At 43.4% G+C, this 232247-nt stretch overlaps 1 protein-coding gene across 1 annotated transcript; it reads right to left on the bottom strand.

The window, feature by feature from the left end:
* Window positions 1-133775: 133775 nt before the first annotated feature.
* CHPF2 (chondroitin polymerizing factor 2) lies at window positions 133776-226673 on the bottom strand. Its single transcript, XM_063453168.1, has 7 exons — window positions 225721-226673; window positions 173953-174233; window positions 161005-161569; window positions 141533-141715; window positions 138768-140022; window positions 136791-136843; window positions 133776-134397 (listed from the first exon to the last, which is right to left on the bottom strand). The coding sequence occupies exons 2-7, from the start codon at window positions 174219-174221 to the stop codon at window positions 133870-133872; spliced, it is 2853 nt and encodes a 950-aa protein (XP_063309238.1). The 5' UTR covers window positions 174222-174233; window positions 225721-226673; the 3' UTR covers window positions 133776-133869.
* Between the last annotated feature and the right edge of the window lie 5574 nt (window positions 226674-232247).

The raw sequence follows: 232247 nt of genomic DNA, 5'->3' as shown, positions 1-232247 counted from the left end.
ACCTCTATTTTAAGCAAAGTTCGCACAATTATCTCTCAGACACAGAGACGCGTGGGTGTGTTTTATGTGTTTTTGCTGGAGACCCCCTGCTGGGAGTCTCTGTATAAAAGTGGGCCATATGGCCATTATAAAACCATTCCTGTTGTATCTTTCATCCAGTCTCGACTGATGTTTGGGCATGTGAACAAAGAAGTGCTTGGTTTTAACCACGATCTACTGGGATTTTGGGAGAGTAAGAACTAGCGTACTATGCAAACGGGCTATAAGCACTCAAGCCTATAGCATTTCGGGAGTGTGCGAACGAATGTATCCTACAAGATAGGGGTTCGTTACAATGGTTGGTATGAGAGGCAAATAGGTTGATGTAAAATGGGCCCCTTTGGGAGTTCAGGGCCAGGAATACTGGACGAGCCAGTCTCCAGTTGCTGATGTCCTTCCAGTATTTGGCGAACCAATTGGATGTGAGATTGGATTCCCAGTAAAGTGTTCCACCATCAGTGTGATATTGCGTTAGAGGCAGTAAGCGAATATTCTTTTTGTGAGCTCTGTCAAGTGGCACCCTAGCCCCACAGGCTGCCATCTGATTCCAAAACGTAATTCGGACGACTGCTGTATATGATATGACAGTTCCAAGCCTGCATGCAGTCCAGCCACCATTGGAGCTCCTCGTGTATTTCTTCCAACATTGGCACTGATTGGCTGTCGTAGAAAACGGGCTTTTAGACATTGCAACTTTGCATAGCACGATAATGGAGAGGTCCCGGGAAGATTGCCTGATTGGAAGCAGACAGTAATCCAACAAACCGTGCAAGAAGTCTCAGTGGTATGGTGTTGCACCTCATCTCTTTGCGAATAGTCTCCACCTTGGAGGCGGGAAGATGTAGCATGCAAGAGATAGAATCCAGCTTGAATTCCGATGATTTGGACACGTTGAGATAAATTTTAAAGGCAATTTGGCCAGATTGACCACGAAGGCCAGAGATTCCAGAAGGTCTGCTGCGTAAGTGGTGTGATCCTGAATCATGGTTCTGCTGTCGCAGAAAATCAGCAGGTTGTCTAGATAAATTATGTAGCATATTCCCCTCTCTCTGAGGGTGGCTATTACCAGCTTCAGGACCTATGTAAAGCACCACGGGGCTGAGCTGACTCCGAACAGTAGGCACGGAAACTGACATTGTTGTGCCAGGGGAATTGGAGGAATGGACGACTGTCCACATGAATCGTAACTGACAGATAAGCGTCCTTTAGATCCAGATGAGTGAACCAATCCCATTCCCGCTAGAGGTCCCTGAGGAGATGGATGCCTTCCATCTTCAAATGCCTGTAGACCACATGAGCGTTGAGATCCCCAAGGTTGATGACCGGACGGAAGTCTCCTGTCTTTTTCCGAACCAGAAAAATGTTGCTGAGTAAACAACCAGTCCCAGTGGCCGGCTGGATAGCCCCTTTCACCCGTAGTTTGTGAAGTTCGAAGTCGAGCTGAACATTGGCGGCCTCAAAGTGTAGTGGCGAGATGGTCGGGTTTGGTCGGGTTGAACTCAGGGGTAAATGCGACCTTATCAGGCAATGTGGGACGAGGGCATTCCGACCTTATCCGTTTGCTGACCTCTTTGCATGAACTTCGCTAGGTGTTCCGGTGGGGTCCAATCCCCTAAGCGTGGGTGCCGAATGTTCTTGGGATTGAGCATCCTTTCTCCTGAGGTGTCTCAGAACACGCCTTCTGGCGCCCTTAATCCCTGGGGCTCACTCAGGACAGCTTTCTTTCCGAAGGACGAATCCCTAGATTTTGAATCCCACACCCCATTGTCAGAATCTGAGGCGTCCACCTGCCACTCATCAAGGACAAAAAGCATGTGTTAGAAACTGCCATTTGTAACTGGCCCTTTAAATGACAAATTGCCCTGCTTCCCTGGGTTGTGGAGAAGCATATTTGCCAGCCTCCTTCCTCATGACTATGGCCCCTGGGAGATTGTGCCCCTGAAAACTTATGGACTTTTATTGGGTGTGTATGGCCCTTTAAAGGAACACTAAAGTCACCTAACTTACTTTAGCTAAATAAAGCAGTTTTAGTGTATAGATCATTCCCCTGCAATTTCACTGCTCAATTCACTGTCATTTAGGAGTTAAATCACTTTGTTTCTGTTTATGCAGCCCTAGCCACACCTCCCCTGGCTATGATTGACAGAGCCTGCATGAAGAAAAAAATGGTTTCACCATCAAACAGATGTAATTTACCTTAAATAATTGTATCTCAATCTCTAAATTGAACTTTAATCGCAAACAGGAGGCTCTTGCAGGGTCTAGCAAGCTATTAACATAGCAGGGGATAAGAAAATCTTAATTAAACAGAACTTGCAATAAAGAAAGCCTAAATAGGGCTCTCTTTACAGGAAGTGTTTATGGAAGGCTGTGCAAGTCACATGCAGGGAGGTGTGACTAGGGTTCATAAACAAAGGGATTTAACTCCTAAATGGCAAAGGATTGGGCAGTGAGGCTGCAGGGGCATGTTCTATACACCAAAACTGCTTCATTAATCTAAAGTTGTTCAGGTGACTATAGTGTCCCTTTAAGAACCATCTGGGGACATATTGTGACTTTGTTGAACAATGCCCCTTTAAGACGGTGTCCCCAAACCTTTAATACACTGTGTTCCTGTAAATGGGGCTAACTGAACCAGGTACCACACAGGCGGATCACCCAGAAGTGGAAGTGTGCAGGCAATTTACCTCCCAGGCTGTGAGGTTACTGCAGGTTAATTGCCGAGCGCTTGGTGGCCGCTGTTCGTGCAAACGAACACGTGGCGGCGGCCATCTTTGTTCATTCGAACGAGGTCAGGGGTATGTGTAAATCCATGGAACTAAAATCGGCTACACATTTCCGTGAACACCGCTGACCCTTACCTTCTCCTACACTGAACTTTCAGCTGCAGAGACGAAGTCCCGTTCGAAGAGTCATTTTTCTGCATAAAATAGACCGACCGCACAGCCCAAATCTATGGAACTGTTTTGGGCAGGAAAACGTGCTTGCGGTCGGTCATAAAGGACTTCCGTCTAACTTTTTATCCACTGGATGGATTTGTCTTATTTTGTGGTTATGTTTATATTTAAAGTGTGCTGATTCTATTTATTGAGATTGGAGGTATGGTTTTAAAGTTACAGTGTATGTGTAAAAACTGTATTTTTCCTGCCTGTGATAATTATGTTAAGTATTGTGTACCATAATTATATCACAGGCAGAGGGGGAGGATTTTGTGTGTAATTGCTGGGAGTGTTTTCTGTAATGTACGTGTGTGATTGGTTGTTTTGTAACACCCTGTGGGTGGTCCTATCTAAGGGAAACCTGCATAAAAGAAAGCCCTTTGGGTGCCAATAAACAGAATGACAAAATAGAAAAGTCGAGGCACTCCAAGGTACAAATCAGGCAATTTTATTGAACCCACTCCATCGCAACGTTTCGACCTACACGGTCTTTGTCAAGCTACTAAGTGCATGTATACATTCATTTTTATAGGAATACAAGTGATTAACAATATCGCATCAAACAATTAGTTAAAATGACATCCATCTACAACCCCCAGAATGGCCACATTGATAGTAAAGGCTAACAGCTGTGTCACGAGTGTCAATTAACTCAATTGGAAGCTTTCTCAATCAGTACCATCCCTGGGATATGGAGACAGAATTAGAAAAAAATTAAAATGTAAATATCACAGTAATAAACAATAAAATGAATCAAAGCCAGATCGAGTCCAATTTCTCCTCAAGCATTACTATTAATAACTTTAGTATGATAATATTTGATTCTCTGACATATATAATATAGAATATATACGAATGTAAAAAAAGAAACATATATAAAAGTGATAAAGATAAACAATCAGTATATGTGCTCCAAAAGTTATATGTACACACATAAAGAGACGTGTTGTATATATAGAAAGGTCTACAGAATTTGGATAGACAGTGTACATGTTAATAGACAGATTCCAAAGCTGTGAGTAGTTCTAGTTCATAATTATATTTTAAGTGTTGAAGTGTATTATATGAAATATCACAATAAAAAGTAATTTTATGGCAGGACAGGAGGCTTCATATTTGCTTTACCTTCTTTACTGAAACCTCCAGCAGCAAAGAAACAGTTAACAGAACTTTTCAAAACAACCAATCAGAACAAAGCAACAGTAGTATAAAACCCCTAAGTAGGCTCTTCCACTTCCTCTTTCTTTGCTGCTGCCTCCAGGTGAGCACTCACCAACTCAGAGTTGTCTCTGCTCTGGGTTGTTTTTTTTATCCTACATGCTGCTTGCTTATTTGAACAGTCTGTTTAATCAGTCTATTTACTAGGTTTGTTTTAGCAGCTTAATTGCTGCATTTATTTAGGCAGGCTTCTTGCTGAATTTATTTTAACAGTTTATTGCTGTGTTTAGCTAGGCAGTCTCATGCTGTGTTTAGCTAGGCAGTCTCATGCTGTGTTTAGCTAGGCAGTCTCATGCTGTGTTTAGCTAGGCAGTCTCATGCTGTGTTTAGCTAGGCAGTCTCATGCTGTGTTTAGCTAGGCAGTCTCATGCTGTGTTTAGCTAGGCAGTCTCATGCTGTGTTTAGCTAGGCAGTCTCATGCTGTGTTTAGCTAGGCAGTCTCATGCTGTGTTTAGCTAGGCAGTCTCATGCTGTGTTTAGCTAGGCAGTCTCATGCTGTGTTTAGCTAGGCAGTCTCATGCTGTGTTTAGCTAGGCAGTCTCATGCTGTGTTTAGCTAGGCAGTCTCATGCTGTGTGTTTAGCTAGGCAGTCTCATGCTGTGTGTTTAGCTAGGCAGTCTCATGCTGTGTGTTTAGCTAGGCAGTCTCATGCTGTGTTTAGCTAGGCAGTCTCATGCTGTGTTTAGCTAGGCAGTCTCATGCTGTGTGTTTAGCTAGGCAGTCTCATGCTGTGTGTTTAGCTAGGCAGTCTCATGCTGTGTGTTTAGCTAGGCAGTCTCATGCTGTGTTTAGCTAGGCAGTCTCATGCTGTGTTTAGCTAGGCAGTCTCATGCTGTGTTTAGCTAGGCAGTCTCATGCTGTGTGTTTAGCTAGGCAGTCTCATGCTGTGTTTAGCTAGGCAGTCTCATGCTGTGTTTAGCTAGGCAGTCTCATGCTGTGTTTAGCTAGGCAGTCTCATGCTGTGTTTAGCTAGGCAGTCTATTCTGTGTTATTTCCTATACCACTCCATGCTATGTAGCATGCAGTTTTCTCTCTCTGCTGTATGGGGAATGGGTGTCCCTGCTTTAATGCTTTTACTCTGCCTGTACTCTGTTTCCCCTCCCTGGGTCCCCCTGCTGGGCTCTGTAGCCCATACCCTTTCTCCCTTATTCCCCACCTGCTCCCCGCGGCCCCTGGCCGCTTGCTGAGCAACTTTTTCAACCGTGGCAGTGCTGCAGCGGCCATTTTGTTGGAGCCGCGGCGGGCATTTTGTTGGAGCCGCATGGGCTCCATGCATCGCATACAGCCCGGTCTCACCCATCGAGCTGCCCTGCTACCTGCTGGCCATGTGGCCAGCCTTCCCTCTCCCTATACAAGGGGAGATAGCCCAATATTTCAGCTACCCCCCTACTTACTGTGCCTGTCTCACATGCTGCATATGTAACAGATCCTGGATAGCAGGATCTGTCCCAGGCACTCTCACAGCTCACACTGCAGCTTACTATGATGTCTGATGCAATGTGACTAGGTTCTCTATCCTAGCAGTAAACTTGCCACACCTTTTGCTACTAAGGAGAATCTTAGATTTACAGGGGTATTACTGCTCAAATAAATATCTTTGTTTAAAAATCATTGTGTAACAAGACTATGCCACATGTAATATATGCTAATCAAGCCTTTCTCTCAACAAACATTATATGGTCTGTTTTCAGCACCTAGCTCCCCTGCCAAGGTTTTGCTGCCCTTCCTGCAAGGGGCTTAAAATTTTCCACTATACATACACTTCAAATGTATCCTATTATGATTATGCCTGTGTGGTCTGTAGCTGTGCATCAGCTTCTAGCTGTATGGACCCTTCTACCCCTCAGGGGGGCTAACCGACCCCACATACAGTCCTGTCATAACCGTAATGAGAGTGACCCCCCCTCTCGCTGACCGCACTACTGGGTGTACAGACCTCTATGATACCACCCTGAGGGTGACCCCCTCTTACCTACAGCTCTGCTGGATCTGCAATGCCCAGTTATGGTTATATGAGGGTGACCCCCTCCTGCCGTCTGCACTGCTGGACTGGCAATGTCTGGCTACTTTATTATACGGCTAACCACTACGGCACTACTGTACCTACAGTGTCCGATTATGTTCAGACTGAGGGTGACCCCCTCCCCTGCTGGCCTATACTGCATAGAATGCTTGTGCTTGTTGGGTGACCCCCTCTAGCACGCTGGGTGACCCCCAGCTGGCCGCACCAGGTATCACTCAGACAGTGTTACCTCCATGGCAGTTATGCAATCACGTCTGAAGGCCAACCACTACGGCACTACTGTACCTACAGTGTCCGATTATGTTCAGACTGAGGGTGACCCCCTCCTCTGTTGGCCTATACTGCATAATATGCTTGTGCTTGTTGGGCGACCCCCTCTCGCACGCTGGGTGACCCCCAGCCGGCCTCACCAGGTATCACTCCAACAGTGTTACCTCTATGGCGGTTATGCAATCACGTCTGAAGGCCAACCACTACGGCACTACTGTACCTCCAGTGTCCGATTATATTCAGACTGAGGGTGACCCCCTCCTCTGTTGGCCTATACTGCATAGTATGCTTGTGCTTGTTGGGTGACCCCCTCATGCACGCTGGGTGACCCCCAGCTGGCCGCACCAGGTATCACTGAGACAGTGTTACCTCTATGGCAGTTATGCAATCACGTCTGAAGGCCAACCACTACGGCACTACTGTACCTCCAGTGTCCGATTATATTCAGACTGAGGGTGACCCCCTCCTCTGTTGGCCTATACTGCATAGTATGCCTGTGCTTGTTGGGTGACCCCCTCTTGCACGCTGGGTGACCCCCAGCTGGCCGCACCAGGTATCACTCAGACAGTGTTACCTCCATGGCAGTTATGCAATCACGTCTGAAGGCCAACCACTACGGCACTACTGTACCTACAGTGTCCGATTATGTTCAGACTGAGGGTGACCCCCTCCCCTGCTGGCCTATACTGCATAATATGCTTGTGCTTGTTGGGCGACCCCCTCTCGCACGCTGGGTGACCCCCAGCCGGCCTCACCAGGTATCACTCCAACAGTGTTACCTCTATGACAGTTATGCAATCACGACTAAAGGACAAATCTCCCGTGCCCAGAAGGTCACTTGTCCTGTCCTCATGCCACCCCGCTGACCTCACTGCCAGAAACCATCGGTACCCTACAGGGGACACTCCACCGGCCATCCTAGACGCTACACCGAGCACCCCTGGTACGCGTTGGCTAATGGATGGATTCATCTAGAGGATCAGTCTTCATGACGGAGTCCGGAAAGGTCCACGCAGACACCTGATACAGGGTTTGCACTCTATCCGGGACTAACCACTGGATGTCGATGACACGCGGACACAGATGTTTCCTCGGGACAAATGGCGCGTTACAGCTTGGAAAGCGAATAATACTAAATTCCGTTTTGGAATGTACCTATATGACTTATAGGTATCGCCTAGTTGGTTTCTACCCCTGAGAGCCGCAAAACGGGGATCAAGGTTACAGAATCTTGGACCGTTCCAGAAGCAATACGCATGACCAAAAGAGGCGTCCATTCCGAAGTTGCCATGCTGGGCGAAGTGTGCGGCGGAGTGGACTCCCGCCCCATCCTACATGCTCCCAATGCATATGTCGCCTGTGGACACAGAGCTGCTCGGCGTGGATGATTGGTTCTCTCCCTCAACTGGGCATGAGAGAAAACCACTTTGGACTGCAGTCGGATCTCACGTAGAATCGCTATCTATAGCGTCTGGACAAGTATTCGTCATTTGTGACAATGTCTGCGGGACGAGACACTCATGTGGCGGACGGCTTCATCCGACCATGGAGAGACCCCAATGATTGGTTGCCTCACCCTCCGGGGTCTCGACTACTGGCATGATTAAATTCGGTACGAACTGCCATACGCAGCGGTTCTCCAGCTGGCTGCCGGACCCTCAGCAAGGCGAGGGATGCGTTTTCCAAGCTTGGTCTCCTTCGGGGCGTACGCATTCTGTTTACTTCCAGGATACTTCAGGCTTTGCTTCAGACCGAATTCCTGGGAGTGTCGTTTCGCCTGGCCACACCACTTCGGAGGAGTCCTCCGTGCTTTCCCCTTTTGCTGGAGTTTGCCATGAGAAGGCAATCTACAACTACCTGTCTCCAGGTCCTGTGTGGGATCCACAGGGGTAGCCTGCCATGACTGGTGTCTGGAGAGATGTTTGGGTCCCTATGGCTGTCCCCATTGTCTGGCTGAGTGCCCTCTCAGGGTAGGATCGTATGGGGCCATTCACGTCCTATGTCAGCTAGAGGACGACTCATGTGCGTTTTCGCAAGATTCTGGCATTGGTAAGGATCTCGTGGTCTGCAGTCTACCAAGAGGAGTATACCTTACAGGAGCCCTATCTCTTGCTATTCCTCAAGTCTAGTGGTATCGTGTGTTCTGCATTTCCTTGAGGAATGACCTGATGACAAGGACTTGCCTTGGCCAGTTTTTCCGCTTACGGTTTTCCCCAGTACATCTTATATTTCATGACGTTCTGACGTCATGGTATCGACGTAGTGTCTTCTTCCTTCTTGCAGTTCAGTACATCGGTTTATGCTCCAGACATATTTCATTTCTATTCGTCCTCTGTGTTGTACCCCTACTCTCCGGATAGGCCACGGCTCTGACAGGTTGTACACGACCATGTAGATCCAGGATCTGGTTCTTTCCTCCGTCTACTCATGGACAGCTGTTAATTTCTGCGTACAGACGTTTTGATCTGTTTCTGCATTTTCTATACACCGCTGCTTGGTTTAGGGAATGGGTTTTCCATTCTCCTTTCATTTCAGTCCTATGTCATATTGCTTCTGGTTCTACTATTTGGGCGTTAAAATTGCAAATATGAAGCCTCCTGTCCTGCCATAAAATTAGGGATTATTCTAGCCTCGGTGAGGGAATAATCTAAATTTTATTAAAGACAGGAGGCGAATATTTCCCCCCCTTTTCTTACGTTCCCTCCCTGGATTTGGGTCTTATAATTAATTGGGGATATTTTTATGTTTTGTGAATGCATTGTTTTACATAATAAAGGTTATTTCTATTATTTAGTGATTGTCTGTGTGCATTTTTATTCATCATGTTTGTGTTGTAATTATGTTTCGTCCATGCCTTTTAGTTTAGGTACATACTAGATACTAGGTCTTCATAAGATCTGTAGACTTTGTTTATTCATCAGATATTAGAATGTGCAAGTAATATTGTATGGATATGACATCTTGCCTTGACAGTTTACTTTCACGATGTTTTCCTTTTTCTTGCAGTGTAATCTATTTTCTCTCTGGGCTTGAAGATTATTTCTCTGGATGTGTCTGCTACAAGGTGGAGTCGTTGGTTTCCTTGCTCTCCTGCTCGACCTCATCAAAGAAAGAGGAAGTGGAAGAGCCTGCTTAGGGGTTTTATACTACTGTTGCTTTGTTCTGATTGGTTGTTTTGAAAAGTTCTGTTAACTGTTTCTTTGCTGCTGGAGGTTTCAGTAAAGAAGGTAAAGCAAATATGAAGCCTCCTGTCTTTAATAAAATTTAGATTATTCCCTCACCGAGGCTAGAATAATCCCTAACTATATAACCAAATATAAAAAGCAGGTGTAAAACCCATTTTTCTTAGATAAAGTGCATAAAGGGAAAAACGATCATATTAAAGAATTTATTCAATAAATCTATCAGAGATCTATATTAAGTAATCAAAGTCATTCAATTTTAAGAGATAAAGACCTGACTGGTCCAGAAATCATTTATGTGCATTTAGTAGATATGTCCCCAGCACCAGTATCACAGACTAAGAATAATCTGCAAAAACAAAAAAATAGTTAAAATCCAAAAATTAAAACCAATATGACAATGTCTATAATAACGGATTGAGATCATAATAATTAGGGCCTATTGAAGTCAGGGTTTTAAATTCCCTAATTTCCAGTGAGCTTCTCTGAATACTAGCCTTATGTGTGTCCCCATTAATTGACTGTTTAACTCTATGATGTAATCAATCCTGTCCAGCATCACTATAACACCACCCCTGTCAGCTGGTTTAAAGACCAACTCCTGCTTAAGTGTAAATATTATTAAAGCTTTATATTGTGCTTTTATTAAATTATTAGGGTGTGTATACGCTGGACAGGGTTATTCACATCATGACTCACCAAGTCAATAAAAGTATCAACAGCATGATTAGCAATAGATGGATTAAAGGAACTTGTACATCACTTAATCTTAATATTACTTTACATGGGGTATTCAGATCAGTAGAAAGCAGCGGTTTACTAAAGAACACTTTTAACGTCACATTACGGAAGAACCTACACAACACCAAATTATCTCTAGCATTTGGAGTATAAGTAAGACAAAAAGTCAAATATTTTCTTAAAGTTGTAGTATAGTCTTTAGACAAAATCTCAGATAAATTGATTATTGTGTCTTCATCTTCTGGGGGACTTTGTTTCTCCATATTGCTGGTACAGTCCTGCTTCTTATGGCCACCCCTTCGGATTCTTCCGATGTTTCTCCACTGATCAAACCCCTGTACGGGGGAGTTTCTTCTAAACAAATACACTGAACGGTTACTGGATTGATTTTCTTGTGAAGGATTAACTTAGTGTTGAATTGGATGTACCTTTTCCATTTTGATTTGCTCTTTTTTCTTAACAATAGAGCTTTGTAGACATTCCTGATTTAATAATATCCAGACCATGGAACATTTATTCAAAATTCCTGCAAGCTTTGTGCGATATTCAGTATTATCCATCAATGAAATAGGTCGTGCATACATACACGTTCCCCTAGGAATACATCTCATTTAATCGTAGTCCACCAATGTGACACTGTACAATGTAAAACTCATTTTTTCTTTAAGGCTTTTACCAACTCTTTACTTATAGTTTGCCCAATTTGGTGTATTAAAAAGTTCAAGATTATTTTCTTGCAGCAGATAAAATCCGCCTCATTCCTTCATCCAAATAGACATAAAAGCTTGTGCTGGGTTGGATCATGGGTTCCATTTTGCCAAAAAATATATAGTAAACTTAATCAGATTATAGACTTGTAGCCAATTCAAAAATTGTTAGGGAGGTGCAAAATTCCAATGGTACTCACAATTCAGAAGTAGTTATGGTAGGGTGTGGAACTGCACTCTATCCCTTTAAGCAGTATGTAGCTGGGTGCAACTCAGACAGTCTCAGTACCAGAGACCAAAATGCTGAATAACAAAATAGAAAAGTCGAGGCACTCCAAGGTACAAATCAGGCAATTTTATTGAACCCACTCCATCGCAACGTTTCGACCTACACGGTCTTTGTCAAGCTACTAAGTGCATGTATACATTCATTTTTATAGGAATACAAGTGATTAACAATATCGCATCAAACAATTAGTTAAAATGACATCCATCTACAACCCCCAGAATGGCCACATTGATAGTAAAGGCTAACAGCTGTGTCACGAGTGTCAATTAACTCAATTGGAAGCTTTCTCAATCAGTACCATCCCTGGGATATGGAGACAGAATTAGAAAAAAATTAAAATGTAAATATCACAGTAATAAACAATAAAATGAATCAAAGCCAGATCGAGTCCAATTTCTCCTCAAGCATTACTATTAATAACTTTAGTATGATAATATTTGATTCTCTGACATATATAATATAGAATATATACGTATGTAAAAAAAGAAACATATATAAAAGTGATAAAGATAAACAATCAGTATATGTGCTCCAAAAGTTATATGTACACACATAAAGAGACGTGTTGTATATATAGAAAGGTCTACAGAATTTGGATAGACAGTGTACATGTTAATAGACAGATTCCAAAGCTGTGAGTAGTTCTAGTTCATAATTATATTTTAAGTGTTGAAGTGTATTATATGAAATATCACAATAAAAAGTAACTATATAACCAAATATAAAAAGCAGGTGTAAAACCCATTTTTCTTAGATAAAGTGCATAAAGTGAATATGATCGTTTTTCACTTTATGCACTTTATCTAAGAAAAATGGGTTTTACACCTGCTTTTTATATTTGGTTATATAGTTACTTTTTATTGTGATATTTCATATAATACACTTCAACACTTAAAATATAATTATGAACTAGAACTACTCACAGCTTTGGAATCTGTCTATTAACATGTACACTGTCTATCCAAATTCTGTAGACCTTTCTATATATACAACACGTCTCTTTATGTGTGTACATATAACTTTTGGAGCACATATACTGATTGTTTATCTTTATCACTTTTATATATGTTTCTTTTTTTACATACGTATATATTCTATATTATATATGTCAGAGAATCAAATATTATCATACTAAAGTTATTAATAGTAATGCTTGAGGAGAAATTGGACTCGATCTGGCTTTGATTCATTTTATTGTTTATTACTGTGATATTTACATTTTAATTTTTTTCTAATTCTGTCTCCATATCCCAGGGATGGTACTGATTGAGAAAGCTTCCAATTGAGTTAATTGACACTCGTGACACAGCTGTTAGCCTTTACTATCAATGTGGCCATTCTGGGGGTTGTAGATGGATGTCATTTTAACTAATTGTTTGATGCGATATTGTTAATCACTTGTATTCCTATAAAAATGAATGTATACATGCACTTAGTAGCTTGACAAAGACCGTGTAGGTCGAAACGTTGCGATGGAGTGGGTTCAATAAAATTGCCTGATTTGTACCTTGGAGTGCCTCGACTTTTCTATTTTGTTATTCAGCATTTTGGTCTCTGGTACTGAGACTGTCTGAGTTGCACCCAGCTACATACTGCTTAAAGGGATAGAGTGCAGTTCCACACCCTACCATAACTACTTCTGAATTGTGAGTACCATTGGAATTTTGCACCTCCCTAACAATTTTTGAATTGGCTACAAGTCTATAATCTGATTAAGTTTACTATATATTTTTTGGCAAAATGGAACCCATGATCCAACCCAGCACAAGCTTTTATGTCTATTTGGATGAAGGAATGAGGCGGATTTTATCTGCTGCAAGAAAATAATCTTGAACTTTTTAATACACCAAATTGGGCAAACTATAAGTAAAGAGTTGGTAAAAGCCTTAAAGAAAAAATGAGTTTTACATTGTACAGTGTCACATTGGTGGACTACGATTAAATGAGATGTATTCCTAGGGGAACGTGTATGTATGCACGACCTATTTCATTGATGGATAATACTGAATATCGCACAAAGCTTGCAGGAATTTTGAATAAATGTTCCATGGTCTGGATATTATTAAATCAGGAATGTCTACAAAGCTCTATTGTTAAGAAAAAAGAGCAAATCAAAATGGAAAAGGTACATCCAATTCAACACTAAGTTAATCCTTCACAAGAAAATCAATCCAGTAACCGTTCAGTGTATTTGTTTAGAAGAAACTCCCCCGTACAGGGGTTTGTTCAGTGGAGAAACATCGGAAGAATCCGAAGGGGTGGCCATAAGAAGCAGGACTGTACCAGCAATATGGAGAAACAAAGTCCCCCAGAAGATGAAGACACAATAATCAATTTATCTGAGATTTTGTCTAAAGACTATACTACAACTTTAAGAAAATATTTGACTTTTTGTCTTACTTATACTCCAAATGCTAGAGATAATTTGGTGTTGTGTAGGTTCTTCCGTAATGTGACGTTAAAAGTGTTCTTTAGTAAACCGCTGCTTTCTACTGATCTGAATACCCCATGTAAAGTAATATTAAGATTAAGTGATGTACAAGTTCCTTTAATCCATCTATTGCTAATCATGCTGTTGATACTTTTATTGACTTGGTGAGTCATGATGTGAATAACCCTGTCCAGCGTATACACACCCTAATAATTTAATAAAAGCACAATATAAAGCTTTAATAATATTTACACTTAAGCAGGAGTTGGTCTTTAAACCAGCTGACAGGGGTGGTGTTATAGTGATGCTGGACAGGATTGATTACATCATAGAGTTAAACAGTCAATTAATGGGGACACACATAAGGCTAGTATTCAGAGAAGCTCACTGGAAATTAGGGAATTTAAAACCCTGACTTCAATAGGCCCTAATTATTATGATCTCAATCCGTTATTATAGACATTGTCATATTGGTTTTAATTTTTGGATTTTAACTATTTTTTTGTTTTTGCAGATTATTCTTAGTCTGTGATACTGGTGCTGGGGACATATCTACTAAATGCACATAAATGATTTCTGGACCAGTCAGGTCTTTATCTCTTAAAATTGAATGACTTTGATTACTTAATATAGATCTCTGATAGATTTATTGAATAAATTCTTTAATATGATCGTTTTTCACTTTATGCACTTTATCTAAGAAAAATGGGTTTTACACCTGCTTTTTATATTTGGTTATATAGTTACTTTTTATTGTGATATTTCATATAATACACTTCAACACTTAAAATATAATTATGAACTAGAACTACTCACAGCTTTGGAATCTGTCTATTAACATGTACACTGTCTATCCAAATTCTGTAGACCTTTCTATATATACAACACGTCTCTTTATGTGTGTACATATAACTTTTGGAGCACATATACTGATTGTTTATCTTTATCACTTTTATATATGTTCTTTTTTTTACATTCGTATATATTCTATATTATATATGTCAGAGAATCAAATATTATCATACTAAAGTTATTAATAGTAATGCTTGAGGAGAAATTGGACTCGATCTGGCTTTGATTCATTTTATTGTTTATTACTGTGATATTTACATTTTAATTTTTTTCTAATTCGGTCTCCATATCCCAGGGATGGTACTGATTGAGAAAGCTTCCAATTGAGTTAATTGACACTCGTGACACAGCTGTTAGCCTTTACTATCAATGTGGCCATTCTGGGGGTTGTAGATGGATGTCATTTTAACTAATTGTTTGATGCGATATTGTTAATCACTTGTATTCCTATAAAAATGAATGTATACATGCACTTAGTAGCTTGACAAAGACCGTGTAGGTCGAAACGTTGCGATGGAGTGGGTTCAATAAAATTGCCTGATTTGTACCTTGGAGTGCCTCGACTTTTCTATTTTGTTATTCAGCATTTTGGTCTCTGGTACTGAGACTGTCTGAGTTGCACCCAGCTACATACTGCTTAAAGGGATAGAGTGCAGTTCCACACCCTACAATAAACAGAATGACTTGACGCTCTAACTTGCAGCCTTGACTCATGTTTGTAGGGGACAGCTATAATCACTACAGGGATTGCTATGCTCTTCATACTCCCTTAGCTACTGAGCTCTTGTAAGAACTCTTGTTCCTGATCCTGCTTTGCTCTACAGAAGGAAGAGGTTCACCTACTGGAACCTGGAGCCTGGTCGTAGGTCCAAGAGAGTGAAGCAGGAACAAGCTCTTAAAAGAGCTTAGTAGTGATTAGCTAAGGGAGTATGCGGAGCATAGCAATACTTTGCAGTGATATAGCAATTCCCCAATAAGAGACAGGACTCTAGATTGAGGGTGAAGACAAACTGTCTAAAACTTTATTTTCCTTGGGACTAGCCCATATGGTCATTACATTAATATTGCTGTGAAAACTCAATAAAATTACAAACAGTCAAATCATAGCAGGCAACATACAGTGACTTATTATAACACAATGGCATATTTTTAAAGAGGTGGGGGAGACAATAATTAACAGAAAATATCTCACATGCCTGCAGAATTAGCAATATGCAAATCTACCCGAATGTGCAAATGAACCAGTCTTGCTATTCAGGTAGTGCATATTGCTACCAACAGAGGGCACTAGACAAGCTCCATAGCCAAATCCACCTAGTTTGTAGCAAACCTCAGCAGTACAGGAGAGCAGGCAATACATCCCAGGGGCCATAGTCACATGGCAGGAGGCTGGCAATCAGTCTTCTCCAATGCCCAGTGGCGAGGCTGGTTCCGCCACAGGCAGGTTTAGGTTTCCTGACAGAGGAGACAATAGGCAGTTGAGGCACAGGGTCAGGAGGGAGGGAGTAGCAGGGAACAGTAGTCTGCACTGAAATAATGGAGTATAGTCAAACACTGGGGCTCACCCATGTGACAGCAGTCTGCTTGGACAGCCCCTGATCAGCAGGATGAACAAAAAAGGGGCTTGTTAAGGCCAGTAATTCAGGATATACCCACTGGCATCCACTTCCCAGGTACAAACACCAACCTGACCCAGATGGGGCTTGAAGCAGAAAGCAAGCAATAATAGGTAATCTCAAATACATGTGATCCTAGCGTGTAAGCAGATTCCAAGATCAGAATATGGCAGCTGGAACTCGCAAGAGAGTATGGAGATTCACATCCCACACATCTCCTCCCCTTTGCCTGAGAGGTAACACAATTAACCGTACAGTTTAAAACATACTTTTTACCCAACTTTCATTACTCTAAAACTATAGATCCAATATTAATAAAAGTCACATATTATTAATCAGCCTATTTCAAATACAAACATACCCAAAAATCATGCGAATCCGTTCAGCCGTTCGGGAGATAGGTATAAGTCACCTTTGACCGACCGCAAGCACATTTTCATGCCCAAAACAGTTCCAGAGAATCGGGCTATGCGGACGGTCTATTTCCCATGTTAAAGTCAGTTCAAACAGACAAACATTAACCATTCGAATTGTTGAATGAACTGTTGAATGCATTAGTTCCAGGGAAGGTAAAACTTCAGCGGTGTTCGTGCCGTTCTGTAGCCAATTTTAGCTCCATGAGTTTGACGGCACACACCGCTGACTGCATTCGAATGAATCTAAATGGCCGCCGCCACATGTTCCGTTTTCTAATGGCAGCCACTTCAACTACTTCGGCACTTCGGCTGTATCCGAAGTGCCAATTTAAAGTTGCAACACTGCTCCAAAGTAATTAAAGGGCCAGAAACAGCATTATAAAAATCATTATGCCCAAATCAGTTCCTTAAAGGGCAATACATCCCAGGGGCCATAGTCACATGGCAGGAGGCTGGCAATCAGCCTTCTTCAATGCCCAGTGGTGAGGTCAGTTTCGCCGCAGTGACTATAGTGTCCCTTTAATCAAGTGCAGTGCAAGGACCAAGAAGTATGCTGGGTTGTGATTGGTTACAGAGGGCCGACTTAAGTGAGTACAGTTCAAAACCAGTAATGAAATCTATCTGAATTCCAGAATGTAAATGGCTGTATTGGTAATACGAGTTACCAGTGCATTATATTGTAAATAAATAAAAAGAATAAGACAGCGCTAGATAACTTTTGGCAGCAACCTTAAAAAAAGGGAATCCCTCAAACCCTTTGAAATAAGATAAATAAATACAATAAAAAAGGCTGCGCACAAATATAAAATCCAATGGTTAAACAAAAAAGGAGAGAAATAGTCCAGCTATTGTGTCCTTACAAGTGTCCTTGGATGTTGAGGTCTTCTACTTGTATAGTGGTATCACTTGATATGAAAGATAAAAAGGAACAAGGAACAACCAATGGTGTAGTACGTAAAATTCAGGTATAGGTGTGAAAAGAAATAGTATAAAACTCACATTTACCAGAGCTAATGTCCAGCTCTGGAGTGAAGTGCGTACAGCGGTTTAATCCCCGCTTATGGGATATAAGGCAGGTTCCTCTTCCATTTGAAAAAGTCCTTGAGTGACGAAACGCGTTATGGATATTTAAATATTGTGTTTTATATATTAAAGTATTATTTGGTCATTTGTTTGTGCCAATTATCTTTTTTATAGACACATAATTTCTATTTTACCCTGGCTTTTTATTGTTATTTTTATCTTTTTTTACTGGTTTTATAAAAAACCTTGAATACTCCTGGAAGTTTCCTGTACTCAAAGAAATCCTTAGGTGGGGATCAATCCACCCAAGCTGTCATCAAAGAGCAGTGTGTCTGCTCTTATTTTGTAAGTACAACATTTTTTATTATTCTTATTTATATTGCCATACAGTGAGCACTATTGGCTGTTTCTTCTTTTTATTCCGAGAATCGAAAACCACTCACGGAGAGGAACCTGCCTTATATCCCATAAGCGGGGATTAAACCGCTGTACGCACTTCACTCCAGAGCTGGACATTAGCTCTGGTAAATGTGAGTTTTATACTATTTCTTTTCACACCTATACCTGAATTTTACGTACTACACCATTGGTTGTTCCTTGTTCCTTTTTATCTTTCATATCAAGTGATACCACTATACAAGTAGAAGACCTCAACATCCAAGGACACTTGTAAGGACACAATAGCTGGACTATTTCTCTCCTTTTTTGTTTAACCATTGGATTTTATATTTGTGCGCAGCCTTTTTCATTATATTGTAAAGCCATGGAGAATATGTGTAAGGGCACAAAGCAGGTTACAGCCTCGGTACGTCGGATGCAGGCAGACGGAAAACTCAACAGAAACGGGATGACAAACTTTATTATAAACAAGAAATTCAGCAGACCAGGGGCAGCAGCGGTGTGACGTATGCACGCGCACACGCATGTCTGCTCGCCTGATCTGGAGGTCAAGTGAGTCGGAGACTAACCCACGATCCTGTGCAGACGCCGAGGCTTGGACGAGACCGCGTGGGTAATGTTGGACGAAGCGGCATAATACACAGGCACACATGAACCAAGCCTTAAATCTATCAAAACCAGGAAGGAAGGGTGAAAGAGAAATCTTATCAAGTGTACTGCGATCCCACATTGATCTTGCAGTCAACAACTTATAGAGTGTATGCAAATGGAACAAAAGAGACATTATTTTGAGTGTAATAGTAATATAGTGACTGAGGCTAAATCACAAAATTTACTTGCTCCTAGTTTATATAGAGCTCGGTTTGGACAAACTGTGAAGTGAGACTGGACTTTCCCTTGTTTGGAGAGAGCATTAGAAAAATCCCTTTTCTTTTCTCACCATCTTGAGTGAAGGGGTCAGTTACTAAATAGTGTCCAAAAAAGAAATCAGTTTTGGCATAATAACAATTAGAGATTTAGCTGAAATGAAGAAGGAAGGGCACAAAAGACTGAAATAAACATATTAAAGAAATAAAGACAAAAAAAAAAATAAGTCAAGAAGAAAGAGTGAAAAGGAAAGTCTGAAAGAGTAAGCCAAAAGATCAACCACTTTTGGGAGATTGAATTCAAGTCAAACTAAATCTCTACAAGGAAAATTGGATTAACCACTGTAAATGGAAAAAGAAAAAGAGAAACATGTTGCGCCGAATACAGTGAGGGTAGTACTTGATAATAAGTTGCAAAATTAGATCTAATACAAATACCAAGAGTCCCAAAGTCTTATTATGGTTGAGCAGTAAGTGGTCTTCGTAAGGTAGGTAAATTCGGCTAGTAATCCAATATTTTCACCAACTCAAATCAGTTCCATAATATGAAATAAAAAAATAGGAAAAACAAGATAGTATAATATTGTATGTGTCAAAGGAGAAAATGGAAGATGATTGAAAATGCACTCACAAAAATGGAGCTATCTATTAGCTCTCAGATGTTATTATTTGACAAAACAATCCTTGTCACTGGATATGGAGTGGATGATCAATCAATCACAGCTTTGTAGTACTCAGAGGGTGGGCATCTCACATGGAATATATAAATGTGGAGACAAAAAGCCAATGGAGCCAATAGTACAATCCAATAACAGGATCTTAAAATATTTATTAAAATTAACTAAAATACACTCACAAGTAAAGAGCTTCAAATGCAGCTCTTAGTATAGGCATGAAACAGTAAATACCTAAATCTATTTTTATTTAAAAAAACATATATATATTCTTTTTTTTTTTTTCTCATTCTTGGAGTTGCCGCACTTGTAACTAAACGGTGTATTAGGGTTAATAACAACTTTAAGTGAGATAAGTTAACTAAAGAAAAAATTGAAGAATGATAGCTGAAGTGAAGGGGGGAAAAGGAAGAAAAGGAAAAGGGAAAAGACACTAAAGATATAAAAACAAAAAAATCAAAGGTCAAAAAAACTGGAAAAGAAAGTGTGAGAAAGTGAAAAGAAAATTTAAGAGGCCAACTACTCCTGAGAGTTTGAATTAGAGATAACCAATTGTGGCGAAAGTGACCTCGACACTGGTTTTTGGAGGGGCCTGTTTGCCAGTTTGGGTGGGTGGGCTGCGAGACTAACTTAGGCACTGACCGACAGAAGGTCAGGTGCCTGGTTAGTCTCCCTCCAAAAGGTGAGATATGTGGCGAAAGTGACCTTTTCGGAGGGGCCTGTTTGCCAGCCTCCTGCCCTGCAATTATGGCCCTAGGATGTATTGCCCTTTAAGGAGCTGATTTGAGTTTATTATGCTGTGTATGGCCCTTTAGGAACCGTCTGTGGGCACATTGTGACTTTGGTGAACAATTCCCCTTTAACCCCTTAAGGACACATGACATGTCTGACATGTCATGATTCCCTTTTATTCCAGAAGTTTGGTCCTTAAGGGGTTAAGACTATGGCCCCTGGAAGATATTGCCTGTTAAAGACTATTTTAGCAGATTGGATTTTAAAAGACTCTTGCTGCCCCTTTAAATTATATTGGAGCAGTTCTGCAGCTTTAAATTGGCACTTCAGATGCAGCCGAAGTAGTCGAAGTGGCCGCCATTCGACAAACGAACACGTGGCGGCGGACATCTTTGTTCATTCGAACAAGGTCAGCGGTATGTGTAGCCAAATCCATGAGACTGAAATCGGCTACACATTTCAACGAACACCGCTGACCCTTACCTTCTCCTACACTCCGTTTTCAGCTGCAGAGACCCGTTCGGCAGTTTGAACTCACTGCTATACTAAGCTAAATGCACAAACGGCCCCGTTCGTGCATTCGAATGGGATTTAGTCATTTTTCTGTGTAAAATAGACCAACCAAATCTATGGAACTGTTTTGGGCAGGAAAATGTGCTTGCGGTCGGTCATAAAGGACTCCCAGCTAATGTTTTATCTACTGGATGGATGTGTCTGATTGTTTTGAGTGTTTATGTTTAAAGTATGCTGATTCTGAATATGTATTTTTTATGAAGATTGGACGTATATTTTTTAAGTTATAGTACATGTATAAAAACTGTATTTTTCCTGCTTGTGATAATTATGTTAACCCATTGTGTACCATAATTATATCACAGGCAGAGGGGAGGATTTTGTGTATAATTGCTGGGAGTGTTTTCTGTAATGTACGGGTGTTATTGGTTGTTCTGTAAAACCCAGTGTGTGGTCCTATGTAGGGAAAACCTGCATAAAAGAAGGCCCTTTGGTGCTAAGTAAAAGAGATCTTCTTGACCCTCAATACGTAGCCTTGTCTCGTTATTGGAGGGAGCTGCTATAATCACACTGGGGATTGCTATGCTCTGCATACTCCCCATAGCTTGAATCACTTAGCTCTTTTAAGAGCTTGTTCCTGATACGCTCTCCTGGTGGAGAGGTGTTCCCCACACGGTCCTGGAGGACAGAAGCTGATCCAGGGTGGACGGAAGACGGCTAGGCTCCAGTTAAGCTACGGCGGTTGTGGAGTCTGCGGTGGTTTTGGTGTCCAGTGTGGTGCTTGTGGTCCTCGGTGCAAGCTAGGAAGAGTCTATTAACAGAAGGTTCCGTTACACCAATATCTTATACCTCAATTTATTTTTCAGTTCAGATACTTGTTTTCCTTTCACTTAAAATAAGAGAATAAGGGAAAGAGAACAAAATATATATATTTATAAATATATATAAGGGGCCTTCTATACATTCTTCAGAATTGGATAAAGAAGAATACTTTTTAGTGTATAACTAGAGTTGAGCGGACATCTGGATGTTCAGATTCGCTGTGTTCGGCCGAACTTCGTCAAAAAGTTCGAGTTCGCACCCGAACTTGACCCCAAGCCCCATTGAAGTCAATGGGGACCCGAACTTTTGGGCACTAAAATGGCTCTAAAAATGTCCTGGAAAGGGCTAGAGGACTGCAAAAGGAAGTAAAATGGGGGCAAGAGTAGGACAAGTGCCCTGCAAACAAATGTGGATAGGGAAATCACTTAAAATAACACAAAATACATAAAAATTAAAAATACAGCTGAGCCATAAAATAGCACTAGATGGAATCTTTGATTTTAGCTTTGGAAGAACATAAATCTAAATCTAAAGCACGGCTGTCTGGAGGATCACCAGAATTATCCATTTGAGAGAGGGTTGGAGTGCAGGGTATTCTCTTTCATTGTTCAAACTGAGCTCAACTCCTGATGCACGGAGAAAAGGCAATCACAAGCCTCTGCTATTGTGTACATAGTTTATACTAAGTGACCTATAGGTTGAGGAGGCGGTGACCGTGGCGGTGTAGGTGGAAGCGGCGGTGGAGGAGGAGGAGGTAGCCAACACTGTTTTTTTTAATTAGGACATTTGGGACATATAAAAAAAAGAAACATTTGCAGCCTGTGGTGCATTTCTTGCAGTCCAATAACGCCATCAGGTTTTTAAAACTGAGTTTTTAAAACTGTCCGTCTCCACCAGACGGAATGACACTTTTTCAAATGCCAGGGATCGCGGGTGGGTGGGGGGGGGGGTACTCCCTCTTTCTCTCCAGTGTTTGGGAAATTGACAGCTGAACGCTTCCATGAGACAGTGTGGAGATGCTTGGGGACGGTGGCAGACTGTCACTCTAGAGGTGGAGGAAGAGGCCGAGACAGCAGCAGAAGAGGAAGCAGGAGGAGCCTTAGACCTTTCTTGGTTTTCGAGGTGCTTACTCCACTGCAGCTCGTGCTTTGCATGTAGATGCCTGGTCATGCTGGTTGTGCTCAGGTTTAGCACGTTTATGCCTCGCTTCAGGCTCTGATTGCACACCGTGCAAACCACTAGTGTCTTGTCGTCAGCACATTTGACGGTTCTATTTGACTCAGATATGAAGTGCAGGCCCCAAATTTACTTTTTAGCACCTAAAAATTTAGAATTTTTAAAACTGCTATGTCACAGCAGTATTTGACGGTTCTATATGACTCTCAGATATGAAGTGCAGGCCCCAAATGTACTATTTATCACCTAAAAAAAATTAATTTTAAAACTGCTATGTCACTGGAGCATTTGACGGTTCTATTTAACTCTCAGATATGAAGTGCACGGCCCAAGGGCGTGGCCTGAGGTCCAAGCAGCATGGCTGCCTAAATCCGGAGCTCCTCGCCACCACGCTACTAATAGCCACTTACCGCACGCATACCGACCCTGATGGGGCGCATAAAGCGAGCGGAGCACCCCCCAGACCCCCAGGGCTGCACCCCAGACAACCTCCTCGGCCCGATGGACGGATTCCTTCAAACCCCGCTGGGGCCTAGCCGCGAGGCGCACAGATCCAAAATGGCGCCCGTCTCCCCGGCCTCCTCCAGCTCAGACCAGGAGCAGCCCACGCTGGCAGATATTGGAGCAGAGATCAGACGCCTGGCAAGTACCATGGTCACAAAAGCTGACCTGCAGTCTCTTACCTCTACCCTCACAGCATCCCTCACCTCAGCAGTGACTGCACTGAGGACCGACATAGATGCGCAGGCTCTGGAAGCACAGGCTCACACCACGCGGCACCAAACATCAGCTGCTGACACAGCCCTAACAAGACAGGGCAACATGCTACTGGCCCTGCACCATCAGGTGGAGGACCTGGACAACAGGAGCCGCCGCTCCAACATCAGGGTAAGAGGGGTACCTGAGCAGGAGGGAACAGAAAATGCAGAGGTCCTGCTGACCGGGCTGTTCCGACAGATACTAGGGGGAGAAGCGCCAGCGGAGATACGCTTTGAAGGGGCACACAGGGCCATGAGACCCCAGGAGGAGTTTGCGGCCTTCACTCCTTCCCCATAAAGGAACGCATAATGCTCTCCGCCAGAACACGGCCCACATGGCTATACAAGGGCACTGAGGTCTCTCTATACCAGGACCTCTTCCCTGCCACGTTAGAAGCGCGACGAGCCCTCAGACCCATAACAGCTGCCCTCAGGGAACACAATATTCCATATAAATGGGGCTTCCACTTCAGCATAGAGGTGCGCCACCGCAATGAGTGGGTAGCCGCACACTGGCCGGATGAAATCCCACGTTTCCTGCAGCGTCTGGATATACCACCTATAGCTGTACCGGACTGGATCCTGGAACCACTGGATAGAGAACCCAGACCCCAGAGACCACCCCGGGGAACACGGCGGGACTCCAGGGAGAACCACCCGGGCGTCACGCCCCCCCACCTGACTAACAGCAAGCCCACCTGTGCCCCGATGGTCCAGTAGGTCTGCACATGAAGGAATTATAGTGAAAGGCGACCCATAAGCTACACCTTAGCCACGGCAGGCTGGCCGACTGGCTTGGGTGGGCACCTGGCCTACCACTTGTAATTTTATTTTGTATTTCTTTATTTTTTCTCTTTTGGTGGGGGACGGGGATAGATCTGCCCATATTGCTACCATAGACCGGGTGGGAGGCTTCCACGTCTCACTACGGGGGTCAAGATAATGGTCTATCACCCCTTCATGTCTCTCCTACGGTGACTTGGACCCTCCATTTTTCCCTTTTTCTTCCTCCTAGAACTGGCCAGGCTGTTTTGGGAGGGGGGCCTGGGACGGGCATTACTAGCTTGGAGGGGCTCTGTCAGCCCGGGGAGGATGGCTGTAACCAGCACGAGACATGGGACATCTGCCTTCTAAGCTACTGCCCCCTACACCTGAACCCTTCAAGCTGTTGGCTACGCCTGGACTGACCATGATTGGCGGAATGCAGGACACTCTACTAAAGGTTTATGCGGGGATGGGGGGGAAAGAGGGCGGAGGGGGATTGGGGAGCTCAGTATACAGGGGGATGGGGGTAGGGTGGGAGAGTCTACATGAATCATTATCCTATAATAAAAAAAATAATATATAAAAAAAAAAAAGGGGGAGGTGAGGGGGGAAATGGGAGGAAAAAAACAAAGTGGAAAAAAAAGTAAAAGAAGGGGGGGACAAGTTTAAAAAAAAAAGGGAAAAGAGAGAAAAAAAGGAAAAGAATGGAAAATAGTAAAAAAGAGAACAATAAACAGATAACAATGCTCCACAGGGGCGTGGGGGGGGGAGAGGGGGGCATCCCTAGGAACTGTGGAATGTATACAGGCCATTATGTAACCAACTGTCTCAAATCCAGGCCTACACGCAAAGGGAGAAATGTAATGTATATTATGCATTTTACCATGTACATGTAAACAGGCTTTTATATACCCGACTATCTCAAGTTCAGGCCTCCTTGCGACGGGTGAAATGTCATGTATGTTATGCATTTTCCCATGTGACATGTATGCACCTTCCCCACCTCAGGTAGGCAGATAACATTGGCCTAGCTCACCCCCTAGACAACTGACACCCCGTGTCACACAAAAAACACAGCATGAGCTGCTGCTGGTGATGGTGACTTGGCCCCCCTCCCGACACCCAGTGGTGTATTTTGGATTTGTGCTGCCCTAGGCACAACTAAATTTGGGCACCCCCAAAATCTAAATCCCCCCCCCCCCCCAATTCGGGTCAAGGACACTTTTTTGACTGACAGACACATGCCCTCATTGATACATGCACTGTATACACTCACTGACAGACCCAATGTGCCAATGACAGATACAGTCATTGGCACACACACACTGACACACCCATTCTCACTGAAAGACACACGCACACTTTCAAGCAATGGACGCGCACAACTTGACCGGCAGACACCCCTATTTACAGGCCTAAACCCTCCAGCCCGAAGTTCCGATGTGCTCTCTCCCCGCCCCACCATACAGCAATGCATGACGACCTGCACTGACTCATACTGCCCCCACAGCGGACTGTGATATAGGCAAGGTTAGCCCCCACCAAGACCACACCGTGTCTCCTAAAAAGACGACATATGACCCCCCTATCATTGAGGTCTACTTAGGCTGACGATACAATTCACTGTATACACTAATCCACATAAGTGACATATGACTAATGACGAGGTGGCTGAGCACCCTTAGGTTTCCCACGATTCTAATCTAACTCTTCACATAGAAGAGGAATCACCCAGAGTGGTGATGCTTGCCGGACACACCCACTAACCCCGAACATATTCGTGTAAACAAACCCTTCCCACGGGGAATCGGTAGTTGGACGCTGATGGACTTGTTCTAGCAGACCCGACTGTCGCTTGCCGCCATGGTCACACAAAAACTCCCTCCTAGAAGGGTTACTTGACACCTACATATAGGTGTAATTGCCGTCTCTCATCAGAGGCGAGCACTCTAATTCTCATTTACTAACTTCAAATCTAACTGAGGTAACGTCGCTTGGAAGGGGAAGGAGAGTGAAGGGGTGATTGTTACCCCCTCCATTTTCTCAAGCTATCTCTTAACACCTCCACACCCCCTTTTTATTTTTTTTTATTTTTTTCCCCCACCCTCTCTTTTCTTTTTTCTTCTTTCATCCCCCTCTCTCGCTCCTCGCTCTCACTCCGCCTTCCCCCCCGCGCCCGTGCAGGACTCGATGCTGCGAGGAATCGCCATGGACCCTCGCCCTCTCACGACCTACAAGCCGACCCATACCGAATCTTATACTTGAACTGCCATGGTCTCAACATCCCGGAGCGCAGGACACAACTCCTACGGGACCTCTACATCAGACGTATATCTATAGCCTTCCTGCAAGAGACACACTTCAAAGAGGGTGCAGCCCCAATGCTGAAAAGTAAGCACTATCCCAATGCCGCCTGTAGTAACCATTCAACAGCCCGCAGGTCGGGGGTAGCTATCCTCCTAGAGACGAAGGTACAATTCTGCAAAGCAGACCGACTGTCGGATGCAAATGGCAGGTACCTCTTCCTTAAAGGAGATATTCAAGATAGACTTTCACAACAATCTACGTCCAAACAATAACCAAGCCCAATACATACACAAAACCCTCCTCAAGCTCTCCTCCTTTACAGAAGGAACCTTGATCCTAGGCGGAGATTTCAATGTACCACTGCACCCTCTTACTGACTCGTCCACGGGACACAGCTGCATAACTCAAGGTGCTCTCCGAAAAATACTGAAATCCTTACGGAACCTTCGACTGGTGGATTGCTGTCGCACAATGCATCCCGACGACAGAGAATACACCCACTACTCCACGATCCACAAACGCTATTCGAGATTAGATTATATATTCATGCAACAAGAACAGTTGACGACAATTCAAACAGCAGAGATAGGAGCTGCACAATGGTCTGACCATTTACCAGTCATTCTGAAGATAGATTCCCCAAGGATGCGCCCAACCTCGTGGGCATGGAGGCTCAAAGACTCGCTGCTGCTTGACCTAACAGTAAGGGAACAGGTCTCCGAAGAGCTCAATTCATATTTTACACTCAACGCACCAGAAGACCACACAACCACGATCTGGGAGCCGCATAAAAGCGTTATTAGAGGCACACTGATGCAAATGGCTTCCAAAAAGAGAAAAGAATCTCTACGACAAATAACCGACCTTGTGGACCGCATATCTACACTCGAGACACAGCATAAAAGATCACACCTTGAGTCAACATACGCGGAGCTGCTGGAAGCCCGGAGACAGCTTCAAACACATATGACGACCTGTCACTACCGTTCATTGCAACGCTCGAAGGCCTTCTTTTATCAACATGCTAACAAAGGCGGGACGCTACTGGCCAGGATGCTTAAAGATCCTCAGGGACTAGCCCAGGTCAACAGACTACGGCAACCTGATGGCACAATCACACAATTTCCGGATAAGATCGCCTCGGAATTTCGAACATTTCGAACAAAAACAAGTCGAGCGCCAGGCCCAGACGGCTTCACCCTAGAATATTATAAGAAATTCCAACACATCTTAATCCCAAAACTTACCAATGCATTCAATGCTCTCATCGAGGACGCTCAGTTCCACCAGGAGTCACTGGCGGCTACAATCACGGTTCTCCTGAAGCCAGGGAAAGACCCTGAACTATGCAGCAGCTATAGACCGATCTCCCTACTCAATGTGGATGCAAAACTACTGACCAAGATATTATCCACCAGGATCGGAGGCCTACTGCTGAAGCTAGTCCACCAGGATCAGACGGGATTCATACCCGGACGCAAGGCCAGGGATAGCACTCTTAGGGTCCAATCCATCCAACACCTGGCGAAGCGGTCGAAAGACAACCTCCTATTACTCTCCACAGATGCTGAGAAAGCATTTGACCGGGTAAACTGGTAGTTCCTTATGGCTACGCTGTGGGAGATGGGCTTCGGGGAGAATAATGAAGTGGATAGGAGCCCAAGTGCCAACCCTTTCTGATCTGGAACGGAACACGGTAGGGATGTCTGCTCTCTCCTATGCTCTTCGCCCTCACCCTTGAACCATTCCTGGAGGCGGTGCGCAGATCAGATGAGATTCTAGGATTCTCCAACAAGGGCACTACCCACAAAGTAGCGGCGTATGCAGACGATCTTTTATTTATTATCAACAAACCCGAGACCACCCTACCTCACTTGATGTCGACATTTGAGACCTATGGGAGATATGGGGATTTAAACTGAACATACCCAAATGTGAGGTACTTAACATTTCGACCTCACCGACACAAGTCGACATACTGAAGCGCCAATTCCCATTCAGATGGTGCTCGACCCACATGCAATACCTGGGCATAGCCCTTAACAGGGATCTGGGAGATGTGTATCAGACAAACTTCCTCCCCTTGCTACAAAAAATACAGCGAGACTTACCCATATATTTTGTGGTTCGGCCGTATAGTGATCCTGAAAATGAACATACTGCCCCGGATCCTATACCTCTACCAAACGATACCTCTAGCCATACCGACAGCATACTTTCAATCGCTTCGGACCGCTATGATACGATTTGCGTGGAGTGCGACTCAGACAAGAAATCCTATGCCTGCCACGAGCGTGGGGTGGAACGGCACTCCCGGATCTCCGCAAATACCATCATGCTACAGTGCTACAATGGGTTTTGGAATGGCATACTCACCCAGCACACAAACAATGGATTTAACTAGATAAGAACCACATGGGGTCGTCACTTCTCACTTCAGTATGGAACTCGAAGAGACCTCCGCTGTCGCCCCTAGACTGCACCTCCACTGTGGCACAGACGCTAAAAACGTGGAACAGCATCAGAATCCCACAGCTGTCTCCAACACCGAGCCCGATGATACAGCTACCATATAACCCTCAGATAGGAAGTGGGCTACCGCCGACATCTTGAGATGCTGAATAACACAGGCATACTACCACTACGGGAATTGATAGAGAACAACCAACCGTCCACAATGCAAGTCTTCCGCTACACACAAATTAAATATTTCTTCCAAACCCTCTCGCACAAAGAAGCCCTACATAGGGACCTGACGTGGTTTGAGGCACTCTTTGACCGAAGGACCAACCTAGCCAAGTCAACATCCCTCATTTACCAACACCTCCTTGTAGGTCACCTGGAGAACGTGGACACCTTTCGCCGACGCTGGGAACGCATTCTAGGTACATCGTTCACCGCAACTAAATGGGAAAAGATCCTGGTCCTACATCACAAATGCTCCTCTAGCTCCAACTATAAGGAAACCAATTATAAGCTCCTATCGTTCTGGTACAGAACACCCGACAGCCTGCACAGAATCTTCCCGGCAGTACCCGACACATGCTGGAGATGCGGAGAGGGACAAGGAACGATCTTACATATCTGGTGGGAATGCCCACGCATCACACTGTTTTGGGACGAGGTCAAACGACGAACGGAGGAAATACTGGGGACGGACGGCAGATTCGACAGAGAGACAGCTCTCCTAGACTATACAACAGTCACCATTGGGGTGTATAGAAAATCCATACTCTGACACCTGCTGAATGCCGCCAAGGCTTTGATTCCGCTGCACTGGAAGCAAGATGTAACCCCGAAGATTGGACTATGGATGGAACAGGTGGAGGAGATATACAGGGCGGAATCGATACACGCCTCATTGATAGGTATGGAGAAGAAGCATGTTGAGAGATGGCGGCCGTGGCTGGCCTACGTGGTAGGGCAGGGTGTGGAGGCCGGGGGGGCAGGGCCCGTGAGGGGTACCCCTTTCTCCCCCCTCCAGCCGCGCCCCAGAGCTGGTGACACCAAACTGCACGGAACACCACAGATCCAAGAATACCACTGGCACAACTCTGGTGCTCCTCGAGACCCCCCCCCCTTTTTTTTCTCTTATCTTTCCTCTCTCTTCCCCATCCTCTCCTGTCTTTGTGTTTTCCTTTCTACACCACTTGCTCTCTTTCCCTGCCCTCGCGCAAGAGTCTGACCTCACTAGTCTCAACCGCAGTCAAACAGGAGGGTATGGCAGGCTTGGGCCTCAGGTGTTATACGGATGCTACGCTAACTCACTACTGCCCACTATTATAGACTACCCAACTGATTATACCACCTGTATGACAAAACAGGGCCTGCGCGAGATGTGCGCGGTCAAAGGAAATAAGATCCAATGGAAACCCACTATTTATCAATATTGTATGGGACGACGAGTCCCCCCTACAAATTAAACTTTTAGGTTAGCTATACCACAGACACTATAGTGGCCCCTACCCGCCTAGAAGATACTCCTAGGCTATATGCAATCATTATGATAACAGGCGAATCTTGGCCACGTACTACACAGTCACTACCTGGCTCACCCAGAGGTGACACACTCACCCCTTAATGTACGACCATAGGATGCTGACGTCTGCATATTGTAACATGATGAGTTTACCGATACTGATACTGCACCAGGGCCGGACTGGCCCCCTGGGATACCGGGAAATTTCCTGGTGGGCCACGGCACCTGGGGCTGGGCTGACAGCCCTTATCAGTGATTAGGCACAGAGCCCCATGGGAGCAGGGGGAGCCAGGCGGCCGGCACAGCTCACACATGGCCGGCCGGGATCATTTAAAAAAAAAGAGGGAAAAAAATTGCGGATGGGGCGGAGCCTAGTGTGCGGCAGGGGCGGGGCTTAGCGTGCAGCGGGGCGGAGCTTGCTGTGCGGCCGGGGCCTGGCTGACTGCAGCATGGGAAGCAGGAGGGAGTCCCTGCTTCCCCAACAACCAGCCTCCAGGAGCTCCAAGGGATGTGGAGGTAAGAAGCAGGTCAGTGTGTCTGTATGTGACTGCCTGTGTGTGTGTGTGTGTGTGACTGCCTGTGTGTGTGACTGTCTGCCTGTGACTGTGTGTGTGTGACTGTCTGTGTGTGTGACTGTCTGTGTGTGTGACTGCCTGTGTGTGTGACTGTCTGCCTGTGACTGTCTGTGTGTGTGACTGTCTGTGTGTGTGACTGCCTGTGAGTGTGTGACTGTCTGCCTCTGTGTGTGTGACTGCCTGTGTGTGTGACTGCCTGCGTGTGTGTGTGACTGCCTGCGTGTGTGTGTGTGTGTGTGTGTGTGTGTGTGTGTGACGTCCTGTGTGTGTGTGTGACTGTCTGCATGTGACTGTCTGTGTGACTGCCTGTGTGAGTGACTCTGTCTGCCTGTGTGTGTGACTCTGTCTGCCTGTGTGTGTGTGACTGTCTGTGTGCGTGTGACTGTCTGCCTGTGTGTGTGACGGTCTGCCTGTGTGTGTGAGACTGTCTGCTTGTGTGTGTGACGGTCTGCCTGTGTGTGTGACGGTCTGCCTGTCTCTGTATGTGTGGATGTTTGCCTCAGTGTCAGTGACTGTCTACCTGTCTCTGTAAGTGTGGATGTTTGCCTCGGTGTCAGTGACTGTCTGCCTGTCTTTGTATGTGTGGATGTTTGCCTTGGTGTCAGTGACTGTCTGCCTTTGTGTGTGTGCATCTGCTAGTGAGTGAGCGAGCGAGCATCTGTGTGTGTGTGTGTGTGTGTGTGTGTGCGCACGCATCTGCTAGTGAGGGAGCCTCTGTGTGTGTGCGCCTGCTAGTGAGTTTGTGTGTGTTAGTGAGCTTGTCTGTAGTGAATCTGTGTGTTAGTGAGCTCTTCTGTAGGGAGCATGTGTGTGTCAATGGGCTTGTCTGTAGGGAGAGCGTGTGCGCATCAGTGAGCTTGTCTGTAGTGAGCGTGTGTGTGTGACAGTGAGCGTGTCTGTAGTAAGCTTGTGTGTGTATCAGAGTTTGTCTGTACTAAATTTGTGTGTGCCAGTAACCTTGTCTTTGTGTGTCATTGAGAGTGTCTGTCAATGAGCCTATTTGTGTGCATCAGTAAGATTGTCTGTGTCTGCATGTGCGTATGCTTTACTGTATAATTTAATTACCCTGAAAGAACTAATATTTTGAATTAGAAGAAGAAATGTATCAATATATATATATATATCCAGGCAATTAAAACAGTTGGCTGCACTCTCAGATTTCCTTAAAACGTAACTTTTTTAAAAATATTTAAGAGAAGATCAACGTTTCAGTCCCTCTTGTGGACTTTCATCATGATCCTGATGAAAGTCCACAAGAGGGGATGAAACGCTGATCTTCTCTTAAATATTTCAATAAAAGTTACGTTTTAAGGAAATCCGAGAGTGCAGCCAACTATTTCAATTGCCTATATATATATACACACACCCTACATAGCACAATGACTTATGGGGCTGGCATAGATTTTTTTTCCAGGGCTGTTTTGTATCCCCAGTCCGGCCCTGTACTGTACTACCTTCTAACTGTTAATATTGTTTAGGTTTACATTCTCTGCACTGGTGGGGTTGGGGTTGATCCCGGTCCTCAGCCTGTGGCCCCAATCACTAAAACACATTCAAGACCCGGCGCTAAAGCCATCCTGATCTGCAGCCCAGGTTCTTCACCTAAAATCGCGGAGGCCATGTGCGCAAGTGCGAGGCTCGAGGGGCTTCCAGCGTTTTCCCCACACTCAATTTAATCAGTGCGGATTACTGGCACAAAATACAAAAGATATACGGTAAGTGGGGTAAAGTGCAGAAGGCAGTGCAGGCAAGCCACTCTATGAAGGGATCACTCCCAAATCCCCCAGAAACAGTAGATACAAAAGGTGTATAAATATAAAGATATATAGATATACAGGTGAGGGCGCCACTATCACAAATATGTGGGTTATAATTACCACTTGGTCAGCAGAGATGACATGTAAAAAGAAACATAAACATACATAGTGAAGTATTTAATGGTATATAAATAACAATAAAAAACAAACTCACAAAGAGAGTGGCACAAAAATAAATGTTTCTAATTTGTGCACAAAATCTTTTAAGCCTAAAAGTGTGTGTGTGTGGGGGGGGGGGTTTATTCCCCAGTCTCTGGAAGGGGCAGTGGGTACCTCTTGTAATTCAGTCCAACCGTTAAGTAATGGTGGGGTAGATGAGGTAGATCATTCTGAGGTAGATGAACACAGACTCCTAATGCCAGCCTCCTTCTTTAGGATAAGTATACTGGCACAAGCTGACCGATATCTGCAGCGGCCTGCCACACGCACACACCATAGTGCCCCAGCACAATGCCTACCCCTGGAGACTCATAGCAGGGTGTCGGCTCTTTTTAGGTGCAGGGCAGGCCCGAAGCAGGCGGAAGAGATGGAGACACATCAGGCCAGCACACAACTCGCAGCAACTGCCATCGATAAATTATCTGCGAAAACCTACCCTCAAGTCGGGCCGGGGAGCGGGTCCCCAAGGTAAGAAGCCACATCCTCTCCCTGGATCGTCATACCGCACCTCCCGGTCAGCAGTAAGGGAACCGCAACACACACAGATAGCTGGCTTGCAGCATGACTACGCTGAGCCCACAGAGGGTATCAGCTAAGCTGAAATTCAAGAGGACACTTTGCATCGATGTCCCAATGATCCAATTCTACTTAGTATGTGCATTGCATAATTATGATCTAAGTTTCTGTGATGGGCCAACCAGACTGATCACATCCATGATTGACATTAGGGGTCTCTGGGGTGAATTAATCTCCCATAATTATTGCAGCTACCCAGCTTATTACAAGCAACATGTATTTACTCACTTATATTTCTCTAAGCTGGAATGTTTAATCTAACCTATCCTAGTCTGTCCTACTAGTTTTCCAATCTATTCCTAGTACCCGTTAAGCAATAGACACTTGATAATGCCTAAAGTTAGCATGTTTAAAACACAAAATTGTGCATGTGTTCTCGAATACCCCAAATGTGAAGCGTGATAATATGCCTGAGGATTGTCGTTGGGGTACCTCAGGCTTGTTTGTAATCTTCTTATGCACGGCAAAAATAAAAAAATAAATAAAAATTAAAAGTCTGGGTTATTATTGTATAAAACACAAATTATTCAATTGTAGGAAAAAAGCACGGGGAATAATTAAATAGTTAAAAAAGAGACTATAAGAAATGTTCATCTTTTTATTTATTTTTTTTTATTTATAATATTTTATTAAGTTTTTAACATAGATATATATAAACATTCATACAAAGACATTGTCATTTTTCAAAGAGAAATGGTACAAAAATTGCATATTAAAGTTCTTTCAATTGCAGTACAAATTCTATTATTCAGAACCAGTCTTTTTGTGTTTTCCCCTTCTTTTCTAACAATAATTCCATATCATGCAACAGACAAATACAAAAAATCAAAACATTTATTCTCCGATGTTGACATTACATATGGATTTTTGGGTATTCGGTTCCGTTTTCTACCATCATTCCCCATCCCCAAATGTCCAGTTTATAAGAATAAAAATTCTTTTCTGTAAACTTGCGCAGCCTATCTTAATGAGGTGGTCAGACTCCATCTGCCTGTACTAAGAAGCACCAAGCTCTCTATGTCAATTTTTTCCCAATAAAACAACAATACACACACACACCTTTCGCTATACCAAGATTCGAGGGGGAGAGGGTTAGGGGGAACAAACTTTTTCAAGCGCTATGAAGCACAATAACCAGGGTTCAAGAGATGCTTGTCTCCAACCGTCCTTTTATACTACAGAGCCTTAAATTTGTATACCTATCGGTCTATCGTTCTTATTTTCCCATAACCTTAAGACCCACATCATGTGTTGTTGCAAGAGTCATGGAGAGAAAGACTGGGGAAGACTCTATGAAACGTATTACGTTTCAGTCATAATTTGGCAATTTTCATTCTGAAGAAGATGGTATTAAGTATGTGTAATAATTTGTTAAGGCCCTTTCCTTTTCTAATTCCCCTTTCCTCCTTCCTCTTGGTTATAAGTCCCTTTCTTAGATGTTTCTACCTTGCCCTAAATTTCCCTATTGCCCTGGCCCTCTATTAACAAAACCTAGGGGAAAAAAAAAGAAAAAGAAAAAAAAAAGAAAATCACACTCCCGCCGAGGGTCAGTCCCGAGTCAGTCTTAAGAACCCGAAGGGCAACACACATCCTTCTAACTACTAATCAGGTTTCTCATAACCACAAGTATCTTAAAGGTGAATGCACAGGGTTCACCCCCAGCCACAGATCCATAGCATATACATCTTAGTGTAAATTAAGAATCATTTCTTCTACCTAATTTTATAATCCATTTCTGCCATTGTTCAATTCTCGGATTAAAGTAGTGTTCTTGTCTTAATATCCCTATTTCCATTTTACAGTTATTCAAGACCTGCTGTTTTATCAGCTCCCAAGTCGGGGAGTCTGGATTTTTCCAGAATCTTGCAAGAGTAGCTTTAGTTTCAATGAGAATGTGGATTATTAACTCTTTTTTATCCTTTGGAATTATAGGCCAGCCCAAGTGCAATATCATAGAACTACAGGTGTAATCAAGATCTACCTCTATTACTTCCCTGCAGAATTTCGCTACCTTTTGCCACAATGAAGATATAATCGGGCATGACCACCATATATGGACGTAGTCTGCTCTCAATGAAGCGCAACGCCAGCAGAGATATTGAGATCCTGGGTATATTTTTGTTAATTTAGTTGGAACATAATGCCATCTATTGATGACTTTATAATGACTTTCCGTTTAGGCAATGTGAAGCTTTCAGTACCGCTTTATTGGCCTTAAGCCATTCCTTTCTCGTAATTATAATTTGTAAGTCTCTTTCCCATGCTTTTAAGGCTGGAAATTCAGGGATTGCCTTATACTTACTAAAAAGTTTTAAGCTTTTAGAAACTAAATTTTTATTATGTCTGATGTTTATCAAGTCTACAAAAAGTTGTAATCCCTCGGAAATCTCAGTTATTCTGTGTCTCATTAGAAAATGTTTTATCCTTAAATACGCAAAACTTTCTCTATAAGAAAGCAAAAAAATTTGTTTAATCTCCTCAAAAGGTCTAATTTGTTGCTGTTGGAATAGCTGATCTATTCTATTAATACCTTTGCTTAACCATGGCTCTAGATTTAAATCCTCCATATTACTGGCCAATACGTGCAGTGGTAGATCAATGATAATTTTATCTTCAATCTTGAGTCTTTTTTTCCAGATTCTCCATTGACCCAATAGGTTAGCTAGGATTATACCCATATCATCTTTCTCAAACTTATCTATACTCCAGAATAAAGTCGTTAAGTCCGGAACTGCCGCTTTCCTAGCCTCAATTTTTTCCCATGTTTCACCACAAGAACTCTCTTTCATAGAGGAAATAACATGCGCAAATGAACAAGCTTCATATATGTCCATAATATCAGGGATTCCCATCCCTCCCAATTTAGGCTTTAAATTCAGAATTTTTTTATTAACTCTGGGTTTTTTCCCCAGCCATATATATTTGTCTAAAGCAGCTTGAATCATCATGAGCCATGGTTTAGGCATTTTCAATGGTAACATACGGAATATATAACTCCATCTAGGAACCAAATAAGACTTTACAATGTTAATTCTACCTGTCCATGATATCTCTGCTGTTCTCAAGTCCTTTAGTTGTTTATTAATTTGCATCATTAGAGGTAGAACATTATATTCCATAATCCTAAAAGGATTACTGGAAATCTTAATGCCTAGATAGGTAATACATTTTTTTGCCCATTCGAAACTATATTTCGCTTTAATATATATTTTCTCTTCCTTCTTTATATTTTTGGCAAGAATAGTTGTCTTATCTACATTTAACTTAAAGTTGGAATAGTACCCAAATTCATAAATCGCCTTTAACAATTCGTCTATTGATAATATAGGGTCTGATATAGTGATTAGGACATCATCTGCATAAAGTAAAGTTTTAAGTTCCTCTTGACCTATTGTTATTCCCTTTATTTTCTCATTAGACCTGATGTCACAAATCAAGGGTTCTATATATATCAAATATAGCAGCGGGGACAGAGGACACCCCTGTCTTGTCCCATTTCTTATGTTAAACCACTCAGAGGTTATTCCCCTACCGATTGTTCTTGCCATTGGGGAGCTATACAGGGCCATGATAGCGCTCAGAATCCAGCCTTCGAAACCAAAGGCCTTTAATGCCTCCCAAAGGAAGTCCCATCTGACCCTGTCAAAGGCCTTCTCCGCGTCCAATGACAGGGCCAGCAATGGAGTACCCGATTCTTGAACGTGTTCCAAAATGTCAATCACTGTCCTTATACTATTATTTGATTGTCTGTCCTTCATAAATCCAACCTGGTCTCCATGGATTATGGACGGGAGTACTCTTTGTAATCTCTTTGCCAAAATACTTGCATATATTTTTATATCGGAATTTAGTAAGGATATAGGACGATAATTCCCCACTGATTCCGTCGATTTATCTGGCTTTTGTATGGGGATTATATTAGCATATAGTAATTCGTTGGGCAAATCTTTTTCTCTAGCTATGCTATTGAAAAGATCTTCAAGGTGTGTTACCAACACGTCCTGGAACTGTTGGTAAAATATATTTGGGAAGCCGTCCGGCCCCGGTGTTTTGTTTTTTTTTAAAGACTCTATTGCATTTATTATTTCTAGTTTTGAAAAGGGTTCATTAATAGAATTCAGTTGTTCCCTTGATAATTTTTTTAGGGTTTTATTTTGAAAGTATGTTTCTGGTTTATAAGGGGGTTCAGGTAGATTATACAATTTTTGGTAAAATGAGTTAAATGCTTTACCTATATTTTCAGGCGTTAATTGGATGCCATCATCTGTAATAATTTTTTGTATTAATTTGTTTAATTTCGCACCTTTAACTCGATTTGTGAGCATTTTATTTGCTCGATTTCCTTTATAGTACCATTTTATTTTTAGATATTCGAGTTTTTTTGAGGTTTGTAAAAGTAGAATTTTATTGATTTTATCTTTTATTAATCCTATTTTCTCACTTATCTCTATATTTGGATTATTTTTGTTAAGTTTTGTTAGTTTATAGAGAGACACATATAATTCTGTCAGGGAAGCTTCTTTTTGTTTTTTCTTGATTGTACCTAATTTAATAAACTGTCCCCTCAGCACGGCCTTATATGTACACCAAACTATGGCATCTGAAGTTCCTTTATTCTTATTCTCCTCAAAAAAATTGTTTGTTAATTCTTTTATGGTATTTATATCTTGAGCCTCCCTAAGAAGGAATTCATTTAGTCTCCAACTATTTCTAATTTTAATATCTGGTGAGATAGTGAGATCAAGTATTACTGGGTTATGATCTGACCAGGTTACGTCATGAATCAGAACCTTTTTAGTCTTGTATGAGACCTCTAACGAACCCAAAAACAGATCTAGTCTAGAATAGGTACAGTGTGCTTTCGAAAAGCAGGTATAGTCTTTTTCTGATGGATGGTTTATCCTCCAAAGATCTAATAATTCATAGTTATTTATCAACATTGAAAATTGCATTGAGGATTTCTTTCCCCTTTTATCTTGCGTTACCCCTGCCAATGAGTTCCTATCCAACGTGCCATCCAGAATACAATTAAAATCTCCTCCTATAATGATTTTACCCTTTTTAATTTTTTCTAATTTACTCAGCACCATTTGTATAAACTGAACTGAATTAGTATTAGGAGCATAGATGTTTACAATAGTGAATTCTTCATCCTGTACTTTACATATGGCTAAGATGAACCTACCATTTTTATCTATATCCTGGTATGTGACTTGAATATCTAAATCATCTGTCGCTAGTAAAGCTACTCCACATTTCTTTTTATCCTCTAATGATGAGCAGATTTGGATTTTAAAATTTTTGGGGATGAAACGTTTTATATCTTTCCTTAGCCAATGAGTTTCTTGTAGTAATACAACTTTTGCACCTTCCTTTTTAATATATTGATACACCATGGCTCTTTTAGTTGGGTTATTCAGGCCCTGTACATTCAGCGTCATAAACTTAACCATAGTCTAAGCCTTTGAAACTCGAGACCGTACCCCCCGGCGGGAGGGAGAGAAAAAGAAAAGAAAAAGAGGGGGGGGAGGAAAGCACATAACAATTACATTCATATGACCTCATGTAAGTCGAACATAAGGCCACACATACCCACATTTTTTGTAAAAAATTCCGTCTCCACTCCCACTTAGTGGAAGACAGAAAATGCATCCCAGAACTCTGGGAATACATCCACAACTCCACAACGAAATATGGAGTTACTTGGGGGAGCATGAGAAAACCCTCCCCGAGAGTGCCGCTGGTGTCCATATATACCCAGCGGGAAGGAGAAGGGAAGAGAGAAAAAAAAAAAAAAAAACCTTTTATGTACATATCAATCATAAACCACGTTGTGAAAACTACTTTCAATATAATTTCAATTTCCTATAATACATCGTACTTTCCTTATGGTCTAAAAATTACTCTAGACCAATAACATCTCGTGTGTTCATCTTACTGTTCAATTTACTCCAATAAATGTACTTATATATATATTATCCCATTTCCCTTTGGCCAAAAGTGCCTTTAAGTGTGATTATTTCAATTTCTTTATACCAGTTTTATATTACTAAAATCTGTCTTTACAGTCTAAAGTGTTATCCATACAATATCTTGTGGACCAGATAGCCAATTTAACCCTTAAATTTACCCCCAAAAATACAGTAAACACACACAAAAAAAAAAAAAAAAAAAACCTTTTATGTACATATCAATCATAAACCACGTTGTGAAAACTACTTTCAATATAATTTCAATTTCCTATAATACATCGTACTTTCCTTATGGTCTAAAAATTAATCTAGACCAATAACATCTCGTGTATTCATCTTACTATTCAATTTACTCCAATAAATGTACTTATATATATATTATCCCATTTCCCTTTGGCCAAAAGTGCCTTTAAGTGTGATTATTTCAATTTCTTTATACCAGTTTTATATTACTAAAATCTGTCTTTACAGTCTAAAGTGTTATCCATACAATATCTTGTGGACCAGATAGCCAATTTAACCCTTAAATTTACCCCCAAAAATACAGTAAACACACAAAAAAAAAAAAAAAAACAAAAAAAAAAAAACCTTTTATGTACATATCAATCATAAACCACGTTGTGAAAACTACTTTCAATATAATTTCAATTTCCTATAATACATCGTACTTTCCTTATGGTCTAAAAATTACTCTAGACCAATAACATCTCGTGTGTTCATCTTACTGTTCAATTTACTCCAATAAATGTACTTATATATATATTATCCCATTTCCCTTTGGCCAAAAGTGCCTTTAAGTGTGATTATTTCAATTTCTTTATAACAGTTTTATATTACTAAAATCTGTCTTTACAGTCTAAAGTGTTATCCATACAATATCTTGTGGACCAGATAGCCAATTTAACCCTTAAATTTACCCCCAAAAATACAGTAAACACACACAAAAAAAAAAAAAAAAAAAACCTTTTATGTACATATCAATCATAAACCACGTTGTGAAAACTACTTTCAATATAATTTCAATTTCCTATAATACATCGTACTTTCCTTATGGTCTAAAAATTAATCTAGACCAATAACATCTCGTGTATTCATCTTACTATTCAATTTACTCCAATAAATGTACTTATATATATATTATCCCATTTCCCTTTGGCCAAAAGTGCCTTTAAGTGTGATTATTTCAATTTCTTTATACCAGTTTTATATTACTAAAATCTGTCTTTACAGTCTAAAGTGTTATCCATACAATATCTTGTGGACCAGATAGCCAATTTAACCCTTAAATTTACCCCCAAAAATACAGTAAACACAAAAAAAAAAAAAAAAAAAGATATGTGTACATTCTCCTACTCTTCACTACTACCTAGTAAGTTTATATTAGTGATTTCAATATTTGTGCTTTAGAGATTATTTTGAAGCAGTGTTCTATCATACAGAGGATTCCTATCAATTTAACTAATCAAATTACACCCAAAAGTGTCCATATCTATCATTATCTGTGGGTAATCTCGTTCTCCTCTGAGAGGATATACTTTCACGTGAGTGTCATTTATATATACCATAACCTATTCCCCTGTTATGTAAAAATTATATAAATTATGTAAACAATTTTCAGTATAGATATTGCAATTTCCCATGTACCAACTGCTAGATTATACGCCTTTATAAGCTGTAAGTAACCCGATCAGATCAATACCTTGTCAGCCATTTACAGTATAGTATATCTGGTTATTATATTTACATCAGAGGAGAGAGAGAAAAAAAAAAAAAAAAAAAAAAAATTCATCCCTTAGTCGATCCGCTGGCATGTCCAAACTTATTGATTAATTTTGCATGTGGACCTCCTGTAGCCATTTCCTGGCTAAATCTGAGTTGGCAAATACCAGAGTTTTTGCTTCATGAGTGATAATTAATTTTGCTGGGAAAGCCCAGAAGTGTCTAACATCATTTTTCCTTAGTGTCTCCAGAACCGCAGCGAATGATCGCCTTTTCTTCCTCGTTTCATATGATAAGTCTGGGAGAACTTTTATGTTCGCATATTCTTCCTTTTTACTGCCTTGCCTTGAGGTTTTTCTTATTTCTTCTCTAAATAAGTATGAGTTGCAGCAAACCATAATATCTCTGGGAGCTTCCATTGGGAGATTTTTAGGTTTTGGAATTCTATGATATCTCTCTAGAAATTTATAATTATCATCCTTCTGAATGCCCAGTTCCAGGAAGTATGAATCCAAGAATGCTTTTATTTTTTCTTGTGTGATACTCTCCGGGATGTTCCTTAATCTTAAGTTGTTTTGTCTTGATCTGTCTTCAAGATCATTTATCTTTGATTGTAGCTGTTGGATTTTCTGGTTTATTTCTCCCTGTTGCTGCTGTTGGTCTTTAATTAGTGAGTCAATAAGATCCATTTTTCTTTCGACTTGGTTAATTCTGAGGCCTATCTCTTTAATTTCCTTTTTTAAATCCTCATTATTGCTGAGAATTTCTTGTTTTATTGCTAATAGTTGCTGGTCTAGGCAGATTTTTAAAAATTCTGGCGTAACCATCGAGTTTTCCATTTGAGATGTTTCTAATTGGGATATTTTTTTCTCTCCCGCTGTCAAATTAATTTCTTTCACAGAACTCTCTGGGAATGATCTATCTGTTTGGGGGGAAAAGAAATTAGAGAGTCTTTTCTCCGTCTTGTTCTCTTTTCTTTCAACCTTCTCTTTATGTTCTTTATCTTTATCTTTGCCAAGGGACACTTTATTTTCTTGATTTCTTCTGGTTGACATAATCCCAGAGATATCATGCAGCACAGAGAAAAAAAAAAAAAAAAAAAAAAAATCACCAAAAGTATATCAGCTTAATTCCTTGTGTGAGATAGTTAGTCAACGAAAACGTGTTTCTGCAGCTTTAATAACGTTTTGGTTTATGTATCACGTTACGCCCTTAGATAATTGTTTGATTGATTAGAATTAGTTTTTCTTCTCTCTACTTCATCTTCATGGCATTTTTATTCTTGAATTCTTCTAGTTGACGTAATTTTAGTGATATCGTGCAGCACAAAAAAGAACAAAACAAAACAACAAAAAAGAAAAATCACCAAAAATATATCAGCGTGAGTCCGTTTAGTCAATGTAAACGTATTTCTTCAACTTTAGTGACGTTTTGACGTTTTAATTTATGTATCACGTTACACCCTTAGATAATTGGTTGATTAAAATTAGTTTTCCTTCTCTCTACTTCATCTTCATAACTCCTTTTTTTATTTTTTTCCCTTTTTCCTTTAAGAGTATGCATTCATAGGTGGAGGTTCTTTATATGCACTCTTTACTTTTTCCAAGCTATGGTGTTTAACACTGTTCAGTTTTAGGATAAATTATGGGGAATCATGGGTTTTCCCCCTCCTTCGCTTCCAATACACCGTTTCCCAATTCCTTCTATATTTATGAAGGCATGTAAATGTAAAAAAAAGAAAAGTAAACTAAAATATCACTTTCTCTGTCTTACTTTTCTTCCGCTTTCACTTTCCGTTGAATTATTTTTACCACCCCACGTTTAACTAGACCTGGGGGGAATTACTGCAGCGGGGAAAACAAGAAAAAAATTCCAAGATATTATATTGCTTTGTCGGGTGCTGAGTGCTGAGTACCAATATGTATAATTGTTGTAATTGGTATAATTCTCACCCGTCTTCCTTAAACTGCATCCGCCAATCAGCCTTAAGTTACAGCCAGCAGCTTAAGCGTGTAGTCATGAGTAAGAAGTCCAATGCTCACAGGTCTCTGCCCCGACCTCAGCAATAATAGGGCGCCTCTATTTCTCCCGCAATACATGTATCCACTCGGGTCGAAGGCACGACCGGGCTAATCATGAATCCTGGATCATAGATCTCGCGTTTCATTCAAATCTCCTCCGTCCGCCATCCGACTCCCACGGCACTCTCGGCGGGCTTCACTCCCTCCACCCCCCTTACGTAGCGCTCGCGCACACGCGTCCTACGTCATCCCCCCTCTCAATAGACACTTGATAATGCCTAAAGTTAGCATGTTTAAAACACAAAATTGTGCATGTGTTCTCGAATACCCCAAATGTGAAGCGTGATAATATGCCTGAGGATTGTCGTTGGGGTACCTCAGGCTTGTTTGTAATCTTCTTATGCACGGCAAAAATAAAAAAATAAATAAAAATTAAAAGTCTGGGTTATTATTGTATAAAACACAAATTATTCAATTGTAGGAAAAAAGCACGGGGAATAATTAAATAGTTAAAAAAGAGACTATAAGAAATGTTCATCTTTTTAGCAGTATTAGGGATAGCCGCTAGTTCACCCTCCCCCCAATCTCGGTTTAAGAAAAAGGTTGAATTTTATTATGTTATATAATATAACATAGGAATGTGGACATTTTCCCTTTATTGGACCTACCTGTACAGTGGCGGCAGCAGGATTAAGAACAGACTCACTTAAGGTAGAATCTTTGTGCTTTGGGTAATGAATGATAATGTCTCACCAGCGGTTCCTAGTGGACCCAAAGTTGAGAATGTATGGGTGATTGGATGTATGAATGAAGGCTGGGAGAGGATCTCGGTGGGGAGTGTGGAATGGTGGTGGGAAGTAGTGCAAGCGGGGAATTTGTTTGTCTAATGTGAATAAATCTAGTCTCTATGAATGTTAGGGGATTGAATTCTCCTCAATAACGCAGAATTTTATATGATCTCCTAGAGGAAAATAGAATTGATAAAGCGTTAACACAGGAAACCCACGGGAATGTAGTACCAACTAAATTATGGAGATATATTAAATAGCGACATATTTTTGCTGCAAACTTGGAGCGTCAAAGGAAAAAAAAAGAGGGGTGGCCATAACTTTATCTAAAAGAATTAAATTTGAGCAAATAATAATAATAATATAACAATAACATTAAAGATAAAGCTGACATAAACAGAAATCAATTATATGACTGTTGGAGAGTAAATCATTCAAGGGGCCGTGACTATAAAAATATTTCTCAAGTACATCAGACATACACTAGAATTGATTATTTTTTTATGAAACCCAAACACTTTAGATTTTTATAGCAAATGTGAGAATAGGTTCAATTTCATGGTCTGACCACACACCAATATTCATATCACTTAAGAACAACCTAGAATGTAGTTTTAGAAATAGATGGCGACTCAATGAAAGTCTGTTAAATAAAACTGCTAGGGCAGAATGATAGGGATGGGGTGTCTAATCCGATCTTGTGGTGTACTTTATAATGTTATGTGAGAGGTCTTATAATAAAAATATGAGAACAAACAAAAAAAATGCATGGAGAGACATTGAGTAACTTACACATTAAACTAGCTAAACTGGAGAGACAACACAAGATCGCCTAGGACACCTTTACCCTACAAGTAATTCAAAATGTGAGGGATCAGATAGCAGACTGGTTCCTTGAAAAAATTAACAAAGCCATTAAAATTGTAAAGCAAGAATGGTACTACGCAACCAATTGAACGAGTAAAAACCTATCAAATAAATTAAAGAATAAAAGAAATACAGAAATATTTTTGAAAAAAATTAGTGGTTAATAACGGGAAACACTTATTGACACGAAAACAGATTGGGCACACATTCAGGAAATACTATAGCTCCCTATATAATCTTAAGGAAAAGAATAGTGGTGAGAGCATTCAAATAAAAAAACAGATAATATTACCCACTTGTAGGATAACACTAAAAGGGAAAAAAAACACAATATAGGGTAATAACGTCAAATTAAAATAAAATTAAAAAAAAGGGCAAATTACACTCACAAACGAGGGGCCAATTAGAAGCTGGCCCAAGCTACACGCCTTGAACAGAAGAAATCTCCCAGAGACTGGAACAGGGACAAATTATAATGGGTGTCTTCCCAGGGTAAGTGCAACACACAGGAACGCAGGTTGTAGATTGCACACCAAATTTAATATAAATTCTTAAAACAAAGTAAACTAAAATTGTTGAAACGAAAAAATAACAAACTTAAATAAGGAAAGTCCCATAAAACTTGAAATAAATGTCCCAAAAACGTCCCCCGGAGTTTACTTTGTTTTAAGTATCTTTTTTTTTATTTTATTTTAATTTGACGTTATTACCCTATATTGTGTTTTTTTCCCTTTTAGTGTTATCCTACAAGTGGGTAATATTATCTGTTTTTTTATTTGAGTGCTCTCACCACTATTCTTTATTTTATCACTTGTGTTCTTTCTAGTGGTTTATTGTGGCCCACTAGGGTGATTGTAGCACCAGAGTGCAGATTATCTTTTCACCGTATACTTTTGTATTTTGTATAATCTTAAAGAGATTGATTACTCAAAAATGTAAATTTCTAAGTTCTTAAACAAATTAAATCTTCATAAAATGTCATTGGAAAAATTAGAATATCTGAACAAACCTCTTTCTACACTTGAAATTAAAAAATGTAATTAATACACTTAAATCTAATAAATCACCAGGACGAGATGGTTATTCAACAATATTTTTTTTTTTAAATTGAAAAGTAGTTTTTACCACTATTATTAAGAACTTTTAATCAATTCACTGCTAACAATGAAATTCCAACAGAAATGTTGCAAGCAACAATTACCCCAATACTTAAACCCAATAAGGACCCTACCTCCATCACAAACTACAGACCAATCTCCCTTATCAATTTAGACATAAAAACCTAAAATCTAAGTCTAGCGGAAAGACTGAAACAAATCATTCCAGATTTTATTCATTTAGATAAATGTAGCTTCGCCAAAGATAGAGGAACAAAGGACAATATCAGAACATTGTTCAATATTATTTATCATATAAATCAAACAGACAATAGTTTGGTACTGATGGCCCTCGATACCGAAAATGCGTTTGATCGAGTCAATTGGAGTTACTTGGACGCAGTATTTGAAGCCTTCGGCATCGAGGGCTCATTCAGAAAAGGGATCATGTTATTATATACTACACCAACAGCTAGAATTGCGGGGTACATATTATGATAATGTCTCACCAGCGGTTGGTTCCAAATAAAAAAACGGTACAAGGCAGGACTGTCCATTAGCCTCAATTTTACATATAATGACTATGGAACCATTGGCTAATATGATTAGGCAAGCTAAAAATATCAGTGGTATAAGGATTGGTACAATAGAAAGTAAGTTGACATTATATGCAGATGATGTCCTTTTAATGCTTACAGATTCATTGAATTCAATACCTCACATAGTACAGATTATAAAGGACTTTGGCAGAAATTCCACTTATAAATAAAAAAATTTAAAAAGTCCGATAATACTAAACAGTGTGTCTCCTGATGATGCAAAATATAAAAAAATGTAAGTTTAAGTTTGACTGGCACTCTAGATTTATAGATTATCTGGTTATAAAATTAAATATGGATCTGGCAGAAACAGTAAAAGAAAACTATCGGTTAAAAATGTTAACATTTAAAAACACAATATGGATAACGCTTTAGTTCATAGACCAATCTGGCTGGAGATAGAGAAACATGACTTAAAATAAAATTGGAGTCATTTTATTTATTTTGGTAAATATCAAAAATGAAAAAATAATTATGACACTCTTTCCTCAAATCCAATAATATGAGCTCTTCCTATAATTATATTTAATTTTAAGGAGAATATTTTGGGTCTATTTTTTCAGATACTCAGATTGAAATATTAGAGTATGATATACAAAATATTAATCCATTAGTATGGAGGAATAAGAATATTAAATCTTTGGAAGAAATAACCCCATATGGGACATTATCTACATTTAATACTCTTCAGAATAAATGTAATCTTTCAACAAAATATTTTTCAACTATCTCAGAGTGAAGAATTTCATCATAAAAAAACAAGATTAAATGGTAGAGTCCTCTAATTGAATGTTTTTTTTTTTTTTTGTAAATTCTTTATTATGACGAACAGGTGAGTACAGAATCACAAATATTCATACACCACAACAGTGTACATACGGTTGGTCAGTTCGTAAAATAACATTGAAAATAGGCATTGTTGTCTTCTGATCATACAGCAAGTGTCATATGGCTGTCAAGCAATCAGTAAAGCATAGGCAATTTGAGCAAGTTAAACAATTTAACGACTATAGATAGATGCATCGTTAAGAGCTAAAACAGTTCCAGTAAGGGGGCGGGGCCGGACCGCCATGCTGACCGGTCGCATGCAGGAGAGGCTCCGGAGTAATCTGGCCTCTTAAGCTACACTCAGAAGCTTTTGACCAAAAACAAACCCACACACAAACTCACAAGGCTGCGGCAGTTTTGGTCCCCCTGGAGGGGATACGAGGCTTCGGGGGCTGCGGCCTACTCAGAAGAGGGGCGAGGTGGACGGCCGCCACCATGCCCCCCCTTCCAGCTGCCACACACCGACTTCCTGAGTCGCTTGACGGCCCCGTTCACCCCCCCCCCTCTGGGCCGGGGGGGTCATCCCGGTCCCCACTAGGGAATCTACAGGCTGCGAGGAGCCTAACACCCAAGGCCTACCTTGTAAAATGGCGGCGACTCAGGGCACCTCACCATAAGAGCTGAGGTCCCGCCACTGACCCCGACGGAGACCCTTACAGCGTGTCCGACGATACAATAAGAATCGGAGCTGAAAGCAATCTACCCGGCATGAGTTCTAAATCTGTAACACTGCACTGAGAAGCTGGCCCTCGTGGCGCAACTAAGATGGCGGCCGATCACTTACCTCATACTCCAAGCTGGCCTTCAGGCCTCCAAGCCATAGGCGCCATCAGGTTACTGCTACAGATCCCCTACAACACCTTGCAGAAACTTTCCTGTGACGCTGGGAGAAAACTCATTAGCGTGCACTCACTAACTAGATGCTAGATACCAGCGGTGTTGCAAGCCCATGCCTTACCTCGGCAACCGGTCGCAGTAGAGGGTTCAGCACCGGAGAAGGAACCGCACTGAAACTGATACCTCAGCAACTATTCCTTCCCTTCCAACGACTTCAGAATCCGAAGGCTGCATCATCGAGGTGCCCGCGGAGGCCCATGTCGCAATTAACTACTCACTAAGTACCTCACTACATAGCCTAGCTCACATTCACGCAAGGCAGTAGTTTAAGTGACCTGAGGACTCCCTATGTCTGCCTTGGTGTAAAGGTGTAGCCCAGTGGTTATCTTATCCTAATTTAGCTAACGTTAAACGTTTGTTTGTTTTATGTTATTCAGCCTTTATATGACGTGCATAATGTTTCCAAATTGTGATATTGTTTTTTGTTGATTAGGCTCTCTTAACTAGTAGCCGGTGTTGAGGCGTTATAACTCTCATCTCACTCACCTGACGACATACTATAGACTACCATAAAAGTGCAGAATGTGACACGGCATACCGCCATATCTTGCTCTTAGGGTATAGTTAGTGAAGACCTAGTACCTGCATTAACATAGCTTACCTATGATTGAATATACGTTAACAAATATACTATGTAGTACCTTAGCAAATGTCATGAAACTGTATAATCTGTGACCATATCAAAAACCTGTCTATGCTGACTCATATAGCTACGCGTGCTTAGCCTGAATGTAATGTAAATCATTACTATACCATGCCCTGTTTTAAATGTGTTCCTATCTTGATATCACACAAAAAGAAATAGTGCAGCATATCTTGACTATCCATACCAAATGTCTATGACGACCTAATCTGTTGCACTAGTCTTTGTTTATGCCTATAACTTACCCTGCACTCTCCTTCTTTGTCACTCCTCTGAATACTCCTACCTGACGTATGCATCTTGTTAAATCTTGTTAAATCATTTAAACTAAACGAGAACCTAAGCTGTCGACATATTGATCTCATTAATCTAAAAATGTGCCTTGACAAACGAATGCCACGACTTGTACTGCAAATGTCTATCAATTTTTCTTGATGTCGCTGTTGTGGCGCACCAAGGCTTTTTGTTACTCTTGTGCACAACAAAAATAAAGAATAAAAAAAAAAAACAAAAAAAAACAGTTCCAGTAACATCAAAAAACAATCAAGCAAGTTTAAACAAGGGGATATCACTGGCATATAGACCTAATAACCAAGAGAGTAGGTATCAGCTTCAGTCTCAAACATGGTTAGATGTGGCATATATGGCTGAGAGAACCTGCGTATCCCCAGTTGGGTGTAGTGTCGAAGATATGTAGGTATTTGTTGTTGAGCTAAGTGTGTTGTGTTGCAGGCGAGATTGTGAGTTCCAAGCACATACAATGCACCACTAAGGGCGCCACCCCCAAGTCCGCACCTTAATCTGGGATCTCCTGAAGATGGAAATTCTAGCAGTTACCTGTGTTACAGAAGTGGTTTGGGTGTGTCTGTCTACTTCAGTAGTCCGTCAGTCAGACGTCTGATGAGGTGCCTTGGAGAGTCGTAGGGCGTAAGTCATATTCCCATCCTCTCGTCGGTCTGGTATGTCATACTTTGGGGTCACTGCTCAGTACGGTCAGTTCCCTAGTTGTCTCTATAGTCAGTATTTGGTGATGGTACTGGTACGCCTCCCTGTGATCTACTGCATATTTCGCCTATAGCTCGCGCATCCTCACAGTCGGGTACCCCCGATCCGACCTCCCTGGGCCCAGTCCGGGCCGCCGCCACTGAGTCCCAGAAATAGGTCGCGTGGGATTGAGTAGAAACCTTGTATGTTGCGAAAAAGAGAAAAAAAAAAGCGGGGGGGGGGGGGGGCGGTGGGAGGGGGGATAGATGTGAGGGGGGGGGGTGGGGGGAAGGAGGGTTGGGTTTATAGGTGGCACCATACGTCAGCGCGCGCCCGGGCACCCCTGGACCGTGTAAGATAGTGTGCATTATGGTCTTTCTGCTCCCAGTCGTGAGAGGTATACATACCACGGAGTCCAGGCTTCGACATGTTTGGTGCTCCTTCCGAGCAGTTCTGCATAGCGCGCCTCGGCCGTGTGTATGTCCTCTACCCTCTGAAGCCAGTCTGTCACAGTCGGTGGTTGAGTTTGTTTCCATTTAGCAGGTATGGATGCTTTGGCCGCATTAAGTAGGTGACGGGTTATCGATCTCTTGTATTGGGCTATTGAGCCTTCCGTGTGATGGAGTAGGGCCATTTCTATGGTGAAGTCAGGTAGGTCTCCCAGGATGATTGTCATTTCCCTTTGTATGTCCTCCCAAAACGGCTTAATCTTTGCGCAATCCCACCAGATGTGTCTTATTGTGCCTGTGTGGGTTTCACATCTCCAACAAGTATCTGTAGATCCCGGGAATATTCTATGTAGTAGGGATGGAGTCCTGTACCAGTGGGAGAGAAGCTTGAAGTTGACCTCCTGGTAGTTGGTACTGATGGAGCTCTTGTGTTGCAAAATCAATATCTGTTCCCATTGTGTGTCAGTGAACGTCCTATCCGTCAGCTCTTCCCATCTTCTCTTGAACGCCGTGTTCCGTGTGCGGTCTCCTGTTATTAGCTGTTGGTAGATGACTGAGATTCCTCCATCGGCAGCGGAGCCGGTCATGCAGGAGCGTTCAAACCACGTCTGTTCTCTATGTAACGCCACCCTGTTGGGGAGGTTGTAATAAAAATGTCGTAGTTGTGCGTAATTAAATCTGTGCATTAGCGTCGGTTGTGGTATTCCACTCCATTCCCGAAGGTTCCGTATTCCCGCGTTACTTAGGACCTCGAATATCGGGACAAAGTCGCTATTTCCCTCTATAGGCCAGGAAGAACGATGTAGTCCTCCACCTATCTCCGAATTATGAGTTATCGGTATCAGGGGGCTCGGCTGTGGGGAGATATGTTGGTTTCGTCTCAGATGAGACCATGTCTTTAAAGTTTGGGTGATGGGTGATTCAGCGCCCAGCTTTGATGTTACGTCCGCCGAGTTATGCCATGTGAGTCTGTGGAGGGCTTTGTTCATGCCTTCTCTATTCAATGCCACCCATAATTTGTTATCAGATGCCACATGCCAGTCCCTGATCCGCTGCAGTACCGTGGCATGGAAGTATTTGCGGATATCTGGTAGAGCCAGGCCCCCCCAATTCTTGGGTAGGCATAGCTTGTCAAAGCTGAGTCGTTCCCTTTCTCCCTTCCAGACGTATTGTATCACCGCCGACTTAAGAGATGTAAAGAATCCTGGCGGGATGTGCCAGGGAATGGTGTGAAAATGGTAAAGTAGCCGCGGGAGAATGTTCATCTTTATTACCGATATCCGTCCCTGCCAGGAGATGTGGTCGTAGTTCCAGTTCTTAAGGTCGTTTAGTATTGTGCGCAAGAGGGGGATGTAATTCTTGGCATACAGTTCTTTCGGGTTCCTGGGTATCCAGATTCCTAGGTATCGCATCTGGTCCTGGCACCAATGGAAGGGGTACTCACGTTGAATTCGCTATCCTGTGTTCGTTGGGGTCGAGACGTCTAATAGTTCGCATTTAGTTAAATTGAGCTTCAGCCCTGATAACTGGCCATATGTATCGAATTCTCGCATCAAGGCCGGCAGGGATTCAGCTGGATCGTTCACGAAGAAGAGCATGTCGTCTGCATATGCAGCTACCTTATGTTCCTGGGTCCCATGCTTAAACCCTCTGATCTCTGGTGTATGCCTCACCCTATCCAAGAACGGTTCCAGCGAGATGGCAAACAGGAGTGGCGATAATGGGCAACCCTGTCGTGTGCCATTGTGAATGGTGAAGGTGTCCGTAAGCGCACCGTTCACCCTTACTCTGGCGCAGGGGTCTGTATAGAGCGCTTCTATCCAAGTCATCATCCCTCTTCCTAGTCCCACTTTTCGCAGCGTCGCCATCATGAAGCTCCAGTTTACCCGGTCAAAGGCCTTTTCGGCATCTGTTGAGAGCATTAGCAGGCCTGATTTCTCTCTAAGGGCTAATGCTTGTATGGAAAATGCCCGGAGTGTGCAATCTCTGGCTTCCCTTCCCGGGACAAAACCCGTTTGATCTGGATGTATTAAGCGCGGCACATACTTTTGTAGTCTGGTGGCAATGATCTTGGTGAAGAGCTTCACATCCGCGTTGAGAAGCGAGATCGGTCGGTAGCTACTGCAGTTTTCGGGGTTTTTGCCAGGTTTAGGAATTACCGTGATGGTAGCTGCTAACGTTTCCTGATGGAATGTGTCTCCCTGCTGGAGTCGATTGAGGGCTGCCATTAGGTGTGGCGTAAGAATGTCTCTGAATGACTTGTAGTATCCCGCCGAGAGTCCGTCCGGTCCCGGGGCCTTCCCTTTCTTCGCTGCCTTAATTGCCGCCTGTACCTCTTCCGTGGTGATCGGGGCCTCTAGTAGTTCTGCTTCGTCTGGTGTTAGAGCGTCAGGTTGGAATCCTTGTAGGTAACACCATGTTGCGTCATGTAGGTCTGCTCCGCGGGCATCGGGGGGTGACGGAGTGGAATTGTATAGTCGTCGGTAGTAGTTACAGAATTCGGTGGCAATCGCTTCTGGGAATTGTGTAAGTGTGCCATCGGTCTTCCGTAGTTCATGTACTTGCGCCCTCGTTTGTTGGGGTCGGATCATGCGGGCTAGGAGTCTCCCACCTTTGTTAGCATGGATGTAGAAGAAGGCCTTGGATCGTTGTGTCACCCTATGATGTTTGCTGGCTACCAGGTCCGCCAGTTGTCGGCGAGCATCCAAAAGTGAGCGATAGTGCTCTTCGAGTTGTGATCGCTTGTGTTGTGCTTCCAGTCTGGAGATCTGGTCGGTGAGCTCCGACATACGTCGCTGCGATTCCCTCTTTTTACGAGAAGCAATCCTGATGAGATGACCTCGAAGTACACTCTTGTGCGCTTCCCATAGCGTCACTTTTGACACCTCTTCCGTGTCGTTTTCCCTGAAGTAGTTGGTGAGATGTTCTGTCAGGGCAGCCTGCACTTCTGGGTCTGATAGGAGCGACTCATTTAGTCTCCACTCCGTCTTGGTGGGCCTGAACAGCGGGGAGTCCAGCTTCACGGACACTGCGCTGTGGTCCGACCATGGTGTTGGCGCGATTGTTGCTGACTGTAGGTGTTGTAGGCCTTCCTGTTGTATAAGAACATAATCAATGCGAGAGTATCTCCTATGTATGGCCGAGTAGTGCGTATAATCTCGAGTCGTTGGATGTATGGTCCGCCACGCATCCACCAATCTCGAGTCCCGCATGGTCTTCTTTATTGCCCTGATCGCGGTTTGTGGTATACTACTGTGTCCAGTCGAGGAGTCCAGCAACGGATCAAGCGGTGCGTTAAAATCCCCCCCTATGATGAGTGAACCTTCCGTAAATATTGCCAGTTGGCGGAATGTTTTGCACAGGAACATCGCCTGCTTTGCGTTTGGCGCATAAATAGAGGCAAAGGTGTATGTCTTCCCCGTAACCGTGCCCTTGATAAAAAGGAACCTACCGTTAGGGTCTGTCTTTTGGTCCAGCAGAGTGAAGGCAAGGTTAGCGGCCAGCAGTATCGCAACTCCTACCTTTCGGGCTTCGGGGTGAGTGCTGTGGTAGTTGATTGGGTAACCTCTGTCTTTCAGTCTATGGGTATCCAAGGATTTGAGGTGCGTTTCTTGTAGCATTGCTACTGAGATCCGCTTGCGATGAAGTTCTCTTAGGAGGTGTGTGCGCTTCTCAGGCGTGTTAAGGCCTCGGCAGTTCTGCGTGAGGACATGTAGAGGTGTTGCCGTGTACGCCATGGAGTGGGTGTGGGTGAGGTCACTGGTGTCTCCGTGGCCGTGTTCAGGTGTTCTGGGTCCAGTGGCCCGCGCGCACGTCAACTGCCGGTGGGGGAGGGGGGGGAGATGGATGGGGAAAAAGAATACAAGTACAGTTAGAGAAGAGGGAAGGTAGAACCTTCGTGAGTTACGATTCCCACGAGTTGGGGGCGGCCCGGCCCACGCCCAGTTCAGTCCGTCCCAGGAGGCCCCTGGTGTGAGTGCTCAGTGGTGTGATGTCAATAAGAACTATCCCCTCAATACGAGGGAGTCCTGTGTAGCTGGGTGGATTACAAGACCGTACCGTTCCCTAGCAAGCTAGGGCAGCCGCGGTGTTGGATCCCCCAGTAGTGTGGTCTACACAGGTGTAGGTCGGGGTGGTGGTGAGACCGAAGAAGTCCAGTGCCACTGCCCAGTTGGCAGCAGAGGCTCAGTGTCTAGTGGTGTAGTAGTGTGTAAACTCTCATAGGGGTGTCCGTGTCCCACTTGTTCCTAATCTGAATTCAATGGCTAGTACAGTGAAAGTATCGATCAGTACGGTCACGTAATATGGGGGTATGGATTAACGTCTGTTGGGATATACGGTGTGAGTGGCTGCTGGTCCTTCCCTATGTCGGGATGGGTAGCCCATTGCTATCTTAAGTTAGTTCGGGTCGTGGGTCGTGTCGGGTCGGACCGGCTGCGCAGGGAGTGCGTTCCGGGTCCCCCCACCTCCCATAGCGGGCTCTGTTTTGGGTCCCCTGTTCCGAGGATCGGGAGCGGGGCTAACCGTCCGTGGGGGAGGGGGGGGAGGCGTCAGGTGGTATGGGCACGTGCATGTCTGTCCGCCGTGGGTGAACGTCCCAATTCGTGTCCATCTTACGGTGCAAGGAACTGACAATGCGGCATAGCAAATATATAACATCTCTCCTTAGTGCCACTCAGAATCCGTCCGCCGACCCACCCGCGTTCCCCCAACCCTAGATATCGTGTGCTACTAGTGTAGTCATAGGTGTAGTCCCAGTTTAACTCTCTATGTGTCCCCTACTTCCTCCGTAACCCTAGGGCACAGCAACATCCCTGCCATACTCCCGCCCATAAAGCTATCCCACCCATTACAGCCCGGTACATCAGTAGCAACGAAACAAGATCTACGTACACATATATGTCCCCCATTCGTTTCCCACCTCCCTCCATCCATCTCTCAGATAGTGCATTAGGCAGTTGTTAAGTTAGTGCTATGTCATGACCAAATCACATTAGCAGCATCAGTAAAACCACAATATATCAAGTGTTTAAGTGTCCCGTAAGTAACCAACAGTCGGATATAGCGACACAGTTCGTGTTCCACGTGCATATGTGGGGCATTCCTTCCAAGGGCCCCAACCCACGAGTAAGTCAGGCGATGTGTCCCATCCCCATCAGGCCCCCCTCCCCAAGCAACTCGGGGTAGCCTCCCTTCCCCAGGGGCATGTTAGGAATGTGTGGCAACACCCGGTCATGCGTAAGTCTCCATATATGTGCACGTGTGTATAGCATTTCAACAGTCCCATATAGCGACATAGTTCGTGTTCGTGTTCTACGTACATATGTGGGATATTCCTTGCAAGTACCCCAACCTACGGGCAAGCCAAGCGGTGCGTCCCACCCCCGTCAGGCCCCCCTCCCCATTCAACTTGGGGTAGCCTCCCTCACCCAAGGGTGTGTTAGGAAAGTGTTGCTTGGTCATGCGTGAGACCCCGTACATGTGTATGTGTGAACAGTACTTATCTGACTTCTGTGGTATGCGGGATGGCGTTGGCTTCTGTGGTTATCAGCAGGTTGTGGTATGTTGGTGTGTCATGGTCGGTCTTCCTTGCCTGGTGGGTATAGGTGGGGAACATAACCTTATTCCTCCGGGTCCGTGGGTATCAGTTGCCTGCGGGCCTGTGGGCGCCTAGGTGTGACGTCTCGTCTCCTTCGCTGTAGGTTTGGGGTGTGAATTCCCTGCCTCTGGTCCATTGGCCCCAAGATCCAGTCGGTGACCTCCGTAGGCGGAAGATTGAGGCGCTGTTGGAACCTGGGCACCTCCTCCAGCCAGCGTAGCGGGAACCAGTCGTCATGATGTCTGGCCAATAACATAAAGGGGAACCCCCATTTGTATGGGATCCCTCTATCTCTGAGTAGCGCTGTGATGGGTCTCAGGGCCCTACGGGCCTCAAGCGTGAGGGGAGACAGGTCTTGATAAAGGGCAACTTCTGCGCCGTTGAAACGCCAGGTGGGCCTTGCGCGGGCTTTGTTCATTATTTTCTCCTTCAGTTTGTAGGAGTGTAGGCAACATATAATGTCTCTCGGTGTGTTATCAGACGTGCGTGCTCTGTTAGCCCTATGCGCCCTGTCAAACGTTATGGAGTCTGGCGCATCTGGGCCCAGTATGTCGCGGAACAGCGTTTGTAGTGTTGCTTCCACGACCTCCGCCCCTTCGGGTTCTGGTAGGCCGCGGACCCTTATGTTTGATCTGCGGCCCCTGTTATCAAGATCTTCGGTTTGGCGTCTTAGGTGTAAAAGAATGTTGCCTTGCCTGTGTATAGCCAGATTTGAAGCCTCAACCCTCTCCCCAACAGCCTGCACCGAAGTTTCAGCTGCCTGTATCCTGGATGCCTGCGTGGAGATTTCGGCCTTGAGTGAGTTTACCTCCGTGCGGATCGCCGTGTGTAGATTATCAGAGAGGGTCTGCATGTCAGTTTTGGTGACCATTGCTGCTGCCAGGGCTTTTATTGCCTTTATGTCCGCACTGATCTCCGCCAGCGTGGGTGCAGCCGTCTCCGTTGTTGGTGAGTAGGCCGGGGAGTCGGCCATGTTTGCGCCCGCGGCCTCGTGGTACTCGGCGGGTGCCGGGGCCAGGTACCCATCCATGGGACCCGTTTGTGCGGCAGTCGCTGGGTTCCTGGGGGTTTGGGAGCCGTCAGGGCGTTTAGTGCGCCCCATTTCTGTGCCGTGCTGATGTATAAGCCTGCTTTTAGTTGCGGTGTGGGTCGGAGCTCTTCCCCTAAGCGGCCATCTTCGTTCGCGGCCAAACCACGCCCCCTAATTGAATGTTTTAATAAACACAATAATCCAATTCCCCCAATAACGAGACGACACTTCATTTTGAGGTCAAAGCAGAACTGACTGTACTGGCACATACAGCCTCTTTTATTCACAATCCACAAACATTGTACTGACAACAGGGTTTTGAAATATAACCAATCAATCCGTACAATACACACAGACACTCCCACACAAAATTCTCCCCTCTGCCTGTAATATGATTACTGAACACAATGGGTAATCTCATTATCACAGGCAGAGGAATACAGTTTTATAAAACATATCACAGGGACCCCAAAACATGCAATAACCCCATATAAAGTATATCCTCAGAACCGGGGGATCCGGGTGAACCACATATCCACAATTCACCCAGATCAGTTCAGTAGTTTGGAAGATACAGTTTAATGCAGATTCCGCAGAACATATACAGGGCTATATAAAAAATAATGACTGTATAATGTGTCCCCTGTTGTATAGTTTAAAACTACAGCACGATGTCTTTGTGCACCAAATACCGGCGAGATGGCACCGTGTAGAAAAGTCCAAACAGTGTCTGTGAGTTAAAATGGCCGCCATCCATTGTTCTCACCATGTGCTTCATCCATTGTTCTCACCATAGGCCTCTGATACATGAAATGGTGGCCACCCAGTAACTCCACAGTATGTCCCCAGATGGTTCTTAAAGGGCCAGCAGCAGCATAATAAAATACAATATGCCCAAATCAGTTCCTAGAAGGGCAATACATCCCAGGGCCATAGTCGCAGGGCAAGAGGCTGGCAAGAAGTCCTCTCCAGGCACAAGTGGCGGGGTTGGTTCCACCACATATACCTATGAGATTACATAAAATTAACCCAACATTTTTGTAAGTATGTTGGAGATGTGAATTAACCAATGGTTCCTGGACTCCTATTTGGTGGGAATGTTCGGTTATGAAATCTATAATATCTAATAAACAACATTTATTAAGTCTTTTATGTGGCTTTGACGTAATTTTATCTCCACAGTCATTTATATTTAATATTCATTTACAAGGAAAATATATTCAAAAATGTTTAATGCTACACATCATAATGGCAGTAAAATATGTGTTACACGTAATTGGAAAAACAAAGGCTATCCTATATGGGCATAAATAGTACAACAAGTAGACTTTCAATATAGAATGGAAGCAGGTTTTTATCAAGAAATTTACCAATATGATAAATACATGGAAATTTGGTCCTCGTGGACAAATTATAAAAATAGAGTTGGGTACAGTTCTCCAATGGGACTTGTGCTATAAAATCCTCCCCCCTTTCTCTTACCCCTAATCCGAGACATGTATGAAAGTGGATGAATGATCATCTTAGTATGAGTATTTTTTTTGCTTCTTTTTATGTTATATTCTTTTCTATGTTTCTCTTTCCTTTATTGTATTATTTAATTGTAAACAAATTCACAAATATTGTAACTATCTACTATTATATACTGTGAAAATTTGTTTCAAAATCTTTGCAAAAAAAAAGAAACAGAAAATAAACAAGAAATTCTCCATTTCCCAATCTTTAGTGGCAGATATGGTGGATTTTATTAAAAAGATAGTGGATACTGTACATTAAATGTGCTTTACTACTATACAGGGAGTGCAGAATTATTAGGCAAGTTGTATTTTTGAGGATTAATTTTATTATTGAACAACAACCATGTTCTCAATGAACCCAAAAAACTCATTAATATCAAAGCTGAATATTTTTGGAAGTAGTTTTTAGTTTGTTTTTAGTTATAGCTATTTTAGGGGGATATCTGTGTGTGCAGGTGACTATTACTGTGCATAATTATTAGGCAACTTAACAAAAAACAAATATATACCCATTTCAATTATTTATTTTTACCAGTGAAACCAATATAACATCTCAACATTCACAAATATACATTTCTGACATTCAAAAACATAACAAAAACAAATCAGTGACCAATATAGCCACCTTTCTTTGCAAGGACACTCAAAAGCCTGCCATCCATGGATTCTGTCAGTGTTTTGATCTGTTCACCATCAACATTGCGTGCAGCAGCAACCACAGCCTCCGAGACACTGTTCAGAGAGGTGTACTGTTTTCCCTCCTTGTAAATCTCACATTTGATGATGGACCACAGGTTCTCAATGGGGTTCAGATCAGGTGAACAAGGAGGCCATGTCATTAGATTTTCTTCTTTTATACCCTTTCTTGCCAGCCACGCTGTGGAGTACTTGGACGCGTGTGATGGAGCATTGTCCTGCATGAAAATCATGTTTTTCTTGAAGGATGCAGACTTCTTCCTGTACCACTGCTTGAAGAAGGTGTCTTCCAGAAACTGGCAGTAGGACTGGGAGTTGAGCTTGACTCCATCCTCAACCCGAAAAGGCCCCACAAGCTCATCTTTGATGATACCAGCCCAAACCAGTACTCCACCTCCACCTTGCTGGCGTCTGAGTCGGACTGGAGCTCTCTGCCCTTTACCAATCCATCCATCTGGCCCATCAAGACTCACTCTCATTTCATCAGTCCATAAAACCTTAGAAAAATCAGTCTTGAGATATTTCTTGGCCAAGCTTGTGTGTCTTTTTCAGTGGTGGTCGTCTTTCAGCCTTTCTTACCTTGGCCATGTCTCTGAGTATTGCACACCTTGTGCTTTTGGGCACTCCAGTGATGTTGCAGCTCTGAAATATGGCCAAACTGGTGGCAAGTGGCATCTTGGCAGCTGCACGCTTGACTTTTCTCAGTTCATGGGCAGTTATTTTGCGCCTTGGTTTCTCCACACGCTTCTTGCGACCCTGTTGACTATTTTGAATGAAACGCTTGACTGTTCGATGATCACGCTTCAGAAGCTTTGCAATTTTTAGAGTGCTGCATCCCTCTGCAAGATATCTCACTATTTTTGACTTTTCTGAGCCTGTCAAGTCCTTCTTTTGACCCATTTTGCCAAAGGAAAGGAAGTTGCCTAATAATTATGCACACCTGATATAGGGTGTTGATGTCATCAGACCACACCCCTTCTCATTACAGAGATGCACATCACCTAAAATGCTTAATTGGTAGTAGGCTTTCGAGCCTATACAGCTTGGAGTAAGACAACATGCATAAAGAGGTGTAGCGGTACTTACCCTCTCCAGGGGCCGGCCGGGGTCCTCCCTTCTCGCCGCGCGCGGTCCTGCTCCTGCACGAGCCACGCGCGGCTCAGCCAACGATGGGATCAGTCAGGCGGGCAGTGACCGCGAGAAGCGGTCACATGTCCCGCCCGACACTAAGAGCGCGCCGCGCGTCTCGGGCGCGCTCTTAAAGGGACAGTGGGAGACTAAATTAGAATCAGTCTCCCATTGGCCCCTGTCAGGCCACATTCCCCATTCACTCACGTTTTGGGGGCGTGGATATGACAGGAGCCAATCAAAGTGAACCTTAGGGTTTTTATACTCACCTGTTTCCCCTTGCTCCTTGCCCTATCGTGGTTTCTGTCCAGTTCCCTTTAGTGCTTGTATCGTTCAGTTGGTTTTTTGGTGCTTGACCTTGGCTTTGTTCCTGACTCCGCTCTCTCCTTATCCTTGCTTGCTTATCCGCTGTTTTGTCCTCTGTGTACCAGTCCTCGGCTTGTTCTACGTTACGCTGTCTCTCAGTTCCCTTGACCTCGGCTTGTTCTGACTCTGTCTTTCTCTCGTCCTAGTCCGGCCATTCTAAGGTCCGGTAGACGAACTCTGTTTCTTGTCTCTTGACTGTGAACTATTCCTGCGTGTTGGGGTATATTACCGTGACATTACGATAGGGCCATGGACCCCGCAGGTTTAGGTCAACAGATGGCCACTCATGAGGCTAGATTCGCAGAACAGGATCACCGTATGGATCAAATGGCTCAAGCCATCCAGACACTGTTATCCAGATCTGTTCCGGTACCTGTACCTACGCCTCCTGTAAACCCTATACCGGACACAGCTAATATGTCTAATGCTTCTGCACATCTAACCCCGCCACCTAGGTATGGAGGGGACGCTAAGACATGTAGGGGATTCCTTAATCAAGTGGAATTCCACTTCGAAATGTACCCACGTTCATTTCCCACTGACAGATCTAAGGTGGGTTTTCTTATGCACCAGCTTACGGATAAGGCACTAGAATGGGCAAATCCTATTTGGGAGGCTAATGGGCCTATGGTACACGACTTTAATAGCTTCCTCACAGCGTTCCGTAGAACATTTGACACGACTAAAAGGTCAAAAAATGCCGCCAGGGCATTAATGAGAATAAAGCAAGGATCTAAATCTGTAGCCGATTATGCTATTCAGTTCCGGACCCTTGCCTCACAGGTAGATTGGACTAATAATGGCCTTACTACTGCCTTTATGGAAGGTCTGTCTGATACTATCTTAGATGAGGTAGCAGCTAAGGACCTCCCTGTACCCCTGGAGGACCTGATTGACTATCTTATCGATATAGATAACAGGATCCGTGACAGGTTATATACCAGGTCCAGAAATAGACATTTTGTTCCCTTTAACTCCCCTAGAGCTGAGACTCCCGAGGGATCTAAAGGTTCTGAGGAGGAACCTATGCAGTTAGGGGTTGCTAAACTTACCGACGCTGAAAAGCTTTATAGGAGAAAGGAGGGACTTTGTCTTTATTGTGGTAGGAGGGGTCATATGAGACAAGAATGTCCCGTGCGTCCGGGAAACTATCGCACCTAAGACCGTATAGAGGACTGGCCTTGGGTGTGACATCACAGTCCTCACATTTGCCTCTTAATAAGTTACTTCTTCCTGTTTCCCTGCACCTTGATAGTAACTGCATAGCAGGGAATATACTAGCCCTGGTTGATTCCGGAGCGGCCGAAAACTTTATTGATTCCAGTTTTGTCAAGGAGAATAACATACCCACCAGAGAGAAGGAGACACCCTTGGCCGTTGAGGCCATAGATGGTAGACCATTATGCTCTCCTATTATCACACATGAGACTGTTCCCCTACATATGTCTACAGGGGTGTTACACTCTGAGACCATTCGGTTTCAGATCATTACTTCTCCTTCCTCTCACCTCGTGTTAGGGTATCCTTGGTTATGTACTCATAATCCCACCATTAATTGGGAGTCAGGACAAATAGTTTCTTGGAGTGATTCTTGCCAAGAGTCTTGTGTTGTTAAAGTCACCCCTTTGAATTCTACTCATATTCCTCCCGTGCCTACGATCATACCCTCTCAGTACCTGTCTCTTAAAGCTGTTTTTGATAAAAGGGAGGCTGAAAGATTGCCACCTCACAGGCCTTACGATTGTGCTATTAATTTATTACCTGGTACGATGCCTCCCAAAGGGAGAATATATCCTTTATCTCCTCAGGAGAATCTGGTTATGGAGGAATATATCAAGGAATCTCTAGAGAAGGGATTTATAAGAAGATCCTCTTCCCCGGCAGGGGCTGGGTTCTTCTTTGTGTCTAAGAAAGATGGCGAATTAAGGCCTTGTATTGACTATAGGGGCCTTAATAAAATCACCGTCAAAAATGCGTATCCCATACCTTTGATCACAGAACTTTTTGATAGGCTTAAACAGGCCACAGTTTTTACTAAATTGGACCTTAGGGGTGCTTACAACCTCATACGTATCAAAAAGGATCACGAGTGGAAGACTGCTTTCAATACCAGGAGTGGCCACTACGAGTACACTGTGATGCCCTTTGGTCTTTGTAACGCCCCAGCAGTTTTTCAAGAATTTATTAATGATGTCCTACGTCAATTTATACATACATTCGTTATAGTATACTTGGACGACATATTAATTTATTCTAATGATTTACAGACTCATCACATGCATGTTAAATTAGTGTTGAGAACTCTTCTGGTTAACGGTCTCTATTGCAAACTCGAAAAATGTTCATTTGATCAATCTGAAGTCCAATTCTTGGGTTATATAATCTCTGCCAAGGGTTTTCGTATGGATCCCAAGAAACTGTCTGCCATTATGGAATGGCCTCTGCCCCAGGGTTTGAAAGCCATTCAGCGTTTTCTGGGGTTCTCTAATTATTATAGGCGTTTTATTAAAGGGTTTTCTGCCATTGTAGCGCCTATAACCAGAATGACCAAGAAGGATGGTAATACTCATGTCTGGAAACCAGAAGCACTCGAGGCCTTTGAATTCTTGAAAGCTACATTTGCCTCTGCTCCTGTTTTACAGCATCCTGTCCCTTCACTGCCCTTTATTCTTGAGGTTGATGCTTCTGAGATAGGGGTAGGTGCTATCTTGTCTCAAAGAGATTCACCTGAAAAGCCGTTACACCCTTGTGGCTTCTTTTCCAGACAGATGTCCAAAGCAGAGAGGAATTATGATGTAGGCAATCGTGAACTCCTTGCTATCATTTTGGCGCTCAAGGAATGGAGACATCTGCTAGAGGGTACCAGGGATCCTATCCTCATTTTAACGGATCACAAAAACCTCTCATACCTTAGTGAAGCAAAAAGATTGTCTTCTAGGCAGGCCAGGTGGTCTCTGTTTTTGTCTCGTTTTAATTACATAATCACTTACAGACCGGGTGATCGTAATACTAAAGCTGACGCTCTGTCCAGACAATTCGAGACTACTGACAAACTCGAGGTCGATGTTACCCCTGTCATTCCGCCTGACAGAATAATAGCGACTACTGTTCTTTCTATTTCGTCTTCTCTCTTACAGACTATTCAGGCTAAACAAAACTTGGCTCCTGAGGAGAGGCCTGCTGATAAGCTATTCGTTGATATACCAGAGAGACGAGACATCTTGTCATTATATCATGACACTAGAACTGCTGGACACCCTGGTATTTCTAAGACAGTCTCAGCAGTTTCTAGATATTTCTGGTGGGCTTCCTTGCGCAAGGACGTCACCGATTACGTTAATGCCTGTAGCACTTGTGCCAGTATGAAGTCCTCCCACAGAGTTCCTTGTGGGTTGTTGCATCCGTTGCCCATACCCGAGAGGCCATGGTCCAATATATCCATGGATTTTATTGTTGAATTACCTCCCTCTAATGGTAAAACGGTCATCCTGATGATTGTGGATCGTTTTTCTAAGATGGCTCATTTTGTGTCTCTTGTCAAATTGCCATCATCCAAGGAACTTGCCTCTATCTTTGCCGGGGAGGTGTTTCGGTTGCATGGTATTCCCACTTCGATCGTGTCCGATAGGGGTAGCCAGTTTATTTCCAGATTCTGGAGAGCGTTTTGTGCAGAGATGGGTATCTCCCTCTCGTTTTCTTCAGCCTACCACCCCCAGTCTAATGGAGCTGCTGAACGTGCCAACCAATCTCTGGAGCAGTATCTTCGCTGTTTCGTGTCCCACCATCAGAACAATTGGGCTGACCTGCTTCCTTGGGCTGAGTTTGCTCGTAATAATGCTGCTCATGAATCCTCCGGTAACAGCCCTTTTTACGTTGTTTATGGCCGGCATCCCGTGGTTCTTCCAGCTGCATTCTCCTTACAGGGCATGCCAGCTCTGGACGAACATTTGGCTAGTCTACGTAATACTTGGGAGCAGGTTCAGTGTTCTTTGATGGCCTCAGCTGCTCGCCAGAAGGTTCACGCTGACAAGCATCGCAGGGCGGCTCCATCCTATGCGGTGGGAGACCGGGTTTGGCTTTCTACTCGCAATATTCGTCTTCGTGTGCCTTCTATGAAGTTGGCCCCTCGTTTTATTGGTCCTTTTCGTATCTTACATGTGGTTAATCCTGTCTCGTATGCATTGGATCTTCCAAAAAATCTACGCATTCCTAACGTGTTTCATACCTCCTTGTTAAAACCCCTCCTGTGCAACCGTTTTACTCGGCATATCCCCCCTCCTCCTCCGGTTTCGGTGGAGGGCCATGAGGAGTTTGAAGTGGCGGCTGTAATTGACTCTCGCTTGCTTCGGGGTCGCCTCCAATATCTGGTACATTGGAAGGGTTATGGGCCTGAGGAACGCAGTTGGATTTCTGTTCACGCTCCTCGCCTTGTGCGTTCTTTCCACGCTCGTTTTCCTGCCAGGCCTGCTCCTCCCCGCCCGGTGGGCGTGTCTTCAGGGGGGGGTACTGTAGCGGTACTTACCCTCTCCAGGGGCCGGCCGGGGTCCTCCCTTCTCGCCGCGCGCGGTCCTGCTCCTGCACGAGCCGCGCGCGGCTCAGCCAACGATGGGATCAGTCAGGCGGGCAGTGACCGCGAGAAGCGGTCACATGTCCCGCCCGACACTAAGAGCGCGCCGCGCGTCTCGGGCGCGCTCTTAAAGGGACAGTGGGAGACTAAATTAGAATCAGTCTCCCATTGGCCCCTGTCAGGCCACATTCCCCATTCACTCACGTTTTGGGGGCGTGGATATGACAGGAGCCAATCAAAGTGAACCTTAGGGTTTTTATACTCACCTGTTTCCCCTTGCTCCTTGCCCTATCGTGGTTTCTGTCCAGTTCCCTTTAGTGCTTGTATCGTTCAGTTGGTTTTTTGGTGCTTGACCTTGGCTTTGTTCCTGACTCCGCTCTCTCCTTATCCTTGCTTGCTTATCCGCTGTTTTGTCCTCTGTGTACCAGTCCTCGGCTTGTTCTACGTTACGCTGTCTCTCAGTTCCCTTGACCTCGGCTTGTTCTGACTCTGTCTTTCTCTCGTCCTAGTCCGGCCATTCTAAGGTCCGGTAGACGAACTCTGTTTCTTGTCTCTTGACTGTGAACTATTCCTGCGTGTTGGGGTATATTACCGTGACAAGAGGATGATGTGGTCAAAATACTAATTTGCCTAATAATTCTGCACTCCCTGTATAGCAGCAAATACATAAGACATCAAGGTAGAAACTAGATATGTGCAATTTGTATCGGTCCGCATTTCGGGTAATTCGGACATTCGGGTGCTTCCGAATGTCCGAATAGCTGAATTGCCGAAGTGCCAAAATTACCGAATTTCCGAAGTGTAGTAGTGTCGAAGTGCCAAATTGCTGAAGTGCCGAAGTTCCGAGGTGTCAAAGTGCCGAAGTTCCGAAGCACAGTATTGCCTAAGTACTAATATACTTACCCAGTGAAAGAAGAATGTTACATTGTATACAATTTTAAATAAAAAGTATACAAACATAGCCAGGATTCAGTTGTAAGCGTTTGCAACACTTACAACAATCAAGTAACATACATTTATATAAAATGTAAGTTACTTAGCCAGTCATGTAATGACAGGAATGAATAAGTAGATAACTCCCTAATTCCCACGGTATTAGGGAGCTATCTGCTAAAAGGCTGAAAGACCTAAATTGGTCTTTCAGCCAAATTTACTAATACTGGTGGGGGCCGGGGGGGAGGACGTTAGGTCCCCCCCAAATTTGTATTTAGGGCCCCCACCCACCGCTCAAGGATGGGGGCCCGGGGGGAGGACATTAGGTCCCTCCCCCCCAATTTTTATTTAGGGCCCCCACCTGCCGCTCAGCCGAGCTCACTGACTACTGCTTCCGAGATTATTATTTACTACTGGGATAGGCAAGTCACTCCTATGTCTGGGCTATTAAATTTTGGCTCGGCCCCAGTGGGGAGGACAATAGGTCATCCCCCCATTTTTTACTTTAGGGCTCCCACCAAAAAAGGGAGGATGACCTATTGTCCTCCCCACCGGGGCCAAGCCAAAATATAGTAGCCCAGACATAGGAGTGACTTGCCTATCCCAGTAGTAAATAATGATCTCGGAAGCAGTAGTCAGTGAGCTCGGCTGAATTTCAAATCATACTAGCACTAGCTGCACAATTCTAGTTACCCTTACTCTCTTTGCTAAACCTGTTCCTGCTATTGCTATCCATGTCAAATTGCTATTTCAGTTTTCTAGTATAAGGACAAAATAGATACTTTGTTTCCATGACCACAGTGTTGCAGTGAAACAGTTCCATTTTCTCATTAGCGATCTTAGCAGGCAGAGTACTCATTGGCAGCAGGTTATCCAGCCAAATCATTCTGCTCAGATCTATCCTTCTAGTTGGGACAATACTAGTATTTTATTATTCTCTCTGTTAATACTTTCTCTGTACCCTATATGTTTTCCCTCTCCTTCCTTTTTGGGTGATGTAGTGCCACATATTTAGAGCTAGCTATTTCTCTAGACCCTTTTTACTTTTTGACAATATTAAAAGTACATTTTGAAACACTATAGAGGTCACTGGACAGTTTTGTCTTTCCTTGTTTAACATTCATTCCTAAGGGTTATCCCCCCCCCCTTTCTCTGCCCATCATTATTCCGTATAGCTTCAAACCCCTTTTTGTTTAAAAGTCTATCAACCTAAAATGACAAGATTCTGATTGCGAGGGTTCACTGATACTAAGTGTACTTGGAGATACTGTGGAGGTAGTCTGAGGTATACAGGAGGTGGGAAAAATGTAAGATTTGTTTGATTGAAATCACTCACCTCATTGGAATGGCAGACTTAGTTCAGTGTAATAGTTGTTATGCATTTGTTTCACGTTCCACTTTTTGGAGATTTGGATGTTGTCTAATCTGTAGACAGTTCTCTATCTTGCGGCAGGAGATTGTATTTTTGAAGTCTGGGATTTGTAAATTATCTGGTAAACTCAGGCTGGAACTGCTGCAAAGCCACTGCCGCAGAGACATACTAGGAATGGCAGATGGATTACTGTAGGATCTGGTAGACTTAGAGTTGTGGATAAAAGGCATATTGCACAGTCTGTTTCTCTAGATAAATCAATGTCATCACTTTCATAGTGTAGTTGTGGTATGCAGACAGGCTCAGACACTTAATGTAGTGGTGTTATGGAGACAGACTCAGGAACCGAGATTGAGAAAACACCATCCGCTATGTCTAAGGTGTGCAAGACTGCAGCCAATGACAAAAAAGACAAGGTGAGGCATGAAAGGAAGCAGTTGATTCTATCATAAAAGGTGTGGAGTTGGACAACGTGGCTTTGTAAACCATCTTCCTGGAGCTACTCCTCGCAGATACAGGATGTGTGTATTTTAAATAATGTTAAAAGTCACCAGAAGAAGTACAGTTTAATGTAGTTGTTCTGGTGAGTATAATCTTCTGGATGTGAACAGGAAGATTAAAAAAGAAAAGACAGAAAAGGCAAGAAAGGGGAGGGGTGGCATAAAATCTAGCCTAATAAAAGTTAGTGAGGCAAACATAGAGTCCGTTTGGGTTACGTTAAAATGTGTTAATCACACAGTAACTCATGTAGGTGTGATTTAAAGGCCCACAGGACAAATAAGAAGTTAGATAATCTACTAGTCAAGGAAATAGCTAAAATTACAATGAAGGGGTAAGTTACATTATTATTTTATTATTTATATAGCACCAGCAAATTCCGTAGCACTGTACAATGGGTGGACTAACAGAAACGTAATTGTAACCAGACAAATGGACACACAGGAACAGAGGGGTTGAGAGGCCTGCTTAATGAGCTCATATGCTAAAGGGAGAGGGGTATAGTGACACAAAAGTAGGGATAATGAAATAGGTTGCTAGAAAAGTAATGGGTGACTTTAATCTTCCTGATGTGAATTGGAAAACCAAAATAGCTGCTTGTGCCAGGAGCACACATATTCTAAACTCCCTACTGGGATTGTCTCTAAAACAAGTCGTTGAGGAGCCAACTCGTAAAAAGGCCATACTAGATTTAGTGTTAACAAATGGAGATTCGGTATCAGATATTACTGTAGTTTAGGATCCAGTGATCATCAGTCAGTGTGGTTTAATATAAGAACAGTGACTGAGTCACACCACACAAAAACAAAAGTTTTAGACTTTAAAAAAAACAGACTTTTCTAAAATTAAAATATATGTAATGGAGTCATTATCAGACTGGAGCAATTTGAATGGAGTCCAAGAGAAATGGGATTATTTAAACGTTGCACTGGTGAAGGCAAAATTTGCATTAGGCTTGTCAGTAAGAGCAAAAACATAAAGAAACCACTGTGGTACGCCGCAGAAGTGGCCAAAATAGTAAAAAGACTAATAGTAAAAAGACAAAAAGTTAGCATTTAGTAATTATAAAAAAAATAGAGTGAGGAAGACAGAATGATCTATAAGATTAGTCAGAAAGAGGCTAAGCAAGTTATAAGAGCTTCCAAATCACACACAGAAGAGAAACTAGCACAGTCAGTAAAAAAGGGGACAAAACATTTTTTAGATACATAAATGAGAAAAGGAAAGTAAAACAAGGATTAGTTAGATTAAAAACAAAAGAAGGAAGGTATGTAGAAGAGGATAAAGGTCTAGCTGACTGCCTCAATGAATATTTTTGTTGAGTATTTACAGATGAAAATAAAGGAAAGGGACCTCAGTTAGGAAAAAGGACAAATGAGTAATTTGTTACATGTGAGTTTACAGAGGAAGATGTTCTATTTCAACTGCCAAAAGTAAAGACAAATAAGTCGATAGGGCCTAATGGGATTCACCCAAAGTTATTAAAAGAGCTTAATGGTGTACTAGCAATAACATTCACAGATTTATTTAACCATTCATTGTTAACGGGAGTAGTCCCGATGATTGGAATTTGGCGAATGTTGTGCCCGTTCACAAGTAATGTAGTAGGGAGGAGTCAGGCAACTATAGGCCAGTAAGCCTTACTTCAGTAGTGAGTAAAGTAATGTAAACTATGTTAAAGGATAGGACTGTTGAACATCTAAAATCACATGGATTTCAAGATCAGAGACAACATAGGTTTACTTCAGGGAGATCATGCCAAACTAATCTTTTTGATTTTTTTTGATTGTTAACTAAAATAATAGATCAGGGTGGTGCAGTAGACATTGCTTACCCGGATTTCAGTAAGGCTTTTGACACTGTTGCACATAGAAGGCTCATACATAAACTATCTTTAAGTTTGGATTCCAATATTGTTGAATGGGTAAAGCACTGACTGAGTGACAGGCAACAGAGGGTTGTAGTCAATGGAGTATATTCGAACCTTGTGCTTGTCACCAGTGGGGTACCTCAGAGATCTGTACTTGGACCCTGTGACAAAGTGCCCTTCGCCACTTGGTCCTGGAGAGTCCTGCTTGCCAGCCTCCTCCCCTGTGACTATGACTCTTTGATGTATTTGGCTTTAAAGCCCCTATTCTACCTTCAGACAGACTATTTATGTAGGTTGCTTTATTTCTCTTATGTTTTAGTCACCCTGTACCCATTATAGGTGCAGGGTGTGTGTAATGTAATTGTTTATAGTGTGTGTGTGTACTGTGAAATGTATTGCCTGCTCTCCTGTACTGCTGAGGTTTGCTACCAACTAGGTGGATTTGGCTATGGAGCTTGTCTAGTGCCCTCTGTTGGTAGCAATATGCACTACCTGAATAGCAAGACTGGTTCATTTGCATATTCGGGTAGATTTGCATATTGCTAATTCTGCAGGCATGTGAGATATTTTCTGTTAATTATTGTCTCCCCCACCTCTTTAAAAATATGCCATTGTGTTATAATAAGTCACTGTATGTTGCCTGATATGATTTGACTGTTTGTAATTTTATTGAGTTTTCACAGCAATGTTAATGTGATGACCATATGGGCTAGTCCCAAGTAAAATTAAGTTTTAGACAGTTCTTCTTGATCCCTCAAAACGTAGCCTTGTCTTGTTATTGGAGGGAGCTGTTATAATCACACTGGGGATTGCTATGCTCTGCGTACTCCCCTGAGCTTGAATTACTTAGCTCTTTAAGAGCTGTTCCTGTTACGCTCTCCTTGGAGGAGAGGTCTTCCTCACACAGTCCTGGATGCTGGAGGTTCATACAGGGTGGGAGGAAGAGGCCTTTCCCACACGGTCCTGGAGGACTGAAGCTGATCCAGGGTGGAAGGAAGATGGCGTCTGCGGTGGTTGTGGTGTCCGGTGCGGTGCTTGTGGTCCTCGGCGCAAGCTAGGAAGCGTCCATCAACGGAGGGTACTCAGTGGTGGCAGCGGTGGGATGACTTTCTAGCGTGAGGAGCAGCATCCTGGAGACACCGGAATTATTACAGAGCAATATGGAGCCAGCAAGTCCCTGGACAGCGCTGGAAGTGGAGGATGAGTTTGACTGGAGGTTACAGAGATTCTTGGCTCCATTGGGTGAGCCAGTATGAGAGGCAACCATGTTGGACTGCAGAGAGGGCGCCAGGAAAGAGATGTGGGACAAAGCCCTGGAGGGTATCCAGCGTTGGCGAGGTGAGCGTCTCCCCAGCGAGAAGCAGCGACTACAGGCCCGAGAGGCCCTATGGATGCCTATGATGGGAGAACAGCCCAGGTGGGAGTTGGTAATGCAGCTTAATTCTCTGGCACGGAGGGAACTGGGGCTCGATGACGCATATCAGGCGCTACATTGGTATGCAGTTCAGCGTGTTCCCGGGATGGCTAAGTGCTGGATGAAGACCTAGAGCCAGACGTGTTTGAATTGGCCATCCAGGAATGGGAACTGGAGCAGGATTACCAGTACCTACTCAGCTCCAGTCAGTCCCAGTATACCCTGGAGGTACCGCCAGGGCAGTGGGAGTCCCAGGGAGCCGAAAGTGTCGTCCTTCGTCCCCAGCAGCAGTGCGAGTTACAGGGAGCCGAAGGTGCCGTTCTTCCTCCCCAGCGGCAGTGTGGGTCCCAGGGAGCCGAAGGTGTCGTCCTTCCTCCCCAACCGCAGTGCGAGTTACAGGGAGCCGAAGGTGTCGTCCTTCCTCCCCAGCGGCAGTGTGAGTTATAGGGGTCCGAAGGTGTCGTCCTTCCCCCCCAGCAGCAGTGTGTCCTCCCTCTCCAGCGGCAGCATGTGTTTCAGGGAGAGGAGCACAGCCCCCTCTCTCCCCAGCGGCAGCTTACCCTACCAAGGAGAGACACCAATTTTCCAGACGGCGCAGATGGGACCCTGGTCTCTGTGCCTGACCCACAGGGATGCTGGACAGCCTGTCCAGATCCCCAGCTACCATCGTAGGAGTATCAGGAGGAGGAGGTAAGCCAATTCTCCCCTCCCCAGCTAAGTCCTAACTTGGCCCCAGGGTTAACAGAGGAGATGTTAACCCCACTGACCCCCACGTTCCCCTGGCTACTGAGCCGGACTATGTCCCAAGCACCCCAGCAGAAGAGCTGGCAGCTGGGCAGAGTGCAGTTGGCCTCTGCCCTCCCTTTGTCCTTTGTCCAGAGCATGATGTCCTGCAGGCTATAACAGCAGAAGAGCTGGCATCAGGGCAGAGCGCCGCTGGCCTCTGCCCTACCAACCCCCTTGTTACAGGACTGGCCTGCACCCCCCTCATCCCAGCAGAAGTGCTGGCATAAGGGCAGAGCACCGCTGGCCTTTGCCCCTCAAGTCCCCACAGCGTGTTGCCCCATCACCCCAGAGGAATACCCAGGTGCAGTCACTGTTTGCTGTGGGTGGGCTGCTCTTATAACTGTTTGTTGTGGGTGGGCTACTCTGGCACTTGCTTATGGTCGGTGGGTGAATCGACTAACTTAGGCACTGACCGACAGAAAGTCAGGTGCCTTGTTAGTCTTCTCCCCGAAGGGGAGATATGTGACGCAAGCTAGGAAGCGTCCATCAACGGAGGGTACTCGGTTGGAGTACAGGGAGCTCAGTTACAGACCCATTCTCTTTAATATTTTTATTAGAGATATTGCAGTAGGTCTTGATGGTAAGGTGTGTCTTTTTGCAGATGATATTAATATATGTAACAGGGTTGATGTTCCAGGAGGGATGATCCAAATGGTAAATGATTTAGGTAAACTAGATAAATGAGAATACAAAAACAAAGGAAACAGCGCTATTATAAACCGATACTATAAATCTGAATATATAGATATTTTATTACAGCCATCAGTCAAAGTAATGAAGTCCTATCTTAAGGACTCTACGACTCTTCTGCGTTTTTTAAATGATTTTACATTGTAGTTAGATTACATTTTAGCTACCTGTGATGTACAATCATTATACACGATTATCCCTCACCAGAAAGGTTGTAAAGCAGTTTTTTCAATTCTTTATTTTTGTTGTGCAATTGCTTATTACAAGTGATGAATATGCCACAACAGCTCTCTCAGGAAGTCAAGCATTTAACATAGATGAACAGTTGTCATTAAAAGACAGCGCACAGGTTTTTTATAAGGTTAATTTTACATGTTACAACAATCCTGCTTGATCTATCGTTGTGTTGCCATAGGTCCCCCTAAGGTGATAAGTTACGTGTAGTTATCTTGGTGTTACATAGCATGTTCAGCTCTGATTGGTGGACTATGGTCGCTTATTTCGTATAAGTGGGTCCTAGTGGTGGCCCTGGCGACACAGGTTTGTAGCCCACTACTCGCTAATGTGTCCCTAGTCCAGGGCATTGTGGCTTGTGCGTGAACTTAGGTCTCTCTATCCTTAAGTTGTCCTGTGTGCCTCATGGATTATTGTACGATGTGTGTGTGGTCCTTGACCCCTATTCAGGGGGCCTCGGGGGGTGGTGGAGATGTACTATTGGTATATGAGCAGGCTCTGGCTTGGCGGTGGCTTTTGTCGGTATTGCGGTGCCCGGTAATGGTGTTATCGGTATGTGGGTCATCGCCTGTGAGGTGGCCCTTTAACTTAAGGAAGTGTTATATGGGTGTGTGCCCTGCTGGCTTCCCTAATTGGTGCTAAACCATTGGTATATAAGTAAACGTAGAACTGTTTTTTTCAATTTTAAAAGAAGCTAACTCTATCCCAGACAACCTAATTGATTTTATTATACAAGGTATTAAATAAATTTTAAACAACAACTATTTTTGGTTTTTACATTCAAGAAGGGGACTGCTATGGGGACCAGATTTGCCCACAGCTATGCAAACTTCTTCATCACAGAGTGGGAAACTGAATCCATTTGGGGTGAACATGCCTGGCGGGCAAATCTGGTCTCGTACTTTCGATATATAGATGACCTCTTTTTTATCTGGAAAGGTACAGAAAATTCCTTAATACAATTCTTAAATCATCTAAATAACAATAAACACAGTATTATTTAACCTCAGAACACAGTAGCAATAGTATTAACTTTTTAGATTTATAATTTTTTTTTTTTAAAGAAGGCACCATCCATCCCAAAACTTTTTTTTTTTTTATAATTGACAGTTTTTTATTTTTTGTTTGCATATAGGAAAACACAGAGGTTAACAGTCGAATAAGCGTTTGAGGGTACAGAAAAAGAAAAGGGGGGAGGGGGTCACATTACATTTGTTATACACGGCAACTTTACAGATTTGTTTAGCTTCCATACAACCCATGTACTAGGATTCTTGTTGGAGACGTTGTGTGTCTGTGTTTAATTACCTGGTCTTATTGGATAATACCAGGGTTGCTGTGGGGTGACCTCTAACCCATCTACACGAACTATGTACAGGAGTCTATTTACACCTATTTACAACCTATGTACGCTTCTCAATGTGTCGTGGTTCTCTGGTGGAACAAGTTCAATCTAGGCTTATAAGTTGGGTCTATTGCGCTGAAACCGCGTGTCTCTTTTTTTTTTTTTTTTCTCGTTTCCTAGTTGTGTACGCGTATGACATTTTTCCCCTCTCCTTCTTCGACTAGTGTCGAGTGTTATTTTTGTTTTGGTGGGTCGTTAGGTGTGTGTCTATTTGTTACATGGACTTCTGCTTCATATTGGAGCCACATGTTGTATGCCTCTGTGGTACTGCGGTCTGCATGCCCTTGTGTTCCTTCAAATCGTTCGTATTTCACATTAGTAGTTGTTATTTCTATTATCTCTGTGGTGGTGGGGATCGCTGATGGCTTCCAGTTTCTGGCTATTAAGGTGATTACCGCAGTCATTATGAGGTAAACTAGCTTTCGTATGGGTTTTGTGAGATTTGGTGGTAGAGTGTGGAGTAGGTACAGTTCTATAGAAGACTGGATCTTTGTGCCTGTACTTCCTTTAATTATATCTTCTACTCCTACCCATACCTGTTGTATGTGTGGACAGGTCCACCAGATGTGTAGTGTGTCTCCTTGTGGTTCTGGGCATCTCCAACATTTGGCATCAGTATTGTTGTACATTTTGTTCAATTTGCTCGGGGTGAGGTGCCACCTGTATAGCAGTTTTCTAGAAATCTCTAGGTGTGTGGCACACCGTGATGTACCTTTGTGTGCCGAAAAGGCCTTTCTCCACTCTTGGGGTGTCAGTTCCCTCCCTATGTCTTTATGCCACTCTCTCTGAAAACCCCAAAAACCCCACAGATGTGTTTGCTGTTCAGCCATCCGAATCTCTGAAGTCTGGAGTGTTTTGAGGTATTTAGAGGGGACGTTTATCTGTAGTGTTCGAAATAAGTATAACATTTTTGACAGGATCATCATTTTGATAGCTGCACATCTACCCACCCAGGATATGTATTTGCCCTCCTAAGATTTTAGTGTGTTTGTTATTTCTGTGTGAGTTTTTGATAATTCATCGTGAATAGCGAGGTATATGTTTTCGTGATTTTGATACCCAGAAATGTGAGGTAATCCTCTCTCCAATCGTATTTAAATGCCGATTTTAGTCTGGTCAATGTGGTACCCTCTATGCCTATTCCCATTGCTTGAGTTTTGGTAAGGTTCAATTTGTAGTATGAATGTGTGCTGTAGTTTTGGAGTTCTTTTTGGAGATTCGGAAGTGAAATTAGTGGTTGGGATAATGTTAGAAGGACATCGTCTGCTAACAGATTTAGCTTGTACTCCCTTTCCCCTACGTTTATGCCGTGTATATTTGGGTTCCGTCTGATAGCTTCTGCCAGGGGTTCCAGGGCTAAAACATAGAGAAGTGGTGACAGGGGGCATCCCTGTCTAGTCCCATTCGTGATGGCGAATGATTCTGATTGGAACCCTGAGGAAGATACCGCAGCGTTTTGGAGGCTTTATAGGGCTTTGATTGCTGTCAGGTATGTGGGGGGAAAGTCGAATTTCTTAAGGGTCGCCTCTAAAAATTGCCAATTCAGTCTGTCAAAGGCTTTTTCTGCGTCTAGAGAAATTAGAAGTCCTTGGGTTCGGTCCATGCGTATCGTCTGTGTGATGTCTATCACTTTTCGTGTATTGTCTGAGCCTTGCCTTCCGTGTACAAAGCCCACTTGGTCATTTGAGATGAGGGATGGGAGAATGTTTTTGAAAAAAGGGTAGAGTACAGAATATTTGATACAGTCCTAACCTCAACATCTGACGAAAGGGATTCAGAGGTAATTATTTCAAATAACTTAAAGGACAATGTAATATACCAGCAGGAAATGCTAATAGAATGCTTGGTTGTATAGGTAGAGGTATTAGCAATAGAAAGAGGTAAGTGCTCATGCCATTATACAGAACACTGGTGAGACCTCACTTGGAGTATTGTATGCAGTACTGGAGACCGTATCTCCAGAAGGCTATTGATACCTTAGAGAGAGTTTAGAGAAGGGCTACTAAACTGGTTCATAGATTGCAGGATAAAACTTACCAGGAAAGGTTAAAGGAACTTAACATGTACTCCAACACAGTAAAGGAGGAGACTTCCGTCAGGGCTGAATGCGCATGCGCGGCAAGAGTCGCGTGCGCATTCAATCAGTCCATAGGAAAGCATTTCTCAATGCTTTCCTATGGACGTCAGCATCTTCTCACTGTGATTTTCACAGTGAGAATCGCGGAAGCGCCTCTAGCGGCTGTCAGTAAAACAACCACTAGAGGCTGGATAAACCCTAATGTAAACATAACAGTTTCTGTGAAACTGCTATGTTTACAGCTGCAGGGTTAACACTAGATAGACCTGGCACCCAGACCACTTCATTGAGCTGAAGTGGTCTGGGTGCCTCCAGCGGTCCTTTAAGCATGCGTGGGATACGCATAAGTAGACATGTGCAATTCGTTTTGGTCCGAATATGAATTCGGACGAATTTCGAGCAATTCGGACATTCGGGTACTTCCGAATGTCCGAATTGCTGAAGTGCCGAAGTTCCGAAATTACCGAATTTCCGAAGTGTCAAAGTGCGAAGTTCCGAAGCACAGTATTGCCTAAGTACTAATATACTTACCCAGTGAAAGAAGAAAAATTTTACATTGTATACAATTTTAAATAAAAAGTATACAAACATAGCCAAGATTCACCTGTAAGCATTTGCAACACTTACAACAATCAAGTAACATACATTCATATAAAATGTAAGTTACTTGGCCAGTCATGTAATGGTGGGTGGGGGCCCTACAGTAAAATAAGGGGGGGGACCTAATGTCCTCCCCCTGGCCCCCACCCCTGAGCGGTGGGTGGGGGCCCTAAATACTAATGGGGGGACATCTAATGTCCTCCCCCCTAGCCCCCCCCCACCCCTGAGCGGTGGGTGGGGGCCCTACAGTAAAATAAGGGGGGGGACCTAATGTCCTCCCCCCTGGCCCCCACCCCTGAGCGGTGGGTGGGGGCCCTAAATACTAATAAGGGGGGACCTAAGGTCCTCCCCCTGGCCCCCACCCCTGAGCGGTGGGTGGGGGCCCTAAATACTAATAAGGGGGGGACCTAATGTACTCCCCCCTGGCCCCCACCCCTGAGCGGTGGGTGGGGGCCCTAAATAGTAATAGGGTGGACCTAATGTCCTTCCCCCTGGCCCCACCCCTGAGCAGTGGGTGGGGGCCCTACAGTAAAATAAGGGAGGGGTACCTAATGTCCTCCCCCCTGGCCCCCACCCCTGAGTGGTGGGTGGGGGCCCTAAATACCAATAGGGGGACCTATTGTCCTCCCCCCCAGAGTGATCTGTGTCATTTTACACAGCGTGGGAAAGTTCTTTGGAATTTTCCCACACTGTGTAATTTGACACATAACTCTCTGATTGGTGGATTAAGTAACCAATCAGAGAGTTGTGAGTCAAATTACACAGCGTAGGAAAATTCCAAAGAACTTTCCCACGCTGTGTAAAATGACACAGAGCACTCTGATTGGTGGATTTCAAACCAACCAATCAGAGTGCTGTGACAGGTAAATGTAGAGACTTACCTGTCAGTCTCTTCATTTACCTGTCAGAGCACTCTGATTGGATGGCTTTAACCCACCAATCAGAGTGCTCTGAGCCTAATTGCAGGGCGGGGCAAGGCTTTATAAGCCTTCCCCCGCCCTGCAGAGCTCAGTCTGCGCGGTGAAGAAGGATTATTTTTTTTTGCGGTCGTTTTTTTTTTTTGTTTTTTTTATTGCGTCGGTTATTATGGTTTTTTATTTGGCCTTTTTTGGGGCTGAAAAAAGAAGATTTTAGAAGAAAGAAAACATTGAATGGTAAGTTATTATTTTTTTTACAGGTTCTTAGTTAAAGGTTCCCCCCTCATTATTTTTAGGGTGAGGGTGGTAGGTAGGTAGATCATTTTTTTGGGGGGGTAGGGGGTGACTAGGAGTTTGGGGACCCCTAGTCACCTGGGGGGGGATTTGAATTTTTTTTTAGGGCCCCCACCCGCCGCTCAGGGGTGGGGGCCGGGGGGAGGACAATAGGTCCCCCCCTATTGGTATTTAGGGCCCCCACCCGCCGCTCAGGGGTGGGGGCGAGGGGGGAGGACATTAGGTCCCCCCCCTTTATTAGTATTTAGGGTCCCCACCCACCCTTTGTGGCGAAACAAACCTCACCACTGTGAACTGGAGGAGCCTGGTTGCTCGCCTGCTCCCTTTGGACTATGGCCCTGCAGGTTAAACCGTTTATTTTCCCTGCAGAAAGGCTTATTCGTGCCTTTCTCCCGGGGTGTTCGGTAGATTCCAACTACCGAACGGGGGACCACCGGGGAGCTGGAGTGTGCCGCCAATTGACCGCCCAGAAGCTGCGGTTTGCCGAACATGTGGCAGCGGCCATTTTAAGTCCCGAAAGGCCAGCGGTGTTGAGCACTAACACTGTGGAACTGAAAACGGACACTTACTTGCGTGAACACAGCTGGGCCGTCCGCCCCCTGGTTCCTATTCGTGCCCTTGGTGTCGAACACCAGTTCAGTCGGTACTTTGGGATATGTGGATATGTTAACCCAGATAGCTAAGCCATGGAGCCCATTCGTGTAACGAAAGACTATGTGAAAGACTTTGGCTCCATGGCATTTAAACTGTATGTATATGATCTGAGCGCCATTCGGTAGTAATGTGCGCTCAGATCTAAGCTATCTGGGGATATGTAGAATGTGTATGTTTTATGTACTAAATGCATCAGTATGCAATTTTATGTATTTTACTGTCTTTTTGTCTGCCATGTGGGTAATGGAGTTTTGCCTCTGTCCTTGGAGATAATTAGATTCCTTCCCCAATTATCTCCAGGCCAGAGAGGAGGGATTGTGAGGCATTGTGGGAGGTAACTCATGTGTGATTGGTGTATTGGGTAATTGTTGTAAATCCCTCCCTTGCATGGGAGAATCCTTTATAAGACAGTTGTGTGAATAAATCAGAGTTCCTGCTTAACCCTCAAAGTCAAGTGTTGTCTCATTGGGGGGAATTTGACTGTATGCCGATTGCCACGAGTGTAAGCTGTTCGTATTGCTTTTCCTGTTCAGCTGCTTCCAGGGTTCATGTGTCTCTTGTTCGAGAGTTGGTGAATACGTGCAGTTTGGAGTTCGGGAGGTTGGGGATTGCAGTAGCTGCTGGTCTATCTGGAAAGGGGATTATCGCCTAAACGTTTTTTATCCCCTTGTGAGCGAAACGGTCTGCAACAATTGGTGGTAGCGGTGGGATCATTTCCACAGCCCAGAAGGACAGCTACAGGGCAACACCATTCTTTGGATTACAAAGTGAGGGCAACGCCAGAGCTGAAGGTGCCGTCCTTCCTCCCCAGCGGCAGTGTGTACGCCAGGGAGCCGAAGGTGTAGTCCTTCCTCCCCAGCGGCAGTGTGTGCCCCAGGGAGCTGAAGATGTTGTCTTCCTCCCCAGCGGCAGTGTGTACCCCAGGGAGCTGAAAGTGTTGTCCTTCCTCCCCAGTGGCAGTGTGTATCCCAGGGAGCTGAAGGTGTTGTCCTTCCTCCCCAGCGGCAGTGTGTATCCCAGGGAGCTGAAGGTGTTGTCCTTCCTCCCCAGCGGCAGTGTGTACCCCAGGGAGCTGAAGGTGTTGTTCTTTCTCCCCAGCGGCGGTGTGTACCCCAGGGAGCTGAAGGTGCCGTCCTTCCTCCCCAGCGGCAGTGTGTATCCCAGGGAGCTGAAGGTGCCATCCTTCCTCCCCAGCGGCAGTGTGTATTGTGGGGATATTTATGGGATAATAATTGTAAACAGAGAGAATTGCCCACGATTTGAATTCTCAGATCCCTAAGAACGTTTATCGTTATAAGTGAAAATGTAAAACCATATACCGGTAATTAAAAATCACAAATTGTTATAAAAATACATATTTATTTCTTAACAATTTAAATAATAATGATGAGTAACATGCATGATAATAATCAATGGAATTCGAGTATAACAATATGCAATACAATATGGCAATAATCAATGAATATGCAGTATAAAAATGGTATGCGATACAAAGTGGCAATTTACTTCCTGGTTAATACAGCATTTAATCTACAAGCTGTCAAGACAATTTACGACTTTCTTTACAGAGACAAAGAAGGTTTCAGAAAAGGAATGTGAGTTTCACACTGAGCTGCAGTGTAGGGCAATAGAACTTAGCTAGCAGTTAGAAATAACCCTTTCAATGCTGGCTAGACCTCTTCTAGGGATTTAAGATCTACTCTTGTGTAATTTTAAATAAAAAATAATATTTAAATAGTCAGTAACCACTCCTTGATCCATCCAATGAGAAATCTACATGTTACATAAGCTGATATTTTAATTAATTTGTCTAAATAGATATTTTATCTTATTTTAGAGCCAATCAATACAGCTGGATAAATGGTCATGATATGCTAACGTGATATTAATCACACAAATACATTAATGATTATATTGATCCCAGCTGCAGATGGGATGCTATAACCATATATATATTCTTTAATAATTAAGATTTCTAAATATGAAATCTAATCACGATTTATCCAGTCATATATCATGCTATTAATTTTAATTAATTTAAATTAATTAATTAAATGCCTGTATATTTACCAGTTATGTAGATATTTTCTCATCAGATATTCTCAGGTAGCTAAGTGTCATGGATCTCTTTCTCTGCATGGAGTGTAAGAGTTTCTTGGTTACTCTGATCGCCCGATTCTGCCTGGATCTCTCTGAATCCCCAGAGTGTCGTAATGTGTCTCTCTTCAATCTTTGAAACCCTGACTCTTCCCTTGTCTTAACTTTTTAAAGGGGAAATTCCTCTAAGTGATAGCCAATCACAAATGTGGGGTGTGGTTCCCTTCTAGGTAACCCATTTAATATTTGGACTCTAGATGGCAGCATTGTTCCACTACACATACCTATCCAGGAAAGAGTTAACTTTTCCTGGTGGCTATTTTTGACGTCATTTACGTTATCTTTATGGTGGCTATAACTTTATATTTTCTGTCAGATCACAGGGTCTTTCTCAGTTTTGTCCAGACTATGCGTCTGCAAATTCTGCTATAATTCCTAAAATTGATAGTTTGTGAACTAAGTTTCACCTTAAACTATAATGGGACGTTGTACAATATCGAAAGTAGAATTTAATTATTTAATCCTCTCTGTCACCTACGTCTGGGAATAGAATTTATTATAGTTGCATTAGTAATTAGACAGTCTGTCTACCCCCATTCTCAATGTCTTATCTATTTGGTTTGTTTATATACACATTCCATTCAGCTTGGGCAAAGCAGTCAGTTTTAGAGAAAATATAGAAATTTTGTGTCTCTTTTGTTAGCTTGAAACTAACAAAATGGAGTCTGGTCTGTTCAACAATGACTTCAGAATATACACTTTGTATTTCTATCATAGCACAAAATGTCTGCCGATATAAATACCCTGACAGTATCCCAGGGAGCTGAAGGTGTTGTCCTTCCTCCCCAGCGGCAGTGTGTACCCCAGGGAGCTGAAGGTGTTGTCCTTCCTCCCCAGCGGCAGTGTGTACCCCAGGGAGCTGAAGGTGTTGTCCTTCCTCCCCAGCGGCAGTGTGTACCCCAGGGAGCGGAAGGTGCCGTCCTTCCTCCCCAGCGGCAGGGTGTCCTGCAGGGAGCAGAGACCGTCAGTCTCGCACCCCAGCAGCAGGACAAGATATTGAAAGGGGAGACAGCTGGTCCCTATTCAATTCTTTGGAATTTTCACACGCTGTGTAAAATGACACAGAGCACTCTGATTGGCTTAAACCAACCAATCAGAGTGCTCTGAGCCTAATTGCAGGGTGGGGCAAGGCTTTATAAGCCTGACACAGCCCTGCAGAGCTCAGTCTGTGCGGAGCCCTCCATGGGTGAAAACGGATTCTTTTTTTTGCACTCGTTTTTTTTTTTTAAGTGCGTCAGTTATTATGGATTTTTATTTGGCCTTTTTTGGGGTTGAAAAAAGAAGATTTTAGAAGAAATGGTAATTTTTTTCTTTTTTTTACAGGTATTTAGATAAGGATACCCCCTCATTATTTTTAGAGGGAAGGGGAGTGACGGGGGGGGGGGGGGGGGGAGGGTTACAAAACCATCCGTTTGTCTGTTATGGTGGATTCGTCTATTTGGCTGTACGTGCATATAATGGCTGTTTCCCATAGCCCAACTGTACGAATTACTATTTTGACCGAACAAAGCTACCGAACGGATGGCCACCCAGAATAGAAGTGTGCTGCTGGTTAACCTCTTGATCCCAATTAGAACGTTGTGGTTAACCGCAGACACTTCTCAATTAAACCGATTTCAGAGTGGTCGTCGTTCGTATGTCAACCACGAGGCAGCGGCCATTTTAAAACGCACGAAAGCCCAGCGGTGTTCGGCTCGGATTTCATGGAACTAAAAACGGACACTCTTTCTGCCGAACACCGCTGAACCAACGTGTCGCTTAGCTGTCTCTACGAACACGTACGAACACCGGCTGTTCGGGAGTTTTACTGCATACGAAAGTACTGTACCCAGGTAGCCTTCCCATGGAGTCAATCGCATACCGAAGGACTGTACGAACTTTGACTCCATGGCGATTGAACTATACGCATGGGGTCTGAGCGCTATTCGTCAATAATATGCACTCAGATCCAGGCTATCTGGGGATATGTGATACGAATGTAGAATATTCGGTTATTATAAAGTTATGTATTTTCATGTACTTTCTGTTTTTATGTTTAAAATGGCGATGTGCCTTTTTTCCTGGAGATAATTGCATTACTTCCCAATTATCTCCAGGGTAGAGGGGAGGGAAACATAATGCATTGTGGGAAGAGTCTGTGACTGTATGTCTGAAATGTACTTTTGTCCTACTGTAATTACAGTCTTCCATTTGGTCCCCTAGGGGAGTGTCCACCAAGTGGGAGACCCGCATAAATACGGGCGGGTAGCCCACAGTAAAGCCAGATCTTGTTTGACCCTCAATACGGAGCTTCTGTCTCGTTTGTGGGGAAGGGGAATTACTATTGGAACAGCGCTTTCGTTATTTTTAGCTGTGGAAGGAGTTCGACTGAATTGCTGATCGGGAGTTGCCGTGTTCGTATGCTCCGTTCTGGAGTTTGACGATCGGTGGAATTAAAACTGCATTTCTGGAGAAAAGGGATTATTCACTAAATGGCGGCTTTACCTACCTGGCGGTGAGTGTCGTAACAGGGGGTTTAAATTTTTATTTAGGGCCAACCCACAATAGGTCCCACCTTATTCTAATTTAGGGCCCCCACCCACACACTCAGGGGTGGGGGCCAGGACAATAGGTCCCCCCCTTATTCTAATTTAGGGCTCCCACCCACCACTCAGGGGTGGGGACCAGGGGTAGGACAATAGGTTTCCCCCTCTCATTCTTATTTAGAGCCCCCACCCACCACTCAGGAGTGGGGGACGAGGAAAGTAGCCCCCCCCCCCTCATTGTTATGTAGGGCCCCCCACCCGACGTGCAGGGGTGGGGGCCAGGGGGGAGGACATTAGGTCCCCCCTCATTGTTATTTAGGGCCCCCACCCGCCGCTCAGGGGTGGGGGCCGGGGGGGAGGACAATAGGTACCCCCCCTTATTTTTTTTTTTACAGTGAGCAGCCACTGGTATAGCAAGTAGGGGCTGAATTAACTAATGCTAAGTAATCTTTACTTAGTATTAGTAAATGTGGCTGAAAGACCAATTTAAATCTTTCAGCCTTTTGGTAGATAGCTCCCTAACACCGTGGGAATTAGGGAGTTATCTACTAAGTGACTGCATATTTTTCGTTATTAAGTGATTTCCCTATCCACATTTCTTTGCAGGGCACTTGTCCTACTCTTACCCCCATTTTACTTCCTTTTGCAGCCCTCTAGCCCTTTCCAGGACTTTTTTAGAGCCATTTTAGTGCCCAAAACTTCGGGTCCCCATTGCTCACCTACTTGAATGTTGGTCAAAAGATCACCATTGTTTGTTAAAACCAGGTCCAGACAAGCATCCTTTCTAGTCTGTGCTTGTTCAACTTGGAGTGCCTGGATCATCCTTCTACTAATGATTTTTACATTCTTGGCACCCCTATAAATAATGTTGGGCTTATCATCAACTATTTTAATTAGATCATTGTCTGCTTTTAAAATGTACCCAAAAAAACCTATGGGAATTCCTTTTTGATTAATTTCTGAGTTTGTTAGGGTTTTATTTTTGTATTTTAAAACATAATTTCTGTTATGATATTTGACCTTCTATCTAAAATAAGTTTTTAAAACATTGGCCTGAATATTAAACTTGTGTATGTCACTGCAATCTCTTAAAATCCAAATGAATTGTCCTTTCAGGATGTTCTTCAACCAGGGGTTCATAACGGCAGCTGGTTGTGTCAATATAACTATTGACATCAGCCTTCTTAATAAATGTTTTAGTTTTAATAAGATAATTTTCCACATAAATGTCCAAATCTAAAAAAATTAACACTGGCTTTACTGTGCTCATATGAAAGGATGATATTTTTCTGATTATTATTTAAAGTCTCTATAAAATGTGAAGAAGTGAAATCTCATCCCCATCCATATAAAAAAACATATATAAATATTGTCAATGTACCTACGACAGAGAACCAGTTTTGCACACTATTTATTGTCCCCTGTGAGGAAAGATTCCTCCCAATGGAACATAAAAAGGTTGGCATAACTGGGTGCGAACTTGGTTCCCATCATGGTACTGATTAACTGTAAAAAGTACTCAAACCAGAATAAGTTACTATGTAGAAGAAAATCTATACCCTCCATAATAAAAATAATGTGAATTCATGGGAATTGGCTAAGTCATAAAAAATATTTTACAGCCTGAAAATGATCTTGATGTGAAATGATGGTGTAAAGGCTCCTGACATCACAGGTAACCAGAAAACAGTTGTCATTCTATAGAACCTCTGGTAGTTCCATAATTAGCTATGTGGAGATAAGTTTGGGTTTGTTTGAACAGGGCCCTCACCTACCTATTATTACTGTGTAATTATAAATGTATTTGTAAATCCCCCCCCTTTCATAATATTGTACAGCGCTGCAAAATTATTTGGCGCTATATAAATACCAATACCAATAATAACTAGAAAAGCTACAATTTCTGGGGAAATTGTGTGAAGTGTTCTTGCCTCCACCAGTAGTCTACAACTGGAGTGGGCGGAGTAAATGTTATTATTTATTTATATAGCACATTTAATTGCAACGTTGTTGCCCAAAGTGCTTCACAGTTACATTAAAACATACAGTTATAAAAACATTAGCAGTTGCAAAAGGACCTGTCTATGACATCACTTGCTGCTGCAGCCTGGCACAGGTTAGAGTATTTTGGCGGTTGCCATCTTCAAACGGTCGTATTTTAAAAACTATAAATCCTACAGTGAAGAGCTTTATATTGTGAGAATCACAAGACCCAGACCTACATTGAAGGCACAGTCGCAGTTTAGAAATTGCCCTTCAAATGTGAGCTTTGCAGAGTGGAGTTTCAATGAATGTCAATGGCCTGCGTGAGTTGCAAACAAATGGTCATATTGTGAAAACTATAAGGACTATGGCTTAGCTGTGGACATTTTTAGTGGCAGCAGGGATAGCTGAACGTTTTGATATAAGATTTGTGTAGGTGGGCCTGAAAATGAGGGAGTGGTGGCAGTTTAGAAATCATGTCCTGATTTTTCAGCTTTTGCCAGCTCCCACTCTAGCTTTGCCATTCATTCCTATGGGACAAATTTCGCCACAAGAACGACGATATTCCGAGAACCATTCGGCGAAACGTTCCACAAAGTAATAGCAATCCGATCGGGAACAATCTGCACGTTTTGGTATATTTTTGTCTATGTAGTGTAAAAACTGTGGGAGGAGTTAGGGTGGCAAATTTGGCTATAATAATAATAATATATATGTGAGATAACAGTAAGTGGTCTTGCTATGCAAGAACACTTAATAAGAAGATGTTGAGAAATAACCACAGGTTGCAATATTCAGTCAATATACTCTGACGCCGGCTTTACAAGGAACCATAGGCGTGCGCACGGGGTGTGCCGGGTGTGCCTGGGCACACCCTAATCCCCGCGGCACGCCTTTGGATTGAGTCCTGCAGGAACGGAGTTGCTGCCCTTTTTTTGTGCAGGAACGCCGTTCCTGCAGGCACTCAGCGCCCCCCAATGCCCCCCTTCCTCCCCCCATGTCCCCCCTGTCATGGATGGGAGGGGGGGGGGCAAGAGGGGATGGACCCCCTCCCCCCCCCCCAGTCGGGCGGCTCTCTCCATATCAGCCGCGGCGAGGGAGCTGTGTGCTGTCTGCTCCCTCTCGCCGCGCGCCGCTTGCTGATGCTGGGAGACGGAATATGACGTCATATTCCGGCTCCCAGCTACAGCGGACAGCCCGCGCGGCGAGAGGGAGCAGACAGCACACAGCTCCCTCGCCGCAGCTGATATGGAGAGAGCCGCCCAACCCACTGGACCCCAGGGACAAGTCCACGCCAGCACTCCAGGTAGGGAGGCTGGGTGGACATTTTTTTTATTAAAAAAATTATAATTTGTGTGTGTGTGAATGTGTGTGTCGGTGACTGTGTGTGTGTGTGTGTGTGTGTGTCTGTGACTGTGTTTGTGTATGTGTGTGTGTGTGTGTGTCTGTGAATGTGTGTATGTGAATATGTGTGTGTCTGTGAATGTGTGTGTGTGTGTCTGTGAATGTGTGTGTGTGAGTGTATGTGTGTATGTGTATCTGTGAATGTGTATGTGTGTCAGTGTATGTGAATATGTGTGTCTGTGAATGTATGAGTGTGTCTGTGAATGTGTGTGTCTATGAATGTATGAGTGTGTGTGTGTGTGTATATACACACACACACATATACATACACACAATGGAGTGTATATTATTTTTTTGGGGGGTGGAAATCTTGGTTCTCACACTTTATTCCCCAGGACTTTATTCTCCCCTGTCGGCTCACGCAGAACCGGCGCTGAGTGTCGGCTCTGCTCTAAGCCTCCATCGGCCGGCGGGGAGATCAAAGATCTACCTCACCGGCCCACAGCAGCATGAAGGGAGGCAGGAGAGGACCCGGGGAGCTCTAGACAGCAGCTCCGCCAGGTTCCTCTCGCAAGATCTGGGCGTTGCCGCGGCAACGCTCAGATCTCACGAGAGTTAACTCTAGCCCCGCAGGCTAGAGTTCACTCTCCACTGGACCACCAGGGATGGCACATGGCAGCAAGGATCCCCCCTCCCTACATAAGGTAAGAAGGGAGGGGGGATATTTACTAATCTGCCCCCACCTCCACAATCTGTCCAAACATACAGCACCCACACACACATACAGCACCCACACAAAAAGCACCTACAGACATACAGCACTCTCACACAAACAGCACACACACAGCACCCTCACACACACAGCACCCAAACAGCACCCAAACAGCACCCACACACATACAGTACACATACAGCACCCTCACACACACAGTACACTAACCGCACCCTCACAAACACACACAGCACCTTTACAAACACACAACACCCTCACACACAGCACACTAACAACACCCTCGCAAACACACACACACAAACAGCACCCTCAGAAATACACGACACCCACACACATCACACAAACAGCACCCTCACACACACAGCACCATCACACACACATCACACAAACAGCACCCTCACACACACAGCACCATCACACACACATCACACAAACAGCACCCTCACACACACAGCACCCTCACACAGCACACTAACAGGACCCTAACACACACACACAAACAGCACCCTCACACACACACACAAACACCCTCACCCACATAGCACACTACCAGCACCCTCACACATACAAACACAGCAGCACCCTTACACGCACCACCCTCACACAGCACACTAACAGCACACACACACACACACAGCAGTGTATGTATATGTGTGTGTGTGTGTATATATATATATATATATATATATATATATATATATATATATATATATACATATACATGCGGCGTGTGTTTGTGCTTTAGGGTGCACACCCTAATGCAATAGGCTGCGCACGCCTATGCAAGGAACCCACACCTGCCTCTATGCATCTTCCAGGAGGATTCTTAAGATCTTTATGAATCTTGGGAAGGGTATAAAAAGCAGGAATATGGGAGACTTGCAGATCAAGATACTGGAACTCATCATTATTCAGAATGTGTGTGTACTGCCTTCATGTAGCATGTTTGTGTTGCCTGCATGTAGTGTGTCTGCTGCCTGCATGTAGTGTGTGTGTTGCCTGCATGTAGTGTGTGTGTGCTACCTGCGTGTAGTCTGTGTGTGCTGCCTGCATGTAGTGTTTGTGCTGCCTGCATGTAGTGTGTGTGTGCTGCCTGTGTGTAGTGTGTGTGTGCTGCCTGCGTGTAGTGTGTGTGTGCTGCCTGCGTGTAGTGTGTATGTACTGCCTGCATGTAGTGTCTGTGTGCTGCCTGCATGTATTGTGTATGTGCTGCCTGCATGTAGTGTGTATGTACTGCCTGCATGTAGTGTGTGTGTGCTGTCTGCATGTAATGTGTATGTGCTGTCTGCATGTAGTGTGTGTCTGCGCCCAAGCAGATTTTCAAAAAAAATTCCCCACGCCTGAAGTAGCTGCACAAATCATTGGTTTAGTTTGTTGTGAAGAGGATAGCGCAGTGTGGCTCATGATGTAATGAAGTGTACCACAGATTTGGCATTATTACATCCTGAGCCAGAGAAGGCCTGTCCTTACTGCCAATGGCTTTTTTCCTACCTGGAGAAAGCATGTGCTGGGCCAATAAAACTGCTCCTAATTTACATTCAATAACCCTGATCTAAGGATATATACACATCCCATATTATCCCAGCACACAATGTAATCAACATCCTACAGAAACAGTGGTAGTGGGTTGCCATGTATCAGCCTTTCCCTTATGACACACTGTATAGTGAGTTCTTGACACATCAAAGCACTTTGTTGTGTTATATTTGGGTGTAACTAAAAGTATCACTATAAAAGAGGGCCTTCTGAAAGCTGTGTATATGTAAGGCTTGCTACACATTATATCATCATTATGTATGCCACTTAACAAAATCCCCCTCTCTTTTAGGATCCTTTAAATGGGCTTACTCAGACACAATGGAGGCCTAATTAATTCCATCACCCGATATGGAGTTCACGTCGGGAAAATTATCTATACAATTTAGTAAACTAAGTGTGCAATCCTTATCACCATCTTTGTATTGATATGGATTGTAATAGATAAAAGATTTATAGGGGCACTTAATATATAATTAATAAATATACCCTGCGGCACTTAATATATCATTAATATAAATACCCTGCGGCACTTAATATATTGTGTATCCTTAACATATCATTAATATATATACCCTGCGGCACTTAACATATTGAGTATCCTTAATATATCATTAATATATATACCCTGCGGCACTTAATATATCATTAATATTGTGGCGAAACCAACCTCGCCACTGGGCCCTGGAGAAGCCTGTTTGCTAGCCTCCTACCTACGGACTATGGCCCCTGGGTTATTTGGGGCATATTGTACTTTATATGGCGGCTACTGGCCCTTTAAGCACAGTGAATGGTATTTTATTGTACTGCTGCTGGCCCTTTAAGAACTGTCTGGGGACATATTGAGACTTTGGGTAACAATACCCTTTAAGACTATGGCCCCTGAAAACGTATGGACTTTTATTTGGTGTGTATGGCCCTTTAAGAACCGGCTGGGGACATCTTGTAACTTTGGTGAACAATGTCCCTTTAAGACTATTAGAAAAAGACAGAAAAGTATGGAACCTAAGGTTCCTAAATGGAAGAGTTATAAATGTGAAGGGAATCCCTACCTTTAATAATCCTAAGGGTATAGGTAAATAAAAAGACAGGAGGGAAGATTAGGGTAAGAGGATTAGCTGTGTAAAAACACATACAATTCCAAACAACCACTAGACAGAGAGATTCCAAACCTAATATGGTAAGGTTAAACACCTCTAAACTGAAGGGTTGTAAAAATGGGTAGGAGGAAAATTGAGGAGGAGAAGGCTACTACACCTCCTTGGAGGGGAGAAACAAAAATCCCCCAAAACCCAAAAATGAGAGCGTAACCTCCTTCTGGTGGAGAAAAAGAAAATCCCCAAAATCAATTTAACAAAAAAGTAACCCCCAATCTCTGAAAAAAAGAGGGTACTAATGCTATTACCTCGGCACTGTGAAAACCCACAAGTGCCTACCTTATTACCCTACTGCCTTCCTGTCTAAGATAGCTTAAAAACGAATTAAATTAAACTAAAAATTAAATCCATAAGTGCTACCTAAGTGAACACACAAAAAAACCAAATAGTTAAATAAATGAGTTCTCATTTATTTAACTATTTGGTTTTTTTGTGTGTTCACTTAGGTAGCACTTATGGATTTAATTTTTAGTTTAATTTAATTCGTTTTTAAGCTATCTTAGACAGGAAGGCAGTAGGGTAATAAGGTAGGCACTTGTGGGTTTTCACAGTGCCGAGGTAATAGCATTAGTACCCTCTTTTTTTCAGAGATTGGGGGTTACTTTTTTGTTAAATTGATTTTGGGGATTTTCTTTTTCTCCACCAGAAGGAGGTTACGCTCTCATTTTTGGGTTTTGGGGGATTTTTGTTTCTCCCCTCCAAGGAGGTGTAGTAGCCTTCTCCTCCTCAATTTTCCTCCTACCCATTTTTACAACCCTTCAGTTTAGAGGTGTTTAACCTTACCATATTAGGTTTGGAATCTCTCTGTCTAGTGGTTGTTTGGAATTGTATGTGTTTTTACACAGCTAATCCTCTTACCCTAATCTTCCCTCCTGTCTTTTTATTTACCTATACCCTTAGGATTATTAAAGGTAGGGATTCCCTTCACATTTATAACTCTTCCATTTAGGAACCTTAGGTTCCATACTTTTCTGTCTTTTTCTAATTATTATCGTGGGTTATTCCCCAGTAGGGAAGAGTTATTAGGGCTTTACCAACTCTTTATTATTTTTCCCTTTAAGACTATGTCCCCAGACCTGTAAAATAACTTGTTCCTGGCTTTCTCCCTCTTGGTTCAGTAAATAGGGCTTACTGAACCAAGTACCACACAGGCGGACCACCCAGAAGTTAAAGTGTGCAGGCAATTTACCTCCCAGGCTGTGAGGTTACTGCAGGTTAATTGCCAAGCGCTGGGTGGCCGCCATTCGGCAGCCGAACACGTGGCGGCGGCCATTTTGGTCATTCGAATGCGGTCAGCGGTGTATGTTAAAGATTCTGTGGAACTAAAATCGGCTACACATTCTGCCAAACACCGCTGACCCTTACCTTCTCCCATACGGAACTTGCAGCTCCAGAGACTAAGTCCCGTTCGAAATGTCGTTTTTTCGCATGAGATTGACCGACCGCACAGCCCAAATCTATGGAACTGTTTTGGGCAGGAAATTGTGCTTGCGGTCGGTCATAAAGGACTTCCAGCTAACTTTTGATCCACTGGAGGGATTTGGCTGATTTTTGGAAGTGTTTATGTTTGATGTATGCTGAGTCTGAATATGCAACTTTTATTGAAATTGGATGTATGGTTTTAAAGTTACAGTGTGTGTGTAAAAACTGTATTTTCATTGTATGTAATAATTGGTTTAACTGTTTATCTGAGGGGAGGGAATGTGTGGGTTGCACCAGATGTGTGATTGGTGATGTTATGCCTCCCCCTGGGTGTGGCCTGTAAGTGTACAAGTGTAATAAAAGCCAGGCTGGATGAGCCAGTCCAGAGTTCCTGTTTTTACCCTCAAAGTGATGTGTCGTCTCATTATTGGGGGAAGGATTTATTGAATGCTGTTCCAGTTGACTGCTAGGAGTACAAGCCTATTCGTATGGTTCCTATTCAATGGTCTACAGCATTCATATGCTTGGGAGAATTTAAAAGGTTTCTCGGATTCGGGGATTGTGGTGTCTGCCAGAGTGCTTGGAGTCCTCAGGAAGCACTAGGAGCATCCATTAACGGAGGTACCCAGTCGGGGTGCCAGGTGATCCGTTACAAATATATATACCCTGCGGCACTTAATATATCATTAGTATATATACCCTGCGGCACTTAACATATCATTAATAAATATACCCTGCGGCACTTAATATACCATTAATATATATACCCTGCGGCACTTAATATATCATTAATATATATACCCTGCGGCACTTAATATATCATTAGTATATATACCCTGCAGCACTTAACATATCATTAATAAATATACCCTGCGGCACTTAATATACCATTAATATATATACCCTGCGACACTTAATATATCATTAATATATATACCCTGCAACACTTAATTAATTGTGTATCCTTAACATATCATTAATATATATACCCTGCGGCACTTAATGAATTGTGTATCCTTAACATATCATTAATATATATACCCTGCGGCACTTAATATATCATTAGTATATATACCCTACGGCACTTAATATACCATTAATATATATACCCTGCAACACTTAATTAATTGTGTATCCGTAACATATCATTAATATATATACCCTGCGACACTTAATATATCATTGATATATATATACCCTACAACACTTAATGAATTGTGTATCCTTAACATATCATGAATATATATACCCTGCGGCACTTAATGAATTGTGTATCCTTAACATATCATTAATATATATACCCTGCAGCACTTAATATATCATTAATATATATACCCTGCGGCACTTAATATATTGTGTATCCTTAACATATCATTAATATATATACCCTGCGGCACTTAATATATAATTAATATATATACCCTGCGGCACTTAATATATTGTGTATCCTTAACATACAATTAATATATATACCCTGCGGCACTTAATATATTGTGTATCCTTAATATATCATTAATATATATACCCTGCGACATTTAATATATCATTAATATATATACCCTGCGGCACTTAATATATCATTAATAAATATACCCTACGGCACTTAATATATCATTTATATATATACCCTGTGGCACTTAATATATCATTAATATATATACCCTGCGACACTTAATATATTGTGTATCCTTAACATATCATTAATATATATACCCTGCGGCACTTAATATATCATTAATATATATACCCTGCGGCACTTAATATATAATTAATATATATACCCTGCGGTACTTAACATATCATTAATATATATACCCTGCGACACTTAATATATCATTAATATATATATACCCTGCGGCACTTAATATATCATTAAGAAATATACCCTGCGGCACTTAATATATCATTAATATATATACCCTGCGACACTTAATATATCAGTAGTATATATACCCTGCGGCACTTAACATATCATTAATAAATATACCCTGCGGCACTTAATATACCATTAATATATATACCGTGCGACACTTAATGAATTGTGTATCCTTAACATATCATTAATATATATACCCTGCGGCACTTAATATATCATTAATATATATACCCTGCGGCACTTAATATATTGTGTATCCTTAACATATCATTAATATATATACCCTGCGGCACTTAATATATCATTAATATATATACCCTGCGGCACTTAATGAATTGTGTATCCTTAACATATCATTAATATATATACCATGCGGCACTTAATATATATCATTAATATATATACCCTGCGGCACCTAATATATTGTGTATCCTTAACATATCATTAATATATATACCCTGCGGCACTTAATATATCATTAATATATATACCCTGCGGTACTTAACATATCATTAATATATATACCCTGCGACACTTAATATATCATTAATATATATATACCCTGCGGCACTTAATATATCATTAATAAATATACCCTGCGGCACTTAATATATCATTAATATATATACCCTGCGACACTTAATATATCAGTAGTATATATACCCTGCGGCACTTAACATATCATTAATAAATATACCCTGCGGCACTTAATATACCATTAATATATATACCGTGCGACACTTAATGAATTGTGTATCCTTAACATATCATTAATATATATACCCTGCGGCACTTAATGAATTGTGTATCCTTAACATATCATTAATATATATACCCTGCGGCACTTAATATATCATTTATATATACCCTGCGGCACTTAATATATTGTGTATCCTTAACATATCATTAATAAATATACCCTGCGGCACTTAATATATCATTAATATATATACCCTGCGGCACTTAATATATTGTGTATCCTTAACATATCATTAATATATATACCCTGCGGCACTTAATATATCATTAATATATATACCCTGCGGCACTTAATGAATTGTGTATCCTTAACATATCATTAATATATATACCATGCGGCACTTAATATATCATTAATATATATACCCTGCGGCACCTAATATATTGTGTATCCTTAACATATCATTAATATATATACCCTGCGACACTTAATATATTGTGTATCCTTAACATATCATTAATATATATACCCTGCGGCACTTAATATATCATTAGTATATATACCCTGCGACACTTAATATGTCATTAATATATATACCCTGCGACACTTAATATATTGTGTATCCTTAACATATCATTAATATATATACCCTGCGACACTTAATATATTGTGTATCCTTAACATATCATTAATATATATACCCTGCGGCACTTAATATATCATTAATAAATATACCCTGCGGCACTTAATATATCACTAATATATATACCCTGCGGCACTTAATATATCATTAGTATATATACCCTGCGACACTTAATATGTCATTAATATATATACCCTGCAACACTTAATGAATTGTGTATCCTTAACATATCATTAATATATACACCCTGCAGCACTTAATATATCATTAATATATATACCCTGCGGCACTTAATATATTGTGTATCCTTAACATATCATTAATATATATACCCTGCGGCACTAAATATATCATTAATATATATATATCCTGCGGCACTTAATATATCATTATTATATATACCCATGCGACACTCAATATATCATTAATATATATACCCTGCAGCACTTAATATATCATTAATATATATACCCTGCGGCATTTAATATATTGTGTATCCTTAACACATCATTAATATATATACCCTGCGGCACTTAATATATAATTAATATATATACCCTGCGGCACTTAATATATAATTAATATATATACCCTGCGGCACTTAATATATCATTAATATATATACCCTGCGACACGTAATATATCATTTATATATACCCTGTGACACCTAATATATCATTAATATGTATAACCTGCGACACTTAATATATTGTGTATCCTTAACATATCATTAATATATATACCCTGCGGCACTTAATATATCATTAATATATATACCCTGCGGCACTTGATATAGCATTAATTTATATACCCTGCGGCACTTGATATATCATGAATAAATATACCCTGCGGCACTTAATATATCATTAATATATATACCCTGCTGCACTTAATATATCATTAATATATATACCCTGGGACACTTAATGAATTGTTTATCCTTAACATATCATTAATAAATATACCCTGCGGCACTTGATATATCATTAATAAATATACCCTGCGGCACTTAATAAATTGTGTATCCTTAACATATTATTAATATATCTACCCTGCGACACTTAATATATCATTTTTATATATACCCTGCGACACTTAATATATCATTAATATATATACCCTGCAACACTTAATATATCATTAATATATATATACCCTACAGCACTTAATATATCATTAATATATATACCCTGCGGCACCTATTATATCATTAATAAATATACCCTGCGGCACTTAATGTATCTTTAATAAATATACCCTGCGGCACCTAATATATTGTGTATCCTTAATATATCATTAATATATATACCCTAGGGCACCTAATATATTGTGTATCCTTAATATATCATTAATAAATATACCCTGCGGCACCTAATATATTGTGTATCCTTAAAATATCATTAATATATATACCCTGTGCCATTTAATATATTGTGTACCCTTAATATATCATAAATATATATACCCTGTGCCCTTTAATATATTGTGTACCCTTAATATATCATTAATATACATACCCTGTGGCACTTAATATATCATTAATATATATACCCTGCGGCACTTAATATATCATTAATATATATACCCTGTGCCCTTTCATATATTGTGTATCCTTAATATATCATTAATATACATACCCTGCGGCACTTAATATAACATTAATATATATACCCTGCGGCACTTAATATATTGTGTATCCTTAATATATCATTAATATATATACTCTGTGCCATTTAATATATTGTGTATCCTTAACATATCATTAATATATATATCCTGCGACACTTAATATATCATTAATATATATACCCTGCGGCACTTAATATATTGTGTATCCTTAATAGATCATTAATATATATACCCTGTGCCATTTAATATATCATTAATATATATACCCTGCGGCACTTATTATATCATTAATAAATATACCCTGCTGCACTTAATATATCATTAATAAATATACCCTGCTGCACTTAATATATCATTAATATATATACCCTGCGGCACTTAATATATCATTAATATATATATACCCTGCGGCACTTAATATATTGTGTATCCTTAATAGATCATTAATATATATACCCTGTGCCATTTAATATATCATTAATATATATACCCTGCGGCACTTAATATATCATTAATATATATACCCTGCGGCACTTAATATATCATTAATATATATACCCTGCGGCACCTAATATATTGTGTATCCTTAATATATCATTAATAAATATACCCTGCGGCACCTAATATATTGTGTATCCTTAAAATATCATTAATATATATACCCTGTGCCATTTAATATATTGTGTACCCTTAATATATCATTAATATATATACCCTGTGCCCTTTAATATATTGTGTACCCTTAATATATAATTAATATATATACCCTGCGGCACTTAATATATTGTGTATCCTTAATATATCATTAATATATATACCCTGTGCCATTTAATATATTGTGTACCCTTAATATGTCATTAATATATATACCCTGCGGCACTTAATATATTGTGTACCTTTTATATATATTATTAATATATATATACCCTGTGCCATTTAATATATTGTGTACCCTTAATATATCATTAATATATATACCCTGCAGCACTTAATATATCATTAATATATATACCCTGTGCCATTTAATATATTGTGTACCCTTAATATATCATTAATATATATACCCTGCGGCACTTAATATATTGTGTACCCTTAATATATCATTAATATATATACCCTGCGGCACTTAATATATCATTAATATATATACCCTGTGCCATTTAATATATTGTGCATTGTGAAGGAATTCCCCTTATTCCCCTATTTGGTGTTAAAATGACAATTTCCTTTATTTCATGTTGGCTTTCCCTATGGCATTCGGTAGGTAAAACTACCGAATCGAGACCCCCCCGTTGCCCATTAGGAACTCTTTACCTCACTGCTTGCTGGGCATGTTCGACCAAAAGCTCTGCACGAATGGTGTACATCGGCACCATTTCGGGACTTCCACGTGGCCGCGGCCATTTTAGCTCCCGAACAGCGGTGTTTGCCGTCGAGTGTCTGGAACTGAAAACGGACACTCAAATAGGTGAACACCGCTGAATCCTCCATACCTTCGGTAGAACCCCAGGGAAACTACCGAATGACCGGGCATTCGGTAGATAGACTCACTGACAGATGGGGAGTCAAGCGAACCGTGGATGGTAGCTGGATGGCCGGCCGTGCGGGAGATTTTTCATGCGAACCAAGACCGACTGCAGGGCCAGAATGTGTGAAACTGTTTTCGGCTACTTTGCCCGTGCAGTCGGTCAAAACTTCTAAGTCCCGTATCTCCCGAACGGCTGAACCGAATGGACTGATTTTTTCATATGTTGGTCCCCCAGAGTACAGTCCTTGGGGTACATCCAGGCTTTGGGAGAAATTATGTTCCATTGTAATTATGTTAAATGGTTATCTGCGGGGAGGGGATGTACAGTATGTATATTGTTATGATTGGTTGTTTTGTCCCTCCCTGTGGGTGGTCCTGTATTTACAAAATTGTAATAAAAACCAGACTGGGTGTGCCAGCACCTCAGTTCATCTTTGTACCCTTCTTCTGACTACGTATGCTGTTTGGGAGTTCGTATGTCTTACTGAGGGAATTATCCAGGGATACTATTGGAATTACACTGGGATTCGTCTACCATAACTACCGAACGGAGGGCTATGTTCACTAGGCTCTGATGGTTCGGGAGGAAACTACCGATTGAGGTTTAAATACACTTGGTTTCCTTACAACTGGTGGCAAGCGGCGGGATTCTAATCCCAAACGGACGTTTTAAACAAGCAAAGGAATGAATGGCTCAGCAGTACCAACAGCTTAAGAGAACCACGCTTAACCCCTTAAGGACACAGCTTCAGAAGCTGGACATACCCTTAAGGACACAAGCAATTTTTGCATTTTTTGCTGTTTGTGTTCAACTGCAATTTGCATCTCTCTCATTTATTGTACCAACACATATGATATAACGTTTTTTAGACAACAAAAAGGGCTTTAATTTGATGTGACCTATACATGTATAAATTCTCATTTATTACAAAAAAAATGCAAAATAATGTGGAAAAAACGCTTTTTCCCCCACGTTTTGGCAATAATAATGTGTGCATAATATGTACAGCTTAGGAAAAGTAATTCAAAATCAATTCATTTATGTGTCTTGATTTACCAAGTTCATAATATGTGTAGGATTTCAGTTTATTTTGAAAGTTACAGGTCACAAACTACAAGGTCTAAAATAAAATTTCAATGTGAAACAATTTTAGAAGTTGGTATGAATTTGTGGCATTATAGCCATCTGACTGTTCAAATAACCCCATAAAGGCCTTCCATTTGAGAAAGCAGACACTCCAGGGTATGTTATTAGGCATATATTATACCTTAACTTGCCACCATGTTTTCACCAATTTATTTCAAATTTTGTGGTGAGAAAAAAAAATATTTTTTTTACATACATGTTGCATTTTCGCTGGGTATTTCTTACATTTGATAAGTGCCACTGTCATAAATTCCCCCTAAGTATGCTCAGTTACCTCTTCTGAGTAAAACAATATGCCCAATGTATGACCCAGACACTATTTTGTGAAGTTACAGTGCTGTGAAAGAGATGTGATAAGTTCAGGTTTTTAAGTGTGAATTTACATGGAGAGTTTTAATGGGTCCGTATTCTATTTTTAAATATGTTAGCAGGCTGCTTTATCCAATTACACCAAAAAGGCATACTATTTCTCAAAGAAGACGCCCAAGGGTATTTCAAATGGCAAATTTTGAACCTTAACGTGGGATAATTTTTCCGTTAGCTTGTATCAAGTGCAGTGGTAAAAAGCATTTTTTTTCTGCCTTTTTGACACACAGTGAGTTTGTACTGTATATTTTGCAAACCTTATATGTGCTATGGCTTTATAATACTTTATATGTTGCTCAGCTATGTTGTCTGAGTACAGCAACACCCCCCGTATGTACCTTTGCCAGTTATATGGGGACGTTGAAGGGGCACATTTCAGACACAGCCATTGCAGGTTTTGTCAAACTTTGAATTTTTACGCTGTGTTGTTACCCCACTTTGAAGTTTTTTAGCAGGCTATATATTCCAACTATCCCATAAAAGCATACTATTTCTTAAAGAAGACATCCCAGGGTATTTCAAAAGGCATATTTTGAACCTTAGTGGGGGATCATTTTTCTGCTAGCTTGTACCAAGTGTAGTGGTAATAAGCATTTTTTACTGCCTTTTTTACACACACAATGAGTTTGTACTGTATATTTTGCAAACCTTATGTGTGCTACGGCTATATAATACTTCCTATCTTGCTCAGTTATGTCATCTGAGCACAGCAATACCCCCATATGTACCTTTGCCAGGTATATGCGGACGTTGAAGGGGCTCATTTGAGACACAGCCATTTAAGTTTTTTCAAACTTTACATTTTTACGCTGTGTCCATACCCCACTTTGGAGGTTTGTTTGTAGGTTAATTATTCCAGCTACCCCATAAAGGCATACCATTTCTTAAAGAAGACACCCTAGGGTATTTCAAAAGATGTATTTTGAACCTTAGCGTGAAATCATTTTTCCGCTAGCTTGTACCAAGTGTAGTGGTAATAAGCATTTTTTACTGCCTTTTTTACACACACAATGAGTTTGTACTGTATATTTTGCAAACCTTATGTGTGCTACGGCTATATAATACTTCCTATCTTGCTCAGTTATGTCGTCTGAGCACAGCAATATCCCCATATGTACCTTTGCCAGGTATATGCGGACGTTGAAGGGGCTCATTTGAGACACAGCCATTTAAGTTTTTTCAAACTTTACATTTTTACGCTGTGTCCATACCCCACTTTGGAGGTTTGTTTGTAGGTTAATTATTCCAGCTACCCCATAAAGGCATACCATTTCTTAAAGAAGACATCCTAGGGTATTTCAAAAGATGTATTTTAACCCTTAGCGTGAAATAATTTTTCCGCTAGCTTATACCAAGTGTAGTGGTAATACGCTTTTTATATGCCTTTTTGACATACTCAATGAGTTTGTAATATATATTTTGCAAACCTTATATGTGCTACAGCAATATAATACATCATATGTTGCTCCGCTATGTCATCTGAGTACAGCAATACCCCCGTATGTACCTTTACCAGGTATATGACAACGTTGAAAGGGCACATTTGAGACACAGCCATTCAAGGTAGAATTTTTACGCTGGGTCCATGCCCCACTTTGGAATTTTTTTAATAGGTTGTGTTTTCCATTTACTTCACAAAGGCATACCATTTCCTAAAGAAGACACCCCAGGGTGTTTCAAAAGGCATATTTGAAACATTACCGCGGTATCATTTTTTCGCTAGCCTGTACCAAGTTTTATTTAGCTTTTGACAACTTATTTTACTATTTTAAAACTTTGTTTAAACTTTTGAAAAGTTTTTTTAACGTTTTATTGTTTGTTTTTTTTTACTTTTAACCCCTAACTAGCCTAACCGTAAATCCCCCAATTTCCCCACTAACTTCTACCCACCTTAGCTAAATAAATAAATATTTTAAAATATTTAAACGAATTAATTAAATACATTTAACCCCTGAGGATTAAAAAAAATAAAAGTTAACCCTCAGGGGTTAAAAGAAAAAAATCAGATCACAGTGAAATACTGTGATCTGTATTTTGATCACTGCAGGCAGTGATCAAAGGGCAGGGGAGGGGTTAAATTTTATTTGAAAGAGGTGAGGGGGAGTGGGATTTTGTAACTAACTTTTTTTTTTACAGCCAGAGAGAAAGATCAGCACCGATCTGTCTCTCTGCTGTTCACAGCTCACACGGAGCTGCAGGGAAACAGATCGGGTTTCACTGCAGCACGTGTGATCACTCTGACTCCCGGTCAGAGCGATCACATGGGCTGAATCAGTGGAACAGCCCATGGTAGTGTGCCTCCGATAGGGAGACACACTACAGGAAGATTAACCCCACGATTGGCAATTTTCATTTTGGACGGAAATTTTCCGTCCAGCGTCCTTAAGGGGAGTGCTGCAATGACGGAAAATTTCCGTCATGCGTCCTTAAGGGGTTAAGGATTTATTGGAAGCTCGAGGCGTAATAGCAAGCAACAAAACAAAAGCCACGTTAATTGCAGAGCTGTTACAGAGCGACAGATCCAGCACTACAGAAATGGAGCGTGAGCAGGGCCGGACTGGGAAGAAAATTCGGCCCGGGCATTTTTTAATCACAGCGGCCCACTAAGAAGGGGGCGGGGCAGAGAGGGTGTGTGTTTTGTCATCACTAATGACAAACACGCCCCCTCTCAAAGTGAGCATGTTGGTTCAATGCTCTTCCAAGGCAGACCATACGCAGAACTCTGCTAAAGAGCTCTAGCATGAGAAAAAAGCCCTGTATTTGTTCTGCACAGTGCAAGCAAATTTAATAACATGCTTGCACTGTGTTTCCTTGCAACTTGTCTCTGGTGTCTCTATAAATGGATACCAGGAGACAAAAATGCCAGGAAAGAGTATTGTGCACGTGTTTGGAGCCTGCTTGTGGTATTACGTGTGTGTAGAGTGAGCTGATTGTGGTGTGGTATTGTGTAATAAGGTCGGTTTTAGTCGTGTTGTGTTTGTGGTGTAATGTAATGCATATGTGGCTAGGGACTGTAGAGAATGTGTGTATAGGGGAATGTAGCAAGTGTGTGCATACAGGCTATAGTGTGTGTGTGTGTATAGGTGATGTAGTGTTTGTAGAGAGTGTGTGTTTAGGGGTGTAGTATGTGTTTGCTTACAAGGAATCTGGTGTGTGTGTGTATATATATATATATATATGTTTGTATGTATGTATAGGAGTCTAGTGTGTGTTTGAAGGACCCAGAATGTGTATAGGAGATCTAGTGAGTGTGCGTATATAACGGATTCAGAGTGTATATAGGGATCTAGTGTGTGTATGTGTGTAGATGATCCAGAGTTGGGTAAAGGATGTAGTGTGTGTCTGGAATGTAATGTGTTTAGGGGTGCAGTATGTGTGTGAGGGGTGCTGTGTGTGTGAGGGGTGCTATATTATATAAATATGTTTGGAAGTATTGTGTATGTGTGTGATGCAGTGTATCGGGGGGGGTTGTGTGTGTATGTGAGGGGTGCAGTATGTGTGTGTGTGATGGATGCTGTGTGTGAGGTGTGATGTGTGTGTGAGGGTGCAGTGTGTGTGTGTGGGTGCTGTGTGTGATTGATTTGTGTGAGGGTGCTGTGTGTGAGAGTGCTGTGTGTGATGTGTGTGTTGGTGCGGTGTATGATGTGTGTGAGAGTGTTTTGTGTGACGTGTTTGAGAGTGTTGTTTGTGATGTATGTGAGTGCTGAGTGTGATAGTGCTGTGTATGATGTGTGAGTGCTGAGTGTGATGTGTGTGAGAGTGCTAAGTGTGATGTGTGTGAGAGTGCTGAGTGTGAGAGTGCTGTGTATGATGTGTGATGTGTGTGAGTGATGTGTGTGTGTGCTGTGTGTGAGAGTACTGTGTATGATGTGTATGATGTGTGTGATGTGTGTGAGAGTGCTGAGTGTGATGTGTGTGAGTGTGATGTGTGTAAATGTTGTGTGGGTAAATAAACAAATAAAAAACTAAGGGGGGTAAATAAACAAATAATAAAACCAGGGGGGGGTAAATAAACAAATAATAAAACTAAGGGGGGTAAATAAACAAATAATAAAACCGGGGGGTGTTAAATAAACAAATAATAAAACTAGGGGGGTAAATAAACAAATAAAAAACTAAGGGGGGTAAATAAACAAATAATAAAACTAAAGAGGGTAAATAAACAAATAAAAAAACTAGGGGGTAAAGAAACAAATAAAAAACTAGGGGGGGGGAATAAACAAATAAAAAAACTAGGGGGGTAAATAAACAAATAATAAAACTAAGGGGGGGGGGTAAATAAACAAATAAAAAAAACTAAGACGGCATTAAATCCCCCCCTCCCTTCTTACCTTTAGCCTGGGAGGGGGGGACCGGCAGTCGCACACGATCCCTGGTGATCCAGTGGTGAGTGAACTCTAGACTAAGGGCTAGAGTTCACTCTCGCGAGATCGGGGGCGTTGCCATAGCAACGCTCCCGATCTCGCGAGAGGAACCCGGCGGAGCTGCAAGATAGAGCTCCGTCGGGTCCTCTCCCTCCCCAGCCGCAGGTCTATTTAAGTGGGCCGGTGAGGGAGATCTCTGATCTCCTCACCGTCCCGCCATGGCACACAGCGGGGCCGGCGCTCGGATAGTGCCGGCCCTGCATAGACCGGCAGGGGAGATCCTGGGACTTCCCCTGCCGGCCTCGGCCCCTGGCCACCGCGGCCCACCGGGCATTTGCCCGGTGTGCCCGATGGCCAGTCCGGGCCTGAGCGTGAGGATGAAACTGAAATGCAGAAAGACATCAGATGGATGCTCAGTTTATTGGGACCTAACCCAGCAACAGAAGCGGTTCTGCAGGTCATGGCAATCACCAGGCAATCGCAGAAGGAGCGAGATGACCGTGACAGACTGCTACAGGGGGATTTGCTGCACTCCCCGGGAAGTACAAATGATCTACCAAAGAAGGTAAATTATGCTGCATTTAAAAACTTTAATGACAATGAAATGGAGATTGATAGTTATCTGCAGGATTTTGAAAGGCAATGTGCGCTGGAGGGATTCGACTCCACCAAATTGGCCGCGGTACTGAGCAGCAAGTTATCAGGCAGAGCAGCAGAAGCGGCACGAGCAATACCTGATGAGGACATTCACAATTATGGGAAAATAAAATAAATTTTGTTGGCTAGATATGCAGTTACCCCTGAGACATACAGGAAAAAATTCAGGGAACTGAGGAAAACAGGGAAGGATACCCATACTGAATGGGCATTCCGGCTACACAGGGCAGCCCGAAGTTGGATGAAGGGCTGCCAAGCAACCACTCTGGAGGATGCTTTACAACTCATCATATTAGAACAATTTTTTAACCATACAACAGAGGACATTAAGGACTGGGTAAAAGACAGGAAGCCTAAATCTGTGGAGAAGGCAGCCAGGCTAGCAGACGAATATCAGGACAACCGGAGGCGAGAACAAGGGGTGAGTCGACCTGCGTTTAAACAGCCGTATTCAGCCCCAACCATGGCTACACCACCCAGAGCCCCCCTGAGTAATCCGCCGCACAGCTCAACAACAGCACCACGGCAACCTGCAGTGTGTCACTACTGCAAACAGCCGGGACACTACAAAAACCATTGCCCACGTTTAAACCGGGGAAGCCGGGAGAGGCCACCACCACAGTCCCAACCCAGGGCCGCTGCTCATTGTGTACAGCAGGAGAGTACACCATTGTTCCCTACCCACAAGGAACAATGGAGTGTGTTGCACAAAGTCAACCCCGTGCAAGCAGGGGGCGATAACCGGGACCACCACCGTCAGTGGATTACAGTAGATGGGGTGGGGGCCCGCGCTTTAAGAGACTCTGGGGCCACGTTAACTGTGGTTCAACCCCACACTGTCATGGCCCAAGCTCACACGGGCCGCACTGTGGCAATAAGGTAAGCCGGGGGTGCCATTCACAAACTACCCATGGCTAAAGTCCTTGTGGATTGGGGCTCGGGATCTAAACAATTGGAGGTTGGCATTATGCAGGAACTACCAGCCGAAGTACTGTTGGGGAATGATGTGGGCTGTTTAACTTCCCAACTAGCCCGAGACCCTACCCGGTTACCACCCGAGCTCGAGCCAGACTGGAAGCACCGCCGCACTCTGAGGAAACCCAGGTAAGAGTTGAAATACCCCCTTTACCCTTCCCCGTTCTGGGATACTCCCCAGGGGTTTGAGCAGGAACAGAGGACTGACCCCACACTAGACGGGTATAGAAAAGCGGTAGGGAATAATAGGGGCGACAACCCACACGAAAGGTTTGAGTGGCACAAGGGACTGTTGTATAGGGTGACAGATGGGGCAGGACACGGGACCGCCCAGGTTACTAAGAGTAGTACCCCGCAAGTTCCGGGCAGAGTTATTAAGACTCAGCCACGATATTCCCTTAGCCGGACATTTAGGAGTTAAGAAAACTAGAGACCGGCTGACCCAAACCTTCTTCTGGCCCAGGGTCACTCAAGACCTTAAATACTACTACAGGACCTGTGACGTTTGCCAGAAAATAGGGAAACGGGGTGACCACCAGAAAGCGAAGCTCCACCCGCTACCCATCCTAGAGGAGCCATTTCACCGGGTAGCGGTGGATTTAATAGGACCCCTCAGTCGACCCAGTCAGTCGGGTAAAAAGTTTATACTCACCGTAGTGGACTATGCCACTCGGTACCCCGAAGCCGTGGCCCTCCCCAATATAGAGGCCGAAACCATAGCCGAGGTCCTGGTCAAAATATTTTCCCGGGTAGGTTTTCCCCAGGAGATCCTATCCGACAGAGGGACTCAATTCACAGCTCTCCTGACACAACAGCTGTGGCAGAGCTGTGGAGTGAAAGCCCTATTTAGCGCTCCATATCACCCTCAGACCAACGGTCTCTGTGAACGTTTTAATGGCACGCTCAAGCAAATGCTAAAAACGTTCGCAGAGTCCTGCAAGAACTGGGAGAAGTACCTTCCCCATCTTCTGTTTGCCTATCGTGAGGTGCCCCAGGCATCCACGGGGTTCTCCCCCTTCGAACTCCTGTTCGGGAGAAAAGTTCGGGGCCCCCGGATCTTGTAAGGGAGCACTGGGAGGGCAACACAGATGATGGGGGGATCCCTATCGTGCAGTACGTACTGGAGTTCCGCGACCGGCTGCGGACTCTCACGAATCAGTTCGGGAGAATCTGCAGGCGGCTCAGGACTGTCAAAAGAAGTGCTACGACAGGGGTGCCTGAGACAGAGTCTTAGACTTAGGCCAAAAGGTACTAGCCTTGAGACCCGCCAAGAAGGATAAGCTACAGGCAGCATGGCAGGGACCTTTTAAGGTGGTGGAGCGAATAAGCGATACCACCTACATTGTAAGTAAATGTTCGGATGAAAGACTGACCAAAGTCTTTCATGTAAACATGTTAAAGCCCTACTACGAGCGAACTGAAGATGTCGGCGCCATATGCGCCCCCTCTTCAGAAGATAGTGAGGGGCTGCCCCTCCCCGATCTGCTAGACCCCGCGCCCTGTAGTATTGACCAGGTCAGCCTTGGTCAGAACCTACAACCCCTAGAGTGAGGAGAAGCATCCAGCCTACTCCGGGAATACCAGGGTATGTTTTCCGCCATCCCAGGCTATACCTCTGCTGCGGTACACCGAGTAGAAACCCAGGGAGAGACACCGCTACGGCAGCAACCATACCGTATTCCCGAGGCCGTGCGTGGGAGCATGCTGGCAGAAATTACTGACATGCTCAAGTTAGGGGTAATAGAACCCTCTCAGAGCCCTTGGGCATCTCCGGTAGTACTAGTACCGAAGCGTGACGGCACCACACGCTTCTGTGTAGACTACCGGAGGCTCAACAACCGCACCATAACAGATGTCTATCCCATGCCCAGAATAGATGAGTTGCTGGACCGTATGGCTGGGGGTAATTACTTGACCACCCTGGATTTGTGCAAAGGATACTGGCAGATCCCATTGGAGGCGGCAGCCATCCCCAAGTCGGCATTCGTCACTCCTTTCGGGCTCTACCAGTTCAAGGTTATGCCCTTTGGAATGAAGAATGCCCCCGCTACCTTTCAGCGGATGGCTGACAGGCTCCTGGAGGGACTCCAGGACTTTGCATGTGCGTATTTAGACAATACTGCCGTCTACAGCCGCACATGGGGAGACCACCTAGGACACGTGTCCAGAGTGCTCGAGAAAATTCACCAAGCAGGGCTTATGTTAAAACCGGACAAATGTCACATTGGTATGGCTGAGGTACAGTACCTCGGCCACAGGGTAGGGTCAGGTAAACAGCGGCCTGAGCCTGCCAAAATAGAAGCCATAGCTAATTGGCCCCAACCCCGGACTAAGACCCAGGTCTTAGCCTTCTTAGGAACAGCCGGCTATTACCGGAAATTCGTCCCCGACTATAGCGCCCTGGCCAAACCCCTCACTGACCTCATCAAAAAGGCCCTTTCCAAACAGGTTACCTGGACCCCAGAGTGCGCGGCAGCCTTCAAGAAACTGAAAGCAGCTTTGAGCGAGGCTCCTGTGTTGGCAGCACCCGACTACTCTAAACAATTTCTTGTCCACACAGATGCCTCCATGTTTGGGCTGGGAGCCGTGTTAAGCCAGGTGGGTGACGACGGCATGGAACACCCGGTGGCATATCTCAGCCGTAAATTTTTGCCCCGGGAGGTCAGCTATGCCACCATGGAGAAGGAGTGCCTAGCCCTGGTGTGGGCGTTTAAGAAACTCCAACCTTATTTGTACGGCCGGCCATTTACTCTGATGACCGACCACAACCCGTTGGTGTGGTTAAACCGCGTAACTGGCGACAACCTCAGACTCTTACGGTGGAGCCTAGCCCTTCAACCGTACAACTTTACCATGCAGTACCGTCCGGGCAAACAAAATGGTAATGCAGACGGTTTGTCCCGCCAAATGGAACTGGATGTGTAACTTAGACCTTTCTTCTTTTCGCTCGGACATCCCCAAGCCAACCCGTCAGGGTCTTGGCGGGTATGCCGACCTATGGACTTATAGGGGAGCAGTGTGAAGGAATTCCCCTTATTCCCCTATTTGGCGTTAAAATGACAATTTCCTTTATTTCATGTGGGCTTTTCCCATAACATATCATTAATATATATACCCTGCGGCACTTAATATATCATTAATATATATATCCTGCGGCACTTAATATATATATACTGCGGCACTTGTTATATCATTAATAAATATACCCTGCGGCACTTAATATATCATTAATAAATATACCCTGCGGCACTTAATATATCATTAATAAATATACCCTGCGGCACTTAATGTATATACCCTGCGGCACTTAATATATCATTAATATATATACCCTGCGGCACTTAATATATATACCCTGCGGCACTTATTATATCATTAATAAATATACCCTGCGGCACTTAATATATCATTAATAAATATACCCTGCGGCACGTAATATATTGTGTATCCTTAATATATCATTAATAAATATACCCTGCGGCACCTAATATATTGTGTATCCTTAAAATATCATTAATATATATACCCTGTGACACTTAATATATTGTGTACCCTTAATATATCATTATTATATACCCTGTTGCACTTAATATATTGTGTATCCTTAATATATCATTAATAACTATACCCTGCGGCACTTAATATATCATTAATATATATACCCTGTGCCATTTAATATATTGTGTATCCTTAATATATCATTAATATATATACTCTGTGCCATTTAATATATTGTGTATCCTTAATATATCATTAATATATATACCCTGTGCCATTTAATATATCATTAATATATATACCCTGCGGCACCTAATATATTGTGTACCCTTAATATATCATTAAAATATATACTCTGTGCCATTTAATATATTGGGTACCCTTAATATATCATTAATATATATACCCGGTGCCATTTAATATATTGTGTATCCTTAATATATCATTAATAAATATACCCTGTGCCATTTAATATATCATTAATATATATATATACACTTCGGCACCTAATATATTGTGTACACTTAATATATCATTAATATATATATACCCTGCGGCACCTAATATTTTGTGTATCCTTAATATATAATTAATATATATATACCCCCTGCGGCACTTAATATATCATGAATAAATATACCCTGCAGCACTTAATATATTGTGTATCCTTAATATATCATTAATATATATACCCTGCGGCACCTAATATTTTGTGTATCCTTAATATATCAATATATATATATACCCTGCGGCACCTAATATATTGTGTACCCTTAATATATCATTAATATATATACCCTGCGGCACCTAATATATTGTGTACCCTTAATATATCATTAATATATATACCCTGTGCCATTTAATATATTGTGTATCCTCAATATATCATTAATAAATATACCCTGTGCCATTTAATATATCATTAATATATATATATTCCCTGCGGCACCTAATATATTGTGTACCCTTAATATATCATTAATATATATACCCTGCGGCACCTAATATTTTGTGTATCCTTAATATATCATTAATATATATATACCCTGCGGCACCTAATATATTGTGTATCCTTAATATATCATTAATATATATACCCTGTGCCATTTAATATATCATTAATATATATACCCTGCGGCACCTAATATATTGTGTACCTTTAATATATCATTAATATATATACCCTGCGGCACCTAATATTTTGTGTATCCTTAATATATCATTAATATATATATATACCCTGCGGCACCTAATATATTGTGTATCCTTAATATATCATTAATATATATACCCTGTGCCATTTAATATATCATTAATATATATACCCTGCGGCACCTAATATATTGTGTACCCTTAATATATCATTAATATATATACTCTGTGCCATTTAATATATTGTGTATCCTTAATATATCATTAATATATATACCCTGCGGCACTTAATATGACATTAATATATATACCCTGCGGCACTTAATATATTGTGTATCCTTAATATATCATTAATATATATACCCTGCGGCACTTAATATATCATTAATATATATACCCTGCGGCAATATATATACCCTGCAGCACTTAATATATTGTGTATCCTTAATATGTCATTAATATATATACCCTGTGCCATTTAATATATTGTGTATCCTTAATATATCATTAATAAATATACCCTGTGGCACTTAATATATCATTAATATATATACCCTGCGGCACCTAATATTTTGTGTATCCTTAATGTAGCGGAGTAGAGGTATTATCCAAGGTATCTCCGCTGGTAGACAGGAAAGGTAATCCAAGACAGGTACAAGACAGAAGCGTAGTTACAATCCCTTCCCTCCAAGAACTAGACGACACATAGCTTGGAGGTCAACTGAGGTTTTATTCACACACTTACAGTATTTATGGGATTTCCCATGCAAGGGGTTTCCCTACAGACAATTAAGGGGTTAGGCAATAGGGGACTACGTGGGAAACTGAACAAGCTGGACATTTCTCCCACAATACACTGCTGCACGAGAGGGACACTCCTACCAGCATGTACAGTTAAGTGGATTATCCCCTCGCAGAAACAATATTTTACATTAAAATACAAAAGTGGGATTTTGTTCGTCAGATTTAGACGAACGGACCGTCGGTAGATAGCTGGGGTCGGGGCGCACATTTTGTGAAAGTGCAGCTCAGATCCCAGCTTATCTAACCGAACGCCACATGAAAGACACATATATTCTAAGTTCCCCTCAAACTACCGAAGGACCCCATAGAAACCAATTACCGAAGGACCGAGGCTCCCGAACGGCTTGGAAGCCCAGCGGTATTCGTGCCGTCGAGTAGCCGATTTTAGTTCCAGGCACTCGACGACCAAATACCGCTGGGCTAACAAAGGATCCAAGATGGCCGACCGCCGCGTGGTCGGTAGCCGAACGACGGCCACCCTGAATCCTCTTAATTTACCGATTGCAACAATGTTGCAATCGTTAACGAGAGCCACACGACCTCCTGAGGGTGGTCTCCATTTGGTAGTTTGTTCGTTTCACCAACTGAGATAGAAATCACTGTTCGTGGAACGATTACCTGAATGCCGACGGGTTTTTATGCTGCCAGCATACGAACACCATAGACCTGCAATACATTACACACGCATACCCTTGGTTCTTAAAGTGGTACATACATATTAAAGAAAATACAGTTTTAAAGATGGCTGCTGCTGCCACAATGCTCCCCTAGAACCAAGCCGGCATACACAGTCTGATCCCAACAGATCGGCTTGGGGATGTCCGGAGGAGTACCCACAGATCACTTGTCCAGTTCCGTTTGTCGGGATAACCCGTCGGCATTTCCGTTTAGCTTTCCCGGGCGATATTGGATGGTAAAATCAAATGGCTGCAGCGCAGCAGCCTGGCATTGTCCCCTGACTCCCGGTTCAGCCAGACCAACGGGTGTGGCTGTGAGTAGCGAAAAGGTTTGTCCATACAAATAGGGCTGCAGTTTCTTGAGGGCCCACACCACGGCAAGGCATTCCTTTTCGATGGCGGTGTAGCTTACTTCTCGGGGTAAAAGTTTTCTGCTTAGGTAAGCTACCGGATGCTCGCCGCCATCTGCTCCGACCTGGCTCAGTACTGCTCCCAATCCAAACATAGAAGCGTCTGTATGAACGAGAAAGCGTTTAGTTGGATCAGGAGCAGCAAGAACAGGTGCGTTAACAAGAGCAGTTTTCAAGAGTTGGAATGCCTGTTCACACTCTGGGGCCCATACTACTAACTTAGGGAGGTTCTTGCGGGTTAGATCGGTGAGGGGTTTGGCTAGGGTACTGTAATTAGGTACAAACTTCCGATAATACCCTGCGGTACCCAAAAATGCTAGTACCTGGGTTTTAGTGCAGGGGGTTGGCCATTGGGCTACGGCCTCTATTTTGGCCGGTTCTGGTTTCTGTTGGCCACTGCCTACTCGGTGTCCTAGGTATTGGACTTCTGCCATCCCTATATGGCATTTACTGGGTTTAAGGGTTAACCCTGCCTCCCGGATACGGTCCAAGACGGCCCCTATATGGCTCAGGTGATCAGTCCAGGAATAGCTAAAAATCGCTATGTCGTCCAAATAGGCGCATGCGTATTCCTGAAACCCATCTAATAGTCGGTCCACCATCCTCTGGAAGGTGGCCGGGGCATTTTTCATCCCAAATGGCATGACCCTAAACTGGTACAGGCCAAATGGGGTGACAAAGGCCGACTTGAGGATGGCGTCCTCGGCTAACGGGATTTGCCAATATCCCTTGCAAAGGTCAATGGTGGTTAGATATTTACCCCTGGCCATTTTGTCTAATAACTCGTCTATCTGGGGCATGGGATAGGCGTCGGACACTGTTTTATCATTGAGCCTCCTATAATCTACGCAGAAGCGGGTTGTTCCATCCCGCTTCGGCACTAGTACCACTGGGGATGCCCATGGGCTATCCGAAGGCTCAATTACTCCTAACTGCAACATTTCCTTAAGCTCTTTGTACATATTTCCCCTAACGGCTTCGGGAATGCGGTAGGGTGGCTGACGGAGAGGTGTTTGGTCTGGGGTTTCCACCCGGTGGGTGGCTAATGGGGTATATCCGGGGAGGTTGGAAAAGGTAGCTCCTTTTTCCCTAATTAACCTTTGGGCCTGAGCTCTCTCCTGGGGGTTCAAGCGCTCTCCTAACTGTACGGCGGCTAGATCCTCCTGGTGGGTTTCCCTGGCGAGAAGGTCAGGTAGGGGTAGGTTATCCGTCCTCTGCGGCCGAGGCACAGATGGCGGATACCTCCTCCATGCGCTCGTGGTAGGGATTCAGCATGTTCACATGGCCCCGGCACAGGGGCCAATTATATAGGTGGTATCGCAGACTACCACCTTGAATGGGCCCTGCCAGGAAGCCTGCAGCTTGTCAGTAGGCACGGGTCGTAGAATTAATACCTTCTGGCCGACCTGAAAGCTGCGGTCCCTGGCTCCCCTATCATACCATCGGCGCTGTCGTTGCTGAGCCGCTTGGAGGTTGGTACGTACAGCCTGGGTTAAAGCCTCCAAGCGGTCCCGGAATTCTAGCACATAGGGTACGATAGGAGTACCATTAGTGATCGTTCCCCCCTCCCAGTGTTCTCTGATTAAATCTAGGGGGCCCCTCACTCCCCTTCTGAACAACAATTCGAAAGGGGAGAACCCTGTGGATTCTTGGGGGACTTCTCTGTAAGCAAACAGTAAGTGGGGTAAAAAACGCTCCCAGTCTTTTTGTGTGTCTACGAACGTTCGGATCATTTGTTTCAGCGTTCCGTTGAAACGTTCGCAGAGACCATTAGACTGAGGGTGGTACGGGGAGTTAAGGATAGCTTTCACCCCGCATACTTTCCAAAGCTGGTGAGTGACCTCTGCCGTGAATTGGGTGCCTCTATCCGAAATAATCTCCCGGGGTAATCCCATGCATAAGGGCATCCACTACGGTCTCGGCATGTACATTGGTTAGGGCTAACGCTTCGGGGTACCTGGTGGCGTAGTCCACTACGGTCAAGATATACTTCTTGCCGGAGGGACTAGGTTTTTTCAGCTGTCCTATTATGTCTACTGCTATTCTACTAAAGGGCTCCTCTATGATGGGTAGGGAGTGGAGTTTGGCCTTGTACCGGTCCCCCCTTTTCCCGACTCTCTGACAGGTATCACAGGTATTACAATAGTGCCTAATATCCTGGGATATCCCTGGCCAGAAGAAATTTTGCGTCAGCCGATGTTTGGTTCGGCTGATTCCTAGGTGACCTGATAGTGGTATGTCGTGGGCTATTCGCATTAGCTCCTGCCTATACTTCCGAGGCACAATTAACTGTTTTATAGGAATGGGAATAGATCCAGCTACTACTTTCTCAGCGTACCGGTATAATAACCACTTATCCCAAGCATATCTCTCCCCTTCTAGGCCTGCCTGGTTCTTATCTATCCGGTCTTTGTAAACCTGCAGGGACGGGTCTAGGGCGACCTCGCTACAAAATTCTAACGGGGCATCCCAGGGTAGGACAGTGTGATTAAGAGGGGCCGGGCTTACCTGAGCCTCAGAGTCGGGGGGTGGTGCCGTGGTGCGAGCCTGTTGACGGGTGACGACTGGGTAAGCCTCCTGTGGAGTTGGTCGTGTAACAAAAGCGGAGGTTAGCTCCCCCAAGTCATTCCCCAAAATAACATCCGCAGGCAAGTCCTGCATCATCCCCACTTCCACTTGCCCTGCCCCTGCTCCCCAATTCAAATGTAGTTTGGCAGTGGGGACCTTGTAAATGGCTCCCCCTGCCACCCGTACTGCTATAGTCTCCCGTGAGATGTTCCTTTGCAACTAGGTGGTTCCGGACCAAAGTGATGGTGGCCCCGTAATCTCTCAACCCTTCCATCCGCTTTCCTTCTATATGGACCACTTGTCGATGACCTTGGCGGTTGTCAGAGGCAGCTTGCACCGGGTTCACTTCGTGGAGGGTGTCTAGTGGTTCTTCCATCTGGGTGGGGGTGGAAGGCTGGACAAATGCTCCTGTCTGATAGCAGTGTACTGCTGCTCGAGGAACAGGTGGTTGTCCTTGATGGGGCCAGGATGGTCGGGCCCTGTTTCGGGGACAATTCCTTTGTATATGTCCCAGCTGGTTGCAGGTATGGCATCGGATAGGTGCCCGGTTGTTGAATCTGGGAGGCTGCTGATGGTAGGCCCCTCCTGGCCGGGGAGGATCGACCATGGTAAGTCGGGGAAGGTTTGGCTGAGAAGATACTTTATGTGATGGGCGCTGTTCCCGCCTGGTGTCTTGGTGCTCATCAGCTAGTTTAGCGGCTTCTTGTAAGGTACAGGGTTTACGATCCCTTACCCAGTTCTGTAGTTCTGGTAATAATCCCGTGTAGAACTGTTCCAGTAGCAATAACTGCATGATATCCTGCGGAGTGGTGGCTTTTGCTGCCTCAACCCACCCGGTGGCTGCTCGCTGTAGACTGTGTGCGAACTCAGCGTGTGAGTCCTTCTCCTGTTTTTTCAGTTCCCGGAACTGCATGCCTCCGGTGTAATGGCATATCGTGCTAGGAGGGCTAGTTTTACCTTCTGGTAGTCCCTGCTGTCCTCTACAGGCACGGCTCGGTACGCTTCTGCTGCGCGGCCTGATAGGTTGCCAGCTAGCAAGGGTACTTGATCTTGAGGGCTGATCGCATGCAGCTTGCATAACCGTTCAAAGTCCTGCAAATAGCCATCAATGTCGCCCTCTGTATCCGTAAAGGCTTTAAACGCTTGGTATGGAATCTTTGCTTTCCCTGGCAGGGTAGGGACAGGCGTTGTGACTCCCTCACCCGCTTGCTGGTTCATCTGCGACCTTCGAAGCATGATGTAGTCCTGCACATCTGTATAAACCCTGTCAGCCATCTGTTCAGCTAGGGCTGGTGGGAATAAAGCCATCCTGCTCCTATATTCCTTAGCAAATTCGGTTTGCTCCTCCTCCCTTGGAGGTGCTGCAGCAGCTGCGGCTCTGTCTCCTTCCATGAGCTCTGCGATTAGAACAGCCTTTGCTTTGTTGCTTGCTATTCTCCCTCTCGTTCCAGTAATTCCTTTAATGTGTTCCGTTTCAAAAGGGTATAATCCGTTTCCATTCACCGGCTGTTTGTGTGTTTCTCTGTATTCCCGAACTCCGGTTTCATCCGAATGGTTTAACTCACGGATTATTGTTTCTTCCTTTCAGTTCGTTTAAATTCCTGCAGAACACTTCTTGCTGTGTAGTTAAGATCCCGTCGCTTGCCACCAATTGAAGCGGAGTAGAGATTATCCAAGGTATCTCCGCTGGTAGACAGGAAAGGTAATCCAAGACAGGTACAAGACAGGTAGCGTAGTTACAATCCCTTCCCTCCAAGAACTAGACGACACATAGCTTGGAGGTCAACTGAGGTTTTATTCACACACTTACAGTATTTATGGGATTTCCCATGCAAGGGGTTTCCCTACAGACAATTAAGGGGTTAGGCAATAGGGGACTACGTGGAAACTGAACAAGCTGGACATTTCTCCCACAATACACTGCTGCACGAGAGGGACACTCCTACCAGCATGTACAGTTGAGTGGATTATCCCCTCGTGCAGCAGAAACAATATTTTACATTAAAATACATAAGTGGGATTTTGTTCATCAGATTTAGACGAACGGACGTTCGGTAGATAGCTGAGGTCGGGGTGCTCATTTTGTGAAAGTGCCGCTCAGATCCCAGCTTAACTAACCGAACGCCACATGAAAGACACATATATTCTAAGTTTCCCTCAAACTACCGAAGGACCCCATAGAAACCAATTACCGAAGGACCGAGGCTCCCGAACGGCTTGGAAGCCCAGCGGTATTCGTGCCGTCGAGTAGCCGATTTTAGTTCCAGGCACTCGACGACCAAATACCGCTGGGCTAACAAAGGATCCAAGGTCGGTAGCTGAACGACGGCCACCCTGAATCCTCTTAATTTACAGATTGCAACAATGTTGCAATCGTTAACGAGAGCCACACGACCTCCTGAGGGTGGTCTCCATTCGGTAGTTTGTTCGTTTCACGAACAGAGATAGAAATCACTGTTCGTGGAACGATTACCTGAATGCCGACGGGTTTTTATGCCGCCAGCATACGAACGCCATAGACCTGCAATACATTACACACGCATACCCTTGGTTCTTAAAGTGGTACATACATATTAAAGAAAATACAGTTTTAAAGATCATTAATATATATACCCTGCAACACTTAATATATTGTGTACCCTTAATATATCATTAATATATATACCCTGTGCAATTTAATATATTGTGTATCCTTAATATATCATTATCATATATACCCTGCGGCACTTAATATATTGTGTATCCTTAACATATCATTAATATATATACCCTGCGGCACTTAATGAATTATGTATCCTTAACATATCATTAATATATATACCTTGCGGCACTTAATATATATACTCTGTGCCATTTAATATATTGTGTACCCTTAATATATCATTAATATATATATATACCCTGTGCCATTTAATATATCATTAATATATATACCCTGCGGCACCTAATATTTTGTGTATCCTTAAAATATCATTAATATATATACCCTGCGGCACCTAATATATTGTGTACCCTTAATATATCATTAATATATATACCCTATATATATGTTAAGTGCCGCAGCATATATTTATTAATGATATATTACAGATACACAAAATATTAGATGCCGCAGGGTATATATATTAATGCTATATTAAGGATACACAATATATTAAATGGCACAGAGTAAATATATTAATGATATATTAAGGGTACACAATATATTAGGTGCCGCAGGGTATATATATTAATTATATATTAAGTGCCACAGGGTATATTTATTAATGATATATTAAGGATACACAATATATTAAATGGCACAGGGTATATATATTAATGACATATTAAGGATACACAATATATTAAGTACCGCAGGGTATATATATTAATGAGATATTAAGGGTACACAATATATTAAGTGCCGCAGGGTATGTTTGTTAATGATATATTAAGGATACACAATATATTAAGTGCCGAAGGGTATATTTATTAATGACATATTAAGTGCCGCAGGGTATATATATTAATGATATATTAAGGATACACAATATCCTAATATGTGTATCCTAATATATCATTAATATATATACCCTGCGGCACTTAATATATTGTGTATCCTTAATATATATACCCTGTGCCATTTAATATATCATGAATATATATACCCTGCGGCAACTAATATTTTGTGTATCCTTAATATATATACCCTGCGGCACCTAATATTTTGTGTATCCTTAATATATCATTAATATATATACCCTGCGACACTTAATATATTGTGTACCCTTAATAGATCATTAATATATATACCCTGTGCCATTTAATATATCATTAATATATATACCCTGTGCCATTTAATATATCATTAATATATATATCATTAATACATATATTAATGATATATTAAGGATACAAATGCCGCAGGGTATATATATTAATAATGTATTAAGGATACACAATATATTAAATGGCACAGGGTATATATATTAATGATATATTAAGGATACACAAAATATTAGGTGCCGCAGGGTATATATATTAATGATATATTAAGGATACACAAAATATTAGGTGCCACAGGGTATATATATTAATGATATATTAAATGGCACAGGGTATATATATTAAGGATACACAATATATTAAGTGCTGCAGGGTATATATATTAATGTACATATTAGGATATTGTGTATCCTTAACAAATCATTAATATATATACCCTGTGCCCTTTAATATATTGTGTATACTTAATATATTATTAATATATATACCCTGCGGCACTTAATATATTGTGTATCCTTAACATATCATTAATATATATACCCTGCGACACTTAATATATTGTGTATCCTTAACATATCATAAATATATATACCCTGCGGCACTTAATATATTGTGTATCCTTAACATATCATTAATATATATACCCTGTGCCATTTAATATATCATTAATATATATATACCCTGTGCCCTTTAATATATTGTGTACCCTTAATATATCATTGATATATATACCCTGCGGCACTTAATATATTGTGTATCCTTAATATATCATTAATATATATACCCTGCGGCACCTAATATATTGTGTATCCTTAACATACCATTAATATATATACCCTGTGCCATTTAATATATCATTAATATATATACCCTGCGGCACCCAATATATTGTGTATCCTTAAAATACCATTAATATATATACCCTGCGGCACTTAATATATCATTAATATATATACCCTGCGGCACCTAATATATTGTGTATCCTTAATATATCATTAATATTTATATACCCTGTGCCATTTAATATATCATTAATATATATACCCTGCGGCACCCAATATATTGTGTATCCTTAACATACCATTAATATATATACCCTGTGGCACTTAATATATCATTAATATATATACCCTGTGCCCTTTAATATATTGTGTATCCTTAACATACCATTAATATATATATACCCTGCGGCACTTAATATATTGTGTATCCTTAAAATATCATTAATATATATACCCTGCGGCACCTAATATATTGTGTATCCTTAACATACCATTAATATATATACCCTGCGGCACTTAATATATCATTAATATATATACCCTGCGGCACTTAATATATCATTAACATATATACCCTGCGGCACTTAATATATCATTAATATATATACCCTGCGGCACTTAATATATCATTAATATATATACCCTGCGGCACTTAATATATCATTAATATATATACCCTGCGGCACTTAATATATCATTAATATATATACCCTGCGGCACTTAATATATCATTAATATATATACCCTGCGGCACTTAACATACCATTAATATATATACCCTGCGGCACTTAATATATCATTAATATATATATACTGTGGCGAAACCAACCTCGCCACTGGGCCCTGGAGAAGCCTGTTTGCTAGCCTCCTACCTGCTGACTATGGCCCCTGGGTTATTTGGGGCATATTGTACTTTATATTGCTGCTACTGGCCCTTTTAAAATCATCGATGGACATATTGGGACTTTTTGGGATTGTGGCGAAACCGACCTCGCCACGTGTCCTTGGAGGGGGCTGATTGCCCGCCTCTTGCCTTTGGACTATAGACCAGACTTTATGGGAATGTGATACCCCAGATAGCTATACCATGGAGCCTATTCATATAATGAAAGACTATGGGAAAGACTTTAGCTCCATGGCAATTGTACTGTGTGAGTAGGATCTGCGCGCTATTCGGTAGTTTTGTGCGCGCAGATCCCAGCTATCTGGGGATAGGTGAAATGTCTGTGTGTTATGTGTAAAAGGTGAATTTATGTATTTTAAAGTGTTTTACTGTCTTTGTGTCCCCATGTGCTTAATGGAGTCTGTCTCTGTGCTGGGAGATAATTGAATTACTTCTCCAGCACAGAGAAGGCCCTGTAAACCTGGAAAGCTAGGGGTTTTAAAAGATACTTTACTAACTTTTGAACCCCTGGTCTGATCCATGCCATTTTTTAATATGTTGTTCCCCTGAATGGATTGATTGTGGATATGTATTTTTATGTGAATGTGATATATGGTTTTGAAGTTACAGATATTGTGTAAAAGTATATTTTACTCTGTATGCATAATGGGATTATGTGTCACACTAAGGGGAGGGGATGTGTGGGAGGTAACATCTATGTCATTGGTTCTTTTATGCCTCCCCCTGGGTGTGGCCTGTATGTGTGAGTTGGAAATAAAAGCCAGACTGGGTGTCCCAGTCTAGAGTTCCTGTTTAACCCTCAAAATGAAGTGTCGTCTCGTTCTTGGGGGGAATTGGATTGTAAGCTGACTGCCAGGAGTGTAAGCGGATTGTATGCTTTTCTTGTTCAGCTGTCCCAGTGTTCGTGTGGTTCCAGTCGGGAGAATGGTGTTTGCAGTAGCTGCCTGTGCATCTAGAAAGGGGATTATCGCCTAAACTGGGTTTTACCCCCTTGTAAGTGAAACGGTCCGTTACAATTGGTGGCAAGCGGTGGGATGGCGTCCTAGTGTGAGGTAAAGCAGCTCGGAGACACAGTTCGTTTGGAGTTACAAAGTAAGGGTAACGCTAATATTCATACAGCACCCCTGGTCACAGCAAACATGACCTATCGCTTTGAGGGCGACGCGTACCGGGACGAGGTCATGAGACGATTAACCAGATATGGCCCGAATCCTTCAATAGAGGCGGTTATGGCAACCGTGCGCAAGTTGGATGCGGAGAATCGAGCGGCATGGGAATGTGAGTGCCGATTGCGGAGATTGGGCCTGTGGCCAATTGGTCTCTCTGCCCAGCGGCAGTGTGAGTTACAGGGAGCTGAAGGTGTCGTCCTTCCTCCCCAGCGGCAGTCTACGGTTCAGGGAGAGGAGCCTGTTATTCCCTCTCCCCAGCGGCAGCACAGCTCACTAAGGGGAGATAGTAAGCCCCTCACCAGCGCAGATGGGACCGTGGTCTCCGCGGCCAAGCTACAGGGAGCGGAAGGGGCCGTCCTTGCTCCCCAGCGGCAGTCTACGGTTCAGGGAGAGGAGCCTGTTATTCCCTCTCCCCAGCGGCAGCGCAGCTCACCAAGGGGAGACAGTAAGCCCCTCACCAGCGCAGATGGCACCGTGGTCTCTGTGCCCAAGTTACAGGGAGCTGAAGGGGCCGTCCTCCCTCCCCAGCGGCAGTGTGATTTGTTGGGAATTGGGAGCCCAGTCTCCATTCCCCAGCAGCAGAGTTTCCAGCAGGGAAGAGAGAGCCCAGTCTCCTTTCCCCAGCAGCAGGACACTGTATTGGGAGTAGAGACAGTCGGTCTCCCTCCACAGAGTATAGAAGTATGTAGGGGAGAGGAGCTTGCTACCACCTCTCCCCAGCGGCGGATCAGTAAAGTGCAGGGAGAGGAGAGCAGCGTCCTCCCTCCCCAGCGGCAGGCTGAGTTACAGGGGGCAGAGGTAGTTGGTCCTACCCCCCAGCAGCAGCGTGATTTATTGGGAATTGGGAGCCCAGTCTCCATTCCCCAGCGGCAGGCTGAGTTACAGGGGGCAGAGGTAGTTGGTCCTACCCCCCAGCAGCAGCGTGATTTTTTGGGAATAGAGAGCCCAGTCTCCTTTCCCCAGCAGCAGGACACTGCATTGGGAGGAGAGACAGTCAGTCTCCCTCCACAAAGACTGAAAGGATGCGTGGGAGAGGAGATTGTTACCACCTCTCCCCAGCGGCAGAGTGTTCTAATGGGAGAGGAGCTGGTTACCACCTCTCCCCAGCGGCAGCTTAATGTACCAGGGGGAGACTGTAAGCCCCACAACTGTGCAGATGGGACTGTGGTCTCTGCACCTACAGCACAGGGGGTAAGGACAGTCAGTCCTGTCCCCCAGCAACAAGGCTGCTTAGCCAAAGGGGAGACAGCCGGTCTCCCCCTCCAACAGCGGAGCTATGTATCCAAAGGGGAGACAGTCGGTCTCCAGCAGCAGAGCTGTGCAGCTAAAGAGGAGACAGTCGGTCTCCAGCAACCAGGCTCCAACCAGACTACTCCCGTGGTAGTGCTGGCACCAGGACAGAGTAGCGCTGGTCTCTGCCCCCTCAGCAACCCACCAAGGCAGCCTACCAGTCCCCCACACAGCCGTGGTAAGGCACCTGGACATGGACAAGATTCTCCCTTACCCAGGTGTAGTAACCATTTATTGCGGGTGGGCTGTACTGCTGTTTCTGTCTTGTGGGTGGGCTGCTGGACTAACAAGGGCACTGACCGGCAAGAGGTCAGGTACCCTGTTAGTCTGTTTGGAAAAGGGGAGAAATGTGGCGAAACCAACCTCGCCACTGGGCCCTGGAGAAGCCTGTTTGCTAGCCTCCTACCTGCTGACTATGGCCCCTGGGTTATTTGGGGCATATTGTACTTTATATTGCTGCTACTGGCCCTTTTAAAATCATCGATGGACATATTGGGACTTTTTGGGATTGTGGCGAAACCGACCTCGCCACGTGTCCTTGGAGGGGGCTGATTGCCCGCCTCTTGCCTTTGGACTATAGACCAGACTTTATGGGAATGTGATACCCCAGATAGCTATACCATGGAGCCTATTCATATAATGAAAGACTATGGGAAAGACTTTAGCTCCATGGCAATTGTACTGTGTGAGTAGGATCTGCGCGCTATTCGGTAGTTTTGTGCGCGCAGATCCCAGCTATCTGGGGATAGGTGAAATGTCTGTGTGTTATGTGTAAAAGGTGAATTTATGTATTTTAAAGTGTTTTACTGTCTTTGTGTCCCCATGTGCTTAATGGAGTCTGTCTCTGTGCTGGGAGATAATTGAATTACTTCTCCAGCACAGAGAAGGCCCTGTAAACCTGGAAAGCTAGGGGTTTTAAAAGATACTTTACTAACTTTTGAACCCCTGGTCTGATCCATGCCATTTTTTAATATGTTGTTCCCCTGAATGGATTGATTGTGGATATGTATTTTTATGTGAATGTGATATATGGTTTTGAAGTTACAGATATTGTGTAAAAGTATATTTTACTCTGTATGCATAATGGGATTATGTGTCACACTAAGGGGAGGGGATGTGTGGGAGGTAACATCTATGTCATTGGTTCTTTTATGCCTCCCCCTGGGTGTGGCCTGTATGTGTGAGTTGGAAATAAAAGCCAGACTGGGTGTCCCAGTCTAGAGTTCCTGTTTAACCCTCAAAATGAAGTGTCGTCTCGTTCTTGGGGGGAATTGGATTGTAAGCTGACTGCCAGGAGTGTAAGCGGATTGTATGCTTTTCTTGTTCAGCTGTCCCAGTGTTCGTGTGGTTCCAGTCGGGAGAATGGTGTTTGCAGTAGCTGCCTGTGCATCTAGAAAGGGGATTATCGCCTAAACTGGGTTTTACCCCCTTGTAAGTGAAACGGTCCGTTACATATACCCTGTGCCATTTAATATATATACCCTGCGGCACTTAATATATCATTAATATATATATACCCTGTGCCATTTAATATATCATTAATATATATACCCTGTGCCATTTAATATATTGTGTATCCTTAACATACCATTAATATATATACCCTGTGCCCTTTAATATATTGTGTACCCTTAATATATCATTAATATATATATATATACTCTGTGCCCTTTAATATATTGTGTATACTTAATATATCATTAATATATATACCCTGTGCCATTTAATATATATACCCTGCGGCACTTAATATATCATTAATATATATATACCCTGTGCCATTTAATATATCATTAATATATATACCCTGTGCCCTTTAATATATTGTGTATCCTTAATATATCATTAATATATATATACTCTGTGCCCTTTAATATATTGTGTATACTTAATATATCATTAATATATATACCCTGCGGCACTTAATATATTGTGTATCCTTAACATACCATTAATATATATACCCTGTGCCATTTAATATATCATTAATATAAATACCCTGCGGCCCTTAATATATTGTGTATCCTTAACATACCATTAATATATATACCCTGCGGCACTTAGTATATTGTGTATCCTTAACATACCATTAATATATATACCCTGTGCCATTTAATATATCATTAATATAAATACCCTGCGGCCCTTAATATATTGTGTATCCTTAACATACCATTAATATATATACCCTGCGGCACTTAATATATTGTGTATCCTTAACATACCATTAATATATATACCCTGCGGCACTTAATATATTGTGTATCCTTAACATACCATTAATATATATACCCTGTGCCATTTAATATATCATTAATATAAATACCCTGCGGCCCTTAATATATTGTGTATCCTTAACATACCATTAATATATATACCCTGTGCCCTTTAATATATTGTGTACCCTTAATATATCATTAATATATATATATATACTCTGTGCCCTTTAATATATTGTGTATACTTAATATATCATTAATATATATACCCTGTGCCATTTAATATATATACCCTGCGGCACTTAATATATCATTAATATATATATACCCTGTGCCATTTAATATATCATTAATATATATACCCTGTGCCCTTTAATATATTGTGTATCCTTAATATATCATTAATATATATATACTCTGTGCCCTTTAATATATTGTGTATACTTAATATATCATTAATATATATACCCTGCGGCACTTAATATATTGTGTATCCTTAACATACCATTAATATATATACCCTGTGCCATTTAATATATCATTAATATAAATACCCTGCGGCCCTTAATATATTGTGTATCCTTAACATACCATTAATATATATACCCTGCGGCACTTAATATATTGTGTATCCTTAACATACCATTAATATATATACCCTGCGGCACTTAATATATTGTGTATCCTTAACATACCATTAATATATATACCCTGCGACACTTAATATATTGTGTATCCTTAACATACCATTAATATAAATACCCTGTGCCCTTTAATATATTGTGTACCCTTAATATATCATTAATATATATACTCTGTGCCCTTTAATATATTGTGTATACTTAATATATCATTAATATATATACCCTGTGCCATTTAATATATATACCCTGCGGCACTTAATATATCATTAATATATATATACCCTGTGCCATTTAATATATCATTAATATATATACCCTGTGCCCTTTAATATATTGTGTATCCTTAACATACCATTAATATATATATACCCTGTGCCCTTTAATATATTGTGTACCCTTAATATATCATTAATATATATATACTCTGTGCCCTTTAATATATTGTGTATACTTAATATATCATTAATATATATACCCTGCGGCACTTAATATATTGTGTATCCTTAACATACCATTAATATATATACCCTGTGCCATTTAATATATCATTAATATAAATACCCTGCAGCCCTTAATATATTGTGTATCCTTAACATACCATTAATATATATACCCTGCGGCACTTAATATATTGTGTATCCTTAACATACCATTAATATATATACCCTGCGGCACTTAATATATTGTGTATCCTTAACATACCATTAATATATATACCCTGTGCCATTTAATATATCATTAATATAAATACCCTGTGCCCTTTAATATATTGTGTATCCTTAACATACCATTAATATATATACCCTGTGCCCTTTAATATATTGTGTACCCTTAATATATCATTAATATATATACTCTGTGCCCTTTAATATATTGTGTATACTTAATATATCATTAATATATATACCCTGCGGCACTTAATATATTGTGTATCCTTAACATACCATTAATATATATACCCTGTGCCATTTAATATATCATTAATATATATACCCTGCGGCCCTTAATATATTGTGTATACTTAATATATCATTAATATAAATACCCTGCGGCCCTTAATATATTGTGTATCCTTAACATACCATTAATATATATACCCTGCGGCACTTAATATATTGTGTATCCTTAACATACCATTAATATATATACCCTGTGCCATTTAATATATCATTAATATATATACCCTGCGGCTCTAATATATTGTGTATACTTAATATATCATTAATATAAATACCCTGCGGCCCTTAATATATTGTGTATCCTTAACATACCATTAATATATATACCCTGCGGCACTTAATATATTGTGTATCCTTAACATACCATTAATATATATACCCTGCGGCACTTAATATATCACTAATATATATACCCTGCGGCACTTATTATATCATTAATATATATACCCTGCGGCACTTAATATATCATTAATATATATACCCTGTGCCCTTTAATATATTGTGTACCCTTAACATACCATTAATATATATACCCTGTGCCATTTAATATATCATTAATATATATACCCTGCGGCACTTATTATATCATTAATATATATACCCTGCGGCACTTAATATATCATTAATATATATACCCTGTGCCCTTTAATATATTGTGTATCCTTAACATACCATTAATATATATACCCTGCGGCACTTAATATATTGTGTATCCTTAACATATCATTAATATATATACACCCTGCGGCCCTTAATATATTGTGTATCCTTAACATACCATTAATATATATACCCTGCGGCACTTAATATATTGTGTATCCTTAACATACCATTAATATATATACCCTGCGGCACTTAATATATCATTAATATATATATACCCTGTGCCATTTAATATATCATTAATATATATACCCTGTGCCATTTAATATATTGTGTATCCTTAATATATCATTAACATATATACCCTGCGGCACTTAATATATTGTGTATCCTTAACATACCATTAATATATATACCCTGCGGCACTTAATATATTGTGTATCCTTAACATACCATTAATATATATACCCTGCGGCACTTAATATATCATTAATATATATACCCTGCGGCACTTAATATATTGTGTATCCTTAACATACCATTAATATATATATACCCTGCGGCACTTAATATATTGTGTATCCTTAAAATATCATTAATATATATACCCTGCGGCACCTAATATATTGTGTATCCTTAACATACCATTAATATATATACCCTGCGGCACTTAATATATCATTAACATATATACCCTGCGGCACTTAATATATCATTAATATATATACCCTGCGGCACTTAATATATCATTAATATATATACCCTGCGGCACTTAACATACCATTAATATATATACCCTGCGGCACTTAATATATCATTAATATATATATACCCTGTGCCATTTAATATATATACCCTGCGGCACTTAATATATCATTAATATATATATACCCTGTGCCATTTAATATATCTGTGGCAAACCTAGCCACTTCTGAACTATATTCATTGCAGGTTGTCCGTAGGCTGAATGTATAACGTGTCCCGTTGACTGTATGTGTATTGTACTGTGACCGTTCGCATGCTGGCAGCCGTATGCCGCCAGCATACAAAGCATTCGTACGACGAAACACGGCTATCCTGGCCATTCGCCGTACGAATGTGGACTCCCCAGGTAGACCACACATTCACAGGTCGTGTGGCACCAATTAACCGATTGCAACATTGTTGCAATCGGTAATTAAGGCCTCTCCTAGGTGGCCGTCGATCCACTACCGACCATGCGGCGGTCGGCCATCTTGGATCCTTTGTCTCTGCAGCGGTGTTCGGTCGTCGAGAGCCTGGAACTGAAAACGGCTACTCAGTGATCCGAACACAGCTGGACTTCCAGAGCGTTCGGGAGTACCGCGTTCGGTACATTATGTGTCCCGTACTTATTCGGTACTTTTAAACTCACCTTGATGTTTAAATGTATTATGTGCGGCGTTCGGTCAATTCAGCTGGGATCGGAGCGGTATTCTCACAAAGTGTGCGCCCCGACCCCAGCTATCTACCGAACGTTCGGTTATTCTAAAGTACCGAATATTACGGGAATTATGTATTTTAATGTCAATTGTCGGTTTTGCTGCACGAGGGGATAATCCACTTAATCGTCCATTTTAGTGGGAGTATCCTTCTCGTGCAGCGATGCCTGTTGGGAAAGTCACAATGCATGTTGGGAGAAATCCCCTGGAATATCTGTATGGAAACCCCTTGCATGGGGAACTGCATAAATACGCTGCTTGTGAATAAACCGAGTTAGTTGACTCCCAAACTGTGTTTCGTCCGGTTATTGGGAGGATTGGGGATATTGCCTTGCTTTCTACTCTGACTGTGGATTTCCTGAAGATACCAACGGATATCGTGGACTAATATACTGCATTCCGTTACAATATCATTAATATATATACCCTGTGCCATTTAATATATTGTGTATCCTTAACATACCATTAATATATATACCCTGTGCCCTTTAATATATTGTGTACCCTTAATATATCATTAATATATATATACTCTGTGCCCTTTAATATATTGTGTATACTTAATATATCATTAATATATATACCCTGTGCCATTTAATATATATACCCTGCGGCACTTAATATATCATTAATATATATATACCCTGTGCCATTTAATATATCATTAATATATATACCCTGTGCCCTTTAATATATTGTGTATCCTTAACATACCATTAATATATATACCCTGTGCCATTTAATATATTGTGTATCCTTAACATACCATTAATATATATACCCTGTGCCATTTAATATATCATTAATATAAATACCCTGCGGCCCTTAATATATTGTGTATCCTTAACATACCATTAATATATATACCCTGCGGCACTTAATATATTGTGTATCCTTAACATACCATTAATATATATACCCTGTGCCATTTAATATATCATTAATATAAATACCCTGCGGCCCTTAATATATTGTGTATCCTTAACATACCATTAATATATATACCCTGCGGCACTTAATATATTGTGTATCCTTAACATACCATTAATATATATACCCTGCGGCACTTAATATATTGTGTATCCTTAACATACCATTAATATATATACCCTGTGCCATTTAATATATCATTAATATAAATACCCTGTGCCCTTTAATATATTGTGTATCCTTAACATACCATTAATATAAATACCCTGTGCCCTTTAATATATTGTGTACCCTTGATATATCATTAATATATATACTCTGTGCCCTTTAATATATTGTGTATACTTAATATATCATTAATATATATACCCTGTGCCATTTAATATATATACCCTGCGGCACTTAATATATCATTAATATATATATACCCTGTGCCATTTAATATATCATTAATATATATACCCTGTGCCCTTTAATATATTGTGTATCCTTAACATACCATTAATATATATACCCTGTGCCCTTTAATATATTGTGTACCCTTAATATATCATTAATATATATATACTCTGTGCCCTTTAATATATTGTGTATACTTAATATATCATTAATATATATACCCTGTGCCATTTAATATATCATTAATATAAATACCCTGCAGCCCTTAATATATTGTGTATCCTTAACATACCATTAATATATATACCCTGCGGCACTTAATATATTGTGTATCCTTAACATACCATTAATATATATACCCTGCGGCACTTAATATATTGTGTATCCTTAACATACCATTAATATATATACCCTGTGCCATTTAATATATCATTAATATAAATACCCTGCAGCCCTTAATATATTGTGTATCCTTAACATACCATTAATATATATACCCTGCGGCACTTAATATATTGTGTATCCTTAACATACCATTAATATATATACCCTGCGGCACTTAATATATTGTGTATCCTTAACATACCATTAATATATATACCCTGTGCCATTTAATATATCATTAATATAAATACCCTGTGCCCTTTAATATATTGTGTATCCTTAACATACCATTAATATATATACCCTGTGCCCTTTAATATATTGTGTACCCTTAATATATCATTAATATATATACCCTGCGGCACTTAATATATTGTGTATCCTTAACATACCATTAATATATATACCCTGTGCCATTTAATATATCATTAATATATATACCCTGCGGCCCTTAATATATTGTGTATACTTAATATATCATTAATATAAATACCCTGCGGCCCTTAATATATTGTGTATCCTTAACATACCATTAATATATATACCCTGCGGCACTTAATATATTGTGTATCCTTAACATACCATTAATATATATACCCTGCGGCACTTAATATATCACTAATATATATACCCTGCGGCACTTAATATATCATTAATATATATACCCTGCGGCACTTAATATATCATTAATATATATACCCTGTGCCCTTTAATATATTGTGTATCCTTACTCTGGACAGGTTTTAATTATAATTACTCATTATGAGCTATATTTGAGTAAAGGCTACTGAGCTTACAAAGGAAGTTCAATAGAGTTTGAGTGTAAATGTACCCATTTCATTTACTGGACATTAACTGTGAGAAACCTCAGGAAGCACCATGTCCTATGGTTATCCCCGCTCTATATGATTGTGTAACTGTACATACTATCACTCAGAATTTCTCTTCACATTACTACTATTCAATGTTTTATACAGCTTTGAGTTCCTGCTTGGTAACAGACTCAATATGTAGGAGGTGCATGGGGACACGTGTTTAGCCCCAGATGAAGGCACAGTGTAGTGCTGAAACACATTGGGCATTACTCCTTTATTTTTCATATATGGGCACTCGGGTATGGGATAGAATATACCATCTCCAGGGGTCTAAACATTGCGGTATCTCACTTGTCCCAATGAATACATTTGAAGATGCTTGGAGTGCATGGGTCCTCTTTCTACTATTGATAAGGCAACCGGAGTCTTACATATAGTTACATAGCTGAAAAGAGACCTGCGTCCATCAAGTTCAGCCTTCCTCACATATGTTTTTGCTGTTGATCCAAAAGAAGGCAAAAAACCCAGTCTGAAGCGCTTCCAATTTTGCAACAAACTAGGAAAAAATTCCTTTTTGACCCCAGAATAGCAGTCAGATGTCTCCTTGGATCAAGCAGCTATTACCCCACTAATTAGAAATTATATCCCTGTATGTTATGTTCTTGTAAGTATTTATCCAATTGCAGTTTAAACATCTGTATAGACAAAACCACCTCTTCAGGCAGAGAATTCCATATCCTTATTGCTCGTACTGTAAAAAAAAACTTTTCTTTGCCTTAGATGAAATCTCCTTTCTTCCAGCCTAAATGTGTGACCTTGTGTCCTATGTATAGCCCTGTTTATGAATAGATTTCCAGATAAAGGTTTGTACTGGCCCTGAATATATTTGTACAATGTTATCATATCGCCTCTCAGGCGCATGGAGTGGTATAATCCCCACTCTAAGGATATGTGGGCACTATGGTGTTTTCCGATACGTGGTATATTTTAAACAGAAAAAAATCAACATAGTGTGTACTGTGTGGTATGATGAATGAAATTTCAATATTTTAAGAGCAAAGAAAAGTTCTGCTTATTCCATAAGGCTTTGGTTGTACACTCCCCACCTTGAAGAACGAAGTCCAGGAAATTTGTGGAGTATTCAGAATTGAACAGGATGGTCAGTATATTAATAGTTGGGGTAGGAGGCTGACATAGCCCTGGATATAAGGGGCTGGGACGGGAGGCTAACATAGTGCTGGATATAAGGGGCTGGGACGGGAGGCTGAAATAGTGCTGGATATAAGGGGATGCTGACATAGTGTTCGATATAAGGGGCAGGGACGAGAGGCTGACATAGTGCTGAATAGAAGGGGAGGCTGACATAATATTGGATATAAGGGGCAGGGACAGGAGGCTGACATAGTGCTGTATAGAAGGGGAGGCTGACATCGTGTTGGATATAAAGGGCTGCAATGGGAGACTGACATAGTGCTGGATATTAGGGGAGGCTGACATGGTGCTGGATATAAGAGCAAAGCTGACATGGTGTTGGATATAAGGGGAGACTGACATAGTGCTTGATATAAGGGGAGGCTGACAGTGTTGGATATAAGGTGCTGGGACGGGAGGCTGACACAGTGTTGGATATAAGGGGAGACTGACATAGTGCTTGATATAAGGGGAGGCTGACAGTGTTGGACATAAGGGAATGCTGACCTAGTGCTGGATAGAAGGGAAGACTGACATAGTGCTTGATATAAGGGGAGGCTGACAGTGTTGGACATAAGGGAATGCTGATCTAGTGCTGGATATAAGGGGAGACTGACATAGTGCTTGATATAAGGGGAGGCTGACAGTGTTGGACATAAGGGAATGCTGACCGAGTGCTGGATATAAGGGGAGACTGACATATTGCTTGATATAAGGGGAGGCTGACAGTGTTGGACATAAGGAAAGGCCGACAGTGCTGGATATAAGGTGCTGGGACGGGAGGATGACCTAATGTTGGATATAAGGTGCTGGGGTAGGAGACTGACATAGTGCTGGATATAAGGTGCTGGGACGAGAGGATGACATTTTATTGGATAGGAAGGGAGGCTGACATTGTGTTAGATCAGGAAAGAGGCTGGCTATTAGGTACTAGGACAGTAGGCTGATATTATGTTAGGTACGTGATTCATACACCACTGTTTATTTTTCCAGTGGAAAGAAAACACACAAGCCTACACTGCCATGCAGTGACAATAACTTTACAGAGAATGGTCAGTCCTAATTTATTTGCATTAGTGAACAGCCTTCAGGATATGTAACAGAATATGTCTACATTTTTCGTAACCTTCTAGGTACTGTTGGTCTGGTCCTGTTCGTACAGAGCCATAGCAAGGTGTATTCGGGAACCCAGAGCTTCCAGGTTGCTGATTACACAGCGATGATATCCATCTCCAGACAGATGTGCACCACACTGTCGTACTGAGAATCTTTGGACCAGTGCCGGCTCTAGAGCTCGAAAAACATGTAGCTCCGAGTGTCGGAGGAACAAATCCAATATTTCCATATCCCCTCCCTCTCCATCTTCTTCTTCTTGGTCCCCCATCTCTAGAACCATCTTCCCATGTGCCATCATGAAGTCTGAATTATAGAAGCAGAACTCTGAGGAAGAAAGACGGTCAAAATGTCCATCCCTTAGAAGGTCTGCAGAAGACTGAGCATGAAAGCTTTGACGTAACACATCTGGACTGTATTCCTGAAAGTGCACAGGAGAGAAAACTTGCCAGGCACTAATGGCATTCATTCGGCATCGATTGAGAGCATCACTAGTTACATCACTCCAAACACCAACAAGGAAAAAGAGAGTGTCCACAATGCCCTTTAATATATTGTGTACCCTTAATATATCATTAATATATATATACTCTGTGCCCTTTAATATATTGTGTATACTTAATATATAATTAATATATATACCCTGTGCCATTTAATATATATACCCTGCGGCACTTAATATATCATTAATATATATATACCCTGTGCCATTTAATATATCATTAATATATATACCCTGTGCCCTTTAATATATTGTGTATCCTTAACATACCATTAATATATATACCCTGTGCCATTTAATATATTGTGTATCCTTAACATACCATTAATATATATACCCTGTGCCATTTAATATATCATTAATATAAATACCCTGCGGCCCTTAATATATTGTGTATCCTTAACATACCATTAATATATATACCCTGCGGCACTTAATATATTGTGTATCCTTAACATACCATTAATATATATACCCTGTGCCATTTAATATATCATTAATATAAATACCCTGCGGCCCTTAATATATTGTGTATCCTTAACATACCATTAATATATATACCCTGCGGCACTTAATATATTGTGTATCCTTAACATACCATTAATATATATACCCTGCGGCACTTAATATATTGTGTATCCTTAACATACCATTAATATATATACCCTGTGCCATTTAATATATCATTAATATAAATACCCTGTGCCCTTTAATATATTGTGTATCCTTAACATACCATTAATATAAATACCCTGTGCCCTTTAATATATTGTGTACCCTTGATATATCATTAATATATATACTCTGTGCCCTTTAATATATTGTGTATACTTAATATATCATTAATATATATACCCTGTGCCATTTAATATATATACCCTGCGGCACTTAATATATCATTAATATATATATACCCTGTGCCATTTAATATATCATTAATATATATACCCTGTGCCCTTTAATATATTGTGTATCCTTAACATACCATTAATATATATACCCTGTGCCCTTTAATATATTGTGTACCCTTAATATATCATTAATATATATATACTCTGTGCCCTTTAATATATTGTGTATACTTAATATATCATTAATATATATACCCTGTGCCATTTAATATATCATTAATATAAATACCCTGCAGCCCTTAATATATTGTGTATCCTTAACATACCATTAATATATATACCCTGCGGCACTTAATATATTGTGTATCCTTAACATACCATTAATATATATACCCTGCGGCACTTAATATATTGTGTATCCTTAACATACCATTAATATATATACCCTGTGCCATTTAATATATCATTAATATAAATACCCTGCAGCCCTTAATATATTGTGTATCCTTAACATACCATTAATATATATACCCTGCGGCACTTAATATATTGTGTATCCTTAACATACCATTAATATATATACCCTGCGGCACTTAATATATTGTGTATCCTTAACATACCATTAATATATATACCCTGTGCCATTTAATATATCATTAATATAAATACCCTGTGCCCTTTAATATATTGTGTATCCTTAACATACCATTAATATATATACCCTGTGCCCTTTAATATATTGTGTACCCTTAATATATCATTAATATATATACCCTGCGGCACTTAATATATTGTGTATCCTTAACATACCATTAATATATATACCCTGTGCCATTTAATATATCATTAATATATATACCCTGCGGCCCTTAATATATTGTGTATACTTAATATATCATTAATATAAATACCCTGCGGCCCTTAATATATTGTGTATCCTTAACATACCATTAATATATATACCCTGCGGCACTTAATATATTGTGTATCCTTAACATACCATTAATATATATACCCTGCGGCACTTAATATATCACTAATATATATACCCTGCGGCACTTAATATATCATTAATATATATACCCTGCGGCACTTAATATATCATTAATATATATACCCTGTGCCCTTTAATATATTGTGTATCCTTACTCTGGACAGGTTTTAATTATAATTACTCATTATGAGCTATATTTGAGTAAAGGCTACTGAGCTTACAAAGGAAGTTCAATAGAGTTTGAGTGTAAATGTACCCATTTCATTTACTGGACATTAACTGTGAGAAACCTCAGGAAGCACCATGTCCTATGGTTATCCCCGCTCTATATGATTGTGTAACTGTACATACTATCACTCAGAATTTCTCTTCACATTACTACTATTCAATGTTTTATACAGCTTTGAGTTCCTGCTTGGTAACAGACTCAATATGTAGGAGGTGCATGGGGACACGTGTTTAGCCCCAGATGAAGGCACAGTGTAGTGCTGAAACACATTGGGCATTACTCCTTTATTTTTCATATATGGGCACTCGGGTATGGGATAGAATATACCATCTCCAGGGGTCTAAACATTGCGGTATCTCACTTGTCCCAATGAATACATTTGAAGATGCTTGGAGTGCATGGGTCCTCTTTCTACTATTGATAAGGCAACCGGAGTCTTACATATAGTTACATAGCTGAAAAGAGACCTGCGTCCATCAAGTTCAGCCTTCCTCACATATGTTTTTGCTGTTGATCCAAAAGAAGGCAAAAAACCCAGTCTGAAGCGCTTCCAATTTTGCAACAAACTAGGAAAAAATTCCTTTTTGACCCCAGAATAGCAGTCAGATGTCTCCTTGGATCAAGCAGCTATTACCCCACTAATTAGAAATTATATCCCTGTATGTTATGTTCTTGTAAGTATTTATCCAATTGCAGTTTAAACATCTGTATAGACAAAACCACCTCTTCAGGCAGAGAATTCCATATCCTTATTGCTCGTACTGTAAAAAAAAACTTTTCTTTGCCTTAGATGAAATCTCCTTTCTTCCAGCCTAAATGTGTGACCTTGTGTCCTATGTATAGCCCTGTTTATGAATAGATTTCCAGATAAAGGTTTGTACTGGCCCTGAATATATTTGTACAATGTTATCATATCGCCTCTCAGGCGCATGGAGTGGTATAATCCCCACTCTAAGGATATGTGGGCACTATGGTGTTTTCCGATACGTGGTATATTTTAAACAGAAAAAAATCAACATAGTGTGTACTGTGTGGTATGATGAATGAAATTTCAATATTTTAAGAGCAAAGAAAAGTTCTGCTTATTCCATAAGGCTTTGGTTGTACACTCCCCACCTTGAAGAACGAAGTCCAGGAAATTTGTGGAGTATTCAGAATTGAACAGGATGGTCAGTATATTAATAGTTGGGGTAGGAGGCTGACATAGCCCTGGATATAAGGGGCTGGGACGGGAGGCTAACATAGTGCTGGATATAAGGGGCTGGGACGGGAGGCTGAAATAGTGCTGGATATAAGGGGATGCTGACATAGTGTTCGATATAAGGGGCAGGGACGAGAGGCTGACATAGTGCTGAATAGAAGGGGAGGCTGACATAATATTGGATATAAGGGGCAGGGACAGGAGGCTGACATAGTGCTGTATAGAAGGGGAGGCTGACATCGTGTTGGATATAAAGGGCTGCAATGGGAGACTGACATAGTGCTGGATATTAGGGGAGGCTGACATGGTGCTGGATATAAGAGCAAAGCTGACATGGTGTTGGATATAAGGGGAGACTGACATAGTGCTTGATATAAGGGGAGGCTGACAGTGTTGGATATAAGGTGCTGGGACGGGAGGCTGACACAGTGTTGGATATAAGGGGAGACTGACATAGTGCTTGATATAAGGGGAGGCTGACAGTGTTGGACATAAGGGAATGCTGACCTAGTGCTGGATAGAAGGGAAGACTGACATAGTGCTTGATATAAGGGGAGGCTGACAGTGTTGGACATAAGGGAATGCTGATCTAGTGCTGGATATAAGGGGAGACTGACATAGTGCTTGATATAAGGGGAGGCTGACAGTGTTGGACATAAGGGAATGCTGACCGAGTGCTGGATATAAGGGGAGACTGACATATTGCTTGATATAAGGGGAGGCTGACAGTGTTGGACATAAGGAAAGGCCGACAGTGCTGGATATAAGGTGCTGGGACGGGAGGATGACCTAATGTTGGATATAAGGTGCTGGGGTAGGAGACTGACATAGTGCTGGATATAAGGTGCTGGGACGAGAGGATGACATTTTATTGGATAGGAAGGGAGGCTGACATTGTGTTAGATCAGGAAAGAGGCTGGCTATTAGGTACTAGGACAGTAGGCTGATATTATGTTAGGTACGTGATTCATACACCACTGTTTATTTTTCCAGTGGAAAGAAAACACACAAGCCTACACTGCCATGCAGTGACAATAACTTTACAGAGAATGGTCAGTCCTAATTTATTTGCATTAGTGAACAGCCTTCAGGATATGTAACAGAATATGTCTACATTTTTCGTAACCTTCTAGGTACTGTTGGTCTGGTCCTGTTCGTACAGAGCCATAGCAAGGTGTATTCGGGAACCCAGAGCTTCCAGGTTGCTGATTACACAGCGATGATATCCATCTCCAGACAGATGTGCACCACACTGTCGTACTGAGAATCTTTGGACCAGTGCCGGCTCTAGAGCTCGAAAAACATGTAGCTCCGAGTGTCGGAGGAACAAATCCAATATTTCCATATCCCCTCCCTCTCCATCTTCTTCTTCTTGGTCCCCCATCTCTAGAACCATCTTCCCATGTGCCATCATGAAGTCTGAATTATAGAAGCAGAACTCTGAGGAAGAAAGACGGTCAAAATGTCCATCCCTTAGAAGGTCTGCAGAAGACTGAGCATGAAAGCTTTGACGTAACACATCTGGACTGTATTCCTGAAAGTGCACAGGAGAGAAAACTTGCCAGGCACTAATGGCATTCATTCGGCATCGATTGAGAGCATCACTAGTTACATCACTCCAAACACCAACAAGGAAAAAGAGAGTGTCCACAGGGTGCTTCTTGGAAGCTACATCCATGAGTTGAACCTGGGAAGGCATTTCAGTGTTGACACTCATTATTTCCACCCGCAGGAATGAATACCTCTTCTCCAACTCTGATATCATACCATTAATCTCTTCAAAGACATCCTTATCCTGTCCTGTAAAGTGCACGTCATACACCAGCAGCACAGTGAGAGCCACATTCTCCTGTGGGTCAAGCAAGTTGGTAGCAAAAGCATCTAGAAATCCAGCAACATGTCCAGCATCTGTAGCCATCAGGGGTAGCACTAACTGTACACGTGTGGCTTCAGTCACATATGGCATGGGAAGTATTTCCACGTGGCTCAAAGGCCGCAGAAGACTGAACCGTTTGGTCAGTGCCCCTATATGTCCATTCTCTGTGACAGCCTCCAATAAGAGGTCAAGAGTGTATTCCATGCCACGTGTAGGGTCAAAGCGTCTGTATCCATTAAGTAATCGCTGCAGCCGGAAGTGTAGCCAAGGCTGATAACGAAGATTTAGCTGCTCTAAAGCCTCCTCAAGGACCTGCTGTACTTCCCTCAACCATACTCCCTGTAATGGACACTTGGGGCTCCCATCGGGGCAGGAGAAAGAATGTGTTTCTGTGAAATACTCCCAAGTTAGCAAGTCAAAGCGTGATGTGGGACTGAAAGGGGGGCTGACACCAACTGGCCAAGAAACACTGGCTTCTGGTTCTGGGGTCAAAGATGAAAGGTTCAGGGTTTCATTCTGCAACGAAATACAGCAAATAAGAATACAGTTTAAGAAAGGGAAAAAAGGGCATATTTGGTGAGGCAGATATTAAGAGAATAGTGGACAATTTACGACCAAAAGCATCAAGTTGGTAAAATTCTCAGCTAGTTTTCCAGCTTGACTATTCTGTACTAAAACTGTAAGTTTTCTTAACATTTAATTTTAGACAGGAAGCACATATTATTTACTCCCATGGCAGCAAAGAAAAAGATAGACAAAAACAATCCAATACTGGGCACACAAACCTGATTGACAAAACGTTGTAACTAATCAGAGCACAGTCTACGGAAGTCCTACCTGGTGAGCATTCCGCCTCTTTCTTGCTTGTGACCCATAAAGGGATTATGGTAGTCAACATTTGATCCTATATAGAGAATGCATTCAAAATATTTAAAAAAAAAAAAAAAAAGTTCCATACATTTTCTATTGTCCCTAAGTGTACTGCTAGCAGGTCTGTCTCCAGTAAATCAAAGAGTGTCATCCTGGCCTATGGGGACCGAACTCATCCTACAATATCCCAATACAAGGCTGCTATCAGTTTATGCATAGCCTGTCTCTCTTCACTCTTTAGTGAATATAGCTGTGTTTTGCTCTATGCCTGCATAGGTTTCTGCCTCAGACTTCATTACTAAGTCCATTGGGAATTTAAAAGCACCAGTTTTACCATAATTGAGCTCTTTAGGTTTAGCAGATTTGTGGATACATGGCTATGTAACCTGTTATACCTTATTTACCAGGCTAAATTGGCCATGTTTACTGTTCATACAGAGAATACCCCCTTATTACTTACTAGTGGATCAGAGATCTACATGCCTTTACATGTTGAAAACGAGAGCTAAGACTGTACCTTGTCTTGTGTGATTTTTACATTAGGTATCGTATAATTTTATTATCAGCTGCCCAATGAAATAAAAACTGCAAAAACAAACTGTTGCCAAAACATTGGGGGAACAAAGACAACAATAAAAACCTTAAACAAATGAAGAATTATAAGACAAACCGAGGGAGAAAAACTGGAGTTGGAACTTGACATGTAAACTAAGTATAATAACGAAGTTAACATAAACAATCAAAGTCATCAGATAATAAATAAAGTTATAAGTCATTTAAACTGATTAAATAAACAAGTCAATAAGACAACGGCTATGAAGAGAAATGACAAAATGATACGAAAACTGCACAATAAAAGGCAATGCTTCATCAGGAGGTAAAAGGCAGCAAAAAACGAGACGGGACTTACAGAGAACGTGCAGCTCTCTGATTGCTTAATACATCAGGTTTTTGTGCACCGTGTATGGGAATAAGGTAATAAAACGTGTCTGAAACAGAGCATCCCAAATCAATTCTCTGAGAAGAATGGGGCTGTCAATAAAGGAAATTCAAACAATGAGTAAAAGAAGAATGAATTTGATATAAAAAAAGATGATGAAGAGAGAAATAAATGAGAGACTGACGGCAGTGCTCCCGAATCACTCCTTTTTGTTACCTGTAAACGCCGGATCTGGCGATATGTTCTACGGAGGAGAATCTCACTGAGTTTACGCTGCAGTCTGTACATGATTGCGGCGTCTCGGACAGGGTGCACAGAGAGCGTGCCGCTTAGCACGGTTCCATCTATTCTCTTCACATCCATGTTCCGTGGTAACTTTAATGATACATAGTGCAAACCCTAAACAGGAAAAATGGATCAAATCATTCCATCACTGGAGATAGGAAAAAAAAAGCTGCAGACAAGGAGAGATGGAGCTACCAAGAACAAACAAAAGACAGATTACCTTGTTGAGACAGTTATATCACAAGACAGCTTCCCCAACAGAGACATTGCTTAAAAAAAAAAAAAAAAAAGAGACAGACTCCCCATGCAAGATAGTGCTAAAAAAAAAGATAGGTACCCCAACAAAGACAGTGACATACAGAGACAGTGACATACACAGACAGGTTCCACATGTGAGACAGTGACATACAGAGACAGGTTCCTCATGTCAGACAGTGACATACAGAGACAGGTTCCTCATGTCAGACAGTGACATACAGAGACAGGTTCCTCATGTCAGACAGTGACATACAGAGACAGGTTCCTCATGTGAGACAGAGATATACAGAGACAGGTTCCTCATGTCAGACAGTGACATACAGAGACAGGTTCCTCATGTGAGACAGAGATATACAGAGACAGGTTCCTCATGTGAGACAGTGATATACAGAGACAGGTTCCTCATGTCAGACAGTGACATACAGAGACAGGTTCCTCATGTGAGACAGAGATATACAGAGACAGGCTCCTCATGTGAGACAGTGATATACAGAGACAGGTTCCTCATGTCAGACAGTGACATACAGAGACAGGTTCCTCATGTGAGACAGAGATATACAGAGACAGGTTCCTCATGTGAGGCAGAGATATACAGAGACAGGTTCCTCATGTGAGCCAGTGATATACAGAGACAGGTTCCTCATGTGAGACAGTGACATACAGAGACAGGTTCCTCATGTCAGACAGAGATATACAGAGACAGGTTCCTAATGTGAGACAGAGATATACAAGGACAGGTTCCTCATGTGAGCCAGTGATATACAGAGACAGGTTCCTCATGTCAGACAGTGACATACAGAGACAGGTTCCTCATGTGAGACAGTGATATACAGAGACAGGTTCCTCATGTCAGACAGTGACATACACAGACAGGTTCCTCATGTGAGACAGTGATATACAGAGGCAGATTCTCCAACAATAGACAGTGATATACAGAGCTAGATTTCAGTGAGACAGTGACAAACAGAGACAGTGATATACAGAGACAGTGACATACAGAGACAGGTTCCTCATGTCAGACAGTGATATACAGAGACAGGTTCCTCATGTCAGACAGAGATATACAGAGACAGATTCCCCAACAAAGACAGTGATATACAGAGACAGATTTTCTTGAGACAGTGACATACAGAGACAGGTTCCTCATGATGGGCATTGGTATACAGAGACAGGTTCCTCATGTGCGATTCCTCATGTCATGTCAGTGATATACAGAGGCAGGTTCCTCATGTAAAACAGTGACAAACAGAAATAGTGACAAACAGAGACAGTGACATACAGAGACAGGTTCCCCATTTGAGAGAGAGCTACAGAGAACAGTTATATCTCTTAATAATGAGATATACATAAGCAGAGAGAAAAACACAGAGTCAGACTCTCTAAGCACGGGACAGTGAAATAGAGAAAAACATTCCTAATCTATAAGGAAGAGACATATAGAGGAGGCTAGCTTCCTATTCATATAACAGTACAGGGTCTCTAGCTATGAGACAGACACAAGGATCCTTGTGATGGAAGCTTCCATGCCATGGACTTTTGAAGAACGTTTAATGCCAGCCCCCAGCCCACAGGCTATGGTCTAGTCCCACGAGACGCTAAACAGGGGTATTGCCACTGTGGGGAAGGTATGGGGGCCACAGATGATTACTGTGCCTCCCTGCTGGACTTGAGGACCTTTGAGGATCACCTGGACTCGTTATACACATTCAGTGCTTGATCGGGACTGTGCTGAGGTCTGGTCAATCTTTAAGTGGGTATAGCTCGGTCCCCCATCCTCCAAATAGAGCACTATTTAGAGGAGCGGTCTGGGAGACAAAAAGTCATCGGAGGATACCTGGCACTTGAGAGCGCTTCCCTCCCCAGAGGTCTAGGAATACCTTTTTGGATACCCAGACTAATCTGCCCCACGCCTGGAACTACAGCCACTGTATGAGCGTTCTGTCAATATGCTGCTTCCACCTCTACAGCCACTGTATGAGTGGTCTGTCAATATTTTGCTCCCCATCCTCAACAGCCACTGTACCAACGGTCCTTCAATATGCTGCTTCCTACCTCTACGGCCACCGTACAAACGGTCTGTCTATTTGCTGCTCCCTACTTCTACAGCCACTGCACCAAAGGTCTGTTAATAGGCAGCTTCCCGCCTCTACGGCCACCGAACCAACGTTCTGTCTATATGCTGCTCCCTACCTCTACGGCCACTGTCAATAGGTCTGTCAATAGGCTTCTCCTCACCTCTACAGCCACCATACCAACGGTCTGTCTATATGCTGCTCTCTACTTCAACAGCCACTGCACCAAAGGTCTGTCAATAGGTTGCTTCCCACCTCTATGGCCACCGGACCAGCAATCTGTCTTTAACTTTCTCATGGGGACGTACAAGCATAGGAAAAACAAATGCTGCTTTCTATCAATACACAAGTGGCATCATGTTAGGACCATATCTAGGTGAGAAGAGCAGCCTTACTCCTGTTTAAAGTGAACCCTAAAATTTGTGAAACCCATTGAATAAATCACATAACAGAGATACAGTACAAGATGAATTCATAGAAACATAGAATGTGACGGCAGATAAGAACCATTCGTCCTATCTAGTCTGCCCAATTTTCTAAACACTTTCATTAGTCCCTGGCCTTATCTTATAGTTGGATAGCCTTATGCCTATCCCACGCATGCTTAAACTCCTTCACTGTGTTAACTTCTACCACTTCAGCTGGAAGGCTATTCCATGCATCTGTAACAGATCCCCCTGTTTTTCTTTTCATGGATCTGTAATATTGTGCAAGCCATTCGTTTAAAAACGTTCATTTAAATTGACTGTAATGGATGCTAGAGTAAAGGCCGTTCGAATCACAAATCTTTCACCGAACACCCAGTAGAGAAGTGTGGCTCTCACTTATCCCCCTGACTTCAATAACACCTTGAAAACCGCAAACACTCCATCAGCTTTATTGCTATACAGGGTGGTGGGTGTTCGTCTGCACGATCACGTGGCGGCGGCTATTTTGTTTAGTCGAACGCACTCAGCCGTGTTTGGTCGAACGCGTGGAACTATTTTCGGCTACTCTTTTCCACAAACACCGCTGAATCTTCCATCCTCCGTGCGTTCGGCTTAATTCATACGAACAGAGCGTTCTTTCTCCAAAATAAACTCACGAACAAGCCGCATCTAAAGAGAGTAAGCACGAACCGATCCGTTCGTGCAATTTGAACTTTATTCGAATGGAAAGATACACTGACCGCACAGCCTGAATCTGTGGAACTGTTTTGGGCATGCAAACAGGCGTGCGGTCGGTCCAAAGAGACTTTTTACTATCTCCTGAACCCCTGAACAGATTTACGTGAATTTTGGATATGTTTGCCCCCAAGTTCAGCTGTTTATAAAAATATAAGTTTTATTCCTTTTATGTTTAAAATCATGAAGTTATAAAAATGTATAAAAAGTATGATTTTACAGCTTGGAGATAATGGAGTGGATACAGTAAGTAACTCAATTATCTCGCAAGCAGAGGGAAGGGAATATGTGGGATGTAACCATTGTTTGATTGGTCAATGTATAATTGCTACTGGATGCTGAGAATCCTCCTCATTGATCGGGAAAAGGACACCCTCCAGCGGTGGAAACCCCTCTGATACCCGGGGTGACCGCTACAGCATCCATTACCCTCTCAGTGAAGTAATACTTCCTGATATTATTTTTAAATCTTTGCCCCTCTAATTTAAGACTGTCATATTGTTGTGGTAGTTTTTCTTCTTTTAAATATAGTCTCGTCCTTTACTGTGTTGATTCCCTTTATGTATTTAAATGTTTCTATCATATCCCCCCTGTCTTATCTTTCCTCCAAGCTATACATGTTAAGATCCTTTAACCTTTCCTGGTGAGTTTTATCCTGCAATCCAAGAACCAGTTTAGTAGCCCTTCTCTGAACTCTCTCTCAAGTATCAATATCCTTCTGGAAATACGGTCTCCAGTACAGCGTACAGGGCCGGCGTTAGGAGTGTGCAAACTGTGAGGCCGCACAGGGCGCCATGGACCAGGGGGCGCCATATGGCCGACACAGCTTGCACATGGCCGGGTGACAGGAGTGCAGGGGAGCTAAAACAGGTACCTGCGCGGAGGATTTCATTATTCTCCACTCGGGTCTAAAAAATATCGAGGCAGCAGGGCGGAGGCGGGGCTAATAACTACCCGAAGCCCCTGGTAACTGCTGCACAGGAAGAGGGAATAAGGAAGGAGTCCCTGCTTCCCCAACAACCAACTGCTTCCACTCTCTCTTCCAGCCATAATGGAAAGAGGTAAGTGTCTGTGTGACTGACTGTCTGCCTGTGTGTGTTACTGTCTGTCTGTATGACTGCCTGCCTGTGTGTGTGACTGCCTGCCTGTGTGTGTTACTATCTGTCTGACTGTGTGTTACTGTGTCTGTGTGACTGCCTGCGTGTGTGTGACTGCATGTCTGTGTGACTACCTGTGTGTGTTACTGTCAGTCTGTGTGACTGCCTGCGTGTGTGTGACTGCATGTCTGTGTGACTACCTGTGTGTGTTACTGTCAGTCTGTGTGACTGCCTGCCTGTGTGTGTTAATGTCTGCCTGTGTGTGTGACTGTAACTGTGCCTTTGTGTGTGCCTGTATGTGTGATTATCTGCCTTTAACCGAGTGTGTGTGCCTATAAGCGTGCGTGAGTCTCTGCATGCCTGTAACCGAGTGTGTATAACTGTATGCTTGTAATGGAGTATGTGTGACTGTCTGTAACTGTGTGTGTGACTGTGTGCCTGTAACTGTTCGTGATTGTGTGCCTTTAACTGTGTGTTTGCCTCTTCGACTGTCTGCTCGTAACTGAGCATGTGTGACTGTCTGCCTGTAACTGAGCGTGTCTGACTGTCTGTTTGTAACTGAGCGTGTCTGACTGTGCCTGTATACAGGAAGGGCACAGGGTGCCTAATGGCCTAAGGCCGGCCCTGACTGCGTACAATACTCCAAGTGAGCTCTCACCAGTGTTCTGTACAATGGCATGAGCACTTCCCTCTTTCTACTGCTAATACCTCTCCCTATACAACCAAGCATTCTGCTAGCATTTCCTGCTGCTCTATTACATTGTCTGCCTACCTTTAAAGCGGCACTGTCATGCAGAACTTACCTTTCCCCAATTGCATCCTCTTATCTTCCTCTCTCAGGATTTTTTTTTATTTCTACCTATCTATTCTAGTTTTCTCTAGAATATAAGACAAAGTAGGGAGTGTTTTGTCTTGTGTATTTTTTCTAAGTTTGTCCAGCCCAGTAATCTTTACTTGGTATTAGTAATGTTTGCTGAAAGACCAATTTAGGTCTTTCAGCCTTTTAGTAGATAGCTCCCTAATACAGTGGGAATTAGGGAGCTATCTACTCGTGGCCCGAATAGGATCGGAATTTCATTTATTTCGAATGAAATTTCAAACCGAACAAAGAGTACCTAACACAAATGGACAAACTGTTCTCATTCTGTGAGGATGAAATTAGGTAGTTGCGCTGGCGTTCGAATGGCGAATGAAGCAGCAGGAGGAGAGGTGAGAATTGTGTGAAAATTGCTTTGACCACAGGAAATGGAGCTGACTTACCTCCTCCCCTGGGTCAAAGAAGGGCATGCGTAGGAAAAATACCTAAGACAAAATAGTCCCTACTTTGTCTTATATTTTAAAGAAAACTAGATTAAATAGGAAGAAATGAAGAACAGGTCCTGAGAGAGGAAGCGATTGGGGAAAGATAAGTTCGGCATGACAGTGCCGCTTTAAGTCATCTGAAATAATTACCCCTAAATCCCTTTCCTCAGATGTTGAGGTTAGGACTCTATCAAATATTCTGTACTCTGTCCTTGGGTTTTTAGGTCCAAGATGTATTATCTTGCACTTATCCACATTACATTTCAGCTGCCACAGCTCTGACCATTTTTCTAGTTTACTTAAATAATTTGCCATTTGGCTTATCTCTCCTGGAACATCAACCCTGTTACATATCTTAGTATCATCAGCAAAAAGATATACCTAACCATCAAGACCTTCTGCAATATTACTAATATAAAGAGAATGGGTCCAAGTACCGATGGGCAGGGGTACAATCTTTGCCTGGGTTCGTGGACTCACGTGTGCGAAAATAGCGCCAGACGTTCGACGACCATGTACCGCTGCCTATGTTCGGGAGACAAAACTTCCCGACCAGCTAGAGCCAGTGGTAGTCAACCTTTTTCTACCTACCGCCCACTAATGCATCTTTCTTGATGGAAACATTTCCTTACCGCCCACCAGTTTTCGCGCAAGTGCAGAATAAAGGAGGGTGTTTTTTAAAAAAAAAAAAATGTACGTACATTTATCTTTTTATTTCTACTTTATGCATGTTTATAATGTTTTTAACTTTAGAAAGTTTAATGAGAAAACAAAGTAAATTGAAATTACCTTTACTAGTGATTAATGAGATCCTTGAGGTTGATGCTTCGAGACTAAATATTTGATATCTGGTTCGATTTTCATAAGGAACAAACGAAGGTCTCCTCTGTCGGTTATATTCAGACAATTTCTCTTTTTGCTCTTAATATGATTTCTCATATGTGCATCAGCTCCCCTCCTCTGCCTCCTCAATTCCCCATCCCACCTTTTTTTTCTTCCTTTTTTTCTATTTTTTAACCTTCCTTATAGCAATGCCCAGTAGGAAGGCTGAGCCCACTTACTATTATTAGCCAACAAAAATTATCTCCTTTTCCTTTTCATTCTTTCTCCTTTTTTTACAAGTACTCTACTCCTTCTTTCTCCTATTCTACAAGTACTCTGCTCACAGACACACACACACACACTCACAGACAAAAACTCACACATACACTTAGACACACACACTCATAGAGAAACACATACACACATATACTTACAGACACACACACACACACTTACAGACACACACACACACACATACACTTACACACAGACACACTTACAGACACACACACAGTCACACACTTACATACACACAAATGATTAATATTAAATGGCCACCTAGCCTCCCTACCTGCAGAGCTGGTGTGGATCTGTCCCTGTGGTCCAGTGGGGCTTCACTTCAGCGGGCGGCAGAGTTCAAATCCGAGGGGTCATATTCCGTCTCCCGCGGCATCAGAAAACATTGCGCGAGGGAGCAAAGAGGTTAGAGCTCCCTCGCCGCGTCTGATCTTACCACTGCCGCACGCCATGCCTGGGGGACCAGAAGGTGGCCTGGCAGGAGGGAGCGCTTCCCTCCTGCCGGTCACTGAAATCTTGTGCCCGCATAGACACTCGCGCCCGCCCGCATGCCCAAAAGGAGAAATCCTCAAAAAAAAAGAGGATTTAGCTGCTGAAATCCCTACCGCCTACCTGGAATCCTGAAACGCCCACTAGTGGGCGGTAGGGACCAGGTTGACGAACCATGAGCTAGACGAACTACGTTCAGGAGATATGAACTACCGACTTCGGGGGCATTCAGTCCCTAAAAGCTAGGAACCCCCGAAAGTAGCCCTCGTTTCTCTGGAACTGTTTTGGGCTATTACCCCACGGCCAGCCGGTCAGAAGCCGAATGGCAATTCCGTTCTATTGAACGGATCTGAGTGCTATTTGGACAACTTGGGTGCTCAGATCCGGGCTATTTGGTGATATAAGAATTGTAGGGTTCCTGGGAAAGATGACTATGTTTTGGGGTGTTTTATGTATGTCTCCTGTAATTCCCTGTATCTGAGAGATAATTGAGTTACTGAGTTTTGACTCAATTATCTCTCAGACATAGGAACGGGCTGGGAGGGGCTTGTGTATATTTTGAATGGAGACCCCATGCTGAGGGTCTGTGCATAAAAGGCTGAGTTTGCGTGGAATAAATCAGTTGTACTCTCAGAACTGTGTGTTGGCCAGTTACTGGGGAGGGATAGAGCGATTCACATTTCACCGCCTTTTTCCTGAGTTCCTGTCTCCACAGATGCAGCGGAGGAAAAGTCTTTGTCACAACTAGCGCTCCGCTACATTGGTTGGCAGCAGCAGGATCCAGAGCAGACAACGATACATGAGGCGCAGTCGGTGGACAGCAGCACCGAATGGACCGTGGATGGAGATCGATTATACCATCCTTAAACGGTCCACCCTGAAAGATCTCCTGTAGGTGAGAGGTATAGCGGCGAGTAATAAGAAAAAGGCCACCCTAATTGCCAAATTAATGGAAGATAACCGACCGTTCGGTAACCCTGATCCATCAGCAATAGAGGAAAATGCATTTCAAAATCCTTTGGTGGAAATACTGTGCACCGAACAACCAGCACAAGAAAGAACCCCGACAGTAACCGTTATCCAGTAAAGCAAAGCTAAAATACTATATGGAGCATTTAAAGACTATGTGGAGGCAAATGAAGACATAGATGCCTTCCTACAAGACCTCAAGCAGCTGTGCCATCTACACCAGGTCAGCCAATAGGATTGGGTCCCGCTCCTAGTCAGCAGATTGACAGGAAGAGCCACTGAGGCATATCGGGCAGTCCAGAATGAGGCCTTTCGAAACTATGCCCGGGTCAAGACAGTGATACTAGCTAGGTATGCCATAACACCTGAGGCATACTTCAGGGACCTATGGAAGGTGGAAAAGGATTCCCATACCAAGTGGGCATGTCTGCACAGGGCCGCCATGGGATGGGTACAAGCCCACCAAGAGAGCACCATGGAGTGACTATTACAATTGGTGCATCTAGAACAATTTTATAACAGACTATCTCCTGACATCCAAGAGTGGGTAAGAGACCGAAACCCCACCAACCTCACAGAAACAGCAAGACTGGCGGACTAATATGCAGATGTCCGCCGACCCCAGAGGCCAACGCTGAAAAAAGTTTTTACCAGGCCAACTCTACCCCCTCCAGCACCCATGTTACAACCTGAAAGCGGGGGCCCTTACAACTCCATGCCACCCCAGTTTGCAAACCAAAAAACATGCAGTGCCACTTATGCAAGAAGATGGGGCACATGAGGAGAGGCTGACTGCAGAACTGGGCGCAATGGATTTCCCCCCGGATCCTCTCCACCAAACCGGGTAGCCGCTCACTGCTACAAGACAGTGGAGCTACACTCACCCTAGGCCATAGACACCTGGTACCTGAGTCAGCACAGATGAGAAGCTCTGTGACCGTTCGGATAGCAGGGGGAGCCGTCTACCGAATACCCACGTCCTGGGTCCACTTGAATTGGGGTGCAGGGTCGGGAATGGTAGAAGTGGGATTAATGCAACACTTGCCAGCAGAGGTGCTACTCGGGAACGACCTGTGCAGGCTCACCTACACCTTTGAATCAACATACCAGACCGCAGAGTTATACCCAGTGACCACCAGACAGCAAGCCTGCACCATGGACCATTGCACACCTCCAGAGGCTCAGGTGAGGACTTACACCTTGATCCTGGAGATTCTCCCCTGGGATACCCAGTCTGATTTTGGGAGGTAATCACAGACCCCACACTCCAGATATATAGGGACTGGGTTGGCGGTGGACCTAGCCTAGTCCCTCCGGCAAGAAGTACATTTTTTTTTTTTTTTATATGGAGTACTACTTTAATAAACTAGTGACCCTGTCCTAAAGTAGAACTGTTTAATCTATTGAGCAAGAGAACCAAGGCACAGCAGTCCAATTATAGGCAGATGTTCAGGGATGGAGAGCTTGTGGATTACTTGGAGTATAGAGGAACAGCACCAATAACGAAAAGGTCCTTACAGCATTACATGGTTACAACTCAAAATCCTGCCATGTCCATCTGAATGGGAATTACTGTACAAGACATGTGTGCTCCCATGATGTAAGAAGTACATCTTGACGGTAGTGGACTATGCCACCCGATTCCCAGAGGCAGTGGCGTTGACCAACATTCACGCATAAACAGTTGAGGAAGCCTAGATGAGAATTTTCTCCTGAATGGGTTTTTCTTCGGGAGATAGTTTTGGATCAGGGCTCTCACTTAATCGGAGAGGTCACCCAACAGTTCTGGAAGCTCTGCAGCATGAAGCCAATTGTAACCTCCCCGTACCATTCCCAGACGAACGGCCTATACGAATGGTTCAACAGGACATTGAAGCAAATGCTCCGGACCTTCGCGGCCTGGGAAAGATTCCTGCCACACCTCCTGTTTGCATACCGGGAGGTGCCACAGAAATCCACCGGGTTCTCCCCCTTTGAACTGCTATTCGGGAGACGGGTAAGAGCCCCCCTACTTCCTGTGATTGTCCAATTGCCGACTTCTCAATGCAGTTCAGTGAGAAGTCTTTGCAAGGCAGATGCTCTGGGCAACTGCCTGCTTCTTGTGGTTAGATCCACTGAGCTAACTAAACCAGAAAGTAACTGACCCCTAAACCTCATTAGAGAGCACTGGGAGGGGAATGTCAGCCAGGACGGGACTTCCATAGTCCAATATTTGCTGAAATTCCGTGATCGCCTAGAGGAGCTAACCCAAGTGGTGCGAACGAACCTCCAGGCAGCACAAAGCTGCAGGTCCACATGGTACGTTCAGGGAGCCAGGTACCGCAGATTTCAGGTGGGACAGAAAGTTTTAGTTTTAAAATTTGTCCGCAATGATAAGCTGCAGGCCGCCTAGCAGGGTACATACAAGGTGAGAGCAGAAATTCAATACAACCCTTGTTCTGGACAGGAAGGCGCTGCATGCTCCATTTGAACATTGCTGTGTATAGTAAGTGCTCAAGCAAGAGCAAGGAATTTTTGTTTTGTTTATTTTTCACTTTTGAAACACCTGTGTATATATTTCACCAAATAAATCTGAAAACAGAGCTGGATGTGTCCTGGACTTTCATTACCCTAGAAGGCTGTGGTTACAAGATCTGTGACAAAAATCCTACCTGGAAGAGAGGTGGTTTGTTACACCAGGTATACTCCTCTGGCCGCTCACTGAGTAGAAACCTCGCGTTAGTTACCATTAAGGCAATCTCCCTACTGAATCCCCGAATCGGTACGGGAAAGTATGCGTAAGGAGATCGAGAAGATGCTCCGACTGGGGGTGATCGAGTCATCCGACAGCCCCTGGGCCTCCCCAGTAGTCCTAGTCCCGAAGCGGATGACTATCCCATGCCTAGGATAGATGAGTTATTAGACAGTACCTTACTACAATTGGTCTTTGTAAGGGGTACTGGCAGATCGCCCTAGTCACCGAGGCCATCCCTATGTCGGCCTTTGTCACCCCGTTCGGCTTGTACCAATTTCGAGTCATGCCATTGAATGAAGAACGCTCTGACTACCTTCCAGAGGATGGTAGACCGGCTCCTAGATGGGTTCCAAGACTACGCCTGCGCATATCTAGACAATATCGCCATCTTCAGGGATACCTGGCAGGAGCGCTTGGCTCACATAGGAGCGGTCTTGCACAGGATAAGGGAAGCAGGCTTAACTCTTAAGCCTAACAAGTGGAACATAGGTATGGCAGAGATACAGTACCTCAGTCACAGAGTAGGCTGCGGGGAGCAGAAGCCTGAGCCTGCTAAGATTGAGGCAGTAGCCCAGTGGCCTACCCCCAGGACAAAGACCAAGACCCAGCGGGGTACTACAGGAAGTTTGTACCCAATTACAGTGCAGTGGCCAAGCCCCTTACTTACCTGACCCGTAAGAACCTTCCCCAACAGGTAGTCTGGGCCTCAGAATGTGAGCAGGCTTTCTAAGAGTTAAAGCAAGCACTGGTAAATGCCCCTGTCTTGGCAGCTCCCAATCCAACTCAACATTTTCTCATTCATACAGACGCTTCTATGTTTGGATTGGGAGCAGTACTGAGCCAAGTCGGCCCCAATGGCAGAAAACATCCCGTGGCTTACATCAGTTGCAAACTTTTACCTCAAAAAGCTGCAACCCTATTTGTACGGACAACCATTCTCTTTGCTCATGAATCACAACCCGTTGGTCTGGCTGAACCAGGTGGCAGGGGACAATGCCAGGCTGCTGCACTGGAGCTTAGCGCTGCAGCCCTTGGACTTCAAAATCCATTACCGCCCCGGAACAAACAATGGAAATGCTGATGGGATGTCCAGACGCACTGAACTTGAAAAATTACCGTGAGCACCCCCGGACATCCGCAAGCCGATCTGTCGGGATCAGACTGTGTATGCCGGCTTGTTGTTACAGGGGGGGGGGGGGGGCATTGTAGCAAACTCCTTCCCCTTGTGTTCGGTTGCCAGTATCCCTTTGTTCATCTCCCGAATGGATGGTGTGTGGTCCCTCCTTTTATACCTCCTGAACATCGAGCACCCCTCGAGTCCTTTCCCTTGGTGGCCGCCATTCATATAACTGAACGCATGTGTTCCAGTGAATGGCGGCCATTTTTTCTCCCGAACACAGGCAGCGGTACATGGTCGTCAAACGTCTGGAACTATTTTCGGCCACGCAAGTCCACGAACTCGGCCAAAGATTGTATCGCTGCCCGACCTACTTCCTGACCAGCTAGACGAACGACGTTCAGGACATATGAACTACCAACTGGGGAGAGCATTTGCTCCCTAAAAGCCAGGGACAGCATTAGTTGGTGTACGCACAGGAACCCCCGAAAGTCAGAACTTTTACCAAACGGATCTGAGCGCTATTTGGACAACTTGGGTGCTCAGATCCGTGCTATTTGAGGATATAAGACTTGTAGGGTTCCAGGAAAATATGACTGTTTTGGGGGTGTTTTATGTGTGTGTCCTGTATTTCCCTGTAACAGAGATAATTGAGTTACTTAGTGTGACGGTCCAACGCTCTCTGACCGTCTTGGGTTCCCTTTCTCCCAGTAGTTAGTGAATAATCCTTCCAGGCAGAGTGTAGACACAAGCATAGCATAACCCCTCACACATGACCCCTCACACATGGCTTAATGCTGGGTAAACCGGTGCACAGTCTGGCCCTCTAGCAACGGGATAGGTAGGGCAGAGGCCAGCGGCGCTCTGCCCAGATGCCAGTGCTTCTGCTGGAAGGGGGTCAGTGTGTATCGCAGACTCATCCACTGCCCCCAGGACTCGGTTGGGAATTAGCTGGGGAGAGGAGGGCTTGCTTACCTCCTCCTCCTGGTATCCCTGCGAGGATGGTTGGGGATCTGGACCGGCCGTCCAGCATCCCTGTAGGATTGGCACAGACACCGCTGTCCCATCTGCGCCAGTGGGGTTAGGATTGCTTTCCCCCTGTAGTTGAGGTGAGGGACCAGTTGTACCCTATCCCGGTATCTCCGGCTGCTGTTGGAGGGTGCCAACCATTCCCCCGGTTGCCTCCATTCCCCAGGACGCTGGTTGCCACTGGGGAGAGAGACCGATTGTCTCCTCTCCCTGTAACTCCAGTTGCCGCTGGGGATCTGGGCCGGTTGCCCAGCATCCCTGTAGGGCCGGTAGAGAGACCTCGGTCCCATCTCCACTTGCCTGTTGGGGGTCCTCGCAGGACCAGTCTATGAGATCCGCTAGGACTTGGGCATGAGGACCACCTGCCTCCTCTCTCTGTAGCTCTGGCTGCAGTTGGGGATCTGGGCCGGCTGCCCAGCATCCCTGTAAGGCCGGTAGAGAGACCTCGGTCCCATCTGCACCTGCCTGTTGGGGGGTCCTCCAGGACCAGTCTATGAGGTCCACTACCTCGGGTACCTCTGGTTGCTGCTGGGGAAGGAGACTGGTTGTCTCTTCCCTCTGCACGGTGCACTGCCACTGGGGAGGGAGGTCGCTGCTCTCCTCTTCCTGTCACTCAATCTGCTGCTGGGGCGAGAGACCAGTTGTCCCCAGCCCCAGTCTCCACAATCTGAACTCACATTCCCGTGCTGCTCGGTTCTCCTCATCCAACTCTTGCATGATTCGGACGATCACGTCTTCCGAAGTGTCTAGGCCATACTCGACTAGCCGCCTCTTTACCTTATTGATGTAAGCGTCGCCCTCATAGCAATAGGTCATGTTTGCTTGGCCCCACTCAGGGCCAATAGCGCTCCGATCCGCGCCTTGGATTCCACTGTAGACAGGGGCGCTGCACAAGTGCTGGCGTTGCCCTCAATTATAGCTCCGTAACGCTACCGGTGTCTCTGAGCTGCTTCTCCTCGCACTAGGACGCCATCCCACCGCTGCCACCAAATGTGACAGACCGCTGGCACTACGACCGAGTACCTCTGCCAATTGATGCTCCTAGTGCTTGCCGAGGACTACGAGCACTCCACCAGACACCATAATCACTGCAGACCCCACTTCCAGCGATGCAGCTGCGCCGGGGTCTTGCCGTCTTTCACCCACCCTGGACCCAAGACCAGGGTCCAGCTTCCAGTGGGCAGACCTCTCCTAATCCTATCAGGAACAAGCTCTTACAGAAGCTTATACTCAGGGGAGTATTGTGTTATAGCAATCCCCAAGAGTGTAGTTATCCCATCCCCCAAGCATGAGCCGAGGCTTAATGCTGGGTAGAGATCTGTTTAATGGCACACAAAGCAACAATATTCATGCAGTAAAATGACAGTTATTGGGTCACACGGTGTTTGAATATGACCGTTATTGGGTCAGACAGTGTATGAATGTGACAGTTATTGGGTCAGACAGTTTTCTAAGGGGGGGACTGGGGGGGGTGGGGGACAAAACAGTCGAACTAAGTCCATAAAACAGGGGTTTTCTTCACAATTTAAAGCTGCAGACTGCTCCAATATAATTTAAAGGGGCAGACAGAGTGCAATAAAATCCAATATGCCCAAATAACGTTTTTAAAGGGCAAAATCTTCCAGGGGCCATAGTTGCAGGACAGGAGGCTGGCAATTAGTCCTCTCCAGGCACAAGTGGCGAAGGGCACAAGTGGCGAAGAGCACTTCGTCACACTTAGTTTTGACTCAATTATCTCCCAGACACAGGGACGCCTGGGAGGTGCATGTGTATATTTTGAGGGTCTGTGCATAAAACGCTGAGTTTGTGTGGAATAAATCAGTTGTACTCTCAGAACTGTGTGTTGGACAGTTACTGGAGAGGGATAGAGCTATTCACATTTCAGTGCCTTGTTCCTGAGTTCCTGTCTCAATGGATCCAGCAAAAGAAAAGTCCTTGTCAGGACTAGCGCTCTGCTACAGTGTACTCCTGGCACAAGCAGCTATTTTGGATTTCCATTTCACATCAGGAAGATTAAAGTCACCCATGATAATATGATAATAACTTCCCCCTTTATTGTCATTTTAGCTATTTTCTCAACTAGTAGATTATCTAACTCTTCTATTTGTCCTGGGGTCCTATAAATCACACCTACACGAGTTACTGTGGGGTTACCAAATTCTAACGTAACCCAAATGGACTCTATGTTCACCTCACTAACTTTTATTAGGCTAGATTTTATGCTATCCTGGTATTGCTATGTCCCAGTCATTTTTCTCATTATACCATGTCTCAGTAACAGCGACTAAATCTACATTATCAGTTGCCATTATTGCCACAAGTTCTTGTATCTTATTCCCTAAACTGCGAGCATTTGTCGACATGACTCTAATCTGAAAGTTTGTTAACACACTTGCTACAAGCATTTTCTGTCCTTGTTTTGGGGGGCAATTGGATTGATGTTTTATCACCATTTTACCCGCCCCCAGTTTAAATATGACCTAGCGGAACCTCTGAACTGCTCACTGAGAACATTTGGTCCCTTTTGAGAAAGATGCAAACCATCTTTTTTGTACAGTTTATTTCCATTCCAAACAGAGCTACCATGAGCAATAAAGCCAAATCCTTGCTCCCGACACCATTCACCAAGCCACAAGTTAAAGTCCCTAATACGCATCCGCCTGTCGTTCTGAGTGTTATGCACAGGCAGAACTTCAGAGAATTACAGTGTGGAAGCAACCTGCCGTATATCATTGGCAAAAACACTAAAAACTTCCTTAACCTCTGAAACCTCATTGCAAGCCATTTGTCCCTAGATGGACAAGTACATCCAATTCCCTATCCTGCTTTGCTCGCGTAACAATATTACAAATACGTCTCCTGTCTCTGTGAGCAGTAGCTCCATGAAGCCATCTCACAAAGCCACTATTGTCCAACTCCACACAACTCCCAACAACAACTGCTTTCTATTAGGCCTCATCTTATCCTTTTTGTCACTGGCTGCAGTCTTGCACAACTTTGACATAGAGGATGATTGTTCCACAAACTCAGTGCCTGAGAACATCTTCACAACACCACTACACTCGGTGCCTGAGCATGTCTCCATAAAACCACTACACTCGGTGCCTGAGCCTATCTCCCTAACACCACTACACTCTGTGCCTGAGCCTGTTTCCATAACACCACTACACTCTGTGCCTGAGCATGTCTCCATAAAACCACTACACTCGGTGCCTGAGCATGTCTCCATAACAGCACTACACTCGGTGCCTGAGCATGTCTCCATAACACCACTACACTCGGTGCCTGAGCATGTCTCCATAACACCACTACACTCGGTGCCTGAGCCTATCTCCCTAACACCACTACACTCGGTGCCTGAGCCTGTTTCCACAACACCACTACACTCGGTGCCTGAGCATGTCTCCATAAAACCACTACACTCGGTGCCTGAGCCTGTCTCCATAACACCACTACACTCGGTGCCTGAGCCTGTCTCCATAACACCACTACACTCGGTGCCTGTTTCCATAACACCACTACACTCGGTGCCTGAGCATGTCTCCATAACTCCACTACACTCGGTGCCTGAGCATGTCTCCATAACACCACTACACTCGGTGCCTGAGCCTATCTCCCTAACACCACTACACTTGGTGCCTGAGCCTGTTTCCATAACACCACTACACTCGGTGCCTGAGCCTGTTTCCACAACACCACTACACTCGGTGCCTGAGCATGTCTCCATAAAACCACTACACTCGGTGCCTGAGCCTGTCTCCATAACACCACTACACTCGGTGCCTGTTTCCATAACACCACTACACTCGGTGCCTGAGCATGTCTCCATAACACCACTACACTCGGTGCCTGAGCCTATCTCCCTAACACCACTACACTCGGTGCCTGAGCCTGTTTCCATAACACCACTACACTCGGTGCCTGAGCCTGTTTCCACAACACCACTACACTCGGTGCCTGAGCATGTCTCCATAAAACCACTACACTCGGTGCCTGAGCCTGTCTCCATAACACCACTACACTCGGTGCCTGTTTCCATAACACCACTACACTCGGTGCCTGAGCATGTCTCCATAACACCACTACACTCGGTGCCTGAGCCTATCTCCCTAACACCACTACACTTGGTGCCTGAGCCTGTTTCCATAACACCACTACACTCGGTGCCTGAGCCTGTTTCCACAACACCACTACACTCGGTGCCTGAGCATGTCTCCATAAAACCACTACACTCGGTGCCTGAGCCTGTCTCCATAACACCACTACACTCGGTGCCTGAGCCTGTCTCCATAACACCACTACACTCTGTGCCTGAGCCTGTCTCCATAACACCACTACACTCGGTGCCTGTTTCCATAACACCACTACACTCGGTGCCTGAGCCTGTTTCCATAACACCACTACACTCGGTGCCTGAGCCTGTTTCCACAACACCACTACACTCAGTGCCTGAGCATGTCTCCATAACAGCACTACACTCTGTGCCTGAGCATGTTTCCACAACACCACTACACTCAGTGCCTGAGCATGTCTCCATAACACCACTACACTCGGTGCCTGAGCCTGTCTCCATAACACCACTACACTCGGTGCCTGAGCCTGTCTCCATAACAGCACTACACTCGGTGCCTGTTTCCATAACAGCACTACACTCGGTGCCTGAGCCTGTTTCCATAACACCACTACACTCGGTGCCTGAGCCTGTTTCCACAACACCACTACACTCAGTGCCTGAGCATGTCTCCATAACAGCACTACACTCGGTGCCTGAGCCTGTCTCCATAACACCACTACACTCGGTGCCTGAGCCTGTCTCCATAACACCACTACACTCGGTGCCTGAGCCTGTCTCCATAACACCACTACACTCGGTGCCTGAGCCTGTCTCCTCAACACCACTACACTCAGTGCCTGAGCATGTCTCCATAACAGCACTACACTCGGTGCCTGAGCCTGTTTCCATAACACCACTACACTCGGTGCCTGAGCATGTCTCCATAACACCACTATACTCGGTGCCTGAGCCTGTCTCCATAACACCACTACACTCGGTGCCTGAGCCTGTCTCCATAACAGCACTACACTCGGTGCCTGAGCCTGTTTCCACAACACCACTACACTCAGTGCCTGAGCATGTCTCCATAACACCACTACACTCGGTGCCCGAGCCTGTCTCCATAACACCACTACACTCGGTGCCTGTTTCCATAACACCACTGCACTCGGTGCCTGAGCCTGTGTTCCTTTGTCTCCTGGTTAAATAGGGAGCAGCAGAGATGTACGGTTTCTTTAAAAGCAGTTTAACGTTTCGGCAAAATATTATTTGATGACAAGATGACGTGAGAAGGCGTTTTGTCACACAAGACCCATAATAAAAGCATTTATTGTTAGTACTTGAATGTTCCTTTCTACAAAATCTTCTTGTCGACTTCTAAGGTGTGTGAGATCATCTCAGCAAATAGGTACCTTTCTACACATTTGGTGGGAATGCCTGCTAGTTTGGCCTTTTTGGGAAAATATATGCACTCTTATATCACAAATGACTAATTGTATCCATCCCACGCTTTACTTTCTTGCTGTGATTCAGTTTAGTATGTGTGCTTTGGTTCCAAGACGTGTTTTAAAGGACATGTAATAACGGTTCCCAAGGAAAACGTCTGTCTAGAGCCTATGTTATGAGCAGATCTGGCAATCCTGGGTAGCCTTAACAAAAACAATGACCTCTCCAGAAGTTTTATATTTCATAGATGCATAGATTGATAATGCCTTTAAGGCTTTGATTCATTGCACTCTTCAGGTTCAGGAGTATATTTTGCTTTCCTGTGACTATTTTGGTAAATGTTTAATGCTATTTATCTCTGTGACTTCACATGGTCTTGCATTTTACATCCCATTATCTGTACAAGTGATTGTAATCTTTAAATTACCCCTCTCCCACTCCTGCACCTAAAAAAGTGGATGCAGAGTTTTGTGAAAAAAATAAATGAAACAAAACAATTATTGGATTACCGGTCACCGTAACTCTTATATTGCAGATAATATTCTATCAGTTACCTGATACTGTCCCACACATGCCACTCCAAGTGTGTCCTGAAGACAGCGACCCAGCCATTCATCTGCCCGTGAGCTAAGGATTTCAGAACGACAAAAATCTAAATGTGGCCCTAGGCGGAGGAGCAGTGCCCGAGACAACAAGAATCCTGAAGCACCACTACAATATCTCCAGTCGTCCTGCCCACCAATGAACTCCATCGGCTGACCAACATACAGGGGAGGACCAGGACTAAGATGGATGGTCATCTCCTTTAGACGATATCCATTAATGAATGAGTCATCTTGAGTCACATAGAACCAATCATAAGTAGACAATAAATGTACTTCTATGTAGCGAAGAGTGTGGTACATTAGCCATGCTGGCCGTTCATCCCCGTGAGACACTATTTCCATCCCATGCGGAAGCTTGGGGCCACGGGCTCCTGTGAAAAACATCAAGCGGCTGACATGGGGGGACAGCGTTCGGTTTATAGCTACAGCCAGTGTGCTCAGTGTAGGACGAGATGATAAGACCAGAACTGACAGACGCTCTCTGAAGCCAAGTTCTGACTGGATGTACCGAGTCCTAAGGGACAAGTGAGGGAAAGAAAACATAAATAAGATCATGCAGCAATAAGCTTTCACAAAAGCATCAACTTTTATTTAAAGGAACAAGTACCAAGATCACCTCATGTTAATATACATGCAGTCCATGCAGCATTCTGCCCTTTTCACAGGCTAATAGTGGCTTTGCTGTCAGACAAAAAGTCACTAGGAGCTTCTAACACAAATATACACTTATTGAATCTATTTGAGATTTGGCATAATCTTGTGTGTCCAAAGCACTGCATTGGCAATCTCCATGACACCATGTGTCCACAAAACTCCTCTATGTGAAACATCTGACTAGACAAAAGCAGTTGGGATTGACAACTTCATCAGAGGAGGACCAGGCTGCGGTGAGGATTGGGATTGACAACTTCACCAGAAGAGGACCAGGCTGCGGTGAGGAGACTCTTCCAGCACTGGATTACTTGTAGGTTTAAAAAAATAAATACAAATAAAAAAACGTTAAGCACCATAACCACTACAGCTCAGTATACAGGTTCCAACTTCAGAGAGCAAATCCAAGGTAAGTTGTCAATCTGTTCACAAACAGTTTGATTACTTACTCTGGGAGGGCGCCTGAACACTACTGGAACCATAACCACTTCAGTGTGCTGTAACACTCTAATGTTAAAAATGTATAGATTTATTATATTATAATATAAATTATGTTACCTTTTTAGATTAGGAGTTCAAAAAAGCAAAAAAACTGCAGAAAGAAACCAAATTTAGGGGGTGAGGCCTGACACTATTGATTGCTGGACATATTCTTCAGCAGCTCCTGCTTACTTGTGCTAAAAAGAAGGCAATTTCCACTCATTCAGTTTGGAAGTGGTCCTTTGCCACTTGTGGACCACTATAACTGCAAGCTGTAATATATTAGGCTTGGATAGTGGTGCACAGAGGGGTACTTACCTCTTCCGACTCTGAGGCCAACTAAAGCTGACGTTCCGATAGCTGGGAGAGGTGGCCAACCTCCTGACTCTTGGCATGTGTTTTGAAGGGGATCTCTTGCATGCCCGTTACCCCTTTGGACCAGTGGGGGACATCCCAGTCCCCATTGGGTACACCAGCATCTCTAGGATTATAACTCTGCTACTTTAGAGATCACATGGCACATCGAAGACGGCTACGAAGCCGGAGCATCATTCCTGCAAGCCAGGCCAGGCAGCTGGACGTGGAAGGAAGTCTTTGAAGACAGATTTGATGTGAGCTGCCAAGCGTTCAAGCACCACTTAAGGACATAACGTCACAGGCCTACCTCCATGTAGATACAAGCTGTCACTGCACATCCATGTTGCTTTGCCAGCCTGAGGGTCCAAGTCAGTGTTAAATTTGGCGGCACATTTCAGTTTAGTTTTAATCATAGTCTTTTGACTAAAAAGCCATTTTAGTTTTAGTCATATTTTAGTAATCTGAATTGTTTTAGTCGACTAAATCTCCAGTAGATTTTAGTTGACACGACTAAAATCTAATGGATTTAGTTAAAGCCTCTGTCTCTGTCAATATCCTTCTGAAGATACGGTCTCACCAGTGTTCTGTACAATGGCATGAGCACTTCCCTCTTTCGACTTCCAATACCTCTCCCTATACAACCAAGCATTCTGCTAGCATTTCCCACTGCTCTATTACATTATCTGCCTCCCTTTAAAGGAGCACTGTAGTCACTAGAACAACTACACCGTATTGCATTTGTCCTGTGCAAATCATTCCCTTCAGGCTTTTTGCAGTAAACACGTTCTTTTCAGAGAAAATGCAGAGTTTAAATTACAGCCTCATGATAACTCAACTGGCCACTCCTCAGATGGCTGCTAGAGGTGCATCCTGGGGCAGTGCTGCACAGTGTGACTGGCATTCAGTGTCTCCACCCTCTGAATGCTGACACTGAACTTTCCTCATAGTGATGCATTTATTCAATTAATCTCTATGAGGAGCTGCTGATTGTCCGTGGCTGTGTTTGACTTGTGATGTGTCTGCCACTGATCTGCCTCCTTGGCAGCCTCAGCCAATCCTATGGTGAAGGATTTTGATTGGCTCAGACCACCACTTCTGATGAGGTCAGCAGACAGCATACAGGTCAGATGCAGAGTTAGCAGCTGCAGACTTGAATACAAGTAAGATTGTACTATATTTAGGAAGGCAGAGGGGGCTAGATGGTGGTTTTAACACTATAGGGTCAGGAATAAAGGTTTGTGTTCCTGACCCTATAATGTTCCTTTAAGTCATCTGACATAATTACTCCTTAATCCCTTTGCTCAGATGTTGATAGGCCCACCTAGGTGTTAAACATTCCTAGTAGGTGGTGCTTTTAGGAGTTATATAAGGGTTTTTGGACATTAGCTTGGCTAATATAGCTTGGTTGCTGCTTCTAAGTGCTGCTTCAAAGTGTGTGCTTGGAGATATTCTGGAGAGAAACTGGAGGTAATTTGAGGTAGACAGGAGAAAAAAAAAAGTTAAGATTCATTTGATTTAAATTAATCACCTCATTAAAATGGCAGACTTAGTTCAGTGTAATAGTTGTTATGTATTTCTTTCACGTTCCACTTTTTGGAGATTTGGATGCTGTCTAATCTATAGTGCGGCAGGAGATTCAATTTTTGAAGTCTGAGATTTGTGAATTATCTGGTAAACAATTTTTTAGTTTTTACTGACAAGCCCAATGCAATTTTCTGTTGCCTTCAGCAGTGCAACTTTTAAATAATCCCATTTCTCTTGGGCTCCATTTAAATTGCTTCAGTCTGATAATGACTCCTTTACACATATTCTAATTTTAGAAAAGTCTGTTTTCTAAAGTCTAAAACTTTAGTTTTTGTGTAGTGTGACTCAGTCACAGTTCTTATATTAAACCACACTGACTGATGATCACTGGATCCTACACTTTTACCTGCATCTCAATTTGTTAACACTAAATCTAGTATGGTCTCTTTACGAGTTGGCTCCTCAATGACTTGTTTTAGAGACAATCCCAGTAGGGAGTTTAGAATATGTGTGCTCCTGGCACAAGCAGCTACTGGGTGTCATCCAGTGCCTGGGGGTGTCTTCAGCTAATTCCCCATTCAGCTCCAGGATGGAGTGGTTCCAGGACCCCTGAGGTTAGTCTCCTGTTCCAGCTAGGAAGCAGTCCTTGGCGGAGGTACCCAGCCAGAGGTACAGGGAGGTCCCGTCACAGTCACCCATAATGATAACTTCCCCCTTCGTTGTCATTTTAGCTATTCCCTCAATTAGTAGATTATCTAACTCTTCTATTCGTCCTGAGGGCCTATAAATCACACCTGAGTTAATGTGTGATTACCAAATTCTAACGTAACCCAAACGGACTCTATGTTCGCCTCACTAACTTTTCTTAGGCTAGATTTTATGCTATCCTCACATACAGGGCCACCCCTCCCCCTTTCTTGCCTTTTCTATATAAAGAGTACCCTGGTATTGCTATGTCCCAGTCATTTTTCTCATTATACCATGTCTCAGTAACAGTGACTAAATCTACACTATCAGTTGCCATTATTGCCACAAGTTCATGGATCTTATTCCCTAAACTGCGAGCATTTGTAGACATGACTCTAAGCTTATCATTTTTTTAACACACTTGCTACAGGCACCTTCTGTCCTTGTTTTGGGGGCAATTGGATTGATGTTTTATCATCCTTGTGTGCATTGAACGTCACTCACATCAAATGTCCCCATGGGAATTATAGATTCAACGCTTTCCTATTGGGGCTTTTGTCACAGCAGGAAGCGCCCCTAGTTGCTGATACTGGAGCTTTGTTTAACCCTGCAATGTAAACTTAAAAAAAAAAAAAAAAACATTTTTATTTATTTACACTGCAGTATGAAACATACAGGACCACTGCATTCAGGCCATTTTATTGCGCTAAAATGTCCTGAGTGTCACTAGTTTGGAGTCATTGTCATGCCTAAGAATACATTTGGGGACAATCAGATGCCCTTTTATGGTCTTGAATGATGGATAAGTGTCTTTTTATTTTCCATTTATTTCCTAATTTGGTGGATTCTTTTTTTTATATATTAGGTATTCATAGGCTGGTGTTTACCGCCCTCTGTAGGATTTTGAAAGTTTATTTTAAAGTCTTACCTTTTGTATCATGGATAAGTATCTGCCTGTACTTCTCAACATTGAGAAGACCATTAATTCTGACCAAATCCCCAACTCCGTTTGCAAAAATGCAGTCCCAAAATTACAAGGAACCTACACCATGCTTCACTGTTCTCTACAGACACTAATTCTTGTACCACTCCCCAGCTCCTTGGTGAAAAAAAACTTCCTTCTGTTACAACCAAATATCTCAAATGTTGATTCCTCAGTCCAGAGAAACGACTGCAACCCCTCTGTTTTTGCACATAGTTAGTGGCATGGCGTTTTAATCACAAATCTTCCACCAGAATCTTCTGAGCAGATAGTAAATTGATGTACCAAGGTCCAGATGACTTCTGCCAATTGTAAAGTGTTGACATTGCTGGACATCTGATTGCGAATGTAAATAAGCAAGATGTGTCATTCATCTGCTGTACTAAATTTTACTGCTCAACCACTGCATCTACGGTCCTCAAAAAAGCCTATTTCATGGTCCATGTTTTAGAAGAGCTTGGACATATGAAAACCACTGTCTGCCTTGAAATTTCTGCCTAGAAAAGAACTTGCTGATGCATAACAACTACCTGGTGTCCTAATGATTAATAATCGTGTTTTAATCTACATACTGAGTGGATGATCATTGGCACCGGTTTGGTATCATTCTTTCATCATGCACCAGAAAAGGGTGGTCACAGCAAATATTGATTTAATTCAGATTTTCCTTTTTTTTATTCTCTTTGCTAATTGATAAAAATAAACTATTAACATTTCTGTCACAGAATCCCGTTCCCACCATGGACTCAGGGGCTTGAAGGCCAGTCTCCTGCCCACACACTATGGACCCTATAGCAGAAGGCCTAAAGAATCAAAAAGGGGCCTGGGGAGCTTACTCTAGCCCCATCTTGAGATGATGGGGATAGACCTGACCAGGAGATATCTTGAATCGCTGTGGAACTCTTCACTGGATTGGAAATGTGCCGCGTTTCAGAGAATCTTTCATTGGTTTTCACTCAGTTCCCTGACCACCAACCACAGCACTATTTGGAGAGCCCAATGAATCTCTTTTTATAGGAGAGGGACCAGCTAGCCACACGCTTGGAACTCTTAGTCAGATCGGAGAAGAGCCGCGACCCAGTGGAATGCGCTATCACTTATTTGAAAAGTGGAGGCTCAGGTTGATGAGCTATCCAATGACATATGATGAGTTTGCTGTCCAGTGTCTGGGAGGACATTAGCTGGCACTCACACAATTAACACCCCAGACAAAGTCGTGATGGGGAGTGGATTACTGTGACCTGTATCGTATTACAGGAGCTCTGTTACAATTTGTTTTATTTAAAAGCAATTATTTTAAGGCATTATTAACACTATTTTGCACAATAGTGTGTATACATTTTTATATATATATTATTGTTTTAATTAGTGTTCCTTTAACCCCTTAAAGGGAAACTCCAGTGCCAGGAAAACAATCAATTTTCCTGTCACTGAAGGTCCCCTCTTCCTCCCACCCCTATACCCGGTTGCTCAAGGGGTGAAAACCCCTTCAGTCACTTACCTGAGACCCCGCTGATGTCCCTCAGCGGTGGTTTCTATTCACTGCCGCTCCTCCCAGGCATGTGCATTAGAGCTCCCCATAGGAAAGTATTGAATAATGCTTTCAGTGCTTTCCTATGGGGAATTGAGCGACGCTGGAGGTCCTCACACAGCGACTCTCTAGCACAGGTTTTCTGTCTAGACAGCCACTAGAGGAGGAGTTAACCCTGCAAGGTAATTATTGCAGTTTAGAAAAAACTGCAATAATTACAGTTGCAGGGTTAAGAGTAGTGGGAGTTGGCACCCAGACCACTTCAATGGGCAGAAGTGGTCTGGATGCCTGGAGTGTCGCTTTAAGGATGGCGGGCATGCTATGCCGTCCTTGGGGACCCCGCCGTCTTATGCACTTATCTGCTCGCCGGCGATCACGGGACTTGCCTGGCATCCCAGGTAGCCCCCCTGCGTCTGATCCGGCCCTCCTGGGCCATGTGATCATGAGGTCCTTGCAAGGACCTAACAATAACATGGACGGAATAGCCGTCCATAGCAATGCCAGCAGGGGGAGTGCCTGTAATGACAGGTAGTCACCCTGCTGCCTGTAATAAAGTGAAATAAAGTTCAAATACAGTGTAAAATAAAATAATATACACACACACACACACACACACACAGAGTCTAAGGGTATATTAATATAGAATTTTATATATTAATATCAAAATACATACATATATATATATATATATATATATATACACACACACAGTGTCTAAGGGTATATTAATATAGAATTTTATATATTAATTTCAAAATACACACACATATATATATATATTATAAATAAACATCTAAATATTAAAAATGAAAAATAAAAAAATAATTAAACAATATATATGTGTTCAGGGCAATCTTGGTTATGGAGAGAACAGTCAACAACCCCCAATAGGAAAAATTGGTTGAGGTGTGCAGATACCGACGTAGGTGATAGGCCTGTAAATAAAGTGGGCCTACCCTAGATGAGAATGGTGAATAGAGGTAGTGGCGAGTGGGGCAGCAGTCCGTCTAGACCAATCACCGTATTGTAGGGAAGGGGGGAGTCCCTTTTAAAGGCCACAACTTCAGGCTAAAGCCTTCCAATTTGTGTTTGGGGCAATTTTGGTTATGATATGAATATAGATAATAGTCAACAACCCCTAATAGGAAAAGTTAGTTGAGGTGTGCCGATACCGACGTAGGTGGTAGTCCTGTAAATAAAGTGGGCAAAAAGGTATACCAATCATGCTCAAATGCATTTATTGCGGAAAGAAACATGTATTAATACACATACATTTTACGAGGACATCTTAACGAATCCCTTCCATATTTCCTGTACCGGTTGGGGTAAATATACTGTATAAGCTGATGACTTCCAGCAACCTAAATTCTTAATAACATGAACTGGAATGGCCTGGCTTGATGCTGTAGATGCAGCCCCTATCCTAAACAAGTGTCCTGAATACTTGCTAGCGTTCAAGCCGAGTCAATAACAAGCGTACATATACAATAAACTTAAAAATGGTGAGGATACCCCTGTGAAGAGGGAGTGATGCGAGATTAGGTACGGTGAGGAGGTAGGCATTGAAAACCTTCAGTGGGCACCATGAATTGTCTGTGGGATTGTACGGAATGTGAATGGGTTGACCTAGTTGAGTAGTTTTGGTAGGCTTAGTATGTAATGGTCTTGCTGTTTGCTTAGGTATGAGGTGCGAAGGCAACCTTGATCAGCTGCAGTGTTCAAAATGCCTGGGACATGGTAGCATACCAAGTAAAACTGATGACAGGCTGCTAGCCACATCAGTTTCCTAATAAACCTCATTATCATTACTGAAGATGAGTGGCCTTTGTTAATGAGAAGCACCGTACTGGTTTCCCTGGCCATAAATGGTCCCATGTCACTTCTGCTGCTACAATTGGATATACCTAAAAAAGAACTGAGTTCTTGTAGAACCCCTCTATGTCCTGCACTTCCTCTGGCCAACTACCCCAGAGCCATTTGTTGCCAAATATAGGAGAAAAACCAGTAAAAGCTGCTGCATCAGTCCAAATGGCAGGGGAGTGTATGGACACCTGTGGGAGAAACATGCTTTTCCCGTTTCAGTTTGAGAGAGACACGTTCCACATACGGAGGTCTGCCGTGGCTTGATAGTTAAGGGAGATACAACGGTCATCATCGGGGAATGTGGGGAGGGGGCTCAGGAGTCTGGAAATTAATGCTCTACCTTGTGGGATAATTTGCATAGCAAAATGTAGTTAGCCAAGCAGCGATTGCAGTTCTTTCAGATTACATGAGCCTGTCTGTATGTAGTAGTCTATATCATGCCAGATGCTAGTAATTTTCCCGAGGACGGCTGACTTCCATGGCCATAGAGTCAAGCTGTATCCCTAGAAAATTGATTATAGTGTCTGGACCTTCCGTCTTTTTAGGTGACACTGGTACCCCTAATTTGTGGAATAACTTTACCGCCTTGTCTAGACTGCATGGGGGTGCTGCATTACTTTCAATGAACAGAAAATCGTCCAGATAATGGATAACTTTATGACACTGGCTTGTATTCAGGAGAAGCCAACACAAGGTTTCCGCAAAAGTGTCAAAACATTTTGGACTACTCTTTGACCCGATGGTGAGCCTCGTAAAAAAAATAGTAGAGAACCCCCCCCATTTAATGCCATGCAGGTGCCATAATGATGGGCAGTAACTTAAACGCATTTACGATGTCCGTCTTGCTAAGCTAAATTAAGCCAAAACCAGCCCTGTAGGGCATCAAATCGAAACAAAACTGCCACCAATAGTGAGATGCCATTGTGGGGTACATGCGGACACCAAATAACCGCTCTCACCTCTCTGGGGCTGAAAGCACATCCCACACACACAGACAAGGCAGCCATACTGGAAATATCTTACCTAGCAGCTCCAAAACACAGAAATAGTCTGAAATCAACCTCTTGTATTAATACATTTCACCAAGTATCTAGATAACCTCACCTACTAAGAATGCTGATGCTGTAATCGAACTCTAGATAACTCACACAAGCGTGTTTATAAACCTATTACTGCCTGAAGATCGCAATGCTTTTATACCATGTAAGCTACGTACCCTGAATTTTTTGTTCTATGTCGTCGGGGCATGAAAAGCTGTATGTACTCACCTGCACTACAAAAATAAAGAATTTTTTAAAAAATGTAAAAATGTAACGTGACCTGTTAAAATTTTTAAAAAGTTAAAATGTTGTTATAAGTTTGATTGAAATAGCTTTTGATTTCAGTAAATATGCTGCAAACACAACAAATGACAATTTTCAGTTCTTTACAACCTATAAAGTGTTTTGAAACTTACTGTGCGTAATAATTTGGAACAGTGCATTGTAAGTTTATGTTTTAAAAAAATACTGTTATCATTAGGAGGTTTGTTCAATAAAATTTGAATTGTGCTCTTAATAGTTGATAACATGAGAATTATGCTGACTGTTATTTACATCAATTATTTAGGTAAATGAGAAAAATATAATTAGCATAATAATTTGGAACAGGGTGTATATATAAATAAAAATAAAAAAATAAAAAATATATATTTATATATATATATATATATATATATATATATATATATTTATTTATTTTTATTAGACGTCTATATTTATGTAATATTTTTACATCTTTAAGTCACTTTATGAATTACAATTTGCAGGACCTGCCTTATAACCCGGGCAGAAAGTCCTGAGAATTTCATTTGCTAGCAGTATATTTAACCCTGCTACTTTCCAAGACACCATAAAACCTGTACATGGGGGGTACTGTTTTACTCTGGAGACTTCGCTGAACACAAATATTAGTGTTTCAAAACAGTAAAATGTATTACAACAATGATATCATCAATAAAAATGCTGTTTTTTGCATATTTCAAAACACAAACGGCACTTACACTGATGATATAATTGTTGTGATATGTTTTACGTTTTTAAAACACTTATTTGTGTGTTCAGCGAAGTCTCCCGAGTATAACAGTACCTCTCATGTACAGGTTTTATGGTGTTTTCAAAAGTTACAGAGTCAAATATAAGGCTTGTGTTTCAGTTTTTTCACATTGAAATTGGCCAGATTGGTAACGTTGCCTTTGAGGTCGTATGGTAGCCCAGGAATGTGAATTACCCCTATGATGGCATACCATTTGCAATAGTAGACAACCCAAGGTATTGCAAATGGGGTATTGTCCAGTCTTTTTTAGTAGCCACTTAGTCACAAACACTGGCCAAAATTGGCGTTTTTTGCATTTTCACACACAAACAAATACTAACGCTAACTTTGGCCAGTGTTTGTGACCAAATGGCTACTAAAAAAGACTGGACATACCCCATTTGCAATACCCTGGGTTGTCTACTATTGCAAATGGTATGCCATCATGGGTGTAAATTTAATTCCTGGGCTACTATACAGTCTCAAAGGCAACGTAACCAATCTGGCAAATTTCAATTTCAAATGTAACACGCTATATTTGACCCTGTAACTTCCCAAAACACCATAAAACCTGTACATGGGGGGTTCTGTTTTACACGTGAGGCGTTGCTGAATATAAATATGTGTATTTTATTGCAGTAAAAGCAAACAGTATTATGACATTGACAGTTAAAATGTCACGTAGAACTACAAAAATAACAACATTTCTTATTTTCTCCCATTTTTTCATATTAAATTATGTTTCATAGCTAAATATTTGATATTAAATGAAAGCCCTGTTTCCCCTGAATAAAATGATATATAATAAGGGTGGGTGCATTTATTATGAAAGAGGTGAATTACGGTTGGACAGACATATTGCGTAAATGCCAGGTTTTGTTTACGTTTTGTTCACGACTTGTACATTTTGCTCAGTTCTTAAGGGGTTAATGCTAACTTTGGCCAGTGTTTGTAACTAAGTGGCTACTAAAAAAAGACTGGACATACCCCATTTGCAATACCTTGGGTTGTCTACTTTTGCAAATGGTATGCCATCATGGGGTTAATTCTCATTTTTGGGCTACCATACGGTCTCAAAGGCAACATAACCAATCTGTCGAATTTCTATGTGGAAAAACTGAACATGTAACTTCCCAAAACACCATAAAGCCTTTACATAGGGGGTACTGTTTTACACATGAGACATCGCTGAATATAAATATGTGTATTTTTTTTTTTAATTCTTTATTTTTGGTATGCAGGTAGTTACAACAGTGCCTGTGTCGCCACAATAGCACTGACAGGCTCGATTTTCATAGACCTACGATATCAATATTGTGACAAGTTGGGTATGCATACATTTTTTTTAGGCGATCAATGTTAAACAATAGCGTCATACAAAGATATGGTAAAAGAAGCAGCTCATTTAACTTTTAGATATAACAGGTTTGGTGTACATTGATAAAACATGCTTATTTAAGTAGAAATGCTACAAGTAGCAGGTTACAGGCTTACATAAATTTGAGTCGGGTGCAAGTTTCTTCACATTGCTTAGGGTTGACCACCAGGGGGCAGCGAGTCACTGGGCTAGCTAGGTTTAGTTGTCATGCAAGGGTCAGGCAATTTAGGTAATATCTATGCAGAGTAGCAGTAGTACTAAATATTGCATTTACAACAAGGAAAATAATAAGAGGGGTATGCCAGACTCAATAATAAACAGTGCTCTGCTAGAATGATAGTTACATGCATATATTGATATATATTCAGCCGCTTAGCCACTCTTGCTGCTGCGCTAGTTCGGCTGGCATCCTGGGCATCAAGTCCTTTATAATTTCCCGCTTGGTGCTTGATTGCTTTGGGACTTGCTAGCCATGGTCGTGCTTGTGTTTGTGCTTCTTTCAGCCTCAGCTTTGGGTGCAGAGCGCTGCCTGTGTGCTGTGTCCGCTGCTTTATGTGGGCAGATTGTGAATCCAGCTGGAGACCCATTGGGGCTACTGGGAGTGTAGTCGTAGCTTCCGATTGATATTTATTCTCCTGTGTGCCTGCATCTTTGCCTGAAGAGGAATGCCCAGGGAGGTCGTTAGCCCGGATGGCACTAGGTGGGCTTGGTGAGGAGGCCGCAGCAGTTCTTCGCCACGAGGTAGTAGACTCGTTAGTGCGCTGCTTGTGGTTATGCCGTTTAGCTGGGGGTCGGCCATCTTGGTGCGCGCCATCCGTTTCACAGTGCTCGATCCGAGTAGAGATTTAGCTGTGTGCGGTGGTGGTCTCCCGTGGGGACCGGGATGACCCCCCCGGCCCAGAGGGGGGGGGGTGGCGGATCTCCGGCCAGAGAACTGGGTGAGCGGCCGTCCCACCCGAGCTCAAGCCCGTAGGCCTCAGGCCTCGATCGGGCGACTTTGAAGCCGTTGGGGGTCCTGTCGGTGCCCCTCGAATCGCCATCGCCTGGGTGATGTCGTGTTTGCTTTTTCGGGCTGGTGTGTGCCCATGGCCCGCAGTTTGCGCCGATTTACCGGCTCCGAGGCAGGAGCTCAGACAAAACGTGTCTGATCCGGCCGGCGGCCAGGCCCCGCCCCCCTAAATATGTGTATTTTATTGCAGTAAACACCACAGTAAACAACAGTATTATGCCATTCACAGTTAAAATGTCATGTAGAACTAAAAAAAAAAATGCCAGGTTTTGTTTACATTTTATTTTGATCATTTGGCTAAGTCATGAGTGATTCATATTACTTTTGGTTCTTGTTCTCTATATTAAATGATTTAATCTCACCTGAGTACCTTCCTATGAGACGTGTGAGGATTCCGACTGTAAGGAATAATTCTGGGTTTTATCTCATTTATCAATGGGTTCACTTCCCCAGCCTGTGGCATCTGAAAAGCCTGGTGCCTCCCAGTACACATATCTTCTTCTCCTTGGATCCATGAAACTCGCAGGAGGCTAAGACTGCAGCCTAAGGAAAGGCCAAGGATAAGCGGTAGGGCAGGCTTTAAGAATCCAATTAAGGAGGCCAAAAGCACTGGTGAAAGAGATGGACCCATGCCAGGGTAAGCCTGAAAAATATAAAGGGAAACAGCGATGGGGTAAATTAAGGAACACAGCGAGGGGTGCATACAGGAACACAGCGAGGGGGTGCATACAGGAACACAGCGAGGGGGTGCATACAGGAACACAGCGAGGGGGTGTATACAGGAACACAGCGAGGGGGTGTATACAGGAACACAGCGAGGGGGTGTATACAGGAACACAGCGAGGGGGTGTATACAGGAACACAGCGAGGGGGTGTATACAGGAACACAGCGAGGGGTACATACAGGAACACAGCGAGGGGGTACATACAGAAACACAGCGAGGGGGTAAATAAAAGAACACAGCGAGGGGTAAATAAAGGAACACAGATGGGTAGCTAATGGAACACAGCGAGGGGTGCATACAGGAACACAGCGAGGGGGTGCATACAGGAACACAGCGAGGGGGTGCATACAGGAACACAGCGAGGGGGTGTATACAGGAACACAGCGAGGGGGTGCATACAGGAACACAGCGAGGGGTGCATACAGGAACACAGCGAGGGGGTGCATACAGGAACACAGCGAAGGGTGCAAACAGGAACACAGTGAGGGGGTGCATACAGGAACACAGCGAGGGGGTACATACAGGAACACAGCGAGGGGGTGTATACAGGAACACAGCGAGGGGTAAATAAAGGAACACAGATGGGTATCTAATGGAACACAGCGAGGGGGTACATACAGAAACACAGCGAGGGGGTACATACAGGAACACAGCGAGGGGGTACATACAGGAAGACAGCGAGGGGGTACATACAGGAAGACAGCGAGGGGTGCATACAGGAACACAGCGAGGGGGTACATACAGGAACACAGCGAGGGGGTACATACAGGAACACAGCGAGGGGGTACATACAGGAACACAGCGAGGGGGTACATACAGGAACACAGCGAGGGGGTACATACAGGAACACAGCGAGGGGTGCATACAGGAACACAGCGAGGGGTGCATACAGGAACACAGCGAGGGGTGCATACAGGAACACAGCAAGGGGTGCATACAGGAACACAGCGAGGGGTACATACAGGAACACAGTGAGGGGGTGCATACAGGAACACAGCGAGGGGGTACATACAGAAACACAGCGAGGGGGTACATACAGGAACACAGCGAGGGGGTACATACAGGAAGACAGCGAGGGGGTACATACAGGAAGACAGCGAGGGGTGCATACAGGAACACAGCGAGGGGGTACATACAGGAACACAGCGAGGGGGTACATACAGGAACACAGCGAGGGGGTACATACAGGAACACAGCGAGGGGGTACATACAGGAACACAGCGAGGGGGTACATACAGGAACACAGCGAGGGGTGCATACAGGAACACAGCGAGGGGTGCATACAGGAACACAGCGAGGGGTGCATACAGGAACACAGCAAGGGGTGCATACAGGAACACAGCGAGGGGTACATACAGGAACACAGCGAGGGGGTGCATACAGGAACACAGCGAGGGGGTACATACAGGAACACAGCGAGGGGGTGCATACAGGAACACAGCGAGGGGTACATACAGGAAGACAGCGAGGGGGTACATACAGGAACACAGCGAGGGGTACATACAGGAACACAGATGGGTAGCTAATGGAACACAGCGAGGGGTGCATACAGAAACACAGCGAGGGGGTACATACAGGAACACAGCGAGGGGGTACATACAGGGAGACAGCAAGGGGGTACATGCAGGAACACAGCGAGGGGTACATACAGGAACACAGCGAAGGGTACATACAGGAACACAGCGAGGGGGTACATACAGGAACACAGCGAGGGGATACATACAGGAACACAGCGAGGGGGTACATACAGGAACACAACGAGGGGGTACATACAGGAACACAGCGAGGGGGTACATACAGGAACACAGCGAGGGGGTACATACAGGAACACAGCGGGGGGGTCCATACAGGAACACAGTGAGGGGTACATACAGGAACACAGCGAGGGGTACATACAGGAACACAGCGAGGGGTACATACAGGAACACAGCGAGGGGGTACATACAGGAACACAACGAGGGGGTGCATACAGGAACACAGCAAGGGGGTGTATACAGGAACACAGCGAGGGGGTCCATACAGGAACACAGCGGGGGGGTCCATACAGGAACACAGCGGGGGGGTCCATACAGGAACACAGCGAGGGGGTCCATACAGGAACACAGCGAGGGGGTCCATACAGGAACACAGCGAGGGGGTCCATACAGGAACACAGCGAGGGGGTCCATACAGGAACACAGCGAGGGGGTCCATACAGGAACACAGCGAGGGGGTCCATACAGGAACACAGCGAGGGGGTCCATACAGGAACACAGCGAGGGGGTCCATACAGGAACACAGCGAGGGGGTCCATACAGGAACACAGCGAGGGGGTGCATACAGGAACACAGCGAGGGGGTGCATACAGGAACACAGCGAGGGGGTGCATACAGGAACACAGCGAGGGGGTGCATACAGGAACACAGCGAGGGGGTGCATACAGGAACACAGCGAGGGGGTGCATACAGGAACACAGCGAGGGGGTACACATACAGGAACACAGCGAGGGGGTACATACAGGAACACAGCGAGGGGGTGTATACAGGAACACAGCGAGGGGGTGCATACAGGAACACAGCGAGGGGGTGCATACAGGAACACAGCGAGGGGGTGTATACAGGAACACAGCAAGGGGGTGCATACAGGAACACAGCAAGGGGGTACATACAGGAACACAGCGAGGGGGTACATACAGGAACACAGCGAGGGGTAAATAAAGGAACACAGCGAGGGGTAAATAAAGGAACACAGAGGGGTAGCTAATGGAATACAGCGAGGGGGTACATACAGGAACACAGCGAGGGGGTACATACAGGAACACAGCGAGAAGGTACATACAGGAACACAGCGAGGGGTACATACAGGAACACAGCGAGGGGTACATACAGGAACACAGCGAGGGGTACATACAGGAACACAGCGAGGGGTACATACAGGAAAACAGCGAGGGGTACATACAGGAACACAGAGTGGGGTACATACAGGAACACAGCGAAGGGTAAATAAAGGAACACAGCAAGGGGGTACATACAGGAACACAGCAAGGGGGTACATACAGGAACACAGCGAGGGGTGCATACAGGAACACAGTGAGGGGTAAATAAAGGAACCCCGAGAGGGCTAAATAAAGGATTACAGCGAGGGGTGCATAAAATATATTTTTACTTTAATTAAGCACACACACACACACAAAATCACTATACCGGTAAATACAAAGTACATAAAATCTTAAAATTGAGATTTAAAAAAAATATATATATTTTAATCAAATATTTGTTTTAAAATCAGATTTCTGGGGGCGGGGCTAGTTCCCGATGTGAGCGGTCGCAGGCCAAGACAGCACAGATACCGGGGTACCCCCGGCACCCCGACTGCACAAAAAGGCCACTGGAGCAGAAGCAGGTCCATGAACTTACCTCGGCCCAAGCTCAACTAACCTACTTATTAGCCGTACAGGAGGATAAGAGAAGGTGGAAGCACCTTAAGATCAGGGGCCTGTCTAAAAATATTACCATGGCAGAAATGCCACACTTCCTGCGCAGATTGCTTGCAGCCCTGTTACCCCCTAGGCAAGCTAAGGGCATATCGCTTGATGGCATGTTTCGCCTGCCCAATCCTCAACCGACACAGCATCAGCCACCGGCGATCTTCTGGTGAAATTCCAGAATGGGCAGGATAGGGCAGGATAGGGCAGCCTTCCTGAACGCAACAAGAAGGAAGACCCTGTGCCGCTTTGAAGAGATGGATCTCACCTTCTTCCCTAACTCATTATGCATAACTCTGCAATGGAGAAAGTCTCTATGACCTCTTACGGCTATCCTGTCCACCAACTGAATCAAATACAGATGCGGAGCATATACTCTTTGACGCCTCAGAAATGGACGCAAACCTGTCTAAACTAAGCCTCGGCCTGACCACCAAAGCCACCGATACTATATGGGAACCCAGCCAGCATTGTTCCGGCGACCCGTGGAACAGTGAGCACCGCAGTTACCTGACTCTTTATTTTTCACTTTATTTTTCTCATTTTACAAAAAGTGCAGATTTTAATAGAAATTAAAAATTTTATAAATTATACTGGTTACACCCTCTGGCTTTTCAAGCAGACAACAGATCATGTTACTTCCTGGTTTGGATCCCATAGGACAGTGGAAACGCACAGATCCCATGGGACGGTGGAAACGCACACACCCCATGGGACAATGGAAACGCACACACCCCATGGGACAGTGGAAACGCACAGATCCCATGGGACAGTGGAAACGCACAGATCCCATGGGACAGTGGAAACGCACAGATCCCATGGGACGGTGGAAACGCACAGATCCCATGGGACGGTGGAAACGCACACACCCCATGGGACAGTGGAATCGCACAGATCCCATGGGACGATGTTAACGCACAGATCCCATGGGACGGTGGAAACGCACAGATCCCATGGGACGGTGGAAACGCACAGATCCCATGGGACGGTGGAAACGCACAGATCCCATGGGACGGTGGAAACGCACAGATCCCATGGGACGGTGGAAACGCACAGATCCCATGGGACAGTGGAAACGCACAGATCCCATGGGACAGTGGAAACGCACACACCCCATGGGACAGTGGAAACGCACACACCCCATGGGACAGTGGAAACGCACACACCCAATAAACCTGGGAAAACACTCTCAATGGAACTAGGGAATTTCCCACACCCAATAGAATTTGGGAAACTCAAAAAAAGCACTGGTACTGGGGAAATGCACACACCAGCTCAGAATGCTTGTGGTAGAAATCCCAAGGCATGTATCACAGTAAATCCTCTCTCAAATTCAGTTTTTATAGAATAAAGTATACTTTTCAGATTAGAAATTCTTTACCCACTCCACTACCTGTTAGAACAACTACAATCCACACCAGAGATGGGGCAATTCGTCTCTTCTCCATGTAAGAAACACATTTGCTATATGCAGAAGTATGGTGGTAGAACAATACTGCACAAACATTGTTCTCCTTACAGTCAGATTGATGGCAGAGAGGAAAAAATCCTGAAATTTAGAGTAGTAGGACTAGCTAAAAGGCGCATGGATACCTTATTCCAGAGCCAGGGTAAAAACTAATGGAAGTACAAATATCGCCAGGTTATAGAGTGTGACGAGACCAATCTCGCCACTGTGCATTGGAGGAGCCTGGTTGCCCGCCTGCTGCCTTAAGACTATGGCCCCATGTTGAAACGCTTGACTTTCCCCTGCAAAGACACGAAAGCCGGGTCATTCGGTACTTGCCCTATTTGAACAGTGATACCCCAGATAGCTATGCCATGGAGCCCATTCGTATAACGAAAGACTATGTGAAAGACTTTGGCTCCATGGCAATTGAACTGTATGTATGTGATCTGAGCGCCATTCAGTAATAACTTGCGCTCAGATCTGAGCTATCTGGGGATATGTTGAATGTACCTGTTTTATGCAATGGCTGCACAGTTACATATTTTTATGTATTTTATTGTCTTTTGCTGCCATGTGTTCAATGGAGTTTTGCCTCTGTCCTTGGAGATAATTGGATTACTTCCCAATTATCTCCAGGATAGAAGACTCTGTGGAACTGGTTTTGGGCAGAAAAGCCATGCTTCATTTGGTCACAAAGGACTACGATCTATCTTTTGAACCACTGGACCAATTTGTATGATTTTGACGTATGTTTGTATTTCGAGTATGCTGATTCTGAAAATGTAAGTTATGTGAATGTGATGCATACTTTTAAAGTTATGAATAATGTGAAAAACTGTAATTACATTACCCATTGTAAGGTAATTGTATCACAGGCAGAGGGGAGGATTTTGTGTGGGAGTGTCTGAGTGTATTGTACGTGTTTATTGGTTGTTTTCCAAAACCCTGTGGGTGGTACTAATGTGTATATAAGAACAATAAACCCACAGCTCTTTCTGTTCCTGTTTGACCCTCAAAACAGAGCCTTGTCTCGTTCTTGGGGGGGATTTATTGTATGCTGTTCCAGTTCGACTGCTAGGAGTGTAAACCTTTTGTATGGTTTTTCCTATTCGGCTGTTTACGGCATTCATATGGTTTCCTGTACCACCACTACTTTGGTAGCTGCCTGTATATCTTGAAGGGGAATATCTCCTAAACGGCTTTTAACCCCTTTTATGCCTGGGGGTGCCGTTACATAGAGTATGTTATAATATTACAAAAGATCATTATGCTTTCATTTTAGGTCACAAAATGAAGAGAAGAGGAGATGGCAGCCATGATTATGGAGCACGGCTAACACAGCTTTGTTCAGTGTAATCATACTATGCTATTATCTCCTTTTTGTGTAAGCCAGTAACATGGGTTAAAGAATAATCAAACAAAATAAAAAAATAAATAAAAAGATTTTAAAGAAAATGCTCATGGTAATTTAGTTTTATATTTAAAAACAAAGAGTTCATGTGTTACAGCTTCTATGCGATTATTTTATAATAATTTAATCTCAAGCGGTTTTGAGGGCTGGAGCCGTTGGGCAAAGGCTTACGTTCAAAGAACACTAAGCACCAAAATAAATGTAGCCGAATGAAATGCCTTTGGTGTATAGATCACGTCACTACATTCTGCTCAATCCTCTGCCGTTTAGGAGTTTGTGCATCCCCAGTCACACATCCCCTGGCTGCGATTCACACAGCCTTCCTAAACACTCCCTAGGAAAGGAAAAAAATTTCCAACTTCCCTTACAGCACAGTGTGTTTGACCCCTTAAGGACCAAACTTCTGGAATAAAAGGGAATCATGACATGTCACATGTCATTTGTCCTTAAGGGGTTAATGGCAGCTACAACTGGCCTTTAAAATGACAGTCTCCATGCAAGGGGCACTCCCCCCTGGACCGGAGAGTAGATTACAGTAAAACCACACACAATTGCATTAGCTCTCAGGTCCAGGACACTTCCATACAAAATAGGCCAATGCCTGGGAGATAATGGAGTCAGGAACTGAACTAACTCAATTATCTCCAGGCACAAAAACCACAATATAACGAAAGTAACTTCACCACTGGCTTTAGGATGGGCCTGTTTGCCAGCCTCCTGCCCTTTGACTATGGCCCTGTTGTATACTTTGTTTAACCCCTTAAGGACCAAACTTCTGGAATAAAAGGGAATCATGACATGTCACACGTCATGTGTCCTTAAGGGGTTAAATTATGTTATATATTACATGATCTAATTTTGGATTAGCTCATCTCATGGTAATGGTAGATTGCCAGCACACGCGGCTGTCTGCTTATACCAACCATTTACATACCACAACTCTGGCCATTTTAATAAGTTCACTTCGGAATCGTCAATCCGTACTCCATTGATACCATGGTGACATTCACATCCTTTTGCCACCTAAACCTTAAATTAGCTTACAAACTCTTATACTGATACCCACCTGCAGACATATACCTACATACTATCAACAATAAACGGTGCCCAGTCAACATTCTAGACCAATTTGTCCGACACTCAAAGGACTACACAGGCATGCGCTCTCTTTTAAGGTCACACGTTGTAACGGATCGCCTGGCACCCCGACTGGGTACCTCCGTTAAAGGATGCTCCTAGCGTTTCCTGAGGACTCCAAGCACTCTGGCAGACACCACAATCACCGAACCGAAGAAGCATATAAATCCTCTCAAGCATATGAATGCTGTAGACAGTTGAATAGGAAACCATACGAATAGGTTTACACTCCTAGCAGTCAAACTGGAACAGCATACAATAAATCCTCCCCCAAGAATGAGACGACACTTCACTTTGAGGGTTAAAACAGGAACTCAAGATTTATTCACATCACCTCCTTTTAAGACATTCTCCCATGCAAGGGAGGGATTTACAATAATTATTACAATAGCCAATCCCATAGAGGTTACCTCCCACACATCTCCTCCCCTTAGATTAACACAATTATACAGTACACACTTTTCCCCAAATATATGTGATACACCTATCCCCTGACATATCCCCTGATAGCCCTGATCTGGGTGAACAACATACTCAAAAATCACCCAGATCGGACCAGGGGTTCGGGAGTTATGAGCAGGCAAAGATTTGACCGACCGCATGGGTAAACAGCCGAATCACGACATCCACCAAGCGGCATAAGTTTCCCATAAGCAGTCTCTAAGCGTGAATAAGAAATCCCCCCAATAACGAGACAGAAGCTCCGTATTGAGGGTCAAACAGGATCTGGCTTTACTGTGGGCTACCCGCCCGTATTTATGCGGATCTCCCACTTGGTGGACACTCCCCTAGGGGACCAAATGGGAGACTGAAATTACAGATGTACAGTAGGACATTCCAGACATACAGGCATAGACTTTTCCCATAATGCAATATGGTTTCCTCCTTCCTGCCCTGGAGATAATTGGGAAGAAATGCAATTATCTCCAGGACAAAGACCTGTAACGGACCGTTTCACTTACAAGAGGATAAAACCCAGTTTAGGCGATAATCCCCTTTAGATAGACCAGCAGCTACTATAAGCACCAACTTCCCGAACTCCCAAACTGCACGAATTCACCAACTCTCGAACAGCAGACACACGAACCCTGGAAAGCAGCCGAACAGGAAAAGCAATACGAACAGCTTACACTCCTGGCAGTCGGCATACAGTCACCTTTCCCCCCAAGAAAGAGACACACTCCAGCTTCAGGGTTAAACAGCAACAACACTGATTTATTCACACACAGGCTTATATGAGATTCTCCCATGCAAGGGAGGAGTTTACAGTCCACCAATCCAGTTTAAGGTACAACCCCCACATCTCCTCCCTCCAACATATCTGTTAACACAATTAACAGGGACATAGTTTTACCCAAGTTTTGGATGTACCCTAAATACTTGGGGTACCTCCACAAATCCAATATCTCCAGATAGCCCTAGTCTGTAGGAACGACATATGTTAAAATCAGCCCATTCGGATAAAGGGTTCGGGAGTTATGGGCAGGCAAAGGTCTGACCGACCGCATGGGTAAAGTATCCGAAAACAGTTCCATGCATTTTGGCCCTGCGGTCGGTCACAGAAAAGGGAACGAAACAGACGAATTGCCTGGGTTATGAAGCCTAAGGGGAATTCGCATGAATCCCCTAGTTCGTGAGTTTCTTTCTACCGAACGGCAGGCTGTTCGGTAGTTTCCCCACGGAATCCTGGAAGTCTGGAGGTCTCAGCGGTGTTTGCCTAGTCAAGTGTCCGATTTTAGTTCCAGACACTCGACGGCAAAACACCGCTGTTCGGTAGTTTAAGATGGCCGCCGCCACGTGTTCGTTTTCCGAATGGCGGCCACCCAGAGGACAAAGACCACACTACACTGATTGCCAATTACCCGTTTGCAACAATGTTGCAAATGGTAATTGGAGGCACACTTAGTCCTGGGTGGTCTGGTTGTTCGGTAGTTTCACTTAATACAATGAATGGAGTGATTCTACCGAACAATCAGATGAATGCTGTAAACATATAACCCAGGTTAACTGCACACATACATACATATATGACATTAAAGGATTAAAGGCAGGATTACTGTAAGACGCTCCACAGTCTTAAAGGTACAGGATCCCAAAAAGTCCCAATAGGTCCACGGATGGCCCTTAAAAGGCCCAGTAGCAGTAATATAAATTATTACATGCCCAAATATAGTTTTTATAGTGTAATATGTCTAGGGCCATAGTCGCAGGGCAGGAGGCTAGCAACCAGGCTTCTCCAGTTCACAGCGGCGAAGTTGGTTTCGCCACAAGACCCATCGCCATTTTAAATATAAAACCAGAAAATACATAAAAATACATAACTTTATGATAACTGTATATTTCACATCCATATCACATATCCCCAGATAGCCGGGATCTGAGGGCACATTATTGACGAATAGCGCTCAGATCCCATTCGTATAGTTCAATCGCCATGGAGTCAAAGTTCTATAGTCTTTCGGCAGACAATCGACTCCATGGGAAGGCTATCTGGGTTAAGTACTTTCGGTCGACGGCAAAACTCCCGAACAGCTGGTATTCGTATGTTTTTTTTTGTCGAGACAGCCGAATGACCCATGGTTTCAGTGGTGTTTGGCAGAAAGGGTGTCCGTTTTTAGTTCCATGGAATCAGAGCCGAACACCGCTGGGCTTTCGTATGGTTAAAAATGGCCGCTGCCTCGTGGTCGACATACGAACGGCGGCCACCCTGAAGTCGGTTTAATTGAGAAGTGTCTGCGGTTAACCACAACGTTCTAATTGGGATCAAAAGGTTAACCAGCAGCACACTTCTCTTCTGGGTGGCCATCCGTTCGGTAGTTTTATTCGTGAAAACAGTCATTCGGATGGTTATGATACTGGGAACAGTCATTTGGACGGATGGCACAAAATAGACGAATCCACAAAAGAAATAGACAGACGGATGGTTCTGTCACAGCGGCCACCCAGAGGACAAAGACCACACTGCACTGATTGCCAATTACCCGTTTGCAACATTGTTGCAAACGGTAATTGGAGGCACACTTATTCCTGGGTGGTCTGGCTGTTCGGTAGTTTCACTCAATATAATGAATGGAGTGATTCTACCGAACAATCTGAATGCTGTATACACATATACAATTTAAAAGACATTACTACTGCAATATGCTACACAGTCTTAAAGGTACCTTATCCCAAAAATATCCACGGATGGCCCTTAAAGGCCCAGTAGCAGCAATATAAAATATCACATGCCCAAATATAGTTCTTTAAACGTATCAATTTTCCAGGGGCCATAGTCAGCAGGTAAGAGGCAAGAAGCCAGGCCCCTCCAATGTCCAGTGGCAAGGCGGGTTCCGCCACACACGTTAACCAATCACTATATCAAATTCATTGTAACGGACCGTTTCACACACAAGAGGATAAAACCCAGTTTAGGCGATAATCCCCTTTAGATAGACCAGCAGCTACTATAAGCACCCATTCCACGAACTCCCAAACTGCACGGATTCACCAACTCTCGAACAGCAGACACACTAACCCTGGAAGCAGCCGAACAGGAAAAGCATACAATCCGCTTACACTCCTGGCAGTCGGCATACAGTCCCCTTTCCCCCCAAGAAAGAGACACACTCCAGCTTCAGGGTTAAACAGCAACAACACTGATTTATTCACACACAGGCTTATATGAGATTCTCCCATGCAAGGGAGGGGTTTACAGTACACCAATCCAGTTTAAGGTACAACCCACACATCTCCTCCCTCCAACATATCTGTTAACACAATTAACAGGGACATAGTTTTACCCAAGTTTTGGATGTACCCTAAATACTTGGGGTACATCCACAAATCCAATATCTCCAGATAGCCCTAGTCTGGAGGGACAACATATGTTAAAATCAGCCCATTCGGATAAACGGTTCGGGAGTTATGGGACTTTAAAGTATTGACCGACCGCATGGGTAAAGTATCCGAAAACAGTTCCATGCATTTTGGCCCTGCGGTCGGTCACAAACAAGGGAATGAAAACAGACGAATTGCCTGTGTTATAGAGACTAAGGGGGATTCGTATGAATCCCCTAGTTCGTACTTTTCTTTCTACCGAACGGCGGGCCGTTCGGTAGTTTCCCCACGAAATCCTGGAAGTCTGGAGGTCTCAGCGGTGTTTGCCTAGTCGAGTGTCGCCGCCGCCACGTGGTTGTTTCCCGAATGGCGGCCACCCAGAGGACACAGAATACATTACATGGATTGCCAATTACCTGTTTGCAACATTGTTGCAAACGGTAATTGGAGGCACACTTATTCCTGGGTGGTCTGGTTGTTCGGTAGTTTCACTCAATATAATGAATGGAGTGATTCTACCGAACGATCAGATGAATGCTGATAAACTTAACACATAATACATATACAATATTACAGGCAGTACACTAGAATATGCTTCACGGCCTTAAAGGGACCGTAGTCCCAAAAGTCCCAATCTGTTCCTAGATGCTTTTAAAGGGCCGGTAGCAGCAATATACATTATTACATGCCCAAATATCGTTTTTACAGTACAATATGTCCAGGGCCATAGTCGCAGGGCAGGAGGCTAGCAACCAGGCTTCTCCAGTCCACAGTGGCGAAGTTGGTTTCGCCACATTCATCCTGTATGTCAGGACACAATTCATCAAACTCTAATACGACCCTTCATCATATTCAGGTAATTCGTTTATAATAAGCACTGCTTCTGCAACCTTTAGTAAACATCCCAGCGCACATCATAACTGGGACATTGGAATCGTCTGCATACTCCAGATATCCCTCAAACGGAGAGAGAACCGAGACAGGCATTTAAAGTAATGTCAACACTTATTAAGGATTAAACGGTTAAACTTTTTGCCCTCATTTACAGGCCTACCCGAACGTCGGTTTCAGCACAGCACAACCCACTTGTACCACCACTACTATAACTCGGCTTATTGCCCCGACCACAAATGGAAAGGCGGGGCCTGTAGTTGTGGGAGGGGTTTGTCCGGCCTATAAATTCACAGGTCTCCCCTTCCTCTGGGCCGAGACTTCCTGGTTCAGCCCACCCACCGCTCCCTTTATTAAGCCATTTATCTTGGTGGGCCCTCATTTACAGGCCTACCTGAACATCGGTTTCGACACACCACAACTGACTTGTACCACCACTACTATAACTCAGCTTATTGCCCCGACCACAAATAATATCTATATATATATATGTGAATAAATAAAACTTGTTTATTATTTGAATATAAAAAGACTCTCAAAGTATTAGCCAATAGGAATAGGGAGCTCTGAAACCCGCCAAGCAGATAATGAAGAGCTAAGGGTGCTGTACTGGGACCCCAAGTCTGAAAAACTCTGGGAGTCATATCCGTATTAATCCTTATATGTTTAATTTTTCAAGTCGCTCAAATTAAGTGTGATGCAGCCCTTTACTTATATATTCTTAATAACATATTGATTTTATATCGGTCTTCTAATTCAGTTCCTTGTTCAGCTTTTATTTTAGACAGAGAGCTTTTGGCTCCCTGTCTGAAGTAATGGAGGTAGGATGCAGCGCCCGACCCCCAGATGAGAAGTCAAATCGTTCTAAGACTGTAATAGGTTTGATGCTGCCTGAACAAAGTGATTTAATACCTAAACAATAGTCGGGTTGAAAATATTCATCATAGCCTGAAGTACAGAGAGGAGCTTATTGGCTGTGAGCTCCCAGATGATGCACAGTCTGGCTTAGCTCACTGGAGCAGAGGCAGACGGCAGACCCCAGTTAGCTGTCAATTTGTTCTTAAAGGTAATGGTGGTTCTAGCAGGTGACGACGGCCAAACTATCCTGTCCCTTCTCTGCTTCATCATGGCACTGAACAAAGCAGGGAAACATTGAAACGCGTTAGGTCGCGGGTAACAGACATTCAATGACACCTTCATAGAAACATAGAATGTGGTGGCAGATAAGAACCATTCGGCCCATCTAGTCTGCCCAATTTTCTAAATACTCTCATTAGTCCCTGGCCTTATCTTATAGTTAGGATAGCCTTATGCCTATCCCACGCATGCTTAAACTCCTTTACTGTGTTAACCTCTACCACTTCAGCTGGAAGGCTATTCCATGCATCCACTACCCTCTCAGTAAAGTAATACTTCCTGATATTAGTTTTAAACCTTTGTCCCTCTAATTTAAGACTATGTCCTCTTGCTGTGGTAGTTTTTCTTTTTTTAAATAGAATCTCCTCCTTTACTGAAATGAGAGATAGCTGTAGGAAGCAGCTAGTGTATATAGTAACTATCTTAAGGACAGAATAGAGGGGTTAACCCTTCACAAAAGTTTAAATATAGAGAGCGGAAGAACATAATCTGTCCTGATTAGATAAATTCCTTAATAAATTACCGGCAAAACTCGTGTCGGGTCTCTGCTGCACTCACCACCCTTACCTACTCTGACTTTGTTACCATACTTACCTTAGATTCTCTTTCCATACCTCATTATTTGGCGTTGGCGCTAGATTTTTGGGGGGTTGCTAGGGAAGAGCTCAGTTAGTGCATTCATAGTAACCGTTAAACTTAGTTTTACATTAGGTGCCCTTGAAGGCACAGACGCAGGGTTAGTTATAACTGACAGGAAGCGGCATTAACTCACCACAAGACTTTTGTCAAGCGGACATTGCAAATTACCGTTATATCGATCAGGGCTTCTTTAATCCGTAGCTCTAAGCTCAGATATCCAGGTTCATACCACAGACTATATTGAATAACTATATGCACTATTATTTTAGAAGATTGAGATAGGATTTCACTCGCACTTTGGCTTTACCAAACTAGACATTTAGGTGATAAGTTCGATTTCTGCACATTCAATAGATATTTTTTACCTTACCTGACATTCTCTCAGATATATGTATACCTTCAGATAGTTACTGATCTCCAGCCATTGACTCCATTGAAAAGTAATTATTTGCCTGACCAGCAGTTCACACAATTGAATAACTTATGGTTACATTTTGGAGAATCCATCATTAAACATTTTCCTTTACTTCTTCCTAAAAAGGTACTTGTCACTTGTAACTACCCCTTTGTATATACCGTATCCCCTGTATATATTCCTTCAACCCCCTGTATTCCCATGTTCTAAGGTTATTTAAAGGACCACTATAGGCACCCAGACCACTTCAGCTCAATGAAGTGGTCTGGGTGCCAGGTCCATCTGGTGTTAACCCTGCAGCAGTAAACATAGCAGTTTCAGAGAAACTGCTATGTTTACACTGAGGGTTAATCCAGCCTCTAGTGGCTATCTCACTGACAGCCGCTAGAGGCGCTTCCGCAGTTCAGAAGATGCTGATGTCCATAGGAAAGGAGAGGCTGATGTTGGGAGAGTGAGGAGAGTTCCCCAGCGCCGAGGGAACCCGGCGCTGGAGAAAGGCAAGTGTTTAACCCCTTCAGCCCGGCGGGAGGGGGGCCACGAGGGTGGGGGGAACTAAAGACCCTATAGTGCCAGGAAAACAAGTTTTTAAAGAATATTGAGTTAACATTAGATTTTATGTGTTAAATTTATCAAGGAACTTATCTAGTCAGTACAGATTATGTTCTTCCACTCTCTATATTTTCCTTCTTTACTGTGTTGATTCCCTTTATGTATTTAAATGTTTCTATCATATCCCCCCTGTCTCGTCTTTCCTCCAAGCTATGAATGTTTAGTTCCTTTTACCTTTCCTTCAGCCTATCAATGGCCGACCTTTGCGAGTACAGTACATTCTGTTAAACCCAATGAGCATCCAGTGATAGGCTGAGTGTGCACAATGCTTCTCAATAATTCCATTCTTTGCTTAAAAACAGCAATTTTACTTACCGTAAATTCCTTTTTTCTTTGTATAGTGGCAGTACTCACAGTTGGGTTGTTCCTTCCAATCTGGGACAAGAAGCTCCCCCTTCTTCCGGTTTTTATGCCTGTGCTCCGCCTGCTGCCTCCATAAATCCTGTATGCCCTGAACACACGCCAGTAATAAAAAGAACCCAAACGGAGACTGAGTCATGCAAAATACATTTAATCTATACAAAAAAGTGGAGGGAAAGCCAGTACTGCCACTATACAAAGAAAAAAGGAATTTACGGTAAGTAAAATTGCTGTTTTTCCCTTCGTATAGTGGCAGTACTCACAGTTGGGATATAACAAGATCCCCGTAAAAACGAAAGGGTGGGAACTCAGCAGGCCACAGCTTGCAACACCTTACGCCCAAATTCAGCCTCAGATGATGAGAATATGTCCAGCCTATAATGCTTGATAAAGGTATGCAATGAAGACCAGGTAGCCGCTTTGCAGATGTCTTCAGGAGAAGCCGCAGCTCTTTCAGCCCATGAGGTAGCCATAGCCCTAGTTGAATGAGCCCTCAATGGAAATTTTAGGGGAATCCCTTTGGAGCGATAGGCCAACCTGATGGTATTTGTCAGCCATCTAGCTAATGAGGGTCCAGAGACAGCATTACCCACACATTTGCCTTGAAAGTAGACGAAAAGATGATCTGAGGATCTAAACTCCCGAGTTTTATGAAGGTAGCATTTCAGGGATCTCCTAACATCAAGGAGATGCCATTTCTTTTCCAGCTCAGATGTGGGCGATTGACAAAAGGCCGGCAGAACAATAGGCTGGTTGATCGAAGCACTTGAAATAACCTTAGGCAAAAAAGAAGGTCTGGGATGTAGAACTACTTTCTCTTGATGAAAAATGGTGAATTCCGGCGAAGATGATAGAGCTCGGATCTCACCAATTCTCCTAGCGGAGGTAACCGCCACCAGGAAGGCCGTCTTGAAGGTAAGAAATTTGATGGAGACTTGACACAAAGGTTCAAATGGTGGTTCACAAAGGGCCTGAAGAACCAGAGACAAATCCCATGTAGGAAAGGAAACCAGCCTGGGAGGCCTCTTCAACCGTATGGACTTAATAAACCTTCGAACAAGAGGGTTAGATGCAATATCCTGAACCAGGAAGTGACTAAGCGCAGAAATCTGGCCCTTGAGTGTAGACACCCCTAGGCCGGCTTCAAACCCATCTTGCAAAAAAGAAAGAATTTTCGGAACTGAGGCTTTGGCCGGATCAGAATTCCGGAGATAACACCAGGTTCTGAACTTCATCCAAACCCTGAAATAGATTCTTGAAGTGGACGAGCGGACAGATGACAGCAAAACGTCACATAGACGGTCAGAAAGACCCTGACCTTGGAGTATCATCCTTGCAGCAACCATGCCGTCAGGTGAAACATTGCTAGGGTTTCTTCTGGAAGCTTCACGTTCTCTAAAATGTGAGAAGAGACCGGGAGGTGCCAACGAGAGATGGCCATGTTTTCCACTTCCGAAAACCAACTCCTGTTCGGCCAGAAGGGCAGGACTGCCAGAATTCTTGCCTTCTCCCAACGTATTTTCTGAACAATTCGTGGGATAAGGGCTATAGGAGGGAAGACATAAGCCAGATCGAAAACCCAAGGGAACGATAGACCGTCTAGGACATCTGGGTAATCTTTTGAATGAAGTGACGCAAATCTCTGCACCTTTCTGTTCCTCCTTGTTGCCAACAAGTCCATCTCTGGCCTGCCGAAGCGTGCAACCAGCTCCAGAAAAACTTCGCTTGATAGAGCCCAGTCCGCTTGGGACCAATGGCTTCTGCTGAGGTCGTCTGCAATAACGTTTAGAGACCCTTTGATATGGGTAGCTGATATTGCGCAAAGATTTGCTTGGGCCCAAGTCAAAATGTGGTAGCAAAGATCTTGAAGAGCTTTTACTTTTGTGCCCCCTTGGCGATTCAGTTGTCCGACTGAATCCTTACCGACTGATTGGTGATGAGAGAACTGAAGGAAATTAGGGCTTCCCAAACCGCTTTTAATTCCCTGAAATTCGAGGAAGCGCATGCCTCTTCTTTGTTCCAAAGCCCTTGATGGAAATGAGAGCCTAGATGAGCGCCCCAACCCGTCTGGGAGGCATCTGTGGTTATCGTAATCCACTGTTTTAGTGCGAACGACAGGCCCTTTGAAATGTTGTCTCTTACTTTCCACCAGTTCAGTTGTTTTTTCACCGTGTCGGATAGACGGAAGGGAGCGTCCAGATCTTCCTGTTTTCGCGTCCACTGGGATAGAATGTCCCACTGTAACGGTTTGGATTCCGCTTTTGCCCAGGCGACGGCAGGTATTGTCGCCGTTAGGAGGCCTAGCAACCTCATAGCATCTCTGATTGAGCTTAGGTTTCTTTGCAGCTTTGATACTGCTTTGAAAATCCCCACTTGTTTCTTTTTTGGAAGAAAAAGAGATAGGGACTGGGAATCTATCCGAAGCCCCAAGAATACTAAACTCCGAGACGGAGTTAATTCTGACTTTTCCAGGTTCAGGATCCAACCGTGATCTTTTAAAACCTTCCTTGCAATCTCTAGATGAAGTTCTAGTAGTTGTCCTGACTGTGCTTTCAGGAACCAATCGTCCAGGTATGGAACAATCGCAATACCTTTCAGACGTAGAACTGCTGCCACGGGTGCCAGAATTTTTGTAAAAACTCGAGGGGCTGAAGACAGGCCAAAGGGAAGAGCCTTGAACTGCAAATGGAGAATCCTTCGCCTTTTCGTTAGAACTGCAAATCTGAGAAACATCCTGGAAGATTCTGCCACTGGAATATGCAGATAGGCGTCTTTTAAATCCAATTTTGCCATGAAATCTCCCTTTTGTAATATGTGTGTTACCGACAGAATGCTCTCCATACGGAACTTCTGGTATGGTATGCAGGTGTTGACTTGCTTTAGGTCTAGAATCGGACGAAAGGATCCATCTGGTTTTTGCACCAGAAAAAGGCGTGAGTAGACTCCTTGAAATTCCCAACCTTTGGGTACCTTCTCCACCACATTTTTTCTTAAAAGGATGAGTGCTTCCGTAAGCAGGGCCTCTGTTTTTACCTTTGAAGGATAGCTCGACAGAAGGAAGGATGGCCGAGGACTTGATGAAAACTTTATCCTGTAACCTTCTGAAACGGTTCTTAAAATCCACCCATTTGAAGTACTCTTTCTCCATTCGTGGGTGAAGAACCGAAGGCGTCCTCCCACTCTTTCGGCGTCAAAACTTCCTCTTTTTCTCTTGCCTGTTGGATTCATGCCTAGACCACTGGCTGTTGTTGCCACCCTGTCTGTGGAACCTGCGAAACCGCCCCTGGTAACGAAAGGGCCGCTGGCTCTTGTACTGGAATCTCTTAAATCCCTGGGCTCTTGGTTCCAGCGGAAGGGCTTTCTGTGTATCTGACATATGTTTAATAATGTCTTCCAACGGGGTACCAAACAGCTTGTTCCTCTCGAAGGGTAATTCACATAACGCTGCTTTCGATGCTGAATCAGCAGTCCATGTTCGAAGCCAAAGAGCCCTCCTGGCTCTGATGATAACCCCATAATTCTTGCTGATAAACGAAGAAACTCCTCAGCAGTATCCGAAAGGAATTCATTGGATAGCTTCAGCAGGAACATGAGATGGGAAGGGTCCGTATCGGATTTTCCCATGAGGGAATCTTCCAGTGCTTGAAGCCAAACACTCTGGGCTCTGAGCACTGCTGAACCCGCAATTTCAGCTCTGCACTGAAAGCCTGCGGCCTGGTATATTCTTCTACATGAAGTTTCGGCTCTTTTGTCCATAGGATCTTTGAGGCCAGAGACTTCGCCAATGGGTATAGTAGTTTTCTTAGATAGTTGGGCAATCTGAATATCTACTTTAGGAAGATCTTCCCACTTTTCCTCAGACTGGAGTTTGAACAGTAGTTTAAAATGTTTTGAAATGAACGCCCGTCTTTCAGGATTCTTCCATTCCCTGTGAAGGAGATCCAATATTTTTGGAGACATAGGGAAACCTTTAACCTTCACATTGGTAGGTTCCGTCTCTTGAAAAGCCGCACTCACTTCTTTAATGAATCTTTTCAACTCTTCTGGTGGAAAACCCTCCTCCACACTAGAAGTTAAGCTGGAAATATCCGAAGGAGAAGAAAGCCAGAAGAGACGTCAGACTCAGAAGGGGATCTATTCCTCCTACGCTTTTTAGGCAATTTCTCCTGAATTGCAGGGTCTTTCTTCATCGTATCTTTAAAAGACTCAAATGTCTGGGACAAATTTTCCTGAAACCAGCCCAGGAAGGATGCCATATCCGACTGTTTTGTTTTTTCCAGTAATTCAGAAGCGCACTGGTTACATGTCTTTTTGCGACATCCGTCAGGTAGAGGAACAGCACATTCCAGACAACATAAGTGCTTAGACTTGCTTGTGGCTTTTTTGGGCACAGAAATAGACATCTTGTCCTTATCTGCCTTGTCCGGAGCTATAGGGCTGGACATATCTGTGAATCAGAAAAAAAGGAATGAAATTAATAAAATATTAAAAAAAATTTTTAAAGAAAATAAACGCATGCATAATAGTAGGTGACAAAGAGGAGAGTTTAAATAGTTAAACCTCACCTTTAGCCACCTGAGGTCCGTGTAGGAGGGCTGGTGACACGGAAGAACCGAACTGCACACCCACCCTTGGGGTCAGAAGGGTTCAGCACAGCTTAAATACAGTTTTTTGAAAGTTTGAAATTTTGCGCCAAAAAACTCTGGATCGCGCATGCGCAGTAGCGCGATACCGGGTTTGGTGGAACGCAACGTCACCCGGGCGTGCGTTCCACTGCTGTGCGCATGCGTAAGGAACCACGAGGAGGACCGCCCGGGAACTCCTGCGGAAGAGCCACATAAATTGCCCTACCTGGTCGCGTTCCGTAACGCTGGACCGGAACCTCTGCCACTCAGCTCCCGCCCGGGGAGCTATCGGGCGTACACCTCCCCGATCAGCAGCCTGTGCTGATCGCACCTTCTCCACCAGACTGGGGAACCTGTCCGTCCCGTTTGCCGGGACAAGAAGAACTGGCGTGTGTTCAGGGCATACAGGATTTATGGAGGCAGCAGGCGGAGCACAGGCATAAAAACCGGAAGAAGGGGGAGCTTCTTGTCCCAGATTGGAAGGAACAACCCAACTGTGAGTACTGCCACTATACGAAGGGAAAATGGTGGCCGAGCAAAGTTGGGACAGAAGGAGAATGTGGGCAGATACCCACATATCTTCACAAGGGGACTCTAAATTCATTGAGATAAAGTCTCATACAGTCCCTAATACAAAAGAGATCATAGGTACCACTTAATTCCAGTTTGGTATAGATAGAGGCCATTTGTAGTCTCTCGATTAACTCAGGAATGAGAGGAAGTGGGTATTTGTTTTTGACTATGATCTTGATCAGCTCCCGGTAGTCCACACAGGGTCGTAGACTACCATCCTTTTACTCCACAAAAAAGATTCCGGACCATGCTGGAGAAGTGGAAGATCAGATAAAACCTTTTGCCAGATTTTCATTGATGTATTCTTTAAGGACAAAAAGTAATTTTTCCGCCAAGGGGTATATTCTACCAAAGGGTATAGGGGCCCCAGGTAACCGGTCTATGGGACAATTGTATTCCCTCTGTGGTGGCAAAATATCAACCCCCTTTTTGTCAAAGACATCAGTGAAATTGTGATACACCTTGGAAAACAGAACTTCTTTACCTCTCTTAATAGCAACATCCAATATGGAATCTACATAGCCTGTCACCACATAGCCTGTCACCACATAGTCTGTCACAGGCTATGTAGATTCCATATTGGATGTTGCTATTAAGAGAGGTAAAGAAGTTCTGTTTTCCAAGGTGTATCACAATTTCACTGATGTCTTTGACAAAAAGCTGGTTGATATTTTACCACCACAGAGGGAATACAATTGTTATTATGGAGGCAGTGAGTGGTGTAGAGAGTGGAGAAGAAGGACAAGTTTCCTGAGGTCCACTTTACCAGATTGTGTTTGCGCAACCAGAATTACCGGGAATAAAGGAACAAGATTGATTACAATATACTCTGTGTTTCCCTATAGAGACGAGAATGGGTTTGGTTTGTTTCAGCAAGGAACCAGATTTCATAAAAGACCCATCTACAACTTGTACCTTTAGCCGAACCTCTTTATTGATCACTGGTATTTGTAGGGTAGTGGCCAAAGCGGAGTCAAGGACGAATCCGCTTGCACCTGAGTTGATTAGTGCCCAGCATTCATAGTTAGTCGTGTTCCACTGTAAGGAGAGGGAGATTGATAAGGGAGGAGTCGTAGTATGCAAGGTAGAGGATAGGAGAGTAATGCTTATTTGCTTAACCTTGTGGCTCTTAGTTTTTCAGGGCAGATCCTCACAGTTTGTTTTGAATGTCCACAGTAAAGACATAGGTTTTCTCTCTTTCTACGTTGTAATTCAGCAGGGGGTAGACTACCTTGAGTCAGTCCCATTTGCATTGGATCTTCAGTCATGTGTGAAGCAGGGAGTGGCTGGAGCAAAAGCTTTTACAGGTAGGGCGAGAGAGGTTGCTTTTTCATGACGTCTCTCACGTAGCCATCTGTCGAGCTGGATGACTTGTTGTATAAAGTCTTTCAGCGAATCAGGAATGCCAAAGTCATCTTTTAGCTAGTCTGAAAGGCCCAAGCGGAACGGGTTGATAAGTCCAATTTCATTCCACCGGGTATCTTTGGCATAGCGTTTGAAATCGGTGATGTATTCTTCTATCTGAGCACTATCCTGTCTGTTGGGATCGTCATACATGGTAGACATAAGTGCAGCGAAAGAGTCCTAATGCAGTACAACAGGATTGTTAGCCCTTAATAGTTCATGTGCCCAATTTTGTATCAATATACATACTTTGGGGGGGGGCGTGGCCTGGAGCTCAAGCGCAGCGGTCGCATGTTGGAGTAGCTCCGTGCTACCACGGCCTAAAATCAGCGGAACGAGCACCTAAAAAGCGGAAAATACTGCACCCGCGACGATGTCACAGACCAAGGGTCGCAGACAAACCGAAAGGAGCGAAAAAAATGATTTTTTTGCCGCTCGGAATGCTCAGGGGAAATTGCCGGCGAGACCGGAGGAGTTCCAAGATGGCGCCCAAGATGAATCCTCTGCGCAGCAGGGACACTCAAGAGAGGACGGGCCCGCAACTCAGAGCATGATCCAAAAAATGCTGGACGATATGCACCAAAAGATACAACTCACCCTCCACACATCACTAAACGAAATCAAGTCTGAAATCCACGATCTGGGCACACGCACGTCTTCACTGGAAGACAAGATGGCGGACCACGCCGAAGCCTATAATACCATGCGGGCTGAAATGAACGAAATGCAAGACACAATGTTGGCCTATGAGAACAAGCTGGCGGACATGGAAGATAGATCCAGACGAAATAACCTGCGCCTGAGAGGGATTGCGGAAACGGTCAGTACAGCAGATTTGCACGCATACTTACAGGGGTTGTTTAAACTCCTTATCCCAGACATGCACCAAGACATGCTCCTACTAGACAGGTACCACAGAGTTCCTAAGCCAAGATTCCTTACATCTGATGAGCCCAGAGACACCCTAGTGAGACTCCATTACTTCCATGTAAAGGAAGATATCATGAGGGCAAACAGGCAACGCCAGAATCTACCATCACCTTACCAAGGGATTACAATCTATGCTGACATATCGGCAGTGACACTGAAAAAGAGGAAAGCCTTTGCATGCATCACAGAGAGCCTGAGGCAACATAAGAAGCCATATAGATGGGGATTCCCAGTCAAACTATTGGTCATGCACGAAGGCAAGATGACAGCCATCACGTCTCCTGAAGCGGGTATTCAAGCTTTGAAAGATTGGGGCCTACCACCACCAAAGACACCAACCCAAGCCGCAGGAAGGTCCACGCTACCTCCCACGTGGAAGAAGGTCACCAGGAACAGATAGGGCAGTAGCCCGCAACCTAAGACTGTGGCAAGTGCCTCATAGAGACATTGAGATTGGGACTCTAAAAAGGGAAAAACGCCCGCCAAGAGGTCCAAGGTCGGTAACCTCATCATGTTATTGCGGTTACACTCCTAACGAACAAGGTAAAACCGGGGCCTGGGGGCGACTCACCTGATCTCACCACCCATGAGATTCCTAAGGGGAAGGTTATTGTTAATGTCAAAGGTAATTTTAATGTCTAAAGATAACTGGTGCGTATACCAATGTTCCACCCAACACAGGCCGTAAGACCGTTGTGGACAGGCATGGAAGTAGGATACTTCCTACCCCACAGTGCCAAAGTTAGGCACCAAGCCATCACCATGGCAATATGTTTAGTTTTATATGTTTATGTTCAATTGTTAGACATCCATGTTTTTCTATGTACGCGTTCAATGCAGGTACCACCTTACCCTTTAACACCCACTATAGCTCCACCTCCAGATGGGAATAACCCCAGACTCTATAAACGTTATAGGGAGCGGACGCCATGTTCGATGCAGCTGGGAACGGTGTCCCTCCCCAAAACAGATAGCACTAACAAACCACAAATCGTAATTAGATTGTATAACCCCCCATGAAAATATACTCTCATAATACTAAAGGGCTTAACCACCCAGCGAAGCGTGGGCTGCTTCGAAAAGACTTGCAGAAACTAAAACCCGACATAGTATGCCTACAAGAAACCCACTTCAAAGCCAATGCACACTCACCTTTATTTTGTCAAGATTACCCCCACCAATTCCACACCACGTACTCAAATAAATCGAAAGGGGCATCAATACTTATCAGTAAGGATGTAGCGTTCACACTAATAAGTTCGGAGGTAGACACAGAGGGCAGATATGCTATGGTGGTGGGGAAATTTAATGGGGTCGTATATTCCATTGCAAGTGTATATGCCCCGAACCAGGAACAAAGAAACTTCCTCCACAAGGTGTTCAAAAAATTGTTGTCCATAAGCCAGGGAATAGGGGTAATTTGTGGCGATTTTAACCATGTACTAGACCCTTCGATAGACACCACTGGACCGCATACACCAGCCAGACTGAAACCGCTTAAGAGACAAGGCAGAGCGATACAAAAACTGCTCCAAGACAACCACTACTATGATGTATGGCGAGCTTTACATGTGGGAGAACGGGGGTACACATTTTGTCCACTGTACACAATACATACTCTCGTATAGATAGTATATGGGTAGCAGGCCAACATTTGGAACAAGTCCGGAACTGCGATATAGCTCCACTAACGTGGTCAGACCATGCGCCAGTAGTGGCGACATTGGCAGACTTATATGACTCCACACATAGAAGCCCATGGAGACTAAACGCCTCGCTTCTCACGGATAGCAAATTCAGGAAGACGTTAGAAACAGAGCTCGGTCATTACTTTACAGAAAACAATACAGGAGACATATCCCAAAACACACTGTGGCAAGCGCATAAATCAGTAGCCAGAGGCCTTTTGATAAAAAGAGCGTCGCATTTAAAAAGGTTGGCACAAGCTCAGATGAGGCAGTGGCAAAAGGAGCTGCAGGACCTTAACACACAAAACCAGCAAGCACCCACTCAGGAACTAAAAAAGCGCATTATGGAGATAACTCAGGCCATACACGCAAAAGCCATAGAAAGGACAGGGCTACACCTGCAAAAACTAAAAGCCAACCAATACTCTCAGGGAAATAAAGCAGGCAAACTAACAGCTAATCTCCTAAAATCGAAGCAAGCACAACAGAAAATAGCCTACTTAACATCGCCAGAGGGGCACAAAATAACAGCACCGAAAGATATCAGTAACACATTTGCAAATTACTATGCCTCTCTGTACAACCTAACAGAGGATGCGAACACACACCAGCCCACCCCACAAGAGATTGGCTCCTACCTACAAGCCATACCCTTGCCAACATTCACACCGCAACAACAACAAATATTAGCGGCTACTATAACACCAAAGGAGGTGGAGGAAGCTATTCACCTACTACCATCGGGAAAGGCACCAGGCCCGGATGGGTTCGCGAACTGCTACTACAAGCAGTTCGCCCCCATCCTAACACCTCACCTAACGAAAGCGTTTAACGAGGCCACAGCAACACAACAGCTACCGGCCGAATCCCTGCTGGCACACATCATTACACTTCCAAAACCAGGCAAACCTCCCACATACCCTCAAAATTTCCGCCCAATATCCCTGCTCAACACTGACGCCAAGCTGTATGCAAAGATTTATGCAAGGCGACTGAGTGGGCTGCTCACACAGATTATCCATACAGACCAAGTAGGGTTTATCAAGAATAGACAAGGGGGTTTATCAAGAATAGACAAGGGGGAACATTGTTCACAGTGTCAAAAAGCTAAAAGTGGGAGGAGTGCTAGTGTCCTTAGACGCAGAAAAAGCCTTCGACCGACTGGGATGGGAGTTCCTAGAGCAAGTCCTTAGGAAGTTCGGGGTACCAGAGGGATTCATCTCAGCGGTCAAGGCTCTATACCACTCACCAACAGCGAGGGTCATCAATGCAGGGTTTGTCTCGGACCCTCTCAAGATCACAAACGGCTCCCGACAAGGCTGCCCGCTGTCGCCCCTCCTATACGTCATGGCCTTAGAACCCCTAGCAGCAGCAATTAGACAACACTCCTCCATACATGGGGTGACAATAGGGGATAAAGAATACAAGGCGAGTCTATTCGCAGATGATGTCCTTCTGACCCTGACACAACCCCACATATCACTTCCCAACCTCATGGCTACCATCACAGAGTATGGGAAACACTCCTACTACAAGTTAAATGTCACGAAGACACAGGCGATGGGGATGGGGATACCGAAAGAAACACTAGCTAGACTCAAAAGCGCCTTCCCATTCGACTGGCGAGGGGACCACTTAACATACTTAGGCATACGCATCCCACCGAGTACTGATAAACTGCTAGAGCTCAATTACTCCAAGCTTCTGAAGGAAACAGCAACCACACTGGGATCATGGGAAGGGAAATATCTATCATGGGTAGGAAGAATTACAGCGCTAAAAATGATGCTACTCCCAAAACTCCAATATCTCTTGAGAACCCTCCCCATAAAACTGCCACTGGCGTACCTGTCCTCCTTCCAGAGACTGATAACTAGATTTGTATGGGCAAACAAAAAACCCAGAGTAGCAAGCAGAACGCTACAAATACCACTCAGAAAAGGGGGATTAGGCATGCCAAGTGTACGTGACTATTATAGGGCGGCCCAACTATCAGCGATCAAAGTAGCAACGGCGGGAGGGGAAGCTCCGCAACGGACAAAAATCGAATCGTACTGGACACAATGTGCATCCCTCAGGGACCTATTATGGCTTCCACAAAAACTTCGGCCCCGACACATACTCCCACTAGCTACCACCCAACTGACATTGCACTTCTGGGACGAGAACAGGAAGAGGGAAGGGAAAGAGGGGACACTCTCAGGGGACGCCCCAATCTCATGCCTAGCAATAGGAATCCCGACATTCGACGCAAAAAAATGGACAGAAAGAGGGTGCTCTACAATTGCCCACATGTACCAAGGGGACCAGCTAATGCACTTCCCAGACCTACAAGCGAGATACGGCATACCCTGCAATGCATTATTCTCATATTTGCAGCTAAAATCCTTACTCACAGGGATACAAATATATCACCAAGGGTCAGCCAACAACCATTCTATAGAACACCTGTGCCTCTCTAGTAAACCTCCCAAGAAAACGATCTCCAAGATCTATAACACGCTTATAGACGACAGGATAGACTCGGACATGACATTCCAAAAGGCATGGCATACAGAATTAGGGCAAGAAATAGATGAAGAACAGTGGCAAAGGGCGTTTGCAATACACAAGGGCAATACACGATGCACATCGCATCTAGAAACAATTAGAAAACTGCAATACAGATGGTATAGGGTGCCCGAACAATTAGCCAGGATATACCCGAACACCCCCAATGTATGCTGGAGATGTGGGACAGAAAGAGGTACGATGAGCCACATCTGGTGGTCATGCAAGGAGATTGGGAACTACTGGGGAATGGTAGAAGGAATAGCTAAGGACTTACTGGGTAGTCACTGGAAACTTTCCATCCAACAATGCATACTGTTCATGTTACCACAGACAATGACCAGAGTTGAGGAGGCCCTACTGTTTCACTTGCTGATAGCAGCGGTGACGTTACTAGCCAGATCATGGAGGACACCAACATCTCCAACTAGGGAATCTCTCCTGCAGCAAATATCACTTAACTGGCAATACGAAAGAATGGCGAACACACATATCGGATTCAAAAAACACGTAGGGCCAGCCAACGAGAGATGGGAAGAGTATAGGGGAAATAACTAGGTAAAGGACCGAGGTGGGTCTTAAAAGGCAGGAGGGACGGATAGTTAAAGAGGGAAGAAGGTGGAGGGAAACATGGAACGCTCACTACACAACGCAATACTAACGTAGATGACAACCCCAACGTCCACAAAAACCCTTAAGGAAAAGGGCACTGACCATAACAATAGGAAAAGAGCTAGATAGCAGCTGGTCGTCACACTAAAAGGAAAACATAGCAAGAGACTGTAAGGGGCACGGATTGGCGATGTAATTGTATTAATGTATTAATGTATAAAATTAAGGTATAACACTTTGCTTATCAGAGCATGGTATGTCAACACTCTAACCCCAACCACTTTTCCTTTCTGTAACCACGTGTGGATTGTAGTATTACTGTATTATTGTACAATGTTAATGTAAAACACTTCTGTTTGACGAGGCATGGTATGTGAAAACTTGACCCCTACCCTTTTTTTTTCTGTACCCCGTTTTCTATTTCTATTTCGAGTAAATCATTGAAAAACAATAAAAATTGTCAAATTGGAAAAAAAAAATATACATACTTTGATGGAGACAGAGTGGTATGTGCGTGGTTGTAGATCGAACATCAGCTCACAGGACATGATAAAGGACCGGTACTTTAAGCGATGTCAGGGTATTTATATCGGCAGACATTTTTGTGCTATGATAGAAATTAAAAGTGTATATTCTGAGTCACTTTGAACAGACCAGACTCCATTTTGTTATTTTCAAGTTTACAAAGAGACACGAAATTTCTATCCTTTCTCTAAAACTTTGCCCGAGCTAAAAGGAATGTATAGTATAAACAAACCAAGTGATAAGAGACTGTCCAAATTGCTAATGGAATATAATAAATTCTAAACCCAGACATTTGTGACAGAGAAGATTAAATAATTTAATTTTACTTTCTATATCTAACAAAGTCCCATTGTAAGTTTTGAGGTCATTTTTAGTTCAAGAACTGTCATATTAGAAATTACAGCAGAATTTGGAGACACATAGTCTGAAGAAAATTCAAGAAAAGGGTTTGATCTGACAAGTGAATATAAAATATGGCAACATATAGATAAGCCAAAATGACGTGAAAATAGCCACCAGGAAAAGTTAACTCTTTCCTGGATAGGTATGTTTAGTGGGATGAGACTGCCATCTATAGAGCAAATACTAAGTTGCTATCTAAAAGATAATCACACCTACAGTGTTTTGATTGGTCATAAACTAGTGACGAACAGAGAATCTGTTCCTTTAAAAGTTAAGACAAAGGGAAGAGAGGTCATTCAGAGAATCAGGGCAATCAGGCAATCAGCAATCAAAGAAAATCAAGAGCCAGGAGGGGCAAAAGAGTCGGAAGCAGGCTAAGAAAGAAAAGACAGAGAAACATTCCTTGACACTTAGCTACCTGAGAACATCTGGTGAGAATATCTATTTAACTGGTAAATATACTGGCTTCATTTAATTAATTAAAATTTTTCTAATAGCATGATATATGACTGGATAAATCACGATCAGATTTCAGTATTTAGAAATCTTAGTTAACTAAGAAGTATGTATTTATAACCATTTCATGCTGCAGATGGTATTGGGATAAGTGTGTATTTCTGTGACATATCACATGTTAGCATATCGTGATATTTATACAGCTGTATTGATTTGCTATAAAATAAGATTAAATATCTGTTTAGGCAAATTAGAATAAAAATATCAGCTTATAAAATTTGGTAGATTTCTTCTCATTGGATGGATCCAGGAAATGACTAATGACTGGTTAAATGTTATTTCATTTAAAATTACATAAGAATAGATCTTAAATGCCTATAAGAGGTCTAGCCAGCACTGAAAGGGTTATTCTACTGTCAGCTAAAGTTTTTTTACGACCTTAAGCTGCATTCTCTTCTCTCTGTGAAACTTTCACATTCTTTCTCTGTGAAGCCTATCGTAAATCAGTCTTAACAGCTATGTTATAGATTCTATACTGTATTAACCAGTGGAAGTTTATATTACCATATTGTATTGCATACTCATGTTATACTGAATTTCCATTGATTATTGTCACGCATGTTACTCATTATTATTATTTAAATTGTTAAAAATAAATTGTATCTATTTTTATAAACAATTTGTGATTTTATTTATATGGTATACATTTCACTTACACGATACGTTCTTTGGGATCTGAGAATTTAAATAGTGGGAAATTCTCTCTGTTTACTATTATTATCCCATAAATATCCCCACAGCGATCACCTGTAAATTTTTCGGGCATGGTGATCCGAGGTTCAGGTGCCATCGCGGTTACAGCAGATATAGGTGCCCATGCTTGTGTTTGCAATTCTTGGACTGCTTGATTCAGGTTGGACACTTGACTCATTAGGATATCAAGCATTTCAGCCAAGTCTGCGTGCTCCATTTTATGGCTCAGTTGTTCTGTCGGTAGCACAGTTTAACGGGCAGAGCCCAAGATGCAGACAGATGCTGAAGGCAAAGAAACAAGTTTGCAGTACCAAAGGATTAGACGAAGAGAATAGTTGGGAAAGCCAAAGGTCAGGACTGGCAGCATGGGTTCAGAAGCGATAATACAGGCAAGGGTCAAAAACAGGAACAGTATCAGGAAAATGAAATGAAATGAAAATTTTTTACCTAGGGCCAAAATGTAGATATCACAAGGTAGAGGGCACAAAAAAAGGGGGGTAACCCCTAAATGGTGAATATCATAGAGAACAAAAAAAATAAAAAATGCCTTTCTACCTGTGTATGATTTGCTGAGAAGATTATAGGTTTAAAAAGTAACTTTTAATAAATAAATCTAGAATAAAAATATGGAAAAGAAAAATAATATGAACAGCAGGAGTGAGTGGAGACTATACAGCGAGTAAAACTCTGTGACTACTTATATAAGCTGTAAAAGTGTATACATAATAACACTAATGCTGAAGCAATGCTGTTTTGCTATAATATAACATCAGGGTATTCCCAAGTAATAGAGGTGATACTGTATTATATATCACTATATATAATACAGTAGGGGGAGGGGGGAGGTAAGACGACTGCTAAACCAGTGCTGTCAATAGTTAAAAGATTTATGGAGAAGTAAATCCCTACATGATAGTACAACTAGTGACATGGGTTAACCCCACATACAATAATTGATAATGTTCTATGGTGCTTAACCTCAGAAAGATAATGGTTCAGCTAAGACAGATTTCTGGCAGATGGCGATTAGCATTAACACCCAGCACTCCCAAGCAACCAAGTCCTGCTGAATCTTCAGAGCAGAGACTGGGCCCCTTAAAACAGCATTAACACCCAGCACTCCCAAGCAACCAAGTCCTGCTGAATCTTCAGAGCAGAGACTGGGCCCCTTAAAACAGCATTAACACCCAGCACTCCCAAGCAACCAAGTCCTGCTGAATCTTCAGAGCAGAGACTGGGCCCCTTAAAACAGCATTAACACCCAGCACTCCCAAGCAACCAAGTCCTGCTGAATCTTCAGAGCAGAGACTGGGCCCCTTAAAACAGCATTAACACCCAGCACTCCCAAGCAACCAAGTCCTGCTGAATCTTCAGAGCAGAGACTGGGCCCCTTAAAACAGCATTAACACCCAGCACTCCCAAGCAACCAAGTCCTGCTGAATCTTCAGAGCAGAGACTGGGCCCCTTAAAACAGCATTAACACCCAGCACTCCCAAGCAACCAAGTCCTGCTGAATCTTCAGAGCAGAGACTGGGCCCCTTAAAACAGCATTAACACCCAGCACTCCCAAGCAACCAAGTCCTGCTGAATCTTCAGAGCAGAGACTGGGCCCCTTAAAACAGCATTAACACCCAGCACTCCCAAGCAACCAAGTCCTGCTGAATCTTCAGAGCAGAGACTGGGCCCCTTAAAACAGCATTAACACCCAGCACTCCCAAGCAACCAAGTCCTGCTGAATCTTCAGAGCAGAGACTGGGCCCCTTAAAACAGCATTAACACCCAGCACTCCCAAGCAACCAAGTCCTGCTGAATCTTCAGAGCAGAGACTGGGCCCCTTAAAACAGCATTAACACCCAGCACTCCCAAGCAACCAAGTCCTGCTGAATCTTCAGAGCAGAGACTGGGCCCCTTAAAACAGCATTAACACCCAGCACTCCCAAGCAACCAAGTCCTGCTGAATCTTCAGAGCAGAGACTGGGCCCCTTAAAACAGCATTAACACCCAGCACTCCCAAGCAACCAAGTCCTGATGAATCTTCAGAGCAGAGACTGGGCCCCTTAAAACAGCATTAACACCCAGCACTCCCAAGCAACCAAGTCCTGATGAATCTTCAGAGCAGAGACTGGGCCCCTTAAAACAGCATTAACACCCAGCACTCCCAAGCAACCAAGTCCTGCTGAATCTTCAGAGCAGAGACTGGGCCCCTTAAAACAGCATTAACACCCAGCACTCCCAAGCAACCAAGTCCTGCTGAATCTTCAGAGCAGAGACTGGGCCCCTTAAAACAGCATTAACACCCAGCACTCCCAAGCAACCAAGTCCTGCTGAATCTTCTGAGCAGAGGTATCATCTCTGGAAGATTGCCCATCCCACCCCATGGTCAGCAACTTACTTATAGATAGTGCACATCAGCTGGTCTCCTTGTGATGTAATTCCAGTAAAATACAAGTTTAGCAGGCTAAGATTGCCACAAGGCATATGTATGTATATGTGTTTGTAGTATCAGTTAGTTAATTACACGTAGCTAAGATACTGTTATCACTGTACTGACCAGGTGCAGGAATGTAAGAACTGGAATTACGCGTCCCTCTCCTTTGTATCAGATGAGCCACGTGGTTAGACCGGATGGATGAGTTTAGACTCTATTCATTAAATAGGTTAAGGGTATGTGTGGGTGTAGTTAATTGTGGGAGGAGCTACAGTGCTATATAAGGAATGTACTCTATGTATTCAGTACTCAGACTTTGCTGTATTTTGGTGACGCTAGTCCCTCTGAGTCCCGATCGGTGATCCAATAAAGAATCTCTTCCTTCCTGAAGAAACCTGTGTCCATCTCTCTGTGCTTGGCTTCCGTCAGTTTCTCCGGTATCATTTGGTGCATTGGCCGGGAAGCTCATCGTTCAACGGTAGCTGAGAGGCAGAGGCGTGAGACGGTCTATCTTTGCCCACGTTCTCTACGGCTGCACCCCTGAACTTCTGCGTGGACCTCCCTTCGTCTCGGCGCCACTGGTCTGTTGTCCAGGAGATCATCGGCCTCTACGTGAGAAGTGCTGGGGTGTCCCCGTCGATGAGTGTGAACTCAGGTTCAGGAACGAGGAGGTAAGACAACTGCTGTTTTAGACGGCAGGACCCACTAGGGGTATACCGATTGTGCGGTAGGCCCAAAGGGGTTTTGAATCTGTGTATCTGCCCCCTCTGTCGGAGGGAAGGAGCGAAGGCGCACCGCTCGATCGAACGCTCTTTAGTCAGACCGTTTGATTTGGTTAGTCAGGCGGGGTCCTGGTGTAAATAGCCCTAGCCGGACACCGGTGTCTTGTCTAGACTAGCGTTCTAGGGTGTATATTACGTTCGCTAGGTCGGAGGGACCGGGAGACTAAGCGGCGCCTGTGTAAATTCGGTTCGCTAGTTCTCATCCTATCTGGGCTAAGTGGGAAGGCGTGTAAATTTGGAACCCACTAGACTTTTGATAGTACGACTAAGAGGCGCCTGTGTAAATTCGGATCTCTAGCTCGTTGTATAGTGCGACTAAGAGGCGCCTGTGTAAATTCGGATCTCTAGCTCGCTATGTATATGTGGTGATTGGGCAGTGTGGCTAACCAAAACGGGTGTATATAGTTTTAGGTAGTCCATTCAAGGTACTGGCCAATAGTTTAGTTGGGAATTGTAAATGTGTTAACGATTGTTTTAGTAAAGTGTATATCTTGTTAGATAGCGCGAGCTCAGCCGTCTAGCGAGAGTGTTAATAGTGTGTTGCTGTATTATAGTGCACGGTACCATAACCCTGTATATTTACTGACATTATATAATAAGTACTAATCATTGTCGTCCATTGCATGTTTAACACCATAACCACTAATAATTGTATTGTGACCTTAACTTGTGCTTTGACCTATGCTAACCGTACTGTAACCGCTATTTGTAAAAGACGATGTTACTGGGGTGTGTTATAGACGGGTAATTCGTATATAGAGAATTATAGCGTGGGTGACTGTATAGTTACGCCAAAGGGCATAATATTGATTATATAGTGACTGGTGTAACAGCTGTGTGTGTACGGGAATTCCCTGAGTGTTTATTGTTATTGTGTACGTTTCACTTGGTAACCGTACCACGTGGTGCTGTTGCCAGAGGAAACGGGTGTGACTGTTGAATAGTACGCGTGTATAGTATTCGTTGTCGACGACGTTCCATTGTTAAGTATGGGTGCGTCGCAGTCAACGATTCCGGATCCCTTAGGATGTATGGTTAAGAATTTTAAAAAGGGATTCAAAGTTTGTGATTTTGGGGTAAAGATGTCTCCTGTACGTTTGGTCACTTTGTGCACTAGGGAGTGGCCTACTTTGGTTGCGGCATGGCCGCCACGTGGCAGTTTGGATCCAACTCTGGTACAGCGCTTACACGTGGCTGTATCGGGTAGGCCTGAACTTTACGGCCAGTTTCCTTATATTGACTGTTGGAGACAGGCCGTAAATGACTCGCCAAAATGGCTCCAGACATGCCACGAGGAGCAGTGTCGCCTCATGGTAGCTAGGACTTGCTCGTCCACTAGGACTGGTGTTAGGCCCATTTTGGACACGCCCCCTGAGTCCGAGATCCCTTTGCCGCCCCCTTACTTTCCGGTAAGAGGAAGTGACGCAAATACAGGAAGTCCTGCACCCTTCCCTCATTACCCTCATCCACTTCCGCTTCCTCCTCCAGTACAGGATCCACCCCCCCTCGTACTAAATCTCCCCGACCGGAACCCATGACTGACGCCTCTCTACGTAGCCCCATCCAAACCCGACAGTTGACTGGTGCCCAACAATTAAAGCACTATCAGATGCCTCTTCGCTTAAATCCCGGGTCAGCTTATATCGATGCCGCAGGTCAAATGGCACACGCTGACCCTGTCTTCGTATATGTCCCTTTCACCACTACCGACCTTTTAAACTGGAAGACCCATAATTCCTCGTATACTGAGAAACCACAAGCCATGACTGATCTGTTCACCTCAATAGTACAGACGCATAATCCGACATGGGCTGATTGCCAGCAGTTACTAATGACTTTATTTAACAATGAGGAAAGGACAAGAATAAATCAAGCAGCCATTAAAGCATTAGAGGATAGAGCCCGTGCTTTGAACCAAGCTAATCCAGCAGCATGGGCCGCGACACACTATCCCAACACCGATCCCGATTGGAACGTAAATGGTGCTGATATGGTTCAACTCAGAGCCTATAGAGACGCTATAATTGCTGGCATGAAAGCCGGAGGAAAGAAAGCCATTAACATGTCGAAGACAGTTGAGGTGATCCAGAAAAGCGATGAAGCGCCCAGTGTCTTTTATGACCGATTATTGGAGGCATACCGCTTGTATACCCCCTTTAATCCGGAAGACGCAGACAATTCCCGAATGGTTAACTCCGCCTTTGTCAGCCAAGCATACGGAGATATTAAGCGCAAGCTACAAAAGTTAGAAGGGTTTGCAGGTATGTCAATCACCCAACTAATGGAGGTAGCTAATAAGGTGTATATGAATAGGGAAACAGAAAGCAAGAAAGAGGAGGAGCGCAAGATGCGTAAAAAGGCTGATATGCTAGCGGTAGCGATCGCAGGCGTAGATAAACGGGGCCCAGATAGAGGCAATAATAGATGGAGTAGGGAGCCTTTGAGTAGGGATCAATGCGCGTATTGCAAGGAAGAAGGGCATTGGAGGAACGAATGTCCGCAAAGAGAGCAGTACGAGAGAGACCAACCCAGGGCAGGCTACGGAAACTTTAGAGGCAGAGCGAGAGGTAGAGGAGGCCCCGGAGGGAGTAATGGGTATAGAGGGAGTAATGGGAACAGAGGAAGTGTTAGGGAAGATAGGTATATTCCAGCAGCGCAAAGGTCCCGCGATAGAGAAGGTAGGGACTTCGTAGGATTGGCTGACACGGTCATGGAGGACTATTGATACCGACCGGGCTCCATCCCCCTTGGTCGAGCGGAGCCTATGGTCGATGTATCAATAGGGGGGAAAAGGAGTGCGTTCATGATCGACACTGGTGCTGAACATTCAGTGGTGACTAATCTAGTTGCTCCTCCATCTGGAAGGACTATTACTGTGATAGGAGCAACTGGAAGAAGTGCTGAAAAACCGGTTCTTAAAAGTCGACTCTGTACATTGGGAGGCCACGTAGTAAAACACCAATTCCTTTATATGCCTGAATGTCCAGTCCAATTGCTGGGACGTGATATGCTATCAAAATTACAAGCGCAGATTACGTTCCTACCAAATGGAACAACATCCTTAAAGTTTAATGGACCTTCAGGTATTATGACTTTATCCGTACCAAAGGAAGAAGAGTGGCGACTTTATACAGTGTTGACTAGCCAAAACCCTAGGAGTGATGAGACATTGTTTAACATACCAGGAGTTTGGGCAGAGAACAACCCACCAGGACTGGCCCGCAATATTCCACCAATAAAAATTGAACTGAAACATGGGGTTTATCCAGTGAGCCTAAGACAATATCACATTCCGCAGAAGGCTAAGAAGAACATCCAATCCTATCTGGATAAGTTCATACGGTATGGTATCCTAAAATTCTGTACTTCCCCCTGGAACACCCCATTGCTGCCTGTTCAAAAGCCCGGCACAGATGAGTATCGACCTGTACAGGACTTAAGAGCAGTCAATGATGCGGTTGTTAGCATACATCCAGTTGTACCCAATCCATATAACCTGCTTGCTTTAATTCCGGGCGGGGCTACTTACTTCACAGTCTTAGATCTCAAAGATGCCTTCTTTTGCCTCCGAATTGCCGCAGAAAGCCAATGTATTTTCGCTTTCCAATGGGAGAACGCTGTAACGGGCTCAAAACGCCAAATGACTTGGACAAGACTGCCCCAAGGGTTTAAAAATTCACCTACCCTATTTGGTTCAGCCCTAAGTCAAGATCTACTGGATTTCGAGTCTATCCCAGGAGAATGTGTATTGTTACAATATGTAGATGACTTGTTGATAGCAGCAGTTACAAAAGAAAAATGTCAGCAAGCAACGCACGATCTACTACATATTCTCTGGAAGGCAGGATACAAGGTGTCCAGGAAGAAGGCTCAGTTGTGTTTGCCAACTGTCAAGTATCTGGGATTCCATATCTCTGAAGGTCAAAGGATTATGGGGCCAGAGAGAAAAGAAGCTGTCTGCCAAATACCAATACCCAAGAATAGAAGACAAGTGCGAGAATTCTTGGGGGCAGCAGGCTTCTGTAGGATATGGATTCCCAGCTATGCGATACTAGCAAAACCTCTGTACGCAGCTATCAAAGGTACAGAGCACGACCCCTTCTTATGGACCCAAGAACAGCAAACGGCATTTGAAGATGTGAAGAAGGCTTTGATGAGTGCCCCAGCATTAGGTCTACCTGATCACACACGACCATTCTACTTATATGTACACGAGCAAAGAAGAATGGCTGTGGGAGTATTGACACAGTACTTGGGATCATGGCAAAGACCTGTTGCCTACATGTCTAAGCAACTGGATGCAGTGGCCAGCGGACTTCCACCTTGTCTAAGAGCCGTAGCTGCAGCCGCCCTGCTAGTAGCTGAAGCCGATAAACTCACTCTGGGTCAAGAACTTTATGTACGAGTCCCACATGCAGTACAGACGTTGTTGGATTACAAAGGAAATCATTGGTTTAGTAACAGCCGTATGACCAAGTATCAAGCAATGTTGTGTGAAAACCCAAGAGTGCATTTAGAGACTGTAAACACCTTAAATCCAGCTACCCTTTTGCCGCAACCTACTGAAAGTCAACATGATTGTTTGGAAGTAATGGATGAAGTATTTTCAAGTAGACCAGATCTTCGTGATTTTCCCATCCAGAACCCCGATGTTCAATATTACACCGACGGCAGTAGTTATGTGAAAGAAGGGATCCGCTATGCAGGATATGCAGTGACAACAATAGACAAGGTGATAGAAGCTCGGCCACTGGCGAAAGGAACATCAGCACAAAAGGCAGAATTAATAGCACTAACACGAGCGTTACAATTGGCTGAAGGTTTAAGAGTAAATATCTATACGGACTCTAAGTATGCGTTTTTAACCACTCATGCCCACGGAGCTTTGTATAAAGAAAGAGGACTACTGAATTCAGAAGGCAAAGAAATCAAGTACGCAGCTGAAATCCTACAACTATTGGAAGCAGTGTGGGAGCCGAAAGAAGTCGGTATCATACATTGTCGAGCGCATCTGAGAGGAGATGGTGATGTAACCAAGGGAAATCGGATGGCAGATAGTGCAGCTAAGCGTGCTGCTGAATCAGGAAGACAGGAGTATGTGGGGCATATAGCTGCTCTTATACCAACTCCACTGTCCCAATGGACTCCAGTTTATACAGCTCAAGAAGAGGAGTGGTTAAAGACTGAACCGGGAAAGTATCTGGAGAACAAGTGGTATCAGCTAGAAGATGGAAGAATAGTTATACCAGCATCACTAGCAGTAGAAATTGTCCAAAACTATCACAACGGGACACATTCTGGGAGAGACAGTACTGAAGAATCTCTTAGAAAACATTTCTACATACCAAGATTGTCCAACTTGACTCAGGCCATTGTACGCAGATGTGTAACGTGTGCTAAGAATAATGCAAGACAGGGACCAGTAAAGCCACCAGGAGTCCAGTTTATGGGGGGACTCCCCATGTCCGATCTACAAATAGACTTTACAGTGATGCCTAAATCGGGTGGACATCGTTACCTGCTGGTAATTGTGTGCACCTATTCAGGCTGGGTAGAAGCATGTCCTACTCGTACAGAGAAAGCAGGAGAAGTTGTGAGATTCCTGCTACGAGAAATAATACCCCGATATGGACTACCCTGTTCTATAGGATCGGACAATGGTCCAGCTTTTGTTCATCAGTGCCTACAACAACTGACTCATATGCTTGGTATAAAGTGGAGGCTTCATACTGCATATAGACCCCAGAGTTCTGGTAAGGTAGAGAGAATGAATAGAACTATAAAGAACCAGTTGGCTAAAATGTGTCAGGAAACCCAACTTAAGTGGAACGTTCTCTTACCCATAGCTTTATTGCGAATCCGCAGTACCCCTACCAGAAGGATGGGCCTCTCTCCTTTTGAAATCATGTATGGGCGACCACCTCCCGTACTTGGTAACTTAAGGGGGGACTTGAGTCAGTTGGGAGAAGGAATTACTCGGCAGCAGGTTGTAGAGTTGGGTAAGACTATGGAGGAGGTACAGAAATGGGTACAAGATAGATTACCTGTGAATATTTATCCCCCTGTTCATAGTTACCATCCAGGAGACCAAGTGTGGATTAAAGAGTGGAATACTGTACCGTTAGGGCCCAAGTGGAGAGGTCCTTATGTTGTTCTTTTGTCTACCCCTACAGCGATAAAAGTAGCCGAAGTAACTCCGTGGATACATCACTCCAGGGTTAAACCAGCAGCAGTCGATTCTTGGCAAGTTACAGTAGATCCAGAGAATCCCTGCAAGATCCGGTTGAAACGCACTACTCAGTCGGAGTAACGAGGAATTATTGTGGATTACAAATTTTATTGTTACAGGTGTGAGTGAGAAGGCCATAATAAAGCCTGTCCGCTTACCAACACATAGTGTATAAGCCAGGAAAGTCTCGAAGGGACACCTGTGAAGACGAGCAGAACTCCATTCCCTGCAGCCCTCACATCCTGGAAGCTGAGGTTCCATCGCACGGACGAAGACTGAGGATGACGGCGAAAGATGTGCTTTTGATTGTGTTTATTTACATGTGTTTTTATATTCAGGAAGGTAGAGGTACCGACACTCCTAGCTGTGAGGTATGCATTAAGACTACGAGAACAGGTAACCATATTTCCCAAACCCTAATTTGGCATTCACAATACGAATGTAAAGGAGAGGTATCAAGATGTAGATACCTAAATATAGACTATAGTGTGTGCCATTTAGGAGTAGGAGAACCTAAGTGCTTCAGTCCAGAGTATCAACCTCGTACAATTTGGTTGACTCTCAGGAATGGAGATCCTCAGGGGACCCTAATTAATAAGACGGTGTTAGAATCCGTACATTCTTCGGGTGTTCTGCTATTTGATGCGTGTAAAGCGATATCGAGTGGTAGAAAGCCGTGGAATGTATGTGGGGATCTTAGATGGGAGAGGACGTATGGGTCTAACGATAAATATATTTGTCCCAGTAGTAAAAATAAATATGTGAGTCCTAGATGCCCAAATAAAGACTATAACTTTTGTCCATATTGGTCTTGTGTGGGGTGGGCGACTTGGGGACAGACAGTAGATAAAGACATGATAGTGACTAAGTTGCCGACTAGCCCTTATTGTAAGTCTATGGAATGCAACCCAGTCCATATACTTATTAATAACCCCGACAAGTTCCTAGATAAGTATGGAAATTTATTTGGGTTTCAGATATACGGGACGGGTTTAGATCCTGGGACATTATTGTTTATAGGAATAGAGACTGATACGGTATCCTCCCAGACTCATCAAGTATACCATTCCTTTTATGAAGAGATGAGTATAGATAATAAGATCCCCCATAACGCTAAAAACCTGTTCATTGACCTAGCTGAAAGTATTGCCGGTAGTCTTAATGTTACCAACTGCTATGTGTGTGGAGGTACTAACATGGGAGACCAATGGCCTTGGGAAGCAAAGGAGGTAATGTCCGGTTCTGAGGCAGTTGACCAACTAATATCTACACAAGCCGATTATCATATGAGTGTTAGAGGTAAATCTGAGTGGAGATTAAAGACCTCCATCATAGGTTATGTTTGCATAGCAAGGAAAGGAATAATGTATAATACTTCTGTAGGAGAATTAACTTGTCTAGGGCAAAAAGCTTATGATGATGATACTAAAAATACAACTTGGTGGTCGGCTTCAAATGTCTCAGAACCATCTAACCCGTTTGCTAGATATGCCAGTTTAAAGGATGTGTGGTTTGATTTATCCATCACATCTACCTGGAGAGCCCCAGCAAATTTGTACTGGATCTGTGGTAAGAAAGCCTATTCGGAGTTGCCACAGGACTGGGAAGGGGCATGTGTGTTGGGTATGCTCAAACCATCCTTCTTCTTGTTACCGATTGAAACAGGTGAGACTTTAGGTGTTAAAGTGTATGATGTGAATCATAGGAAGAAAAGGGGACCCATAGAGATAGGCACCTGGGAAGATAATGAATGGCCTCCCCAGCGTATCATAGATTATTATGGGCCAGCCACGTGGGCAGAAGATGGTACCTTTGGTTATAGAACCCCAATTTATATGCTCAACCGTATTATAAGATTACAGGCGGTGGTTGAGATTATTACTAATGAGACCTCACAAGCACTCAATCTTCTAGCGAAGCATAATACCAGGATGAGGACAGCAGTGTACCAAAATAGATTAGCCTTGGATTACCTTTTGGCAGTAGAGGGAGGTGTATGTGGGAAGTTTAACCTGAGCAATTGCTGTCTTCAAATAGATGACGAAGGGCAAGCAATAGCTGAGCTTACTAGCCATATGGTTAAACTAGTGCATGTGCCTACTCAGGTATGGAAAGGGTACAATCCAAGTAGTTGGTTTGGTAGCTGGTATGAGTGGTTTGGAGGGCTTAAGGCAGTGGTAGGTGGAGTCCTACTGATTTTACTGTTGTGTCTACTCCTACCGTGTCTTATACCCTTAGTAGTTAGGTCTGTGCAAAGCCTGATAGGAAGTATAGCAGAGAGGAAGGCTGCTGCACAGATAATGGCGATATATAAGTATAAGGCTCTAGATCAGGGAGAACCAATGCAAGAAGATGAATGTTGAAGATTCACATCATAAGATAAGTCTGGTCTGGTTCATGGTAACCTGAGGTATATGCAAACCAAGGTTAAGTGATGCCTCAAGTAATTGTGAAATATCAGAGGCATCAAAGGGGGGAATGTGATGTAATTCCAGTAAAATACAAGTTTAGCAGGCTAAGATTGCCACAAGGCATATGTATGTATATGTGTTTGTAGTATCAGTTAGTTAATTACACGTAGCTAAGATACTGTTATCACTGTACTGACCAGGTGCAGGAATGTAAGAACTGGAATTACGCGTCCCTCTCCTTTGTATCAGATGAGCCACGTGGTTAGACCGGATGGATGAGTTTAGACTCTATTCATTAAATAGGTTAAGGGTATGTGTGGGTGTAGTTAATTGTGGGAGGAGCTACAGTGCTATATAAGGAATGTACTCTATGTATTCAGTACTCAGACTTTGCTGTATTTTGGTGACGCTAGTCCCTCTGAGTCCCGATCGGTGATCCAATAAAGAATCTCTTCCTTCCTGAAGAAACCTGTGTCCATCTCTCTGTGCTTGGCTTCCGTCAGTTTCTCCGGTATCATCCTTAACACACCAATCAAGTCACTAAACCTCTCCTCACCTGAATTCATTTAACACACTGCATCCTTACATTAGTTTAAACACTCATTGATATTTGTGTGTTTGTATATATGATCTACATATCTATATAATACACATTTTCTCTAATGTTCTCCCTTCTATTTTTCACTTTAACACTAACTTCTCTCATCACTAAAATATCCATATCCTTTCACTCTCCTGTCCCTGGCAACACCATCATCATTACTTCCTCCTTACTCCCCTCTCCTCTCTATTCATTCCATGCACTCTACACATACCTTTCCAGCCTATCTCCACCAACTCCTCCCAAATCCTCTACATACATACCCTCCTACAAAACTTTCAAATCCTACTCCCACCTTCACTTCCTTTCTATCCTTCTGCTCCTAGCAGCTGGTGATGTCTCTCCAAACCCCGGTCCCCTCTCAACAAACACAGCACATACTAACCCAAAGATCCACACTAATCTCATACCCATCTCATGTTCCTCTAAAGCCTCCTTCAATACTGCCCTCTGGAACGCACGCTCTGTTTGCAATATAACTAAATCCACTGCTGTCTATGACTTCTTCATCTCTCAGTCAATAGATTTACTAGCCTTAACAGAAACCTGGCTCTCCCCCTCTGACACTGCCACCCCTGCATCTTTGTCCTTCGGTGGTCTCCAACTTACCCACAACCCAAGAAACTCTGAATGAATGTAAAGGTGGTGGTGTTGGGTTTCTCCTCTCCCCTCACTGCTCTTTTAAACCTCTTCCCACCCCCCCTTCCCTCTCTTTCCCGTCATTTTGAAATACACTCAATTCGCCTTTTCAAACCCTTCTCTGCTAACATTGCTGTTATTTACCGTCCCCCTGGTTCCCCTCTTCTCTTCCTTGACCACTTTGCTGCCTGGCTACCCTATTTCCTCTCTTCTAACATTCCATCCCTAATTCTCGGGGACTTCAATATTCCTATAAACCCACATTTGACCTCTCCAGCCTCTAAACTACTTTCAATTACTTCCTCCCTCGGGCTATCGCAGTGGGCAAATTCTCCCACCCATGTAGCTGGCTGTGGCGAAACCGACCTCGCCACGTGTCCTTGGAGGGGGCTGATTGCCCGCCTCTTGCCTTTGGACTATGGACCAGACTTTATGGGAATGTGATACCCCAGATAGCCATACCATGGAGCCTATTCATATAATGAAAGACTATGGGAAAGACTTTAGCTCCATGGCAATTGTACTGTGTGAGTAGGATCTGCGCGCTATTCGGTAGTTTTGTGCGTGCAGATCCCAGCTATCTGGGGATAGGTGAAATGTCTGTGTGTTATGTGTAAATGTGACTTTATGTATTTTAAAGTGTTTTATGTTGTTTTGCAACCATGTGGTTAATGGAGTCTGCCTCTAGTCCTGGATAATTAGATTTCCTCTCCAATTATCTCCAGGGCAGAAGGGAGGAAGCCAGGATGCATTGTGGGGATGTTTTACTTTTACTGTTTGAGCCAGAAGGAACAAAAGATACTTTTAGTAACTTTTTAACCCCTGGTTGGATTCATGCCATTTTTTAATATGTTGTTCCCCTGAATGGATTGATTGTGGATATGTATTTTTATGTGAATGTGATGTATGGTTTTAAAGTTATGAAAGTTGTGTAAAAGTATATTTTGAACTGTACACATAATGGGATTAAGTGTCACACTAAGGGGAGGGGATGTGTGGGAGGTAACATCTATGTCATTGGTTCTTTTATGCCTCCCCCTGGGTGTGGCCTGTATGTGTGAGTTGGAAATAAAAGCCAGGCTGGATGAGCCAGTCCAGAGTTCCTGTTTTAACCTCAAAGTGATGTGTCGTCTCATTATTGGGGGAAGGATTTATTGTATGCTGTTCCAGTTGACTGCTAGGGGTACAAGCCTATTCGTATGGTTCCTATTCAATGGTCTACAGCATTCATACGCTTGGGAGAATTTAAAGGTTTCTTGGATTCGGTGATTATGGTGTCTGCCAGAGTGCTTGGAGCCCTCAGGAAGCACTAGGAGCATCCATTAACGGAGGTACTCAGTCGGGGTGCCAGGTGATCCGTTACACTGGCAATACCCTTGACCTAATCTTCACTTATGCATGTACAGTAACTAATATCTGCAACACTCCATATCCACTCTCTGATCACCACCTCTTATCATTTGCTCTCGCGTACCCCATCATCCAACCTCAGCCTAACCCCCCTCAACTCAGGAGGGACCTTAATTCTCTTGATCTCCAACAGTTGTCAGCTGACATTGATTCACAACTGCTGTCCATCCCTTCCCTCTCCTGTCCTTCACTGGCTGTAACGGACCATTTCACTTACAAGAGGATAAAAAACGTTTAGGCGATAATCCCCTTTTCCATAGACCAGCAGCTACTGCAAGCACCAATCTACCGAACTGCAAACTGTACGAATCTTCCAACTCCCGAACTGGAAACACACGAACCCTGGAATAGCTGAACAGGAAAAGCATACAATCCGCTCACACTCCTGGCAGTCAGCATACAATCCAATTCCCCCAATAACGAGACGACACTTCGTTTTGAGGGTCAAGCAGAATCTGAGGTGCTGGAAGACCCAGCCTGGTTTTTATTACCATTTTGTAAATACAGGACCACCCACAGGGCGGGACAAAACAACCAATCATACACGTACATCATTAAAACCACTCCCAGTAATTACACACAAAATCCTCCCCTTTGTCTGTGATATACCGTATATACTCGAGTATAAGACGAGTTTTTCAGCACATTTTTTGTGCTGAAAAACCCCCACTCGTCTTATACTCGAGTCAGTTGTCTGTATTATGCCAATTTACATTGCCATAATACAGACATGGACCGGGGGCTGTCAGGAAGCTGTAACTTACCTTCACCGCAGCTCCTGTCAGCTCCCTTCTCTCTCCTCCGGTGCGTGCAGCTCCCAGGTCAGCTTCCTCTGCAACTCTCGCGAGAGCTGCGGGGTCAGAACGTTGCCACGGGCAGAGGGAGCTGACCTGGGAGCTGCACGCACCGGAGGAGAGAGAAGGGAGCTGACAGGAGCTGCGGTGAAGGTAAGTTACAGCTTCCTGACAGCCCCCTCCTACAGCCCATCCACTGGACCACCAGGGAGTGAGAGCCCCCCTCCCTGGCCAGCTAACAAGCAGGGAGGGGGGACGAAAAAAATAAAAATATTAATAAGAAAACAAATAATAATAAGAAAAAAAAATTAAAATAACAAAAATAATAATACAAATAATAATAAAATAAAAAAATAGTTACCTAAAAAAAAATAACATTAAAAAAAATATTAAAATAATAACTAAATAATAATTAATAAAATGCCCACCCCACCAATGCTCTGCACTCACACACACACACTGCACATACACACACTGCATTGCATTCATTATAAACACACTGCATTCATACACACTGCACTGCATTCATTATACACACACTCCATACACACTGCACTCATACACACACTGCACTGCACTCATACACACACACTGCACTCATATATACACACACACACACACACACACTGCATTCATTATACACACACTGCACTCATACACACACACTGCACTCATACACACACACTGCACTCATATACACACACACACACTGCATACACACTACACACACTGCACTCATACACACACACTGCACTCATACACACTGCACTCATACACACTGCACTCATACACACACACTGCATTCATACGCACACACTGCATTCATACGCACACACTGCATTAATTATATACACACACACTGTAAATAAATATTCAGTTAATATAATTTTTTTAGGATCTAATTTTATTTAGAAATGTACCAGTAGCTGCTGCATTTCCCACCCTAGTCTTATACTCGAGTCAATACGTTTTCCAAGTTTTTTGGGGTAAAATTAGGGGCCTCGGCTTATATTCGGGTCGGCTTATACTCGAGTATATACGGTAATTATGCTACACAAGGGATTAACATAATTATCACAGACAGTAAAAATACAGTTTTTACCCATACCCTGTAACTTTAAAACCATACATCCAATCTTCATAAAAATTACATATTAACAATCAATCCATTCAGGGGAACAACATATTTAAAAAATGGCACGAATCAGACCAGGGGTTCAAAAGTTATCAAAAGTATCTTTTGGGGCCTGACTGGCAGCACGGCAATCTGGTTCAAGCAGGTTTTACAGGGCCCTCTATCCTGGAGACAATGAAGTAATCCAATTACCTCCCAGGACAGAGACAGACTCCATTGAGCACATGGGGACACAAAGACAGTAAAACACTTTAAAATACATCAAGTCACCTTTTACACATAACACACAGACATTTCACATATCCCCAAATAGCTGGGATTTGAGCACACAAAACTACCGAATAGCGCGCAGATCCTATTCACACAGTTCAATTGCCATGGAGCCAAAGTCTTTAACTACACGAATGGGCTCCATGGCATAGCTATCTGGGTTAACACATTCACATACAGTCGGGTCCATAGTCCAAAGGCAAGAGGCGGGCAAGCAGCCCCCTCCAAGGACACGTGGCGAGGTCTGTTTCGCCACACTGGCCATCTCCATATATAACTCTACTCTTACATCTGCCTTGAACACTGCAGCACCGCTCCAAACAAGCACCTCAAGGAGGACCCGCCCCCAACCATGGCATACTAAATCAACGCGCTACCTGCAAAGATGCTCCCGTTGTACTGAACGCTCCTGGAGGAAGTCTCGTACCCAATCAGACTTTCTCCATTATAGATTCATATTGTGTTCATACAGTGCAGCCCTTGCCCTTGCCAAACAGTCCTATTTTTCCTCTCTCATTAGTTCATGTTCCCGCAACCCCAGGCGTCTCTTTGACACCTTTAATTCTCTTCTTCACCCTGCTGTGGCCACCCCCAAAACTAACCTTACTGCTGATAACTTTGCATGTTACTTCACTGACAAGATTGAACAGCTAAGGAAAGAATTCTGTTTCTGTTTCTCAATCACACATAGATCATGCCTTCCCTACCCTTCAGACATTCTCCCCAGCTACTGACCAAGAGGTGGCTGCTCTTCTTTGCTCCTCTCGCCCCACCACTTGCCCGCTCGATCCTGTTCCATCTCACCTTATCAGATCTCTCTCCACTTGTCTAGTGCCTTCTCTAACACACATCTTCAACTGCTATCTCTCTTCTGGCATTGTCCCTGCTGACATTAAACATGCCACTGTAGTACCTATACTAAAAAAAAACCATCCCTCGACCCATCCACCCTCTCTAACTACCGTCCCATATCCCAGCTCCCTTTTTCCTCAAAGCTTCTGGAAAGACTTGTCTTTACCCGTGTGTCTCATTTCCTCAATTCCAACTCTCTCCTTGACCCCCTTCAATCTGGCTTCCGCCCTCTCCACTCTACAGAGACTGCCCTTATCAAAGTTACTAACGACCTAATCACAGCTAAATCCAAAGGCCACTACTCCATACTAATTCTTCTTGACCACTCAGCAGCCTTTGACACCGTTGATCATGCTCTCCTTCTTCAAACTCTTCAATCGCTTGGTCTCTGTGACTCTGTCCTCTCGTGGTTGTCCTCTTATCTCTCCCAACCCTCATTCAGTGTATCCTTTTCTAATGATACCTCCTCCCCTCGCCCTGTCTCGGTTGGAGTCCCCCAAGGCTCCGTCCTTGGTCTCCTATTTTCTCTTTATACTGCCTCTCTTGGCAAACTTATTACCTCTTTTGGATTCCACTACCACCTGTACGCTGATGACACCCAGCTATATCTCTCCTCCCCAGACCTCTCCCCTGCCGTCCTGCAACGTGTCACTGCTTGCTTTTCTTCCATCTCTGACTGGATGTCCTCCCGCTCTCTGAAACTCAATCTCTCAAAAACTGAGCTCCTTGTCTTTCCTCCTCCTAATACTGATCCTCCTCTTTCGCTCTCCCTTCAAGTTTGTGGTACCAACATCAGTCCATCCTTGCAAGCGCACTGTCTTGGCGTCATACTTGACTCTGGTCTCACCTTTGAGTCTCACATCCAGCACGTTGCCAAATCCTGTAGATTCCATCTTAAAAACATAGCCCGCATCTGCCCCTTTCTTGCACCAGATACTACCAAGGAGCTTGTCCATGCTCTAGTAATTTCCCGCATGGATTATTGTAACCCTCTCCTGATTGGTCTTCCCAATAGCCGTACTGCACCCCTACAGTCCGTAATGAACGCTGCTGCCAGACTGATTGTCCTCTCTAGTCGTTTCTCTCACACCTCACCCCTCTGCCAGTCCTTACATTGGCTTCCTGTATGCTATAGGAGTCAATTCAAGGTACTAACTCACACCTATAAAGCACTGAACAACTCTAGCCCCTCTTATATCTCCTCACAGATCCATAGGTATGTCCCTTCTCGGTCTCTCCGCTCTGCCCGTGACCACCTCCTGTCCGTTGTCCGCACTCGTACGGCCAACTCACGCTTGCAGGACTTCTCTCGGGCGGCATCCCTTCCTATGGAATAGCCTGCCTACCGCCATCAGACTCTCCCCTAGTCTTGCATCTTTTAAGAAGTGCCTTAAAACCCATCTCTTTAGGAAAGCTTATGGCCTCCAAGACTAACCCCTACCTCACATACCTGTCTCTTGCCCTCTCCTAAAGGGCAGCCCACCTTATTTGATTGCAAATTCCTGTCCTAATGTGTTTTACACCCCACCTCCTATAGAATGTAAGCTCGATTGAGCAGGGTCCTCTTCAACCTATTGTTCCTGTAAGGTTTTTGTAATTGTCCTATTTATAGTTAAATCCCCTCTCATAATATTGTAAAGCGCTACGGAATCTGTTGGCACTATATAAATGGCAATAATAATAATAAATATCATAAAAGCTGCCTAGATCATAGCAGCGTATTGATAATAAATTAAAGGTTGCTGTCAAGCAGTAAAGTGTAAAATAAGGGGTTGCTGACCTGGCTCCGTTTTTTCTGCAAGATACCTAGCAGTAATTTTTTTTCTTTTTTTGTTTATTCTCTACAGTATCAGGATAGTCTCCGAAGGTCTTTACACAATAAGGAACACAGTACAACTAAGCGAAGGGTGTGTGCGACTTAAATAAGGAAAGTGGGTGGTCTTGTTAATTGAGGTTCCACCGTGGTCTTCACCTTCCGTACCTTTAAAAGGCTCTGTGTCGGCGCACACGCACGCCCTTTGATTCTCCTGAAGTTCTTCCTTCTGTGTGGTCGCACGTGGAAGCAACAGCGTTCTAACAAACAAACTTCTAGTCTTGCTGTGTTCAGGAGCCAGTGTCCGTACGTTCTGCATAATAGGTGAGTAGCGTTCACATGAACAGAGGTGTCGTTCATACGCATGGAGTTCTTCTTTCTGTATCTGATAAGTTGCGTTCATACGAATAGAGGTGCTGTTCGCACGAACATGAGCGGTCGGCATGGGTGATTGAACCAACTGCGCTGCCTGGTCCTCGTGGAGTGAGTGAGAGACACGGCGTGGGAGCGCGAAGTAGGTGAGTGAGGGGGCAAGGACCTGATTGTGGCAAAACCAACCTCGCCACTGGGCATTGGAGAAGCCTGTTTGCCCGCCTGCTGACTATGGCCCCTGGGAGATTTGACCCTTTAAGAACCATCTGGGGACATACTGTGACTTTTGGGAACAATTAAGACTATGGCCCCTGGAAGATAGTGCCTGTTAAAGACTATTTTAGCAGATTGGATTTTAAAAGACTCTTGCTGCCCCTTTAAATTATATTGGAGCAGTTCTGCAGCTTTAAATTGGCACTTCGGATGCAGCCGAAGTAGTCGAAGTGGCCGCCATTCGACAAACGAACACGTGGCGGCGGCCATCTTTGTTCATTCAAACGAGGTCAGCGGTATGTGTAGCCAAATCCATGGAACTGAAATCGGCTACACATTTCAACGAACACCGCTGACCCTTACCTTCTCCTACACTCCGTTTTCAGCTGCAGAGACTAAGTCCCGTTCGGCAGTTTGAACTCACTGCTATACTAAGCTAAATGCACGAACGGCCCCGTTCGTGCATTCGAATGGGATTTAGTCATTTTTCTGTGTAAAATAGACCAACCGCACAGCCGAAATCTATGGAACTGTTTTAGGCAGGAAAATGTGCTTGCGGTCGGTCATACAGGACTCCCAGCTAACTTTTGATCTACTGGATGGATTTGTCTGATTTTTGAGAGTGTTTATGTTTAAAGTGTGCTGATTCTGAATATATGTCATTTTATTTTTTTATGAAGTTTGGACGTATAATTTTAAAGTTCTAGTACATGTGTAAAAACTGTATTTTTCCTGATTGTGATAATTATGTTAACCCATTGTGTACCATAATTATATCACAGGCAGAGGGCAGGATTTTGTGTATAATTGCTGGGAGTGTTTTCTGTAATGTACGGGTGTTATTGGTTGTTCTGTAAAACCCTGTGGGCAGTACTATGTGTAGATTGTGAATAAAAGAGGCTGTATGTGCCAGTACAGTCAGTTCTGCTTGATTGCCAGGAGTGTAAGCTGATTGTATGCTTTTCCTGTTCAGCTGTTTAACCCCTTAAGGACCAAACTTCTGGAATAAAAGGGAATCATGACATGTCACACATGTCATGTGTCCTTAAGGGGTTAAAGCATTCATATGCTTCTCTGGTTCGGTGGTTGTGGTGTTTGTTGCAGTGCTTGGAGTCCTCAGGAAGCGCTAGGAGCATCCTTCAACGGAGGTACCCAGTCGGGGTGCCCGTCGATCCGTTACACTGATACCTTTACTTTATTTAAGAAGTGTTTTTGTTTAAGTATTTTCACTAAATATATACACAATGCACTGCAACAATGTAAGGCTAAAGTGTACACTAGCCACAACATATAACTGCATACAAATATTGTCCCATTATTGGAATACTCCACCCTTGTGATGCTGCAGACCCCATGTCTCCCTTACACCAACTAACAACATACAAAATGTGCTGCCCTACAGTCGGCACAAGTCAAAAGCTGCAGATGGCAAACCGCTTTATAAAGTCAATCAGGAATTATACAGCAACACTTTACTTACTACAGGGCAGTATTTTCAATTGCGGTCAATCAGCAGGAGGAAATTAGTGGTAAAACTGATCCCCGTGTGGAATTAGTGAGATGCCCTGAGGTTTAGGCAACATGTACTGTGGAATCGGATGACTTACTTTAACACTGATCTAGGTACGGGTTGAGATGTTTGATGGAGCACACTAGTCACTGCTCCAGAGGTTTGGCATTCATTTTTACTCTTCAGCTTACCGGTTCTCTCTCTGCAGCAAGCTTCTATTTACGGATTCAAAGTTTCTCCATACACTTATGTGTTCTAGTATGAAGAACTGGGTTCCTGGTTCTGAGATCTCATATCAGATTCTTATACAAGGATGATGGTTTCTAGCACTGAATTCACGTACTGTGTTCTATCAGGTTCTGATTGTCTAGTCTAGGTATTAGTTTCTGAATCAAGGACTGATGGTTGAGATTCTGGATATGTTTCTGAGGATCTAGACCAGGTTCAATTTTCTAGATCATATTCTGAAGGAATGATGGGTGAATTTCTGGTGCAGAAGCTATGGATTAAGTCTTTGGATAAGGACCTGAGTATCTTATCCAGATATGCATTTCTGGATCAGGTTCTGGGTGTCTGGAAAATATTTTAAATGTAAGGACTAGTCTATATTTTTGGATAAAGTTATGAGTGTGTGGATCAAATTCTGCTTTTCTGGACCAGGTTGGAGTTTCTGAAATAAGTGCTCAGTGTCTGAGAAAAGCCTGAGATTCTGGATCATGTTCCACCTGTATGGATCATGTAGGAGTTCCTAGTTCAGGTTCTGAGGATCTACACAAAGTCTCAGTTTAAGTTTAATGATTTTCAGAATCAGGTTCTGAGTCTTGGGTCCAGGTTGACATTTCTGGGTCAAGTTCTGTTTTTTATGGCCCTGTAGTTCTGGGTCAGGTTCGGTGTATATACAACAGGCTCTGCAGTTCTGAATCAGGTTCTGTATATACAAAGCAAGCTATGGAAGTCTGGACCAGGTTCTGTGTATATAAAGCAGGCTCTGTAGTTCTGGATCATGTTCTGTAGTTCTGGATCAGATTCTGTGTATACAAAGCAAGGTCTGTGTCAGGTTCTGTGTATACAAAGCAGGGTCTGTGTCAGGTTCTGTGTATACAAAGCAGGGTCTGTGTCAGGTTCTGTGTATACAAAGCAGGGTCTGTGTCAGGTTCTGTGTATACAAAGCAGGGTCTGTGTCAGGTTCTGTGTATACAAAGCAGGGTCTGTGTCAGGTTCTGTGTATACAAAGCAGGGTCTGTGTCAGGTTCTGTGTATACAAAGCAGGGTCTGTGTCAGGTTCTGTGTATACAAAGCAGGGTCTGTGTCAGGTTCTGTCTATACAAAGCAGGGTCTGTGTCAGGTTCTGTCTATACAAAGCAGGGTCTGTGTCAGGTTCTGTCTATACAAAGCAGGGTCTGTGTCAGGTTCTATGTATACAAAGCAGGGTCTGTGTCAGGTTCCGTCTATACAAAGCAGGGTCTGTGTCAGGTTCCGTCTATACAAAGCAGGGTCTGTGTCAGGTTCCGTCTATACAAAGCAGGGTCTGTGTCAGGTTCTGTGTATACAAAGCAGGGTCTGTGTCAGGTTCTGTCTATACAAAGCAAGGTCTGTGTCAGGTTCTGTCTATACAAAGCAAGGTCTGTGTCAGGTTCTGTCTATACAAAGCAGGGTCTGTGTCAGGTTCTTTGTATACAAAGCAGGGTCTGTGTCAGGTTCTGTGTATACAAAGCAGGGTCTGTGTCAGGTTCTGTGTATACAAAGCAGGGTCTGTGTCAGGTTCTGTGTATACAAAGCAGGGTCTGTGTCAGGTTCTGTCTATACAAAGCAGGGTCTGTGTCAGGTTCTGTCTATACAAAGCAGGGTCTGTGTCAGGTTCTGTGTATACAAAGCAGGGTCTGTGTAAGGTTCTGTGTATACAAAGCAGGGTCTGTGTCAGGTTCTGTGTATACAAAGCAGGGTCTGTGTCAGGTTCTGTGTATACAAAGCAGGGTCTGTGTCAGGTTCTGTGTATACAAAGCAGGGTCTGTGTCAGGTTCTGTGTATACAAAGCAGGGTCTGTGTCAGGTTCTGTGTATACAAAGCAGGGTCTGTGTCAGGTTCTGTGTATACAAAGCAGGGTCTGTGTCAGGTTCTGTGTATACAAAGCAAGGTCTGTGTCAGGTTCTGTGTATACAAAGCAGGGTCTGTGTCAGGTTCTGTCTATACAAAGCAGGGTCTGTGTCAGGTTCTGTCTATACAAAGCAAGGTCTGTGTCAGGTTCTATGTATACAAAGCAGGGTCTGTGTCAGGTTCTGTGTATACAAAGCAGGGTCTGTGTCAGGTTCTGTGTATACAAAGCAGGGTCTGTGTCAGGTTCTGTCTATACAAAGCAGGGTCTGTGTCAGGTTCTGTCTATACAAAGCAGGGTCTGTGTAAGGTTCTGTCTATACAAAGCAGGGTCTGTGTAAGGTTCTGTGTATACAAAGCAGGGTCTGTGTCAGGTTCTGTGTATACAAAGCAGGGTCTGTGTCAGGTTCTGTGTATACAAAGCAGGGTCTGTGTCAGGTTCTGTGTATACAAAGCAGGGTCTGTGTCAGGTTCTGTCTATACAAAGCAGGGTCTGTGTCAGGTTCTGTGTATACAAAGCAGGGTCTGTGTCAGGTTCTGTGTATACAAAGAAGGGTCTGTGTCAGGTTCTGTGTATACAAAGCAGGGTCTGTGTCAGGTTCTGTCTATACAAAGCAAGGTCTGTGTCAGGTTCTGTCTATACAAAGCAGGGTCTGTGTCAGGTTCTGTCTATACAAAGCAAGGTCTGTGTCAGGTTCTGTGTATACAAAGCAGGGTCTGTGTCAGGTTCTGTCTATACAAAGCAAGGTCTGTGTCAGGTTCTGTCTATACAAAGCAGGGTCTGTGTCAGGTTCTGTCTATACAAAGCAGGGTCTGTGTCAGGTTCTGTGTATACAAAGCAGGGTCTGTGTCAGGTTCTGTGTATACAAAGCAGGGTCTGTGTCAGGTTCTGTGTATACAAAGCAGGGTCTGTGTCAGGTTCTGTGTATACAAAGCAAGGTCTGTGTCAGGTTCTGTGTATACAAAGCAGGGTCTGTGTCAGGTTCTGTGTATACAAAGCAGGGTCTGTGTCAGGTTCTGTCTATACAAAGCAGGGTCTGTGTCAGGTTCTGTCTATACAAAGCAGGGTCTGTGTCAGGTTCTGTGTATACAAAGCAGGGTCTGTGTCAGGTTCTGTGTATACAAAGCAGGGTCTGTGTCAGGTTCTGTCTATACAAAGCAGGGTCTGTGTCAGGTTCTGTGTATACAAAGCAGGGTCTGTGTCAGGTTCTGTGTATACAAAGCAGGGTCTGTGTCAGGTTCTGTGTATACAAAGCAGGGTCTGTGTCAGGTTCTGTGTATACAAAGCAGGGTCTGTGTCAGGTTCTGTGTATACAAAGCAGGGTCTGTGTCAGGTTCTGTGTATACAAAGCAGGGTCTGTGTCAGGTTCTGTCTATACAAAGCAGGGTCTGTGTCAGGTTCTGTCTATACAAAGCAGGGTCTGTGTCAGGTTCTGTCTATACAAAGCAAGGTCTGTGTCAGGTTCTGTCTATACAAAGCAGGGTCTGTGTCAGGTTCTGTCTATACAAAGCAGGGTCTGTGTCAGGTTCTGTCTATACAAAGCAAGGTCTGTGTCAGGTTCTGTGTATACAAAGCAGGGTCTGTGTCAGGTTCTGTGTATACAAAGCAGGGTCTGTGTCAGGTTCTGTCTATACAAAGCAGGGTCTGTGTCAGGTTCTGTCTATACAAAGCAGGGTCTGTGTCAGGTTCTGTGTATACAAAGCAGGGTCTGTGTCAGGTTCTGTCTATACAAAGCAGGGTCTGTGTCAGGTTCTGTCTATACAAAGCAGGGTCTGTGTCAGGTTCTGTGTATACAAAGCAGGGTCTGTGTCAGGTTCTGTGTATACAAAGCAGGGTCTGTGTCAGGTTCTGTCTATACAAAGCAGGGTCTGTGTCAGGTTCTGTCTATACAAAGCAGGGTCTGTGTCAGGTTCTGTCTATACAAAGCAGGGTCTGTGTCAGGTTCTGTCTATACAAAGCAGGGTCTGTGTCAGGTTCTGTCTATACAAAGCAGGGTCTGTGTCAGGTTCTGTCTATACAAAGCAGGGTCTGTGTCAGGTTCTGTGTATACAAAGCAGGGTCTGTGTCAGGTTCTGTGTATACAAAGCAGGGTCTGTGTAAGGTTCTGTCTATACAAAGCAGGGTCTGTGTCAGGTTCTGTGTATACAAAGCAGGGTCTGTGTCAGGTTCTGTGTATACAAAGCAGGGTCTGTGTCAGGTTCTGTGTATACAAAGCAGGGTCTGTGTCAGGTTCTGTGTATACAAAGCAGGGTCTGTGTCAGGTTCTGTCTATACAAAGCAGGGTCTGTGTCAGGTTCTGTGTATACAAAGCAGGGTCTGTGTCAGGTTCTGTCTATACAAAGCAGGGTCTGTGTCAGGTTCTGTGTATACAAAGCAGGGTCTGTGTCAGGTTCTGTCTATACAAAGCAGGGTCTGTGTCAGGTTCTGTCTATACAAAGCAGGGTCTGTGTCAGGTTCTGTCTATACAAAGCAGGGTCTGTGTCAGGTTCTGTGTATACAAAGCAGGGTCTGTGTCAGGTTCTGTGTATACAAAGCAGGGTCTGTGTCAGGTTCTGTGTATACAAAGCAGGGTCTGTGTCAGGTTCTGTCTATACAAAGCAGGGTCTGTGTCAGGTTCTGTCTATACAAAGCAGGGTCTGTGTCAGGTTCTGTGTATACAAAGCAGGGTCTGTGTCAGGTTCTGTCTATACAAAGCAGGGTCTGTGTCAGGTTCTGTCTATACAAAGCAGGGTCTGTGTCAGGTTCTGTCTATACAAAGCAGGGTCTGTGTCAGGTTCTGTGTATACAAAGCAGGGTCTGTGTCAGGTTCTGTGTATACAAAGCAGGGTCTGTGTCAGGTTCTGTGTATACAAAGCAGGGTCTGTGTCAGGTTCTGTGTATACAAAGCAGGGTCTGTGTCAGGTTCTGTGTATACAAAGCAGGGTCTGTGTCAGGTTCTGTGTATACAAAGCAGGGTCTGTGTCAGGTTCTGTGTATACAAAGCAGGGTCTGTGTCAGGTTCTGTGTATACAAAGCAGGGTCTGTGTCAGGTTCTGTGTATACAAAGCAGGGTCTGTGTCAGGTTCTGTGTATACAAAGCAGGGTCTGTGTCAGGTTCTGTGTATACAAAGCAGGGTCTGTGTCAGGTTCTGTGTATACAAAGCAGGGTCTGTGTCAGGTTCTGTGTATACAAAGCAGGGTCTGTGTCAGGTTCTGTGTATACAAAGCAGGGTCTGTGTCAGGTTCTGTGTATACAAAGCAGGGTCTGTGTCAGGTTCTGTCTATACAAAGCAGGGTCTGTGTCAGGTTCTGTGTATACAAAGCAGGGTCTGTGTCAGGTTCTGTGTATACAAAGCAGGGTCTGTGTCAGGTTCTGTGTATACAAAGCAGGGTCTGTGTCAGGTTCTGTGTATACAAAGCAGGGTCTGTGTCAGGTTCTGTGTATACAAAGCAGGGTCTGTGTCAGGTTCTGTGTATACAAAGCAGGGTCTGTGTCAGGTTCTGTGTATACAAAGCAGGGTCTGTGTCAGGTTCTGTGTATACAAAGCAGGGTCTGTGTCAGGTTCTGTGTATACAAAGCAGGGTCTGTGTCAGGTTCTGTGTATACAAAGCAGGGTCTGTGTCAGGTTCTGTGTATACAAAGCAGGGTCTGTGTCAGGTTCTGTGTATACAAAGCAGGGTCTGTGTCAGGTTCTGTCTATACAAAGCAGGGTCTGTGTCAGGTTCTGTCTATACAAAGCAGGGTCTGTGTCAGGTTCTGTCTATACAAAGCAGGGTCTGTGTCAGGTTCTGTGTATACAAAGCAGGGTCTGTGTCAGGTTCTGTCTATACAAAGCAGGGTCTGTGTCAGGTTCTGTGTATACAAAGCAGGGTCTGTGTCAGGTTCTGTGTATACAAAGCAGGGTCTGTGTCAGGTTCTGTGTATACAAAGCAGGGTCTGTGTCAGGTTCTGTGTATACAAAGCAGGGTCTGTGTCAGGTTCTGTGTATACAAAGCAGGGTCTGTGTCAGGTTCTGTCTATACAAAGCAGGGTCTGTGTCAGGTTCTGTGTATACAAAGCAGGGTCTGTGTCAGGTTCTGTGTATACAAAGCAGGGTCTGTGTCAGGTTCTGTGTATACAAAGCAGGGTCTGTGTCAGGTTCTGTGTATACAAAGCAGGGTCTGTGTCAGGTTCTGTCTATACAAAGCAGGGTCTGTGTCAGGTTCTGTCTATACAAAGCAGGGTCTGTGTCAGGTTCTGTGTATACAAAGCAGGGTCTGTGTCAGGTTCTGTGTATACAAAGCAGGGTCTGTGTCAGGTTCTGTGTATACAAAGCAGGGTCTGTGTCAGGTTCTGTGTATACAAAGCAGGGTCTGTGTCAGGTTCTGTGTATACAAAGCAGGGTCTGTGTCAGGTTCTGTGTATACAAAGCAGGGTCTGTGTCAGGTTCTGTGTATACAAAGCAGGGTCTGTGTCAGGTTCTGTGTATACAAAGCAGGGTCTGTGTCAGGTTCTGTGTATACAAAGCAGGGTCATGTGTCAGGTTCTGTGTATACAAAGCAGGGTCTGTGTC

The sequence above is a fragment of the Pelobates fuscus genome, chromosome 4 (genome assembly GCF_036172605.1).
Source record: "Pelobates fuscus isolate aPelFus1 chromosome 4, aPelFus1.pri, whole genome shotgun sequence".
Lineage (NCBI taxonomy): Eukaryota > Metazoa > Chordata > Amphibia > Anura > Pelobatidae > Pelobates > Pelobates fuscus.
The sequence above is the reverse complement of the archived record's forward strand: the minus strand, read 5'-3'. Positions and strand labels throughout refer to the sequence as shown.

What these genes read in the sequence shown, in the direction of transcription:
- CHPF2 (XM_063453168.1), bottom strand. Translation starts at nt 174,221, where the DNA reads ATGGGTCCATCTCTTTCACCAGTGCTTTTGGCCTCCTTAATTGGATTC. An exon ending in TCTCATAGGAAGGTACTCAG is followed by an intron (nt 161,570 to 173,952) that starts GTGAGATTAAAT and finishes CTTGTCCCTTAG; the next exon opens with GACTCGGTACATCCAGTCAG. An exon ending in CGAACAGGACCAGACCAACA is followed by an intron (nt 136,844 to 138,767) that starts GTACCTAGAAGG and finishes CCTTATCAATAG; the next exon opens with TAGAAAGAGGACCCATGCAC.